The sequence below is a fragment of the Toxorhynchites rutilus genome, chromosome 2 (assembly GCF_029784135.1).
Source record: "Toxorhynchites rutilus septentrionalis strain SRP chromosome 2, ASM2978413v1, whole genome shotgun sequence".
Lineage (NCBI taxonomy): Eukaryota > Metazoa > Arthropoda > Insecta > Diptera > Culicidae > Toxorhynchites > Toxorhynchites rutilus.
In genome coordinates this window covers 26,539,051-26,825,030 of record NC_073745.1, presented here as the reverse complement: position 1 = coordinate 26,825,030, position 285,980 = coordinate 26,539,051, and the positions used below count along the sequence as shown (strand labels likewise).

Sequence of the window (285,980 nt, the reverse complement as noted above, 5' to 3'; positions counted from 1 at the left end):
AAGAGCGTCGTGAATTAATCCTGTACACTCATTTCGAGAATCCGGAGTTGTCACATCGGGACATCGGTAAGATGCTGGGAATCGTCCAATCCACGGTCAGCAGAGTACTAAAACGATACTTCGAGAACCTAACCATCGACCGGAAGGTGAAGAACGGCAAAAAATGGATGCTCCGTCAGTGAAAAAGATCACAAGCGCGTAGTTAAGCAGTTTAGACGTGATCCGAGAAGTTCGGTCCGGGATGTCGCCAATAAGCTGAATTTGTCAAGTTCATTCGTCCAGCGGACCAAGCAGCGGGAGGGCCTGCGTACATACAAGGTTCAGAAGGCAAAACATGGTGGGGAAGACGCGAGTCCGGAAGCTGTACACCGAAATGCTGACGAAGCCGCATTGCCTGGTAATGGACGACGAAACCTGCGTCAAAGCGGACTTTCGTCAGCTGCCGGGCTTGTTGTTCTTTTCTGCAGAGGACAAATTCAGCGTTCCGGAGGAGATTCGCAAGCAGAAACTATTCAAGTTTGCCAAAAAGTACATGGTGTGGCAAGCGATCTGCTCTTGCAGAAAGCGGAGCGCCCCCTTCGTGATGACCGGCACGGTTTACCTTAAGGAGTACCTACAGAAGCGCTTACTACCACTATTGAAGCAGCACGAGGGCCCGACCATCTTCTGGCCGGATCTCGCTTCGTGCCACTATTCAAAGGACGTGTTGGAGTGGTACGAAGCCAACGGGGTCACCTTCGTGCCAAAGGAAATGAACCCGCCCAACGCGCCGGAGCTTCGCCCAATAGAGAAATATTGGGCGATTATGAAGCAGGCCCTCCGGAAGAACCCAAAAGTTGTCAAATCGGAGGCGGACTTCAAGAGAAAATGGATTTCTGTTCAAAAAAAAAAAACTACAACCTGACGTTGTACAGAACCTTATGGACGGGGTAAAGAGGAAGGTGCGAGCATACGGGCTTGGGCTCGAAGTATGAATAAAAAGAAAATGCCAAAAGTTGTTTAATAGTCTTTATTTTACTGTCTAAAATTTTCAAAAGGATCGGTCTACTGGGCGAATTTCTACAGTGTTTTTTCCGTGATGAAATTTGATGTGACACACCCTTTATGTGCATTATTTTTATGATAAGTTCTCGAGTTTTGCAGAAGTTTGTGTTTCATTTGTATAGGAGCCCCCCTTTAGAGAAGGGGAGAAGTATCAAACTACCATAGATACGTTTTTCGATCTCTAAAACCTATGTATGCTAAGGCGTCGTGCACAAATTACGTAACGTGAGAAGGGGGTCGGGATGCCCCCCTTCTCACGAGGTTTCGTAACTTAATGTGGCAAAGGGGGGAGGGGGGGGATAGCCATGATCGTTACGTAAAAAAATTCCATTTTTATTCCTAAATAAATTCACGGGCCCCTATATGCTTGAGCAGCTAGCTTCGATTCCGGAACTGTGGCTGCAGGGTATCGTGCTGATTACGCTGGAGGAAAGATCCTCTCTGGAGCCACCAAATGTGGCTGCAGGGTATCGTGCTGATTACGCTGGAGGAAAGATCCTCTCTGGAGCCACCAAATGTGGCTGCAGTTCGAGATCGTGCTGATGACACGAAGGGAAAGCCCTTTACTGGACGCTATGTGGTAGGCCAGATCACGTAGAGCGCATAACGAGTATGCGCCTACTGGTGCGATCCGGTAGTACCGCGTCACTTGGGAGTTTGGCCGGGCGGAGCCAAGGGAAGGAAAAGGGAGAGGAAGGGTGGTTGGAATTTCGGATCTTTGGAGGAGGGGTGTTCAATACTTACCAGCGCTTGTTGCGCTGGGATCTGCCGGCGATGATGTCCAGGGTGCTCCCGATGGTGTCCAGGATGCTCGGGCGATGTCCAGGGTTGTGATACGTTTATGACAAAAAAAAAGGGGTTCGGTACTTCGCCACGACGCTCCTACGTCCGTGGTATGGTTGAGAGTGTCCAGTTGAGAGTGCGTTTATTCTGTTCAAGTTTTCTCTTATATACAGACATTGCCTTCTTATCTACCCCAGAAGGGCGTAGCATAAGAGAGAGAAAATTACAATTATTTATTCTAAGCCAGACGGGCGAACGAGGGATGATTATTAACACGCTCGCAGGCGTGTTATCTTTTCCTCTCCGTTTTATTACTTATTGTCCTAGCTCGGAGATAGGCTCCGTTTATAGCACCCATAGTGCTCTCTTTTTGGGATTTCTCCCGTCCTTCGGTATTTACGATCGGAGATAGGCTCTGATCGTAAACACATTACGTCGTTTTGCTTATTTTTGTTTTGTTCTCCTTCCCGGCGGGTTATCGCTGGCCGGAGGAGTTTTATGATATTTAGGTTTTCAGCTAGCAATAATCGCACTTCGGAAAAACCTCATTAGTTACGATAAAGCCACTGCGCAAGCTATTCTGTGTATTTAGGATAGAGCGCGATCTAAGCATCCGCTCTATCGTTCTCGCCATGAATCACGCTCTAAAGGCATGATCCGTGCGGCGACATACCGGCCCTCGTAAATCGCGTAAGGCAGATTTACCAATTGAGCTACGCCGCATCTGTTTCTAATAATTTTTTCTTCTATGCTTCTGATGCTGTATCTTTTATTACTGTATAATTCGCAATTGTTTCATCTTATATTCTCTTTTCAATATTATGTTTTTCTTACATTCAATTTCCTAACCTGAAGTTATACAATGCAATTCGTTTGCTATGAGCGGATGACTTCCGTTTATTCTTCATACATGGTGTGTTATAAATTCATTCTTTGCTTCGTTACAATTTATTAGCCACTTTGCCTTCAGATTCATTTACAATGCAAATCCTATTCATTTTAGCTTTGTGTTACACTTCATTTTACTCTCGCAGGAGTATTCAATTTTCAAATTCAATACTTCTTCTATCCATAGAAGAGTCTTCAACTTTATGTACTTTAATAGCCATACAACGGCGCCTAATTGCTTCTTTCACTGAACAAATTATATTTTTTTTTACTATTACATTAGACGACATATCTTCTCGTCAGTTTATGCAACCCTTTGTTGCTTATATTTCTTATTCATTGTCAGATTCCTCATTTTGACTACAATTATTTCATATTCAATTATTTTCTTCTATTTTACATTTTGTGTACTTATGGTCTAACAGAGTTTTAAATCACTTTTTCTCTTCAATTCTTCGGCATGCCGCCTTGCTTCATTGAACGTCCCTCCAATGCTTGGTTTTAAAGCGCTGTGTCTTCTAATTGTTGCCGGTTCAATAGGTTGTCCATTCGGATATGGACATCGGGTCCTGCTGTGGCTCTGGATCTGGTGCAGCATCTTCGTCTGCAGCAACGTAGATAAATGATCCCGATTATAATCATTAGTATGCTTACGAAAAGGGCGGCGTTCCTCCAAAGATACTTCGATTTCGGATGGAAGGGATCCAAACTGTTGTACACGGTTATCATAGCGTTGTTATCGTAGGGATTATCGGGCTTCGGCTCCACCACATCTTTTACGGTGTCATTGAATTCGTCCAATAGGTGATCGGCCACCTGGTATTTAGATTTGAAGTATGTTGCAATCTTCTTGTTCATGCCATTTAAACTTGCATGTATCGTTTTGTTGTTGGATTGTATACGGCAATCTGGCTGGAGAGTTACTACTGCTGCCTCATAAGGTGGTGACATTACCACGTTGTCGCAATGTATAACTATTGCCTTTGTATCGGATGCATAGTATAAAACGGTATTAGGAGTGGACAGTGTCTCCATCATAGCGTAAGGCTTGGTTAACAGTTTTGTTGCACATTTGCGGGTACTTGCGATATGCAGTATGACAGCCGCTACGCAATCCACTTCCTTACTCAGTTCTGGTTGAACCGTAATTAAATGCGTATCATTCAGTTTTGTTAGTTCGATCGATGGGTAGAAGAAGTCTTGGTTGTGGCCTACCGCGATGCGATCATGTTCTGTTACAATAATTGAGCCATTCTCAGCCCGTGGGATCGGTATTATCTTAAATACCTCGAACTCAACTTTGTTGATGACAACACTCGTCATGGTAATTATGAGGGAGCCGTTGACTACACGCGTGTTGTATTTTACGGCTGATGGGTGATCCAGGACAATGTAACCAGTTGGCAACGCTTGTGAAATGTTTTTTCTGGTTTGGGCTAGTTCGTCGACGGACAAAGGAAACGTTCGAACTTTCCTATATCTATTCAACGTTCCATCGATAACTTCTCGTGCCAATATCGTGGTTTCTAACATCGTTGTTCGTAACCTTTGAACCTTATCCGCAGAATATAATTGTTTTAATTGAGTCATGTCTTTGTACAATTTATAGTATCTCTCGTTAAGCTGTTCTCCCATTTTGGACGCCTTGGTATTCATTTTTACCATTGACTCCGATATTTGGTGAATTTTTTCGTCTTCATGAACCCTCATTGCCTGTAGCTCGTTTTCCATATTGTCGCTACCAAATATTAAGTCCGCCAAAAAACCGAAGAACCCTTTGCTTCGTTTAGTTCTCGTTGTCTGCTTGATCTCATCAATCGCATCATCGCATAAACGTTCAACAGATGTTGCAATTTGCTCTAGGAGAGAGTCTTCGATGACAAACTCCATGTCTTTCATCGCTACTGTCACATTATTCCGTATCGAGTTAATTACTTCAATGTCTTCATCGGGCACTACGTTGGTTTGTATATTCGTTTGCCATATGCCTCTATGTAATAAGCACGTTCCTTCGTGGTCGAACATTAGACCGTCTTTGTCAACGGGTTTTATGGATATAGCGTTGATCAACGTGAACGACATTACGAACAACATCATTATTTTCAATATACGTGAGATGTTGAACCAAGATTTAGAAATGCCTTTTGTTGTAGTCTTATTTCTACGTCTTTTTTTTCGCGTTGATTTTTTTGATTTATCTTCGGTCGAGGTTATCAGCATTACGTTGTTAGAACTCGCGGTGGTATACTTGTTGACCGGTTCTAAGGGCAAGGGGTTGTCGTTGACTCTTATTGGTTGTCTGATGCTAAATTCATCGATTGAGAAGTGCGCAGCCATCATATCTCGTAGTTCTTTATCGTGTTGCAATAGTTCATGATCGTTTTGATAAATTGATCTGACATTACCGAAAATAAACCATCCAAGCTTACTTCGGACTGCTATTGGGTCATTGTCACTTCCCCTTCTTGTTTCCATGGCGGTAAGCAAATGGCTTTGATTCAGCCCTATGAGAATTGTTGGCCTTGCAAGCTCGTAGCTTTCGATCGGAAGGTTTTCCAAATGCGGATATTTTGTAGCCATTGCTTTGTAGTTCATTGTCTGAGTCGGAAGTTGTAAGTTTTTAATGGTTCTTACACCGTCAAGTCGGTACGACCTTCTGGACGACCCCTGAATGCGAACTTGTACTTTTCTACTGTTCAGCTCGTTTCGAGACACGTCCTGTGTCCATTTTAATTGTAGTGGTTCTTCTCTGCCGTATAGGTCCAAGGAGTTTGCCATTTCCTCATCTAGCAATGTCAGGGAAGACCCTGTGTCTAGGAAGGCATATGTATCGACTGAATGCCTTCCGTGTTGAAGTGTTACTGGAATCACCTGGTAGTATATCTCGTTTGCTGAGGACTTGTGAATATTGCAGTTGGCTTCAAGCGGAACTGTAGCGGACGTATTACGAGGTGTTGGTTCCATGTCTGGATTCGAGTGTAACATTCTGTGGTGGTGCTTGTTACATCCACTCAAGCCGCACCTCCTAGATCGTCTGCAATCTTTAACCATATGTCCGGTGCCTAGACATCCGAAACATATTTTACATTGTACTGCCAATCGACATCTTTTTTGGATGTTGGAGTTCTTAAATTCCGTGCAATCGAAGATTTTATGTATATTCGAGCAAACCGGACACTTCATGCGTGGCATTTCTTGATGGACGTGTATCTGGCTTCTAACTGTAGAAGGTAGAGGAGAAGCCATATTCCTCATTATTTTGGCGTGAGGTTTCAGCCAGTTACTCATTTCTTCTAAAGATGGGGCATCACCAGTCATCATTCTATGGCGTGTCCATTCTATTTGCAGGTTGTAAGGTAGTCTCTTAACTAGGTCTTCTATTAACCTCGCATCTAGTAGGTAACCTCTTTGATTTATGATCGTCATGTTTGCCACCATATTTTCTAAAGCATCTGACATTTCGATTATTATTGATCTACTTTCTCTTTTAAGCTTCTGTAGATCGTGCAGTAGTTCCTCATATATGAATTTAGGGTTTCCGAAATTTTCCTCTAGTCTCTCTATTATACTCGGAACATTTTCCGAGTTTATAAATAGTTGCTGCACGCTTCTAGCTGCGCGTCCTTCAAGGGCAGCTTCAAGTCTGGAGAGATTTTCATGATTGGAAAACGCACATTCTCTCGTGCTGACTTCGTAGATCCTTTTGAATTTAGCCCAATCTTTGGGCGACCCGCTGAATTTTGGCAAGGGAGTCAAAGCTTGCCTCTTCATTAGAATCGTAAAATCTCCATGCTGTGGAGCTGGCATCATTGCACTCTGCTCCCAGCCAATTGATGGACCGGATCTCATTGGTAGTGGTGTTTGAATCGTTGCTCGGTCACGTTGTTGCCCGGAGATATTGATTAGGGGTTCAGTTGACTGCGCTTGCGCCGGAGAGCATGGTAATTCTGTTTGTCGCTGTGTTGCTATTGTCGTTGCGCCCACGACTAAAGCGTTGAGTGATGCCTGCATTGTTACTATTTCCTTTTTTAATGTGGTTATGTTGTTGCGTTCGCTAACATGCATCTCAGCTAGTTGTGTAACTAGATTCGTCAGCTCCTCTATCTGTTTTTGTTCCCTCGAATTAGTTGAGGGATGAGACGCTGCAGGTGCCTGTGCCTTTCCCTCACTTTCGTTTGTTTTGGTAGGGGAACAAAGCGAGCATACTAAATAGGTTTCCTCTTCAGTGGGTGTATGTCCTACACAGGAATGATGATAATTCCTTTTGCACTGTCTGCATTGGACCAGATTGTCTAGTTCAATTTTCTTGCCACATGCATCACAGCACGGGCGTGATGATCTCGTAAAGCTTGATATCATTATTCCTGAGTGAGGAGCCTGGTTGCCGTCACTCGATGTTTAAACTGTGTTATAATGCGCAAGTGGCGAGGCGCCTGGTTGCCTTCGCCTTGTCTTAAACCAAGCGTGGCGCCTAGTTGCCTACGCTGATTTCAAACGTTGCACAATATTCGTCTTCCGGCCCTCGTGACCGGATTACAGTTGATGTTGACGAGGCGCCTGGTTGCCTTCGTCCAACTATGCCTGACTGGCGATCGGTCTGTTTATAAAGCTGGACTTGTTTCAACAAGATGCCGATTTCTACGGCCTAATTTGTCCGTCTTTCAGGACCTGATTTCTGTTTCTTGAAATGCGCAATTTGCCTCTTGGCTAAATGGTGATGTCCACAGACAACCTCACCTTGTTCGTCTTTACAAGACCGAACCTCTCCGTTCAACGACGGGCGCAAATCAATTTAACAGGATTCTCAACTCAACCGAGCGTGTTGTGAGTTCGTACAGTGTCTTTAGGAAAAGACTCCTCTCTGGAGCCACCAAATGTGGCTGCAGGGTATCGTGCTGATTACGCTGGAGGAAAGATCCTCTCTGGAGCCACCAAATGTGGCTGCAGGGTATCGTGCTGATTACGCTGGAGGAAAGATCCTCTCTGGAGCCACCAAATGTGGCTGCAGTTCGAGATCGTGCTGATGACACGAAGGGAAAGCCCTTTACTGGACGCTATGTGGTAGGCCAGATCACGTAGAGCGCATAACGAGTATGCGCCTACTGGTGCGATCCGGTAGTACCGCGTCACTTGGGAGTTTGGCCGGGCGGAGCCAAGGGAAGGAAAAGGGAGAGGAAGGGTGGTTGGAATTTCGGATCTTTGGAGGAGGGGTGTTCAATACTTACCAGCGCTTGTTGCGCTGGGATCTGCCGGCGATGATGTCCAGGGTGCTCCCGATGGTGTCCAGGATGCTCGGGCGATGTCCAGGGTTGTGATACGTTTATGACAAAAAAAAAGGGGTTCGGTACTTCGCCACGACGCTCCTACGTCCGTGGTATGGTTGAGAGTGTCCAGTTGAGAGTGCGTTTATTCTGTTCAAGTTTTCTCTTATATACAGACATTGCCTTCTTATCTACCCCAGAAGGGCGTAGCATAAGAGAGAGAAAATTACAATTATTTATTCTAAGCCAGACGGGCGAACGAGGGATGATTATTAACACGCTCGCAGGCGTGTTATCTTTTCCTCTCCGTTTTATTACTTATTGTCCTAGCTCGGAGATAGGCTCCGTTTATAGCACCCATAGTGCTCTCTTTTTGGGATTTCTCCCGTCCTTCGGTATTTACGATCGGAGATAGGCTCTGATCGTAAACACATTACGTCGTTTTGCTTATTTTTGTTTTGTTCTCCTTCCCGGCGGGTTATCGCTGGCCGGAGGAGTTTTATGATATTTAGGTTTTCAGCTAGCAATAATCGCACTTCGGAAAAACCTCATTAGTTACGATAAAGCCACTGCGCAAGCTATTCTGTGTATTTAGGATAGAGCGCGATCTAAGCATCCGCTCTATCGTTCTCGCCATGAATCACGCTCTAAAGGCATGATCCGTGCGGCGACAGGAACCGTGTGAGGTGTGTTTCCTAAGCCAAGATGAAAAAGCACGTATTCTAATGGGTTTAATAGCAACCAGTAAGCAAACACCGATAGATGCATCTCAAACAGGGTTACCATATCTACATAGAACGCAGACTTTTCTCTAGATTTTTGAGATTTTTTTAAGCAAAAAATCTGTAGGTACAGATTACAAATTTTTTGGGTTTCGTACAGAATTTGCAGTATTTTTAAAATAACGTTGCAGTAATGGCTCGAGGTAAATTATATTTTTTTCGCGTATCTGTGCCCTGCCTTAACGTAGAAATTGCGGGGGTGATTACAGAAACGGGTCTGACGAGCGAAATAATAAAAGAGGGAGATGGCAGATTTAAACAGCTCCCTTTGAAGCAAATTAAAATTTTGGACTGCCAGCAACTTGGAAAAGTTTCCCAGAATGGGGAAGAAAAAAAATTCACGCCGTTCGACTCGTTTCGAGTAACTTTTGCTGGTTCCGCCCTCCCTGACTACGTTATGGTGGATAAATTAAGGCTTCCAGTGCGACTCTTCGTGCCAAAGCCCATGACTTGCAACAAATGCAAGTCAGTTGGTCACACAGCAGATTATTGCGCCAAAAAGGAGCGCTGTGCCACTTGCGGAGAGCAACATGAGGGGAAATCCTGCAGTGCGACTGAGCATAGATGTCCATATTGCGGGGGATCTCCACATGAACTCTCAGCTTGTGAAACTTACAAGAGTCGCTGGGATAAACAGAAGGGCTCTTTGAAGGAACGCTCGAAACGCACTTTTGCGGAAATTTTGAAGGGCGCTTCTCCACTGGCTCAAGAGCAACAACCAATCAACACACATAATGTTTTCTCTACGTTGCCAGTTGACGAAATTGAAGAGGACACAGCTAGCGGGGGCACAACGGTTATTTCCAAAGGGAATCCCCGGCGCAAAAGTGTGACCACTCCCAAAGTTCAAGGACAAGTCCCTCCGGTGATACCCCCTGTTAGCTTGCCTAAAAAATCGAGTGCAGCGGACAAGCAAAATCAGGTTCCTCCTGGCTTCCGTGGGAATAGTTCATCTTCGAACAACCCAGCACTCGAGGGGACATCAAAAATCCCAACTGTCCCTATTTTTCCGTCCAGCTCAACTTCCCAATCGGGATTTATAAAGTTGTCTGACCTTTTGGATCAAATCTTCAAGTGTTTTAATGTTTCCGACTCCATCAGAACCATTGTCATCTCAATGCTTCCAGTATTAAAGACAATTTTACAACAATTGATGCAAACATGGTCCCTCCTTGCAATGATTATCTCTCTTGATGTCTTATTTAAATAGAGAGGTCGGAGATATCACTGTTTTACAGTGGAATTGTCGTAGTATTATCCCTAAATTGGATACATTCAAATTTCTAATTCATAAAGTCAATTCTGATGTTTTTGCTCTGTTCGAAACCTGGCTCTCTTCTAAAAATGATCTCTCTTTCCACGATTTTAATATAATACGCTTGGACCGCGATGACAGATACGGAGGGGTACTATTGGGGATCAATTAGTGTCACTCTTTTTTTAGAATTGACCTTCCACCTATTGGAGGGATCGAAGCTGTTGCTTGTCATGCAAACATTAGAGGCAAAGACCTCTGTATAGCTTGTATTGGCCTCCGAGAGCTGCGATTAGCCGCAAGCAACTTGGTGACACGTGCTCACTCCTTCCTGAGCCACGATTGATCTTGGGAGACTTCAACTCTCACGGAACTGCCATATATCAACGATGAACGACGACAATCGTTCATCGTTGATATATGACCTTTGTAACAGCTTCAATATGACCGTGAACACTGGGGAAACAACACGTGTACCTAAACCTCCTGCTAACCCAAGTGCTCTTGACCTCTCGCTTTGCTCGAATTCTCTATCGTTAGATTGCAAGTGGAATCCAGGATCCCAACGGTAGTGATCACTTGCCAATCCAAATTTCCATCACCATTGGGCCGAATTCTTCTGAATCTATAAACGTGGCATACGACCTCATGGTTTACCTCCATTGGAGGAGTATAACTTCTTTTGTCGTTTGATCTATGACAGCGCGGTTCGCGCTCAAACGAAACCCATCCCAGGTTCCACTATTCGTCGAAGGCCTCCCAATCCATGGTGGGATAGCCAATGTTCCAAGCTTTATCAGGATAAATCGAATGCATTTAAAGCTTTTCGGAAAAGTGGAACCATTGAGAATTTTCAAACGTATTTATCCCTTGAAAATCAATTTAAAAACTTGATCAAAGGGAAAAAACGTGCTTATTGGCGAAATTTCGTGGGAGGTCTGTCACGAGAAACGTCAATGAAAAAATTATGGAAAGTGGCTCGAAACATGAGAAATCGCTCTTCAACGAATGAAAGCGAGGAATATTCACATCGATGGGTTTTAAATTTTGCACGGAAGGTATGTCCCGATTCCGTTCCTGTACAAAAAATTGTTCGAGATATTTCCCAAAATAGGTGCGATCTTGATTCCGAGTTTTCGATGGTAGAATTCTCTCTTGCTCTCCTTTCATGTAACAATTCTGCTCCGGGATCGGATAGAATTAAGTTCAACTTGCTGAAAAACCTCCCTGATGTAGCGAAACATCGCTTGTTGAATTTATTTTTAATCAGTTTCTGGAGCATAATGTTGTTCCGGATGATTGGAGACAAGTGCGAGTTATAGTAATAAAAAACCCAGAAAACTCGCGTCCGACTTCAATTCGTACCGCCCCATAACAATGCTGTCTTGTATACGGAAATTGTTGGAGAAATGATCTTGTTTCGCCTTGATCTATGGGTTGAAACGAATGGCCTACTCTCAGATACACAATATGGGTTCCGCAGGGGCAAGGGCACGAATGATTGTCTTGCGTTGCTTTCTTCAGAAATTCAAATGGATCCAGTATTCTTGGACATAAAGGGGGCCTTCGATTCTGTTTCAATTGTGGTTTTGTCAGATAAATTACACTCTCGGGGTCTGCCGCCCCTATTGAATAATATGTTATATAACTTGCTTTGTGAGAAACATTTGAACTTTTCTCACGGAGATTCGGCAGTAAGTCGGGTCTCTTACATGGGTCTCCCTCAGGGCTCCTGTTTAAGCCCCCTTTTGTACAACTTCTATGTAAGCGACATTCACAATTGCCTTACACAAAATTGCAGCTTAAGACAACTTGCAGATGATGGAGTGGTGTCTGTCGTAGGATCAAAAGAATCCGACCTGCAAGAACCCTTACAAGATACTTTGAACAATTTTTCAACCTGGGCCATTGTGCTTGGGATCAAATTCTCCACGGAGAAAACATTGCAACTCCGTATTGCGTTGGGATGTATGCCCTCAACGCATACAATGAGCCTCGAGGTTTTGGTAGGCGTACTCCCACTAAAAGATCGATTCAATTTATTATCTCTTCGGTTCCTCATCCGGTGTAAGGTTATGAACCCATTGGTGATCGGAAATTTTGAACAACTGAGCGAGCCAAAAATTCATTCTGGATTTATGAGCTCATATCATGAATTCATCTCCATGCAGGTTGATCCTTCTTCGTATATTCCCAACCGTGTTTGTTTCCCTGACTACATCAATTCCTCTGTGCATTTTGATCTGTTCATGAAGGAGAAAATCCACGATATTCCAGAATATCTTCTATCGGCGATCGTTCCTACGATCTTCAATGCAAAGTATGGGCGTATCAATTGTGATAATATGTACTTTACTGATGGGTCCTCTATGAATGAATCCATAGGATTTGGAGTGTTCAACGTATTTTTTAGCACCTCACACAGTCTTCAGTATCCTTGCTCAGTATATATTGCTGAATTGGCAGCGATATACTGGGCGCTGGACAGCGTCGCCTCACGACCTGTTGTTCAGTGAGGCCGGAAAAGCACTCGCCGTACTTCCTTGAGAGAATACGAGAAATTTTGAGTGCTTTAACCAGACGCTGTTATGTCATCACCTTTGTTTGGGAACCTTCACATTGCTCAATTCTGGGTAATGAGAGGGCTGACTCATTAGCAAAGGTGGGTGCGATTGAAGGCGACAATTATCAGCGTCAAATCGCCTTCAATGAATTTTATTCTCTAGTCCGTAAAAATACAATCGCTAACTGGCAACGCAAGTGGAATGATGAATTGGGTCGGTGGTTTCACTCGATTATCCCTAAGGTTAGCCTTAAACCATGGTTCAAAAGTCTGGACTTGAGTCGGAACTTTATTCGCACCTTCCCTAGACTCATGTCCAATCACTGTTCGTTAGATGCGCTACTTTTTCGTATTAATCTTGCCGACATCAATATCTGTGTTTGTGGCTAAGGTTACCACGACATCGAACACGTTGTTTGGTCGTGCGAGGGATATGTTGTTGCCAGATCGAAATTAGAAAAATCTCTTCGGGCCAGAGGAAGGCAGCCCAATGTGCCTTATTCCGTCTGTTATCGCAGGATGCTATGGCACCTTGGTCATGCTGAAGTAGTTTAATACAGTGGTCCAATGTACGTTGCAGTTCGTGCAGGAAGGCACTGTTCTTTGAACTCATTTTCTCATGGGTTCGAATTGCCTCAATTCGAGATTATTCAGCTTCAAAGAATAATCAAGCCAGTAATCATAATTAATGTGGATTGAGGACCACACGAGAACTCGTTTTAAAAAAGCCATAGATATTTTCGATTTATCATTTTAATCAATTGAATCTTGATCCAATACGCGTTACTACAAATGCTCCAGGACGCAATGCTTTCAATTGTTGAATGCGAATGGCTCCTCTTCCTCGGGAGATAGTAGGTTCAATACTTCCTCATGACCATGAGGGATCTCAACTGGAAACGAAACATGTGATGTATGTGTGGAATAATATAGCGATCGACGAATATTGCTTCAAAGCAGAACATATTCAGGGCAAGTAGTAAAATGTAACGACAGGAACTGCTGCATTGAACCAAGGAGTAGTTACATTTGTGTAAATCAAAATCAATTTATATCAGTACATGTTCCTTTCAGCTTAACACCAGATGAGTTGAAAGCTCTGATACCACCTGATGTCAGTATAAGTTTCGTCTATGTTTGTTCAAAATTTTATGAACTTGTCGAAAGTTCTTCCGTTGTCACTACTTGCATACATCCGTAAAAACTTTCCATCCGACTTGGACAGATATCTATTTTTGACGTAGGACTACGTCTTTCATTTCTATACCGGGGTGTAAAATCAAAGTTTCGAAAACGAAAGCGTTACGCCGGAGACCGAGATTTTGAGTGTTAATAGCTCCTAAACAACTGAACGAAATGGTATGATAAACACTTCATTCGAAAGATAAAATGTCTACGCGTTCTATACTTGTTACTTTCTGATCCAAAAACTTGTTTCAATAGTCTTAAATTTGCTTTCAAAATAGGCTATTGAAATCACCAATCGGTATATAAGCGAGCGCCGCTCGGAAATCCACTCAGTTCTAATTGAACAGCGATTGGAGCATGTTGTCGCTGTTGTGGTGAAGCTCTTCATTTATCATGAAAGCGCGGATGAACGGTGTCACCAAGACCCTGTTTGTGCACCTTAGGCCAGAAGGGAATCCATCAGGAGGAGAGTGATGCTACAAACGGTTCCCCGGGAAGATCTCGAAGCAGCCGCTACACACACACATACACGCACGGAATTCTTTCCGTTTGGATCGAGAAAGATCCGGAAAATAATCTGCCAGTTCCTCTAGGAATTTAAAAATACATTCATGTGAAAGAGCTTATTTGAATGTTTTCTATCCATGTAACACTGTGACCAAATATGTTTCAATCAAGTGCTTTTAACAGATGGTTATCGAGTTAGCATTAACCACTGGTGGGCTTCCAGTATCGAGGAAAATGTGGAAATATCTAATCGTTACTGAAAATAATCTGCCAGTTCCTCTGGGAATTTAAAATTACATTCATATGAAAGAGTTTATTTTAATGTTTTCTATCCGTGTAACACTGTGACCAAATACATTAGGTTTTGTGATTTTTCAATCAATCGCAATCAACAGGATAGCTTCTGAAGATTATTCTTCCCCATCAGTAGGATATTTCCGTATCCAATATTGGATGCATAAAACCTTGTGCCTCCAACGTAACGCTCTCGTTTTCGAAGTTCTCCAAATATTCATTCATTCAGAATGAATTCAGATTCAGCTTCATACAAATGATCTCTAAATCAACGATAGTCCTACGTCACCCTTGCGGTTATACCATAGATATAACCCACTTCCTGTTTTTTTTAAGTTTAACGAACGGCTTTGTCTTTGTGTAAAGAGTAGCGTTACGTAACATAAGAGTGAGGGGGGTTTGTCTTGCGTTTCTTTTTGTTACATAGGGGGGAGGGGGTCTAAAAATCACATTTTTAGCGTTACGTAATTTGTGCATGACGCCTAAGTTTGATTCCAGTTGTTTGATTAGTTCACGAGTTATGCAGAAATTTGTATTTGATTTGTATGGCAGCCTCCCTTAGAGAGGGGGTGGAGTGTCTTACCACCGTAAAAACCTTTATTGCGCCCTGAAACTTCCATATGCCAAATTTGGTTTCATTTGCTTGATATATATATATATATATATATATATATATATATATATATATATATATATATATATATATATATATATATATATATATATATATATATATATATATATATATATATATATATATACGTCTACGTTTCGTCAACGTCTCCACCAATTCACACATGCAGTCAATGCTTCCACCAGCACCGTCACGTCAAATGCCAAACGAATGATTTATTTAATTTTATTCATGGTGTCGCCACCTACAACAATTTTAAATTGTAATGCCCCTTTCCAAATCAGCATGCCTAGAATCAGTTCTAAATTTTTAAAAATTCATTGAATTCAATTATTTAAATGCTTAAACCCCGTAGTCCGACCCTTATGCAACAATAATAATAAATAGAATAATTCTTTCAACTAGTCGCGAATGATTTTCACTCCGAAATTTGGAGCTAAGAGATATGTTGACATAAAAAGTACAGTAAGTTACTTATAAAGCGATATGCTGAGGCACCACTCAGTGTCGCATTGGAGTCGGTTTTGACCAGTAATTGGACATTTGCGACTGGTGGCGACTTTCAATGTGGGGCAACAATTTGGGCCCCGAACTCAATGTTTACAAAAATGTCCAACTAGAGGTAAAAGGTCTTTTTCCTGTCGTGATTGTAACGAGTAATTTTCCTGTTGTATTTGCTTAGTTGCTCGTTATAATTTATTGAGCGTTTATTCATTTAATTAGGAACAATGATCACACTGAAACAATTCAACTTTATTATCACAAAGACTCCACATTATACAAAAATGGAAACTAAGAATTGACGTCGGACAGTTCTTAGTAAAATGGTCGAAGAACATTGTAGTTCTCAGATGAAGCAATGTTCTTATTATTAATCCTGTAAGTTACCCTTTATTCTTTTGAACGCTAGCATTAATTGGTGGAAAAATGTTGTTCGTTCTTTTTGACATAGGACTATGTCTTTGATTTCTATATAGGGGGGTCACTCTACGAAAAATGTAACGATTTATTAAGAGTTTTCAAACGCATATTACTTGGAATGGTTATTGCGCCATATGTTGTGTTATATATCATTAGACAGGAAATTTATCCACATTTTTTTTGGCAGTGAATATTGTAAAAAAAGTTAACAATTTGAATATTAAATTGGGTATGTTTTCTTTCGATTGCACTATCAACTCGCTTCCTCCCAGACGCAACGAGCAATTTTTTTACATAAATTCGGGCGTTAGCTCATAATGTGAGTTGATGCGTAAAATGAATTACTCTCCATTTACCGATAATAGGCATTAATTTTATATTATATTGTATGTTGTACAATTAATTTGTGCTCAATTCATGTTTTTATCGTGTAGGTCTCACTACTAACAATTTGTGTAAATGTGGTCCAGGATGTCATAATATCGAGTATGTTGTTTGGTTATGTAAAAATGCAATAAATGAATTTGAATGGCTGCTGATTTAGAAGATCGAAAGGGTATACCCACGTAAATCAGATTATGATAGTTTGAGTAGTCACGATCTTACAGTGCTATAAAGTTATTACAAGCAATGTTCCGGACAACGTAGTAATGAAGGAGATAATGCTATTTTTATCTATCATATATTTTTGTAGTCATAGATGGATTTGACTCATGCTTATATTTATGTAGGTCTTAACTATTTAGACTTGTGTTTAAAAATGATACATGATGACTCTTTGTCTTCTTCTGCATGATTGAATAAACAGAAGAAAGGGTAGTAATGGCTTTAATGGTATTTTTGTGTACATTTTTTAACAGAATGCGGTACCGAATTCTACCACGTTATGTCATCTAACCCGTTTAAAGGATACAAGTACATACAGGAAACGGTTTTTCCAGGGCATACGTTTGATGTATCAGAAGAGAAAAGAATACAGATTTTGAACAATGAAAAACTTAATTGAAATGCAATTACAACACACACTACACACAATCACAGTCCTATGTCAAGATCCCGTCTGTGCCCCTAGGCTCAGACCCATCAACTTTTTTTTTAATTTGATTATTTTTCCCTTTGATTGTTATAATATTCTCTATGTAGAGGATTATTATAAGAAGAATAACACTTGGATCTTTTTTGATAGTTTCATTAAATTCCGTTTGACGACCATTTTGAAGTTGACCGCATGATCCAGTTCTATAGTAGGAAAAATCAAAATCATTTATCTAAATCAGTGGTGGCCAGGTATAGACATGGTGCGGGCCGCAATGATTTTTTTTGCTACTGTTCCTAATTAAACTTAAATTTACGTATTCAACTGGTATTTTATTTGACCCACCTTTTATTTCAAATTAGAAAGCATTCAGTTCTATACCTGTAAAAATCGTAACTCGAGAACAAAATGAGATAAAAACCCAAAACATTTATTGAAGATATGAAAATATCCAGAATCGATATTTTTGGCAAAATTATTCGACCATCACTTCTTCACGCAGAGTCAAACACGCTAATGCCAATCGATAATCGCTGCAGCTTCTCGATAGAATTCTTTTACAATTGGTAATTCTAATGAGAACTGTGAATAATCCGATGGATTGGCAAATGGCCAATCATTTGCGGAGATGAAGTCTAGTAGGTTTGTTGCTAGTCTTGTTTTTAAAACGGTTCTAGGAGTTTTGTTGCATCTTTTCAAACATATACGCTTCATTCTGGTCGTCAATAAATGACTCACACATCGATGTACGCAAGATTAATTTATCCAATTCATGAACTGATGAATGCTTTTGTTTGCGAAGAAGATTGGGTTGAACGCGTTCATGAGCAACATAGATAACATTGTGTAGCCGTACCGACCTCGGACGTCCCTTTTTGGGCCCATCGCTCACATCAGCTGTTTCTTTGTACTGTTGTAGCGCACGGAACACGAATCGTCCATTGAAAGAAAACGGTCTGTTTTGACGTTTCCCGCACTTAAATATCGTGACATTTGCCACACGCTTCTCGTGCAGACCGAACTTTATCGTTGCTAGGAAACAGAACAAGCACTGATGGGACCACAAAACTTAGTGAGAGTGAAGGGGAGCATCGAACTACACGATTGCAGTGTTAGCACTTTTCTTCGCTCCAAATTTCTCTGCTGTGAGCTGTGTGCTTTGAAGTAGCAAAATCTGCGAGAAATATCAGCACTAATCGACCGTAGTGCATCAACATTTTTCCTAGTTATCGATAATTAAGAAAACTTCAATGTCAGAAAATGGGTAAAATGAAAATATTCTTGAGTTTGTTTTCGAGTGAAAAAAAAATAAAGAAAAGAAGAAAAGACGCTTAGAACTGACAATGATCCAATGTGTGCCAGTTGATTGGAAATATACAAATCAAATGTCAAATTGCAAATTTCATGACGTTTACTCGCATTCGAGTAACTGACAACGTCTAATCCCGGCTTAAAACCAGGTTTTTACATTGTCAGTTACTCGGTTGCGAGTAAACGTCAAACGATCCGAAGAATAAAAAAAGAAAAAAACGGAAAAAACCAGAAAATTATCAGCTTTAATACACACGATTAACAAGAATTACTCACAAAGTTATTTTTATTCAATTGTATGGAACTATATTTTTAATATCTCATATGATTTTTATTAACACTCCTATACTCGCGCATTGGTTTGTCAGACCGAGAAATCAATAAATCGTTCATTTCTCAGAAAATATCAACACTACGACTTTGCGTTTCTCTCTAGCTTCTTATTCGTCGTTCGTCATCGTTTAGCGTATCGCATGTGTTGGTACAAAGGGGACGTATGTCTGACACACCGACGCGAGTATAGGAGTAACTTTTTTGGACAAGTGGCTTTTTTCATTTTCTAGAATATTGTTGAATGAAATGTTTAAATTAATGTTAGTGGCGTGGAATATTTATTGAATATAATGCATAAGATCATTACCGGACTATTCTTATTTGATTTCAGTCCCTTTTGTAACTGGACTGATCGGATCCAAATATTAACTATTCGTCGTTAGATTCATACGTTCAAAAACAAAATATAAATATTTGACTTTAGTATAGTTGGAGTATCAAAAATTACTCTGTTTTGAGGAGGCTGAATCAGATGACTATTAAAACATAATAAAGACGAAGAAAACGTATGTTTTGGAGTTTTTTCATTTAGTTATACCCTCTTCTTAAAATAAATGCCAATAAAGCCTGAAAAATACACAATGGCAACATTACAGAGAAGTTCAATTTTCGGTCTGTGACACCGTGCGCGAGTATACGTGTTATGATTTTGCACGCGAGTACAGGAGGGTTAAATCAGACTACGGGTCGCATGAACCAAGTATAATCTAAGGTGAGCCAACTTGCTAAAACCACTCTTCAGCCATCTTGGAAGTCTACTGTGTTTTGTTTGTTAACAAAACACAATACGCTAGTGCTCACTAAGTTGGTTAGGGGAGCGGTATATGAAAACAGTACGGAAGAAAGCAGAAGGGGAATTATTTCCTTGAAGCGTGAAAGAGACAGACTGATCACGAGTGAGCTTGGGCACAAGCGTATTGTGTTTTGTTTACAAACAAAACACAGTAGATTTCCAAGATGGCTGAAGAGTGGTTTTAGCAAGTTGGCCCACCTTAGGATATACTTCTACGCGCCTTGAATTAACCTATACAGAATGATGCCAAAAACAGGCTCGTTTCCAATGCAACATCATCGAACTGTCATACCACAAACGCGGTGCATCCTTTCCTTTGCAGACAAGGCGCGTTTGTTTTTATTTTTCTTCCTTTTTTTCCACAAACTTCTCATACGCAACGATGCTTCGCTTGGTGTCCGCTGAGGTCAGCACTGTGTTGCGCATGTATATTGTTATGCATCTGCGTTCTGAATGTAAACAAAGAAGCATTACGCCTCGGCTGCATGGGCGTGTATGCGTGCGTGCGTACGTGTGCTTATGGCGATAGTGGTGGAAGCATCGCCGGCTAATAGCTTCTCTTCGTTTGATAACTTGCGTTTTTCTGTTCATCATTTTGGAATCTGTACAGACTGACTATTGTCGAATTCGATGATGATAACGTACATCGTTCTTTCAATCCAAGAAGTTTGAGAGAAATATCTTGCATCCATCTGCTTACACTCCGTCTCCCGGTCCTTGTGGGTGGATACACTCCAGACGAACGTCCTATGTATGTATGTCGACCGTTTTCGGTTCTTGGTGCTTGTTCCAACTCCGAAAACCAGTTTTAGTTCGCCGGTCGAAGCGTACGGTCGTGTTCAGCTCTCCAGAATAAGGCGCCTCAATTCGAACGGGACTTTATTTTTGTGGTCTTTTTTGCACCACAGTCTTCCTCTACAAATCCCACAGCAGAGGGAGATTGTTTTTGGGAAGGAAAAAGTGTAACCAGCGCGTGGACATCGAGCCGCGCGAGCGGAAGCAGTGGGTGACGATGAGCCCCGGACCTGTGATGCAAATCCTAGAGATAACTCCACGGATTAGAGTTCAATTTGGTTAATTGAGAAAAAGAAACGAACGAGACAGAAACGTTGTTGCATTTTCCACACAGAGAAATCCTCAAAGGAGAAGGGTGGGACGAGAGAGAGCCGTTTCCGCACGAGAAGAGGCAGAATTGATTCACTGGCAAAATATGTGATAAAATCGGTGGTGCAGTTTTTCCGCCTGTCTGAGTCGCCGCATCGCTGAGTTTTGTGTCAATTTTAATTAAAATTTCAATACAATACAGAGGTAGCCAGCGTGTAAAATTGAACGTGAAATACTGGAAGCAAAGATGATGGGCCACTGAATAGCAGCGGGGAGCGGGAATAACATCAGCATAAAAAAAAACAACAAATTGTAGGCTCCTCTTGGGCTCTTGCGTGTGTTCGTGGATTGGATAGAATCGCAAGAAAAGAAAAAGAGTCAAGATAAAATCGAAAAGTGCCGCGAAAGGAAGGCATAAAGAGTGAATGCGTGAATAAAAATTAAGTGATAAAAGGTGAAGCCAGAAGGAGAGATAAAGTATAGCGGTAGGCGATTGCAAGATATAAATAAGCTTTTTATCGCCGGCGGTGGAAAAGGGAAAGCCGATTCAGAAGGGAAGCGAAACAAGAAGCAGCAGTGTTCGAAATGTACAGCAAAAGTTCATTTAATATTGCAGTCGTTGCACTGTCGGCGTTGTTCTGTAAGTAATATGTTTTATCGTTGATACTTTCTAGGGATTTGAGGAAAGTCATGTTCGAGCTGATATCGGAACTAAATTTTTGAAATTTTGATGAAGTATAATTGTTTTGTTTAGATCTCTTCTTCTCGAATGGCGTTAACGTTCCCTGTGGAACTTTTGCCGTCTCAACGTATGCATTAACTAGCGTCATTTATTAATACTTAGTTGAGATTTTCTAAGCCAAATAACACGCCTTGAATGTATTCCGAGGGGCAAGCTCTAGAATACGCGTGATCACAGTGCAAGTCGAAGGAAATTTCTTTGATGAAAAAATCCCCCGGCCAGAACGGGAATCGAACCCGAACACCCGGCATGATAATGTGAGACGCTAACCACTCGGCCACGGGTGCACTTTGTTTAGATAATGTTTTGTAAATTTTGTTATTTTGAATATTTAAAAATTTTTGGCGTTTACCAAAATCAGGTCTTATGTCGGGTATGTAAGGGGTTAGTACACTATGGAAGCTTGAAAAATAAAAAAAAATACAGGGTTTTCCAACTTTAAATTCCGAAAGTAAATTGAAATAAAACACACTTAGAATTCGAATTTCGATGAAACATTTATTTCAAATTAAAGTTTGGTTTATGCCATTATGTGTGAAATACAACATCATTCAAATGTCCACCTAGGGCTTCCTCGCACACCTTGATCCGGAACAGGTAATTTTCGATGACTTTTCGGCACATATGGGGCGGTATCTCGGTCATAACTTCACGAATGTTATCTTTCAAATGTTCAAGAGTTTGCGGAGAGTTGGCATAGACACGGTCTTTCGCATAACCCCACAAAAAAAAAGTCTAGCGGGTTCAAATCGCATGATCTGGACGGCCAATTGGCATCACCAAAACGCGGAATTATGCGTCCCTCAAATTTCGTTCGCAATATGGCCATGTTCGGTCATATTGTGTGGCACGTGGCGCCGTCCTGTAGAAACCACATGTCATCCGTATCCATATCTTCAATTTGTGGCAAAAAAAATCGGTTAACATGCGGCCATAGCGCTCACCATTCACAATTACCGTCTCGCCGTCCTCATTTTCAAAGAAATACGGCCCGATGACTCCACCAGACCATAATGCGCACCAAACAGTGACAGTGACAGTGTTTTTTTGGATGCAATGGCCTCTCAACAATCACGTGTGAATTTTGTGAGCCCCATATACGGAAATTTTGGGTGTTCACATAGCCACCGAGCTCGAAATGTGTCTCATCGCTGAAGAAAATTTGATGCGAAAATTCAGCATTTTACTGCTGTTGTTCGTTCACCCAATCGACGTATGCCCGACGCATTCCATGGTCACCACGCTCTAATTTTTGTACCAGTTGGACTTTATATGGATGTAGGTGAAAGTCCAAATGCAAAATTCGCCACAATGATGTGTTTGACCAGCCCAATTGCTGAGCATGCCGTGGAATCGAAACATTCGGGTCATCCTCCACACTGGCAGCAACAGCAGCAATATTTTCGGCCGAACGCACATTACGATGATGCACAGGTTTCACAATATCCGCTACGGATCCAGTTTGTTCACGCACGCAATTCACGCACTACATTAGCGATTGTGTAGGCCGTCCATGACGACCAAAATCCGTCCATAATGCTCGAAAAACATTTGCCGGTTTTTCATCATTTTTATAGTATAATTTAACAAAATTAACACGTTGTGCGATGCTAAAACGACCCATATTGTAAAATGGCAGACATTCAACTAACGATATGACGCTTTGGTTGACAGCTATGTCAAACGGTTGTCAGCGCAAGGCTGTATACTTTCGGAAGCCCGAAATGGAAAACCCTGTATTTCTGGCCTAAAATGTTCTCTGGGATGTTTACTTTACTTAAGTTTCCATCCCAGGTTTGCCCGATGCTCCGTTCCGAAGTTACAAGCCAATTAGTGAACCTCAATCTTTGCGTGAAGAGCGCGTGAAGAATACGCGCAACGCATACATCAGTTGCTTACAAGAATGGATATCCTTCTGGATTCGCCCAATGTACAAGGAACTAAGTCGTGATGACTTACTGGAAAGTTGTTTGGCTTCGCACAAAATACAAAGGAAAGCTTTAAGGCTTGTATTTGGTCGGGGTCTCCAGAAATAATTTATTTTGGAATGAAACTTTTGGAAATTGCTGCAAAACCTGTAACTTCAATTATGGTCTATAAGGTGTTTTAGAGTTAATGAAAGATCTTAAGCTTTAAATAGGACCGGAAGGCAACAATTTCTGCAGAAACTCTGTCAAAGAACGAATCGATCGAGCAGAGATGTGGATGTCAGGAGCAGCTAGAGAAGCCCGCAAATCCAATTTTTTTTTATTTATTTATTTCTTTGTATTTGCCAATAGATGATTTCCATCCCAATGACATTAGTACTTAAACTAACTTAAACTAACAACACAAATTTTAAAACTGACAACACCGTAAACTAACAAAAAAATCGTCTAAATTCGCGCTTATTCGATTCTTGTGACACATTGAAATCAAACACAAAGTAACACTTATTGAAAACACGACACATACTCCGCACTGGTTCATGTAGGCCATAGTTCGTTCTAGCATGAGGTATGATGAGAAATGAGTGTGATCGTAGATGACGACGACGAGTATTAATGTGCAGCATACTGAGCAGTATAGGACAATCGATATTGCCCTGCAAGAGATTTGCCACGAAGCATGCTTTCGTTACCTTGCGTCGCGCGTCCAATAGTTCCAAGTTGATGAGCTTACATCGGCTTGTGTAGCTTGGCAAATTCAAAGGATCCCTCCAGCTGAGGTGACGAAGTGCAAACCTAATGAATTTCCTTTGAACAGATTCAATGCGGTGTGTTCCATTTTGGTAGTGCGGTGACCAAGCAATGGATGAGTATTCCAGGATAGGACGCACAGTTGAACAATATAAGGCTTTTAGGCAGTAAACGTCTTTGATTTTTTTTGGCAAAGCGAAAAAGAAACCCCAATTGCGAAGTGGCTTTAGATACAGCATATGTGACGTGATCTTTAAAACTAATTTTAGCGTCGATCAGAATCCCCAAGTCCTTGACTGTCGATTCGCGTTTGAGTTGTACGCCTGCCAATGTGTAGTCAAAGCAGAAGAGTGTGTGTTTACGCCCGAATGAAATAACGGCGCACTTCGACACGTTAAGCGACATACGGGTAGTTAGACACCATTCGGCAAAAGCTTCCAATTGTTGTTGCAGGAATAATGCGTCTCGCGGTTGCTGTATCACGTAGTAGAGCTTCAGGTCATCGGCATACGAGAGTTTCAGACATTTCATAGTGAAGTTGACATCGTTCATGTACAGCAGGAACAAAAATGGTCCTAGGTGACTGCCCTGCGGAACACCAGACCAAACCGGAAACGGTGATGAAACATGATCTCCAATTTTGACTGCCATGCTACGACCAGTGAGATACGATCGGATCCAGATGACCATTTGGTTACTCATTCCAAGTTTGTCAAATTTAGCTACTGCTATTCGATGATTCATCTTATCAACCGCTGCGGATAAGTCGGTGTAGATAGCGTCTACTTGTAGTCCATTCTCAATTTGATGTATCACGAACGAGGTGAAGCACGTCAAGTTAGTGGTCGTGGAACGCTTAGGCATAAATCCGTGTTGTTCCAATGAGATATACTGTGAACATCTTTGCATTAACGCCTGAAGCACGATCAAACAACTTCGAGGTGGCACATAATGCAGCAATACCTCGATAGTTCGAAACGCTCCGTTTGCAACCTTTCTTATATACTGGAAAAACATACGACTCTTTCCAGCATCTCGGGAATACACCGGAAGATAAGGACAGATTGAACAGTGTCGCTAGAGGTGACGCAAGTGTGTCTACACAACCTATCAAGACGAGTGATGGAATGCCGTCCGGACCACATCCTGTGGAGGTTTTCATGTTCTTAGTTGCTGCAATTACCATATCGTCAGTGATAACAAAATCCAGTGTTCATTGACAAACACATTACTGAACTGAGAGCGAAACAGGTCAGCGATGTCGGTAGTCGTATCAGCTTTCAATAAACCGTTGGTCAACGTAGATGGTAGACCGGATTCCTTACGTTGGTCTTTGACGTAACGCCAAAATCCTTTAGGATTTAACTTAAGGCGTCTCTGCAGACGGTCTTGATAAGCACTGTAGAGACGGTTATTGAGCTGTTTATACTCAGCATTCGTCTTTAGATATTTCGCTCTTGTTGAGTCCGTACGGTGCTTGCTGTACTGTCTTAAAGCAGACTGCTTCACTCTTTTAAGATACTTCAGGGCACCATTTGACCAGGCAGGCTTGGTATCCTCACGTTTCGTCGTCACTGGAACAAACTGATCGATTGCATACAGCAGAATACTCGACATGATCGATGCAGCGAGGTTAGCGTCACAGCCTTGAGAAACATCTATTCACTCGATTTGTGCGAGGAAATTGTTCATCGCGGTAAAATCAGTTTTACTGAAATCGTACGAAACACTTTCAGAAGCATCGTGAAATTGTCGGAAATGTTTCAAATTGAGATCCACCAGTATAGGAGGATGATGTCGCACTATTTTAACAAGTGGTGATGGTCCTTGCATGACTGTGCAGTGCTCACATAGTTCTTCGTTGAAGAAGCACAGATCAAGTATGCGATCGTTTTCATTTTTGATTCCTATCATTTGCCTCAGTCCAGCGGTGCAATAGGAATCAAGCAGTTCTTGTGATGTCAAGCAGATCGAGGATTGAGTTACAAAATTTGGTAACAAAAAAGCGACGGGAAGATCACCTTTTAAGAGTTGAAAGGCATTTTTAATATCCAGGGATTGCAGACTGAAGATACGATGTAAAATAAACGGAATAAATGTATCCGAAATTTGAGACGCTTTTTCTCGAAACCTTGTTTTGCAAACTGGTGGGAGCTTAACCTCCGGAACGGTCCATCCGATTTTGATGAATTTTTTTCCCTGATTCTCCACTAAATTTCCTGTCATCGTACGTAGGATATATATTTATATTTTGAAAAATAAAATTTTGGTGAATGTTTTTGTCTCGATTTTTAAGACAAAAACATAAATTTTCACAAAAATGTCGCCATTTCGTCAAAAATCAATATTCCGAAAAATCCTACATACGATGACAAGAAATATATCCAAGATTACTTTAAAAATTGATTGAAATTCATCCACTAGAAAAATTTGTAGAACTCCCACCAGTTTACCAGGTTCTGGTTGCAACGGTTCAACAAACCGGTTGCAGATATCCAGGAGACAGTCCAATTGACACCATTTGTTTTTGTTTGTTAAGTAATGCCTAATAAAACTGTGATATTAGATTAATCATAGTAATTTATTTTCTCGTTGCAAATATCGTAAAATCACATACTTTTCTATGGTGTTCATAGTATACTACTCTCTTAATATGACTGTATTTGATACCGCAATGCGTCAGCTATCGAACGCAGTACATATGACGATACGTTTGAAGTATAGTAGGGCCCCAATTATCCGCGAGTGGATGATCCGCGGTGCGGTCAAAGTCAGAGATCGTTTTTCTGTCTTGTACTGGTTTAGGGGAATTGTTTACGGTATGGTGGGATGATCAATGGACATTGCTAGTCTTCACGAAAAGCCACAAAAACCCGGAAATATCTCTTCTAAGCGAGTTGATGCCGCAATAAGAAGCATCTTTGCCCAGTCCTGGTGGTACTCGGGACTTTAAAGAGCAGTATCGCGATGGTCCTAGTGCGAGATCGCAAGCCGCGCCGAAGCCGATTTGGTGGATTGATAGTTTTTCAATTGAATCGATTTTGTTCTCCTTATACCACTTGACGACATCCCGGCTTGTCAAGTCAAGCCAGAACTTCACCGGACCTTTGTTTGATCGAATGAATGGCAAAATCCTTTTCTGAAGACACTCATCCTTGTAAACTTTTCCATTCATTGTTGCCTCAGCGTTGGAGACCTTCGTTTTCTCTCCACAACTACAGATCCCTTGCAAAATTATCAACTTCCAAATGTGTTACCGGCTATTTGTCCGAAATCCATTTTCACGTATGTTTAACCGTGCATCAAAATGCATCCTTTGTACTTGGTCAACACTAGTTCGTACAGCTTCCTTTGCACGCGGGGTTGCCAACAATATTTTTCAAAAAACTGGAAGATTTCTTTTGAAAAGACTGGAAGAAAACTGGATCCTAAAAAATCGTTTTATTTAGAGGTTCGGCTTTGATTTATCTAAAATAATTTTTTTACCTACTCCAGTGCTTGAGAAAAAGAATTATTTCGATGCTTCGTGTAGTATTTATATGTACAGTCAAATCCGTTTTTAATGCCATCGAAAGGAGGTCATAATATAGGTACATCATACAAAGCGTTTAGTGGAAAAAACCCTTTTTACGTAAATATGAAATCTTATTAAGATGTGTGGTTCGATGGTGGACTGTATATGGTTGGGGAGGAGGCAAAGATGCTCGTGACCTTTCCTCGGATTAACTGGACAGCTGGTGATGCCTCACGCATGCGACAATCACAATCGCCGGGAAGTAGCTGGCTGAAAAGCTGCGTGCTGCGAAACTTTCCACTCGCTGATCTACGCTGACGACCACTCTCGTTGAATCAGCTGATAAATAAAACTCTTTAACACTGTGAGAATCAACACACGGAATAATGTCTTTCTAAACTATTTTATTTACACTTTTGATTTATATTACTAGCTTAATTTAGAACTATACTAACTTAATCTAGAATATAGAAAACACTTGCAAAAAACTATTCGAGGTAAAACACTTCTTGAGCCATCAAAAAAATATAGATGTGAGAGCGTCTCACTGGCTGAAACGCATAGTTTTATTCAGCGGTAATGCTGCAATATCGATGGACAGCATTTTTTTTTCTTGTGTTGTTGCCGTTATTGCGCTATGTAATGCACGTGCGCTGCTGGAAGGGGAATCAAAGAAAAGGGGCGTTTGTTCCTTATGAACATGTACAGACATGTTTTCTCTTGCGGTTTCTCTTTTCTTCAGTCGTGAGACTGAACAAAGAAGTAACTATATTCGACTTTTTTAAAAGAAATTTATATGAAAACCAAACTTCGTTGTATGATTACGTAAGAATAGGCGGTAGGTCAGTATAAGGGGAGTCATTATAAACGGATTCTACTGTAGTTCATAAAATAGCCAAATAAATCATTGATTAACCATATTTTGCACGTGAATATTTTGCACGATGGTAAAACTCAAAATGGTAACAATGTTGCACGAAGTAATAGTGGTACTTTAAGTGTCGCTAAAGCTGGACCGTCCGACGATATGATCGCTTTCTACATAACTCCGTTTACTCCTGGTCAGAAAGAATGTGACGTAAAGCAACACATTCATGAAATTGCAAATGTGGACACTTCGTTGATCAAAGTCACCAAGCTCGTTCCTCGTGGGAAAAGTCTGGATGACCTTTCATTCGTCTCGTTTAAAGTGACAGTCAGTAAAGATTTATCTAATGTGGTCGGCGATCCTTGGTACTGGCCTGAAGGAGTCACTGTCCGTGCTTTTGAATTCAACCAAAAAAACGGCTCTATTTCATCTCGTCTGGATTCGACATAGCATCAGAAAAGAACACAGGACGCACCATTTCTGGCACTATGGAAGACCCTTATCCGTCTGGCACAGTCGCGCTGCATCACAACCTCAACCACCAGCTTCCAAGTCGTCCTGGCCCTGTGTTCAGTTCTGGAGACGGGGTCTTCCAACTTGCGCTCTCTGGCAAGTACCCTCCTATTACGAGCACCAGATACGCTGAAAACCCTTCATATTACAGCTTTATTACCTCTGGTTCTCCACAACACCATAATGAATCCTCTGCACAACAAACTTCATCTCCAGGACGCTACGAAACCGGCTTCATGGAAGCCCCTAATCCCCCTGCCATAGTCGAGATCCTCCAGCCATCGCTCAGCAGTCGTCCTGGCCCTGTGAGTGGGGTCAGAGAAGGGGTCTTCCACCACGCTGTTCTCGGCAAGTACGACAGTGTTTTTAGTTCTTCAGATTCTCATCCGTCCACTGGTTCTAGCGATGCAACCAATGTATGGTTGCCACCACAACCCGTTGCTGCCCCTGTCGATTGTGTTTGGCTGTACTACCAAAATGTCCGAGGTGTTAGGACTAAAATCGACGATTTGCTTTTGGCGGTTACGGACTGTAACTACGACGTCATCATATTAACAGAGACTGGATTAAACGATTGTATCGATTCTCTGCAAATCTTTGGATCGACATTTAACGTTTTTCGTTGTAACCGTAGTTGTATAAATCGCAATAAAACGAGCTTCGGTGGCGTATTAATAGCGGTTCACCATCGCTATTCTTGTACGCAAATCCACACGCCCCACGGGGAAAGATTGGCACAGGTGTTTGCCGTCATTGTCATCGGAAGTAAACGATTAGCAATCGGTGCTGTGTACATCCCACCTGATCGTAGTCGCGACGTGGAGTTGATAGATGAACATGTGGCCTCTGTTCGTGATCTTTGTGACAATGCTACATGTGTAGATCAGGTGCTGCTTTGTGGTGATTACAACCAACCTCGCCTACAGTGGTTGCAGAGTGCTGGCGGCGAAGTTTTACCAGCAGGAGCTTCGACGGTATCTGCGTCGAGTGCTGCTCTGATCGATGGAATGGACTTTTTGAATTTAGGTCAAGTCAATTGGCACCGCAATAAACTGGATCGAACTCTTGATCTTGTTTTTTGCTCAAATGGCTGTAATGTAATCGTCAATACAGCTGTGGTTGCACTGTTACCCGTGGATACGCATCATCCACCATTGGAAATATCTCTACCAGTACCTCGTACGTGCCAGTACAGTGACGGATATCCTGTTGCCGATGAATACACCCCCGATTTTGGAAAAATCGACTACGATGCACTTGGTTATTACCTCCCCACTCTTGACTGGACATACCTGAATGCCTGTCAAAATGTTAATGAAATGGCCTCCGATTTCTGTTTCACCATTCAACGTTGGTTGCGGGAGAATGTACCCCACAGAAGACGTCCAGTTTCGCCTTCTTGGAGTACGGCTTTACTTCGACAGCTGAAACGCGAAAAAAACGCCTGTCAGCGAAAACATCGTGTTCTACAATCGTCTGACAGCAAACTCAGGTTTCAACATGCAAGTAATGCGTATCGTAAGCTGAATTCAACTTTGTACAAGGCCCACGTCTTGAGAATGCAAACCAATCTGCGACAAAATCCGAGAAGCTTTTGGAAATTCGTCAACAGTAAGAGGAAAAACTCAACCCTCCGAAGCAACGTGCTCTATAACGACGTCGAAGCGAATACTCATACTGAATGTTGTGAGCTTTTCGCCAAGTTCTTTACATCCGTGTTTGACCATATACCAGCCAGTTAAGCTCAAGTTAAGTTTGCCTCCTTAGGTGTTCCTTCGGACGTCATAAGTTTGACGACGTTCGTGGTCACTCCTGCCATGGTGATCTCCGCTGCAAAAAAATTGAAAAGTTCGCTTTCGCCGGGTCTTGACGGCATACCATCGGTATTGTTCTGCCGCTGCGCTGCTGATCTAGCCGAGCCACTTTCTGTCATCTTTACCCGATCACTCAATGATGGAGTATTTCCTGAAATTTGGAAGGAGTCTTTCATGTTTCCTGTCTTCAAAAACGGTGATAAACGAAACGTCAGGAACTATCGTGGAATAACAAGTTTGTCGGCTGCGTCCAAGCTATTTGAGATCATCGTCAGTGAAGTTATTCTTACTCAATCCAAGCGTTACATCTCTATACCATCTATACCGATCTGAAGGCGGCTTTCGATAGGATCGACCACAACATACACAACATAACTATCACGTCTCGGATCATCTGCAAAACTCGTGTCGTGGATGAGATCATACCTGACGGAAAGAAAACTGCGCGTTAAAATTCATGGCTGCGTTTCCTCGTATTCTGCAATTCTTCTGGAGTCCCTCAAGGAAGCAACTTAGGCCCTTTGTTGTTCATATTATTTTTTAATGACATTGCTGCGAAATTAGGGTTAAACTGCAAATTAATTTATGCTGATGATTTGAAAATATTCTGCATGATCCGTTCAGCTGAAGACTGCCAACGCTTGCAACATTTGCTGAATGTGTTTGTTGACTGGTGCCATCTAAACAAACTGATTATCAGCGTACCGAAGTACTCCGTCATGACGTTCCATCGTTCCAAAAGTCCGTTACAGTTTGATTACTGCATCGACAGTGCTTTGCTTGAAAGAGTTGAAAAAGTTACTGACCTCGGAGTAGTGCTGGATCAGAAATTGAACTTCAACGCTCATTACACCTCAATCATTGCTAAGGCAAACCGACAGCTCGGATTTATTTCGAAGATTGCGAAGGATTCCACTGACCCATACTGCTTGAAGTCCATATATTGCGCTTTAGTACGACCAATTCTCGAAACTGCAGCCGTTGTTTGGACTCCAAATGTGATTTTCTGGAATTTGAGGATTGAGCGTGTACAGCGAAGATTCATCCGGTTGGCCTTGCGTCATCTACCTTGGCGCGATCCATTGAATCTTCCTGCTTACCCGGATCGATGCAGATTTTTAAGCCTGGACACTCTTGAGAGAAGACGCAGAATACAACAGGCAATTTTCGTATCAAAGCTGTTCAATGGGACGTTGATTCTCCTCGGCTACTTTCATTACTGGACCTTCGTGCTGCTCAACGACCTCTCCGACAGCGATCTTTGCTACAGAACAGATTTCATCGTACTTTATTCGGATACAACGAATCGCTGTCGTCGATGATTCGAACTTTCACATTGGTGGAGGATCTATTTGATTTCGGCGAGACATCCAGCCGCTTTAAAAACAGATTAACTAGTTCGTCGATGGTATAAATAATTGTACTATATTATTATATATTTATTCATTAAGACCACAGATGTCAGATGAATCAGAAAATAACGTTTCCCACCACTCGAACATTGCTGTAAAACAATATTTGAGAATCTTTTCTTCTTGAACCTCTAGAAAATACGGTTTTATTTGGAAAAAAACTTTAAAAATCTCGTATTTATTACTCGACTATGTGATTAAGTGAGGTGTTTGGGGACACGGTTTCTGATTCTAGATAACTGCATCAAATCTAATCTCAATCCTCTGTTCTTTTCCTCGAATTTTGATATTTTTGTAGTGTTTCTTTTAATCATTTTCCCCATCTTTGCAGGCTCTATTAACCATTTTGGGTAAGATATTTTAGTTGTTATGAGCATTGCACCATTCGTTGTTGAAATGGTAGATCAATTGGTCTTGACTTCAAAATGTTTTGGAGAACCAAGAACATATAGTAGTTATACAAACTCAAAGACAAAGTAGCACGTTGCTGCTTGGGTAGTCACCATACGCCTTACGCGCTAACCTGTTGAATTCGGAAGTCTAACCAGGAGAAAAATAACACTGAGAGTGTGAGAAAATGAAGATCGATTCAAAGTAAACACACCTTGGATCAATCGAACGAAAAATGCCATAAAACAAAATTGGTCATGGAAAAGGAAAACTGAAGGAGGGATAATATTAATGCATTGTGAATTTATTTTACATGAAATTGGTAAAACTGAAGCACTATCGCAAGCCTTCTCGCATACAAACTGTGGCTCGAGGTGAACTTTTTCGCCAACTCTCGCAAGGAGAGCCCAGGAGTGTTGTGGACCCCTACCCGTAGATTCCGGTCATATGTTCCACCTCTACGCCTGATTGGTTTCGCCCGATCCAACGTAAGGGTCTCCCGGTAACGTTCGAGTACGATATTTACAGTTGATTTTCGAAATTTCAGGAATTTTGCGATCTTTCCTCCTGACCACGCCGGGTTTGAAAATTCTAAATGCCAGAATTGCCACCTTTCGCGCTCCATCGTTGATAGCTTTTGAATGTGTCCTTCAATATTGGTGAAATTTTCACTACTGAATCAAAATGCTGTCAATAATTTTCCGATGTGACAACTAGGGGCGCCAAAGTGAATGAAAATAAGCGACCAAATTCAAACTGAAACACACTTCAATTGTTCTTAATACTCAGCTTCCGACCGTAAGTTCCACTACGACGCGTCCTCTGATCTATCCGAACAACAGTTGTACGTTGACAGAAACGTTTCATCCCATCATATACAGCCACTTTCAGTGAATTTTTAATGTGGGTGTCCAAAATCAAATTCTCTCGGCTTTCATCATACATAACAATTTAAAACAAAACAGATCGATGTGAAATTTTTACCGTCGAGAGCTACAAGTTTTCCAAACAATGTGAAAAGATTTTAGATACGCCTACTACGACCGCTGCTATAAAATGCACAGTGATTCGGGTTTCAAATATTTCATACTATTATCAGTAGTGATGATCCAGCAAATGTAAACAACCCATAAATGTTGGCTCCTGCCAGGGTCAGATGTACCCGGGACAAGCAGTTCAACATTGATGGAACCATCGATGAAGAGCCATTTCGAAATCTAAATACTAAATAATTGACATCTCTGGTCAACATTTTTATTTGTACAGATATTCATCCTTTCCTTTCCTCTTAATTTTCAATCATTTTTTCATAATATATATATCGGGATCAATATCGACAATAATGTTTCGGTTGTGGCTGTTGGTTCTTGATTACAGATATTCGGGGATAGTTGGCATATACCTCACCCTTGAGATTGCCCCAAAGATATAATGATGTCATAGGGCGGACAATTGAAGTCTCCGAAGATTTCTGAATCCTTTTGAAAATTTTAGACAGTAAAATAAAATCTATTAAACAACTTTTGGCATTTTCTTTTTATTCATACTTCGAGCCCAAGCCCGTATGCTCGCACCTTCCTCTTTACCCCGTCCATAAGGTTCTGTACAACGTCAGGTTGTAGTTTTTTTTTTTAACAGAAATCCATTTTCTCTTGACGTCCGCCTCCGATTTGACAACTTTTGGGTTCTTCCGGAGGGCCTGCTTCATAATCGCCCAATATTTCTCTATTGGGCGAAGCTCCGGCGCGTTGGGCGGGTTCATTTCATTTGGCACGAAGGTGACCCCGTTGGCTTCGTACCACTCCAACACGTCCTTTGAATAGTGGCACGAAACGAGATCCGGCCAGAAGATGGTCGGGCCCTCGTGCTGCTTCAATAGTGGTAGTAAGCGCTTCTGTAGGTACTCCTTAAGGTAAACCGTGCCGGTCATCACGAAGGGGGCGCTCCGCTTTCCGCAAGAGCAGATCGCTTGCCACACCATGTACTTTTTGGCAAACTTGGATAGTTTCTGCTTGCGAATCTCCTCCGGAACGCTGAATTTGACCTCTGCGGAGAAGAACAACAGGCCCGGCAGCTGACGAAAGTCCGCTTTGACGTAGGTTTCGTCGTCCATTACCAGGCAATGCGGCTTCGTCAGCATTTCGGTGTACAGCTTCCGGGCTCGCGTCTTCCCACCATGTTTTGCCTTTCGTCGCGGTTAGGAGCCTTCTGAACCTTGTATGTACGCAGGCCCTCCCGCTGCTTGATCCGCTGGACGAATGAACTTGACAAATTCAGCTTATTGGCGACATCCCGGACCGAACTTCTCGGATCACGTCTAAACTGCTTAACTACGCGCTTGTGATCTTTTTCACTGACGGAGCATCCATTTTTGCCGTTCTTCACCTTCCGGTCGATGGTTAGGTTCTCGAAGTATCGTTTTAGTACTCTGCTGACCGTGGATTGGACGATTCCCAGCATCTTACCGATGTCCCGTTGTGACAACTCCGGATTCTCGGAATGAGTGCGCAGAATTAATTCACGACGCTCTTTTTCGTTCGACGACATTTTTCCAAATTTACGAAAAATTGACAGTGAAGCATGGCCAACGTGATCTATACACTCTTATCTGATTATAAGCGAAAGCTGTAGATATAATTCCTAAAAATTAAATTTCTACAGCGTTTTTTCCGTGATGCAATTTGATGTGACACACCCTTTAGTATGGTGTGTGGCACCATTTAGTAGGACATTAGGAATGGTCCACGACAATATTCTTGAATCCTGGCCACAAAAATGGTTGATCACTTCTCGGTATCGAAGTGACTCGTTGTAACTGTCATGCCATCTCCCTCGGATTTTCGGAGCCACATATATGATCATTTTACTTGGTAATGTAACCACCAATATGAAAATTGGACTCATCCGAAGGCACGATTTTCTTGCGGAAATCAGCGGAAATGGATGTTGTATCCGAAACTAAATGGACGACTTCAATTCTTAGCTGGATGTTGTAGGCATGGAGACCCCAATCATTCGGTGCTGTTTGGTGTGTCAACCTTGAACAAAATAATCGTAAAATCGCTCGGAATATGTCAATAATGTATTGCATGCACCACAAGTTTGGAATTTTACCATTTCTTTCGAACAGCAGAACATGTCTTCTTCTTCTTCTTGAATGGCACGAACGTTCCTAAAGGAACTGCGCCGTCTGAACGTGGTATTATATGCGTCTTTTATATTAGTACTTAGTTGAGATTTCTATGCCAAATTACACGCCTTGAATGCATTCTGAGTGGCAAGCTCTGGAATACGCGTGATCGCAGTGGGAGGAAATTTGTTTGACGATAAATTCCCCCAACCTGAACGGGAATCGAACCCGAACACCCGGCATGTTAGGTGTGACGCTAACCACTCGGTCGCGGGAGCACCAACATTAACATGTACTTCTTTAATTATTTGTCAAAAACAAAACAAAAATCCGCGGGAAATTGATGCTCATGCTCCTATTTAAAAATCCACCATGGAAAAAAAAAAAAATTTTACTGGGCATATAGTAATAGACATTGTTCATATTTCGCCACCGAAATAGAGCTATTCCCAGTTGGGTAACGTCAATACAAACAAGATTTGTTTCATTTGTTAAATGCGGGTTATCCGTCAAATATTTTGTTTTTGTTATAATATTGTGTTCTGCTATAAAAAAATCTGAAAACCCCTGCCTTATACCATTCGTACACTCGTGTTTTCGACATAGTTTAGTCACCAAATGTATTATGCAATTTTCAACGTTCCGCACGAGAATTTTTGTGTGCAACACAAAATTTCACACAATATCTTTGACCAATAGAATTTTCCATATCTAAAATCTCCGAGCAAAAAAGAGCTAACTTGTTCTTAATGACGTTGTAAACAAACTAAATGACAGATTGCGCTTAAAATTGACATTAAGATCAATAATACCAACTCAAAGAAAAAGAAAGATACTCAGCGGAATGATTTAGAATTACAAATAACAAATTTAACAGAATGTACATATATTCTCTAGCATTACCCGTCTATTTGGGGTGTATCTAATTTAATGAATTATCGTTATTTTTTGCGAATGCTCCGAATCATCAACGAGCGCTCTTATAATCAAAACAAAAAAAAAACAGTAGGGTAACACGGGGTGATTTGGACCACCTCTTTATCTCAAAAACGTACGGCTCAATTTGCATTTTTTATAATGTCATCTCCTTTTATTGTTGAACCGTATATGCTTAACGTAAAAAAACTTTGCTAAAATTGAATAGATGAAGGGAAACGAGAGCATGAATACATCAAGCACTTTGATTGTCAGAAAATGTGAGCTTTTCGATCGTGGTTTTAAGGTTTTTTCCTCTGATTAAACAAACTTTTCGTGTATTGTACAGTAAAGTTCTGTTCGCCTACAGAAAACGAACTTTTTGATGCAGCGAAATTGTAAATTTGATAACAATAATGGAGAATGCATTTTAATTTTTGCATGTGTCCATGTCACCCCATACATGGACACGTGCAAAAATCGGAAAATGATCTTGTTTCGCCTTAATCGTTGGGTTGAAACGAATGGCTTACTCTCAGATACACAATATGGGTTCCGCAGGGGCAAGGGGACGAATGATTGTCTTGCGTTGCTTTCCTCAGAAATTCAAATGGATTACGCCGAAAAAAAACAAATGGCTTCAGTATTCTTGGACATAAAGGGGGCCTTTGATTCTGTTTCAATAGTGGTTTTGTCAGACAAATTACACTCTCGGGGTCTGCCACCTCTATTGAATAAAATGTTGTATAACTTGCTTTGTGAGAAACATTTGAACTTCTCTCACGGAGATTCGGCAGTATGTCGGGTCTCTTATATGGGCCTCCTTCAGGGCTCATGTTTAAGCCCCCTTTAGTACAACTTCTATGTAAGCGATATTGACAATTGTCATACACAATATTGCAGCCTGAGACAACTTGCAGATGATGGAGTAGTGTCTGTCGTAGGATCTAACGAATCCGACCTGCAAGAACCTTTACAAGATACTTTGAACAATTTTTCAACCTGGGATGTATGCCCTCAACGCATACCATGAGTCTCGAGGTTTTGGCAGGCGTACTCCCACTAAAAGATCGCTTCAATTTATTATCTCTTCGGTTCCTAATCCGGTGTAAGGTTATGAACCCATTGGTGATCGGAAATTTTGAGCAGCTGATCGAGCTAAATTTTCACTCTGGATTCATGAGTTCATAACATGAATCCATCTCCATGCAGGTTGATCCTTCTTCGTATATTCCCAACCGTGTTTGTTTTCCTGACTACATCAATTCCTCTGTACATTTTGATCTGTTCATGAAGGAGAAAATCCATGGAATTCCAGATTATCATCGATCGGGGATCGTTCCCACGATCTTCAATGCAAAGTATGGAGGTATCAGTTGTGATAATATGTACTTTACTGATGGTTCCTCTATGAATGAGTCCACAGGATTTGGAGTGTTCAACGAATTTTTTAGCACCTCTCACAGTTTTCAGAATCCTTGCTCAGTGTATATTGCTGAATTGACAGCGATATACTGGGCGCTGGACAGCGTCGCCTCACGACCTGTTGAACACTATTACATTGTAACGGATAGTCTTAGCTCTGTCGAAGCTATCCGTTCAGTGAGGCCGGAAAAGCACTCGCTGTACTCCCTTGAGAGAATACGAGAAATTTTGAGTGCTTTATCCAGACGCTGTTATATCATCACCTTTGTCTGGGTCCCTTCACATTGCTCAATTCCGGATAATGAGAGGGCTGACTCATTAGCAAAGGAGGGTGCGATTGAAGGCGACATTTATCAGCGTCAAATCGCTTTCAAAGAATTTTACTCTTTAGTCCGTAAAAATACAATCGCTAACTGGCAACACAAATGGAACGAAGATGAATTGGGCCGGTGGTTCCACTCAATTATACCTAAGGTTAGCCTCAAACCATGGTTCAAAAGTCTGGACTTGAGTCGGGACTTTATCCGAACCTTCTCCCGACTCATGTCCAATCACTGTTCGTTAGACGCACTACTTTTTCGTTTTAATCTTGCCGACAGCAATCTCTGCATTTGTGGCCATGGTTACCACGACATCGAACACGTTGTTTGGTCGTGCGAGTTGTATCTTGTCGCCAGATCGAATTTAGTAAACTCTCTTCGGGCCCGAAGAAGGCAGCCCGATGTGCCGGTCAGAGATGGTTTGGCTTGGTTAGACCTTGATTACATGTCCCAAATATATGTTTTCCTTAAAGCTATCGATATTCGAGTTTGATTGTTCTTAAATCCTTTCCCGCTCCTGTTCGTCCTTCGCGAGCTATCGGTCCCCTTCTTACTAACATTAGAATAAGTTGAATTGTAAATACATATTAGATGTAAGGATAGTTTTAAGAATTGAGTGTGATGTGTAAGTGTGAATGAGAATGTGAATGTGAGTGTGAATGTGAACATTGTTATAATCTCCTCACATCCCATCCTTTTCCTAATGAAGATGTGTCACCCTTCTATTTAAACTCGAGTCGACCGCGAGTAATCGGTTTCCTATTTTATTAACCATAGAATTAAGAAAACATGTTAATATATTCTAGTAAAAATATAGTTAGGAGTTTGGCTCCTTTAAACCCATGTAACTGAGCCTGTAAAAATAAACGAATTAATAAAAAAAAAATTACATAAACATAATTTTTTTTTTATTTTCGATGAAACACACACTGGACCAAATCACCCCGTATCAAATTTTAATGTCCAAAATCATCTTTTTTATTTTATGATATATTTGGTAGATTGAAGCGTTATATAATGATTAAACATTATTGATTGATGGAAAACAAGTGTTCAATGGCCGTATTTTGTTTAGACCGTAATGGTTTAGAAATATTAGGCGATTTGCTCAGGGGGTTCAATTTCCCCCCTTTTACCCTACCACTTTCGCCTCTGTCAGAATCATTTACATCTTGGGCTTGCAAATCCCCTCCCACAACGTCCTGTTGCCTTCAATGTGCTTTTTGTGCGAGAGGGCGACAAGAGTTGATTTACCAACGCCAAGAGTTGAAGCCAACGGAAGAAAAAACGAGCCGAATATGTTTAGCATAAAAATGTGTGATTTGCGGAAAGGCGCTCGAGCACGCAACGTCGATTCTGATTCGACCATCTGAATGTATGAAAGAATTTGTTTGTTTGTTGGTTTGTTTATTTACGTTTGAGACGATCGATCGAGCACTGATTTTGATGATTGATTCAGTTTTGTACTGCGATTTTTGACGAGTTTGCCTTCTCGATGGAGAGCAAATGACATGTTTGTTAGTACCCCCCGGGAACATATGGTGGGGAAAATTGGTAACACACACACATATAATGGAGCAAGCTTTCCAAATTTTATCACAATGGGTGTTTCTCCGGGTGCTTTTGCCGAACGGAGTGGAAACAATTTGAACCCTCTTCTTGCTATACACAACAATCCGCCCGCAGCCCACTGCCCTACTTCCCCCCCATCAGGTCTTTCCCATTCATCTATGCTCCTTTCTACCTCCTGTGCCATGTTTTGACCATAATAAACTCACGAGTTTGCTACCAGATTGTCCCTATTAAATCAAACCCTATCGTGTGTCACATTTCCTAACGCGACAACTGTTGTTCTCCAAACCCGGTCCCTCCAGTGTGACTCCAGTGTAGCTGTCGAGGAATCGAATAAATACAAGGGCATGTGTAAAAATATGTCGTTTTCCGGACCTTCGCTTTCATGTTCCGAAGCGTGAATTATGGTACAAGTTAATGTTGCGTTTTCTGTCGATTAGCTTTATCGAAGTCGGTCTCGAGGTGTGAAATCGATTTGTGAGAATTATGAGAGGTTTGGAGTGGGTTCTCTGTGTCCTTTGAGTTAAAACAAGAATATATAGACATAGGCATACATTATTTTAAGTTCTCTGTGTGTAAGGCATTTGATGCTCATTCTACTCTCAGTTTTGTTTAGCAAATTTTTCTAAGTAATGGAGCGAAACGAATCCTTCGATGTTGATATGAGTATCGTATATACTCCTCGCAATTGTTTTTCTGAAGTTTGCCCTTCAAAGAAAAAGAAAAATCAATTACAGTTAATTTTAACACCCAACCCAACAAACAATTTGACACAACCAGCAAATGATTCTGTTCCACTCACTTCGGTTCAAAATCCGATTAATTCTCAACATCAAATCATTGAGAATGTTCGTTCTAAGAATATTCCTCGAATTCTGAAATACCAGAACGTCCCAAGATCATCTAAAAAACGTTGGGATGATGAATATAATACTACTCTTGATCCAGGCCAGGAAGATAAAAAAATACTTCCTATTTCAAGCCTTCTGAAAAAAAGAGGATGACCTTCTAACCAGCAAGCTTACCCTTTTTTCGCTCCTTCCAAGAATAACCGTCCTGGTTGGGGATCCTCTTACTAAGACGTTCATTTCCCTCAATCGTCAAGACATTCCAAATTTGCTCCTCAATCGGTTCCCGAACTCCAATCATTTTCAGGAGGTATTTCCTTTTTTTAAATTGTTTAATGGATCTTTGATATTTTTGGAATTTCAGAATATTTGAAATCTCTCATCTCTGCTTGGCTTACCATTATGAGCTAAGTAAATGGTTTCAAAGTGGCCCCTCCCCTCCTTCGATGATTTCGAAGTCTAATTTATTGAATGAGTCAGAGAAATCCACTATTTTACAGTTGAATTGTAGAAATCTTCTACCTCAACATTACTCTTTCAAGAAAATGCACCATTTTTCGAATTATGATGCGTTTGCTCTATCTGAAACATGGCTTCGTTCGGACAATGTATCATGCATCCATGATTTCAATATTATTCGTTTAGACCGTGATGATTCCTATGAATGAGTTCTCATAGGTATTAGAAAATGCTACCCATTTTACAGGATTCCCCTACCTTTAGTAACGGGAATTTAAACCCTTGCGTGTCAAGAGATCTGTAGCATCGTGCCATCGGAAAATAGTTAGAAATCGCGAATTCCATGGTGTCTGGTATCATAAAATGGTTCGGAGAACGTCTGACTGTTGACAGGAAGCGAAGATCCGGAAAAAGCCGTTAGGTAAACGAGAACGATCACAAACGCGTGGTTGGGGCCTTAAAATGGAAACCGAACGCCTCAGTTCGAGATGTGGCTAGAAAGTTGAGCAAGACTTTCGTGCAGAATACCAAAACTCGAGCTGCAATATGTATGTTCAAGGTTCAGAAGTCCCCAAACCGTGACGAGATACAGAATACGGTCGCAAAAAGCCGTGCCCGGAAGTTGTACGACCAGACTTCAACCGGATTCCAGGAAACCTGTATGAGACTGCCAAAGATAAGTTGGCTGTTCCCGAGAACCTCCGGACACAGATGATGTCGAAGTTCGCCAAGAAGTACTTAATTTTGAAAGCGGTTTGTACTTGAGGAAAACGGAGTACACCTTTCGTTACCGCAAGCACCATGAATGGGCAGGTGTATTTGGGAGTGTCCCAAAAAGCGGCTTCTCCTTCTCCTGAAAGCTCACGACGGTCCGGCGATCTTCTGGCCGGATTTGGCATCATGCCACTACACGAAAGACGTACTAGAGTGGTATAAGGCGAGTGATGTCGATTTCGCGCCGAAAGATCTGAACCCCCAAACACTGTGGAACCGCGCCCAATAGAAGAATACTGGGCCATTATGAAGGAGTACCATCTAAAACGACCTTAAGTGGTGAAGAATTTTAAAAGAAATGAAGAAAGCATAGGTTAATAAATATTAAATATTAATATATTAATAAAAAACTGTCGATTCTGAGGCCCTGCATAACCTTATGGTTGGGGTTTAGGTCAAGAGTCGCGCATTTGGATATAAAGGCGAAATAAATTAAATGGATGATGCCGGGAACTAACTTTAATTGCTTTTTTACTCCTTGAAAATTTGGTGATAATCGGATAAAAACTCGAATTTTGAGAATTAGTTTTGTGTGTGCGGATTTTAAACGGCCTTTAAACACCCTTTATCTGGATCGTGAATTGAAAAGCTTCATCAAAGCCAAACAGAGAGGGTATTGACTTCATTTTGTGAGTTGATTTTCACGAGAGACTTCTTTCGGCACTCTTTGGAGAGTTGCCGGGGTCAGATAGGATCTAATTCAACTTATTGAAAACCTTATAGACCAATTGCAATGCTCTCTTGCATTGGCAAATTATTAGAGAAAATGATTCTCTGTCGTTTAGACAGCTGGATAGAATCTAACGACCTTCTCTCACCTTCGCAGTTCGGTTTTCGTAAAGCCAAAGGAACTAATGATTGCCTTGCGTTGCTTTCATCGGAGGTTGACATCGCTTTGTGTAGAAAGCAACAAATGGCATCCGTGTTCCTAGATACAGTGATAGGCATAAAAAAGGCCCAGATTTGATGCTTAGAATTTTTTTTCTCAATTTTTAGCCGATTTTATCAAAAACTACTACCGTAATTTTATAGAATTGTTTGATAACTATTACTCTTTCAAGTGATTAAAAAGATTTGCAATTTTTTTTGAAAAAAAATTTTTTTTTATATGTGATTGAAAAAATTCTCATTTTTTATTCAACACCCGTTAGATTTCGTTTACTTCCTTACATGACTTTATTAATGTGTGCAAATATGCGTTGACCAAAGAAAAACTGGAGGTGGGCTTTTTTTTTATAAATAATATTGAAATCACTCAAACCCTTTGAGTAACCCGTCGTTTCTTCATGTTATGACAGTTAGAGTTGTGCGGTTTCGTTAGCAAATCGATTTGTTGTTTACATTGTATTAAAAACAGCATTAGATTATGATTTTCACAACTTGTTTGAGTAAAAAACAATTTTGCCAAGTAAAAATAGCAATCTCATTAGTTTTTATTATAAAACCAATATTTTTCATTGCATTTTCATCATATAAAATTCACAAAATAAAAATAGAAAACAAGAATCAAAGCCCGAGCTCGAGAAATAACAAATCACACAATAAAAGCAAAAAAAGTTAAAAGCATCGATACTTAGTGTGGCCTCCTAAAGCTTCAATGACCTGTTGAAAACGTTAGGGCATACTATTGACCCAATTCTGGAGGTGTTGAGGGTTGAGTTTGTTTCACGCCTTCTGAAGAGCCGTAAAATAAGTGTCCTTATTAGTGACACCATCATTCACCAGTTTGTTGTCGAGAATGGCCCACAGGTTTCGAGGCATTTCAAGGGGTTTTATTTTGCGTGAACGTAAATAGGTTTTGGTCTTCTTAGCCGTATGCTTCGGGTCGTTGTCCTGTTGGAAACCGAAGCTGTTTGGTAGGCCAGTTTTTCCAAGCGATTCCTTCAGGTTGTTCTTAAGCTGTTTGACCGTAGCCTGCAAGCAAGCTTCTTCATCCTTCCGCCACACTCTTTCGCACAGTTTCTTGTTTCAGAGATCAAAGTTCGATTCGTTAGTCCAAAGTACTTTCTTCCAAAAGTCTTTGCTAACATGTTTCTGGGCGAATTCCAACTGTTTCAGTTAATTTTTCTTTCTGAGAAACGGAGGTTTTTTTGTGAATCTGCGCTTGAGCCCATACTCGGCTAGTTTGCGGCGTACGATTCTAGCCAATACCTCCAACGAGAGGTTTTCCTGAATGACTTTGACTGATAATTTTGGAGATTTCTTCACTTCTCGGATGATTCGTTGATACGTCGGTCTATCGGTCTTCCGACTACAACCTCTTCCGGATATGTCAGCAAGTGAACCGTAAGCTTTTTGTTTGTGCACAATTTCACGAACTGCTCCCCGGCTTATTGCAAAGTTCTGTGCAATCTTCCGCTGTGAAATCTGCTGCAAATGATCCTGAACAACAAGATTTCGGGCTTGCATGCTGAATTTCCTCCACACATTTTAATTTCGCTGAAAACTCTTTGCGTAGGCAACAGCAAGCTACTTTTATGTGCCAACGTAAACAACGCTTCGTTTATATCGCGTCAACTGAATCACTGAAAGGTTGTAAATAATAGCGCACAGCCCTAGCAGTCATAACATGTGGAACTGAGGGGTTACTCAAATGTTTTGAAGTTTTTTCTAAATAATTTGTTGGGGGTGGGCTTTTATTTTTGCCATCGCACATTTGCACACTTTAAAGAAGTCATGTAAGGAAGTTAAGAAAATCTAACAAAAATGGAAAAACTTGTTGATTAATTTAAAGAGTAATAGTTAATATACAAGTCTATCAAATTACGGTAGTAGTTTTTGATGAAATAGTCCAGAAATTGAGAAAGGTTTTCAAATATGCAAGGTGAGTTTTTGAAAGTCTATCACTGTATCAAAGGTGCGTTGGATTCAGTTTCTAATCTAGATGGGTTTTCTCCAAAAATCAATAGTTTTTGCGTGGAAAACATATGATTTTTATCCATAGTTCTTTGTCAGGTTTATCGAATTAGCTACATAGTTTTTCCTCAAGGCTCATGCCTTAGTCCAATTCTTTACATTTACTATTCTTTATGTAAATGAAATTGATGTTTGTTCATCAGGAAGCTGTACTTTGAGACAATTTGCAGATGATTGTTTGGTGTCGGTAATGGGCAAAGACAGTACTGATCTGTATGATCCTTTGCAGATTACTCTTGATAATTTGGTTGATTGTGCCTGTAAAATGGGTATTGAGTTTACTGCTGAAAAGCCAGAGATGGTTATGTTTTCAAGAAAACACAATCCTGCACAATTGCTACTCAATCTTTTGGGTAGAACAATTATTCACTCGTTTTCATTCAAATATTTAGACTTTGTGACTCCAGAGGATAGTGATAGCAAACTTAAAAAAAGCTAACCCTAGGCGCTCAAACTAAACTAATGTCGCTATATCATGAATTTCTGACCCTGGAAAGCTCATCTGCTTGATCTGATTTCCAGACCATTTCTTCAATTTTGTTCAATCGTTCTGTCGTAATTTTGACTAGTCAATGAACGTTTATGTGCATGGTATTCCAGGCGATTTCCGCCAAATAGTTATGACTGCAGTATTCTTGTCAAGATTGTTGAATGTTTTGTGTACGTTTTGAGGCAATGCTGACAGTGTGCTGCTTCACATGGATTATGTTTGTTTTTTTTCGGAAACCATAATTTTCTCCACGTTCGATTTGTTGTGACGTTGTAGATGCACTTGTTCGTGCGTTTTGCTGCAGAAGAGTCGTTACGCTGGATACTAGCTCACCGTACCGTGTGATGACTCCACCGATCTTTCTTGACGGCCGTTTGTGGTCGTTTAGCGTACTGAAAAGTTTTATATAGAAGTTATGCATTCCTCCTGATAACCCATAATATATTTGTTATTCTGAGTCGGCAGCGGTCTGGGATGGTCACGCAGGATGACCGCGTTTTCATAAATTGATAGCTGGTCGAATTACTGGCGCAGGGTTTTGTTGACAACGGTCTAAATTGGCCGTGCAATATTTTGTATCGGCTCGCGATACCTGCGCAGGAATTTGTCGATAGCCGATCGGGATGACCGCGTGAGATTTCGTCGACACCGGATCGGGATGACGGGTCTTGGACGAGACTCATCGGTAGCGGATCGGGATGACCGCACTGCAGCGAATAGAATTGGGCTCAAATGTTTTTTTTTTAATTTTTCGAAACTCCATCTGTTACAGCTTTCATAGTTTTTCGGATTATAGGGCTTGTACATATTTTGAAGGTAAGTAGGCACGAGCAACCGAACACAGTTACAAATCGCAGGATTTATAAGAGTACAACAGTGGGTATTCAAACAATGAATTAAACAGTGTGGAAAATCGACGCGATAAAAAAGTGAAGTTTTGACGAACGAGGCCTTCGGAAGTGATTATAAGAAACAGTAAACATATACGGAGATTATGCTCGAATGATCGTGAACGTGAACGATTGAGTAAAATGTTTGCGAACACTATTCCTCTTTATGAAAGTAAAGTGCAGAGTGTAGATAGAAACGGCGAGAATGCATTCAAGCCTTTGGGAACATGAATGCAACGACATGTTCGTACTATAATTGAATCTCTCTTTTTGGAACAAGGCACAAGGCATAGCAGTAGAACAGGTTCTACTTTTGGAGCATTAATCTATATGAGTGGCCTCGGAATTTCCGTAACAGTTGTATTCAATGTCTCAAATGACTTCACGTATGTTTTTCCAACTTTGTTCTCCGTCAGTTGATAAATGATAACTTTTATCGCGTACATATTGTTTGCGTTTTTATTGATTAGATTAGTTGCTGTGATTGAAAATTGATTAGGCAAATTTTCTGTGCTTATGCAAGGCATCAATGGAAGGACGTCAATCAACAACATTTTTTATATTATCGTTTACTCCTCCTTCTGCTTTTTTTTTGGGGAGGAGAAGGATGTGTGTTACTACTAGTTTATAATGTTAACCTAGTCGATAACGCCCATTCTCATACAGGCAGCAGTATAAGTGAGTGGGACACAGAGTCCAGAACGTTTTGGGTGATTGCTCAGTTTCAAGAGCCACACGTAAGCCTATTGTTTTTGATAAATATCTCCATTTTACTCGTGAACGAGCTCTTGAATCTTGGCGGACAAGTTGTAATGGAAGTTATAAAGGATGGTGGCTATATTCTATCATTCCTAGAGTTTCCCTCAAATCATGGTTCAAAGTATATAATTATTATCGTGATCTCATACGGGTAGTGTGCAGATTCATGTCTGATCGTTATTCGTCGAATACACTTCTCTTTCGAATAAATATTAGTGATAGTCACCCCTATTCTGTATTTCGATCGATTCGAAATATTTCGAACGACTTGATAAAATTCCATGCTGTATTTCGTTCGAGTTGTTTTTGTATTCCGTTCGATCTGTTTCCTTCGAACATTAAATGGACAAAACGTTTGAAATGGGGAATGCGAAATTATAACTCGGACGAAATAACGGTTTCGAACGAAATGGAAATCCGTCGGAATACAGAATAGGGCTGAGTATCTTATGTATTTGTGGTATAGGTTACTACACATTTTGTAGTACTGCGCGTATTGATCACATTGTGTGGTATTGCTCTGAATATAAAAATGACAGGTTATCTTTAATCGAAAATTTTTGCAAAAAGTCGCCATATTTTCCGATCCGCCACTTTCTGGCTACTCTATCCATGCTATTTCGTTGATTTTTTATTTTCCTCAGTCTATATTTTAATTATTGTTTACAGAACTAAAAAATATCCAGATGTACGCAATACTCAGTTTAAAGGAGGTGGTTATCACTATCAAAAAATCCATAAGAATTGTTATATAAATATTTATATTGTACCGTTTTTTTTAAAGATGATAGAGTTTTATTCCTTTCTGAGAGAGAACATTTGCATAGTTTTACTCATAGAGGCTATTCCCTATTCATAAACACGTTTCATTGAAGCTTTTCGTTGCTGAGCCAGTTGAAAATGAATTTAGTTTAAATAAAAACAAATAGGGTGACTACTTATGTATTTCTGGAAGCTTTATGAAGGAGTGACTCTTATGTTATGAGACTCTAGCTTTTTGAATATTCCCAAGTTCATTATTTGCGAAATAAATTTCTCATAAGTAATAATCTTTGTAATCCGAGCGAATAAAGAATCAAATTCATCAAATAACATAACTATCGATAGTATCATCCTCATCGTGTCAATATTCTTACGTTAAAAACCTGCCTCACATCTGACTTGAGCACCCGAAAAACACCTGAGAGAGAATTAATTCATGGTTCGCGTGTATCAGTACACAATCGCAGTGATCGTAAAAATCTATTATCACCCATTACGGAGAGAAATAAGCTCTCATCTAATCAGACTTCCGCCGGTAACCGTGTATCAAGTCGATGCACATAAATATCAAACGCGCCGAAAACGTGAAAAGTATTCCTTTTTCAGATAAGCTTGAGTAAGTCAACATCATTTTACTGCTTCCCTTCCAAGATGCTGCTGCTGATGATGATGATGAGGACGTTGTCGTCGTCGTCGTCGCTTTTGTCAGTTTTGATTGGAAGGAGGGTGGTATGGGGGCGGTACATGCCAAAGGGTGCGGTTTTTGTCGGTGGCGGGAAAACTTTGTGTTTGAGTGGTGACTAATTTGAATTTTCTCTTTTCCCACAGCGTTCGTCCGGGGCTATCAGTTCCAGTTCACCGTGGTGCCAAAGTACATCCAGGTGTACGAGGGCGAATCGGTTGTGTTCAAGTGTCGAGCTTTTTTCGACGATGAGATCGACTTTTCCTGGACTTTAAATGGTAAGTTTCTGGCTGGTGTGTATATGTGTGTGTGTGTATGGTGGAAAGAGTTTTCCGAGGAAGCACAAGAATTTGCATTATTTTGTTCAAACTTCTGATTTTGAATTCAATTTCAATTTCTCCTGTCTTCAGAAATGCTGGCTCAGAGAGACAAACGGTCCCTTTTTGCCGTCGTTTTGCCGAACAGGCACCAGTGAACCTTGTCTTCCTCGGCCTCGGCGCGGCCTCGTAGTCATGTTTCTTCCACTCTACGAAACATTAATTTTTATAATATGACCCTGCCATTTGTCTCCTGCCTGACGTTCCGTTCCGTTCCTCCCACAGGCAATCCCATCCGGCTGGATCATCGTGTGTATTCAAATGGTTCCAATCTGCATATTAACAGTGTCTCCCAGCGGTTGGACAGCGGGGATTACGTGTGCCTGGCAACGGCCAAATCATCGGGCGCACGGGTCGCAACGCCGCCGGCCATGCTGGACATCATTCGTAAGTGCTCTTTTTCTTTCTGTTTCTGTGAGTTTTGTTTTATTTTCTCTTATCACGTCTGATTTGCATCTGATTCGAAGTTGGGAGCTGCGAAATTGCGTTACACATTTTTGGACGAGAATGTAATATGGTTCGGTATCTGTGTTATATTTTATGGAAGTTTTACAAATTGATATAATCATTTGGTCGCTTTTTTAGATGCGGGAATCGACCCAGCGTTGTCAGATTTCAATGCATAATCGTTTCACGTCACTCATTGTTTGAAAGCTATCAACTATGTAAAACATATATACTTACATCGTAAGAAGAATTTGGCCGTTTTTTCGAAGAAAAAAACACATAATTTTCGGAAGAACCACTATTTTTATTCGAAGCATTCCCCATTTGATTCTTCACATTTCGCTCATCTCTCAGGAAAATTCAACCGAATATAACACTTACCCGAATGTAGCATTTACCCGAATGTAACATCTACCCAAATGCGAGACTTACTCGAAAGAAGGATATATTCGAATAATACGCAAATTTTATAATTAGGAAGTATTTGTATATTTATTTCTGATGAATGTTATATATAGATCATAGTTGTCTTGTACATTCATTTCCATCCAAAAGGTTCGTATTTTTCGTGGGTAGTGCAATTTGGGAAATAGCGGCGTTGGATCAAATCCTTTTCAAAATAATAAAAAGTGAAAGAATGCAGTTTTATAACGTATTATGAAATTTATCTATTTATGGATGACGCAACCCGTTCACTTTAAAGAAAGCTTACAATTTTGGTACATACGTATTACGGCACTGAAGTTCAATTTATATTATGAATTTATTGTTTTGCTATAAAATTTATTCCGAGATCACTATAATGGGGGAGAAATCCCTATCTAACGAAGATGAGGAACCGAGGTTGCCTCAAGCCGATAAGGTGATGAAATTTGAGTTGGCCACCGACCGTAATGCACCAGGTAAACGTATGCCGTATGCGTAACTAAAGGATCGTCTCCTATGTTTCAAACAAATCGGGCAATCGATGGAACACAGGTTTGCTTGCGAGAGGCCGCCGCTTCCGACGGCGGGTCGGCGGCTGACTCGGATTGCGTCACCTCGGCGGCTTGGTGCCGCCTCGGTTCCTTATACTCGTTAAATGGAGACTTCGCCCCCATTACGTAGACCTCAGAATAAATTTCATCACGAATTAATAAATTCATGATAAACATTACGCTGCGGTGGTCAATACGTTTTTATCAATTCGTTTCATATTGTCATAGCATTTATGCTTATATTTTTATGTTTCAATTAGCTGCTTAGTTATCGAAATCATCCATAACCCATGCTCATTTTTGAATGGTCTCAGGGCCTTAAAGATCAACACGGAAAGGAAAGAAGACAGCATGTCAATTGTGCCTATACTCATTTTAAAAAATTACTCCGCAAAGTCATCAAAATCATTTTCAAATTTCCTCATTACAATTTCTAATTTCACTTCGTATTTTTGTTGCTTTTTCATGTTGTTGATTAAATCCTGATTTGTCGGAACCATCCCATCTCATTCGGGTCAATGTAGCATTCGGGTAAATGTCGCATTCGGGTAAATGTGGCATTCGGGTAAATGTCGCATTCGGGTATTTGTTGCATTCGGGTACATTTCCATTCGGGTATTTGTCGCATTCGGGTATTTGTTACATTCGGGTGAATGTCATTCGGGTATGTGTTAGATTCGGGTAAATGTGTTTCGGGTAAACGTGTTTCGGGTAAACGTGTTTCGGGTAAACGTGTTTCGGGTGAGTGGTATTCGGATGAATGGTACACAACCGATCAAATACTTCAGGAGTAAAACGAGGCACGTAAACTCGAAAAAAAACACAGAGACATTATTCATAATACATTCAGAGAAAATTGATTTCGGACTGTGTGAATGAAACCGGGAGTGAAACCAATCAATTAATCGTTCAAAGATAAATCTGGTTTACTCTCTACAATTGAAACAATATTCAGATGCTGATGGGACTTTGGAAAGGTGATTATGATTTTCAGAAATTTTATCATAGAATTTGATAACTTCCAGATCATAGTTCAGTTTGACAATTATAATAGCGTTGTTACTTTTTTCATCGTGGAAGAATCCTTTCAAATAATGCGGTACTACCAGGCAAACACTAAATATAATCTGTTCTGGTGCATTACTGTGCTTTCTACTTTATACCACTGTGAATAATCAGTACGAAAATCGCTCGCTAGAAATGCAAATGCAGCGTTCGGACGGACACTGTAGAGAGAGAGAGAGAGAGAGAGAGAGAGAGAGAGAGAGAATATTGCAACTTAGCCTCGCCGTTTATAACTTATTGAGTATAAATGAACCATTCGCGATTTCTAATACTAAGTCTAGATCTAACTAGCAAGCAGTCAGCAATCTCTCCTAATGCTGATGTCACACACAACGCTTTTGCTAGATACGAAGTTCAAGAGCAAAATCACTTCGGAGAATAGAACAAAACCTTTTTTTTAAACAATCTATAAACGGTCAGTGATTACGGCAAAAAAGCCTTTCGTCAATTTACCATTCCACGCGCTGAATCGGACTTAAATAAAACACTTTGCACATCACTGTTAAAAAATACTTTTTCATCGTTATGTTGAAAATTCTTACTAAAATCATCCTTATGACAGCAACTTTAGTGGCAGAGACATCATCTCTTACAACAAGGTAAGCCGCTGTGCAACAAGACAGTATCACAAATATTTTGTCTTTAAACTGAAAATACGGTTGTTGACGTTTCTATAGTGTTCAACAGTCTTCCGAAAAACAATTACACGTGTCCACGCGATGTGAAAATTCCATGTTTTTGTTTGAATTCGAACATGATTTTCGCTAGTGTTGAATGTCTATCCCAAACACGAACAATGATTCACAAACATAAACATGTGAAAACAAACACGATGTTTATTATTCCAAAACATCATGTACAAACATATCACCCGATGTCGCAGTATTCATTGCTTTCGTTTCGTTTCTTTTCATGTACGGAAAGAAATAATTCATCCCAAAACATTTCTTCGTAGAATATTTTTTCACAGAAACGAACTTGAAATTTAGTTCGCATTACAAAAGTTGCACGAACTAAGAGGCTATGAGTTCATGCACATTTTGCAAGTCTGATTAAATAATCCTTGGTTTCGTGCAAAGAAAACACTCTCTTAATAGAAAGAAGCTTTCTATGAGATTTTTTTTGCGTGCATGTTGGCAATTGAAGTCTGGGGAACCGACTGCACAGCGGGCGACGTCGTACAAATGCTGGTCCAAAAAATAAATACCCAAAAATTAGTTTTAGATGCAACCTTCAGCGGCACACAGCAGAACCAGCAGAGAAATTTCAGCGGCTAAAACACACCATTAATTTCTCGATGTCATCACAAACTGAATGAAGGAAAAAACTAAAAGCTACACTTACACTGCACTACATATGCTATGTGTGCATGCGATTGCATCATCGTTTCTTCTCCTCTTCTCCGCTCGTTTTATAGCTCGGGTCGCGATCGTCGCGAACAAGCAGTATTGGCCATTTGTATTCAAAGATCCAGCCAAAATTGTTGCTCCCGTGGTCGAGTGGTTAGCGTCACGCCTAACATGTCACTGCTGAATAATTCAATTTTAGTACTTGTTCAAATAGCTAATAATAGCGAATGTTACATGAATTCAATATATAAATTGATGCGTGCACTAAATAATGATATCAAATGTGAAAAACTCTCATATCAATCGATGTTTATTTTGTTCAGAACAGAAAAAGAGGTTTATTTTATTTGCCCAATATTTTTGATGCAGCACCCATTGTTATGAAAGAAAAGCATTTTTTCCATGTCAACATACCAACACACCACGCGTTGAGTGGTGGTGGTGTGGTGTCCGATTCGCTTCTTCTACTCTACGCACTGCCGGTGCTTGGGGTGAAAATGCAAGAGAAACTGTACACCATGTTCGAACATCACGTGAAACATTGGGATTAAACATCGTATGTCCAAACATACCACGAATACAAACATGTCACATTTTCTAACATAGGTACGAAAAAATCATGTTTGTACTCAAACACAAAACTGTGAACAGCAGCGTGGACATGTTTATTCCGGACGCAGTGTTTTTCGTGAAACATGAAAGACTGTGTCGCAGTATTCATTGCTTTCGTTTCGTTTCTTTTCATATACGGAAAGAAATGATTCATCCCAAAACATTTCTTCGTAGAATATTTTTTCACAGAAACGAACTTGAAATTTAGTTCGCATTACAAAAGTTGCACGAACTAAGAGTCTATGAGTTCATGCACATTTTGCAAGTCTGATTCAATAATCCTTGGTTTCGTGCAAAGAAAACACTCTCTGAATAGAAAGAAGCTTTCTATGAGATTTTTCTTGCGTGCATGTTTGCAATTGAAGTCTGGGGAACCGACAGCACAGCGGGCGACGTCGTACAAATACTGGTCCAAAAAATAAATACCCAAAAATTAGTTTTAGATGCAACCTTCAGCGGCACACAGCAGAACCAGCAGAGAAATTTCAGCGGTTAAAACACACCATTAATTTCTCGATGTTATCACAAACTGAATGAAGGAAAAAACTAAAAGCTACATATGCTATGTGTGCATGCGATTGCATCACCTTTTCTTCATCTCTTCTTCGCTCGTTTTGTAGCTCGGGTCGCGTTCGTCGCGAACATGGCCATTTGTGTTCAAAGATCCAGCCAAAATTGTTGCTCCCGTGGTCGAGTGGTTAGCGTCACGCCTAACATGTCACTGCTGAATAATGCTGGTACTTTATATTCGATTAAAATTAGGGAAATAATGCAAAATTTGTTGTGGGTAGCTAAACCTCTAAAGCTAAAGCTCTATTCAATTTTAGTACTTGTTAAAATAGCTAATAATAGCGAATGTTACATGAGTTCAATATATAAAAAAACATGTGAAAAATTCTGATATCAATCGACGTTTATTTTGTTCAAAACAGTTAAATAGGTTTATTTTATTTGCCCAATATTTTAGACGAAGCACCCATTGTCATGATAGGAAATCCTTTTTTCCATGTCAACATACCAACACACCACGCGTTGAGTGGTGGTGGTGTGGTGTCCGATTCGCTTCTTCTTCTCTACGCACTGCCAGTGCTTGGGGTGAAAATGCAAGAGAAACTGTACACCATGTTCGAACAGCATGTGAAACATTAGGATTAAACATCGTATGTCCAAACATACTACGAATACAACCATGTCACATTTTCAAACATAGGTACGAAAATATCATGTTTGTATTCAAACACAAAACTGCGAACAGCATGGACATGTTTATCCCGGACGCAGTATTTTTTGTGAAACATGGAAGACTGGTGTTTAATGAGAGACGTGAGCCGTTTTGGTAGATCCAACTGAAATGCACTATAGTGGCGATAATATAGGTAAAAGCTTAACTCTAGATTTCGTGAAGTGAACAAAAGTTGCTAGCAAAAGGGGACCGTCACAGAAACCGGTACAAATCGAAACATGATAACTATGCGTCGCAATAATGGTACAAATTGATAAAAAGACGGGACAATAAAAAAATCTCGAAAAAACGGTACGTTTGATCAGTTTTTAATAATCCTTATTTTTGTTTCAAAGAAAATAATTCGCCGACCCATTTTTCGACATCTTTATATTCTGCGAAATGCTGTGCTGTCGGTGCATGGCGCACTGAAGCAAAAAGCTGATGATCTGACGGGTCAGGTCCGGAGAATACGGCGGGCACTTTAGTGTTTCCTAGTTACTGGTTTTTATTGCGCCATCCACAGTTTTAGTGGTGTGCGCTGGTGCGTTGTCATGCTGTAATATAACTGTATATTGTGTATTATCCCCGGATATGCCCCGGACATTACCACCCTGATTTTTTAATGCTGCTATCCCTTGCGTTTACCCACTCTACTTGTTTTTCGGCTGGTTTCCCTGTCCCAATGTTATTCAGAGTGGAATCAATCATATCTCGCTGGCGCCGAAAATACGTTTTCGTTACGTAAACGCAAACAAAAACAACGAATAACTTTTACTTAACTTATTTTCACCGATAGTGTGCTGCTAGCTAGTAATCACTAGCAAAAATCAATTTTACTCGTGACTGTACAGTCATTAAACCGTCCATTTAATGTTCGTTGTTAAGTTTAGCTCGAATATGCAATCAACAGGCTTCGTTAATTCGCTTGGCGCAACAATGCTACTCACGGAAATATCTGAGACCGCGGCAAACGGTCGATTTAGTCAATTTGAACTACTTCTTGAACCTAACCATGTCGGATTTTCGAAGTGCGTGTCCAAAATTAGTTTTCGGCTCGCGGTTTCCATTGCGTATAACTTCTTTGAATCGAAATGAAACGGCTGTCGCAACATTTTAGATCCAGAAGCGCTGCAGTAAAATATACAGTGTGTCCAGATATTAAATGACTCGAGATTTAGTATGCTATCTAGAGAAAATATGGATGAGCGCGGCGTACCCCGAAAGCTGACAAGACTGTTTAGAATACCATTCTTAACCTTCGCTAGTCATTTTGTGCCTATCAGTTGAAGATATTCTCATGGAGTGACCCACTCCCTTTGTGATCAACGGTTTGATTAGTGGAATAGTTTGCCCACTGCGTCCAATGCTGATCAATAGGTGATCATGTGTCAAAGGGTTGTCACTTTCCTTCAATCCCACACGATCTGTTAATCAACATGAGATTAACAGATCGTGTGGGATTGAAGGAAAGTGGCGCAAAGCGGTCAGAAAATCGGGGTTTTCGATTTTTTTTTTGATGCCAAATGTCTTAAAATGGCATGAAACGTCGAGATTTAGTGTCATCTCGAAATTTTTTTTTTCAAAAATCGGCATTCTGGGACAGATCTCAGATCTGTACGATTGTACGATAGCAGCTTAAACTTTGGAATAGATATCCTTATTTTCGCCAAAGCAAGTCGAACCGGTTTTTCAATACCATACTTCTATAGCCTGGTTTGCCTTCTTGAAGCACTTTCAACGATTTGTCTCTCGATCACGCATTTTGTTTATTACTACTAAAACAATGAAATTTTCTTATGCCGATTATGATTTTACATGATAAACTTCTACAGACAAAAAGGATATCACCAAAAACTCATTTGATCTGTGCATAACTTCCAACTAAGCTTGAAAGTACATGCTTTAATATGTGGGAGCAAAAAAATTATTTGCTAAAAGGCATAATCATTAATGGTTTACTTGACTCATCAAGGTAATGTAAGCCTCAAGTTTTGCACAAATTGCAGGGTCCACAATATGGAACAAGCAACGCTGCATCCTTAATGAAAAGTGTCCTCGGTGAAATTGGAAAAGCCATAAAGTAATCCACTCCAAGCATCTACACTAGCTGACAGCGTACATCATCTCCACACTACCGATGGTCCTCCAAAAATTGCGTGAATGACGGTGAAGAGGATAATGACAAGGAATGGATCGTGATGAGTTGTAGGTATATCCCCAGCTCACTTCTGGCTCGGTGCATCCTCTGAACGAAGTGGAATGTCGTCGTCATCGTCATCGTCTGCAGTGAACTCATTCCGCTCACCGAATTGCGTCCGTATTCAGACACCGGCGCTGCACTTAGGTACTACTTGCATATCGTTATCAGCATCAACCGGCCGGAATAAAGGCGCAAAATGGTTATTATGTAATTTGTATACACATTCGCGAAAATGGTTCCAGCAAACGTTCATGTTCTGTTCCGGTGGCTCCTGGGGGCAAGCAAGTGCCACCAACACCACGGCTACGGCTCGGATCGCTGGGCTCATTTGTAGAAAAAATAAAAAACGAGAAATGCGGAACAGTTGAAATACACAGGACAAAAAACCGGTACAATTGCAGTAAAATAAAAGAGCATCCCCCGGTGGGGGCATACCGGGACATACACACAGCATCGCTAGGAGGCTTCAAGTTCCATCGTTTGTGGAAATTACACAAGCTCTAGGTACCATATTGTGGTGAATAGAAACAGCGCTCATCATCACTGGGCGGAACGTGAATGCTCTCCACTGTGCGCAGCTTTCATACGCATACCTATATCAATCCATTTATCTCGGAAGTGAGAAATCTCCTTCCGGGGGCAAATATAGCAAAAAGGGAAACGCTGCAGGCGAAAAAAAACTGAGTGCATCCTCGATCCGACAAATTCGCCGAAAAAATAACGTGTTTCTCTGGTGGAAATATTGCTTTTCCGGAAATTTAATTAATTTTCATTATGTTTTGACGGAGGTTGTGCTCGTTGAAGCTTGAATTCATTTGGAGAAGCGTGAGAATGTGGGCTTTTCATAGTTTCGCTGACATGGGCTTTGCCCGACGTGTAAAATCGGTGAACATGTTCGCATTATATTTCAGCGTGTAATATGCGGCCATTTTTTCGTCCATCCGCAAGTCTCGGCGTTTTTAATCCCAAACTATTGTATCATTTCGTCACACATCAATCATGGATGACAGCTAGCTTGATATACCGTTCTGAATCATATTTCGGACACTTTGTTCTAATATTTAAAATGCTTAATGCACTGATGATATAACTATAAAATTAATATCACAATTGCTTCTTTAGAGTAATCCCTTGGTTTCACTATCACTTCATTTGAGAATTACATTTAAATTATTACATAGTAGGAAAAAATCCACCCAAAATCACAAATCCACTCATTATCATTTGTGTTTACCTTTGCTTAGTGTGAGAACATAGAATTTTACCCATTCATCAATATTTAAATTTCTCACGTGTTTCATCAGTTCTCATCATCGTTATCATGTTACTGTGATAAGTAAGTGTTTCGCAGTTGACTATAAAATATAATCAAGTGTAATGTAATTTTCGTTCAAAAAATTACAAAATAAAGTAATTCGAATTCAATCTGTCCGAAATTTGATTTTTTTTATAAATGGTGTCCGATGTTTGATTCTCATTCGCTTGATTTGAAAAGCATTTTATTCGATGTTTTTTATGTTTTCAATCAAATAGGTACCAAGGTAGAAAGCTTAAAAGCATATTGACCTAATTTATTAAAAATATCAACCAAATAATACCTATGCATAAAGTTGAGATTTGTTTTCTGCATCATATGCCTTAAACGTCCGAAATATGATTCAGAAGGGTAGTTAAAAATGTCACAGTTCTCAGTGGAATGTGTTTTTTGTGCTTTCGAACGCTTTGCTTTGCATGATGTTTCGTTTAAAAAACTTCTATATCACAACCGTTGATTGTCCAATATTTCTAATGTGTAAGGATCATAACTACCCGTTTCATGTAATCAAATAACATCAATCAATGATTTTGATTGAAGATTTCAGAATTTCAAACTATCTTCAGACATGCTTTCTTCATTGAAATTCACGGCTATTGTATGCGGCGACACCGTTTCTTTGATGATTGGAACAACATCAAATAATTCTCGCGTAACTTTTGAAAAGGTCCAATGTAACATTTTCGTCAACTCACGAAAAACGAAGTTGAAGACCCGAACATTACTCCGCGAATTGTCTTGAAAGGTATCGTTCTTTATCACTATTTTCACCGCTAACAATCAAGAATAACTCTGAAAAACCAATCGTAACTGCTGCTCCGTGGTTTGAGCTTAAATTTAAAGCCTTGGAGCGAAAAAAAAGGTTACATTGTACGTTTTGACTGACTGCGTTTGCACATTGAACATATTACGTTGCACGATGAGAATTTAAAACTAACTACTAAACAACAGTCCAAATATCACCATCACCAAACATCACCACAGTTCTAAAGACAGATTATTATTGTTATCACTCGTTGAATTGTTCTGAAATCGATAACAACACCTGTAAGAAACGAAAACTCAAAACGACCGAAGTACGACTTTGTGTTGTTTTGACTGCTTTGTTACTTCGGACGTTTCGAGCGTCGGAGGCAGCGTTGCCAATGTTCCAGGTTAAACTGGATTTTTGCAGTTTTTTCCTAGATCCAGTCAAACAGTTAGACCCTAAAATTTCTCAGTTTTTTTTAAATATTGTCCAGTTTTATCCAGTTTTTCATATGTGTAATAAGCAGTTTTGCTTATTTTATGTAAAATAAATCCACAATGCATAAATGTTTTCCCTCCTATTCCTTGACCAATTTTGTTTTTTGACATTTTTCGTTCGATCGATTCAAAGTGTATTTACGTTGGATAGTTCTTCTTTTTCTTACACGCTCTCAGTGTTATTTTTCTCTTGCTTGCACTTACGAATGCAATACGATGTGGTGCCTACCCAAGCAGCAACACTGTCTTTGAGCTTATACAAATATATGTTCTAGGACCTCCAAAACATTCTGAGGTTCAGACCAATTGATCTACCATTTCAATCACGACTGGTGCAAAAATCATAAATCTTTCCCAAAATGGTACGGCATGTTATGCGCGCTTTGAGTTTAAATGAACACCAGATGTTACAGGTACCCCACATCATTCTAAAGTTCAGAAGATCATAAGGTCAATGTGCTCCATTGACTTCAATTGATATGAATATAAATCCCAAGTAATCTTCTTTCCGTTTACATCAATAGACCATTCGACGAAATGAAAATCTGAAAATATCATGTGTCACAACATGCTGCAAAGATTATCTTTATGTAACCTGAAAAAGAAAACCTGTACAATAAATTCAACTGGCTATATATTCATCGCATCATTCGCGACGGTGGAAAGTTAACTGTTGGAAACCTGAGAAGGTAACCGAGAGAACTCCTCTAAAACCAATATCACCGATATGTTCCATTATCAATCACGCGTACTCTGTATCGAATTTCAATTGCAAAGGTGGAGAGTATCTTTCTTTACGTAACTGCGATGGATAACAGCTATTACAACCGTCCTCCTTAGAGGCTTTGGGCCCTCTGCTCTGGTTCTCGATAGTTTCAAGTTCTTTTTGGACCTGCTAATATAGAAATCCGCCCTTCATAGGCGAATTTTTTTCTTTATTCCACATTCTTAGTGATTGCGCAAAAGACAACTACGAAGATGGTTAAAAGAAACACGAGTAGATTAAAATTAAAAAAAGAGTTAAAATTCGAGTAGAAAGGAATCTAACAGAGGATTGATGTTAGGTTTGGTGCAGTGAACTACAAACATAAACCGTGTCCTCAAGATTTTTCAAGTTTTATCATAATAAAACTGTATTTTCTAGGTTCTAGAAGAAAAGATGCTCAATTATTGTTTCACAGTAATGTTCGAGTGGTGGGAAACGTTATTTTGATCTGCTCGAATGGTTAATTAATATTTTATATATATGTACATTATATTATATAGTCTTCGATTTCTTTTCACTGTATGTAATCGAATCCTGTATATAATCGAGTCGAAAAAAATAGTTTTTTTTATTTGTTTTTATATAAATATTTTTCATTTTTTGATTATAAAAGAAAAATTCAATTCATCCCCTTAAAGTCATAAAATACCTTTCTTATATAAAAAATCTTAATTATTTCAGAATGTGATAGAGGATCATATTTGATGTTCGAATTCCAACAATGACAAGGTTATTGAACATTTTCTCTGTTCGGCCCTGGTTTGCCTTAAACTGGCTCTAATTCAAAAATTACGCTACGTAGGATAATTCTCTTGCTTCCATTTGAAAGATAAAACAATTTTATATAAGATACAGTTGTGAAACTTTTAAATTAATGGATTGAAGTAATATTTTAAAAGTGAAAAACTTCAATGTTTGTGGTTTTTAAGGTGTTATTCTTAATTTTATCCAAAAAATACAAAATAAACATGAATATTTCCATCAACCAAATTGAAGCCTTCTAACCGCTCTAGAATTTGTTCTTGTTGTTTTCCCAACTTCTATCTTTTTAAATTTCGCTGCAATATCATTTGAAACAATTCCAGATGAATCTTCAACTAAAAGCTACCAAAATAACGATTTTCACTTAACTGTACTCGTAATAGCCAATTAACTTTCAATTTAACATTGACTCATTTTATTTTCTATTTATTTGAATTATAAAAAAAAAATTTTTTTCGATCTGTATATAATCGAGTCCGACCTGTACTACACGAAGCTTTGTTACTTTGACCTTTTCAAAAGTTACGCGATTTATTGGTTGACGACATTCGACATAAAGCTGCTACAAACTATGGATGCCGGGAGATTTTTTTCAGATGTCTTCACAATCATATTGCAGGAAACTAAAATTCGGACTTAAATTTGAACAATATGTTTGATAGATTATTAAGTGTTTATTCTAATTGATATTGTTATATAGCGCGTTTCATTGGTATTTTGGTGAACAAAGAATATATTGCGCAACTGCAAACTAAATTTTATGAGTTTGAAAATGATAATTGACTTGATAAACCGATGATCGAGTGAATATCGCTCCGATTCTTCCACAAAAACGGAACGGAACGTGTTCTATCAGAGTGGCCTGTACAAAGATTTCAAAGTCCAAAAAATAAAATGGATGACTCTCATTTGTCAATAGAGCTGACCCGATAAACTTTGTCCCGCCCAAAATTTATTTTAGACGACCCCCCCACCCACTTAGAGAGGGGATAGGAGTGTCGCACCACCATAGAAACGTTTATTGATCCCTAAATCCTCTATTTGCCAAGTTTGATTCAACTTGCTTGATAAGTTATTGAGAACAGTTAAGGCAAACCCGTCAAACACAAGCGAAGGTAGTTGGTAGTAAAATCTGGGGATCAAAAAACGCACGTCCAAGCCTGAATTTATATAACGCAACTGTCGGACGAGACGTCCATATTAAATTAAATTTCAAGTTCGTTTTCGTTGATAAACTTGCCAGGATGTTCTTGATATGACAAGGGATTTGCAGTTGTGGACGGAAAACCAAGGTTCTCGTCACAAACAAGACAATGGACACGAAAATGTATAGGGAAAAGTGCCTGCAGAAACCTTTTTTTCCGTTTATTAACCCCGTCACACATGTGATTTCACTAGCCTGCTGAGCGTTCTAGCGCCCTATGTTATTCAAGTATCCACGAGTGAGACTCGATGTTGTACGGGAAAGGGTTAAAACTCATAAACTGCTCTGCCGACAAAATGAACAAATTCGTCTTTTTCGCTGTTACAACTAAGTATTCACTTTTCGAAAATAGAAGTTTACCTGATTTCGCATGAAGAAAACAGAATTTATAATGTGTTTACTTCACGTCTGAAAACACTTTCATTCGTTTTGATAAAGGGTGTGTCACATCAAATTGCATCACGGAAAAAACGCTGTAGAAATTTAATTTTTAGGAATTATATCTTCAACTTTCGCTTTAAAATCAGATAAGGGTGTATAGATCACGTTGGCCATGCTTCACTGTCAATTTTTCGTAAATTTGGAAAAATATCGTCGAACGGAAAAGAGCGTCGTGAATTAATCCTGTGCACTCATTTCGAGAATCCGGAGTTGTCACATCGGTACATCGGTAAGATGCTGGGAATCGTCCAATCCACGGTCAGCAGAGTACTAAAACGATACTTCGAGAACCTAACCATCGACCGGAAGGTGAAGAACGGCAAAAATGGATGCTCCGTCAGTGAAAAAGATCACAAGCGCGTAGTTAAGCAGTTTAGACGTGATCCGAGAAGTTCGATCCGGGATGTCGCCAATAAGCTGAATTTGTCAAGTTCATTCGTCCAGTGGACCAAGCAGCGGGAGGGCCTGCGTACATACAAGGTTCAGAAGACTCCTAACCGCGACGAAAGGCAAAACATGGTGGGGAAGACGCGAGCCCGGAAGCTGTACACCGAAATGCTGACGAAGCCGCATTGCCTGGCAATGGACGACGAAACCTACGTCAAAGCGGACTTTCGTCAGCTGCCGGGCCTGTTGTTCTTCTCCGCAGAGGACAAATTCCGCGTTCCGGAGGAGATTCGCATACAGAAACTATTCAAGTTTGCCAAAAAGTACATGGTGTGGCAAGCGATCTGCTCTTGCGGAAAGCGGAGCGCCCCCTTCGTGATGACCGGCACGGTAAACGGGCAGTTTTACCTTAAGGAGTGCCTACAGAAGCGCTTACTACCACTATTGAAGCAGCACGAGGGCCCGACCATCTTCTGGCCGGATCTCGCTTCGTGCCACTATTCAAAGGACGTGTTGGAGTTGTACGAAGCCAACGGGGTCACCTTCGTGGCAAAGGAAATGAACCCGCCCAACGCGCCGGAGCTTCGCCCAATAGAGAAATATTGGACGATTATGAAGCAGGCCCTCCGGAAGAACCCAAAAGTTGTCAAATCGGAGGCGGAATTCAAGAGAAAATGGATATCTGTTCAAAAAAAAACTACAACCTGACGTTGTACAGAACCTTATGGACAGGGTAAAGAGGAAGGTGCGAGCATACGGGCTTGGGCTCGAAGTATGAATAAAAAGAAAATGCTAAAAATTGTTTAATAGTTTTTATTTTACTGTCTAAAATTTTCAAAAGGATCGGTCTACTGGGCGAATTTCTACAGCGTTTTTTCCGTGATGCAATTTGATGTGACACACCCTTTATATCCGATTTATGTTCAATGCTGCCATCTTGCGCTCATAGTTAAACAAATTAACATGTACCATGACGCGTCAAACATTCCGTTTCCACTAGTTTGTGGCATCGATCCTGAATATGCGAAAAATCGAATTATTAAAACTAAACAAACTACGCACAGCGGGAGATGGCGATAATTTAAAGCAGTTGTATAGGTTTAGTCACGAAAACTTAATTTTTTTAACAAGAACCCTTCTATCCAACTATGGGGAAACCAGAGGTGGAGCGTTGTAAAACTAGTTTTTATCTGAGAGTTTTTATGTGATTTTTCTTCAATATTATTGTGATCCCTTTTTGTTTACTTCAGCAAAAATATCGAAGTTCAACGTCCTGCGATGCCAAAACAATAGCAGAATATCTTTCTATCATTTTCCAATAGATAGGTCGTTGAGATACATTCATTCGATGGTCAGCTTTTTGCTTTTTTTCTTTGCCTACTACTACATAGACAAATCGGGAAGTTATATACCTGGTATTATTTTTACTCTGTGGATCACAAGCCAAAACAATCTGTTGACAGATGTTTGACAAAGTGAAAGCTATGTTCGAAACACGAAAAAGAAATCAGTAAAGTAAACTGTTATTCGTAAGAATTCAAGTAAATACTAGTTTATTTTACTTGGAAACGAGCAGAATACGTAAATACTTTTTTTTCATTCATTTGGCCTGATATCTCTTTCATAACTTTGTAATGTGAACATTGTTGGATACAAGAGCGAATTCAATTCGGTGCACCCCTCGGCACAACAACATTTGCTGCATAGGTCGAATCATTTGGTTTCCGAACTTCACTCACCTATACATCAACATGGAAATAGAATCAAGAAAGGAAAGGGATAAAAACAATTAATACAAGGGAATGTATTGTAACTATTGAGGATAGATTTCAAAAGGAATAGAAGATTAAAAAGGTTTTATAGGAGGCACCCATTACCCAAAAGGAACCCCGATCATTACAATCAAGGAAGCCTAGGAGGTTAAACCAATTTTTAAACCCAAAACCTATTCCCAAACTGGTGTAAAATATTGTACATAAAGAGGGATTTTCTAGTTGATTTCGTATTTGTAGTTGATATTGTGAATAAATCAAGGTTATGTAATTGACGTTAAACTGAGTGAAGTGTATTTTCAAAATAATTTACCATCCGAGTAATTGAGAGGTAGGAATCAGTCCACAGGGCAAGGACCCGATACATAGAAGAAACAATCATTTTATTAACGCTTATCCGAATTAAATATAAAAGTACATTCTAATTAAATATATCTGTTAATAGTACAGGGTGGCGCATAAGTCAGGCAACGATCTCTGAAGTAAAAAAAATAACGATCGCGCTGCAACTATCAAGCGTGTTGGTTCCTAAGCGGTTCAGTTGCCGACTTTGTATCGTTTTTTATTCGAGAATAAAGATTTTGTATAGTGAGACATTTTTTTTATACGAAATTATTTTTGTGCAAATCGGTTGCGTGACTTATGCACCGCCCTGTACATTCGGGTAGATGTGATATTCGGATAAATGATGCATTCGGGTAAATGTTCATTCGTGTAGATATTCCATTCGGGTATCTGTCGCATTCGGGTATTTCTTATAATCGGATGATTGGGGTTCGGGATAATGTCTTTCGGGTAAATGGGACACAATCCTCCTAATTGGCCCCAATTCTACTCGATCTTCTCGATTGAGTTTGATATTGGGTATATTGATTGATTTGACATATTGATATTGGGCAATTGTCAAGGGGAAATTGAAGAAGGGTGCCAAAGCGTGGAAGAAAAAGGCCGCTGAGGTTGACCAACAGAGTCCAAACTTTGATGGAGGGAATCCGAAGAAAAGTAAGAAAATTCACCAAAACTGTTACAGAATAGTTTTTTAATTTTTTTTTTTCTGAAAACAACAATATATTATCTGCATTTTTGTACCTTTATTCAATCAAATACAACTGATTTCGTGATTCCGGATTCTAAATGAATCAAGTTTTGACGACATCCTTCGTCAATTGGAAAGTGATGGCTTAGATTTCAACAAAAGCCATTCATAACATTTCGACAACGCCCCACCTATGTCAGTAGGATTAAGTAGAAGAGTCCAGGTTTTGTTTAGAAAGTAACAGGAAACATAGATCCAAAAATTGACAAATTTCTACAATGAAGTTTTGGAAAGTGAGCTTTTTCTACAGATAATAACATTTGGAAGCCACATTTCGTAGACATTTGAAAGCCGCCCTAATTAATCAGGACGATGCCCATCATCGCACCGCCCCGGTCGTCACCCGGTCACGCTACGCCATCTATGAAATCGATCACATCATCTGAGTCTGTTGTCGGTTATGCTTTTATTCTTCTAAATTTAATTCTGAATTTGCACTGCACCAGGAGCTATTTCCAATTGTTGGTGAGGAAAAAAGCAAGTGGCAGGTGAAAAAAGTTTATGGGTCTGAGCCTAGGGGCACGGACGGGATCTTGACATAGGACTATGATTGTGTGTAATAATTGCATTTAAATTGAGTTTTTCATTGTTCAAAATCTTTGCTATATTACTACCCTTTTCCCATGTTCATTCAATCATGCAGAAGAAGACAAAGAGTCATCATGTATCATTTTTAAACACAAGTCTAAATATTTAAGACCTACATAAATATAAGCATGAGTCAAATCCATCTATGACTACAAAAATATATTATAGATAAAAATAGCATTATCTCCTTCGTTACCACGTTGTCCGGAACATTTTAGTAATAACTTTATAGCCCTTTATACATCCTGGACTACAATTACACAAATTGTTAGTAGTGAGACCTACACGAGTAAAAGTTGATGGGTTTGCACCTAGGGGCACTTGACATAGGACTGTGATTGTGTGTAACAATTGCATTTAAATTGAGTTTTTTATTGTTCAAAATCTTTTTTTTTTCTCTTTTGATCCATCAAATGGATGCCCTGGAAAAACAGTTTCTTGTATGTACTCGTAACTATATGAGCTCGCTTAAACTAACCGAATAACCGTGTCAATTGAAATATACTATTCGCGCGTGATATTCGGAAAGGAAGAAAAAGTGCTACAGGTCACGGGAATTGTGCAAGCAGGTGTAGATCAGTTGAGTGATTGATTAAATTTACGATCATAAGTTGTAGTGATACTGCACGAAAAGTTGTGACACAATAGAGCAAGAAACGGGGGAGGTGGGGCTGGTACCATCTACCGTTTGCTCTATGCCCATTGTTAGTGGATCTGCTCGATAAATCGCAAAAGGCCTTTTGGTACTACTATCATATCTCGCACATATCAACGGTGTATGTGTGTGTGCAGATAATAGTAAACAACTGCTCGGCTTGTCATTGCTATTGGTTTCCTGCTAAAGTGATTCAATAGATTTGGCTATTTTGTGAACAGGTTGAATACAACAAAATTATGGATATAGAAGAGGGAAATATGCAGAGTATATCGGATGACGATATACTTTCCTGCTCGTCGTCCATCCTGAATACGCCTCAAAAGGAGAAGAAAGGAGATGATGCTGATAAAACTGTAAGTGACTCTGATGATAACAATTTACAAATCACTATAATCTCGAAACCACCATTGGAGGTTGCGACTACTCTACTCAGGCAGGACCAAAAAGGCACTAAACTGAAGAGTGAGTCAATAAAACCTCTAAGTGGGGCTGGGAAGAAGCGATTCAAACGCTTTATTGAAAGCGGGATCACTCCTGATGAGGCACGGCGGTTGGCTATGCTACCTTTGGTGACACCAAACTCGAACCCAACCAAGCGCTATCATAATAGTGATAGCAGCGGCGATAATCCGCGTCCTAAAAAACAGGGTCGTGTCCCGGGATCTAAACTGTCTCTTGATGGGGGATCAGTCCAACATCGCTTGAATCCGACTAGAGCAAAATCCCCTGAACAGCCCCAAAGAACAGAGGGTAAGGACAAGCCATCGTATAGGGATGTGATCAACAGTGTTAAGGTAGGCATACTTCCAAAGAACTACCCTAACTCAGAGTTAACAATGCAGCAGCTTCTTGTAACGCAAAAAGCAGTTCTCAACAAAGTAGTAGAACAGCGAAAAGAAAAGGTGAAGCCAAAGTTTGGGAATTGCTTGTTTAGGCCAGGATTTTGATTTGTAAAAACCAGGAAACATATGACTGGATCAAAGGTGTGATCTCTAGAATAGTTCCATGGGTGGGGGCAGAGCTTATTGCAGTTGATGAAGATCAAATCCCTCAACCGGAGACGTTAGTTGGCTTTTTTCCGATGAGCGCAGAAGACAGCAATGAAGAAATTCTTGCTCTTCTAGAGGCTCAGAATGCAAATTTAGTTGTTGATAGCTGGCGAATATTTATGAGGAAAATAATCAACAAGCGCCATGTAGAACTTGTTTTTAGTGTCGATCGGATATCGATGCAGTCACTGAAAAAAAGCGATTTTGTCCTAGACTATAAATTTGAGAATGCTCCTATTAGGAAAAAAATCCCTAAAAGAAATGAACTGGAAAAAATGGAGGTTGATCGAAATTTAGAGGCAACCAGTGTAAAAAAGACCTGCGAAACTGGAGAACACGAAGTGGGTGAGAACACCACTGTCCATTATATTCCAGGACCAAGCGGTGTCCAGCGTGCTGGAAAGACTCAATATAACACTGATGAGGCTAACAGTATTGCAAGAACCTGTGCTACAACTGGAGACGATGAGGTGGATGGAAATGACACTACATCACATGTCCCAGGGCAGATCAGGGTCAAAAGTACTGGACGGACTATCTCGAAGAACAATTCGGAAGCCAAAAATCGGATGATCAATGACTGCAATGATTTTTCTGGGGAACAGAAAGAAGTACCCAATAATCAAATACACGATCATCACATTCAATAGTCACGACAATATAAAGTTCATCCAAATAAATCTCCATCATGCAAAGGGTGCAAGCGCTGTACTTTGCAAGAGATTTATACAAAGCAAACTAGATATTGCTTTTATCCAGGAGCCATGGACAAATAACGGAAAAATATTGGGTATTGAAACTAAATCGTGTAAGTTGATATATGATGAAACACAGCAGTCCCCAAGATCTGCTATCCTTGTGAACGGGTACGTTAAAATGTTACCTATTACAGAATTTATACAACGAGATATTGTAGCGGTTGTTTGTGAAATTCCTACTACTCGTGGAAGAACAGAAATCTGTGTGGCGTCTGCATATTTTCCAGGAGACGTAGACGAAGTGCCTCCCCCTGGAGTCCAAGCATTTGTATCTTTTTGTAGATCTCAAAATAAAGCATTCATCATCGGGTGCGATTCAAACGCACATCATACGATATGGAACAGTACAGACATTAACACAAGAGGTGAGTGTTTATTACAATATTTGACAACCAATAATATAAATATTTGTAATGAAGGTACCAACTGTACTTTTATGAACTCCATAAGGCAGGAAGTTTTGGATTTGACATTTTGCAGTAATACTCTCTCTGAAAACATATTTAATTGGCATGTTTCTGAAGAAATATCGCTGTCCGATCACAAACACATAATGTTTGACTATAGAGTGAATAACATTATTAGAGAAACTTTCAGGGATCCCAGAAAATCAAACTGGGAACTTTACTATTCCTATCTATCGGTGGGGGGTAGCTTCCCAGAAAAAAGTATTAAAACTAGTGAGGAACTCGAAAAAACCTCTATTTATGTTACAACAAAAATAATTCAAGCTTACAATAAGAGCTGCCCAGTCAAGGTACGATCAACAGACAGAATTGTACCATGGTGGAATACTAGGCTGGAAAATTTAAGAAAAAACGCTCGAAAAATGTTTAACCGAGCAAAGCGTACTTCGCAATGGGATGAATATAGGAAAGCACTCACTGCCTATAATAAAGAGATCAGAAGATCTAAACGTAAAAATTGGAGGCACACCTGTGAAAACATTGAAAGTACTCCAGTCGTTGCAAGATTACAAAAAGTTTTGGCAAAAGATCATTCTAATGGTTTAGGAACTCTCAAAAAAGAGGACGGAAAGTTCACTTCTAATGCATCGGAGACCTTGAGTTTAATGATGCAAGTTCATTTTCCAGGATCGCTACCGGTCTTGAGTGATAGGACGACTTCCATAGATCCACATACTGATTTGCAACAGAATCACACTTTACCGTCTGAAGATTTCAATGATAATACCAGTAAACCTGGGCATAAAATGATCAGTGCAGAAAAGCAAGATCTAGCGAGTTGTATTTTCACTCATGCAAGAGTCGAATGGGCAATAAATTCATTTGATCCTTTTAAATCACCGGGAAGCGATGAGATCCGTCCTGTGATGATCCAGAAAAGTGGAGGAACTGTAGTGCCCTGCTTAACAGAAATGTTCAAAGCTAGCTTACGATTGAACTATATACCAAAGAATTGGCGACAAATTCGGGTTGTTTTTATTCCCAAAGCTAATAAAAAAGATAAAAAAAGTCCAAAATCGTTTAGGCCTATTAGTCTTTCGTCATTTATGCTGAAATTAATGGAGAAACTAATTGATGACTATATCAAATCGCAATACTTGAAATCGACACCACTCAGTAAACTTCAATTTGCATACCAGCCAGGAAAATCAACAGTAACAGCACTTCATACACTAGTAACGAAAATTGAAAAAACACTTGAAGTCAAAGAGTTGCTACTAGCCGCGTTCTTAGATATTGAAGGAGCGTTTGACAATGCATCCCACAATTCAATGAGAAATGCTATGATACAGCGTAATTTCGATGAAACTGTTGTAGAATGGATATTTCAAATGCTACAAAAAAGAGAAATAACGTGTAATCAGGGAGGGGCCACAGTTACAATAAGAACTGTGAAAGGATGCCCACAAGGAGGGGTCCTTTCACCTCTGTTATGGTCATTGGTAGTAGATAACCTACTGGCATTCCTTGAAAGGATAGGATTTGAAATCATAGGCTTTGCAGATGATATTGTAATTGTAGTTCGTGGGAAATATGAGCATGTAATCAGAGACAGATTGCAATATGCTCTAAACTTAACTATAGCATGGTGTAATGATGAGGGTTTATCTATAAATCCCCATAAAACTACTGTTGTTCCTTTTACACGTAGAAGGAAAATGAAAATACCAGATTTGCATTTGCTGGGAACTAAAATAGTGTTTTCTCCAAAAGTGAAATATTTAGGAGTAACACTTGATAGCAAGCTCAATTGGAACTCGCATTTAGATGAAATAATACATAAGGCTACAAATGCATTATGGATTAGTAAAAGAACATTCGGTAACAAATGGGGACTTAGACCTAAAATGATCTACTGGATCTACACTGCTATAGTGAGACCTAGAATAACATATGCGTCATTAGTTTGGTGGCCAAAATCAAAATCCAAGCATGCTCAGGAAAAGCTAGGAAAATTACAAAGGTTAGCTACAATTTCCATCACAGGAGCAATTCGTAGTACGCCATCTAAAGCACTAGATGCAATGTTAAATCTACTTCCCTTATATCTATTCGTTCAATTGGAGGCGGAAAAAAACGCACTAAGGTTGAAAAGAACAAAACAGTTCTTTGATGGAGACCTTAGGGGTCATTTAAGTATTCTAAAGGAATTCAAACTTAATCCGATACTAACTCAGGAGGACTGGATGAACAGGCAATACAACTTTGAACGACTATTCAATGTGACTGAGCCAAGCCGCACTGAATGGGAGTCAGGGGGACCTGATATTCACCCAGGATCTATAATTTTCTACACTGATGGTTCCAGATTAAACGAAAGAGCCGGGGCTGGAATAACCGGCCCTGGAGTGAACATATCAATTTCAATGGGCAAGTGGCCAACTGTATTTCAGGCAGAAGTGCAGGCAATTATTGAATGTGCAACAATTTGTCTAAGGCGCAATTATAGACATGTAAACATATGCATTTTTTCTGACAGTCAAGCTGCATTGAAAGCATTGAAGTCAGTTACCTGTACTTCTAAATTAGTTTGGGAGTGTATTCAACTTCTTCAAGAGGAAGCTAAAAAAAGTGCAGTGAACCTATTCTGGGTTCCAGGGCACTGTGGAGTTGAAGGTAATGAAAAAGCAGATTTGTTAGCTAGATGTGGATCATCGAAACCATTCCTAGGACCAGAACCATTTTGTGGGGCCCCTGAATGTACCCTCAAAATGGAATTAAAGAACTGGGAAAAATCAAAGATTGATGGCATCTGGGCACATAGTACAGTAGCTCGATAGGCTAAATCATTTATATCACCAAGTAAAAAAGTAACTGAAAGACTTCTCAGCTTAACAAAAAAAGACCTATGCACTTTCACTGGCCTAGTGACAGGACATTGTCCAAGCAAATACCACCTAAAGAAACTAGGTAAATTAGAAGATGATACCTGTCGTTTCTGTAACCTAGAAAGTGAAAGCTCGGAACATTTATTATGCAATTGCGAAGCACTTTTTCATAGAAGGCGCAATTTATTTGATAAAGGTTTAATGCAACCTGCAGATGTTTGGATAGCTTCCCCCAATAAGGCAATAATGTTCATTCGTGCTATAATACCTTATTGGGATCATGCCTACAGTCAGCAAGTGGAAATCACTCCAACTAATAGCGATACGACACCCTGATAAGGCTTACAACAAATAGGGGCCCGCCACAATAGATGAAATAACTGGTCGTAGTGGAAAATGTACCCAACAGGAAAAAAAAATGTACTCGTATCTTTTAAACGGGTTAGATGACATAACGTGGTAGAATTCGGTACCACATTCTATTCAAAAATGTACACAAAAATACCATTTAAGCCATTACTACCCTTTTCTTCTGTTTATTCAATCATGCAGATGAAGACAAAGGGTCATCATATGATACATACATCATATTTAAACAAAAGTCTAAATAGTTAAGACCTACATAAATATAGGCCTGAGTCAAATCTGACTACAAGAATGACTATACAAAAAAATTATAGATAAAAATAGCATTATCTCCTTCGTTACTACGTTGTCCGGAACACCGTTTGTAATTACTTTATAGCCCGGTAAGACCGCGACTACTCAAGCTATCATAATCTGAAATACGAGAGTATACCCTTTCGATCTTCTAAACCAGCAGCCAGTTAAATTCATAAATTGCATTTTCACATAACCTAACAACATGCTCGCTATTATGACATCCTGGACCATAATTCCATAAATTGTTAGTAGCAAGACCTACACGATAAAAATGTGAATTGAGCACAAATTTATCGGGCAACATACAATACAATAACTGTTAAATGCCTATTATCGGTAAATGGAGAATAATTCATTATACGCATCAACTCACATTGTGAGCTAACGCCCGAATCTACACAAGCATATTGCTCGTTGCGTCGGGTAGGAAAGCGAGTAGTTAGCGCAATCGCAAGAAAAAATATCCATTTAAACCGTCAAATTGTTAACTTTTTTACTATATTCACTGTTCATGTTTTAAGCAAAGAAAATACTGGATGAATTTCCTGTCTAATGGGGAACTGTCAGTGGGGAACTAAATTCAGGGGAATATAAAAAGGAAAATATCAGTGGGGAACACGATATATTGGTTCCTGTCAGTTCAATTTTTATTTGGACGTCACCCACGTGAAAAAAACCGAGTGAGTGACACACTATCATACTGAAATGTCTTTACATACTTCATAATGTCTTCAAAATGTCTTCACAAAATCCATGTTTTTAAAATAAGTCAAATGCCTTCAAAATGGAGACATATTTTCTAACCTGGTACAGACTGCAAGTTTGAATTTATTGTTACGTTATTTTTCATGATGTCCTATGTGAATCGAACAAATTCCATATTTATATAGACAGAGAGTAAACTCATGAAAAAATGCAGTTTCCTTACAAGCAGAATGATGTGCGTAGAAAAAAATATCATTGGAAAAATACAATCAAAACCAAACAGATAGACTTTGAAGGGGGTGTTCAGTTGGAAAATCCTGCCCGGTTGATGCAGATTCGTACCACCTTTAGCTTGATTCTGGTTTCTGTTCGCCCGCTTACTCGAAACACGAGTATTCATGGGATTTATGCGCCAACCACATCCCGTTCATAAATACCCGCAACAGCCGAACTTTAAACCTTTCCTCCAATCCACCCGCGCGTGCTTTCCTTTCCATACCCCCCTCGTTTTTGTCGGTTCCAAACCAAACACTTGTTCACCCTGGTTGGGGCCTCATAATATTTCCCAGTTTACTTCAGGGCGGTTAGATGTAACTGACGTTTGAAAACTAGAATAGTTTTTCATGTTTCCCACTCCCCCTTTTTTCTTTGTGTGGACCATCATAAAGTCATGCTCAGTTTAGTGCAGCCATTAAACACGGAAGGGGGAAAGACAACACCTTCTCTTCGTGCTCCCGGTAGGAACAAAAAAAAAAAAGAAACCCGTGAATAAAACACATCCAGTAGCAATAAATGTCTGTATAGCTTGGGAGAAACGTTGTGTTTTGGTTGGATGTATGTTTATACCTGGATTGAATCATTTTTCCGGCGGCAATAAATTTTTGATAATAATTCAATTAATAGCTTGAGATACTTGTTTTCTAATTGCTCGCAGACATTGAGTGGCGTCTAGCGGTGGAATCGATTTACCTTGGCGTGGATTCGTCGATTTCGTTCAAGGCTTTTGGACAATACTTATTTGATAATTAAAGTCAATTTGTTTCATGAACTGGATTATTCGAAATCCGTCGCATTTTGTATCCTTTCACATACCTAGAAAATATGGAAACCAAACCTCAGTAACATTCAATGTTACACGTATTATAGGATTGAAAACCGTATTAAGGGATCATTCTGGTTAAAATAAAAAAGCCCTTTTTTTGAACAGTTTTCATTAGCAACGTAATAAAAACGGAGTGAATGAGAAGAAGTAAGACATTTCATGAGATTACAAAAATAATAAGAATAAAGAATATGACTAGTAAAAGAAGAACAAAAAAAAAGATAAAAAATATAAAGAATGAAGAAGATTAGACACAGTCAGAAGAATGAGATGACTGAAGGAGAATAAATATTATAAGAATAAGAACAACGAAAAAAAAAGAAAAATTGAAAAAAATTAAAAACAAGAAGTTTTCATTTCAAGAAGCATATTGTTATTCTCTTACTTCTGCCTGCCTACTTTCAAGCTTTTCAGCGTACATTTCCTTGATTTCCTTCCCATCCTTTTTCCTCATTTTACCCTCTCCTCATTTTCTTCTTTTTCTTGTTCTTGTGTTTTGTTTTTTTATTTTATTGTTAATTTGATGTTTTGTTTTCGTGTCATTCGTGTCAAGTCAGCACTCCTCTCAGTGCTTCGCAGTTGCTGATTTTTTCATTATTTTCCGCCATATTCGGGAATCTCGAAAAATTGTAGTTTTTTTTTTACTAAAATAGTTTAAATATGGAAGTTAAGGACTTAAGGTTCTGTTGTGTAAAATGGAAATATGCTAGAGATGCTAGAGATTTATTTCACATCATTTCACTGGATATGAACAGTAAGAAATTAGAGGAAATTAGGAAAACTGACAAGAGGTGTAAAAGTAGAAGAACATTAACAAAAAAGAAAACGAAGCAAAAACCAAAAACCCGAGAAATTGAAAAAATATATAGGAAAATAATTTACATTATAGAGATAGTACGAAAAATAAGTAAGATCACGAGAATATTAAGTATGAAGATAATAAGAAAAGATAAGAATTAAGTAGTTATCTTAAAAATGGCTGTTTTCGAGGAATGTAGCTGTAAATACGAGTTAGCCATCGGAAAAAATAAAATTTCTCATACTTTTGTCTTGCGGTTGTTCGTACTGTGTCTGATTTTCGGCGCAAAAAATAGTATCTAAGCTAGGATTCCTACATTCAGACCCACCATAGAAGCAATATTGGACGTGTTTTGCCAGGTGGGTAGGCTTTGAACAAGGACAATGATGAGAATCAGGGTATGTAAAGCAGTTGACTAATAGTGTTAAAGGAAATCCGGCTGTGGCGAAACGAGCACATAAGTAAAGTTTTTGCAAAATATCAGGATGAGAAAAGATGTGAAAAAAAATCAGAAATCAACCTCCAACATATTACCATTTAACACTACAGAACCTTGAATACCTAACTTCTATATTTGTGCTATTTTAGTAAAAAAACAACAATTTTGTGAGATTCTCAAATATGGCGGAAAATAATGAAAAAGCAATGGTAAAGATCTGAGAAGAGTGCTGACGTGACACGAGTGACACGAAAATAAAACAATTCATTAACAGGAAAATTAAAACAAAAACGAGAACAAGGAAAAAATAACGGAACCATGGAAGAAAATAGAAATTAAAAAAGAATAAAAAGGAAATCAAGAAAATGTATGCTTCAAAGCTTGAAATCAAGTAAGCATGAGAAAGAGAAAAACAATATGCAAAAAAACATATCTAAAGGAAAAGAAAACTAAACAATGATACCAAAATAGCAACATGAATGTAAACGGAAAATTAAGATATCAAGAAATAAAAACCAAGAAATGAGAAAATGTGAAAATTAGAAGAAAATGAGGAAACATTTACAAGCAAATTAAAATGAAATAAAAAGAAAATGAAAAAGAAATTGGAAGTAAATGAGAAACGAGTGAAAAAACAAATTGAAAAATTAAAAAAAGAGAACAAAAAGGGAAGAAAACTAAAGAAAATAAAAAAAAGATAATAAGATGATAAAAAAATTACAGGTAATGAGAAAAAAAACAGAGAAGAAAAATGAGATGGAGAAAAAATTAGAAGAAAAGATAAATGTTATGAAATTACAAAAATTTAAACATGAGTAAATTTGAGAAAAAAATAAAAAGAAAATTATAAATGAGAAGAAAATGAGAAAGAACTGAGAAGATAACGAAAAGAAAATGGTAAGATATTGAAAATAAACTGATAAGAGAATAAGAAAAGAATAAGAAGAAAATAAAAAGAAAATGAGGAAAAAATGAGAGGAAAATTAGAAGAAAAAGAAACGAAACTGAGAAGAGAATAAGAAGGAAATGATGAGAAAATTAGAGGAAATGAGAAGTAACAGAAAGAAAAATTAGAAGAAAATGAGATGAACATTAGAATAAAGCATGAAGAAAAAGATATGAGAATGAGAAAAAATGGGAAGTAAAAAGAGAAAAGCAGATGAAAATTATAAAATTATAAAACTACAAAAATTTAAAATCAGAAATTCGAAATTTTACAAAGTGTCAAAGAATTCAAAGAAGAAACCCTTAAATTCCAAAAATTGAAAATACTAAAAATGATAAAATGAAAAAGGGCAAATTGATAGAATTAATAAAATGAATACATTGAGTAAAATGAGATAATTAGAAAATTAGCAAAACGAGTAAAATAAGAAAATAAGAATGAGATAAAAATTTGAAATCTTAAAAGACAACTTTTTCATTTTTTGAATTTTCGAGTTTTCGACTTTTCGATTTTTTTTTCGATTTTCTTAAAACTCGAATTGAATTTTTTTCTGAATTTTTTTTTAATTTTAAATCTTTCTTTTTGATTATGACATATTGTCTATTTGTCATTTTGTTATTTTGTCATTTTGTCATTTTGTCATTTTGTCATTTTGTCATTTTGTCATTTTGTCATTTTGTCATTTTGTCATTTTGTCATTTTGTCATTTTGTCATTTTGTCATTTTGTCATTTTGTCATTTTGTCATTTTGTCATTTTGTCATTTTGTCATTTTGTCATTTTGTCATTTTGTCATTTTGTCATTTTGTCATTTTGTCATTTTGTCATTTTGTCATTTTGTTCCGAAAACTTGAAAACTACAAAATTTGTATGATATGGTCCTCCGGATAATCGAGTCATAAAAAACAAACGAATTTTCTCTCGCTAAACGTAATATAATTATGATTTGCACTCATTTATTGAACGGTTTTATCAAGGTTGACACGTTTGTATGTTTGTGACTTTGTAACTTTGTCTGTGGCGCTGTACCACATTAATGGAAATTTAACCCCCTTCCTGTTGACCGATTGGTCTGAAATTTGGAACACATCTTTATCTTCGGTGTAATTATAAAACTGCGTATTCCATGATCATGAAAATCCAAGATGGCGGCCGCTACAAAATGGCGAATTATGTACATATTTTCTCAAAATCTTATCAATATGGGTTTTCCCAAAACCCCATCAATATGGGTATCGAATAAAAGGGCTTGACCCGTAGAACACAATTATTTATGGAAAATGTAAATCAAAGATGGCGACCGCTACAAAATGGCGGATTACATATTTTCTCAGAACGGCTTCAATGTGGGTGTCAAATGAAATTACTTGACTGGTAGAACACAATTAGTTATGAAAAATGTAAATCGAAGATGGCGGTCACTACAAAATGGCGGATTTCACATTTTCTCAGAACCCCATCAATATGTATATCAAATGAAAGGTATTGATCAATAGAATACAGTTATTTAAGGAAAATGCAAATCCAGAATGGCCGCCACCACAAAATGGCGCCATATATATTTTTTTCAAAACCTCATCAAATTCTGAGTCTGCAAAACTTCCTCACAAGCTCACAATCGGTGATTCAGATCTTCCATAGAGAATCAAGCAACTCCAATGCCATTGGCGAGCAGCATCAACAGGCCGTAATTTGTCTCGCAAAACAGTCAATTAGTATCCATCTAATGATGTCGTTTCCATCACAAAGCTTCGGCAGGAAAATTATTCAGCTCACATTAGCGTTTTTTTTTGGCTTATTTAAATATATAATAGAAGCACAGAAACGAGCGCTGTCATGTCGGACGGGAGAATAACATGACTCTATACAATCGACAGCATGAAAGTGGATTCCTCGGGCGTGTCCTCATCTCGGGACACGGAGGGGCCACGCAAAAGTTGAGAAGAAAGCTCCCGCATTGTATGCGATGGTGGTGTATTCCTGTCACTCTCTCCGTCGCCTTCATTTGGCCGGCAGAGCCTCAACCGTCAAGTTAATCGCATTTCATCGTAAGACAGCGAGACGTTGCGCGCATAACTAAATAGATTGAATTGTCGGCATCTTTGCTCCGGCTCTGGCGGCTGGAAAGAAGCTTTTTTCCCCGTGCTACTGCTGAAATAAGTTGAGAACTCTTCGGTGGAGAGTGTGGGTATGTATGTTCGCACATGCTTTCCATACAAATTGCTACCTAAGGCGAGGCTCATCTGGGGCCACTGCTTCCTGCTCTCACTCATGAGGCAAAGGTACAAATGCGCCTAGGCTACCGGAGTGTGGTGGTCATGTTTCAAGTACTTTCCATTCGACCGTCTGGAATTGTATTTTTTTGCACTTTGAATGTGTGCTGAAATCCCTTCAACTTAATTTGTAACGAACAGCTCGGCGGGATACATTACCCATTAACATATTCTGACAATAAACATACGTTCGAATCAAATAGAGGGACCGCTGAGACAAATACGCCATATTTGCGATGGTTATGAAGATAATCCTAACAGAACGATTGCAGCGCAACATGTCCACTGCGAACCACGCTCTCCGAACCAGACACGAGCAACCTGACTCACAACTGTTTGTTTGAAATAGGGTTAATCAAATCAACAACCCCCGAAAACAGTGTGTAATCCTTCTGTTGCCTCATTCTATCCGGCGATTCCCAGCCCTCCGTCTGCGTGTGCATTTTTCGCTCTCATCGATATCATATTTCAGCCATCAATCTGACGTGCCTAATATTCAAACATAAACCCACTCCGATCCGAAGGAAAGTGGGTACTCCTCCCGACTGGTTGCAGTCAACGACGTTGGGAGTGACTTGAGAATTACGTATGTACTGTTTTTTGTGTTATGTTAATAAAACAGACCTCATCGGAGAGTGAAAGAAAGAACGAACAGGAAGGGATCGGGAGCCCTTGTTATTTTAGCAATGCCGTCCCGTCCGGCTTATTAGTGGAAAGAGGGTTGAAGGTTTTTCCCCCTGTACGACTTCAGCAGTGAGCACTCATTTACATGCACTTTTGGCGGTATTCTTTTCGGATTAAATTCACCCGCTCCGGGCGTTGCTGATTGAACTAGGTTAAATTGTGAACCGAGGCAGTTGAGATGGTAATGAATTTCTGGGCTGTAGGCTGCTCGAATTGCGATAACAGAACGGGGAGATCGGGACTACGCACGTACTCGATTGTCCATATTTTTAGAGTTGTCAGTTTCTATCAGCAGACTGACACTGACTCTCAAATTTGGGTTTCGATACATGTTGGATGAAGTCAAATATAAATAAAGGATGATATTCAGCAATTCCAAATGAAATCGTCATAAAAATGCAGATTTTAAAAACTTGTATTTTTGATTCCAATGAAAGTGTGTATTCCGTTTGGGTTGGAGGAAATAAAGGGTGTGTCACATCAAATTGCATCACGGAAAAAACGCTGTAGAAATTCGCCCAGTAGACCGATCCTTTTGAAAATTTTAGACAGTAAGATAAAAACTATTAAACAACTTTTGGCATTTTCTTTTTATTCTTACTTCGAGCCCAAGCCCGTATGCTCGCACCGTCCTCTTTACCCAGTCCATAAGGTTCTGTACAACGTCAGGTTGTAGTTTTTTTGAACAGAAATCCATTTTCTCTTGAAGTCCACCTCCGATTTGACAACTTTTGCGTTCTTCCGGAGGGCCTGCTTCATAATCGCCCGTTGGGCGGGTTCATTTCCTTTGGCACGAAGGTGACCCCGTTGGCTTCGTACCACTCCAACACGTCCTTTGAATAGTGGCACGAAGCGAGATCCGGCCAGAAGATGGTCAGGCCCTCGTGCTGCTTCAATAGTGGTAGTAAGCGCTTCTGTAGGCACTCCTTAAGGTAAACCTGCCCGTTTACCGTGCCGGTAATCACGAAGGGGGCGCTCCGCTTTCCGCAAGAGCAGATCGCTTGCCACACCATGTACTTTTCGGCAAACTTGGATAGTTTCTGCTTGCGAATCTCCTCCGGAACGCTGAATTTGTCCTCTGTGGAGAAGAACAACAGGCCCGGCAGCTGACGAAAGTCCGCTTTGACGTAGGTTTCGTTGTCCATTACCAGGCAATGCGGCTTCGTCAGCATTTCGGTGTACAGCTTCCGGGCTCGCGTCTTCCCCACCATGTTTTGCCTTTCGTCGCGGTTAGGAGTCTTCTGAACCTTGTATGTACGCAGGCCCTCCCGCTGCTTGGTCCGCTGGACGAATGAACTTGACAAATTCAGCTTATTGGCGACATCCCGGACCGAACTTTTCGGATCACGTCTAAACTGCTTGACTACGCGCTTGTGATCTTTTTCACTGACGGAGCATCCATTTTTGCCGTTCTTCACCTTCCGGTCGATGGTTAGGTTCTCGAAGTATCGTTTTAGTACTCTGCTGACCGTGGATTGGACGATTCCCAGCATCTTACCGATGTCCCGATGTGACAACTCCGGATTCTAAAAATGAGTGCGCAGGATTAATTCACGACGCTCTTTTTCGTTCGACGACATTTTTCCAAATTTACGAAAAATTGACAGTGAAGCATGGCCAACGTGATCTATACACTCTTATCTGATTATAAGCGAAAGCTGAAGATATAATTCCTAAAAATTAAATTTCTACAGCGTTTTTTCCGTGATGTAATTTGATGTGACACACCCTTTATGAGTTTTTCACAGCGATTGGGAAGTTTTTGACTCAAGCTTAACTTTTGAAAAAGGCGTATCGATTTTAGTAAGAGAAATCTTTGATAATTTATATCTCAAAAACTATGAGTCGTACCGAAATAGTGTCTTAGAATGAGTTATAGAGTATTGATGGTTGAATATGAAAAAAAATGTACATTGAGAAAAAAATTTGTACTCTTTTTTTTTTATTTACAAAATAAAAATTCAATTTGCAATATACAAAATACATATTTTTAATTTTTTTTTTAATTTTTTCATACAAAATATGTCATGCAGAAAATTTGAAAAATGGGCCCAAGATGGTAAAACAATTTTTGACGAACTTTGTGACATCGAATTCTTAGGAATTTTCGAAACTTCGAATTTTTGTATGTTAAATTCATTTTTAGCCACAAATTATGAATCCTGATGTGATTTAAAAAAAAAGTTATTATCAATATCCTTCTTCTCGAAATATTTAAAAAAAAAATTCTAATTTATTGTCTTTTTATAGTAAATAATCCCTTTTAATATGTTTGAGATGTTATACCGTCATGTTCATTAAATTTTATGAATTTGCTTATAATTTCCAACAACTTTTCCAAATGCATCATCATGGTTCTTTTTTTTGACTCAAGCGTAACTTTTGAAAAGGGCGTATCGATTTGAGTAAGAGAAATCTTTGATAATTTATATCTCAAAAAATATGAGTCGTACCGAAATAGTGTGTTAGAAAGAGTTATAGAGTTTTGTTGGCTTAATTTGAAAAAAAAATATACACTGAGGAGAAAAATTAGTACTCTTTTTTTTATTTACGAAATAAAATTTTAATTTGCGATATCAAAAAATTTGTATTTTTTTATATTTTTTTCATTTTTTTCATATAAAATAGAAGTCATAAAGAAAATTTAAAAAATAGGCCCAAGATGGTAAAACTATTTTTGAAGAACTTTGTGCAACATCGAATTTTTAGGAATTTTCGAAACTTCGAGTTTTTGTATGTTAGCAGTCATTTTTAATCACAAATTATGAATCCTGATGTTATTAAAAACAAAAAGGTTATTATCAATCTCCTTCTAAATGTAGCCATTCTCGAGGTATTTAAAAAAATATTTGTTATTTGTTGTCTTTTTAATAGTAAATAGGCCCTTTAAATATGTTTGTCGTGTTATACCACCATGTTCATGAGATTTTATGAATTCACTTATAATTTCTAACAAATTTTCCAAATACATCGTTATGGTAAAGACATATGTTTAGGAGTTACGTTACGAAACATTCGAAGACATATGGGTTAATACAAAACGTAGCGAAACTAAACAATCTTTTTTATCTCAATACAAACTTCAATCAATCAAAAAACATGTTGGAAATTATAAGAAAATTCATAAAATTTCATGAACATGACGGTATAACACGACAAACATATTAAAAGAGATTATTTACTATTAAAAAGATTATAAATTAGAACTATTTTTTTTAAATATCTCGAGAATTGTTTTTTGTTTTAAATCACATAAGAATTCATAATTTGTGGCTAAGAATAATTGCTAAAATACAAAAATTCGAAGTTTCGAAAATTCCTAAAAATTCGATGTTCCACATAATAGTTTTGCCATCTTGGGCCCATTTTTAAAATTTTCTGCATGACTTCTATTTTGTATGAAAAAATTTAAAAAAAAAATAAAAAAATATGTACTTTGGATATTGCAAATTGAATTTTTATTTTGTAAATAAAAAAAAGAGTACTAATTTTTTTTATCAGTGTACATTTTTTTCATATTCAACCATCAATACTATACTCTATAACTCTTTCTAAGCCATTATTTCGGTACGATTTTGAGATATAAATTATCGAAGATTTCTCTTACTAAAATCGATACGCCCTTTTTAAAAGATACGCTTGAGCCAAAAAATTCCCAATTGCTGTGAAAAACTCATTTTTCCTCCAACCCAAACGGAATACACATCATCATTGGAATCAAAAATACAAGTTTTTAAAATCTGCATTTTTAGGACAAACTGTATTTTTAATTTTTTCGTTAGGGTGACCATTTCTATTTTAGGGTGGCCCAAAAAATCAACTTTTTCCTCTTTTTTCAAAAAATGCCTTTTTTTTCAAAAATTCCTGACTTTTGAACCACTGAACCGATTTGAATGATCGATATATCAAATTGAAGACAATGAGCTAGCGATGAGCTTTATTTATTAAAAAATATTGAACCCGAAAAATAAAGGATTTTGTTTTCGTATTTATTGATTGTAGTCGTTTTTTGTTGTTTTTATGGCTTTGGACTAGAGGGCGCTATATTTTTCATATTGTTTCTTGAAAGCTGAGGATTTTTTACATAACATATTTCGATATCAGAGATGCTATATTTTTCGTTTTAAAGATAGGATTTTCCAAAGTTAACCGATGGTTCTAAAAAACCATTTTTTCACCTTTTTTCATTGCAAAGATTCATTCACTTCTGAACTTCTGGACTAATTCAGATGATCGACATATCAAAGTGAAGCGTATGAGTTAGTTTTCTTTGAAAAAATATCACCCTTGGGAAAAAAAAGATTTTCGTTTTTGTAATTATTAATTGAGTCAGTTTTTCATAGTTTTCTCGGTTAAAGATAGAGTGCGCTATATTTTTTAGTATTTTTTCTGGAAAGTTGGATTTTTACATAACATATCTCGATATCAGAGATGCTATTTTCTACGTTCTTGAGATATGATGTTCCTATGTGATGAGACTAGACCTATGCAACTAGAATCCAGCCTTTCCACACATTTGATATTTTTTCAAAGAAGGTCGTTTTTTTATTATGTCGATCATCAAAATCGTTTCGGTAGTTCAAATGTTATGAATTTTTGCAAAAAGTCATTTTTGGATAAAAGGGGAATAACTTGAAAAATCATATCTCAAAAAACGAAAAAAATGCATCTCTGAAATCGAGATATGTTATGTCAAAAATCCTCAAATCTTTTAAGAAAAAATATTTAAAAAAAACATAGTGCCCTCTAGTCTAAAGCCATGTGTCACGGCCCAGACGGATAGCCATAAAACAAAAATACATCTTGTTTTTTTTGAAACATTTTATTGATAAAAAAAATACACGCCACTTAACACTAAAACACTAATCACATTAAAATTGGCAGTACAAGACCTAAAACCGCACCTGAAAACAAAGGACAGTTAATGTTTTATATACAGGGTTTTCCATTTCGGGCTTCCGAAAGTATACAGCCCTGCGCTGACAACCGTTTGACATAGCTGTCAACCAAATCGTCATATCGCTAGTTGAATGTCTGCCATTTTACAATATGGATCGTTTTAGCATCGCACAACGTGTTAATTTTGTTAAATTATACTATAAAAATGATGAAAAACCGGCAAATGTTTTTCGAGCATAACGGACGGATTTTGGTCGTCATGGACGGCCTACAGAGCACACAATCGCTAATGTAGTGCGTAAATTCGAACAAACTGGATCCGTAGCGGATATTGTGAAACCTGTGCATCATCGTAATGTGCGTTCGGCCGAAAATATTGCTGCTGTTGCTGCCAGTGTGGAGGATGACCCGAATGTTTCGATTCCACGGCGTGCTCAGCAATTGGGCTTGTCAAACACATCATTGTGGCGAATTTTGCATTTGGACTTGCACCTACATCCATATAAAGTCCAACTGGTACAAAAATTAGAGCGTGGTGACCATGGAATGCGTCGGGCATACGTCGATTGGGTGAACGAACAACAGCAGCAAAATGCTGAATTTTCGCATCAAATTTTCTTCAGCGATGAGACACATTTCGAGCTCGGTGGCTATGTGAACACCCAAAATTTCCGTATATGGAGCTCAGAAAATCCACACGTGATTGTTGAGAGGCCATTGCATCCGCCAAAAGTCACTGTTTGGTGCGCATTATGGTCTGGTGGAGTCATCGGGCCGTATTTCTTTGAAAATGAGGACGGCGAGACGGTAACTGTGAATGGTGAGCGCTATGGCCGCATGTTAACCGATTTTTTTTTGCCACAAATTGAAGATATGGATACGGATGACATGAGGTTTCAGCAGGACGGCGCCACGTGCCACACAACACGACCGAACATGGCCATACTGCGAACGAAATTTGAGGGACGCATAATTTCGCGTTTTGGTGATGCCAATTGGCCGTCCAGATCATGCGATTTGAACCCGCTAGACTTTTTTCGTGGGGTTATGCGAAAGACCGTGTCTATGCCAACTCTCCGCAAACTCTTAAACATTTGAAAGACAACATTCGTGAAGTTATGACTGAGATACCGCCCCATATGTGCCGAAAAGTCATCGAAAATTACCTGTTCAAGGTGTGCGAGGAACAAGGTGTGCGAGGAACCCCGGAAGCCCTAGGTGGACATTTGAATGATGTTGTATTTCACACCTAATGGCATAAACCAAACTTTAATTTGAAATAAAAGTTTCATCGAAATTCGAATTCTAAGTGTGTTTTATCTCAATTTACTTTCGGAATTTAAAGTTGGAAAACCCTATATTTTTATTACCTATGGTTACATACCTCTTTATTGCTCACAATCTGCAACGATCGTTATTGTATCACTCATAATAATCTCTATAGCACAAAACAACAAACACAACATATAAACAATCATACAAATCGCAAACAATAACAAACGAATTGTCAAAGGATAAGGAACAGACGGAAACGAACCCGCTATACAAAGTGTAATTGTTTATGGCGAATATTCTAGACGCAACCCGTACAACAATTGCGCTATTCAAATGACTGTGGGACCAATCGTATAAATAGAGCAAGAAATGTTCAGAACAGTGTCAGTTTCAAATCTATCTAGGCGGAGACAAAACAACAAAAAACAACTACAAACAATAATTACGAAAACAAAATCCATTGTTTTTGCAAGTTCAATTTTTTTTTAAACAAGAGGCTAGCTCATTGGCTTCAATTTGATATATCGATCATCTAAATCGGTTCAGTGATTCAAAAGTTATGAATTTGAATTTTTAAAAAAAGTCATTTTTGGGAAAAAATTGAAAAAAATTATTTTTCGGACCACCCTAGAATGAAATTCGAAACCACCATCATCACGGTCGCATCGTCAGACGCGAATCCTTTCAGACGATCCTAGTAAGGAATTCCGTCCTGAGCAATTATTGCATTGTAAATGCTTTTATGATCAGAAGCACCAAGCGGTACTGGGGCGTAAAAATCATCATGTACCTTAATGTTGCTTTGTTCAAATGTAAGAAAATTCACACACGGAAAAATCTGTACCAATCTGTACTTTTTGACGAAAATCTGTACCCTGTACCGTACAGAATCTGTACCAAAAATAACGAAAAAATCTGTACCTTTCCAGATAAATCTGTACGTGTGGCAATACTGGTTATACCTAAAATATAATCGCAAGGTTGACGTAGGACTACCGTTGGCTTAGTAGTCATTTGAGTGTATTGATTAAATTGTTGGTTAAACCAGTGATTGAATGAAACAATTTCCGAATTCAAACGCGAACAAATTCCAATTTAGGACAATTCATGCATTGTGATAGATGACCTTCTTCGTTGTAAGTCGTATGGCAATTGATAACAACACAATTTTATTTTATTGATTTTCATGACAACGCAGGATTAATATTTTATTGAGTGGTTTTAATATCTGTTTCGATGATGTTGTCTGGTATCAGTGTCGAAAAAACAACAATGCTTTCACCAATACAAAAAAAACCATTGCGGAAAATTGAAAAATGAAAATTTAACTTTCAGAGCACTAGCTCGAGTTTTCCGACGTTTTCCATTATACATTGCGATGGCAGATGAAAATTTATTATCTGTTGAGTAATCGACTAGAGTTTGGTTGATATTACTTGGTGGGAAAAATGTGAAAACGATCATTTTCTACACACTGTTTCGCAAAATTATTGAATTTCGGGCGAGGGGTGAAGGAGAGAAATGAAAGAAGTGAGCGCCATTGTGGCAGCCTTTTGCTGCTTCCTTTCACCTTCATCTTAATGTGATGAATGAACCTGGTGACTTTCTACCCCTAGGGGTCGATATCGACCACTTCGAGAAACCTTGGTTTAGATAAATACCACAACTAGCAATAAAACTACCAATGTGTTCAAAGTCAATTCTTCGAAAAAAAATGTTCCAATCAAACTAAATGCTGCCAAGTCACGTAACAACGAGATAAACGAAAAACTACAGACAAAAAAAAAAGAACCAAGGAACCAACCCGTCAGCATAGCAGTTGCACCGGAGGACCTCACAGTCTGGGTTTGTTTAGATTGAGCTCAACATTTTCAGAGCTCGAGAGTTTGTGTATGTACCAGGGTGTGATACGACGATTAGTGATTGCTTGTGGCATTGACTGACGGCTCTGGGACGGCTCTGGGATGCTGGCCCCCGGGCTGACAGACAGGCTTGCGGTCACACCGGCCTGCACATGTGTAACTCTGGAGAAAACATAATTCAAACAAAAGCCAAACCCAGAGCATATGGGGGAATATGGGAAATGTCTCAAATTCTTCGCGTCCAACAAGGTGGGCAAGGATGCGGGGCGACGGATCGGCGGCGGTGCACCACATATAATCGAAGGGAGAGCTGTTTCTTTGATGTTTTGTTTTTTTTTTGGAACCACGTAAGACGATGATGGAATACGATATTCATCCACGCAAGGAGACGAAAATGACATAAATGCATTCTGACAGTTATTAGCAGGGTTAGCTTTTAATATACCATTTTTGTCTGTCTCGTGGTCGAAGATACACACAATGGAGCAGGTTTTCCCCCTAGCAGCGGTTGGAGTAGTAGAAAATGCCGTACCAGCCGTTGTGATATGAAAGGTTCTGACGGGACGCGAGAGGGTGTGGGTGGAATATTCGTCTGCAAGAAGGTTAGTTGTTTATTATATTTTCCCGACGATAGTTTCTCGTTGCACTTCCACAAGCTCCCAATGCAACTGCGGAAGGATAAATCGTACATAATTATGTTTATGAACTGGCTGCAGTCTTTGAACCTGACACTATGTGCCGCCCAGCTCACTCTACCGAACGTGTTTTCATTGTGTCTGCAGCGTTGGAAAATTATAGCTGAATATTCTCTTTGATAATGCGCAGATTGGATTTTTGTGGAAGCCACCCGTGTGGGAGCCACACAGGTGTTGCATTAGCAAAATGGACTAAAATCGAAACTTGGACGTTTTTCTACAGACCTTTTTAAAAGAGAGTCGTTATGTGGATGTTGCAATCAAAAATTCAATGATTATTGTGGAAGTAAAAACATTCAAAAGTTGCCGATATTCAGACACAGTACAAAACCAAATCCATCAAAGAGTCAAAAATATCACAAACAGTCTAGCAGATATTACGCGATCTGGTATTTAATTCTTGGAACTTTAAAATGGTGTAAAAAGATATTCATCGGTGCATCAATTTATGTTAATTTTTGCTATTGTTAAAATTGATAATTTGAATATAAATTTCTAATAATTCAGCCATTCCTTGCCAAACCGATATAGTGGGTCTCAGATTTTCGTGAAAAGTGGTAGATTTGTTCCTTATCGCGAAATATTAGAACCATTTTTTCATTTTTTTCGTTACGGTGACAATTCCCATTTTAGGGTGGTTCGAAAAATATTTTTGACGTAGGATTACGTCTTTCGGGATCATATTGGGGTACAAATTGAAAATCGAAAATCGCACATCGTGAAAATTGTCCAATTTCAAACGCTTATTGCTCAGTCATTTCATGATGGATTGATGTATTTTTTGCGTCATTCGGTTTCGGTACTTATTAATTTTTTTATATTGAAGAGAATAATATATGTCATGAAACTAACCATCGAACAATTGAAAAATCACAACCCTAATCCTAACGGAAATAACGGAAAAGTGGTTTTGATTGGTCGGAATTGACGACATATGCGGCGGTTCCCTAACAGAGACATCGAAACCAAGCTGCCTGGGGGAAATAGACATTGCAAATACATGAAAGTAGGGGGAGCTATTGCTGTCACCAAAATGTATTCCTTAACAGGGACATCAAAACCAAGCTGCCTGAGGGAAATCGACATTGCAAGTATATGCAAGTCGGGGGCATTTTATATTGCAAGTAAGGTGAGTGATACGATTAATTTTAGCAAAAAAAATTTGAATTTGGAACTTTAATGTTGGTTACTTCCTGAAATTGCATATCAATCACTGATCGTGTATTGTGAAAAATTGAGCACAAGTATAAGTTTAAAATTGTATGTGGTAACAGCTGTTAAAAATAACATGATATATGAAACGATTTATTTCAATTTTCATAAATAAAAATCAAGGTGTGTTCCCGCTTGAGAACGGGTCGTTCGGTTTAAACTGTCTGTTTTGTTGTGTTCATTTTCACCCAAGGAAAATTCATACGGCGAGAAAAATTGGAAAAGTGAAGTAATATTCGAAAAAGTGATTTCCCATATGCTCTACATATGGTATTAGGTGTTGTTAGTCCAATTAAAATTCGCATTGGGTTGAATAAACACTAAGAAAGTAAAAATTATAAAAGAAAATACCTTTTCCATTTCAATATTTCTTCTCTATTTTAAAGTAACACGTTTTTACTGGTGAGAAAAATTGATAATTGTGTTTGGTATTGATAATTATCTTATCTTTAATTGGTGATTTTTTTTCTTTATTTCATCCATACATAACACAGGAGACATCTCGTCTAGGGCAGTCTTCCGACAAACACTTACACATGTCCACCCGATGTGAAAATTACATGTCTTTGTTTGAATTCAAACATGATTTTCGCTAGTGTTGAATGTCTATCCCAAACGCGAACAATGATACACAAACATAAACATTGTAAACAAACACGATGTTCATAATTCACGAACATCATGTACAAACATATCACCCGATGTCGCAGTATTCATTGCTTTCGTTTCGTTTCTTTTCACGCACGGAAAGAAATTATTCATCCTAAAATATTTCTTCGTAGAATACTTTTTCACAGAAACGAACTTGAAATTTAGTTCGCATTACAAAAATTACATGAACTAAGAGGCTATGAGTTCATGCACATTTTGCAAGTCTGATTATATAATCCTTGGTTTCGTGCAAAGAAAACATTCTCTGAATAGAAAGAGAATTTTTTTGCGTGCATGTTGCCAATTGAAGTCTGGGGAAGCGACTGCACCATTGCATGATAAATGCTTCCCTTCCCTTTTCATATCAACGCACCAACACACCGTGTGTTGAGTGGTGGTGGTGTGCTGTCTAATTCGCTTCTTTTACTCTACACACTGCTGTTGCTTGGGATGAAAATGCGAGAGAAACTGAACATCATGTTTGAACATCATGGGAAACAAACATGACACATTCTTAAACAACGGGTACAAAAAATAATGTTTGTCTGCAAACATAAAACTGCGTGAGTAGGGAGAACACTGTTCGTCTCGTACCCAGTGTTCAATGTGAAACACGGAAGACTGGTCTAGGGTCACAGAGGGCGGTTTTCATCATATCTCATTCCACTTCGGCAACTTATATCTGATACTCATCATCCAACGGCTGTTTACCATCCTTCTGTCATAATCACTCGATAACGCTGGCGAAGTGAACAAACAATACCGAACAACCAAACAAAACGCCCACCAAACCATTATCAAAGAGTTTAACAATATAATTCTTCAAACATATTCAAATTCAACAGATAGCCTAACGGAATCCTACGTCAACTATGCGGTCGTGTGTGGGATGCAACCCTCCTGTGACTTTTTTTTTATCCCTTTTGTATATTTTAGGCTCATTAGCATTTTAGTTGTAACAGAGCCGAATATTAATCGTGTACATGTCACATGTTTATCATATCTATAATAAGTACATTACACAGCGCCATTTTTCGGCGTTAGAGTATTCCCTTCTATACCATTGCAAATGGTACACATTTACACAGTAGCCATTTAGGCGTAAGAGTTTTTCCTTCTGTTCTTCAATTATCCAGTTAGACCGGACAGCGGAGACAGTTGATTGATCATTGTTGAGTTATTTATAGAACAGCAGCCCGATGTGTCTTGCAGAGGAGATCAGTTGTATGTATGAATCGATCTTATTTCGCCCGTGGATCGATCTTCATCGCTGATGATTGTTGCGTGGGCGTAGTTATTCTGTAACTCACTGTAACTCACGATCAGGGTTGCCAACTAAAATTTTAAAAAACCAGGAAGAATGAAAATAAAAATCGGGATAAATCAGGATAGCTCATATTGGGTTGTCCGAAAAGTTCATGTCGATTTTTGGGAAAATAAAAACATCATTTTCAATCAAATCATTATAATTTAATTTTATATCCATAGTTCTGTTGCACAATCTTTCGCACAGCTTAAATATTCTATCCTCCAAGAACATGTTTGCTCCCTGGTCGAAAACTGCTGCGAGCCATACATGTGAGAAACAGGTTGCTTGGTAATAGCTCATAATACAGAATCCATTCCAAATCCCACCAGAAACTGAGTATATTTTCGTTCGCGCGAAGACCGGATATGTAAAAGAATTAATCCTCGCATAAGCGAAATGCTAGTGTTTCGCCTGACTCTTTGATCGTTTATATTCTTTCTGAAAAATCTACAATCAAATCAATTGCAGAGAAATCAATATTTAAATTTTCACTGAATTTATCATCAATGCTTTGGAATTGATCTTTACTGAACAAATGAGGAAAGCATATCAGCAGTGAGACTTGTTGAATTTTTTCCTAATTTTTATGATATTTAGTACGGTTATAGATATATTCTACTTTGAATCAGACGAACACATTACATATTAAATCTTTTTATATTGACTTTGGATTCAAAAATTTTCTCTTGAGTAATTTTACACTGTGAAGCGTATTCCTACAATCATAACTCTGGGGATACATCTACATACACATTATCTTTAATAAAACAATTTTCGTCAGACAATCTGGTTTCATAAAATGTACTACCAATGTTTTAGAAGCCACAAAACAATTGAGGGTAGAGATAAAATAGTTAAGTATAAAGTTTAACTTAATGTAAGATATATACAAGTGCGAACCGGAGAACTATCATGACAGAACACTTTGGCATGGAAACCAGTATATTTATTACAAAATTATGTAAAGAGTACAAAAATCAGGAAAAAATCAGGATCATTTCAGTAAAATCTGGATAAATTGAGTGTTCGTCAGGTTATCAGGGAGTGTGCTAAAAAGTCTGGGAAATCCTGAAAAATCAGTAAGGTTGGCATCTCTGCTCACGATCGATCGCTTACTAAGCAAACGCGCAACCAATGTGGCTACGGAGACCTCCTAAAAAAATACATATTGAAAAATTTAAATTTGTGCCTACATACATATATTTTAGGCTGTAAATCGAAAACGTGCCTTAATTGAAGAGCGTCGTTATACAGCAATTCCAAATTAAATCGTCCTAAAAAGGCAGATTTTAAAAACTTGTATTTTTGATTCCAATGAAAATGTGTATTCCGTTTGGGTTGGAGGAAATATGAGTTTTTCACAGCAATTGGGAATTTTTTGACTCACGCGTAACTTTTGAAAAGGGCGTATCGATTTTAGTAAGAGAAATCTTTGATAATTTATATCTCAAAAACTATGAGCCGTACCGGAATAGTGTCATAGAATGAGTTATAGAGTATTGGTTGAATATGAAAAAAATTTACACTGAGAAAAAAAAACTCTTTTTTTATTTACAAAATAAAAAAAATTCAATTTGCAATATCTAAAATACATATTTTTTAATTTTTTTAAAATTTTTTCATACAAAATAGAAGTCATGAAGAAAATTTGAAAAATGGGCCCAAGATGGTAAAACAATTTTTGACGAACTTTGTGGAACATCGAATTTTTAGGAATTTTCGAAACTTCGAATTTTTGTATGTTAACAATCATTTTAGCAACAAATTATGAATCCCGATGTGATTTAAAATAAAAAAGGTTATTATCAATCTCCTTCTGAATGTAGCCATTCTCGAAGTATTTAAAAAAATATTTCTAATTTATTGTCTTTTTTATAGTAAATAATCCCTTTTAATATGTTTGTCGTGTTATACCATCATGTTCATGAAATTTTATGAATTTGCTTATAATTTCCAACAACTTTTCCGAATACATCATCATGGTCCATTTTTTGACTCAAGCGTAACTTTTGAAAAGGGCGTATCGATTTGAGTAAGAGAAATGTTTGATAATTTATATCTCAAAAAATATGAGTCGTACCGAAATAGTGTGTTAGAAAGAGTTATAAAGTATTGTTGGCTTAATTGGAAAAAAAATATACACTTAGAAGAAAAATTAGTACTTTTTTTTTATTTACAAAATAACATATTAAATTGCGATATAAAAAAAATATGTATTTTTTTATATTTTTTTCTATTTTTTCATATAAAATAGAAGTCATGTAGAAAATTTAAAAAAATGGGCCCAAGATGGTAAAACTATTTTTGACGAAATTTGTGGAACATCGAATTTTTAGGAATTTTCGAAACTTCGAATTTTTGTATTTTAGCAATCATTTTTAGCCACAAATTATGAATTCTGATGTGATTTAAAACAAAAAATGTTATTATCAATCTACTTCTAAGTGCAATCATTCTCGTGATATTTAAATAAAAATTTCTAATTTATAATCTTTTTTAAAGTGAATAATCTCTCTCTACATTTAGAAGGAGATTGATAATAACCTTTTTGTTTTAAATCACATCAGGATTCATAATTTGTAGCTAAACATGATTTTTAACATACAAAACTTCGAAGTTTCGAAAATTCCTAAAAATTCGATGCTCCACAAAGTTTGTCAAAAATAGTTTTACCATCTTGGGCCCATTTTTTAAATTTTCTACATGAATTAAAAAATATGTATTTTGGATATTGCAAATTGAATTTTTATTTCGTAAATAAAAAAAGAGTACTAATTTTTTTTCTCAGTGTACAGTTTTTTCATATTCAACCATCAATACTCTATAACTCTTTCTAAGACACTATTTCGGTACGACTCATAGTTTTTGAGATATAAATTATCAAAGATTTCTCTTACTTAAATCGATACGCCCTTTTCAAAAGTAACGCTTGAGTCAAAAAATTCCCAATTGCAGTGGAAAACTCATATTTCCTCTAACCCAAAAGGAATACGCACTTTCATTCGAATCAATAATATTCGTTATTATTGATTGTAGTTGTTTTTTGTTGTTTTCATGACTTTGGACTAGAGGGCACTTTTTTTATATTTTTCCTTGAAAGCTGAGGATTTTTTACATAACATCTTGATATCGGAGAAGCTATTTGTTTCGTTTTTGGGATATGATTTTTCAAAGGTAACCGGTGGTCCAAAAAATATTTTTTTCCCTTTTATCCAAACATGACTTATTGCAAAAATTCATAACATTTGAACTATTGAATCTATGATCGACATATTATATTGAAGCCAATAAACTAATAATAACATATAAACTAATAAATAAACTTTTGAATAATATCACACTTGCGTCAAGATTGAATTCTAGTCGCATAGATCTAGTCTAGTAACACAGGAATATTGCATGAAGACTTAAAACATGTTAAATTTGCAAAATAATAACTCAAAAACGAAAAAATAGCATCTCTGATATCGAGATATATTATGTAAAAAGCTTTCCAGAAAAAAATATAAAAAATATATAGCGCCTTCTATCTTTAACCGAGAAAACTATGAAAATCTAATTCAATCAATAATAACAGAGACAAAAATCCTAATTTTTCGCAAAAGTTGTAAATTGTTTGTAAAACTAAATCATAAGCATCGAATTGATATGTCAATCATCTGAATCTGTCCTGTAGTTCAAAAGTTATGAAAATTTGTTTTTTCGAACCATCGGTTAACTTTGAAAAATCATATCTCAAAAACGTAAAAAATAGCATCTCTGATATCAGATCACCACTTTTTATTTTGATTTGTTGTGCAACGTAAAAACTTCACGACATTCACTAAGACGCGACGCGAGACAAGACAAATACTTATTGTTTTTACTATTCGGTATCAATAATAGTATCAGATCACCCTAACAAAAAAAAAAATAAAAATAAAATGAAAATAAACAGGTCTAATGTTTTGCGATAAAGAACAAAATTATGACGAAAATCTGAGAACCACTATATCGGTTTGGCATGGAATGGCTGATAGACTACATTGAGCTTCGGGTTCCATTCCTGTAAAGCGAAATAATTAGTGAATTTTCGTGTGAAACAAACACGCTTTTCACAAAAATTATAAATAAAACGCGGAAAAATAAATATTTTCTTATAAACCCATATTAGAACCTATAGAACATATTTTCTTCAAGTGGACAAATATCAAATAAAAATTGTCTCTGGTAATGATTTTATATTACGCATAAAGTTATGGTGGAAACACAAGGAGATTTATAGAAAACTAGCTGACCCGGCAAACTTCGTCTCACCCAAAATTTATTTTTTTGTTATTAATACATCCAAACATTCATATTTTCTTATTAAAGAATCCTGGGTCCAATCGCAGAACTGTTCATTGATTCATCTTCTAATTGACCCTTTACAATTTACTTTTTATATAAATTTCCTAGGACTTCTACCAAAACTCGTCATTATAATATCAGATTATTTTCAGACATAATTCTCGTTCAAGATTTTTCAATCACTTGCAAATAACATGTTTCTCCGTTACATCGAATAAATGTTTGATACAGAAAATATGATAGAATTAAGATAGCCCTAAATCGCATAATTCCTTCATCGAGTTTTACTCTTGTCAACACATTCGGCGATCTATTTTTATTTATATAGATAGAAGAAGATATAGGAGTGCGTTTTATCACATTAAAATCCATTTCCACTTTTGAACAAAAATCAATTTCGTTGGCGCAAACATCAAATGGACTAACAACGCTTGTCACTATGTAACATATGGGAATTAAATTTTCCGAATTTTCCCATTTCCCTTCCCGTTTTCCGAAAAAAAATTTCAATTGTCATGTTTGGTTGAAATATGTGCATTATTTTTATGGGACCCCCTCTCCTTTCCAGAGGAAGAAGCGGTGTCATACCATCATAGAAACATTTCTCGTACCCAAAAACCCTCACATCCCAAATGTGGCTCCATTTGCTTGAATAGTTCTCGAGTTATGCAGAAGTTTGTGTTTTATTTGTATGGCAGCTAGTATTTCAACAACATAGAGAAATAATGTTCCTTGAAATTCTAACAATTTAAAATTGCTTTCAGATGTCGTTGTTTGTGTGGTAAATGTTGATCAAATTAGATTCGATCACTAAAATTTTGCAGTGCTAGTAGATTTGAGTCAGGAAAAATTAATGTAGAACATATTTGATATAAAAACAACATTTTATCATCCGGACAAAAACAAACACTTATTGTGTTGAGCACAATCGTATTGTAGCCCCAGTCAGCTTATGTTCGCCACGCGGCTGCATATTTTCACTACAAATCGAAATTCATCCTCACGTCCGGGGGAAAAGAAATATTTGCACAAATCGTTGCGAGTCTAGAAAGAGCTGCATAATGCATTCTTTCTTTTTTTTTTGGTTGCTATTGCAATTTACATTACCTCCTGTTTTCTGGATGCTGTGCTATGCTTTGCTTGTGGTACCACCACCACGCGTTCATCCAGCATCTCCAGCGCAGACGTTCGAAACGTTGTGGTCTCCCGCAAAACAAAAGCTAAATGGCATCTTTCATTTTGCTAATAAATAATAAGTCTTCGTTCCTCACGTGAGTGCATTCGCGCTCGTGATTTATATGTATGTAAAACGGGCAACATTCGAACAATGTGCGGTGAGATTTGGTGGAACGATGGCGGTCATACGATTCTACCTGCTCACACTACCTGGGACTGATGATCTCGATGATTTCAGGGAAAAAAGGGGAGGTTGAATTACGCTAATTTTTAGAAAAGTTCCCATTATTAGCATATGTGCATATGCTTGTTTTGTGGGTTGAACAAAATGATGGAGTGCTCGCTGAAAGAATTCTATTCATCGGATGTCGTTCGGAATATGAGTGTATGTGTGTGTGTGCGGGGGCTTCATCACAATGGTAACGGAGTACCGATTCTGTAACTAGCCCTCTAGCCACAAAACCACAATGCGTTCTGGAACAAACTGTGTTAAAATGCATTTCAAGATTACAATCCTATGCTCGTTCCGGGTTTCCTTCTCGAAAAAGTCAACGTCCTTTCTCTCTTCCACTGACATGCCGATTATAATCGCTCCACATACATTGCATAATAAGTACTCTTAAGCTCGTTCGCTTTTCTGCGCTGAAAAGATTATGAAAGTTCACATATACATATTTTATGCGCTACGGTCCAGGCAATGAAATGCATTCAAATTGAAAATCAGAAAAACTAAGCGCACAGATGAGAAGGGAACAGCATCGGAACAGCAGAAATCTCGAAAGCGCTGAACTCTGCTGCCGCTGCTCCTCGAATGTGCATATGTGGCTATGCTTCTCTTCATAAAGGAAAGACCACTGCCGCATACATATGTGTGTAGGAATGCATATGAGCTACGGTATGTGCACCGTAAAATTTTCGCTTATGGTGAAGAGCGCACAGAGAAAAAAATCTCTGAATAACAGCATCGTTCCCCAACAGCAACCGAAGCCGAACTGACGGATCGACGCCGACGAGAAGATATGCTGACGTGGAAAGCAATTCCGGTATGATTCGCATTAAGGGAAAACAATAGGAAGTGTGTGCGCTTCCTGCCAGTCGGGTTTCCACGCGTCCACACATGTGGAATAATCCTTGCGGCACGGAAAATGATTTGCGACTTTTCTCGATGCTTGCGATGCGAAAGGTCGAAAATAAGGAAGAGATAACGTTGCACAGAAACACAGAACATGTATCGAAAGACAGCGTTCGATGAGAATAATTGGAATTAATTATGGCTGCATGAGCTCTCCTTCTAGATTTTTATGACTTCGAAAATGAGGAATTTCAAGTGGTCACAAAATCGACAGTTGTACAAAATTCTGGTTAAATATATGACGTTGTTATTCCAAAGTTGAATTTGAAATTTATTCGAATAAACATCAAATTCAACAATCAAAGTTAAACTTGATAACTTGCTTCCTTTGATACGTAGTTACGCACAAACGGGTGCGTGGCCGATCGGCCGAGAAAAGAGCTATATATACTTGTCAAATTTAATGGTGGATGTGGAAACTTTTGATATTCGAACACTTTGATTTCAAATGAGGATGGATTTTTTTGCGTCCATCAGTGTAATACCGACTATATGATAATGAAAATTTGAGAGGTTCAAAATGAGAGAGATGAAAATAACATCATCGATTTCTCTACATCATAACTTAGGTCATAACATAGCTGCAAATACATTCCCAGCTGTATTTGACAATGTGGAAGAAAGGTCTTCTATCGGACTAAAGAGAAAGAAAAAGTTTATGAAGAGAAATCGAACAAGTCACTTATATCCCTTCCTTCTGTGCCTCTCAATTGTTATTTTGGATAGCTTCCATAATATGTACCAAGTTTCAGTAAAATCAAAGAGGATCACGTAAAAATTAGCTGTTTTCGGCTGATTTGGCATGGAATTACTCTATTGTGAAAATAAATTTGGGAGGAAATCGGAAAAATAACTAAATTTAAAAATTTAAAAAACTTTCTTTTTTAAATACATTTTTGGCTGTTTATAACCGAAATTTTAATAATGTTTCCAGCATGAATAAATTCCGGAAAACAGGTTTTTCATTAAAGTCAACTTTCAGTGCATTTTCCAAATAGAGAAAGAGAGAGTGATAGTGAAAGACAGAGATAGAGAAAGAGGGAGATGTAAGAAGCGAGAGATAGAGAAAGAGAGATAGATGGAAGAAGAAAGAGATAGAGAGAAATAGCGAAGGAGTGAAAGAGAGTAAGGGAGAGAGAGAAAAAAGAGAGAAAGAGAGAAAGAGAGAAAGAGAGAAGAGAGAAGAGAGCAGAGAAAAAGAGAGAAGAGAGAGAAAAGAGAGAAGAGAGAGAAAAGAGAGAAGAGAGAAAAGAGAGAAGAGAGAAAAGAGAGAAGAGAAAAAGAGAGAGAGAGAAAAGAGAAGAGAAAAAGAGAGTGAGAAAAGAGAGAAGAGAAAAAGAGAGAGAGAAAAGAGAGAGAGAAAAGAGAGAAGAGAAAAAGAGAGAGAGAAAAGAGAGAAGAGAAAAAGAGAGAGAGAAAAGAGAGAAGAGAAAAAGAGAGAGAGAAAAGATAGAGAGAAAAGAGAGAAGAGAAAAATAGAGAGAGAAAAGAGAGAAGAGAAAAAGAGAGAGAGAAAAGAGAGAAGAGAAAAAGAGAAGAGAAGAGAAAAAGAGAGAGAGAGAAAAGAGAAAAAGAGAGAGAGAAAAGAGAAAAAGAGAGAGAGAAAAAGAGCGAAGAGAAAAAGAGCGAAGAGAAAAAGAGCGAAGAGAAAAAGAGCGAAGAGAAAAAGAGCGAAGAGAAAAAGAGAGAGAAGAGAGAGAGAAGAGAGAGAAGAGATAGAAGAGATAGAAGAGAGAGAAGAGAGAAAAGAGAGAAGAGAGAGAAGAGAGAGAAGAAAGAAGAGAGAGAAGAGAGAGAAGAGAAAGAAGAGAGATAAAAGAGCGAAGAGAGAAGAGAGAGAAGAGAGAAAAAAGAATGAACAGATAGAGAGAGAAAAAAGAAAGAGAAAAAAAGAAAGAAGATAGAGAGAGGAAAAAAAAAGAATAGAAAAAAAGAAAGAAGAGAGAGACAGAGGAAAAAGAAACAAGAGAGAAAAAAGAAAGAACAGAGAGAGAGAGGGGAAAGAGAGAGAAAGAGAGAGAGGGGAAAGAGAGAGAGAAAGAGAGAGAGGGGAAAGAGAGAGAGAGAGAGAGAGGGGGAAGAGAAAGAGAGAGCGGAAAGAGAGAGAGAGAGAGAGGGGGAAGAGAAAGAGAGAGCGGAAAGAGAGAGAGAGAGAGGGGGAAGAGAAAGAGAGAGCGGAAAGAGAGAGAGAGAGAGAGAGAGAGAGAAAGAGAGGGAGAGAGAAAGAGAGAGAGAGAGGGGAAATAGAGAGAGAGAGAGAGGGGAAATAGAGAGAGAGAGAGAGGGGAAATAGAGAGAGAGAGGGGAAATAGAGAGAGAGAGAGAGGGGAAATAGAGAGAGAGAGAGAGGGGAAATAGAGAGAGAGAGAGAGAGAGGAAATAGAGAGAGAGAGAGGGGAAATAGAGAGAGAGAGAGAGGGGAAATAGAGAGAGAGAGAGGGGAAATAGAGAGAGAGAGAGAGAGAGAGAGAGAGAGGGGAAATAGAGAGAGAGAGAGAGAGAGAGAGAGAGAGAGAGGGGAAATAGAGAGAGAGAGAGAGAGAGAGAGAGAGGGGAAATAGAGAGAGAGAGAGAGAGGGGAAATAGAGAGAGAGAGAGAGAGGGGAAATAGAGAGAGAGAGAGAGAGGGGAAATAGAGAGAGAGAGAGGGGAAATAGAGAGAGAGAGAGGGGAAATAGAGAGAGAGAGAGAGGGGAAATAGAGAGAGAGAGAGGGGAAATAGAGAGAGAGAGAGGGGAAATAGAGAGAGAGAGAGGGGAAATAGAGAGAGAGAGAGGGGAAATAGAGAGAGAGAGAGGGGAAATAGAGAGAGAGAGAGAGAGAGAGAGAGAGAGAGAGAGAGAGAGAGAGAGAGAGAGAGAGAGAGAGAGAGATGGGAAAGAGAGAGAGAGATGGGAAAGAGAGAGAGAGAGGGCTTGCAAAGAGTATGCTCCATCGGTAGGTGTGAAAAGTAGTTTTACCCTTTCTCTACGGCAGTGTGCTCCGTTGGAGTGCTACCGCTGAACGGAGCCTTGCGCCGAAAAGTATGCACGTCGCGCTGGTGTGATCGATGTGCAGTGTCACCCTCGTGTCGTCACACAGATCGTCGCGCGGATGTCGCCTGTAGACGACGCTCGTAGCGAAAGGGTTAAACAACTCAGATGCAATAATTTTATTTTTGGATGATAAAAACATGGAAAGTTTCAAAAAAAAAAATTGAGACACACAAGTGAACAGTACAGACTACACTTGACTCTTTACGGTCGTCTGCCTGCTCTATGCCACTACTTTTCCTAAACAAATTTTAACGTTTCGTGAACTTGTCCACGAATTAATACGAAACTTCCATGAATTAAAGATAACGGTACTTGGTTTAAACAAAAGGTTAAAATGAAAATGAAAAGGCAAATGCGCTGTGTCGAAAATTCTGTTTTCGATTGCCCATATTTAATAGAGTCAAACAAAAAAAATTTAACAAATTGATTATTTCGTGAATTAGTTGTGCAAACATAGTTCAGTAGCCTAAAATATTTTCGTGAGATGAATAATTTTTTCTTATCAGGCAATTTTAATTACAACCCTTCCCCCGTTTTGGCATGGTTAGAGCAAGAAAATCCGAGTGGGCCAGATAAATGGAGACATAATGTCCTTCCCCGCATTGGGTCAACAACAGATAAGCCTACAAGTTTCCAAGAATTATAAGAGAATAAAAAATGACCCATGTTTTCCTCCGCGGTAATAAGCGTCGCGAGGACCAAAGCAAAAGCAACGTAAACACTCATTACCGGTATTGTGTCGCACGAACACAGCCTGACGGTTCAGCAACGTTTCCAACCGTGTGCGAATGTAAATGTTTGTCACACATTAACCCGACCCAGCGCCGCTAACGAGTTCATTATGCAGGAAGGGATTAATTAAACGTAATATTTCCATTAAACCGCCTGGAGCGACAAGCTACACACACTGTAAAGGATACACATTCCCGGCTGCGTCTGACAACCAACGCGTGTGAACGAAGCCACCATTTCGGCGAAAGCCCAAATTCGACGCTAGCGTGTGACTTTGCAGTGTGTTCTCCCATCTAATCTGAATAGGGTAATAATTTTGTTGGTGTCCCCGTTTGGGTCGAAACTTTCCCCATTTCCTTTGGTTTGCAAAGTATGTCCCGCCCCACTGAGGGAGATGGTTGGATTTAATTGTTAGTTCAAGCTCTCATCGAAGCGCAGCTTTGATCTTCTCTGATTTTATCTCACAACATCAATCGACCTGCTGTGGTCATTCATTTGGATTCTTGCAATCCGGCACCGTCGTCTGTAGCTTCATTTCGATGTATATATTCCTTTTTTCATTAATTTAATTTACGAATCACAATTCAAATTGTCTTTTCCCCAGAATCAAATTAAAACAGTATCATCCCGCAAGAGGCTGCTCCCTAGCGCGTTTGGAATTATCCGGACCCACGGCGCTGCGCCGGTCGTTATCCCAAGTCGTCTGTATCGAATCATCACCGCCAGAAGTTTTCCTCATCTCATCTGGCGGGGACGATTTTCCCGTTTTCAACTAACAAAAACACGGCGGAAAGTGTGGGGGAGGGGGCAGAGCAACATTTAGTAGCCTTTTCCCCTTTTTTCTGCTGCCGGCTGCCGGGTCGGGAGTTACCGCCGTCGCCTTTGCCAGCAGCAAAGCAAAACCATTTACATTTTCAAGCAAAATAACCATAAAATTTTATGGCTCCCAACCTTCCAACCGTTGGTTAAGTAAACGGGAGGGTTGCCCTGGCAACGCGTCGTTGGCGGTAGATTGGATTGGCAGTAGCCTCCGGAGGCGAGGTGCCGCACAAGTACTGTACTCTCCGGTGTGCACGTGGTTTCCGTAGGACTCTTCAAGGGTTTTCGTTTGTCTCGGTGGCCACCGAACTAGCAGCAGTAGTAGTAGCAGTAGTTCGGAAAATTCTCTCCCTCCGTTTGATGTGTGTTCTGTTGCCGCCATCGGGGAAGGTACACAAATTCAGTTCAGGAATTAGCATTACGTTGTGTGCGCTTTGTGTATGTGGTGGGTGCGTGCGTGTGCGCTGAAAGAGCGGCTTCCACACAGAAGCAGACGCGGTGTTCCGCATAAAACTGCAGCCATCCTTTGGCATGAATTTATCGCAAAAGGACGAGTTCCGACTTCACAAAACGCATAGCACAGAGGGCGATCGAGGCGATGGTGCATGAGTAGAAACGATAAAAAAAAGTCCCATAAAATGCCGGCAACAGATCTTGGGAAGGGGCGAAGAAAGAGCACAGGAATGGGGGTGAAAGTAGAATAAGTTTTCTACACTATTTCGCTTCCGCATGACAGCAGGAGTCCGGGGAAAAGTTTGGTGCGAAATTTTCCACGGTGGACACTTCTTTTCAATTTGTTTTATTCGTTTTGCGTTTTGTGTTTGACTGGGTGCTCCGGTTTTCGTAGGGTTTTTGTTGGTTTGCTTAACGGATTCGTCTCGAAAGTGTGTTCGCCACATATTTTATAATTCTGTCATCCTGAAGAAAGTGATCTCTCTCTTCCAATAACAATGAAAACACATTATTGTGTTCCGTTGTCGTGGTCGTGGTACAGATATCACACCCCAAATGTAGGAAATTGTTGAAATTTTCATTTGAAAATATGAAACAACTAGCACAACTTCGTCTCACCCAAAATTTATTTTTCGTTGTCACATTCACATTTTTTACTAAGTGCACGTTCATGAGTTCAATCGCAGAACTGTTCATTGATTGATCTTCTAATCTACACTTTAAAATTACCTTTTACTATAAAATTCCTAGTACTTATACTAAATCTCATCATTATAATATCAGATTATTTTCAGACACAATTCTCGTGCAAGATTTTTCATCCACTTGCAAATAACATGTTTCTCCGTTCAATGGAATAAATGTGTGATACAGAAAATATGATAGAATAAAGACAGCCCTAAATCGGACAATTTCTTTCTCGAGTTTTGCTCTTATCAGCACATACGGCAATCCATTCGTCGGGCAACGTATGGATACCCCGGCCATGTATAAACATCGACGGCCGCGCGGAATATTCACGGCCAGAAGGTTATGCTGTCTATTAAGTGGGACCAGCTTGGTGTGGTGTACTATGAGTTGCTAAAACCGAATGAACCTCTACCGACGACAATTGATGCGTTTGAGCCCTTGCACTGAAGGAAAAACGGCCACAATACGAGCAAAGACACTATAAAGTTGTTTTGCAGCACGACAATGCTCGGCCGCATGTCGCGAAACCGGTCAAAACATACTTGGAAACGCTGAAATCCTATCCCACCCTCCGCATTCTCCACACATTTCTCCGTCCGATTACTGCCTTTTCTGATCGATGCAACGTGGCCTTGGATGACCAGCACTTCTCCAATTTTGATGAAGTCAAAAATTGGATCGATTCGTGATTAGCCGACAAACCGGCCGATTATTTCCGCAAAGAGATCCGTAAATGATGGAAAAAAGTTGTGACTAGCGATGGAAATATTTGAAAATAATATTTGAAATAATAAATTTGTAACCATTTTTGCGGAATGAATTATTTTTTTTAAAAAACGAACGAACTTACCGGTACTCCTATTAGTATAAAGTATCATCGTTGTAATTTGTATTAATCATTATTATTTACACATGATACTTTCTGAATTTTATGTCTATTTATTGATGGGGAAATACGTTCATTCACCTAACCAACCGCTAATTTTTTGAATTGGTAATGAGTTTTGTGCATATTCGATTTTTTGATGAATAAGACGAAGTTAAATTTTTTGATGAAATTTGGCTGGGGTCGTTGAGATCTCTTCATTCTGGAAAGGGGTCTCTTGCCCCAAATTAGTTTGAGCACCCCCGTACCAGAGTCAGTCAAATAACAACGCAACCTGAACCTAGAATTTGAAGTCTGACGAAATCGAGCCAAAAAACTGAGGAATCTGAAGAGGTTAATAATCTTGGAGGACCTCTTCGAAATTAACATTTCGGTTTGCAGTTCCGGTATGACAAAAAAAGTCACTTTTTTACGGTAAATGCAGATTGTTTGCCCAATACAACCTTTTTCGGAAAATTTATATCTTCTTACGTTGATTTATCTGCTACATCGAATCTACCATGGTAATCTAATGCAGTGATTTCCTTAGATACATTCTATGTTTGTCAACAAATTTGATCTAGACATGAAACGGCTGAACGGCAATTTCACTTTATTTCCTTGGTGGAAACATTCCATAATTTGGGTTCCAAATTCGAAAGTTTAATATTAGGTTGGGGAAAAAGTAATCCATTATTTTTGTGTGAAATTCAAAATTATTTTTAATATGCTTCGGATTGTCCGATTTGTCTCAAACATACACCATTTTGCTGGATAATTTGTTGCCATTCTAGAGGTAGCTTCATAATGTCTCTATCATAGGTCCTGGTCCTTATTAGCGAAAAACCATAGCAATAGATTTTTACAACCTTCTCTTGATCCCAATTTATTATCATTCTGGAAATTTTGCAATGCAAAAAAAAAGGTGATAATCGTTTGATGCCAGGTCTGAACTATATGGTGGATGCATTAAAACATCCCAATCAAGCTCTCGGAATTGTGTGGTCTTGCGTTGTCCTTGATGCAACACAACACCTCTTCTGTCGGCCAATTCTGAACATTTCTGGTCAATCGCTAGCTTCAAGCGTTCCATTTGCTGACAGTGGATATCATAATTGAGGGGCTTAGAATGAAAGGGGTGTAAGTGATTTGATCGATTTCTCTACATCGACTGTCTCTTTTGGTCATAACTTAGCTGCAAACTCATTCTCAGCTGTGATTAACAATGTGGAAGATAGGTCAAAACCTCATCTATCGGATTCTATAGCAAACTCAAATTGGAACGTTTTTGTAATTGAGTTATTAACTAAAGAAAAAGTTGATGAAGAGAAATCGATCAAGTCACTTACACCCCTTGCATTCTAAGCCCCTCAATTTAGAGTATTGCACGGAAAAAAAATTAAAAAAATTATTTGAAAAAAAATTTAAAAAATTGAAAATAAATTGAATTGCGCGTATTTTACTGTTGCAATATCGGCACCATAAACATCAATCACAATTTTAGCGGCCTGGCTTGCATTTTCGCATTTATAATATAAAAAGTGTAAAATGGACCGAATTTTCTCTTTGTTGACCTCCATTGTTAACACCCTCTAACTCACAACTGAATGGAACAAATTAAAAAAAAACAAGCAAAAGATTTTTTTTAGCGTGAAATGCTCCCTTTACAAATAGCCTAAACTTGAAATTGTATGATCGATATTACGAGAGATATCGATCACTAAAGCCAGCAAACGAAAAGGTAATGGATAACTTTTTCCCCAACCTAATAAAGTCTGCTTCATTTAATATTGGAACAAATTCTTTTGCTCATTGTGGCGCTCATAGTGGACGGATTTGGAAACTTTTTTCACCCACGTGTCGGGAAATTCATTACCTTTCACCATGTATTTATGTCATAACACCAAACGATAGAATTTGGTAAACAACTGCCATGGAAGCCGAACGGAGAGATAAAATTGTGCACAGTTTTCTTGAAAATCCATTGTTGTCGGCATCTAAGCTAGCTAAACAGCTTAAAATGCCAAGAAATACCGTATGGCGTGTTATCAAGCAGTACAAGGAAACATTGACGACGGCTCGGAAGCCGCATTCGAAGCGTCGGAGTGGAACTGTCGACCGGAAACTGCGTGGGAAAGTCATCAAGGCCGTCAAGAGGAATCCCAATCTTTCAGACCGCGATTTGGCCAATAAGTTCCAGGCCGCTCACAGTACGGTGCGACGAATTCGTCTCCGGGAAGGAATAAGGTCATTCCGAGCCAGCAAACAGCCAAATCGGACGCTGAAGCAGAACAATGTGGCCAGAATCCGTGCTCGAAAGCTGTACGACCAAGTGCTGACCAAGTTCGACGGATGGACGATGAGACCTACGTGAAGGCGGACTTTGGGACCAATTTTATTTGGCGACGGCTCGGGGGGATGTACCTGCAAAATTTAAGTTCGTGTTTGCGGATAAATTCGCCCGCAAGTACATGATTTGGCAGGGGATATGCAGTTGTGGACAGAAAACCAAAGTCTTTCTCACTGACAAGACAATGACATCAGAAGTCTACAAAAAAGAGTGCCTACAGAAACGGATTCTGCCGTTTATTCGTGCCCACGACCGTCCAGTAATGTTTTGGCCGGACCTCGCAAGCTGCCATTACAGCAAAACGGTTATGGAATGGTACGCAACGAACGGGGTCAGCGTAATACCGAAGGACCTCAACCCCCCAAACTGCCCCCAGTTCCGGCCGATAGAGAAATACTGGGCAATCACGAAGCGGAGGCTTAAGGCAAAGGGAAAACTTGTTAGGAACATGACTCAAATGAAGAACTGGTGGAATCAAATCGCCAAAACGGTGGACGAAAAGGGTGTGCGCCGCCTAATGTGCCGTATTACGGGAAAAGTACGAGAATTTCTTCGAAACAGCAATGAATAATTTTTTTAATTTTTTTTTATGAAAGAGTAAAGAAAATGCTACATTTGTATGAAAAACAAATTATGAATTCGTTAATAAATGACTGAACTACACGCAATTGTTTGTGTTCCAATATTAAATGAAGCAGACTTTATGATACGAAGAAATAACTGTTAGGCCATGTTTTACACATCAGACGTAAAAATGTTGATTGATTGATTGTGTTCAATTATAGAGACTTTAAACTTTTGCAGTTCTTGTCCAGAGAAGGGCCCTTGTGGACAAACTCAATCAAAACTCCTTCCTCACCTGCCTTGAGGAAAATACTTCATTGCCATTGCTCGCCAGCAAACCGTGTCTGCTTCCACAAACATCAAACGAAGTTCTCGTGAAAATGTTCAATGAAATTCGCAATTAAATATATAAAATGTCGACAAAAATTCAAACAAATCCAGGCTTTTGATTTTCCAACATCCATATTTCTGTTCAATACACCTGGCAATCCTGGGTTCACCCTTCATAAGGCTAGGAAACTAGGCAATGAATCGACTCAAACTTCAGAGAACATAATCCTTACATGAGGAAGAAAACATTATCTTTGATGGAAAATAAACTATTGAAACAGTTGAAAATATAGCCACTGCTGGTTGACCCCAAAAACACTGCTTGTCGCTGTCTTGTAGGCTAATTTTATTGTGCCTTTGGTTATACAAAAATTAAAACAATATCGCTAGTGGAGCGAAAAAAGCGAAAGAAAGAAAAACTATAAAATTTGAATTTCTCATCAAATACGCCACTTCTTTTTATTGAAGAAACTGTATGAACTTACACAGTAGAACCTTAATAGAACGTTTACAGTGAAAAACTTATCAACTTGTTGCATGTTCAACGAACTTTTGTCGGCGCTCGCGGTTTTTTTTACATAAAAATGACTCCTGAAATAATTTGTACATTTTTAGCAGCCCTAAGAAAATTGGAGTATTGCCAGATATTTCTAGAAGTCTTTGGTTGAGCAAAACATTGAAATAGTATTCCAAGTGCGGCAAAAATATTTTCTGTGGGTGGCAATATACGGCCTTATAACAGGTTAACCAACCGCAAAGTCTTTGAATTAGTAAGAATTTTTTTGTGAATAAGACAAAAACAATAAATAGATTTTTATATATTATACTTATACTATTATACTGTCAAAAAAGTCCTGCGGTATTTCCGCGAGGTGTCGTTGTAAGCGCGTAGTTCTAGTTGTATTCATTGTATCGAGTCATACTATAGCTTGTTGGAAAGGTATTTTTACGCGCTATAATAGTCCTTGACAGTGTTTTGTTTGGTTAAGTCGTTCGTGAGTTATAGTGTCGCAAATATGGAGCAAAATAAAGAGAAAATCCGACATATTTTACAGTACTACTATGACAAAGGCAAAAATGCATCTCAAGCTGCCAATAAAATTTGTGCAGTCCCGATACAGTTTCCATTTCCACCGCACAACGATGGTTTCAACGTTTTCGTTCTGGTGTAGAGGTCGTCGAAGATGCGTCACGCTCCGGAAGGCCTGTCGTCGAAAATTGCGACAAAATCGCTGAATTAGCCGAGAAAGACCGGCATAGTAGCAGCCGTACCATCGGCCAAGAGCTGGGGATAAGTCATCAAACCGTTATTAACCATTTGAAGAAGCTTGGATTCACAAAGAAGCTCGATGTATGGATGCCACACACGTTGACGCAAAAAACATCTTTGACCGTATCGACGCATGTGAATCGCTGCTGAATCGCAACAAAATCGACCCGTTTCTGAAGCGGATGGTGACTGGCGATGAAAAGTGGGTCACTTACCACAACGTGAAGCGCAAACGGTCGTAGTCGAAGCCCGCTGAAGCGGCTCAGACTGTGGCCAAGCCCTCATTAACGGCCAGGAAGGTTCTGCTGTGTGTTTGGTGGGATTGTCAAGGAATAATCTATTATGAGCTGCTTCCCTATGGCCAAACGCTCAATTCGGACCTGTACTGCCAACAACTGGACCGCTTGAAGGTAGCACTCATGAAGAAGAGGCCATCTTTGATAAACAGAGGCCGCATTGTCTTCCATCAGGACAACGCCAGGCGACACACTTCTTTGGTGACGTGCCAGAACCTCCGGGAGCTCGGATGGGAGGTTCTTTTGCATCCGCCGTATAGTCCGGACCTTGCACCAAGTGACTACCACCTGTTTTTGTCCATGGCGAACGAGCTAGGTAGTCAGAAGTTAGCCACAAAAGAGGTCTGTGAAAATTGGCTATCCGAGTTTTTTGCCAATAAGGAAGCGAGCTTCTATAGTAGGGGCATTATGAAGTTGGCATCTCGTTGGGAACAAGTCATCGAACAAAACGGCGCATATTTGACTTAAAACAAAAGTCGAAAAAATGCACTATGCATATCTTTATATATAAAAAAAGAATATCAGTACAAATAGCCCTTACAATTTCCAATAAGTCATCGGAAGGTGGGCACTTTCATATGGAAAAAGTTTTTCCAACAACAACTTTTTGATGTTTTTCTCTGAAGAATTACTATTGATGTTTAATTCGTAACATTTGTATGTAAATTATTGCGATTCACATGCTCTGCTAACTTTTATCTATTTAGAAACATGTCCGGAACATGTCAAACACGAGAATTTACAAACAAAAATGTTACGAGTACAAAATCTTCAGGAGTCTTCAAACAAAAGTGCGAAAAGGTATAAAAGATAAAATGTTTACGTCTTCGACAAAAGTTCTTTTTTTAATAAAATCTAAAACTTTATCAAATATAATATATCGCTATCTTGACTTCAAACAAAATTCGTACATTCCATAATTTGACCTGAATTTTGTAGGTATCATAGTTTTCGAGTTTAAATTTTAGTGATAAATATTTTTTTTGGCTTTTTTCACAAAGTAGTCTAATTTTTCTTCGAACGTTACAAGTATGCAAAGTTGCTTAAATGACCCATGTCTTTACACCTACACTGCCGTAATCTCGCAAAGTGACGCAAGCGCCAAAATTGACATTTTACTTTTTTTTTGTTATAGATCGATAAAGAATACCAAATGCTTTCAAACAACTGCGGAGTTTTACAGAAATGTGAAAAAATGACCTCGTAAAAGCCTAAAAACCGGAGTGGCGCAAGCGCCATTTTCCCTATGGTGTGTCGTAATTTGATTGTGATGCGAAGTAATTTTTTTATCTGATCTGATAGCATAGAATGGATTAGCAGGGACAGCAAACTTCACATAACAACATCTTCCGTAATAAACGTTTAGCATAATGAAAATCACTTTTCCGAAAAGCTCGTCATGCCAAACATTTTAATTCAAAACAGTCCATCCCCATGCAGTGCTACATTTATAATAGCAATTTTGTTTCAGAACTACAAATCATGTACTTTGCTCTGTTCATAAATCTCGTCAAATATTTAAATTCATAAAATCAAACTCATCTCAAAGGAAAAAATTATCCTTGATCGATCACATATTGAACATACAAATTGTAACTAATTAGTTTAAACTCATCAATTTCATTGTTGATTAGCAGAATTGACGTCTTTCGATGGCAATGATGTCTTCTATCCTTAGGTATTAAGCGATAAAGCTTCTTGACGCTGTTTACTTTCTCACCTGCTCATTTCTCTTTCAGATGGATTGAAGCTGAGTGTTGATTGAAGGGTAAATGTCGGACTTGGTGAAAAGCTGCACTTTTCTAAATCCTCCATCGAAACGCATTTCGTAACAAAAAATATGTAGAAAAATTTCGGAAAATGTGTAGAACTTTTCTCCCTGATGCCTTCTCATGCTCCGCTCAACAGCGGCATTTTGGAGAAAATAATTGCAAACAGATTCTCGCATACTTTTATGGATGAACGCCAATCGGTTGTGGAAACAGCGATTAAAATTTGCAGTTTTCACAACAAACTAGCGTTGGTAACATAGCTTAAATAAAACGGCATTTTTTCAAAAATCAAGCCGATGGCAATGTTTTTCCATCAAGTGCACACAATTTGTACAGATCAGATTATCGTAATGTACGCGTAAACTGATTATACATGCAATTTTACGAAAAGTCCCGTAATGAAAATTCGTCCCTCTGGCGCTTGCGTCACTTTGCAAGATTACGGCAGTACAGCGCTTCACTGCTATCTGAGATGGTGTTGCCAACGCCTAAGACGAGTTGGCATGAAATTCGTCAGGTGCATCATATGATTGCGTCACACTTATCCGAAAGACATTCACCCGAATTCCAATCACCCGAATGTAAAAAATATTCGAATGCGACAGGTACCTGAATGAAACGTTTACCCGAACGAAAATTTACCCGAATGCAACATTTACCCGAATGCGACATTTACCCGAATGTGACATTTACCCGAATGCGACATTTACCCGAATGCAACATTTTCCCGAAAGTAAAATGTAATATTTACAGCTATATTTAATTAGAAGCTGTTTTCATATTTAATCCTGATAAGCGTCTTCCATCCAACCATTTGAATCACGTAGCCCTTACACATAGAACAAAGAGGTAAGTTTCAAGCAGTCGACATAAAATTCATAGAATCAGATACTGAAATCTGTTATAAAAAATAACAAAAATACAGATAATGTGTATTATAACACGACGTATTATAACACGACGTATTATAACACGACAAGATTCTAGAGCATTTACGAGAAACATGGTCACTCGAATACCATCTGGATAGACAAAACGTTTAATGCCACCGCAGCGCAACTTTTATTATAAGTTTATTTTTTCGTAGTGAAATTTATTCTGAGGCCGTTGCAATGGGGATGAAGTTTCCATATAGCGTGGATATGGAATTGAGGTGACCCCAAGCCTCCTAAGTGACGCAATCCGAGTCGGACACCGGTCCGCCGACAGCAAGCGTCGGACGACAGACGTTTGCCTGGTGCATTACGTTTGCCTGGTAAATTTTTGCATTGGAATATGAAATATATATCTCAAAGCAAAAATTAACCGGGCAAACGTAATGCACCAGGTAAACGTATGTCGTCCAACGTTTGCTAACGCTCGGTCGGACCTAGCAAAAGGATCGTCTCCTATGTTTCAAACTCACTGGGAAATCGATGGAACAACACAGGTTTGCTTGTGAGAGGCCGCCGCTTCCAACGGCGGGTCGGCGTCCGACTCGGATTGCGTCACCTCGGCTCCGTATCCTCGTTGAATGGGGACTTCGCCTCCATTACATTGACCTAAGAATACATTTTATCATTAGGGGGTCTTCGTAGCCACTTGGTTACGCGTTCGCTTACTAAGCGATCGATCGTGAGTTCAAACTCAGGGCCCTCAATTGACCATCTTTGTGTTGTTATAGAATAACTACGTCTACGCAACCATCATCAGCTATGGAGATCGATCCACGGTGGAACAAAGATCGATTAATCCATACAACTGCTCTGCTCTGCAAGAAACATCGGGCTGCTGTTCTATAAATAACCCAACAATGATCAATATCAACTGTCTCTGCTGTCCGGTCTGCTGAACAATGGAAGAACAGATAGAATACCCTTACACCTAAATGGCTACTACAGTGTAATTTACCATAATGTAATGGAACAGAAAACCTAACGCCTAAATGGCTACTACTTCTACTGTGTAATTTACAATTTATAGAAACATAAACATATGTACATGTACACGATAAAAACCCGGCTCTGTTACAGATAAAATGCTAATGAGCCTGATAAATAAATAAATGGGATAAAAAAATACATTTTATCACGACATAGTAAATTCATGATAAACATTTCATCATTTTCGAACTTCCTCATTACAATTTCTCATTTTACTTCGTATCCGACTTGTTTACCCTATTTATCAACAGGAGTTCAACAAAACTTTTTTTTCTTCATTCGGGTAAACGTTTCTTTCGGGTAGATGATGCTTTCGGTTAAATGTCGCATTCGGGTATTTGTCGCAATCGGGTAAATGTCCATTAGGGTATATGTTGCATTCGGGTATTTGTTACATTTGTATTTGAGTACATTCGGGTAAGTGTGCTTCGGGTAAACGTGTTCCGGGTAAATGGTGTTCGAATGAATGGGATACAACCAAAATTAGGGTATATGATGCTGTAGATACGCAAGTTATACGATTTAATGTTTGCCGGTTCAGCTTTTGTCAGCTTCTTTTATTCTGTCTGGGCCAACCTATTATTTCAAAAAAAGAAAACTATTAAAAATGAAGAATAGAAAACTTGAAAGTTATTTTATACTGCGCGTGAGATTTAATATTTTCTTTCACCATCGATTTCGCGAACTTTCACTGCTCTCACTGCTTTCACTGTACTACTCCTAGCACAATAATGAAATGCACTGAGACGCTGACAGTATATAACGATAAAGCATACATCCATTGACAAAAGATATACAGACAATTGTGTTTTGACGAGATGGAATGAGACATCATAACACGGAAAATTTAATTTGAACAAAACAATTCTCAAAAAAAAAATAATAAAAGTGCTGTGTTCATTTGCTGACGAATTTCATGCCAACTCGTCTTAGGAGTTGGCAGCACCATCTCAGATAGCAGTGGAACGTTGTGGGTGTACAGACATGGGTCATTTAAGCAACTTTGCATACTTGAAATATTCGAAAAAGAATTGGATTACTTTTTGGAAAAAGCCAATTTTTTTTCTTAATTTTTTACAAAAAATTATAACTTCAAAACTATGATACTTACAAAATTCTTGTCAAAGGATGAAATGTTGAAAAAACGTAAATTGTTTAAATTTTTACAAAAAAAAATGCCAAAAATTTTTTGAAAAAAATTTTGCTGACAAAAAAGTTATTTGAAAAATTAAAATTCATTTTTCTCAAAACGTATTTTTTTTTAAATCTTGAAAAAATATATATATGAATAGCCCTTAAAATTTCTAACAAGTCGTCCATACATCGGAAGATGGGCACTTTTACAGGGAAAAAGTTTTTCGAACAAAAACTTTTTCATGTTTTCTTTGAAAAAAAATACAACTTATCCTAATTTTATTTAAAGTCAATATAGCGATATAATGTATTCGACAAAGTTTTAGATCTTATTAAAATATAAACTTTTGTCGAAGACATCAACTTTCTATCTTTTATAGTTTTTGGGATATAAGTCATTTTTTTTATCCAAAATATATATTTTATTAAGGCTCATATGGCATCAGCCTAACGGGGCCGGGAGTTCAATATTTTGACAATGTTTGCTTAGACTATGTTAGTAATATGTAACCGATTACTCGCGGTTGACTCGTTGACTGAGGTTAGTATTACAAGTGTTCTCATAATTGGTATGTCGCAGTCTTCATTGTCATTTCATTTTTGTGTGAAGACTTCTGAAAAAAATAATGTTTTGCTTTTTGTGTGTAAATTCTACGTTTGTTGGAAATTTTAAGGGCTATTTAAATCTATTTTTTCAGAATTTCAAAAGCTTATGTTTTCGAGAAGAATGAATTTTAATTTTAAAAATATTGTTTTTCAATTTTTTTTCCAAAAAAATAATCTTTGGTAATTTTTAAAGAAAACCAAAATAATTTCCTACATTCCATTCTTTGACTAAAATTTTGTAGGCCTGATAGATTTTTTGTAGGTATTTTTTTAAATTTTGAGTTTTTTCAACTTTTTTTTTCGAAAAATCATAATTTAAAAACTATAAGATCTACAAAAAGTTGGTCAGAGAATGAAATGTAGGAAATTATTTAGGTTTTCATTAAAGAATTTTTTTGAATAAAAAATTCATTGTAAAAAAAAAAATTGAAAATAAAAATTAATTTTTCTCGAAAACATATGCTTTTAAAAGTCTGAAAAAATAGATATAAATAGCCCTTAAAATTTCCAACAAGTTTTCCACACATCGGACGATGGGCACATTTACGAGCTAAACATTATTTTTTTTATAAGTCTTCATACAAAAATGACTTATATTCCAAAAACTATAACAGATAGAAAGTTGACGTCTTCGACAAAAGTTCATATTTTAATAAGATCTAAAACTTTGTCGAATACGATATATCGCTATCGTGACTTTGAACAAAATTAGAATTAGTTGTATTTTTTTCAATGAAAACATGAAAAAGTTGTTGTTCAAAAATTTTCTGCCTGATAGATTTTTTGTAGGTATTTTTTTAAATTTTGAGTTTTTTCAACTTTTTTTTTCGAAAAATCATAATTTAAAAACTATAAGATCTACAAAAAGTTGGTCAGAGAATGAAATGTAGGAAATTATTTAGGTTTTCATTAAAGAATTTTTTTGAATAAAAAATTCATTGTGAAAAAAAATTGAAAATAAAAATTAATTTTTCTCGAAAACATATGCTTTTAAAAGTCTGAAAAAATAGATATAAATAGCCCTTAAAATTTCCAACAAGTTTTCCACACATCGGACGATGGGCACATTTACGAGCTAAACATTATTTTTTTTATAAGTCTTCATACAAAAATGACTTATATTCCAAAAACTATAACAGATAGAAAGTTGACGTCTTCGACAAAAGTTCATATTTTAATAAGATCTAAAACTTTGTCGAATACGATATATCGCTATCGTGACTTTGAACAAAATTAGAATTAGTTGTATTTTTTTCAATGAAAACATGAAAAAGTTGTTGTTCAAAAATTTTCTCCCTGTAAAAGTGCCCATCTTCCGATGTATGGGCGACTTGTTAGAAATTTGAAGGGCTATTCATATATGCGTTTTAACTGGGCGAACGTTAACTGGTCCTTGGACCAGTTAAAAAGCAGAATTTCGTAAACAATCGACGCCATATTCAAATGGAAGATTTGCTGTGAGGGGCATTCGAATGAAACTTCAAATGTTATGAAAATTGACATTATTTTCGCATGACAAAAACTTTGATTGAATTACAGAAAAATAATTTCAAACAATCAGTTTTTTTTGTTATATCAAATTATATTTCATATCTGTTGTCACACTCAATGCGAAACTTTCAATGGAATCCTTTTGTTTATCCAATTTCATTATCAACGTGAATCAAACAATTCATTGAAGTTCTCCTCGATTTTATTTGACGTTTAACATGCCGGACCAGTTAAAACGCAAATGTCAATAACTGGTCTTCCCTTTTCGCCCAGTTAGCGAATGTTTACTGTATATATTTTTGGGAATTTTTAAAAAAATACGTTTTTGAGAAAAATAAATTTTAATTTTTTAAATAACTTTTTTGTCAGCGAAAATTTTCAATTTTTTTTGTATTTTTGTGTAAATTCCTACATTTCATCCTTTGACAGGTATCATAGTTTTTAAGTTTTAAATTCTTGTAAAAAAATAAGAAAAAAATTGGCTTTTTCCAAAAAGTAGTCTAATTATTTTTCGAATATTTCAAGTATACAAAGTTGCTTAAGTGACCCATGTTTTTACACCCACAACGTTTCACTGCTATCTCAAATGGTGCTGCCAACGGCCAGTCGAGTTGCCATGAAATTCGTCTGCTTCGTTTATTGTTTGGGTAGTAATAGTTCGTTTAATAATAAATTTCTGTACTTGGTAATCGATTAATTGAACGATTATCGGACATCGCTCATTCCGGCACCGCGGGACGTTACACGACGATATTATGCTGAAGTAAACAAAAAGGGATCTCAATAATATGCATTGAAAAAAGTTCACATAAAACATTAACCGCAATGAAAATCCGATAGGTTATCCTATCTGTCGTCGAATCGACTTCAAGTGTGGTCACTTTTGAAACAAGTAATAACGCACAATTTTTCAGAATCGAGAATTCTTTCAAATTAGCATCTTCTTTTTTAATACAGGCGATGTAATATACCTGCTATTCTATTTACGTTGGGAGTGGGTAACGGATTCGTCTCGGAAATGTATTCGGAATTTTATAGTTATTTCATCCTGAAGAAAATCTTCTTTCTTTCCCATGAATAATACAGATGATTAACACACATTATTTTTTTTCGTTCTCGTAGTCGCTAGTCAGAGATCATATCACAATACTCGGGATTGAATAGATTATTCAATAAACAATTCGAATATGGAAAGAATAAATTAGTAGAAAACACTATCCATTTCATAAAATTTCAACTTGTATCGATTTCCGAAATTGTTACCAAATCTGTTTAAATTGCACCGCAATGCAGTTTAACACCCTGACTCTTTGTCTTCCCTTTCCGTCTTTTCCCAGTTCCTTCTGCACCGCGAGATCGGTAAATCGGTGCGCATTCGCCATCTTCTCCTACGACTCCTAACGTTTCTAATTTATTTACTTTAAACCTATAAACATACGGCGAAACGTTCGGCTCTCGAAGCCGTTCAAAGCAAACGTAAACAAAGCTCGAGATTTGCCCTCTCCACCTCAACATTATTTACACTGCATTAGTAGCGCTTGAACTTTGATGCTGTATGATCTGCGTGTTGCTTCTTCCGAAGAGGTGAGTTCGGAGAGTTCGGAACGGGTGAGTGCGCTATTCAAATTACGGCTCTAATGCGTGAAAAAGATCACAGAGATATTAGGTTCCCCAATATTAGTTTCCGAAAAAAAAACCGTAGTAGGAAAGAGTTAATAACCTGATCATTTTTATTTGCTTCCATGTCAGGAGAATTTTCGGAGAAACAAACAAAATGTGGAACGCTCTTTGATGTGTGGTGGCAACGGTTCGCTGCACTAATGTCTGCGGTGGAGACTCTATAACCTCCCGTTGCCATCTCTCCGTAGTTCGTAGTATTTTGTTCATTTTATCGAATCAATCCGATTGGTCCCAGTAGTGGTAGGGCATTCGGAAGAAAAGTAGTGGCATAAAAAAGGCTCACTTGTCACTCATCATCGTTTCATCGGATTTGGCGCCCCCTTTCAAAGCCGAGACCACGGCACAGCAGCACCGAGCGGACGGGTCATAAAATACATAATTTACGATCCTCTCAGATGATATTTTTCCCCCGCGCCATGCAACAACGAACGACGGCTTCCTCAATTTTCAGTTTACCTAGGTTCACCCCCTATGGAAGGCAATGGAAGAAGTGGAAAACGTACCGTATGATAGATAAGCGACGGAACCCCACCCAATAGCGCAGGACGCGCAGGACACACACCGGCTACGTAGGTAGGATCATTCAACTTCGCTTGCCTTGCGATTGTTTCTACCGGCTTATGTATGTTGGGTGGGGACTGCCATGGCGCGCGTTAATGCCGAATTAAAGCGATAATAAAAGTGAAATTTACGACTCGAGTGACGGGCTGAAACCTATACGTCTGATTACATTCGCAAGGGGGCAACGTATTGGGTGCAATTATTGTGGACAGGGTTGCAGTTCGAAATAAAAAACGGTCAGAAGAAAGAATGATCAGAAAATAAACATTTGTATCTGGCTTTTTTCCCCTAGGACTATAGTTTCCACAGGAAAGTTAATAACAACATCGAGGTGACTCTTATTGAACTCTTCACATCTCTTATTTTAATTCTAGGGATATAACCAAAAAAACTGATTGTTTTTTATTTATATTTTTACATTTACATTTCATATACCTACAAAAAAGATTATCTACCCCTGGTCAATTTTAATTACACTTTATCAAAACGATGCTTATTTTTATGTCGGCAAAGATAGATTCAAATCATAGTCAGGTTACATGAAAGTGACGTTTGTAAATTTTTGAAATCATATATTCACTTTATTTTCGATAACCACATAATATTTTGTGCGACCACCCTTGGCATGAATGACAGGTTAACATCGCCGTACGATTTAAATTAGTTCATACAGTGAGTTGAAGAAAAATGGTAATGGTATTGAATTAAAGAGACTTTAAACTCTGAGAGTTCATTCGTCTCTTGACAGGAAGAAAAATGATTATTCTATTTGTATTTATAGGTGGAGTCATGCAAACATATAGAAACTGAGGGTATTTCGTTAATTTGCGCCTGTGCGTTCTTATATAGATTGTAATTGTAAGAAGCTCAGTTAGGATTTATCTGTTTTCTAATAAAAAATATTTAAGGTTCTGGCTGATAATATGTAAGATATATGCAGTATCTGTATAAAACAAAGTTCTGTAGTTAAATAATTGTAAAAGATGGAAATAGGCAAAATAATTAGATGGGCACTCATGCCCCGGGTTCCCCTACCATCAAACACAAATAACATTATTTTAGTCTCATGTTACCAAATTACATTCATCCGGTCAGCAAGTATCCAATATTGTTCAATTAATGTGATCTTGTGGCCACTTCAGCGGGTGTTTTTAAACTTTTCTCTGATAGCCATGGCTTGTTAAGCGCCACTCAACCGTCGAAACATTGTTTATGAAATCGATTTCGCACTATTGGATGTGACAAATGGATGGAAAACTCACTATCTTTGGTTACGAAAAGTTTAGAAGCAGTTAAAACTCGATTTTGACTAATTTTTAATAGATAACCCTGTTAATTCGACAAGTTGTCTTTGATGGACGACCAGATCACGTTGCTAGTTTGAAAGAACCACACTTTCTGAACTTTTGTACTATTTTATTAATCGTATCATTAAAGGGTGTGTCACATCAAATTGCATCACGGAAAAAACGCTGTAGAAATTCGCCCAGTAGACCGATCCTTTTGAAAATTTTAGACAGTAAGATAAAAACTATTAAACAACTTTTGGCATTTTCTTTTTATTCATACTTCGAGCCCAAGCCCGTATGCTCGCACCTTCCTCTTTACCCCGTCCATAAGGTTCTGTACAACGTCAGGTTGTAGTTTTTTTTTGAACAGAAATCCATTTTCTCTTGAAGTCCGCCTCCGATTTGACAACTTTTGGCTTCTTCCGGAGGGCCTGCTTCATAATCGCTCAATATTTCTCTATTGGGCGAAGCTCCGGCGCGTTGGGCGAGTTCATTTCCTTTGGCACGAAGGTGACCCCGTTGGCTTCGTACCACTCCAACACGTCCTTTGAATAGTGGCACGAAGCGAGATCCGGCCAGAAGATGGTTGGGCCCTCGTGCTGCTTCAATAGTGGTAGTAAGCGCTTCTGTAGGCACTCCTTAAGGTAAACCTGCCCGTTTACCGTGCCGGTCATCACGAAGGGGGCGCTCCGCTTTCCGCAAGAGCAGATCGCTTGCCACACCATGTACTTTTTGGCAAACTTGGATAGTTTCTGCTTGCGAATCTCCTCCGGAACGCTGAATTTGTCCTCTGCGGATAAGAACAACAGGCCCGGCAGCTGATGAAAGTCCGCTTTGACGTAGGTTTCGTCGTCCATTACCAGGCAATGCGGCTTCGTCAGCATTTCGGTGTACAGCTTCCGGGCTCGTGTCTTCCCCACCATGTTTTGCCTTTCGTCGCGGTTAGGAGCCTTCTGAACCTTGTATGCACGCAGGACCTCCCGCTGCTTGGTCCACTGGACGAATGAACTTGACAAATTCAGCTTATTGGCGACATCCCGGACCGAACTTCTCGGATCACGTCTAAACTGCTTAACTACGCGCTTGTGATCTTTTTCACTGACGGAGCATCCATTTTTGCCGTTCTTCACCTTCCGGTCGATGGTTAGGTTCTCGAAGTATCGTTTTAGTACTCTGCTGACCGTGGATTGGGCGATTCCCAGCATCTTACCGATGTCCCGATGTGACAACTCCGGATTCTAGAAATGAGTGCACAGGATTAATTCACGACGCTCTTTTTCGTTCGACGACATTTGTCCAAATTTACGAAAAATTGACAGTGAAGCATGGCCAACGTGATCTATACACTCTTATCTGATTATAAGCGAAAGCTGAAGATATAATTCCTAAAAATTAAATTTCTACAGCGTTTTTTCCGTGATGCAATTTGATGTGACACACCCTTTACTTAGGCGAACGGTATCAGCAATTTGACGGTAGTTTTCTACCTGGTTTTTTAAACAATCAAAATAACGCCAACTTTGAACACGAAACCTTCTAAACAAAGAGGGGCAACGTATTGTTTACATTCGGCAAAGTGACATGAACGGCGTATAGCATAACTAAAGGTGGAAACAGAATGCCGCATTGTGCGTTGCTTCTCATCAGTTGTCATTGCTTGCGTTTTGTACTAAAACATTCGCCCGACGCAGTCTGTTGATCTGCAGTCACAATCTAGCATTCGTGTCACCACTTTTCATGTAAACAAAAACAAAATAAAATTCGTATGAAAATCTTGTTCTTGATGTGTCCACGGATCAGTTGAATGTTTTTAAAAACAACACATTGACATTGACATTGATACATTGATGCCTAGGACTACCAAAATATGTGAACGAAAGAATTGTCAAACGATCATTGTATTTTACATTTTCCTCTGAAAGTATTGCACATCTCATGTTTATGTAGCTCTCGAACCGCAAAAGTTCATTCACCTCTAGTATCTGAAATGACGATTTTCCCAGGCTTTTCAGTTTAAAAGTACGTTTTAGGGTAACATATTCCGGTCTGCACAACGACAAGCGAGTACAAAAGTACTCAACACCAAAAAATACCCCCGACTTTCATGTATTTGCAAAGCGGATTCCCCCAGGCACATTAATTTTGGAGTCCGTATTAGGGAAACACAGCTCAGTGGGATAAAATACCCCTACAACTTGCATGTATATTTGTAAAGCGGATTTCCACAGGTACATCGATTCTGAGGTCTGTGTTGGAAAAACCGTAAATCGGACCAATCAAAACTTGGCAGTTAGGGCGTTTATATAACGCTTGACATTTTACAGTTATTCAATTATTCATCTCATGAAAAATAACATTTTATTAATTGTGATAGACGCGTAGAAATATTTCCTATCAATTGATGTTAAGAAATGTTCGAGTTATAAGCATTCAAAATAAAGATAGAGTTAGCCCACAAATCGGCAGAAAAAATGTATGGGAAAAAAGGAAATTCTTCCAGTTTTCATGAATTTAAACCGTTTAGAGATTAGCGAATTGTAATGTATAGCATATCAAACAAATCTTAGAGAATTTCCGATTCGACTGGTATGCAAATCATAAGAATTCATTCACAGTGAAAATAGTTATTAACGTTAACTTTATTTCATAAAAACGTGACCTGTTTTCTGATTTGGCACCCTTCAAATTTTAGAATTTGAAAACCGGCTTCGTGTCTCCAAATCTGATAGCGATTACACTAACGTGTTTGGGACCCAAATCATGGCCCTAATTTGAAGTTGCCACCAGACGTCGACACCATGCTACTGTCATCGCCAATTCGGCGCAAGCATTTTAGAACAAATGTTAGCGTTTAGTACAACGATGCTAATGACGCAACGCATTATTGTGTTCGACTAAATGGAAACACAAATATTTAAAATGAAGTTTCAAAGCACATTTGTCGCAACGCGACGCATAGCGCGGCATTCTGGTTCCACCTTAAATGGTGTTATGCATATTATTGGGTATTTCTTGCGGCTCAAACACAAGTTCTTACACCAGCATGCGAATCTCTTTTTTCAACTTTTGAATGTCGAAAACAAGTTTTCGAAACATTCTATTTTGATATAATCATAGTGTCACACGAGCAGGGTTGCCACATTTACAGAATATTCTGTACAGAATCGGATACAGAATCTATATATACGTAAGAACCATTCTGAATCATATTTCGGACATTCTTTAAAAATTCATTGACACGAGTGTTTGAATACGTTTGAAAAAAAAATAACAATTCAATACTAAAGTAAAATGTATGAACGATATGTTCCGATGAACAATTGCAAATATAAATATATATAGAAGGTGCATTTTCATATGAAGTAAAATTCTGATTATACGCGAGTGTAACATGAGCAAATTTATAACACATGCGAATTGGGGTTCTTTTGGTATTAACAAGTTCTTCCGCATAGTAACTCGATGTTGATAATTCCTTAATAATTTCCTTCGTTGATCGTATTGTTTTCACATATTAACGTTCGAGAGCCTTACCCCTTCTCTTCGTTGGCAGTGGCATTTTGATTGAATGTAATACTTTTCCGTTTACTGTTTTTGAAAACATAGGCAGCCGTGGCAGTGTTCCAAGCTCTGCAATACAATTTTCTTACCCAATGTTAAAGTTGCTAAAAATTACATTATAGACCCATTAAACGTAAAAATAATAATTGTATTTTATATCAACACAATTTTATTCTATTGATTTCCATGACATGAAACGCTATGACTCGGGAATAACATTTTATTCAGTGGTTATTATAGCTGTTTCGATGATGTTGTCTGGCATCAGTGTCGAAAAAGTAACGATGCTTTCACCAATACAAACAAAACCATTGCCGAAACCATTTGAAAAATGAAAGTTTAACTTTCAGAGCACTAGCTCGAGTTTTCCAACGTTTTTCACTATACAGTGTGACAGCAGATGAAAATTTAATATCTTGTGAGTAATCGATTAGAGCTTGGTTGATATTACTTGATGGGAAGTTTGCGAAAACGATCATTTTCTTCACACTGTTTTGCAAAATTATTGATTTTCGAGCGAGGGTTGAGGGAGGGAGATTAAAGAAATGAGCGCCATTGTGGCAGCCATTTGTGGCTAGCTTCTACCTTCACCTTAAGCATTTCAAGTTATTTTTAAAGAGTGTCCGAAATATGATTGAGAACGGTACAGATTTTCAGCAAAGATCTAGAATTTACAGATTTTCTTCAAATTCAATTTCAAAAATTGAAATTATTACAGTCCATTCATAGATACCTTGATTCATAAAAATGTTGAACGCAACGCAATGAGATGATTTTCGTTGGAGACAGTTGTTAAGCAAAGTCTCGAGCGATTTGAAGAGCTTAAACTATTCTTTTCGTTCCAAGGTTAAGTATGTTCATCATCAATTCGCCAATCGTGTATTGACCCATTTAAACGATCCTATGACTAAACCGATTATGCTGCTCCTAAACTTTGTTCTACTGCTCATCACTAACGTCAATTGCACTTTTCAGTCAGAAAGTTCTCAATTTTGCGAACTTTATAATGAGACAAGAATGTTATTGTTGATCATGTTGGGTAACTTATGTTTGGAGAGCTACGTGAAACGATTCGAACGAAAAAGGATTGGATGTAGCTAGGAAGCAGACCTTCAAATCGATTTATCGTGACTTCTATATTGAACTCGTGAAACAGATTTCAAAGCGAATTGATTTCAGCGATCCGAATATAAAAAGTGCGGCTTCGATAAACCCGAAATTTCGTCAAGGTACCAAACCTTAATGACTTAGCTTGGTCCCATCTGTTGGATGTAAAAAGGCGTGATAAGAATTTTTTGTATCCATTGCTAAGGTTTGTAAGACACTGTTTGATAACTTTCATCAGTGTGTGTTGAGCGATTATTTTCGCTTTACAATGCCAACAAAACATAGTCCGGAAATCAGTTGGCACCCACAGTTATAGACTCTTTTTTGAAAATGAAGTACTATGTATCGGCTTCAAGGATGAAAAAGACGAAAAATTTGAAGACATAGTTCAACAAAACCATATATACACATCATATTATTTGGAGGATTATGGAAAGACCTTTTTATGATTTAATTTGTTGTATTGATACGATTTTGAATGCCCGTAAACAAAAAAAAATTATTCAAAATGAAAATAACCTTCGTTTTAATTCTTTTTTCCTTAATTTTTCGATACGATAAGTATCGCTGATATCAATCAGTTCCCTGCACTCCCAAACAAGAGTTTTATTTGTCACTAGCTGACCCGGCAAACCGTTAAATTTACCTTTTACTGTAAAATTCCTAGTGTTTCTTACAAAACTCACCATTATAATATCAGATTATTTTCAGACACAATTCTCGTTCAAGATTTTTCAACCACTTGCAAATAACTTGTTTCTCCCTTACATGGAATGAATATTTTATACAGAAAATATGATAGAGTATAGACAGCTCTAAATCGGACAATTCCTTCCTCGAGGTCTGCTCTTATCAACACATCCGGCAATCCTTTTTTTTTTGGTATAGACTTCTGACTACCTAGCTCGTTCGCCATGGACAAAAACAGGTGGTAGTCACTTGGTGCAAGGTCCGGACTATACGGCGGATGCAAAAAAACCTCCCATCCGAGCTCCCGGAGCTTCTGGCGCGTCACCAAAGAAGTGTGTGGCCTGGCATTGTCTTGATGGAAGACAATGCGGCCTCTGTTTATCAAAGATGGCCTCTTCTTCATGAGTGCTACCTTCAAGCGGTTCAGTTGTTGGCAGTACAGGTCCGAATTGAGCGTTTGGCCATAGGGAAGCAGCTCATAATAGATTATTCCTTGACAATCCCACCAAACACACAGCAAAGCCTTCCTGGCCGTTAATGAGGGCTTGGCCACCGTATGAGCCGCTTCAGCGGGCTTCCACCACGACCGTTTGCGCTTCACGTTGTCGTAAGTGACCCACTTTTCATCGCCAGTCACCATCCGCTTCAGAAACGGGTCGATTTTGTTGCGATTCAGCAGCGATTCACATGCGTCGACACGGTCAAAGAAGTTTTTTTGCGTCAACATGTGTGGCACCCATACATCGAGCTTCTTTGTGAATCCAAGCTTCTTCAAATGGTTAATAACGGTTTGATGACTTATCCCCAGCTCTTGGCCGATGCTACGGCTGCCACTATGCCGGTCTTTCTCGGCTAATTCAGCGATTTTGTCGCAATTTTCGACGACAGGCCTTCCGGAGCGTGGCGCATCTTCGACGACCTCTACGCCAGAACGAAAACGTTGAAACCATCGTTGTGCGGTGGAAATGGAAACTGTATCGGGTCCATAAACTGCACCAATTTTATTGGCAGCTTGAGATGCATTTTTGCCTTTGTCATAGTAGTACTGTAAAATATGTCGGATTTTCTCTTTATTTTGCTCCATATTTGCGACACTATAACTCACGAACGACTTTACCAAACAAAACACTGTCAAGGACTATTATAGCGCGTAAAAATACCTTTCCAACAAGCTATAGTATGACTCGATACAATGAATACAACTAGAACTACGCGCTTACAACGACACCTCGCGGAAATACCGCAGGACTTTTTTGACAGCCTAATATTTCGCCAAGCGTCTTTCTTTCATCTGGAACAACTCAACGATTAAGATTTCTCCGACTAATTCTGTCGCATTTGTTCACAAATGGAGGCAAACGGGAGAATTTTTCATTCTTCACGGTAACGATAAAAATAAAAATAATGATGCTGAAATACCTGAACATTCTCGCTTCATCCGAGATTCTGCGCGCGATTCGATTTCCAACCCTGCGAAAGCTACCACTAGCATTCCCGCGGAGGATCCATAAACTACGCCATGCTCCCATCATTCGAAGTGAAGATTTCCGTTCGGAATGTTCCGTTCCACCTGCTAGACGCTGTCTCGGATTTTGGGTGCAGAAAATTAAAACGAAGGCAGCTTTGTAGCGCATCATTCGATATCTTATCCTCGCCAACGACAACGGCCTGATTGGGGAACATAAAATGCTTTTAATATTGTGGGTGCTGAAAGCCAAATAATGACTTTAAATTATCATCGTCATTCACCAGGGGGCGGGGAATTTGCGTTTCCAAACTGGTTTCGCACATATTTTTTCATGAATTCGATGCTTCTCCCGAATCGATTGATTTTTTTATGCTGTTGCTCATATCCACGGGATGGGCTTTTAATTTCCGCGATAATGCTCGATGACCATAAAATTGTTGTATTTTATTCACATGCTGTGGGATTGCTTTCGGTTGAATAATATACTCCGCTTATCATTCGATGCTTTATTTATCAATTGGCTATTTGCATGACTCGGTAATGATACAACTTTTTTCAAATGTTCTAATAATAACTCTCTTTTTTCTGTTCTTTTCAGATGTTCATGAAGGTGAGTGCCATCCTGGGACACATTGTAGTGGTTAGTAAACGGTTTAGTTTCTGTTGTATGGATTCATCTATCCTACGATGTTTGAGACATATATACACAAAAACATTAAAGTTCTGGGGACAATGTGCGCCGAAAAATCTATAAACTAGCAGCAAAAAAAATACATAACGAACAAACAAATTCACATTTCATGTGGTGCGAATTTTAATCGTCTAATTTCCGCACTATATACCAGTGACAAACTTTCCCAAAAATGCAACCCTTAAAAACAACAACTTCTCTTACCTTGTTGTCTCACATCCTTTGGACACTGCAACTACCCATCCCACCCTAGCGATCCGACTGCGTCCTGTACTTGACTTCTGCATTCCATATACATACTGTTCCTCTTTGTGCTTAGTCAGGGACTAAGCTACCCAAATGTACGGACTGCGGAATCCGTACAGCACAAGAGAGCAATAATTTGCAACCGCTATTTACCGCATAAATATTAAAACTTCCCATCGCTCTATTTTTCACACACACAAACCCATATCCCAGCTGAGACCCACTGACGGGGGAATCCTTTTGGAAGTGGCACTTTCCCACTTGTTGTAATTTACTGCTAATAGAGAATGGAAAAATGAGCTCATTCGCCCCAAAAAGTCTCCCCATTCCCTTCTTCTCAACAACTCTTACCCCCTTGTAGTCACCGCAAAATGAAAAAAAAAAATGACTCACTCCCCGACAAAAGTTTCACATGACAAAAGCAGTTTTTCCTCCCGGGACACAGTGATAATGCTCTGGCACGGATGCAGAAACCGATGAAAGCTATTATTGCCAGCCGAAACAAGAACATGATCCGAGGCCGGGCCGGGGATCCGAGATTTTCTATTTTATGGCATACGTACAACACCATACATAATGCTTGGCAAGGCTCACGGCGGCCACTACTGGAGTCAAATTCAACTTTGGCAAACATTCCAATTATGATGATACTTGGGCGCATACTTTTCGCAGCCTGGGTGGGGGCGGAGGAGGTTTAAACTTCCACATAGGAGTCATATTTATTGTGTTTGTTCATCACTTTTATTGAGCTTCTGCCGTCGCCTACGAGGAATAGTGGAAATATGAGCTGTGTTTGACAACGAGCGAAAGTTTCGAAGAAACTTTCGTAATTTACTAGAAATTTGTGCTGATAGTATTTGGTCACTAGTTCCAGCTCTAGGGTTGCTAATATGGATTGTTAACCGGTATTACCGTTATCGGTTTTACCGGTAATACCGGGTCATTTTTCATTACCGAATTACCGGTAATTTTACAATGAATAACCGGTAATCTCGGTAATTTTAATTTTTGCACCATAAATAATATTTGCTTTTTTTTTTAAATATTACTCGAGAATCAAAATAAGATAGAAAAAAACATAGGCAGTGTTGCGCCGATTCTACGACCCAGGATAAGCTTCAGCGATGAGAATAAGAAAAAGAAAAATAAAATCCCTTAAGAAAAATTTCCCTTAAGAAAAATAAAATCTAATTCATCGTGATAGATGCGTAGAAACATTTTCTATCAATGTATGCGAACATCTTTGTGATCTTTTCATAAATGTTCGGGTTATGAGCGTGCGAAATATTTCATTTTTTCCTTCATGTTCAGTGCCTATATTTTCATTTTACCCCCTATATCTTCTGGTGAGACGTATTTCTACATGAAAAAATCGAACAAGAAGACTCATAAATACTGAAATATTTTTTTTTTTTTTTTATCTTCGCTTATTTTTCGTCGGCCTATTTCCGCCACTTTAGTGCCAATCACCGACATCAGGGAGGCGACTCCACCTGTTCCTACCTATCAGACTCAACAACTCATGAGCCGGGCCTACTTCTTTTACTTCCGCTCCGAAGGAAGACGTAACCAGAGATTTTTCGCCTCAGAAAATCCCAACGACGCCAGCTGGGATTGAACCCAGGCCGATCGGATTGTGAGGCTGTTACGCTAACCATACAACCACTGGCGCCGTCTGAAATATTTGTCATGAGATAAATAATATTTCCTGACTGATGCTGGTTCTTGTAAAAAGTTTGAAAAATGTTAAAATAAAATAATGTTTTTTTTTCAAAATTTTCAATCTATCTTTATTTTATTTCACTTGTCCTCAATCTAAGTATTGGTCTACATTCTTACTACTGCTTAATATTAATTAATACCAAGGAAAGCTAGATAGTCAATTAAAATATTTTATTTACAGGACAAATTCAACAAATCACTTCTTCTTCTTGAATGGCACTAACGTTCCTAGAACTTCTACGTCAAATAACACGCCTTGAATGCATTCTGAGTGGTAAGCTCTAGAATACGCCTTACCACAATGCAAGTCGGACATGCAACAAAATCACATAATCAATGATATTACATCACCTTTGAATATCTTAATTGTGTATGAATTGAGTGTCAGTAAAAAACTGCTCTAGAGAAGAATACATTCTTAAGCGCGTTGTCCCATTGTTTCATCAATCGATTCGCTATATATCAGGTTGGGGAAAAAGTAATCCATTATTTTTGGGCGAAATTCAAAACTATTTTTAATAAGCTTCGGACTGTCCGATTTGGCTGAAATATGCACCGTTTTGTTATAAAATTTGTTGCCATTTTAAAGGTAGCTTCTCCTCTTGGTTCCAGTTACTTGTCACTCTAGAAATTTTGCAATGCAGGAAAAAGGTAGTAATCGCTTGGTGCCTGGTCCGCACTATATGGTGGATGCATTAAAACATCCCAATCAAGCTCTCGGAATAGTGTTGCCTTGAGTTGTCCTGATGGAACACAACGTCTCTTCTATTGGCAAATTCTGGTTTCTAGTCAATCGCTAGCTTCAAATGGTCCATTTGTTGTCAGAAGAGATCTAAATTTAGTGTATTGCACTCAAATTTTTTTTTAAATAAATTAAATTGCACGTATTTTACTGTTGCAGTATCGGCACCATAAGCACTATTTCACAATTTCAGCATTTTCGCCTTTATAAAAGAAAAAGTGTAAAATGTACAAAATTTTCTCTCGATATTACGCGAGATATTGATGACTAAAACCAGCTGCCGAGAAATTAATGGATAACTTTTTCTCCAACCTATAAATACATTCCACATTGAATGCAAATAATTACGACACGATATTTTGCCTTTTTTTTGACAGATAAAATTTGATCAACGTGTACTGATCAAATATATTCGGCACAAAACATGACAAGCAAGTATTCAATTATTGGATGCCTAAAATATTTTTTTCGGTCTGTTCTTCGAACCTTGTTTTACATGGATTTGTTACCTTAAATACTTCAGTCGATTTTTTTCCATGTTCGAAACACGAAACACTGTATTCGGAATCTTAAATTGTTCCCAGGATTCGGCATCTAAATTTTGGATTATCTAGATCACTAATCTAGTATCCGTTCAAAATTCTGAACTAAAAAACTAATAACTGTGAATAAATTAATAAAATATAGACTGTTTCCTTCCTTCCTCTAAAGTAACGTGCTACACTATTCACTTTCCTAGTTTCCTTAACACTAACCGGTGTTAAATAAAAAATGAGAATTTTTTCAATCACATATAAAAAAAAATTTTTTTTGTTTTCGTCGATTTCAGTATTTTTATTAACAACATAATGTATTTTCTTCAAAAAAATGTCAGTGAATGTTTGAGTAAGGGCCGTGGTCTGCTGTTCGACGCAACTTTGTCGCGATGCTCTCACAAGAACGTTGTACGGCACTTACGTCCATTTTCCGGATACAATTCCGGATTCTTGTAGTCAGTTGCTTCGTGTCCTTGGTCCTCCAATTGTTTTTATACACTAGGACACTGAGTGAGCCAAAGAAATCCTCTATTGGGCGGCACTGGGGCAAGTTTGTTGGGTTACGATCTTTCGGCACGAACGGTATCTTTTTCTCCTCAAGATACGCCAGCGTCTTCTTGGCGTAATGGGAAGACGCCTTGTCCGGCCAGAAGACGTACTTCCCATCCGCGTGATGCTCGTTCAGGAACGGCAGCAGGATTTTATCGAGGCACTCTTCTCGATAGATTTGTTGGTTGATTGCCAGAACGCTCGGCTTAAACCAAGGCTTTGAAATGCCCCGGTCGGAAATGGCGATGTACAACATACCCTTTTTTTCAAACTTGTGCTTGAACTTGTATTTCACTTCAGGCGGTGTAGATGACTTGTCGCTGGAGTAGTAATTATCATTTCCTGGAATATGCGTTTTGGACAGCGGAAAATAGCTTTCGTCGTCCAGAACGAAAGATGTCCCGCGGTATTTTTTGGTCATCCACCGACACTGTGATTTAACCGTCTCAATCTGCTCCTCCGTGTACTCCGTCGACCTCGTCTTCTTCCTGACGATTCCTTCCATCTTGAGGGTCCGATGGATCAATACGTGGGAGCAGCCATATTTCCGACCGACGTCACGCAGGCTGGTTGCGTCCTTGTTGTCAAACAGCTTCTTTAACGATGTCTTCCTCTGCTTCGTCATTATCGTCACCGGACGACCACTTCCGACCTTCCGCTCTACGTTCAGGGAACCCAGGATACGATATACCGTACTGACAGGTACATTTTCTTCCTTAAAATGTGCCACCGTGAGCTTTTTTCCTTGCTGGAAATGCATTTCGTAGAACCGTACAATGCGTTCGCGGAGCACGTGCTGTTTCGACGCCATCTTTGCTTTGACTAAATTCAAACTAGCAAAACCAAACACGCCTACTGTTTCTAGGGAGCCCAAAGAGCAATTTTCTTGGAGAAAGAAAATTTTACGCTCTTTATTTGAGTTACTGAAAGGTATTGAAAAAATTGTCATTTTTTATTTAACACCCGTTAGAACTACCAACCGGTCAAAATGACCGGTGGTATCATTTGTTCAAAAGAATTTATCTTAAATTTTATAAATTATTTTATAAATTATTTTTTAATAAAGTTATGCCTCTTTCTAAATATATTTTGTATCCTTTGAAATTTTCATATTTTTATGACTAAATATCACACTGGTCAGAATAATTGGTTTGGTAGAAAAAAAAACTATAAAAACTGTCGGTATTTCTAGTGTTCTAGAGAATTGTCAAACGATCATTGTATTTGACATTTCCCTCTGAAATTGTTGCACATCTCATGTTTACGTAGTTCTCGAACCGCGAAAGTTCATTCACCTCTAGTATCTGAAATGACAATTTTCCCAGGTTTCTCAGTTTAAAAGTACGTTTAAGGAAACATATTCCGGTCTACACAACGACAAGCGAGTACAAAAGTACTCAACACCAAAAATACCCCCGACTTGCATGTATTTGCAAATCGGATTCCCCCAAGCACAATAATTTCGAAGTCCGTGTTAGGGAAACACAGCTCGATGGGAACAAAAATACCTCCTATGCATGTATATTTGCAAAGCGGATTCCCCCAGGTACATCGATTCTGAAGTCTGTGTTGGGGAAACCGTAAATCGGGCCAATCAAAACTTTGCAGTTAGGGCGTTCAGACCGCTTGACATTTTACAGTTATTCAATTGTTCATTTCATGAAAAATTATATTTCATTAATTGCGATAGACACGGAGAAATATTTCCTGTCAATTGATGCAAACATCTTTCCGATCTATTAAGGAATGTTCGAGTTATAAGCATTCGAAATACGGGTAGGATTAGCACACAAATCGGCTGAACAAATGTATGGGAAAAAAGGAAGTTGTTGGGGAGCCTGGCCTAAGAAATTCGATGGCTCACCGCTTCAGGCCCCAACATCGACGAAAATCCAGTATTCATAAAACCGTCGGGAGAAAACCCAAGCAAAGCAAAACTGCACTCCAATGCAGTGCCGACGACAATCACACAACCAATCGGTCAGCTGTTCTCTTATCAGCTAATGTTTCTTCCGCAGTAAGAGTATTTCAGCACACAAGTTTACTCAATACACACATGAATTCATATTTCACAACATTACATATACATTTAATCATCAATACTCATTACATTAATTCACAGATTCACATACAATTAATATAAATTACATTACAGTTCATTCCAAAATTACACAACAGAATATTGACAAATAGGTTCCAGCTTTCCTCTGTATGACCATAACAATTAATTCCCGTGGTGGACCGATAGCAACTGAGATCGCTCCGCTTAGTGCTAAAATTCACAGCGCACTGATGATGATGCTGTTGATCCCGTACTCGTGCGATGTTTCCCGAAACCAACAGTTCGGTAGTGGTAAGTTTAATCCTCCGTTTTGCTATCGTTCTGCGTGCGATGTTCGAGTCGTACGGGAGTGATAAGCGATTAGACAATGCTGCTTGTCTCGCTTTCGCTAATGACAGACCCGTATCGATATCATCGATATCAACGATATCATCACATGGTCCGTTGTTTACCAAATACTCCTTTGTTCGAGACCAGCTGATTGGTACTTTCACTCTCGATTATGTTATCGATCTAGGGATGCCATGTTAGTCGCGAACAGAAGTTCTTCCAGTTTTCATGAATTTAAACCGTTTAGAGGTTAGCGAATGGTAATGTATAGCATATCAAACAAATCTTAGGAATCTTAGAATTTCCGATTCGATTGATATGCAAATCATGAGAATTCGTTCACAGTGAAAATAGTTACTAACCTTTAACTTTATTTCATAAAAACGTGACCTGTTTTCTGACTTGGCACCTTTCCTGAAAGACGTAGTTCTACGTCAAAAAAAATTTGATTAATTTCGACGCCTTATGGTAGTATTAGCAACTAGAGACTTTTCAACAAACCCAAACTCGTATCGATTATATGTGATTTTCATAAAGAAAAATCGATTTGCATTTACTAGTGGCGTAAAAACACTCCAAATCGGACAAACCAAGATCATTTACATTAATTATGTTCCATGTACGAGTTATAGCTATTCAAAAACCCGGAAAACCCGCGTCCGACTTCAATTCGTACCGCCCAATAGCAATGCTGTCTTGTATACGGAAATTGTTGGAGAAAATTATCTTGTTTCGCCTTGATCGATGGGTTGAAACGAATGGCCTACTCTCAGATACACAATATGGGTTCCGCAGGGGCAAGGGGACGAATGATTGTCTTGCGTTGCTTTCTTCAGAAATTCAAATGGCTTACGCCGAAAAAAAACAAATGGCTTCAGTATTCTTGGACATAAAGGGGGCCTTTGATTCTGTTTCAATAGAGGTTTTGTCAGACAAATTACACTCTCGGGGTCTGCCGCCTCTATTGAATAATATGTTATATAACTTGCTTTGTGAGAAACATTTGAACTTTTCTCACGGAGATTCGGCAGTAAGTCGGGTCTCTTACATGGGCCTCCCCCAGGGCTCATGTTTAAGCCCCCTTTTGTACAACTTCTACGTAAGCGACATTGACAATTGCCTTACACAAAATTGCAGCCTAAGACAACTTGCAGATGATGGAGTGGTGTCTGTCGTAGGATCAAACGAATCCGACCCCTTACAAGATACATTGAATAATTTTTCAACCTGGGCCATTGGACTAGGGATCGAATTCGCCACGGAGAAAACAGAGATGGTGGTTTTTTCTAGGAAGCATAAACCAGCAAAACCAAAGCTTCAACTTTTGGGTAAACCGATCACTCATGCTATGTCATTCAAGTATCTTGGGGTCTGGTTCGACTCCAAATGCACTTGGGGGGCCCATATTAGGAATCTGAGTAAAAAATTCCAACAAAGAATAAACTTTCTCCGTACAATTACCGGCACATGGTGGGGAGCCCATCCAGAAGATCTTATAATGTTGTATAGAACAACTATTCTCTCAGTGATGGAGTACGGCAGTTTCTGTTTTCAATCAGCTGCCAAAACACACTTCATTAAACTCGAGCGAATTAAGTATCTTTGTCTCCGTATCGCGTTGGGATGTATGCCCTCAACGCATACCATGAGTCTCGAGGTTTTGGCAGGCTTACTCCCACTAAAAGATCGCTTCAATTTATTATCTCTTCGGTTCCTCATCCGGTGTAAGGTTATGAACCCATTGGTGATCGGAAATTTTGAACAGCTGATCGAGCTAAATTTTCAATCTGGGTTCATGAGTCCATATCATGAATTCATCTCCATGCAGGTTGATCCTTCTTCGTATATTCCCAACCGTGTTTGTTTTCCTGACTACATCAATCTCTGTGCATTTTGATCTGTCCATGAAGCAGGATATCCATGGAACATCAGATTATCTTCGATCGAGGATCGTTCCAACGATCTTCGATGCAAAGTATGGGGATATCAATTGTGATAATATGTACTTTACTGATGGGTCCTCTATGAATGATTCCACAGGATTTGGAGTGTTCAACGAATTTTTTAGCACCTCCCACAGTCTTCAGAATCCTTGCTCAGTGTATATTGCTGAATTGGCAGCGATACACTGGGCGCTGGACAGCGTCGCCTCACGACCTGTTGAACACTATTACATTGTAACGGATAGTCTTAGCTCTGTCGAAGCTATCCGTTCAGTGAGGCCGGAAAAGCACTCGCCGTACTTCCTTGAGAGAATACGAGAAATTTTGAGTGCTTTATCCAGACGCTGTTATGTCATTACCTTTGTCTGGGTCCCTTCACATTGCTCAATTCCGGGTAATGAGAGGGCTGACTCATTAGCAAAGGTAGGTGCAATTGAAGGCGATATTTATCAGCGTCAAATCGCTTTCAATGAATTTTATTCTTTAGTCCGTAAAAATACCATCGCTAACTGGCAACGTAAATGGAACGAAGATGAATTGGGCCGGTGGTTTCACTCGATTATCCCTAAGGTTAGCCTCAAACCGTGGTTCAAAAGTCTGGACTTGAGTCGGGACTTTATTCGCACCTTCTCCCGACTCATGTCCAATCACTGTTCGTTAGATGCACTACTCTTTCGTTTCAATCTTGCCGACAACAATCTTTGTGTTTGTGGCCAAGGTTACCACGACATCGAGCACGTTGTTTGGTCGTGCGAGCTGTATCTTGTCGCCAGATCGAATTTAGAAGACACCCTTCGGGCCCGAGGAAGGCAGCCCATGGTGCCGGTGAGAGACGTGTTGGCTCGGTTAGACCTTGATTACATGTCCCAAATATATGTATTCCTTAAAGCTATCGATCTTCGTGTGTGATTGTCCTTATACCCTTAGTTTTTCCTTTTCCTTTTCCTTTGTGAGAGATCGGATCCCTTCTTAAGAATAAGATGAAATGTAAATACATATTAGATATAAGATAGGTTTAAGAATTGAGTGTGATGAGTGTGATTGAGTGTGTGAGTGTGATCATTGTCAATATATCCTCATATCCCCTCCTTTTCCTGAAGAAAATATGTCACCCTTCTAAACTCGAGTCGACCGCGAGTAATCGGTTTCCTATATTATTAACATTAGAATTAAGGAAAAATGTATATATATACTAGTAACAATACAGTAAGGAGTTCGGCTCCTTTAAACCTATGTAACTGAGCCTGTAAAAATAAACGATTTAAATAAAAAAAAAAAAATTATGTTCCATGAATTCTACTGAGATGTTTATTTGGAATGATGTTTACGTGAAACTGATGGGAATCATTTCGATTTAAAATTTTAACAATTGTTCATACACAATATCATGAGTTGTGTCTCAAAAAATTAAAAACATTCCACCACCTTAAGAAAGTACAGCAAGTTACGAGCGGAGTTAACTTAAAACAAGTTGAAATTATTCCTGCCGGAGAAATTCACTGCAAAAACATACGCTAACCACGGAGAGAAGCCATCCCGCCGGAATCCACAGGGAAGACGGAATAATTCGTTTTCCTTGTTTTGCACTTTCTTCGGCATATCAAGTAGAAAGTCACATCATGTATCTACACTGCCAGAGAAAAAAAAAGGAACCAGCACTGGCTCTCATGCTAAGAACCGGGTTCAGCCTGGGGTTTCCACCACGTCTGCGACCGGAGGCAACCGCAGCAACGTTTCCCCCGGGTGAGTGTATCTGTCCGCTTGTGTGTCTCTCTGTGCCTCTGCATGGCGGCTGAGGCTGGAACGACAAAAGTCAGTAAACTAGTTCCACACATACACAGACAAACCACATACACACATACCCGGACTGAGTTTTCTTGATCCTGAAGCCAAAAATCCTGCGAGGATTATTGTAACATAAAAGCTGCATCGTGTGTTGTGTGGATCTGTGCGTGATACGAGCGGAGTCAACCGATGGTCGGTGGCCAAGTGGGATAACAGAGTAATGCTATATTATTGCTCATAAATAGAGAGGTGACTTAACGTCGTTATGGGTCCCGACTTTATTAGAGAAGAGGATTGTTGATATGGTCTCGGCGGATGGCACTAATTCAAGTCACGGTTTTTTATAGCATCAATTTGTTTTCTTTCTCAAGGCGAGGCTTATTGTGTCCACATAATACTAGCAACGCTTGCCACTTGGAAAGCATATTTCCTCGTTGCAAAATAGATCATGATAAAAGTACCCTTCAGCCAATTCCTGGCACTCCGGAGTGCACATAAGGGGGCAGTCCTATAGGGAAATGAGGACTTTGACATTTCCAGTTTCGTTCGTCAACCTCTATCTCTCTCTGTGGGAGCGGTTCATAATTTTACAACTTTTCCCGTCCGTTACTGCTGCTATTACTACGACTTGTTCCTAGCCTATCACATGAAGCCCACTTCAAACTTAGAGCCACTCTCGTCGTCCCCACCGTTATTGCCATTTGGTCCATGCGGGGAACAACGCGAAGCAGCAGCAACGAATGCACAGCAGAGCAGAGCAGTGCATTCACGAATGGGCAGACATTCACGAGTGCTACTTAGGACCCCAACGGTTCTGCGCTCAAGTGGCAAACAAGGTGGATTCCTGCCTTTCTGGCTGGTTCGTGGGGTTGTGAGGTACACTTGGAAAGTTCGGCTCAAATAAGTAGCTGCCTGGAATGTGCAGGGTGCATGTTCCGGCAACAGAAGGGTGCAAAAGGGCTATCTTGTATATGAGATAGTGGGTTCATTGGACTTTTGTTTGCTCAGTTCCGGGATGCTCGATAGCGAAGGGACTAATTAAAATGCCAAAACACAAATATTGTAGATATTTGCACGGGTTGAGGAAAAAAAGTTCAAATTCTAGCTCACAGAATTACGGAATATGAATGACTGTCGCTGATTGCGAAAGCGAATAGCAAATGTCAATTTTATTATACAAATGAACTGTCCACATTGAGTGTGTTGTATATTTGAACAAATTGAATTTTCGTCATGCAATTCTTTGTTCTAAATCAGCCATACTCAACCTGCGGCCCATTAAATATATTTAATCCGATCATTAGGGGTTGATGTTGTTGACGTTAGTGAATAAGAATGAAAAAATTGATATGAAAATCAGAAAACAGGTCAAGTTTTTTATGAAATAGTTTTAACGTTAATAATTATTTGAGTTCTGAACGGATCGGAAATTTTTCGATACGGTATATATTAGGGGTCGCTTATCCATAAATGATTTCAATAAGGAACGTTGGAAGAATACACATTTTCCTATCGTGTTCCCGTGGACGAATTTGTATCAGCGAGGTACGATATTTTAATATCACTAATAATCAGACGAGCGTAAATCGGTCGCTCGAAATTCAAATGCAACATTGGTTCTACAGAGAAGAGATGGAAAGAGAAAATGTTTCAATCTTAGCTCCGACGTATTCTATTAATTCTAACCATTCGCGATTCCAAATTACAGTATTCACAATTCATCAGTAGCTACCGACCAGACGACAGCGAGGCTCTCGAAATGGCCTTTCTCATGGCTGAGTGTTTGGTTTAGTTCTCTAAACTGGTCTTTTCAAGACTAGAGACGAATGAGTTGATGAGTTCTAAAGCCTCTATAATTTAAAGTACAAAGTTTCGAGCCTTAATACCTCATTGTCAGTTGGACAAAGTGGTATGTCAATCACTTCATTCGAGAGATAAAAGGTGTATGAGAAAAACCAGCATTTTTGACTTAGAACTGCTACGAATTCCAATGATTTGCATACCAATCGAATCGAATTTTTTTCAAGATTTGTTTGATATGTTATATATTACAATTCGGTAATCTCTAAACGGTTTAAATCATGAAAACTGGAAGAACTTCCTTCTCATACATTTGTTCTGCCGATTTGTGTGCTAACCCTACCCGTATTTCGAACTTATAACTCGAACAAGATCGGAAAGATGTTTGCATCAATTGATAGGAAATATTTATACGGGTCTGTCACAATTAATAAAATGTTATTTTTCATGTGATGAACAATTGAATAACTGTAAAATGTCAAGCGTTATCTAAACGCCCTAACTGCCAAGGGTTGATTGACCCGATTTACGGTTTCCCCAACACAGACTTCAAAATCGATGTACATGTGGAAATCCGCTTTGCAAATATACATGCAAGTCGGGGGTATTTTTGTTCCCACCGAGCTGTGTTTCCCTAACACGGACTTCAAACTTAATGTGCCTGGGGGAATTCGCTTTGCAGATACATGCAGGTCGGGGGTGTTGAGTACTTTTGTACTCGCTTTTCGTTGTGCAGACCGGAATATGTTTCCCTAAAACGTACTTTTAAACTAAGAAGCCTGGGAAAATCGTCATTTCGGACACTAGAGGTGAATGATCTTTCGCGGTTCGAGAACTACGTAAACATGAGATGTGTAATAATTTCAGAGGGAAATGTAAAATACAATGATCGTTTGACAATTCTTCCGTTCACATATTTTGGTAGTCCTAGGCATCGTATCAAACGTAATAGGACGGTCATCAAATTTATTCGTAACGAAGAAAATAATCTATTACAAAAATGTCGATGCATTCTAAAATAATATTCGAAGTGGTAAACAAATGAATTGCTTAATATAATTGCGTAGTTTTACGTCAAAAATATGCGGTAGTGTCCTAGATACAGCCCCTTAGAATTTTTTAATGACCCAACAACATGTTTCAATAGCTCGAAACCGCTTCGAAAGCAAACTATTGGAATCACAAAAATCTATAAATATGATTACCTGCTTGAAAGTCTATTTTAGTCAGGATTTGTCAATGCATGTCGTTGGCTATCCGTTGAAAGTTCTCTAAATATTGTGCTCACCCTGGCCAACCTCAGTTTCCATTTGGCAACTGTCTTGAATAATAGTCTTCGCCACACAGTGCATCTTCAGAATATGCAAAAAGCAAGCATAGTGTAGAGCAGAATCAAAGCAGAAGATAAATATTAAATAGCCGTCGAATGTCGTCGGTATTCATACCGTGCAGATTGTACAAATAGCTGATTTAATGCGTTTTCAAATTGATAACTGCAGTGGGTGACAAATATATAATCGGCTAGAGCCGCAATGTTTGTAGTACGAGAAGAATGTTGCGATGCGTACTGAGTGCGTTACGTAATTGTTCTGAGCGCGTGGATTGTTCTTGCGAAAACAAGAATGAACCATGAATCAATCATCTTCAATCGGTTCGGTTCTTTTCAGGGTCACTAAAACTTTCCACTGAAGAGTTATTTTGATGCATTCTAAAAATCTATTTTATATTTGTTATTGCCTGAATGGAGCATCTGTGAATTCAGGAGTATGGTTGGCGTAATGAAATAGTTTAGAATTATAGAGGTTTTAGGCTTCCTCAGTGCATACGCAAGGCTAGAAAGCCTTGAAAAAGACCAAATTAAAAAATCGAACTAAACAATTTGGCTTTTAAAAATGCTTGATGACTTGATGACTAATAAATCGTGAATAAATTCATTCACGCAATGACGGGTAGTCAAACATAGTGCGAACGATGCTGTCGAAATGTTGAATTGAATTTTGTAAAATAACAAAACAATCACTGCCGTTTACACAGTCGCCTAACAATACATTACATTTGTAGTTAAAATTTGAATGTGCGAGTGCGTGTCATACACAAATACCTATAAAGTGTTAGGAATTAAAAAAAAGTAACCGACCGGCACTTTTGTTTTACATGATAGTTAGTCGAATATAAACAACAAAGAATCGAATTTGATCATCCCTCCATCACTTAGGTGAACAACCTTGACGCAACGAATAGGGCGCTTGCAGCGTGCATATGTATTAGTGATCTTATAGCATATTAATAAGGAAATAAGCGATGTTTTCAGGATTCAAAGAGCGTAATGAATTTTTGTTGTCAGTACTGTTAATGGGGTACTGATCTGAAAACTGGAACGCCACTCAGCGTCTTTCACTCAAAACATAAATTTATTTATTTTTCATTAGATGCGTTCTGGCATACGTCTTGATGGGGTTCTTCCTTCACATATTAATATCGAGTACGTGGTGTTGTTTTGAACCGCTTGTATCTGTTGCATTTGTCTCTTGTTAGAAGACACAAAATGTCTACTCAAAATAATACATTGTTTTATTCACTCTGTAGAACCTTATACTTCCGTTCAATACTCACCATCATAAAAAAATTATCATTAGTCTTTTTGCTTTCCGTTTTGTTTATTTTTGCTTCATGCAAACTCAGCTTTTGAAAAATCTGTTTTAGAAAAATGAAGTGTTCAGCACCTAATTATGGAAAAAGATATTGCGATTGTGTATAAGAAGTAAGCTTCCATAAAGCTAATCCAGTTCGATTGCCCGCAGTTGGTGACAATTCGGTGGGCTATTGCTTTTTCCACTGAACTCGATGTTGTTTTCTAAAAGCCATTCTAGTACTGACTGCCGTGACCAGGGTTGCGAGGTCTAGAGGTCATCTTCAAATTTACTTGCTTCAAACTAAGAGGCACCTCACATTCCAAAAATTGTACGCAGAATGATCTCTCAACTCTCAACTTAGTGCACCCGTGGCCGAGTGGTTAGCGTCTCACATTATCATGCCGGGTGTTCCGGTTCGATTCCCGTTCTGGCCGGGGGATTTTTCGTCAAAGAAATTTCCTTCGACTTGCACTGTGGTCATGCGTATTCAAGAGCTTGCCCCTCGGAATACATTCAAGGCGTGTTATTTGGCTTAAGAAATCTCGACCAAGTATTAATAAATGACGCTAGTTAATGCATACGTTGAGACGGCAAAAGTTCCACAAGGGAACGTTAACGCCATTCAAGAAGAAGAAGATGATCTCTCAACTCGATGCATTGTATCATCCAATCCCGAGAATCAAAGTCTCTCTCGTTCTACCCTCTCTTACACCTCTCGTTTTCTTGAAGTAATGCCAGATTCACGGCAAGTCATATATCTTTAGAATGTGACCAGAATCTGAACCCCTTGTTCACACATCGGAACAATGAGAATTAAAGATTGGGCTCGAAAACCATAAGACACACAAAAATGATCACCGAAAATTCAGTTTAAATCGGATACTTCTCAAATTTTCCGGGATTAAATAACTATATATTAGCTATGTTTTGGCATAATTTACTTATTGAATTTCCTCCCCCAACCTGAATACTCGTACATTTCTCTTGACATTGCTCATGAGATCTTGGGCGAGGCTTTGACCATCTTCCTTACACAATTTTTCCCATTTTTTTTCAGAGCTCCATCGGTTTCGAATGTTTTTCCGCTTTTCTTCAGCTTCTTCTTCATTATCGCCCAAAACTTTTCGATCGGACGAAGTTCTGGCGAATTTTGCGGGTTTGCCTCCTTCGGGACCACATTAACGCTCTTCGCTTCGTACCAATCCATTACAGGCTTGGCGTAATGCGAGAATCGGCCAGAACAGCGTGGGACCGCGGTGAGAGCGGAGGAAGGGCAGCAAGAGCTTCGGCAAGCATTCCTCTCGATAAATCTACCCGTTTACGGTGCCGGTTGTAACGAACGGCTTGCTGTAACGTCCGCACCCGCAGATCGCCTGCCCCAACAGGTACTTCTTCGCGAATTTGTCCGTCTTTCTTTTCCGGAACTTTTCCGGAACCACCATATGGGACGTAAAACGACAAAAAACTTGAGGCTGGGGATTTCTTTGGTGTCCGCCTTGATGTATGTCTCGTCGTCCATGACGAGACAGCCTTGCTTGACCAGCCACTCATGGTACAGCTTCCGCGCACGCCATTTGGCCACCGTGTTTAGCTTGTCAGTCCGGCTTGGCGCCTTCCTGACCTTAAAAACACGTAGCCCAGCCCGCTTCATTGTCTGCTGGATGAACCACTTCGACGAATTGACCTTTTTGGCCACGTCTCGGGTGGAAAGGTTCGGGTTCTTCTTAAAGTACTGCCTTATCTTCCGCGTCTTCTCTGGGTATTTCGTTTTCGGTTTTCGGCCGCTTCCAGCGCGCCGCTCGATTGTCTTCGTCTCCCGGAAAATCTTCACAACGCGGGATACGGTGGAATGGTGGATTCCAAACCTTTTGCCGATCCATTTGTGCGACTGACCAACATTATCGATCACCGCCCCCAAGATTCGCTGGCGTAGCTCTTCTTGTTTCGAACGCATCTCGGAAACTACTTGACAGATCGCGATAAAATTTTGCACACATAAACATAACACTCTAAACTAGTATTACGCAAAATTTCATTAATTTTTACCCACGCGATAAAAAGTTACACCCAAAACAAACATTCAACATTCAAACATTGCTTCTTCCGGTGGATCTTACATTTTGGAAACTTTGCGTTCTCGGACACTATTATGTCAAGTGTACAAGAATTGGGTTAATTTTAATTAAAGGCATCGTATATAGATATATATTTCCCATGTCTGCTTTAGATCCCACACTGACTTTAAAAATCATTCTAGCAAACTACTTTAAAAATCAGAGAGATGATACGAATTGACATTTTTGACAGATAAACAATACAAGTTTTGGATACACGCTAAAAAATACGCACTGGTTTATGTGTTATAACATATAAAAAGTTTATAAATTCTTTTCGATACACTCGTCATTCCTCTGAAACTCAAATGAGGATTTTTAGTAACCTGATATGAAGTCCCTAGTTTGCATAATATTCATGCTAAGGAGTGTATCGAAAAGTAATCTTAAACTTTTAAACATCTAAACAAAATCATCCATGAGAATGCACTGGTAGTGATTGTTCAAAATACGCTCATATAGCTTTCAAGCTAGTGTTTTAGCGCAATCTTACTGCTCCGGTGTTTGTTTGGCCACTTTTTGCTTTTTATAGGTCTTCAGACCATGTCTCTGTTTTATCCGCTGAATCACCCCAACCTTGATTTTGAAGTTCTTGGCAAAAACACGAATAGATGCAGATTTGTTCTTCTATAGTTTACAATTTTTTCGGACCAATTCTGGGTTTCTTGATCCGGGTTTCCGTCCACTTCTGCTGAGATCCTCGAAAGAACACGCATTACCGAACTTTGCGACGATTCGTTTAACACTCTCTGGACAAACTTAGAATTTTTCTTGCTATTTTGTGGTATGTAACGCCCTTTTCGGTGCACCAATTGTGCAGAGTTTTCTTTTCAGTTTCCAAATCAATCCGCGACATTTCGAAAACAACTTTATGACCGCGACCTAGTGATATGTATTTCGATTTTGACATGTAAACAAAGCGTACTCTGATTACACGACAAATAAAAGTTCACACGTTTGTGTGTAACAACGTGTTAAATGTTTAAGACTACTTTTCGATACACTCCTTATTTTGTGATGCAAATAAGTATGAACAACGACGTGTACCGAACAAAAAGGCGCACTGAATTTTTGCACAGTCCAATAAAACAATATTTTCTTGTCACAAAGCTTAACACGTTGAGTGCCATGGTTTATACGTATTAAGACCATCATTTCTTATCGCAGTGGAAGGTATTTCTGTTGGAAATGGAATGCTTATGGGCTTATATGCTTATATTCTTAGCCTTTATTATCATGTTATACTGTCAGTCACCGGTGACTGACGCGGCTTGAACGAAAACTCAGTGTCAGTCCCCGGTGACTGACGTGGCAGTCAACGTGTTAACGACGAAATGACAAGCTTGCAATTGTAGATGTATTCCGGGCGATTAAAATGTACTCGAAATGTGCATTCTAATTCGCGCTGAATTGACTTCCGGTCGACAGTGCAAATTTCCACACTTTTCATCCGCTGCATCCATCACTCGAAAAAGACCAATTATGTCGCTTGGTACGCTTGGCAGAACACCATGGACAACACAATGCGCCGCAATTCCGTCTCGATGAGTTGATTCTCGCTCGTCATTAATTAAAAACGAATCAATAACCTACCACAAGTTGCCAACAATCCTGTCGGGTGCAAACATAAATAAAATACATCCAACAGCAACAACATGCCCACAAACCCGGCATTTCTCGTCGTCGCGGCCCAGTCGGAACGTCCGGAAAGTCGCTGTTGCACTGTTTAATGGTCTTTGGCGGCGGCAAAACGTACTCTTGGCGCAATTAAGGTCCCTAGAACAGCCTGTGCAATAGAATCTATTCATTTATAATGTGTGTGCAATTCGTTGGGTTCCATTACCGCAAGAATGTCCCTCGCCGAACGGTTCCCGATGGTGGCAATCAAAATGCCGACAAAGGAGACGGCAGGCCGCCACCTCCGCCCGCGCACCGAATCTGCCCACAAAGAAACAACTGTCAATTGGTCGCATCTTCGCGGTAATACATCTGAATGGGAAGATATGATGTTGGTTTGACAGACGCTCGAAGCCGGAGCCGCCAGCCAACATGCTGCGTGGAGAAGAATCACACACAATTTAGTTTGTACAAACAAACCGACGACGGTCACACCGATGGAGGGAAGAAGTCGTAGGCTATGCATGTCGTCAACGCCGTCTCCTCGTCGTCACCATCATCTCCATCACATGGACCCCATAACGGAGCGGCGACGTCTTTGTAGCCCATGCCGTGGTCTCGTGCGAATCAAAGCCTCCCCCTCATGTTCTGGCTTTTCATCCCCCGTTTTCTTCGGAACATTCAAACCAGATTGCCATAAATGCATAAATTGCATCTTCAACACGATTCCAGCGTGTGCATCACGACGACAACGACGTCAGAAACATGGCCACACATTTGCATTGAGATGTTGGAGCGCCGCATCCACACACAGTGGTAGGAATCCATTAATATGTCATCATTCGCAGGGATCCATGAAAGGCTTTTGACGTGGGACTACGCCTAAGAGGACTACCTAAGGAGGTAAAATGAAAACCTAAATACAGAACAGGTAGGAAAAAATGGAAAATTTCGAATGCTTACAACTGGAGCATTTTTTAATAGATCGCAAAGATGTTCGCTTCAATTGACAGGAAATACAGGGTGGCGCATAAGTCACGCAACCGATTTGCACAAAAAAAAAACTATAAAAAAATGTCCAACAATAAAAAATCTTTATTCTCGAATAAAAAACGATACAAAGTCGACAACTGATCAGCTTAGGAACCAACACGCTCGATAGTTGCAGCGCGATCTTTATTTTTTTTCCTTCAGAGAGCGTTGCGTGACTTATGCGCCACCCTGTATATCAATGCATCTATCACAGTTGAATAAAAGGTTATTTTTCATAAGATGAACAATTGAATAATTGTGAAATGTCAAGCGCTATCTAAACGCCCTAATTGCCACGTTTTGATTGACCCGATTTGTGTTGCTTAAATTGTGCCGAACAAAAGGAGCAATCAGAGTTTACTCTGTGAAATGGGGTTTCCCCAAACAGTGAAATAGGGTTTCCCCAAAACAGCCTTCATAACCAAGGAGCCTGGGGAAATCAACATTGCAAATATAAGCAAGCTGTGAGTACTTTTGTACTCGTTTGCTTTTGTGCTGACCGGATTGTGTTTCCCTAACACTGACTTCTAAACTGAGGAGCCTGGAACATCGTCATTTCAGATACTAGAGGCGAATGAACTTTCAAGTTTAAAGCCTTTATAGTATGCAAAGTAGGAGTTAAAATTGTTGATTTTGTGCAAGCCGGGGGTACCTCTGTACCGGTATCCAGAGTTGCCAAATATATTCCAGTTAAGTCTGAACGCGGGCGAGTCAAAAGTCTGGATTTATCTGGATATTTATCAAATAAAGGTTTTTTTTTTAATTTTTTATGGTGTGAAATGTGATTTTTGATTATAATATTTGATACATGTGGAACATATGGAAATGTATATTTATCATACATTGAAACACTATATTAGAAAACAAATAATCTGGTACAGTTCGAAAAAGTCGTGGAATGCTAGAATAAAGAGCTTGAAACTCCAGGACTTACCTTGCGAGAGTTCTTTCGTTTTATTCATCAGTTTTAGGATATATGACATAAAATTGATCGTTAAACGAGTTATAGGCAGTGTTGCCACACGCACAGATTTTTTTCGATTTTTTGGTACAGATTACAGATTTCTGGACACAAGTACAGAAAGGCACAGATTTTCTGGACTTATAAATTAATACCACGTGGAGTTTATACAACAGATGAGGCAGAGGTTTGATTTCGATGATTGGAACCTCAAGACTGCTTAAGACTGTTAAATCATATATACATTCCCAATCTAACAAACATCAGAGAACGAATTATGTGCCCTTAAAGTAAAACTGCTTCGGAAGGAAATCACCGTTTCAGACAAATATTTTCAGGATTGGTGAACAAAAATTGCATGTCTAAAAGAATTAAAGATTCGCTCATATTTCCGGAGCCTTGTTTTGACGTAGGGCTACGCCATAATTAAAAAAAACAGGTCAAGTTTTTATGATATAAAGTTAACGTTAATAATTATTTTTGTCGCGAACGGATTTTGGCGATTTACATACCAACCGAATCGGAAATTCCCTAAGATTTGTTTGATATGCTATATATTACAATCTCCTGGTGTGTAATTGGTTTCAACTGATGAAAACTAGGGGTATTTCCATTTTTCCATACATTTATTCTGCTCATTTGTGAGCATTAACGAGCAATTACTCGACGAGCAATGAAGGGGAATATTCGCCTAGTGTATATTGGATCTTGCTGAGAAAAACTTTCGGTCTCGTTCAACATTCGAAGCAATGAACTTCGCTTGTTCTTTCTTGTTTTGCATTATCTCATGTATTCGTTCGGATTGAGCTGTGGACGCGACCAAATTACTCACTCGCTGATGTATCTGGCATTGTAATCATTGCAACAAACTGATGCAATTGCATTATGATTCTGAGCTACACAATTGTGTGGGGAATCATCAAGCTAGACTATCATCGGCTGATTAAGAAAATAATTGTTGTTTGTTGTAGCCAGAGATGCCAATAATTTTTTTAAAAAAGCTGGAAAAATTTGAAAATAAAAAGCTGGAGAAAGCTGGAAAAAATTTGAAAAAAACTGGAAGAATTTTTTTTTCTCAATTTTTTTAAGGGTATACAGTGACAGTGTCATTATGTAGCATTGATACTTACGTATTACTGCCACCGGAGCGTTATTTTCAATATGAATTTATTTTTTTCTTAGTGAAATTTATTGTTCACAATTTGGGGAAACAGGTTCACTTGTGAGAGGCTGCCGCTTCTGACAGCGAGTCGGCGGTCGACTCGGATTGCGTCACCTCGATGAATTGGGACCGTCTGTTCCTTATCCTCGTTGAATGGGAGCTTCGCCACCCTATTACTTTACCCTCAGAATAAATTTTATAGCAAAAAAATAAACTCATAAAAAATTGCGCTTCGTTGGCGTTCATACGTAAGTACCGTAGCATTTTTGAATTTCCTCAATCTGTTTGATCATTATTAACATTATACTTTTGTTTTACATTCTGTGTGATTCTTACTAACCCTGACTATTCATCATGTTCATAATCAAAGGATCATTGAAATTAAATGCAAGATTTTACATGCGACCAAATATTCATTGGTCAACAATTCAATCGCGGCACCTACATAAACGTTATCCAAACTGACATAATTTTCCTGATCGAACTGCACGTTGTTCAGATTGATTATATTTTTCATATCTGTCTCAAAAAAGTTATCCAAAAATTTCCTGAACAATCTTGAAATGCTCGAATGCAAAGTAAATAGCTCCGAACTTCCGCTTTGAAATATTCTGGTAATATTGTTCACCATGCTTAGAGTATGCGATGAGAAGGTTCAATAAATGATCATCGTAGGATTATTTTAAACCGTCATAGATCGATCTTACTCGAATCTTCTCTACTTTATCACCACCTTTATCATCACTTCTCTACTTTATCACGCATTTTCAACGGTTTCAACTCTAAGAGAGTTTGAATTTCAGCAAACTTACTGTATCGTAAAGGACTATAGCTAAGATAGGAGTAGTTATCCTTACACAACTGCTCAATTCTCTCAGGCATGTGTTCACATGCATATATTGCACACAGAATCATACTATGGCAAACACATTTTAGTGTGAACGAACTTGGGCAGTACTTTTTAGATACGCTCTTTATGGCTTCTCGGTACCGGTCATATTATTAGCCCCTTCGGCAGAATATCCTACAAGAAAATCCTGCTTGTATGGTATTCCGTCTTAAAATAGGCAACCACAGTCTCGTAAAACGTTTCTGAGTCAGTTTCGATAACCTCAATCAAGTCGTGGAAGCAGTCTTAACAATAGGGCATAAAAAACATGAAATGCCGAAAAAATAAACTAATAAAACTGTGAAAATTTTAAAAAAACTGGAGATTTTTGGCCTTTGGCTGTTTCGTTGACATGCTTAAAAAAAGCTGGCAATATACAGGAAAAACTGGAAGGTTGGCAACTCTGGTTGTAGCAAAACTCTCTCCACCAAGGATGACAGCGACGCTAATCTTGATCATAATGAAGCAATGTATTCAGTCACCAAGAACATAAATGTCATTCTAGAATTTTGTTGTGATTTAGTTTCACTTGCAAGTAGCAAAACTTTCTCCACTAAAGTTAAAAGTTGCGCTTATCTCTAGTACGAGAAATGCAATTTGTTTCGAGGCCAGTAATATTAACAGAAAGCGTTTCTTTTGAGAATTGCGCAGTGTTCTGAAAAGTGTTAACATATTCAGTCGATTCAAGCCACCAATCTACGGTTCTGTATGCATGCAACGCTGAACGCTTGTCTGGTGCTCATTGGTTAACGTTGTACGAAGGGGTGTATGTCAATTGCGACAAAGGCCACCGGAATGCATTGACATGAAACAAATTGCGACATAAGATTAGTTTGTGTATTGTTCGGCGAGGACAAGAATGTAATAAGTAATTGTAAATATGAATGTTTAGGCCGATGATCTGTTTATCCTATTCGTACTACCTTGATACGAGCAGCCTTGATCATTATCGTTGTTGTCGACAAATTGACAACAAACCACTATTATTTTTACGAGACAAGAAAATTTTATTTGAATGTGAATAAATTGGATTATTGGAGAAAAGTTAATTTTAAATTGATTTATAAAAGTCGATTGAATTTTGAGATTAGGATGGGGGGGGGGGAGTTTAAATTATACATTAGGAGCAGCGTAAGTGTAATGGAATCAATGAGAGTAAATTTATAGCCTGGAGAGTATTTTTATGATAAATTACGGAATTTGCGGGAATAAAGGAGGGACTAGAGAACGAAGAAAATTATTCAGAAAGTGTAGAAAATAGGAAGTTATTCATGTGAATTGCGAAATATGTCTGTACTGTAAAATAATTAACTTTGGGAATTTCCAGTTTTGAAAATTGAAACACGTTGAAATAAAAACACGCGAGCTGCGAAAAAATGGCTTGTATTTTCAAAAGCCAGAACGAAGAGGTTGGTACGCAGGTGTAATCTCTGTAGAAAATGAATGAGTATTTCTTTTCCATGCTCATAAAACAGATGTTTTTTCTGCAACGAATGGTACGGATTTTTGTAAGTGAAAGCATAGATCAAAAAGATTTTTACCCTTTCCCGGATAGATGAAAATGTGGCAACACTGGTTATAGGACGTGCCTGAAGTGCCTGAAGTGTATCAAATCAAGCGAATTCGTGGTTCGAGAGGTACGCACACTTGAGAGATGCAATAACTTCAGAGAGAAATGTAAAATACAATGATCGTTTGACCATTCTTCCGTTCGCATATTTGGAAGGCATTATCCAAACCTTGCTTGTAATAAAGAACATAATCTAACACAATGCATGAATCGACCTTGCATGGTATTTGTCCAAACTCTTTACTTACAAAGAAAATATGTTAAATTCAATTGAATTCGGAAATGGTTTCATTCAATCAATAATTCAATCAACACAAATGATTACTAATCTAACGGTAGTCCTACGTCAACTTTGCAGTTAGTACATAGATATAACCCACCCATTCTTTCTCCGCATCTTGGGAACAGTGTGAATGACAGGAACGGCATTAATGTACAGTGTCGTTTGCAGCATTTTATTTGCCGGCCTTTTCCGTTCATGTAATACTCTGCATCCGAATCAATTTGAAGAATTTTGAAAATCTGTGATACAAATCTTTCTCGAAAATATGTTGCCATTAAGTAGGTGAAGTCACTTCTCAAAATGCATCCAAGCACCTTTCGAATAATTACGCCGCTCAACGGCTCTGAACCTTACCAACGATGAGAGCGATAACGGCAAACCCTTTAATGACACCTCTTCTCCTGATTATCGACACGTACTTTACGCCTTGACGTTCTTTTGTTCTCTCTCATGTCGTAGATGATGCAAATTTATTCCACATGCGTTTCAGGCTGTGTTGTTTGTGAGCGAAACTACCTCTTCTCATACTCTCCGACATCTTCATAGGACTACAATCGGTCCTTTGTAATTAATTTGCTGCCTGAAACCATCGTCATATCGAACCTCCCACTGCGTGTGTGCGCGTGTGTGTGCAACAGAATCGGATCCACTTCGCCTCGGAGACATTCCCCACCGCGGCGGAAGAGTGCACATTGCACATTCTGGTCGGGTGTTGAAATTTTTCCCTTTATAGTCGAGCCTTTTCGCGCTCTTCAATGGAAATTCCCCTTCCACAAATGCTGGCTGTGCGCGAATCTTTGGCGACAACTACTTCCGCGAATGGATCCCACGCACCGAGAATCGTCAACCAATGATGATGGGGACATGCGACGCGACGACTTATATTGCATCCCCCTTTCCAATTCCCGAGAGGAATCGCTCCGCTAGACTTTGGTGCAGTTCATCAACTTCTTCCACCTGTGAAAGAGGCTACGCGAGGTGACGGAGAGAGTGGTGGCTGTGGTTACCGTTGAATTTACATATGCAAATAAATGTCGGCCTAGTGGCAGGCTCAGCGACTGATTGTGCACGTTTCGAAGGCGCGCGCGGTGTCTATGCGTTAGACTGACTGAATGACGACGACTATCTGGCGACGGAAATTGTTCAAAGCATGGTGCACATGTTGGAGCCTTTGAAAAAGTGCAGTTCTTGCGAGGAGCCTGGGACGAATTGCTATCCAAACATGGCGCTGTGTAGGTGTGAATTGGAGTGATCTGAAGTGTGAAGAATTGGAGGGAGGCGAACCATTATGAATGGCAAAAGTTATCAAAATGTTATAGCTTAGTCAAGAAGCATTACATGGGGTTTGGCGGTGACGTGAAATTTTCAATAAATAATGTTTGCACAGTCTAATTCTGATGATTTGCATACCAATCGAATCGGGAATTTTCTAAGATTTGTTTGATAAGCTATACATTACAATTCTCTTATCCCTAAACGGTTTAAATTAACGAAAACTGGAAGCATTCTTATTTTCCCATGCATTCGTTTCTGCCCGTTTTATTTTTTTTTTTTGTATTAATAAGCCATCCGCGATTTGAAACCACACCACTTCTCGTTTGGTGGTCATCGGAGCAACATCGTTGCCGGCGAGCGTCGAACGAGAATGGCTTGTCTTTCTTAGGACAGATGAAAGAGGAGTATGGAGTAGAGTTTCTTTCCACAACGCCCCTTCTCAGGGCTAGAAACGAATGAACTGAAGAAGTGTAGAACCAAATATGGGATGGAATGGAATAAAACCACAGTTGCGAGCGAGCTAGCAAGCACAGCATAACGAGCGGACATCATTCATTCATAATGTTGATTTCACTCACATATAAGCTGATGGATTTTGACGATTCTCTTCATCAGTAATTTGTTGTAAAAGAACCCAAAGATGCAATGAGAGAGGAGAGAGGAACTACTACAATTTAATCCTCGCCATTTCTCGATAGTTCGCAGAGATATTTGCACCAGCCGATAGAATATATATTTCTAATCACGCAGCTTAGTGCAAACATTATGTGCAAGTGTTGATAATTGTTGAATGGAATATGAGTTTGCTATGCACTATGCTGTACACAAAGAACAAACACTGTTTTATCAGATACGCACTGGCATGAGCCGAGATTTTTGACATGGGACTACGTCTAACCGGAGTATATGGGGGGTAAAATGAAAACCTAAACACAGAACATGTAGGGAAAATGAAAGATTCCGAATGCTTATAAATTGAACATTTCTTACTGGATCGGAAAGATGTTTGCATCAATTGATAGGGAATATTTCTACGCATCTATCGCAATTAATAAAATGTTATTTTTCATTTGTTTATCTTATATTGAAAAACGTTAAAAACGAAAACGTTAAGCGTTATCTAAACGCCCTTACTACCTCGTTTTGATTGGTCCGATTTACGGTTTCCCCATCACAGCCATCTAAACCAAGCAGCCTTGGGGAAATCGGCATTGCAAATACATGAAAGTATGGGGACTTTTGTTCTCGGCGAAATATATTTCCTAACACAGACTTCAAAACCAAGCAGTGTTGGAGAAATCGGCATTGCAAATACAAGAAAGTAGAGAGAGCTTTTGTTCCCACCGAAATATGTTCCCCTAACACAGTCTTCAAATCCATGGAGCGTGGGGAAATTGGCATTGCAAATTCATGCAAGTCGGGGGCATTTTTGTTCCGACTGAAATGTGTCTGCCTAACACAGTCTTCAAAACCAGAGTATCTGGGGAAATCGGCATTGCATATAACTGCAAACTGCGAGTACTCTTGTACTTGCTTGCCTTTGTGCAGACTAGAGTATGTTTCCCTAAAACGGTCTTCTAAACTTAGGAACCTGGGAAATTCGTGCAAACATTAGAGGCGAACGAACTTTCAAGTTCAAAGCCTCTATAGTATAAAAAGAAGGAGTTGAAGTCGTGATTCATGCAAGCCGGGGGTACTTCTGCACCCACATGCTTTTTTTTTGCACTCCGAAAACTGTTTTCCTAACACGGATTACAAAAGCGGGTACGAACACAACGCTTTGGCTCGGTTCTTCAAGATCGCATTGAAGGATATGCGTTCTTATCTTCTGCTCACTGTATTTCTACGCGTACGTACACTTGAGGGATTACAACTTAAACAATCGTCTGATAATTCTTCCGTTCACATATTTTGTCCTAGACATCGTACCAAACGGAAAAAGACTGTCCTTAAATTTACTTGTATCGAAGAACATAGTTATTAACATTAGAATTAAGGAAAAATGTATATATACTAGTAACAATACAGTAAGGAGTTCGGCTCCTTTAAACTTATGTAACTGAGCCTGTAAAAATAAACGATTTGAAAAAAAGGAACATAGTCTATCACATTGCATGAATGGACCTTACATTAGCATTAGCATTAGCATTAGCATTAGCATTGAGCAAGTTGTACAATATCGTAGGTGGTACGAATTCAGAACTATCAAGTTAAAAGCTAGCCTCCATCCGTTGCTGATAATTAGTAATATCTCTTAGATGAAGGCATGCTTTCTCCAACAGTTAAGAATTGTCCTGGCCACGTCCTTACAACTGCTAAGGAAAGGGGAGGAATGTTAGTTCAACATTTACTTAAGAGAGATGCAGAGAACTCTACGACCTCTCATAAATGTCTCGGGAATTCGGGAATGTGTTAGTATGGAAGGTAAGCCATAGGATACACTCAGCCGGTGTTACTGGCGTAGCTTGTTATTACTAATTATTTAGCGGTACTTAATAATTATAACTATAACTATAACTATAATTATAACTATAACTATAACTATAACTATAACTATAACTATAACTATAACTATAACTATAACTATAACTATAACTATAACTATAACTATAACTATAACTATAACTATAACTATAACTATAACTATAACTATAACTATAACTATAACTATAACTATAACTATAACTATAACTATAACTATAACTATAACTATAACTATAACTATAACTATAACTATAACTATAACTATAACTATAACTATAACTATAACTATAACTATAACTATAACTATAACTATAACTATAACTATAACTATAACTATAACTATAACTATAACTATAACTATAACTATAACTATAACTATAACTATAACTATAACTATAACTATAACTATAACTATAACTATAACTATAACTATAACTATAACTATAACTATAACTATAACTATAACTATAACTATAACTATAACTATAACTATAACTATAACTATAACTATAACTATAACTATAACTATAACTATAACTATAACTATAACTATAACTATAACTATAACTATAACTATAACTATAACTATAACTATAACTATAACTATAACTATAACTATAACTATAACTATAACTCTAACTATAATTATAACTATAACTATAACTATAACTATAACTATAACTATAACTATAACTATTACTACTTATGGTTATAGTTATAGTAATACTATTACTTATTTCTTATTACTATTATTATTACTTAGTGAAAAATGGTGGCTGCTGGGGGAATTGGTTAGTAAAATAAAATTAAATTAAATCGTAGAATGTAACAAATGTTCTGCCTTCCGACCGTTGTCACATTGGTAACTGCATGAAAAGTATTATTATAATAAGTATAAAAGATAATATGAAATTCAAAATATAAATATACATAATAATTGGTTAGTGATATTATGCTATACCTAGTAGTAGTGCACTCCGAACTTCCAATTGCTACCACGACTGTGGAACAAGTTTTTATCAAATCTTAACATGGAACAATAACAATATGGAATTTGTTCATTGCTAGATTGGAAAATTCTCGGGAGTGAGTGTTCCAACTATCGCTTCTAAAATAGGTATAAATATCCTTGGCTATTCATCTTAATGACAGAGATATTTTGCGTGGTCCTGGAGAAGTTTAACTTTAGTCAAAAACAAGATTCTACACAAAAAAAATCAAAATTATATTATACATAATAACAAATCTAGATATGAAAAACCTGTACAGCAGTTGAACACTGAAACTTGGAAATATTCATAAACTCGAACATAAAATTGAAAATTCAAAATTCAACATCTCAAATATGGAATCTCTGAATTATATGTTAAGTAATATGCCTCCGGAATGTGGTGTAAAAGGGAATTTATCAAATTAGATAATCCAATGTTGTTTTAGAAAACTAAAATTTGAAACATGAAAAATATTTTGAAATATTCAGAATTCCGATTCTACATACATTTAATGTATCTGAAATTGAATCTACTTCTAGAATATTTATACACAAATATACACACACGAATATTAGACAAAATAAAATAGTACTCGTTCACTAACTGGGCTTTTTCCCAGTTCAACCCAATTATCGAATTCCACACGCTGCAAAATAGCAAAACTTCAAATTGAATATTACGTCTATCATTAATACATAAATGTTAAAAAGTTAAAAAGTAGTCCAGTTACGATAGGCCCAGTTAGCGAACGACTACTGTAAAACCAAAGAAGAAAATATTGCTATTTATTAAAGCAGCTGCTGTCGTGGAGCCACATATCTATTAATATTAATACGATGGAAGAGGAAAAAAAAAGCTTAGTTGCCGTCCTGAAGCTGACGAAGCTGCGTCGTCCCAATCATGGTAATAACACCCCAGAAGACGAACAAACACCGCTCTGCTGCCATCGTGCCGCTTCGAGAACGTAATACAGGAGTCCACCACATACTCATGCGATTTCAACACATTCGAACACGACCGCGAATACATTTGTTTTCAAAATTACACCAAAACAACACAAAATATCTAGAAAAAGTTAAAACATAATACTTGAATGATGACGTCGGGATGTCTGATAAACACAGCGTAAATAATAATGAGTTTCACTAAACTCAATCACCTATTCATACTCAGGAATATACGCGTTGACGACATCGAATCTGGGAAACGACAATGACAATGATGGATTTTCAGGTGGAATGAGTACCTTCAAAACAAAAATCATGAATGAAAAAAGATACCTCCGCACCGAACACGTACTCCATGTAAAAGAGTAACACGCCTCTCTCAAACTATGAATAAACATCAAACGAAAATTGTGTCTGATAGCGCCAACTTATTACAATGGAACTATCAGGAAATGTATTTAGGAACAGTCGAGCAAGGGTTAAGGCCACATGACTCAAGCAATCAAACATAAAGTGAAAATTATCATTCAAAATTTATGTGTTTTTTCATATTTATGTGCCCTCGGACTCATCTATTCGAAAGAGAGCAATTTTCCTCATAATCCACCAGATGTCGACACTGCACATTCATCGCCACGGATTTCTCACAACTACATACAAAGTCTGTCATTGGGACACTGTTATGGGATGTTAGCGTTGGAACGTTCGAGATATATAAAGAAAAATAGAGATAAAAAGAGTAAACGTGAATAACTTATCTCTTCATCGCTGATTTGCCTGCGTAAACGGGCGCTCCTTTTCTTTCTTTACATCGGTTACACTCGCTCGGAAGACTGTACTGCAGCAAGCACATACACACCGATACATTCACGAGCGTCCCGAAACAAGAGCAAACATGATACGGGAACCTTCAGAAACCGAATCGAAAACTATATCACTTGCCGTAATACCACTTCACTGTCAACTGTTATATTTAATCTTTGCAACCCTTGCTCCTTGCCAGAATAGAATTAAAGATTTTTAAAATTCTTTCGGAGTAGAAAAAGAAACTCTTCCTCACAAAACATTTACACTTGAACCATCAATTATTCTCATACAAATGCATACCACATTGTATGAATGGACCTTACATGGCATTTATTCAATCTCTTTATTCACGAAACAAATATAATGTATTCGATTGAATTCGGAAATTGTTTCATTCAATCAAAAACTTAATCGATACAAACAAATGATTGCCTAAGGTAGTCCTACGTCAATCTTGCGGTTATATCATAGATATAACCCACCCATTTTTTATATTATCAGACAGTACGAAACTGCAGCACAGACGGAGCGGAGTAATTTGTCTTTGGAGCGATAAGTTAATTCGCGTTAACGACATTGAGCTTTCTATCACGAGTTTGGGAAGCGACAATGACTGTAATGGATTTTCAGGTGGAATAAACACACTTTCAAGAAGAAAATTATGAAAGAAAAAGAACTTTTCTACACTAATATGTAACATGTTTTATATCTCATATGTCTACATCTAATATGTAGATTAGGGTGCCAATGAATGTATGAGAAAAAAATCAACCCTAAAAAATTACCTCATACAAAATGTTCACCACGCCACTCAGGGCCTTCATTGACCATCTTTGTGTTATTACAGAATAACTACGTCCACGCAACACTCATCAGCGATGGAGTTCGATCCACGGTCGAAATAAGATCGATTCATCCATACAACTGCTCTGCTCTGCAAGACACATCGGGCTGCTGGTCTATAAATAACTCAACAATGATCAATCAACTGTCTCCGCTGTCCGGTCTAACTTGTATAATGGAAGAACAGAAGGAAAATTCTTACGCCTAAATGGCTACTGTGTAAATGTGTACCATATGCAATTGTATAGAAGGGAATACTCTAACGCCGAAAAATGGCAACTGTGTAATGTGCTAATTATAGATATGATAGACATGTTACATGTACACAATTAAAATTCGGCTCTGTTACAGCTAAAATGCTAATGAGCCTAAAATAAACAAAAGGGATAACAAAAATGTTCACCATCTTGAAAAAACACCCTGTGCAGCTCAATCGAACTTAAGGGAGTGTGGCGCAAAGCGGTTAAAGTTTGAGTTTTTTGAAAATCGAAAAATCACCCAAGAGGGGTCGGAATTTAAAAAAAAATAATGCCAAATGTCTTAAAATAGCATGAAACGTCGAGGTCTACTGATCTACTACTATCTTTTTTTTTTTGATGCCACATGTTCTAAAATTTCATGGCATGTCGAAATTTACAGTTATCTAAAAAAAAAGACGGGTGGGTAATGTCGGTGACATAACCGGAGTGACGTAGGACTATACAAAGGGGACAGCTTTTGCTAAATATATATTTTAAATATATTGTTTTATTTTCTTCTCCTACGTGAATACCTTTCTATCTACCTGAAAAATGGATTAGTTTACTGTTTACTCTTTATGAACATGTTGGGGGTTCTGAAAAGAACCTTTGGTGTTGTTTTTTTTCCTTTTTTTTTACAAACTTGATTCTTGATTTTTTTCTGAAGGCTTTGTACTTATGAAATGTTCAACGTCGGGCATCTTTCGGCGTATACACATATCGTACAATCAAAATGATGGCTGTGATAGGGAATGCATAGGTGGTCATCAGCTCGTTCACTATCATATATTTCACTATTGAGCACATTACCGTACCTTAAACTGTGGTTTCGGAAACGAATGAATTGTAAGATTTGTAGTCTCCGCAAACAATGTAAATAAAAATGAAAAAGAACTGAGGTTTTGGAGACGAACTCTACGATCTGTCGAAATAGACGAGCTATAAGCGCTCTGAAAAACCAACAGTGAATACAGGGACGGATGACCTTCGGATTAAAGTCCTTTAAAATAAGAACAGAGCAACAGGAAATTCATAGCTCATCATGTTGCTCCTTAGTTATGTTTCTATACAATGCAGATGTAACCTCAGTCAATTTTCAACATCAGTTATCAACCAAAGAAAGCAGTTCTTGCTATCGGGAAAATTCGTGAATGCCATCCTGCATACAATGTGTTGTAATTTGAAGCCACTTTCAATTCGGGAACCATGCATGGGTTTGTGAAAACTGAATGATCAATTTAAAAGACCCCAACCACAAAAATCCAAATCAGTTTATATTATATGTCATATTATGTCACTTTAGAATGCATTGGTATTGTGAAAAACTTTTAATAACTCTTCTTTGAAAGGTTTAATGGCCCTGAAAAGCGCCGTGTTTTTCGGTGGCTGGTTTTGCCACAAAAGCAGTCTGTATAAACAAACTTTTTCTTTCTTCTACCTGCTGCCGTTTTGCGATTGCGTTTGCCACTCGCCACCCGTTGCAACTGCCTGTTGTCTTGATGTCCACCGAACCGAATATGTTCTGTTCCGAATGCGGGTTTTCTTATCGTCACGAGCAGCTTTGCCAGCTAACTCGATCACTTCGGCGACCGAAACTATATAACGCCGGCTAGGTGGACTGGTGCACTGGTACTAACGCGCTCAGCCTAGCTACCCTTGCGGGGAACTCCAGAACAACACGGTTCGAGCGGGATTTTGCCTTTCCTTTCACTTTTCCCCCTTTGCCATGTCCAGCCATGGCTGCTTGGGTTGGTTTGTTGATGTGTTGTGACGCGAACTGATGTGGTGTACGGAAGGTCTTGTATTATAGAGACTTTAAACTTTTGCAGTTCATTCGTCTCTAGCCTTGAGAAAGGCCCTTTGAAAACTCTACTCTACTCTATTACTCTACTCTATTACTCTACTCCAGCGCTACCACCTCCGCCCTCTTGCCTTGAGAAAGGCACTCGGTCCTTCGCCGTCCAGCTCGTCCAGCAACGATGTTGTCCAGTCGGTGTCCACACAAAGAATTATCGTTACGGCAGCGGAGCGGGGATTTTTAAGCTGACTGGCTGGCTCGAGAATTCCGCATGTGTGAGACTGCGATCAATGTTTCGTTAATTTTTTCTTTTTCCTTTCCAATCGTGCTTCATTCTATTTCGCTGCTGCTCTGGTTGCCCGTTTTGGACGGTACGATTTGAGGAGCACAAAATGGACCAATCAAAAATGGGCACATAGTGCATTTGGACAATGCTTGATATTTCACAATTATTCAATTATTTATCTCAAGAAAAATGAAACGATATTCGTTATGATAGATGCGTGGATATATTTCCTATCAATTGATGCAAAAACCTTTGCGATCTATTGAGAAATGCTCGAGTTATAAGCGTTCCCAATCTTGCATTTTTTCCTCCTTGTTCAGTGCCCAGATTTCCATTTCACCTATATCTTCCGGTTAGACGTAGTCCTACGTCAAAAGTTTTGTCAAAAACTGACTTTTCAGATGGAAAAAACAACCGGTTAGACGTAGTCCTACGTCAAAAGTTTTGTCAAAAACTGACTTTTCAGATGGAAAAAACAACTGAGCACAAAAATTATGTTTTTTTACATGACAATAAATATTGACGTTTCGTGCAATTATAAGACTTTTGCCATAAAAAAAAATTTTAAGACCTCGATTTCCGGTGATTTTTCGGTTCTCAAAAAAACTCAAATTTCAACATCTGCGACACTAAAAAATGAAGTCCAACTGAGCTAATATTTTGCATTGGGTATATTATCGTGTAAACCAACGTTTCGCAGCAAGTTCCGAATGGAAAATCGAGATAACTATATTTATTAGCTTTTAACTATTTTATTTATCATAAGTAAAAGTTTTAAAGTTTTAGGTCCAAGAGTGAAGATTTTTGAGAAATTTTTTTTTTTCGAGATGGCAGTAGCTCTCATGCTATTTTAAGGGTGGGTTTAGACTAGTGATATATTCATGTGAAGAAATATGATGAGATTTATAGAAATCGCATCAACCGTTTACACTAGCGTGAACTTCTATAATGAATATATTCATATTTTCGGTGAATTTATTCACCTGAAGTAGAACTGCATCCAACTTTAGTGATTTCTCTCCAGTGAGAAATTCACAAGCGTTTACATATGGTGAATTTATTCAAGTTATATATACCTCGAATAAGTGTATCATATTTATTCTCACCCGTTTACACCTATTTTCACGTGAATAAATCCATCTATAGCTATAGATCTCTCTAATGTAAACCCGCCATAAGATATTTGGCATCCAATTTTTTTTTTTAATTCCCGATTTCCTTTACTCCCCCCTTGGGCGATTTTCCAAAAAACTCAGCTTCGACCGCTTTGCGCCACTCTCCCTGAAGTCCGATTGAGCTGATATTCTGCACTAGCTGACCCGGCAAACTTCGTCCCACCCTAAATTTGTTTTTCGTTATCAATATCTTCAAACATTCACTTTTTCTTACTATGAGCAAGTTCATGGATCCAATAGCAGAACTGTTCATTGATTGATCTTCTAATCGACCCCGTTGAATTTACTTTTTACAATAAAATTCCTAGTATTTCTAACAAAACTCATCATTATATATATTTTTTTTTCCTTTATTCCCTCATCTTATATCAGATTATTTTCAGACACAATTCTCGTTCAAGATTTTTCAACCACTTGCAAATAACATGTTTCTCCGTGACATGGAAAAAATGTTTTTTACAGAAAATATGATAGAATAAAGACAGCCCTAAATCGGACAGTTTTTTCCCCTCAGAAAGGTGGAAATGTTTCTTGCCCCTTAAAATCTCCACATGCCAAATTTGGTTCTGTTTGCTTGAATTAAATCTTGAATTATGCAGAAATGTATGCTTCATTTGTATGGCAGTCCGCCCCTCCCCTCAGAGAGAGAGCGGAGTGTCTATTCACCACGGAAACGTTTTGTGTCCCCTAAAACATTCGCATTTTCGAATTATGCAGAAATTTGTCTTTCATTTGTATTGCAGAACCAATCGCCGCCCCCCCCCCCCCCCCCCTTAGAGATGGGGAGAAGTGTCTAACCACCGTAAAACCTTTTATTGCACCCTAAAACCTCCAAATGCCGAATTTGGTTTCATTTGCTTGATTAATTCTCGAGTAATGCAGAAATTTGTGTTTCATTTGTATGGCATATTTTGTGTTTCATTTGTATGCATATTTTTGATGATTACCATCAGCCACGAACAATAATCTGGTTTAGCAGTTCCTGTAGATTCGATCTATTTTTGTATTAAAGCCTGTTTCAGTTATAATTTGGTCGCATAAAGTTGGACATTTCTCAGCATAGAAATAACGTACAAAAAACGGAAGGATGTCATTTTGTAGATTTGATAATGAGCTCTAAGGGAAAAATACATGACAATTCATCGGTAACTGTTCGGATGACTTTTCGAACTTTTCGTGTGATACCACTCAACATTTTCTGCACAGTACCACTGGTAAACGTATTTGCTATCTTGTTTCACCACTTTTCCATTCGAGCTGGTAAAAAGCCAAGCGTGGAGGGGGTGCTGCGAGTACGATCAAATGTGTTGGAGCGGATAAATTTGATCATCAATTGATGATATGGCAAGGGATCTGTAGTTGTGGAGAGAAGATAAAGATTTTTAGCACTGCATCTCGATGACCTCAATTCTGATCAATCATCTGATTCTAATAAAAAATGCCAAAGAAAAACAATATTCTCACGAAAGCCTAAATTATGAAAGGATCAATATGATGACAGTAAACTCAAGCAATGAGAAATGCAACATCTACTCGAAAACTCGTTTTTTTTCATGCAAAAATGGTAATTTCAAATATAAAACCGGATATAAAACCGGACAAAACATGATCATTTTTCGGACACACCATTATCTGAGGTGGACAAACAATGATGATAACTTTTCTTTGGAGAAAATCGTTAAAAACATAAAAAAATTTAAAATTTGAACATCTTATGGTATTATTAGCCACCATTGACTTGGAGCTTATCAACAAACCCAAACTCGTCTTGATTACATGGGATTTTCATGAAGAAAAATCGATTTGCGTAAACACACCCAAAATCGGACAAACCAACATCGGGTTACCATACAAACGAAACACAAACTTCTGCATAACTCGAGAACTAACCAAGCACAATTTGGGATGTGAGGGTTTTTGAGAATAACAAATGTTTCTATAATTTCTATAACCCCACCCCCCCTCCTCTGGAATGGAGAGGAGGTCCCATAGAAATATTACACATATTTCAACCAAAAATATTCCAACCAAACATGACAATTGAAAATTTTCGGAAAACTCTGAAAGAAAAAGGGAAAATTCGGAAAATTAAATTCGCATATGTTCTACAATTGCATAGTGACAAGTGATGTTAGTCCATTTGATGTTTGCACTAGCGAAATTGATCTTTGTTCGAAAGTGGGAATGGATTTTAATGTGATGAAACGTACTCCTATCTTCTTCCGTATCTTCTTCTATCTATACAAAAAAAAAAGGATCGCCGGATGTGTTGATAAGAGCAGAACTGGAGGAAGGAATTGTCCGATTTAGGGCTGTCTTTATTCTATCATATTTTCTGTATAAAACATTTATTCCATGTAACGGAGAAACATGTTATTTACAAGTGGTTGAAAAATCTTGAACGAGAATTGTGTCTTACAATGATGAGTTTTGTTAGAAATACTAGAAATTTTAGGGTGAAAGCTAAATTGAACGGGGCCAAATAGAAGATCAATCAATGAACAGTTCTGCGATTGGACCCATGGACTTGCTCATAGTAAGAAAACGTGAATGTTTGAAGGTATTGATAACAAAAAACAAATTTGTGACCGTACGAAGTTTGCCGGGTCAGCTAGTTTAACATAAAATAATTTTCTAATTAAATTCGTTCAACATTTGTTCTCACTTGCAAAGAATTTGTTACTCTGTTACACATAACACAAAATAGAACCTATTTTCATTTATGATTGTTGTTTTAAAAGCGTGTTTATATCAAACTAAAATTTATCACCTATTTCGCTTCACAGGAATAGAACACTAAGCTTAATGTTGTCTATGTCACATGCGTGGTAAGGTTGTCACATGTGCACAACCCCATTGGACTCGAACGGATTCTACAGGGTGTCGACTCAAAATCCGAAAATAAATTCCCTGATATTCCCTGATTTTCCAGTAATTTTTCAGAAAAAATCCTGGTGTAGACTAGTAATGAAATTCTCTAAATGTATTTGAGCTGCAGCTCCTAAAACATTTAGTTAGCTTAAACAATGAGATTTAAGAACGACTGTCGATATTTTCCAATAAATGAATTGTTTTTTGTGTTTTGTTATTGAGTTTAACGACGACTGATAAGTGTCGTAAAAGATTTAAAAAATGGATATACTAATACAGTTCAAAGTTATTTTGAAGGAGTCTCAAATACTAGTACAGAATGAGACATTTTCATTTTGATTCGGATCATTTTCATGAAACTGTTACTATTTTAACGAAATGCTTTATCTCGCAATCTTTCGGCCCCCAATTGTACGTTTTGCGAAATTTTCCCCGTTTTACCTCCAGATATTCCACTTCTGTTTCCCGTAGCCGTTTTATTAACGTTGATTCATATGACGATAAAAAGAGCTCAACATCTTTATTGATGCTATCCATCCAAAGTGGAATATAGCATCATAAACTTATCGCATAGCACAACCGTTTCCTCCCACATATTTTCATAGAAACATTCGCTATTGGAAAAGCCCTCTCAACGTTGAGGTTTCTAACGAGAGACCGTCAAATATCAAAAAAAGCCAATGATCAAAAGCTTTTCGAATCGTTTTCCCTCCATTTCCTATCGGAATCAATGATGGAAAGATCAAGGATACATCAACGCAGTGTTTCGCATCTCAGACAAAATTTCAAGATTTGTCAGTCGTAAAATTTTGGCGAGTTTTTTTAATCCTTTGATAAACCGTGTAAAAAATGCAATCCGAAGCTACCCAAATTCAAGAGCTTTTTTTTCTTTATTTTGAAAAACCATTTGCAGCTCGCGTAAAGGGACCAACTCACGTTTATACCGTCCATCGACACAAACTTCTTTTTGTGTCGATGGACGGTAAAAGTTAATTCCTGATGCTTGAGAATGTTCCAAGGACATTGATGTCATGTAACGATTCACCAAACCCAACCCCTTCTTCGTCCCAAAATCTGACATTCAGATCCATCTGTAGCCTCTTTGTAGTCTTATTCAAGCATTAATTTATCGATAGATTTCTAAGAAGAAAAGGAAGGGAATTGGTTGAAGCTGAACGGCAGATGCTGATGCCAAAAATGCCAGAAAAACATCGCGAATGTAAAAGTCGTCTACTTTTGCGCTGTTTACCCTTCGGAAGGACTATGTTCACCTACAGGCAAAAGCAAACTGAAAAACAGGAAGTGGGTTATATCTATGGTGTAACCGCAAGGGTGACGTAGGACTATCGTTGATTTAGAGATCATTTGTTTGAAGTTGAATCTAAATCCATTCTGAATGAATGAATAAATGAATATTGAGGGGACTTCGAAAATGAGAGCGTTACGTTGGAGGCACAAGGTTTTATGCATCCAATATAGGATACGAAAAACCTTGTTCTGAAGAATAATCTTCAGAAGCTTTCCTGCTAACTGCACTTGATTGACAAATCACAAACCCAAATGTATTATATGGATATTTTATGGATAGAAAACATTAAAATAAACTCTTTCGCTTGAATGTAATTTTCAATTCCAAGGGGAACTGGCAGATTATCTTCCAGCAACGATTAGATATTTCCACATTTTCCTCGATACTGGAAGCCCACATGTGGTTAATGCTAATTCGATAACCACCTGTTAATAGCTCTTGATTGAAACATATTTGGTCACAGTGTTACATGGATAGAAAACATTCAAATAAACTCTTTCACATGAATGGATTTTTTAATTTTCCAGAGGAACTGGCAGAATATTTTCCGGATCTTTCTCGATGCTGAATGGCATCCAAACGGAAAGAATTCCGTGCGTGTATGTGTGTGTGTAGCGGCTGCTTCAATGGTCACCTTCTCTTCTCCTGAAGGATCGGCTTCTCTGTGCTCCCTCACGGTTTCAAACAAACTGCTTGCGTTTCAGGGCAGATCTCGATCCTTCGCCGTCCAGCATCCTCATCAACGATGTTGTCCTGTCGATGTCCTCACGAAAAATGGATGTGTCTCACCACCAGAATATCGCTTAAGTATGCTTTTTGTGTGTGATTGAATCGAGAGAAGGTGTGGTTTACGATGGCAATTTGGAAGGCAAACTAGAGGGGAATGAACTCTCTGAGCTCGGAACTTTCGGCGACTGAGCAATAATCGATTGCGGGCGCATACAATATTGGATACGGAAATATCCTACTGATGGGGAAGAATAATCTTCAGAAGCTTTCCTGCTAATTACACTTGGTTGAAAAATTACAAAATCAAATGTATTTGATCGCTGTGTTATATGGTTAGAAAACATTAAAATAAACTCTTTCACATGAATGTATTTTTAAATTCCCAGAGGAACTGGTAGATTATTTTCCAGAAATGATTCGATCTTTCCGGAACTTTCTCGATGCTGAATGGCATCCAAACGCGTTTTGTGTGTGTGTAGCGATGTCTTCCCGGGAACCGTTTGTGGCATCACTCTCCTCCTGATGGATTGACACCGTTCTTCCGCGCTTTCATGATAAACGAAGAGCTTCACCACAACAGCGACAACATGCTCCAATCGCTGTTCAATTAAAACTGAGTGGATTTCCGAGCGGCGCTCGCTTATATACCAATTGGTGATTTCAATAGCCTGTTTTGAAAGCAATTTTAAGACTATTGAAACAAGTTTTTGGATTAAAAAGTAACAAGTATATGACGCGTAGACATTTTATCTTTCAAATGAAGTGTTTATCATACCATTTCGTTCAGTTGTTGAAGAGCTATTAACGCTCCAAATCTCGGTCTCCGGTGTAACGCTTTCGTTTCCGAAACTTTGATTTTACACCCCGGTATAGAAATGAAAGACGTAGTCCTACGTCAAAACCTACAGAGAGTCAAACTAGTCAAATACAACTTCTTTTGTATTATTAACTTTCTAATTATTGCAATGATCAAAATTCTGACGGAATTTCATTTTTTTCAGCTTGGTGACGAACTTCCCTGATATTCCCTGACTTTCCCTGACATTGTTTGAATTCCCTGATTTTCAAGGATTTTCAAGGTAGTCGACACCCTGTTATAGATGATTGCAGAGTGTTATGGATTACAGAATGCAATATTGCGATCCGTTCGGAAAATTCCGACGCGATCGGATTTCAGAGTATTGGAAAGTATTCGTCAGTAGACGGATCTAGAATTTTCGACAAAATAACACTATCGATCTCGTCAGGGCGTATTTTGTCGACTAACCAAACTAAAAATGTGCATATGAGGTAATCATCGCTTCTGTCGTTAAACCGAATACATCCGGCAACGTGTGGAACCGAATACGTGTAGTGCTGTAATGGAGCTCATTGAAGACTTAATTTTTTGTTTGAACACACGTGCTGTAATGTCATGACGATGCATGCGATTTGGCATAGGCTGTGTCGACGTTGCTCACGATAGCGTCTCGCAAGTACATTTTTATGTATGAATGACTTGCAGCCAAGTATACTGTCAGTCATTTCTAAAATGATCGTTAAGAATAATAATTAAGAATCTAAATTTTGAAAACCATTTTTTTAGTGTAGGACTCGAATTGTTTTTTTATTTTCATATTGAAAAAAAATCAGATAATTTCCTGCAAATTATATTCATGACAGATTTTGCAAGAAAACACTCAAGATTGATTTTGGAAAAAATGATGTTTTATGATGTAAAGCAGTCGAATCAAATCGTTCGCTTGTTATAATGGTCTTGGCTGAAGGACGATGCTCTGTGTGAGACCAGGAGGATATGATGTACCATAAGTTACTAAAAACGGGTGAATCGTTGAATACTGACCGTTGCTGATAATCAATGATAAAATTAATCTTAGCCCGAATGGGCCCGAACACACAGTAAAGTGATATTACAGCATGAGAACGCACCGACACACACCATTAAAGCCGTGAAGGGCGCAATGAAAACTCTTAACAGCGAAACGTTATCGAACTCGCCGTATTCTCCAGATTTGGCCCCGTAAGATTATCACCTTTGAGCTCCAATGTGGCATACACTTGCAGAGCGGCACAATTGCTGCTTCCACACCAGATACAAAGATGCTTAATCAACGAAAACATCCACATCCACTAAGTTTCTGAGAGTGTTTACATTGACGTGATGTCCCTCTGTACTTATCTGTACTTAAATTCATCTAACTTCGTGGAAATTCCGGGTTTTTGTGGAAATATGTTAAATGCCAATATTTCAATGGTATGTTTTTTTCATATCAAAAACGTGGCACTAGTGTCATCATCAAGCTTGTTCGACCTCAAATTATAATCGAGTACAACCGATAAAATGAAACCAATTGCCCGTCACCACTGCTTGGATCAGCACGATTATGCGCTGTGTGTGATGCTTCGACAGCAAATCAAAAAAGGTTAAACGATAAAACGATAATGATGATCGAGGTAGGGAAAACCTTCACGACCGTTCAAATCGAACCGAAAAAACATCAGGACCGAGGGGTGGAAGTAGCATGAGGCTACCAGAAGCTACCAGCACCGTGGGATAAAGCTCGTATACCAAAAGAGGCATAACTGCATCCCTTTTCTCTATCACATATACTTTTAACTTGGTTCGACTGTCGAGATGCCGAGGCCTTCTCGCCGACCCGCCGGTCCCGTTTCGGAACGAAGCGGTCACGTAAGGATTTCTTCGCTGAGATCTCCACATGATGCTGAGGGGTGTGGAGCCAGAAGAGTGGCAAATTGCAGCGGGAACTGCTCTCTCCCACCATTGCAATCTTCTGTGGGGCGCAAAAGTGTTACGATAATAAAACGCCAAAAAGAGCGGACGGCCAGAAGAAGTGAAGGAATGAAAAACTGATCCTCCGCGTGGCTTGTCACCGAGTGAAAAGAGATCTGCTGCTGCTGTTGCTGATGCTGCACACACACACGTTGGGGAGATGAAATGCATGCAGCTCTCAACAGCCGAGTGAAATTATTTGGCGATGCATGAAAACGGAAATATCAATTTAATCGCATCAACTTCAAAGGCCTGATTCTTAATATCTTAGCAGCCATGCGGCGGCAGTCACCCGGTCGGTCGGTCGCTCGCTCGTTTGCTTTTGCTTTTAATTTATTCGCAACAGATCTTGATCTTGGGAGAGTGGCTTAGCGTTTTCTCCGGTCCTCACTTCGCGCATCATGTTTATCTTTTTATGTGCACGAGGGGGTTTGATGTTCGGTAAGCCTAATTGGAATCTGGATGAAATGTGCCGTCTCTTATGTATGCGCACGAGTGCAAATGAGAATTTCTGGAGTGCCTTTTTAATTATATGATTGTGTGTAGTGGCGATTGCTTCGCTGCCCCAACCAAATCAATCGCTTGACGAACCGTTGCCAAATGTTGTTGAACTTAACGGTTTCAGTGATGGTTGTGATTAGCTTGAACTCCACAGCACAACCACACAACAGCAGCAATTCTTCTTCTTCTTGAATGGCGTTAACGTTCCCTGTGGAACTTTTGCCGTCTCAACATATGCATTAACTAGCGTCATTTATTAATACTTAGTTGAGATTTTCTAAGCCAAATAACACGCCTTGAATGTATTCCGAGGGGCAAGCTCTTGAATACGCATGACCACAGTGCAAGTCGAAGGAAATTTCTTTGACGAAAAATCCCCCGACCAGAACGGGAATCGAAATCGAACACCCGGCATGATAATGTGAGACGCTAACCACTCGGCCACGGGTGCACACAGCAGCAATTAGCACAACCAAATGAACTAAGCAACGAGTAACAAACTAATCTTTTATTTGGAATCCAAGCAATCCAAGAATCCAAGAGAAAATAACGAAATAATATTAGGTGAAGATGGCGTAACTCGATTATTATTCCAGTTAATCAAATTTCCAGAAATTCGTTGGAAAGCTACTGTCATTGCGCATCTTTTTCAATATATGTCAAAAAGTTGAAGCGTAAACAATCTGGTTTTATGCCACTTCGAATATGTTGAACTTCGTACGAATGAGAGTGTTTTTGCGGGGAGTGTTACTTCATTACCTCAATATGAAGGAAAAAGTATATGAGGTTGTGTTCAAGACACGACCGCATTGTTGACGAAGAACTACGCTGTTGTTTAATTCAAGTCGCAGTTTGGTCGCTCTGAAATGTTTTTTTTTATTGTAGAAACATTTGATGATAATTGTTTGATGATTCATTCTTGTGCTCGCAGAACAATACTTTGCTCGAGATAAGCGCAGCTGTCATACTTAGTGGAGAAAGTTTTGCTACTGGCAAGCGAAACCAAATCACATACCAAATTCCAGAACGACATTTACTTTCTTGGTGTCTAAATAAACGAAATAAACACTATCTGTTAATCTCAACAACCTCGAAAAGAGTAGCACTGCTTCATTATGATCAAGATTAGCGCAAATGTAATCCTAGTTGAAAGCCTAGTTATTGAATAACTTGGTATTCCCCCAAATAATTTTTGGTGCACAACCTTAATACCTGCTTCACCATAGCGTCAGTTCAATGCATTGATGACAGAAAACAAACAATGTTAACTGCTGAATATTTGCATCAGCAGAGATTCATTACTAATACCCTAGCGTAAATATTTCCCACCCGCTATCTTCCCTCCTTATTTATATTTATCATTACGATTGCATAATTTGCAACATAAAACAATCGACAATCATACACTGAGAGGAAAATTTAGTATAAAGGGTGTGTCACATCAAATTGCATCACGGAAAAAACGCTGTAGAAATTTAATTTTTAGGAATTATATCTTCAGCTTTCGCTTATAATCAGATAAGAGTGTATAGATCACGTTGGCCATGCTTCACTGTCAATTTTTCGTAAATTTGGAAAAATGTCGTCGAACGAAAAAGAGCGTCGTGAATTAATTCTGCGCACTCATTTCGAGAATCCGGAGTTGTCACATCAGGACATCGGTAAGATGCTGGGAATCGTCCAATCCACGGTCAGCAGAGTACTAAAACGATACTTCGAGAACCTAACCATCGACCGGAAGGTGAAGAACGGCAAAAATGGATGCTCCGTCAGTGAAAAAGATCACAAGCGCATTGTTAAGCAGTTTAGACGTGATCCGAGAAGTTCGGTCCGGGATGTCACCAATAAGCTGAATTTGTCAAGTTCATTCGTCCAGCGGACCAAGCAGCGGGAGGGCCTGCGTACATACAAGGTTCAGAAGGCTCCTAACCGCGACGAAAGGCAAAACATGGTGGGGAAGACGCGAGCCCGGAAGCTGTACACCGAAATGCTGACGAAGCCGCATTGCCTGGTAATGGACGACGAAACCTACGTCAAAGCGGACTTTCGTCAGCTGCCGGGCCTGTTGTTCTGCTCCGCAGAGGACAAATTCAGCGTTCCGGAGGAGATTCGCGAGCAGAAACTATCCAAGTTTGCCAAAAAGTACATGGTGTGGCAAGCGATCTGCTCTTGCGGAAAGCGGAGCGCCCCCTTCGTGATGACCGGCACGGTAAACGGGCAGGTTTACCTTAAGGAGTGCCTACAGAAGCGCTTACTACCACTATTGAAGCAGCACGAGGGCCCGACCATCTTCTGGCCGGATCTCGCTTCGTGTCACTATTCAAAGGACGTGTTGGAGTGGTACGAAGCCAACGGGGTCACCTTCGTGCCAAAGGAAATGAACCCGCCCAACGCGCCGGAGCTTCGCCCAATAGAGAAATATTGGGCGATTATGAAGCAGGCCCTCCGGAAGAACCCAAAAGTTGTCAAATCGGAGGCGAACTTCAAGAGAAAATGGATTTCTGTTCAAAAAAACTACAACCTGACGTTGTACAGAACCTTATGGACGGGGTAAAGAGGAAGGTGCGAGCATACGGGCTTGGGCTCGAAGTATGAATAAAAAGAAAATGCCAAAAGTTGTTTAATAGTTTTTATTTTACTGTCTAAAATTTTCAAAAGGATCGGTCTACTGGGCGAATTTCTACAGCGTTTTTTCCGTGATGCAATTTGATGTGACACACCCTTTATATGACGAATTTTTTCGTAAATGTTACCAATTCGCTAGTCATTTTCTACCCTACTAATCATTAGTACATCTTACAAAAGAAAATTGGTAGGCATTACTTTTGTAGGATGGTGGGCATGTTGACCCACCATTGGAGCAACATCAGTGAAAACTTTGTTTTTTATTTGTAAGAGATAATGATAAGGGATAATGACATTATGTTGTTGATAATTAATTCTTATTTATAAAGCTGTCTTCAATCATACATTATCTTTTACACTGTAATTTCCTACATCCTACATTCTATATCTAAACATTGCTCGTGCAAATAGACAAATTTAATCGCAGCCTCGACCGAATTAGTCTCATATGTTTTTTTCAAATCCTCGTTCATCAAGGTTTTGCTCCTTTTCCTGTTGCACATTTTCATCCTTTAGGACAGGAACAACTCATTAGTTGGCAGTTGATGGGACCAGATCGCAGTACATTTCATCCGCATTATTTGCTCTCCCGTTTCCTGATGTATGATTATGGTTAGTTAAAAATATGGGTTTGTGATGAAATATATGTGATTACCTGACATTTATTTGTGTTGCAAATGCTTAGTCTAGTATACATTGAATATTCCACCAGTCAACTGTGCAATTTTAATCCAAGGTTAGAAACTGAAAATTAAAAGGGAAAGGATTGTGTTGAAGTTTATTTTTATAAGATTCGGTGTATTAAGATTTCACTACAACGAATTAAACTTTTGTTTTCCCGCAGCGAAAACAAGTTCTCGATATCTTTGTGGTCGAGAATTTGTTTTCGACGAAGAGAAACAAAAGCTACATATATTTTAATCTAATAAAAACCAAAAAACCTTACCTCCGAATGGCTTTGTTTCCTCAAGAAGAATGACGAAGTACGCACATTACAGTTCCTAGAAATGAAAACAATCAAGGTTACACATGCTATGAAGTAAAATGTACGAATCTTTAGTAGGGATGTATATTGTATAAGACATCCGTTTTACAAAGTTTTGCGTACATTTTACCAATGTTTCAACTACTAAAGATTTGGTAGCTGCATTTACTAATGTTTTCCTCCAGTGTAGCATAGAAAATAGGCGATTTTTGCATCATTACAGAGCCAATGCACACGGGAGCAGATACAAATGGAATTTCAGCGTAGCAAATATGAACTATTTTTACGTACGGGTTATGAAGCACACACGTACACACACAATTATCCATATATCGATGGGTTGAAGCAACTAAATATACACACACTTATCTCCGTTCTGCGTTCTGCTCAACAGAAGCCCTTTCTGTTAATATTGCCAGTCTACATTAGCTTAGCTATCATCCTTTGTGGAGAGAGTTTTCCTACCGTCATGCGAAACCAAATCACTGACAAAATTGCAGAACATTTATTTTCTTGGTGAGCTGACGATAGCCTAGCTTGATGATTACCCACATAATTGTGTAGCTCAAAACATTAATGCAATGGTGTCAGTTTGGTGCAATGATTGCAATGCTAGAGACATCAGTGAATGAGTAATTTGGTCGCATCCACAGCTCAGTCCGAAACGAAGACAAGCAATTGTCATTGCTTTGAATACAGAAGTTGGCACCCTTAATGAAAGACGTAGTTCTACGTCAAAAAGTCACAGAAGAGTTGTGTCTGAGATACGACAGCATAGTTGACGTAGCATTCCGTTAGGCTATCTGTTGATTTTGGATAGGTATGAAAAATTACATCGTTAAACTTTTTGATAATGATTTGGTGGCCCTGGAAAGGTTGTTGTTGTATTGTTTGTTCACTCCACTAGTGTTTACCGAATGATGATGAAAGAAGGATGGTGAACAGTTGTTGAATGGTGCGTATCAGATAAAAGTGGAACCGAAGTGGAACGAGATATGATGAAAACAGCCCTCTGTGTCCTAGACGAGATGCCTCCTGTGTTATGTATGGATGAAATAAAGAAAAAAAACTCACCAGTGTAATATAAGATAATTACCAACACCGAACACAATCATCAATTTTTCTCATCAGTAAAAACATGTTACTTTAATATAGAGAAAACATATTTAGAATGGAAAAGGTAATTTTTTTATAACTTTTACTTTCTGAATGTTTATTCAACCCAATGCGAATATTAATTGGACTAACAACATCTAATACGATATGTACAGCATATGGGAAATCCCTTTTTCTAATATTTCTTCACTTTTCCAATTTTTCTCGCCGTATAAACTTTCCTTGGGTAAAAATGAACACAACAAAACAGACAACTTAAACCAAACGACCCGTTCTCGAGCGGGAATACCCCTTGGTTTTTTGTTTATGAAAATTCAAATAAATCTTTTCATTTATCAAGTCATTTTTAACACAACTGCTACCGTATACAATTTTACACTTACACTTGTGCTAAATTTTTCACAATACAGGGTCGGTCATTGATATGAAATTACACGAAGCAACCAACATCAACGTTCTAAATTTAAATTTTTGTTTGCTAGAACTAACCGTATCACTCACCTTACTTGCAGTATAAAAATGCCCCCGACTTGCATATATTTGCAATGCCGCTTTCCCCCATGCAGCTTGGTTTTGATGTCTCTGTTAGGGAACACATTTCGGTGGAAGCAAAAGCTCCCCCTACTTTTATGTATTTGCAGTGCCGATTTCCGTCAGGCAGCTTGATGCCTCTGTTAGGGACCCGCCGCATGTGTCGTTAATTTTGATCAATCAAAAGTGGGAATTTCCGTTAGAAGAGGTGTCGAGATGTTTCAATTGTTCGATAGTTAGTTTCATGACGTATATTATATTCTTCAATATAAGTAATTGTTATGGAGTGCCGAAATCGATTGACGCAAAAATTTCATCAATCCATCATGAAATGACTAAGCAATAAGCATTTGAAATTGGACAATTTTCACGATGTGCTCGATTTTCGATTTTCAATTTGTACCCTAATATGTTCCCGAAAGACGGAATCCTACGTCAAAGGCTGCGGAAAGTCATCGCATTTTGGTAGAAGTTTATGGTGACCATGCTCCAACTCAGACGTGGTTTGCGTGGAACATATTTGAACATATATTGACCCCAAATAATAGACAATGCGTGAGCCCTAGTCTTATGTTGCCTACGCTCAATTTCTATTGGGTTGGGATAGGATTTTTTTTATTTTTTTTTATCCCATTTATTTATTTATCAGGCTCATTAGCTTTTTATCTTTAACAGAGCCGGGGTTTTATTGTGTACATGTACATATGTTTTATGTTTTTATAAATTGTAAATCACACAGTAGTAGTAGTAGCCATTTAGGCGTTAGGTTTCCTGTTCGTAAGGGTATTCTATCTGTTCTTCCATTGTTCAGCAGACCGGACAGCGGAGACAGTTGATATTGATCATTGTTGGGTTATATATAGAACAGCAGCCCGATGTTTCTTGCAGAGCAGAGCAGTTGTATGGATGAATCGATCTTTGTTCCACCGTGGATCGATCTCCATCGCTGATGATGGTTGCGTGGACATAGTTATTCTATAACAACACAATGATGGTCAATTGAGGGCCCTGAGTTTGAACTCACGATCGATCGCTTAATAAGGGAACGCGTAACCAAGTGGCTGCGAAGACCCCCTTGGGATAGGGTTGCCAGGCCCCTGCCTCTTATACACCGATCACCGTACACAATTCGTTCTGAACTGGTTCTGAACTGTCTACACAGTTCATATGAACTGATGTCCTGTAAAAAACGACCGTTCGTTCACTTTTTTCACATGTCAAAACATTTGCTAAAATTTAATTTTGGGTGTAGCTTTTGTGTGTGCCATAAGTGAATTCAAGACATGTGATGCGATAATTAAGGTCGCCCTGGTCTAGTTGATACAATTTATAGCAACAAACTGAAATCCAAATTCATTCACATCGCTGGAAAATTGAATGCCACAAGATTAATACTTGTTGATTTTGGTATCCTTTCTGAATGAAAAAGAGAATACTTAGTAGAACTCGCACGAGTCAAATATGTTCAAAGAAAAAGTACTGCATATGAACCCCGCCACATTTTATCCGCTCCATATGTTCCGATTCATATCTATCACCACTACTGGCAGGATCTTTCTCCGCGCTAGTGCACCAGAGTCGCATATAATTGCAGTGTCAAACCCACCGACGACAAGCATCGTTTAATCGGCGAACCGTCGAGAAACCATAAATTCCAGTAGAAAAAACATTGGGTTTCTTCTACTTCCGCAAACAATGCTCGCAACGCTAACTCAACTATTTTCTACCTCGGTCCACACTTTGTGCGCCCGGATCACCAAAACTGATAAGGGAGCCGTAATAAATGACGCCTTCATTCGTTTTGGTGCTCGCATAGCCGCATAACTAGACGGCAAACTTTCGGCTCGATACAGTCAACTTGGGTATCCAAGTATCGCAGGGTTGTAATGTTATTACAATTTTCACCATAATCTTTTTGCGACCACAAAATGAGAGTGACGAGAATCGACCCTGTTCTCGGGAAAATAACCCATCTAAGAAGTGCCATAAAATTGCACCTCTGGCGGAAGAAGATACTTCGTTCCCTTTCTTCCTTTCTGTACCTCCACCAAGTAGTTGAAAACTCTCGATCGAGAAGATATTTACGGTGAACCCGGAGTGGTACATAGCAGCAGACATCGTGCATACGGAATCGTAGCGCCGGCGAACAAGTTGAATATTTAAACTTGTTCAGGAACTTGGTGCATTTCCTGCATTTTCCTGCACCGTTGAGAGCGAAAGACAAAGAAGGTATGCTTGGGAAATATTCCACAATCGTGCTTCGCTTCCTCCCCCACAGTTTGTGGGAGGGAGGTGGAGAGGTGAGTACTTTGTCTGCGAGAGTTTGTTGTTGCATTACTTCTCTAGTGTTAGCCTACAACGGGATGGAATCGGAACGCTGATGGTGACGGTGTCTACAGGTGTGGATTTTATCGAGCAAATATTTCTACGCAAAAATATTTTCCAGTTCGAGCCAACGCTCAGCGCTCAGATTTGAGATGGAAGTCGTGGCATATTTCACTACCGGTAAACAATGTTGCACTAATTAGGGCCCTCCGGCCATTCCCGGTTCATCCGGGGATCGGAAAACTGAATCCCTTTTCTTCGGTGCACATCTCTTTTCAAGGGTTTGATGGGAGTGTCTCCACATAGTCGCATTATAGTGCACGTAGAGCAACTTGGTATTCAATGCAGTTGGTGTCGTCAGCAGAGAACAGAAGGGGGAAAAGGTGACATATGTAATGAATGGAATAAACTTTTTCGTCATCAGGTTGTTCGTTGGAGGGATTTATCTGAACCAACTAATCAGAGTTATAAACTTGGATGTTGTGCATATTTGAAGAGACAGGTGCCAGCAGGAGAAAAGGTGCGAGAGGTGAAAATTTAATGCTGATAGTGATAATAGAACCCATGTGTCATCACTTCTATGTAGCTCTGTGCGGTTTATGATAAGCACAGATAGCAGCGTTGGATGGCTGGTGTGGTGCCATAAATCTAATTCCGGTTTTTGTTGAAAGCTCTTGGTGTGTTTTCAGATCATTATCAGTCCGGAAACTATCATGTGAGTTATGGGTTGAAGTGTCATTCAAGCGATCCAAGCCTAAACGACTGGAATATGCCGACTGTACACTAAGCATGTATGTGTGTAATTCTAGTCATGACATGCTATGCAGACGGGGCGTTTCATGAATGGAAATATATTTTTGCAAACTAACTCGCTCAGATGCACAAAAAAATTTTTAAACCTTTTTCAGGGAAAACTCGTTCATAGTTATACACCCAAAATTGATTTTTAGCTCATGTTTTGTCATCTCGATTTATGATATTAAATGAGACATAAGATAACAGAAAATGTCATGGCTCACAAATACTGGTATGCATTTGTATAATATACATGGTACAGCAATAGGGGGGAATACTGTATCGGTGCACGAGAGTATACTCGCGTTCCATATACTGTTGGCCACAACAATATATTAAAACGAAATAAAACAATTTTCTGCAAAAACTAAAGGAATACTTTTATTGTGACCGTGTCGTATTAAAGTTTACATAAGAATGAAAAAAAGCTTCTTCTCAAGCTTCGATAATCGTTGTCGTCCTCAAGTGGCTTGCTGGTTCCAGCATCCTTTGCATATCCTGGATCCATTGGAGTTTTCACAGGTTTGGAGTCCAAAAGGCCATACTTTCCTGCAAGATTCTCGATGTATCCTTTGAGACTAATTGAGAACTTTCCATTTTCAGCCGCTATCTCCATACCCAAGAAACTGCGAAGATCACCCAGCTCGGTAATTTCGAAATGTTTTTTCAGTGTACAGTGAACACCTTCAATATGCTTTTCATTTTCACAAGCGACGAGGATGTCATCGACGTAAATAAGGACATATATGCGTTCTCCGTCAACATTTTTGCTGTATAGACACGGGTCTGCTCTTCCTTGCTGAAATCCTGCCTGCATCAACACCTCGTGAATGCGTTTGTTCCAGCAGCGCGCTGATTGTTTCAAACCATACTCGCTTTTCCGCAAACGGCATACTAATTTTTCCTTTCCTGCAGGAACGAAACCAGGTGGCTGACGCATATGAATCTCTTCCTCTAAATTGCCATATAAATAGGCCGTCTTCACATCCAGATGTTTAAGCGACATGCCGCGATTAGTGGCCACGGCAAGAAGTGTACGAAGTGTTGCTTGTTTAACGACAGGTGCAAACACCTCGTCATAATCTAGCCCGTAACGCTGGCTAAACCCTTGTGCCACCAATCTTGCTTTATACTTTACAATTTTTCCAGAGGCGTTTCGTTTGAGCTTAAAAACCCACCTGCAACCAACTATCTTCTTTTTCACTGGCGGCTCGACTAACTCCCAAGTTTGGTTTGAATGGTGCGATCTGATTTCGTTTTCCATAGCTTCCATCCAAAGGTTCTTGTCTGATCTTGTCATGGCATCTTCAAAACTTCTTGGTTCCGCTTCATCCGTTTTTGCCAATCTGGTTCCATATCCAAAACGGTTCGGTGATACTCCTTTGTTGTTTCGAGATGACCGCCGAGGAAATCCGATGAACATCTCCTCCTGACTCGACGCACTATCATACAATTCTTCTTCCTCTTCGACGTTGCTCTCTACCAGGTCCAACATGGATTGATCTTCAAAAGAAACGTTAAACTCCTTACTCTTGTTGGCTGCATCTGAATCCACTTCCATTCCAGATGGTTCGGTCACCGAATCACGATCCAACTCGTTTGCAATGTCGGTATCGCAAAACGTAGCATCTCGACTCACTTGAATTGTATCCTTGCTTCGGTCTAAGAATCGATATCCCTTTCGATGCTCGTCGTATCCAACAAAAGTCATTCGTACAGCTTTGACATCACACTTTTGTCGCTTTTCTTTTGGAACATATACAAGAGCGTCACAGCCAAACACGTGTAAATGTTTATAGTTAGGCAACTTACCCGTCCACAGCTCATATGGCGTTCTAGAGATGGCGACCGATGGAAGACGATTTTGCAAAAAATTAGCCGTCATTATCGCTTCGCCCCAATACCTTTTGTCCATTCCAGCTTCGGCAAGCAAACAGCGCATCATTTCGGTTAAGCTCCGGTTCTTCCTTTCAGCGACCCCATTCTGCTGAGGACTATAAGGTACGGTCTGCTGAAGAATAATTCCGTTGTCCTTTAAAGTTGTAGAGATTGTCCGAAATATTCCCCGCCGTTGTCCGCTCTAATAATTTTGGGTTTCTTTCCGAATTGGTTGTGCACTAGTTTCACAAATTCTTTGATTCTTTCTTCTGCTTCATTTTTCTGCTTCAACAGGTACACTGTGGTGAAACGAGAAAAGTCGTCAATCAACGTCATTACGAAACGATTTCCTCGAGGGGTGGGTATTTCCAGCGGACCACATAGATCAGTGTGCACCAGGTCTAAAACAGCGTTTGTTTTTGCTTCGGATGCCGGGAACGGTGCACGGCACATTTTTCCTTCGCAGCATACTTTGCAAACCGAACGAATTCCGCAGTCAACTAAATCCAGATTCGTGCCCAAGTCATCTCGTACAATGCGTTCGATACATGTGTTGACAGTTGTTTTTATGTTGAATCGCAGCCAGCAAAGCCTTCTCATGATTCTTGAGTTGGTACAAACCTGCTTTTCGATCACCAACAGCAATGACGACACCATCTTTCAGCACTTTGCAACCACCCTTATCGAAATTCACCACGCATCCTTCGTTTGTTATCTTACTGACAGAAAGCAGATTTCCTTTTAGAGATGGCACATGCAGAACTCCTTTCACCAGAATATTCCGAGGGTTTCCTTCTCCGTCGACGGTAGTCAATCGAACATCACCAGATCCATTCGATGCAACTTTGCTTCCATCTGCCAGAGTAATAGAGGCGCCAACATTCGACACATTTGCCAGAAAAAATGAAACATCGCTCGCCATATGCGACGTAGCTCCCGAATCCAAATACCACGCAGCACCACCATTGCTAATCATTTTGCTGCTGGTAAAACAGAACTCCTTCTCATCATCTTCCCTCACAAACTTCGCTTTTTGTTCTTTCTCCTTCCGTTCCTTTTCCTTGCGATCCTCTGCAAGCTTACGGCAGTCTTTACGGAAATGCCCTTCCATACTGCAATAATGGCACGTTTTTCTTATTTCTCGCCTAGCCGAAAAATTTCCGCCGTCCACTTTCAAAGCTTTGTTTTGATTGCCAGTAATTTCGTTCCGTCTCCTCCACTCATCCAAGAGCTTTCCTTTGACGTACTCTAAATCTAGCTCATCATCCTTCCTGCTTTCCAGTGCGATGATCAAGACATCATAAGACTGTGGCAAACTGGACAACAATATTGCCACCAGCCAGAATCCATTCAACGCATCACCCATAGCTTCCAAACGCTGCGATAACTCCATCACGTTTGCTATGTGATCTGCCATGTTTCCACCTTCTTCAAGTTGCAATCGAATCAGTTGCCGTAACACATGAATTTTATTCACCAGTGAAGAACGGTGGTGAAAGCTCTCCAAAGCTTCCCACATTTCTTTGGCGGTCTGAGCTTTCATTACGTGCGTAAGCTGACTGTTTTCCAATGCAAGACCGATGATTGCACGAGCCTTTCCATCTTTCGCTAGCCATGCGGCGTCCGCTTGAGCCGGCTTCTGGCAAGAGACCATCTCGTACAACTCCTCCTTGATCAATATCAACTCCATGCGAAAACGCCACGTAGCATAGTTGGCATCTCCTAACTTTTCCACTACGAATTTTGCGTCCGCCATTTTGAATGTTCACCTTTCGTCTCGCGTTGAAATTTCCTTCCTTTGGAAAAAACGTTGCTAACTGCTTCTATCAATTACCGCGCCGCGGATACCGTTCTGGGCCCATAACCTGTTGGCCACAACAATATATTAAAACGAAATAAAACAGTTTTCTGCAAAAACTAAAGGAATACTTTTATTGTGACCGTGTCGTATTAAAGTTTACATAAGAATGAAAAAAAGCTTCTTCTCTCTGGCGTTCGTTATGATAGACGTCTCGGCTCTCTGCTGCTCGGGTGAGTTCGGAGTTGCTTGTGGGTCGAGGGGTGAGCCGATGTACGTTGTTTATCTATCATATACCGCTCCTTGAAATCAAAAGTTTTCCGTGGAATTACGTACTGAAAAATAGCAACCCTTACATCTTCTTCAAGCCCGTAACTGTGTCTTATCATAGAGTGACAATTAATAATTGGTAAATTATGATATAACCAGCTATTAGTGAAAAACTTCGCGCTCTGAATGCGCCTATTGTAGTAGACAAGATTTGTGTTAGTGCTAGGCGTCATGTCTAATAGACACAAAAGACTGGCCATGGATGAGTGTCTATCGTGTAAATCGGAAATCAAAGCGGACGAAAAGCAAGTGAAATGCGTGTACTGTAGCAACTCTTTGCATGTAAAATGTACGGGGTTGTCTGAAACTCGTTCTAACAAAGTACATAAATCTAATAGCTACTATTGTTCAAGCCAATGCGAATCATCACACATGTCCAACAAAAAGATGGATGAACTGCTCGCCAATATGAAATGTTTGCAGACCTCGATAGATAGCATTAGTCGTAAGTGTGATGAAAACAGTAAGAATCAAAAACGTTCTGACGATGCTCTGAAAAATTTAAGTGTGTCTATTGATAAACTCTCGAAATCGCAAAATGAAATCAAGTGTTCTGTTGAGGAAGTGAAGTCTTCACAAATGTTTATCTCCGCTCAGTATGAGGACATTAAGTCGCTTCACGAGGAAATGAGAAAAGACTTTACTAGTTGTTTCAATAAAGTGGGTGAGCACGACAACCAGCTCCTGATCCTGAATAAGACAGTCGCGATCTTGCAGAGGCGACTTCGTCTTGCTGAGCAAAGTGTCTTGAAAAACGAAATCGTAATTAATGGTATACCCAAGGAACTCTCTCTGGATGTACCTTTCATAGTCACCAAGGTTGCCGCCGCTATCGGGGTTCAAGGGACGCCCACTGACCTCGAAAGAACTCAGCGTACTAGGAATGGAATGATCGTGGTTGAACTCAGCAACTCGAAAGTTCGAAACAACATCCTACGTGCTCGTAAGGGTAAATCAATCTACGTTGATGAACTTGTTATTGATAAGGCAATGCTATCGACTGGATCCGGATCTTCTCCTACCAACAAGCGTCATCACACTAAAGTTTTCATAAACGAAAACTTAACGAGAGAAACCAGATTGATCTTCAAAGAAGCGAAATCTCTCCGAGTGTCCCATGGCTACAAATACGTATGGTGCAGTAAAGGTAATGTCTACTGTAAGCGGGACGACTCTGCCGATGTCTATGTTATCGATTCCATCGAAGACTTGGGGAAGCTACGCTCGTCTCCGAGAAAGGCCTGATATCTCGCTTTCTCTGTTGTTGTTGCTGCCGCTGCTGCTGTTGGTGGCTCTGGCTGATGGTGTTGGTGTCATATCTTCGATCACTTTCGACAAGATGAGAATAAACGATGATACCGATCTTATAAGTAATTCTCGGTTTGGGGATAACTTGAATATTGATTACCCTTGTTAGAATAATGTTCTCACTCATACGAGAATCAATTTATTGTATGTGAACATAAACTCGATTCGGAACAAGCTTGATGATCTGTTGGTTTATATTAGTGGTTTTGATACTATTGTTCACTTTATATGTATTACTGAAATGAGGCTGAGTTCGGATGAACTGCATATTTGTTATTTACCACACTATGAAGTAGTTTGCTGTCCACGCTCAAACCGTCCAGGTGGTGGAGCCTGTATTTTTGTTCATCAATCTATGCCGTATGAAATATTAAGGAACGAAGAATACTTGGAAGGTAGTTCAATCATTTTAGCATTAAAAGAGCCTAAAATAAAAATCGCTGTAATCTATAGGCCACCGCATGCTAGTTTCAAAGATAGTGTCGATTATCTGGACTCTTTGCTCGAAAGCACAGATAAAATGCTGTGCGTTGGAGACTTTAACATAAACTTACTCAATGATATCTCAAAGAGCTATGTCTCTATGGTGGAGTCCAACGGGTTTACATTTCTAAATAAAATTGATAGTGATTTTGTTACTCACAGGAGTGGTATGTCAGGATCAATAATAGATCACGCAATCACAGACTTGTTCTGTCAAAAATTCTCCTTCTGTTTAGATGACGTTAGTTTTACTGATCATAAATCACTCCTGCTTAGCTTCGGACCTTATAGAATATCGAAAACTCGCACTGAGAGACCTGTTTTAAAATATGACTTTGACCGTATCTCAACTGTATTGGCCCAGTCCATCGAAGCCACAGTCAACTTTGATGATTTTTCAGAACTTATTACAAACACTATGGCAAGAAATTCGTATCAAGCCAAAATCACAAATCGATATCGTAGTAAAACACCATGGATTGATGCCAATGTTCTAAGAGAAATCCGGTTTAGAGATCAATTATACAAAAGAACAATCCAATGGCCAGCTAATCTGCTAATTAAACTAAACTATATGAAGCAAAAGAACTATGTAACACGAATTGTAAAACAAAAAAAGAGAATATACTATCAAAATCTAATAGCACAGAATCGTTACAACGCCAGAAAGGTGTGGAGTATACTGAACGATATTGTTTTTCATAAAAATAATAAAACTTACCATAATGCGATACCCGAGATTTGTGTGGGTGGCTTGCCATTAAGAAACTCTTCTGAAATATGTAACGCTTTCAATAATTTTTTCATCAGTATACCACGAGAACTATCAATCAATCTGCTGAGAAAATTCAACAATGAAACGCAAAACTTTACTTCTCATGTAACTATTCAAAGATCTATTGTTATGCTACCTGCTACAACTAATGAAATAAGTAATTATATTCTTGACCTCAAAAATTCGAATGCAGTCAGTATAGATGGAATCCCGTCAAAACTATTAAAAAATAACATACCACTATTTGTTCCCAAATTAACGGATTTGATTAATCAATCTCTCGAGGACGGTGTCTTTCCGAATTGTTTAAAATCTGCTAAAGTAGTTCCTATATACAAAAGTGGTCAAAAGAATAATGTTAGTAATTATCGACCGATCTCTATGCTCCCAGCCTTATCAAAATCATTTGAAAAACTAATTGAACAAAGACTGACCAGCTTTTTTATACGCCATAACATAATCAACAAGAATCAATACGGCTTCCAGCCCAAATCAAACACAACCAGTGCCTCTGTTAATCTAGTTAATGGAATTCAGCATTGCCTCGACCATCGAAAAATCTGTTCCACAATCTTAATAGATGTGTCGAAAGCCTTTGATTGTGTACCTCACTGTCTGCTACTGTTGAAATTACAAAACTATGGCATTAGGCAAAATGCTTTAAAACTACTCGATTCATATCTAACTGGTAGGCAACAACGTGTAGTTATTAATGACCATAGCAGCTCAGATTTAACGGTCAATTTTGGAGTACCACAGGGCTCCATATTAGGCCCGTTGCTTTTCAATGTCTTTATAAATGATATATTTGAGCTACCGCTAAAGGGCAAGGGCTGCACTTGTCTACGAATCAAATAATATTGAAGCAAACATGCAGCTTGATTTGAATTTGTTAAATCGATGGTTTTATGACAACCGTTTAACAATTAATGCGTCAAAAACTAAGTTCATAATTTTCTCTAGCACTGACAGGTTTTGTAATGTGAACTTTATGTTACATCTAGGGGAAGAAAAACTTGAAAGAGTCGCTTCAATAACTTACCTAGGACTAGTATTACAACAAAATCTTAAATAGAATCTCCACATCGAGCATATCCATCGTAAAATAGTAAAGTTTCTTGGTATTCTTCGGCATTGTAGTCATATACTGCCCATGAAAGAGAAAAAAAAACTGTTCTATGCGCACGTTAACTCACAAATCTGTTATCTGAACATTATATGGCAAAACGCACCAAACTATTTAACAAGCAAAATCGCAATCACTCTCAACAAGTTTATGAGAACAATTTTCTGGGAACAATATTTAGATCCAAACGTTACAACCATTGATTTATACAAGAAAAATAATGTGATGAACTTCAAGCAAACTAAATTTTATGAATCGGCTCTTTTTATATACAAAGTAAAAAATAATTTGATAAAGCATAACATAGACTTGCAGTCACTCTATGAATCACATCGTTATGAGACTCGAAATCAAAATAATTTAAGAACTATTATTCCTAGAACCAACTATATTCGATTTGGTTGTATATATCCCGCAATTATGAACTTTAATAATCTGCCAATGCGCTTAAAAAAAGTTTTCTTCGATTTACACATTCAAAAGTACTTTGAACAAAATTGTCCTGGAAAACAATTGAATAGATTAATAAGTCGAATGGAAACATCTTTAAACATTACAAACACTTAAACTCTCTTTTGCACACTTGAACATTGAGGAAGAACCTCCTTATCAGTCTTATGACTGTCTGAGGTTCATTTATATTAAATTCGTTGCATTTAAATGTATTTGGTAGGGGAAGATAAAATGAATTGTATAGTATATTTAAGATACATTGTTCAAATAAAACTCAAACTCAATATAAGATTAATACGAGCAAGCGAAACAAAAGACAAATAAGCTTTCCGCATACTTTGCCACATACACGGCCCAGACCGGTATAGATATTGTTTTCCTTCATGCGCCTCTTTTTTACTCTTAGAAAAACTTCCCAACTTCATTTTATAATCAGGTGCAATATTATCACGTATTTGCTGAACAACTGCTGAATTAGCCATGTGGATAGCGTGGTCGTGTAAAATAGCTTTGCATTTCAGCCGGCCTTGGTTCGGTCCCCATTGACGTCGTATGGACTTTTTTTTGCGCAATCCCGAATGAAATGAGAAAAGAAAACAGAAAGAGATGTCTGCACGCATACATACAAACCATTTTTAAGCTTTTAAAACAGCTCATTATTTGCGCATTTGACTCTCTAGCACACTAAACGGCATCATTTCTGCCAAAGATGAAATGTTTTCTGCCAACACTAGTTTGGGTGTAGCTTTGTGAGATAGTGCGATATGGTGTATAGAAGCCAAACTTTCTAGATTGTGATATTCGGATTGAATTCGGTCGATTCTGGCTATCACAGTTTTAAAGCTCTGAGATAATATTCTCCGGTAACTGTTTGGTTAGGTGGAGAAATACCCATTCATCAAATGAAATTCTGGTTTTCTGGCTATTTCGGCATTGAAATATATAGTATAACTCGTTAACCGAAATCTTCGAAGATGAAAAATGAAAATCGACTCTCCTCTCAGGTGCTTCGCTTCGACTAGGACTACTTCGGCATTCGCCGTCAACATAATTTGAATTGACTAGAAAATGAATTGACAAGCGTTGAGAGCGAGGATGCCTGATTCTAGTCAATGACTATTCTAATTGACGTGACTAATGAATACAAATCTGCCTCTTCATTCAACTGACTTCAATCTACACTTCTACTTCCATGACCATAGTTGCCAACCTTCCTGATTGTTCAGGATTTCCTAGACTATTTAACTCGTTCCCTGATAACCTGACAAAAACTCAATTTCGGCTGATTTTTCTTAAATAATCCTGATTTTTCCTGATTTTTGTACTTTTCACCTCATCAAAAAAAAAAACTATCTGTGATAAAAAAAACTGGGTTTCATGCCAAAATTTTCTTAGTTGTAAATTAGAACTGTCAGAATAGCTCTCCGGTCGGCACTTGTACAAAGCTTACATTGAGTTAAATGCTCTTGATGCAATACTGTACTTAACTTTTTTATCTCTACACTCAAATGTATCGTGGCTTTTCAAAACAGTGCTAACAATTTCATGGAACCAGATTGTCTGACAAATTTATGAAATTATAACGAGATTAAGTTTGAGGAACAATATTGCTTTATTGAGAGTAATGTGTATGTAGATGTAGCTCCATTTTTATTGATGGAAGAATACGTTTCGTAGTGTAAAATTACTCAAGAGAAAAATTTTGAATTCACAATCAATATGAAAGAAATTATGTATCATTTGCTCGTCAGATTCAACGTAGAAACAATTTTAATGGTGAGACTGTGTTAGATATATCTATAACCGAATCAAATAACATCAAAACTAAGAAAATTCAACAAGTCTTCTAGTGCTGATATGCTTTCCTCATTCGTTGAATAAAGATTCTTTTCAAAACATGGTTTCGGTGATTCGAGCTTTAAATGGCCAATAACGACGCCGGCCACGTCCTTACAGTCACCAGAGGAAGGGAAGAAATGTTAGTATGATATTCGCCGCCCGTAGGCCAGAAGGGTCGCCTCTATAGCGTGGTTTCCTAGCGTTTATCATGGAAGAGATAGTTGTTATTGGGAATGGTTTAGAAAAATCAGGATCGATCTTTGCAGAACTACTTGGATGGTAAAACTTACAATGATGATGAAGCTGTGAAATCGGAATTGAATCAGTTTTTTATCGATCAAAACCAAAAGTTCTACGAGCGTTGAATTATGAAGTTGCATGGATGATGGCAAAAGGTCATCGAGCAAATGGAAATTATATGATTGAACCAAGAACTATGTGTAACTTATCAGGTAACACATCAAAGTGCAGATAATTTATTGTTCTTTTCTTAAAAAAATATTGAAAATATTATTCCGTTATAGTTTTTATGAATTTTCGTATTATTCTTCGGATACCCTCCATCAAAGTTTGAACTCTCTGTTGGTCAACCTCAGCGGATTTTTTACTCCCCGATCTCCTCATTTATGCAGCATCGTGAGTCACTTTAGCACCCAGCTTCAATTTCCGCTTGACAATTGTCCAATATTTTTCGATCGAGCGGAATTGGGAGCAAATGGAAGGATTGAGGTCTTTTTCAATGTAATCGACCTCAATGTATCACTGGAGCATCTTTCAACTGTAGTGGCAACATGCCAAATCTGGCCAAAATTTCACTGGACCTGTGTGAGCCTTAATAAATGGAAGGAAACGTTTCTGCAGGCACTCTCCACTATACATTTGCGAGTCCATCAGCATGCATCCTTCGTTCTTCGTTAAAAACTTGCTGTGTACAACTTTCGAGCGCGTTTTTTAACCACCAGATTTTGCTTCAGTACCGTTTTGTCTCATATTCCGAAAAGTCGCAAATTCCGAACACTTCATTTTTAAATGTAAATTTGCTACACTTTAATGTTATAAATAATTGAATAATGAAAGCACTGACATTCTTGGAAGTATAAGCTACATTTTAACATCATTTACAGGCATTAATATAGCCTATAATTTGAAATATTTAAAATTTGTGACAGTCAAAACCAAACATAAAATGCTTGCGTTAGCAAATTGCGTAAAAAACAAGCATCGTTAATTTTTCAGTTTTTGTAGTTCTTCCAATTTATTTGTTTGCTTTTTTTCATGTTAAGTGCTAGAAAAGGTGAGAATCCACAATAAATTGATGGAAAAATTATATTTTATGCAGAAATATTCATCAAAATTAGTATTGAAGTAGTGTTCGGAATTGGAATCAAGTTTCTTTGCATAATTCAAATTCCGAACTCTTAATTTTAAATACAAATTTACTGAACTTTAATGTTATAAATAGTTAAATAAAGAGAGCCTTGACATTCTTTGGGTTATAGGCAACATTTTCACATCATTTACAGGTAACGATACAACCTATAATTTATAATATTAAGCGTTTGCAAGGAAATGACAGTCAAAACCAATGATAAAATGTTTGCGTTAGCAAATTCCGTAAAAGACAAGCATCGTTAATTTTTCAGTTTTCATAGTTTTTTCAACTATTTTGTTTGTTGTTTTCATGTTAAGGGCTAGAAAAGGTAAGGAACCATAATAAATGGATGAAAAAAAATGATATTTTGTGCAAAAATATATTTTAAAATTAGTATTGACTGATTAGTTCGGAATTGATTCAAATCCCGAACACATTATTTTTAAATGAGAATTTACTGAACTTTAATGTTATAAATAATGAAAACCCTAACGTTCTCTGATTGATAGGTTTCATTTTAAATTTCATTTACAGGTACTAACTAAACATTTACAGAAAAAAAGTGACTATCGAAAGACAGTGATAAAATGTTTGCATTAGCAAATTCCGCAGAAAACAAGCATCTCTACTATAAATTTTTTTAAATTAATTTACGCAGAAAACTTTATTAAAATTAGCGTTGAAGTAGTGTTCGTAATTTGAATCAAGTTTCGACGCATGAATCGAATTCCGAAAGAAAATGTTTGAACACACTATTTCCCGGCAAATTCAACGATAGTTCACAAATTGGGGTACAAGGATAATCCAATTCTGGAGCAACAATATAAAAAGACTATTTTTTAACAAATGTTTGCAAGCTCTTTCCTTGCAAAACGCAGGTCGCAGGTGCAAACTAACGAGAGTAAAATTGATTTTCTTAGCCAGGTTTTCAACTAAAACCACAATAATAAAACCGGGGTCCTGAAATAACAGGTCGAACTCGATTATATACTGATTCGATTTTACAGCCATTCCGATTTCCGTGAAACGTGGTTGTTTTGTTCTTTATTGCAAAATATCAGACCCGTATTTTTTTATTTTTTTGTTAGGGTGACCATTTCCACTTTAGGGTGGTCCAAAAATTCATTTTTTTCTCATTTTTTTTTCCAAAAATGACTTTTTTTTCAAAAAACCATAACTTTCGAACTACTGGACCGATTCAGATGATCGACATATCAAATTAAACCAGTTAGCTGGTCTTTTTTGAGAAATTACAACCTCTACAAATTTGAATACGTTATTATACGTCTTTGTTGTTTATAGTTTTCATTGTCTCGGGACCAAGGGTGCTATATTCTTTTTCTATTTTTTCTTAAAAGCTGAGGATTTTTTACATAACATATCCAAAAATCAGAAATGTGTTTAATTTTGTTTTTGACTTGTTATAACTTTTCAAAGTTAATTGATGGTCTAAAAATCAGGTTTCCTTTTTTTCCAAAAATCACCTTTTTGCAAAAATTCATAACTTTTGAACTACCCAACAGATTTGGATAATCGACATATTAAATTGAAGTCAATGAGCTAGTCTTCTTTGAAAAAATATTGAATTTGTAAAAAAAATGGAATCCTATTCGCATAGAACTCGTCTAGTAGCATAGGAATAACGAACGAAGACTAAATCATGTTAACTTTGAAAAATAATAACTCAAAAACGATAAAAAAACACACCTCTGATTTTTGGATATGTTATGTAAAAAATCCTCAGCTTTCAACAAAAAATAAAAAAATATATAGCGCCCTTGGTCCCGAAACCATGTAAACTAGAAAAAACGAACACAATCGATTTTAGTAGGAGAAATCTTTGATAATGTATATCTAAAAAACTATGAGTCGTACCGAAATAGTGTCTTAGAAAGAGTTATAGCGTATCGATGTCTAAACATGAAAAAAATATATACACTGAGAAAAAAAAATTAGTACTCTTTTTTTTATTTACAAAAAAAAACTTTAATTTGCAATATCCAAAATACATATTTTTTATTTTTTTCATATAAAATAGAAGTCATTTAGAAAATTTAAAAAATGGGTCCAAGATGGTAAAACTATTTTTGACGAGCTTTGTGGAACATCGAATTTTTATGAATTTCCGTAACTTCGAATTGTTTTTAGCCACAAATTATGATTTCTGATGTGATTTAAAACAAAAAAGCACATTATGAATCTCTAAATGTAGCCATTCTCGAGATATTTAAAAAAATATTTTTAATTGATCGTCTTTTTTATAGTAAATATTCCCTTTTAATATGTTTGCCTGAAGTCAGGTATCTCTAAGCTACCTCTGTATAGGTATATAAAGTCAGGTATCTTTAAGCTACCTCTGTACAGGTATATAAAGTCAGGTACCTTTAAGGTACCTTTATAATGTATATAAAGTTACTCATATTCAAACATCGTTCATCAGTCGAACAATCTTCCTTATAGAGTGAATAACAGTATACCACAAGGGACTACAAAATTTTTTTTCGTGTTATAGACCGTTTCCGAAAAAAAGAAATGTAAAAGAAGGTAAGAAATGTACATCTGAAAAACGTTTCTTAACCGTGTCAATGATTGAGAAACTTAAGTCAATGGGATGCAATATCCTTTTAGATACATCTTTTAAAAATTGCGAATCATGCCGTTTATCTGTATACTCTTCCAAACCAAAGCAGTGTAATACTGAGGAGCAGATCAGTACAGCAGTAGGAAATACTTTAGAAGAAGTACCATCAATAGTTTCAGTCGTTTCAGCATCTTCGCAAGATTCCCGAAACAGCAATATACCAGAGTATTCCCGAGCGTACAACATTGAGCTATTCAACAAGGGAATCGCCAGTATTAACGTTTCACCAATAATGACGAAAAGACTTGGACAGGCTAGTTACCCCGAACAGAAATTCAAAGAAATTTCTAAAGGTATTAAAAGAAATCTATTTTCCTTTTCACATGAAGAAGACAAAGAGTCGAACTTTAAACTAAAGGCAAAAGAGTTTGATGAGATTACCAATCAGCTCAAAGAGAAATTTGACCACACAGAGACAACAAGATCAGAAAAAGTTAGAATTTTAACAGTTTAGCCTAAGTGTTGGTCCGTGCAAAAAATGGAAGAAGAATTTGGCGTTAATAAATATATGGCAATTCAGGCCAAAAAACTGGCAAATGAAAAAGGTGTATTGTCGACACCACATAGCAAATATGGACCAAGTTTAAGTGAAGATGTTAAAAATCATGTTTCGGAATTTTATAATGACGGCGATATCAGTCGATCATTACCTGGAGAAAGAGACTATGTTTCTGTAGCCAAAGATGGGAAGCGTCAACACATCCAGAAAATGGTTATTAACAATATTATTACGGGAAACTTTCAACAGATTTAAGGGACTTAATCCAAATTGCAAAATTGGATTTAGCTCTTTTGCATCAATGCGTCCGAAGCATTGCAAATTTCTGAGTAGTTCAGGAAATCGTAACGTTTGTGTTTGTACATTCCATGAAAATGTAAATCTTATGCTTCATAGTCTCAAAAAATATTCCTTTAACATTGAATGCAAAGAATATAAAGAAAAAAATACTATGTAACATATCAAATAGATCAAAATACTGTTACCTTCGTGAATGTAAAAAATGCCAACAGTGGACGAGTTTGGAAACTGGTTTCTAGATGAGCTTCAGGAACGCAATTTAATTGAAATCACTTATGCACAATGGATTTCTACTGATCGATGCGACATAGAAACTCCTGTAAAATAGGTGGAAGAATTTGTATGATTACATTAAAACACAACAGTCCGCATTTCTTAAAAATATAAAAGCTAATTTGCAAGAAAATGAGGTTGAGGTTGATTTGAAATTTTTCCGAAAATTATTCATTTGTGCTTCAAGATGAAGTTCAAAGTCATCACTGGAACAATGATCAAGCAACAATCCATCCGTTCGTTGTTTATTATAAAGATGAAAAATGTTCTCTGGCAAATTTAAGCTTTGTAGTTATATCTGAAGTTTTAAGTCATGACACAATAGCTGTGCAAGTATTTATTTCTAGAATAAAATTCATGTCGGTTGGCGCTGCATCCCAGTATAAAAATAGGAAAAATTTTGCGAGTTTATGTCAATTTAAATCGACAATGTCGTATTGACGCTGAATGGCTTTTTTTTTGCAACATCACACGGCAAAGAACCTTGTGATGCAATTGGTGGTACATTAAAATGGATAGCAACAAGAGCTAGTTTGGCCAGGCAGCATGAACATCCGATTACTAGTGCAAAAACGTTATTTGACTGGGCTAGCAAGCGAAAAGAAGACTATTTTACAAAATTGTCATTTTCATATATGTCACAAGAAGAATATGATCAGGGTGTGGAAGAGTTGAGTAGCATGTATGATAACACCAAACCAATTCCAGGTAACCAAAAGTATCATTCTTTTGTACCTGTATCCGAGAATGAAGTAGCAGCAAAGTTGTACTCTAACGACAATGCAGCAAGTTATCATAATGTGTATAGAAATATAAGAAAATAATGAAAAAATTAAATTATATACAACAAAATTGTTAGTTGATAAAAATAAATGTTGATACAAAATAAATGCTAAAACTTCTAGTATTGTTATTAGTATCTCTTAAACTCCGATAAATATAGGAATTATTTGACCAAATTATAGAGAATGATATTTTTTCCTTTTATAAATGTTGTGTTCCGTTGGCGCAACAAGTATAACATGTTAAAAGTTTGTATTAAGATAAAAAAAACATTTTTGATTATCGCTACGTTTTATATTAACCCATATGTGTTCAAATGATTTTCAACGTAACTCCTAAACATATATTTTTCAACCATGATGATGTATTTAGAAAAGTTGTTGGAAATTATAAGCAAATTCATAAAATTTCATGAGTCATGCTCAACACGACAAACATATTAAAAGGGAATATTTACTATAAAAAGACAATAAATTAGAAAAATGTTTCATAATATCTCGAGAATGGCTGCATTTAGAAGGAGATTTATAATGAGATTTTTTGTTTTTTTTTATTTTTTGTTAAAAATGATTGTTAACATACAAAAATTCGAAGTTACGAAAATTCATAAAATTCGATGTTCCACAAAGTTCGTCAAAAATAGTTCTACCATCTTGGACCTATTTTTTTAAATTTTCTACATGACTTTTATTTTATATGAAATTTTTTTTAAAAAAATAAAAAAATATGTATTTTGGATTTTGCAAATTAAAGTTTTTTTTTGTAAATAAAAAAAGGGTACTATTTTTTTTCTCAGTGTATATTTTTTTCATGTTTAGACATCAATACCCTATAACTCTTTCTAAGACACTATTTCGGTGCGACTCATAGTTTTTGAGATATAAATTATCAAATATTTCTCCTACTAAAATCGATACGCCCTTTTAAAAAGTTACACTTGAGTCAAAAAAAATCCCAATTGCTGTGGAAAACTCATATTTCCGTCAACCCAAACGGAATACAAACTTTCATTGGAATCCAAAATACTCATGTTTTGTCATTTGTCGATTTCATTTGGAATTGCTCTGTATCCAAAAATCAAATTAATTTCGCGAAAAAGAACCATTTTGAGTAAAGAGACATCGTTTAATGTCCATCAAAGTTTGAGTGTTCGGAATTTGAGACAAAACGGTATCCTGTTTGGTTGCATGCAAACACGGAAATTACGATTTGCTGTCGAAAGATTTCAGATACGCCTACTACGACCGCTGTCATAAAATGAACAGTGATTCCGGGTTTCTTAGAACTAAAAGGGGATGCACATAACTTCATATGAATCGGTCATCACTAGATTTGGCCCACACTAGATTATTTCTACACAAATTTGTATGAATTGTCAAGTTGGGTTTATGCCTAATTCATAGAAAAAATGTTATAATCTTTTAGCATTTAGGCGTTGTTGGTGGAAGCAAAATAACACGATGGAGTTTCAATTATTGTTCACGAAAAAAAAAACGTATAATCTTTCCAGAACACTAAACTGACGCTCTCCGACAGGCAATAAGTGTTGGAAAAAAACGGAACGCGCGCGCGTTTTCCGTGATTCCGTGATTGCGAAGGAAATGGGTTAATTACATACGTGAAGGCAAACTAATTCAGCGAAATGCTGTTGTAGTCGAGGAGGGCGGACGCGCGCTTGTATGCGTGTTTGTTGTTTTCTCCTTTCATCCTTCCGCTTGACCGACGACGGCATGTTCAAAGCCCTACCCCACGTCCCAAATGGACCGGTTAAACACACTTGGAGCTGTGATACCACAACCCCCACCATCCAGTTCCCGATTTCGTGTGGCAAAAATAATTGCACGGATAAGCGTAAGTTTAGCACCTAGCAAAAGCACCTTTGCTACCGCCGCCACTTCTTCTTTGTCCTATCCTTTCTATCCTTTGTTGGAGAGTCGAGATAACAGCACAAAGACGGGCGAAAGTCATAATAAATAAAGGCTCTATTCTTTATTCCAAGACGATGACTTCGTGACAAGGAAGCGCTCATCCTTTCATTACTTTTTATGGGTGGGTTTTTATGATGATTAGCATAGGGTTTGCTGTGCTTCGGATTTCGAACTGATTGTCAACGCACCCGACAGAGGAAGTGAACGACTCTATTTGTGTCGAGTCGTGAACGATAATATTCGGGGCAAATGGAATTGAAATTCGGAACGAAACCCATCCTCCGGCCGGAAACAGAATAGATCATGACGACGGTTCATTCAGAGGGGTATTGGTTAAGAGCTACCCGGAATGAGCTATTATATGTAATGACCATAGAGAAAACAAGCAACAACAGCAACGCGAGTAAACCAACAGGCTAATTAGGAAGAGGTCGGTCATCCCACAAGGAAATGTTACCCAACCCTGTGAATGATGATAAAGTATCAATACAGCCGGAAAAAAACATGATGGGGTCGTCCTGTCGAATGGTTTGTATTGTTTGTATACTTCATCGGTCCTTTCGGTCGCTTCACCCGTCTGGTGAATATGGTTCCTATACAGTTCATCCTCGGGCACTCGGTTTCAGTAATGATAATTGCTTGGTAAATGACCAATTAATATTTGCCGGTGGAAAAAGTTGTGATTTATCTGCACCGGTGTAGCTTTTCGCAAATTTGTGCTCATCGTTTGGAGTTATAGTCGGAAATCACATCCCTTTTTGTATGTTTGGGAAGTTTGTCCGAGCCCACTAATTAGGGATAATGAACTTTAGGAAAGATTTTGCTGGACGGTCAGAAGGGTTGCTTGTTACGAGTTGAGATGGGAAAATTATGGAAAGCAGAGAACAACGAGCTTTGACCTAGTTTCAGCTACTTGAAGAGGCTATTCAACCCTTCACTCGAGGGTTCTTTTCCCCATTCGTGCCTGTCGACATGACCTGATGCAATTACTTCCGATATAATGCAGCTCACTCGATTCAATTGACAATCAAGTTTGCAAGAAAACGCTTATTCAATTATTTTTCCGCCCGAAGCAATGTAAAACAATAGCATCTAATTAAGCCTTCTTGTGAACGCATGCTGACTACTAGTACATTTCAACGCCGCCGACCACATCTCTGTGCCACTTTGAAACAAAAGCCCACCGGTGACGCCTTCTTTTCCACCCGAAGAAAAGGCGGGGGTGGTGTTTCACAATATCTCTTCCCGCAGGACCAACCATCGGTCACAGTCTGATCGGAACAATATCATTCCTAGGTCCAAACATGCTTTTAATGTCTAACAGCAGTAGCAGAATTGGTCGCAATGGTTCTCCCCGCACACCGCTCAGGAGGAATCCAAGGAGCAACAAGGATAACCAATAAAAAAAAAAGGTCAACGCTAACAACAGCAGGAGCTCCGGTACCGGTTGGCGGCTAACATGGGAAAATGGAAAAGTTTCTCCTTGTTCCTTTTCTTCAAACCGTCCGCTGCGGGAGCTATTCGTACTTTCGAGTTGTGCTTTTCTGGTGTGTGTTTGTGTAAGTCAGTTTTCCTACTATAATTGGATATCGACTAAGAGTCATCGAAAGCAATGGCAGCAGCAGCAGCTTCCAACAAACGTGATTGTCGGTATGAGAGAAGGGGAGGGAGCAGGACGTCTCAAATGCCGTAATAGACTGCGAAGTGGTACAAACTTTTGTTGGCATTCTCATCCTCGATGGGCGTTCAGAAGACGGGTGATTTTGAGGAATGAACGAGAAAAAACATCAAGCAGCACTTGAAAAGAAGGGCTATGTGGTGGCTTAGGATGGAAGAAAAGGCGCGAAACTTTTGCGTAAAACATTCGAGGGGGTAGAGGCGGTGACGCATAAGCTTATTGAGGGAAGCGTTGCCGAGCGTTTCACAAAAACTGACAAACACGTAATTATGGTTTCTTCATGTTATAATATTACATAAATTATAACTCATTTATAAATTATACAAATTGCTGTAAATTTGATTGTACATTCACCAGTTCCACAGTGCCAAACATGGAAAATAAAATAAACCACATCATTCGACCGAGGTAAATTTGAGCAACATTAAATGACTGGGTGTTTCAGTATATGAAACCAAATTTTTCCTGAAAAATGCGTCTATTATTCTTGAATCTGGTGTATAAGCCGTATAAGGTAGTTGATCTCAATTGAGTAGCTCAACCGTTTTCCTGAGTGGCGGGTCATTGTTACTAAGAGAAATCACTTTTTGTCGCCTGATATTCCCATCGTTACTGGGTTTCAAAAGGTCAGCCGCTTTTCAAAAGGTCGTAACAAATCCAAATCCCAGAAAACAACATTATCTTTTGACGTGAGATTACCCCTAAAAGGATTATATGGGGGGTAAAATAAAATCTGAACACTGAACATGTAGAAAATAAAGAAAATTCCGAGCGCTTGAAATTCGATGATTTTAAATAGATCGCAAATATGTTTGTATCAATTGATTGGAAATATTTTTACGCATTTTTTACAATGAAAAAAAAATATATTTTTTTAAAGATAAACAACTGAATAATTATAAACTGTCAAAATCTATCTAAACGCGCTAAATCCCACGTTTCTATTGGTCCAATTTGTGCTCCTCAAATTGTATCGATCAAAACAGGCAACTATAGTAGTAGAAGCAGAATACAATTTGGATACACTGATGAGTGCAAAACAAAAAGCACCTCCATTTGAAATCAAAGTATTCCAATATTAAAAGTTTTAACGTAGAACTACATCTTTCAGGAAGGGTGCCAAACCAGAAAGCAGGTCACGTTTTTATGAAATAAAAATTACAATTTAAATTCATGAAAACTGGAAGAACTTCCTTTTTCTTACACATTTCTGCCGATGTGTGTGCTAACCCTACCCGTATTTCGAATGCTTATAACTCGAACATTTCTTAATAGATCGGAAAGATGTTTGCATCAATTGATAAGAAATATTTCTACGTGTCTATCACAATTAATAAAATGTTATTTTTCATGAGATGAATAACTGTAAAATGTCAAGCGTTATTCAAACGCCATAACTGCCAAGTTTTGATTGGCCCAAATTTCGTTTTCCCCAACACAGACATCAAAATCAATGTACCTGGGGGAATCCGCTTTGCAAATACACGCAAGTCGGGGTTATTTTTTGGTGTTGAGTACTTTTGTACTCGCTAGTCGTTGTGCAGGCCGGGCATGTTTCCCTAAAACGTACTTTTAAACTGAGAAGCCTGGCAAAATCGTCATTTCAGATACTAGAGGTGAATGAACTTTCGCGGTTCGAGAACTACGTAAACATGAGATGTACAATACTTTCAGAGGAAAATGTAAAATACAATGTCCTTTTGACAATTCTTTCGTTCACATATTTTGGTAGTCCTAGGCATCATATCAAATGTAAAAGGACGTTCATAAAATTTATTTGTAACGAAGAACATAATCTATTACAAAAAATTCGATGCATTCTAAAATAATATTCGAAGTGATAAACAAGTGGATTGCATAATATAATTGCGTAGTTCTGCGTCGAAAATATGCGATCGTGTCCTAGATACAACCCCTTACGTATAGAACTTTCAATATTACGTAAAAGTAGGTAATTTTAGTAGACCATTTAGCAATTTCAGTACCGTTGATATATTTTGAAGAAAAACCAAAAAAAATGACTTTTGTTCCTAAATGGGTACTTTTAGGGTATGACATAATCCTCTTGCGTAAATTTGTTTCATCGTATTTTCTTCATCGATGCTACCCCCGGATTTGACAGACGATTGTTTACATCTGACACAAACTCAATTTTCGTAGCTGTTTAGTCAACTTTTCGTGCGTAGTGACGTGTTTTTGACGCTGAGAAAGGTTCCGGAATATGGGTGAAACACAAATCTCAACTATGTTACAATTATTGTTTTGTCTCAAATTCCGAACACTTCATTTTTAAATATAAATTTATTGAACTTTAATATTTTAAATAATTGATTAATAAAACCCCTAACATTCTTTGTGGTATAGGCTTCATTTTAACATCATTCACAGGTATCGATACTGCCTAAAACTTATAATACTAAGCATTTGCAAAAAAGTGACTGTCAAAACCAGCGATGAAATGTTTGCGTTAGCAAATTCGGAATTTGAATCAAGTTTCGTAGCACAAAATCCAATTTTTTGGGAGTGTTATATTTTTTCAAAGAAGCTAATTCGCTTTAATTTGATATATCGATCACCTGAATCGGTCTAGTAGCTCAAAAGTTATGAATTTTTTTTTTTGAAAAATTGTATTTTGGGTGTTCGGAATTTGAGACAAATGTACTCAAACATATTTTTAGTTTTTCACCATGAATATGAATTTGTAAATTAATTTGATGGTGGCCAAATGAAAGAAAATCCTCTATTGTATCCAAAACGCACATTAATTTCGCGAAAAAGCACCATATCGAGCATTGAGACACTGTTTAATGGCCAACACAGCTTAAGTGTTCGGAATTTGAGACAAAACGGTACTTATCATCTAGCATTTACAAATTCAAATTTCACCTTAAAATAGAACTTATTTGCTATATGATTAAGACTAACAATTTAATAATAACTAAATCTAATACTAGATACTTATTGGACAGGACCAAGTTTAGAACTAGAATCATTATTTTGGGAAAGAACCATTCCAAAGACTATATCGATCCAAGACAATCAAACAACTGTGCCTGTGTAGATTATAAAATGTAATTCTACATTTTTGAATACATTTATTTCTGTTTCGAAATGAATCTCCCAGGTAAATGGTTAAATGGATGTTTCGGGAAATATATAGCTCTGAATTCTAAAGCGGCTCTTACACGATTATTCGTATTGACATTGCCAGTAATGAAATTCATTCGAGATTCACCTCATCCACATTATCATTATTCTTCAACCCTACACAATCATTTCCATTGTCATTACTTTCCGACAGTATTTTTTGAACTCTAATTTAACAGCTATAATTTATAATTTAGTTTGCAGAACTACGATGTTTTCACACAACATACAGTAGAACTCTAATGGCAATGGCACCTCGGATAACGAAAATCGCGGATAACACAATAATGGATATAAAATGGAATGCAAACGCGAAGAAAGATATTTTTTCATGTTTTATCAATACACAAATTATTCAACTATATATCTGTAAGGTCGTGTATACCAGAAAACATATAATGTGAAAGCCACCACTCGTTGAAACACTTCGGAAAGTTCTATAGAAATACTATTGAACTTGCATCAACGGATAATCCACTCGTGGAAAATTATATTTATGCTTAAAGTCCTTCAGATGGGGATCTCCGTAGCCATGTTGTTTGCGCGTTCGCTTACTAAACGATCGATCGTGAGTTCAAAACTCGGGGCCCTAAATTGATCATCTTTTTGTTGTTATAAAATAACTACAACAATAATCGGCGATGGAGATCGATCCATGGTCGAATGGAAATCGATTCATCCATACAACTGCTCTGCTCTGCAAAAAACATCGGGCTGTTGTGCTATTAATAACACATTTCATCAACTGTCTCCGCTGTCCGGTGGTCTAAATGAACAATGGAAGAACAGAAGGAATACTCTTGCGTACGTTATGTACAATTTATAGATCAGATAAAAACATGTAATTATACACGATTCAAATTTGGCTCTGTTAAAGTTAAAATGCTAATGAGACTAAATAAATTAACAAATAGGATAAAAAAATGTCCTTCACACATATTTAAAAAAAAAAGATTTTTTTTTATCTTTTGACAATTTTAAACTGCCTTTTGCAAGTTATTTTAATGGTTTATGCTTGCTTCACTTGTTCAAAACGTTTCTAGATATCATAATGTAATAAAATAAACTCAGCGCACCTTACTTTATCAACCATTATCAATAAAATGACCGTGTCCCTGCCCTATTTCAGTAATGATAAGGGCCGCTTTGCATCAATATTTAGAAAAATATTGCTTCGATTATTCCGGCAGCACTGCACTGTAAATATAAATGGATGTAAAAGTACGCGACGGAAGTCTAACAACTCTCAAGTTAGTAAAACAGAGCAGTTTGTACACCCAAAGTTAATTTTTAGTACATTTTCTGGCATCCCGATTTATTACATTAAATGAGCTGAAAGATAACATAAAATGTTCTACTCCCCAATACATGTATATCATTTGTATAATATATATGCTAGAGCCAATATGAGGGAGCGAAACAGGAGACACATTCAAATGAAAGCTTTTCGTATAGTTTGCCAAATACACGGCCCAGACAGAGAAAGATATATTCTCGTTCATGTTCTTCTTTATCGGTTTAGAAAACACCTTCCACGCTCCTTTATAATAGCGCTGACAGCTATATGGATAGCGTGGTCGTGTAAAGTAACTTCGCATTCCAGCCGGCCTTGGTTCGATCCCCATTGACGTAATATAATTGATAGAACAAAAAGAGATGTCTGCTCGCATACATACAAACCATTTTTAAGCTTCAAAATAGCTCATTATTTACGCATTTGACTCTCATGACCAGGAAATGGCATCTTTTCTGCCAAATATGGCATGTTTTCTGCCAACGCTAGTTTGGGTGTAGTCGTTCTAAAATCGGAAGATAATGCTGTGTAGTAATTATTTGTATCATAATGAAATTCCTAGATCTTTGTCAGATTTTGGTATAAAGTAGAACCCCGATTATCCGCGAAACAGAAATTGCAGATGACACGATAATGGGCTAAAAATGTGGTGCAAACACGAAATAAAGATATTTCAGCATGAAAACTATGTTTTATTAATACAGAAAGCATTAAACTACACTCTGTCCAACTTCTATAAGACCAGGTGAATATCTTGCTAATTTGTGTCATGTGAACAAACAATGCTTCCATTTATATTCTAGTGTATATTATTTGTCGAATTCTCGATCTCGTGCATGGTTTGGGCGGGATTCTGTGCATCCGGAAAGCTCAAGATAGCTTTCGCATCATTCAAGGATTACATACGTGATCTGGACTACCCTCTCTCACCGTTTTTGCGTGGATATCGTCACAAAAAACCACATTCCAGCAAAACAATACTACTATTCATACCGGCAAGGAAACTAAACAATGGCTTAAGGACCAAAAACTTAATTTTTTGGACTGGTCGACTCGCTCTCCAGACTTGAATCCTGTTGAAAATCTTAGGGGGGACCCTTGTACGCAAAATCTATACGAAGGGGAGGCGGTACACCACGATTGAAGAGCTCATAGTCGCAACTTCGGAAACATGGAAAAATATCGAGAAATTTGTTCAGCAGAATTTGGTAAACAGTATGCCAACACGAATTTTCCAGGCTTTTAGCCGAAATGGCAAGGTTGCCAATTATTGACATGTAAATCAGTCGCTCGTTTTGAAATTTTCATTGATAATACTTATGAATTTTGAAATGGTCTTATAGAAACTGGACAGTTGAAATTATAATATTTAAGCACAATATATAAACAAACAACTCTTTTGAACGAAATTGACGTGAAATATACTTTATTCTAAGCATTCCACTGGACCGATTCAGATGATCGATATAGCAAATTAAAATAATTTTTGGAAAAAGGCCAAAGAATGGATCTTTCGGACCACCCTAAAATGGAGATGAGTACCCTAATGAAAAAATAAAAAATACGGGTCTAACATTTCGCAATAAAGAACGAATATACCACTTTTCACGAAAATCTGCGAACCACAATATCTGTTTGGCATGAAATGACTGTGTATAACGTTTACATTAAAACAATGAACAAAAATTGTCGATTTTCCATGGGTTTACCTTCACACGCATTGACGAAACTACCCATGCAGCATCAATCATAGTAACCCATGAGTCAGCAGAAAAAAATTAACAGCTCTATCAGTCGAACACTAACCGTGATGGCGAAAACAGTGAAGCTACTCCGTTCAGAAGTGTGCGCGTTCAAAAAACGGTATCCCGCCGCGTCGAAAACGGATATCGTGCTTCCGGACGACCGACGACCCTGAGCGACAAGAAGCTCCAAAGGATGCTGAAGAGGAAGATCGAGGGAAAAGTGGCTACATCGCCGCGTGCGCTTGGGCGGGAGGTCGGTGCAACCGGCCAGACAGTGAAAAAGTACCTGGCGAACATGGACATACACGTGAGGAAGCGGAAGTCCCATCCACTGGTCTCGGAGCTGCAGGCAGGGATTTTCCCGGCGAATCGCGACCTGGCGGTGATGATGGACGACGAGACCTATCTCACCCTGGATGGCAACGACTGGCAGGACACTTCGTATTTTACTTCCCCCACGAAGAAAATGGGTTCCGAAGTGAAGTTTATTTCACAAACCAACAATCAGCGAGAAGGGGATGTCAAAGCCGCTCTTCTTTAGCTCTGGACTGGCCGTGAACGGGGAAATTTGTAGTACGAAATGCCTGACGGAAGTAGTGTCTTTCATCAAGAAATACCATAAGGGCGATGACGCGGTGTTCTGGCCGGATCTGGCGTCGGCCCACTACTCGAAGCGATCGTTAGAGGAGATGGAGCGGCTGAATATCGATGTGGTACCTAAGTCGGAGAACCCGCCGAACATGCCCCAGCTGCGTCCCATCGAGGATTTCTGGGCAAACCTGAAAACTGTGAATGAATTGATAAGTAAAACGAAAAAAAAACTCAAAAACATGCCTACACGCATGTTTTCGTCCGCCATTGCGAATGTTCCGGTTAACTACCTGAAGATCGCTCACAAGGGCGTAGAATTTTTTTCGTAAGTATGCTACTATAATTACCTTCCATGGGAAATTTATCAAACTCAATTATCTGTTTTAGTTTTTTATCCCCATCCGAAAAGGTCCATTTTTAATGCAAACGTTATATTGGGAGAAGAGAAAACGTTGTAATGAGATTGTGCGTGTTGATTATTCATCAGAAACCCGCCGTACTCCATCGTCGGTTGTTTGAATGTGTGGAAAATGTGTGAAAAAATATTTAAAAAAATGAAGGTTCGACCACAAAGAATCCTAAAATATATCGTGGACTGATTGAAAATCGCGTTCCCAGAATCATATCACTTACCGTAGCTCCCACCAATAATTATCGCACCCATGATAATCGCGCGGGAATCATGCTATAGAGGCCGCGATTTTCATACTAACATTCCTTCCCTTCCAATGATGAAACAAATATGCTTCGACAAACGAGGATTGGCGAAAAATAATCGCAGCACATTTGGCAACGCATCCAATTAGGAATATTTTCATACTTGTGTTTGTCTACACCAAGAAAACATTTAAAATTCCCGTAAAGTCGTAAAACGTAACTGTGCTCGACGAAGAATCTGCTGCTGCTGCGGTGGTGCGACAGATTTAAACAATTTCTGTCGTTGCGTGACCTCCAACCCAGCAGGAGTTTGCGGGAAAATATTGAGCGAACATGCAATAAGATAAAATGAAATTCTATTCAATTGATGGTCAATACGTTTTTATTAGCTCAGAAGTTTGGCTTCAGCAGATCGGGAAAACGGAAGCAGCGAAGTGCGAGAAACTTCCTCCCCTCCCTCGTCCACCGCCTTGCATTGAAATAGAAAGGAAGTTTGCACCCTTATCTGGGGAACCAAGATATCGAAGAAAAAGTTTCCATATAAACGTTGATTACGATAATAAACCGCCACACGATATCCATGGTTTGGCAGTCTAGCAGAACTGATAAGTGCGCCGCCAATTGGTTGGTTGAGCTTTTTACGACTAATTCAATCCAATCAGAGATGAGTTATCCAGTTCTCGAGACGTGGTGAAATCTTCATGGTGGAAGATTGAAACAGCTTTCGGAAGGCACGATCCGACGATAAAGTTTAGAAGAAAAAATCCTTTCGGGTTTTCGGTTTTGTTTTTTTTTTATCTTTTTCGCACACGACCCATGATGATGCTGAGGGAAAAAAATCAATACTAACATTGTCTTTCTATACTTTCGCTTTGATTTCCAGGAAGCAGCAGCAGCCTTGCGCCGGTTGTACAATTGGTGAAACATGAATCGGAAAAGAGTGGTGCAGTCGTTCTCAAATGTCACGTTGGAGGCTCCAATCATGGCGCTAGGAATGGCAGCAGCAATTCTGGCAGCTTCAGGGATGACGATGATATCCGCATCGAGTGGTACAGGTAGGAGCAAGCGCCCTCTCCATTCGCGAAGTACAGCGAATACATACATATGAAAGATACATGACGATGATTCATTCGTTATAACCGGAAAGCCAAAGAGAAAACAAAACTTGATGGAAAACGGAAAACTCTTGTGCGCTTTTTCCATTCCTTCCTGTGTCTACTTTTATGAACGTTTCCGCGATTATTTTTAATTGGTGATCGCCGGTTGAAGCGCTTTTCAGAGGGTGGCAATACTCTCCTGCGACCATTCAACTTGGGGTTCGAATGACGATAGAGACCGTAGTTACCTATTGGTAACTGATTTTTTACCTTTCCGGTCTAGCCAATGAACGGGGAGAGTAGTTCTCATTAGGTTTTCAAATATTCATCACTTGCATCTCCATCATCAGTATGCTAGACGCTAGAAGGAACATCCGAGGAACAACAGTCCTTATGATTCAAAGTACTTTTCACTTTCCACACCTTCTCCACCCTCACCATCCTCGATTCATACAAGTTTTATCATTGTCTCATTCCTGTTTCATCTTACTCTACACGACGAAGGAACGACGAGCGACTCGCCAAATCAGCGCATATCGATTTTCAGCGCCGAAAGCTCTACATCAAAAATGCAACAGCCAAAGATAATGGTGTTTATAGCTGTCTAGTGCTGCACCGAGGACAGTCATCGGGTCTTCAGCAACAGGAACCGGTCCCAAGTGTCAAAAACTATCGCCTCAAGCTGAAGGCCACCGGATTTAGTGGTAAGTTTGCAAGGATGGGATATGTTTAGATGAGATTTCGGATATGATGTTGCTTCATAAGTCGTCTGCTTGTATACTCTGTATACACTGTTTTTCTTTAGCTATAATTACTCTAACTTATGGTTAGAAAATACTGATCACTATAAAAAATCTCTATAAATACACCACTTTTGAGATATTTTTTTAAACAAACAACAAAAAACGCATGACGAAACGAAAAATACCTCTCTAAATTTCTTGATATTAGAATATGTTTGACCTATGTAAAATAAACCCCCAAAAACCATAAAAATAACAATTTATTTGAATGATTTTGCATGAAAGTAAACATAATATTTTTTCAAAAATGATAAATTCAGCTAAAAGACTGATTCCTCAGACCACCCAGATCGAAATTAATGATTGCGGGTCTACAATTTTTTTTTTCTACAAGGAAAAACTAGAAGTGGGTTATGTCTGTGATATAATCGCAAGGTGGACGTAGGACTACCCTGCCCATGTTTGTATAGGAGACGTAAGCGACAAAATAAACAAGATCGACTGTTTCGCCGTTTTGCATTCTACGCAATGTAATACGTTTGCTCAATATGCAAAAGAACAATTTTTGTTCGAAAACATTTGAGCAGTTTTACTGGGGATAAGTCATCAAACCGTTATTAACCATTTGAAGAAGCTTGGATTCACAAAGAAGCTCGATGTATGGGTGCCACACACGTTGACGCAAAAAAAAACATCTTTGACCGTATCGACGCATATGAATCGCAACAAAATCGACCCGTTTCTGAAGCGGATGGTGACTGGCATGGAAAAGTGGGTCACTTACGACAAAGTGAAGCGCAAACGGTCGTGGTCGAAGTCCGCTGAAGCGGCTCAGACGGTGGCCAAGCCCTCATTAACGACCAGGAAGGTTCTGCTGTGTGTTTGGTGGGATTGTCAAGGAATAATCTATTATGAGCTGCTTCCCTATGACCAAACGCTCAATTCGGACCTGTACTGCCAACACTGGACCGCTTGAAGGTAGCACTCATGAAGAAGAGGCCATCTTTGATAAACAGAGGCCGCAATGTCTTCCATCAGGACAACGCCAGGTCACACACTTCTTTGGTGACGCACCAGAAGCTCCGGGAGCTCGGATGGGAGGTTCTTTTGCATCTGCCGTATAGTCCGGACCTTGCACCAAGTGACTACCACCTGTTTTTGTCCATGGCGAACGAGCTAGGTAGTCAGAAGTTAGCCACAAAAGAGGCCTGTGAAAATTGGCTATCCGAGTTTTTTGCCAATAAGGAAGCGAGCTTCTATAACAGGGGTATTATGAAGTTGGCATCTCGTTGGGAACAAGTCATCGAACAAAACGGCGCATATTTGACTTAAAACAGATGATTGTAATTAATTTTATGAAAAAATGAAAATTCAAAAAAAATACCGCAAGACTTTTTTGACAGCCTAATATATATAAAATTCTCGTGTCACGATGTTCGTGGTCGAACTCCTCCGAAACGGCTCGACCGATTTTCATGAAGTTATGCACTGAAAACTTGGTAGGCATGAGAATAGGACGTAAACTATATATGATACCGCTAGGGTACCGATCACTATATGTTTTATACCGATTAAAGTGGTCCTATTCAAAACAAAATGTAAATAATTTTTATTTCTTTTTTTTAAATAAATTTGGCATAAAACTACATGTAACATCAAAGGTTTACCTCCATTTACCATTTTACCATTTACCTTACTTTTTTAAATCGCGATTTTAGTATTTTGGTATAAATAATATTCAAATAATCGACCCGTAGATTGTTTTCTAAAGAGAAAGAATGTCATCCGACCTTGAAACGCAATGCGTATAGTTATGAATTTTCGAGTGACATAAACACGCTTTTAAAACAAAAATTTTAATCGAACTGTGGCTCTATTGTGTGTTCTTTGTAGCAGAATAACACATTTTTTACAGGTAGGGAAAATATTGGACGAAAATAGTCTCTGATAATTATTTTATATTCTGGATAATATTTTGGCTGAAATGCAAGGAGATTAATAGAAAAATAGTTGAGTTGAGTTGAGAGTCGAGGCTATGTCTACTAAGTATTCAAACAGCATCGAATAAACATTTTCATTCAAATTTCAACAATTTACATTGCTTTCGGGTCTGCTAATGACGAAATATGGGTGATTGTTCGATATTGTTACCACAAACATAGCCTTTTTTATAGCCTTACATGGCAGATGGAAACTGTACAACGCATTTTCTTAAAGATTTCACCAACGACTCGACCGCAAGCCTAGGTAGATGTCCAATATATCAACGAATAAAAACTGATAATGACGGACAATCATTCATAAAAATTAACAACGGAGACATTGACACGGAAAACCGTTCAGTAGTGCCATATTCGCCTCAGTTGAGCAAAACATTCGATGAATAGCAACAAATTTGCAACAACGAGATTTATTCCTTTTTTCAATTTACATTTAACGTTCAAGAGAACAAACATTTCAGATTCGTGAATGAAATACATAGGGAATGGAATACAAGAAATGTTTTGTGTTTTATTTTTATTTTTGTCATCGACTTGGCGCTCTATACCTCGGTATGCCAAACACATGAAAGAAAGAGTAACGAACGTTTCAAGTATGTGTAGATCTTTAAAACATTCAAACACACTTACAATACATTAGTTATTTTTTATTTTACAATCAACAAATTCACTAGAAATAATTTTTATGGCAGAACAACGTTTGCCGCGTCAACTAGTAGATGAATATAAGAAACCATTGAAACACTGTTCACATAATAACTATTTTCTGTACACTGTACTGCGATGAACAAAGAGGACAATAATGTTTTTTTGATGTTATAATTACCTTAATTTCAGCATTTGGATTTTCAAGCAGACAATGAAATCAGATGAGTAGTAAAATTAAAATAAAATTGATTCTTAGCATTATAACCCCTCGGATTCGACATCGAATTATTCCACATATTCAGCATTTAGTCATACCGTTGGTGTAAGTCACTCCAGCATATTTATGCGATTGATCGTGATATCGGTAAATCATGTTGCTAAAATTACCAACATTGCAGAATGCCTTTACAAATTCAATTAATTGAAAAAACAAGAACCTGCTGTTCTTATCATATCCCAGGGTATTTTGGAAAAAAGTAATATCATAGACTCGCAATAAATCCAGAGCTCCTTTTCCAGCCATTTCACTAAATTTCTTCCAAACCTTTTTGTTTTTATCCGATAACAACTGAAACTACCGACGGAGACATTTTGATCATTATCGAAAATGTAAATACTAACCCAACAGACAGAGCAACCTGGTGGTTACGTCTAGCTATGCGAACAAATGTTCATTGAAACGATTGTTTATCCGCATAAATAGACGCAAGCGTTTTCCAAATGGAAAGAATATGTTTCAATCCGCAAAATCTCCTAGGCCCTCTTTTTGCCGATAATATCCTTCATCTGAACAGATTATATCATTGGAAATTTGCATGGTTATGCTTGTAGGCAAAAAAAAAACAACAAAATTGCGTTTTCCCAACACTAATGGTGTTGGTGATTACGTCTCCTATGCAAACATGGACAGTGAGCATTCGATAATAGAACTGCTGTTGTTACTAAAAAAAAACACGGCTCTGTTCAGTCCGGCGGCAGAAAAGAAATAGGATTGGGAGAGAAGAGCATCGTGCCATAGAGCATAGAAACATCATGTCACTTCGCAATCACAACTAAATGGATTTCTTCCTCTTCTTATTAAAATATAGAGACTTTAAACGTTTGCAGTTCATTCGACTCTATCCCTGAGAGTGGCCCTTGGGGACAACTCAATCCAAACTTTTTCTCCACCTGCCTTGACAAAGACACTTCATTGTCGTTTGACGTTCCTCAGCAAACCGTGTCCGTTTCAGCAAACATCGAACGACGTTCTTGAAATGGATTTTCGTGCAGGCTTTAGTTTATATATAGAATTGTGATTCCATTAGCCTGTTTCCAAAGCATTGCTTAAGCTATCGAGACAAGTTTTTTTCGGATCAATAATTAATAAGTATATAACTTTTAGACATTTTATCTTTTGAATGAAATTATAACAATCCATTTCGTTTAGCTGGAAAAGAAATATCAACGCTCAAAAAGGAACCGATTTCTCCTCAAAAACATCCAGTACAAATAATAACCAACCCCCCTCCCCCCCCCCCCTCTCGCCAACTAGAATCATCGACCAATTGTGGCATTCGTCAACAAATGATATTAAAACTCCTGCTTTCAACAAACAATATGGATTCTTTGATATGGTGGGATATTTATAATAGTCACCCTAAGAAAAAAAACGGGTCTAATAGTTTGCGTTGTAAGTTGAGAACAAAACTACCACTTTCCACGAAAATCTGAGAATCACTATATCGGTTTGGCATGAAATGGCTGTTATTCTAGTTCACTTCATTTAACTATGTAAATATTTTGTAATCTCTTGAATTAAATTAGGAGTTGAGTACATTATCATTCAAGCTCCAACGTATTGCAGAACGCACATGAACTTGTAACCTAAGGGCAAGCTTGTCATACAGTAAAATTTCTGGAGCATGTTTGGACATGAATTTGATGATGACTTCTTTCGTGTTAAATCGCTGTTCACGTTTTTTTACTTGCCGAATTTTTCATATTGTACTTTTGGTACTTTTTTATTTTCATCTTGTACACACTCATCGTCTTGTTGAGATTTTAAAATGTACAACAATAATATTTTCTACAAAGTTATTAGCCATTCTCAGGGTTACCACATATACAGAATATTCTGTATTTTACAGATTTTTTACCAAATTACAGTCAAATTACAGACTTTCTGCAAAGATACAGATTTTAAAGATATTTTTTTTTAAATTCAAATTTAAATGTTAAATTGATTACAGTTCTTTTTGTCTGTCTACATTCTTACTAATAAACTTTGTTTTTTATCATTGAGTCATGAAGATATGTACACTGATTTATAAAAATGTTGACCCATATGGAATGCCACCTCACTTTATTTCCTTTATTTCCATTTTTTCCGTTAGTTTTTTGATACATATGTTTTCTGCTAAAAATACAGAAATATAGATTTTTTCAGAAAATATTACTGGATCAAATGTGGCAACCCTGGTCATTCTGATAACAGGGTGGTTCACGTAACACAACTTATGGAGCATCTCAAATGTTTCAAATAAGAACATGTGTTATTCTATAGGGGTTGATATTCAGACCCCGTCGACCCCCAAAATTAATTTTCGTTTCTGTCGACCCCTGGGAAACTGAAATCGACCCTGGGGGTCGATATTGAGCGATTTGAGAAACACTGATGTAGAAGATAGTTGTACCAACCAAGCTACAAGAAGAATTTCGACAGTGAATTGAAACGGGATGTTGAATTCTCGGTACTTTTTGGCAGAATGAATAGTTCATAGCCACAAATCAGATAAGAAACGCAATGATTATGGCTTTAAAATTTTTTGGACTTTTTGACTTTAACTATTGTCCTCTTTCTGTATTCAAAAATTTAAATGTAGTCTAAGTCAAATAGAATGTAAACTATAGTTTCCGTTGAAAAAAATTAGTGAGGCAATAAATGAATGTATGAAATGTAATCGCACGTTTTAATGCTTTCATGTTCGTGGATAAATTTGCGCATAAGCTTCAAATTAAATTAACGCGAAAGATGTGGTGGAATACTCAAATATTCAAACAAGAAACAGTGATTTCTTACTGCGCAACTTGATCAAAAAAAGCTCCCGCTAAAGATCACGAGTTACACAGTATTCAAAGTCACATACATTCATACGCTCCATATTTCGGATTTAGGATTAAATTTCCATTCCAATTTTAGCAACAATTCAAAAATTTCAGTTACCAAACTTAAACTTCAGATTATATTACCCAATTCTGAATTCAATTTGGATTTTAGGTGCAATAAGCAGATTCCTGATTTGGATTCTTTATTAAGAATCGCGGACGACTTAACTGTATTTTTTCTGCAAAAAGGATCAAACTGTTTATTGTCAGAATATATAAAATAAGCCGTGGCACCCGTGGCCGAGTGGTTAGCGTCTCACATTATCATGCCGGGTGTTCGGGTTCGATTCCCGTTCTGGCCGGGGGATTTTTCGTCAAAGAAATTTCCTTCGACTTGCACTGTGGTCATGCGTATTCAAGAGCTTGCCCCTCGGAATACATTTAAGTCGTGTTATTTGGCTTAAGAAATCTCGACCAAGTATTAATAAATGACGCTAGTTAATGCATACGTTGAGACGGCAAAAGTTCCACAAGGGAACGTTAACGCCATTCAAGATATAAAATAAGCCGTATTCGTTGAATCGTTGTTAATCACCTAGAAAATATTGTTTTATGTGTTTAATTTCAAAACTACAAACTGCTCGTCTACTTTTGCGCCAATATAATTTCGGAAAAGCTTTCTATCATAATTTTAGTCTCTATTGAATTCTCCTATCATTACATACGAGCCCATATGTGTCTCGGGAATTTCAAAATTGTGAGAAAAAAAAGCATCATATCCATTCATCCGAAATTGCATCGACTGCACTATCATCGCTCCGTTGCAATCAACGGACCAGACCGGCACATAAGAACCCACTTTCCCATTAATTCATTTCCTCCCATATTCATTTTTCTCTCTCCCCCTTTTTTCCAACCCAAACCAGACAACGCCAAAATCGACTGCAGCAAGAGCCAAAATACGTTGCTATGCCGGGGAAAACGTGGCGATAAGCTCATAGCGGCTGCCCTCACAGCGCCATCGGCCGTACCATCTTCCGCTGCCGCTGCCGCGTCCGCCGCAGCCTTTACCACTGCCGACTCGCTAGGATTCTCCACGCTGGTCCCGGTGCAGATCGTTGACCATCCGGTCAATGCAGTGGTTAATGAGAGCGCGTCGGCGATTTTTAATTGCGGCTTCCAAACGCTCTCCAACGAGACGGCATTCGTTCTGCGGTGGCGCAAGGATGGCAAGGTGATCCGGAAGTGGGACAACGGAGCGGCCGATCTGGACGAAGGTGGTGGTGTTACCGAAAGCTCTATGTTTCGGGACGATGGTGAGTGGTGATGGTTTAGATTTTTATCGCGTCCCCGTTGTCGCTATAGCGGTTGTTCACTTTTCACACAGCTCGAATCTACGTGGACCGAAACAATGGATCGCTTGTGTTCACTTCGGTTATCGCCAGCGACGAGGGCAGCTACGACTGCCAAGTGTCCAACAATGGGAGCGAGATCCTGGTGACTTCCAACTCGGCCGAGCTGCAGATAATATGTAAGGCCGAAACAAAAGCTTGCACACTGTTACTCTGTCATTCTATTGTCTACTTCAACTATTCCAGCCAATCTACGCTTCACGCCAAAGCCACCAACGTCCAAAAATCTAGAGTTGGGTTCCGTCACAAAAATACACTGTAAAGCACAGGGAACACCCACCCCAACGGTGCATTGGATTAGCGAGAGAGGCGGCAAAACCACCGATCTGCCCGAGGCAGTGGAGGACGTCAATGGAACGCTGGTGTTCCGCACCGTAACAACGGACCATCGCGGCAACTACACCTGTGTCGCTGCCAACGCTCAGGGGGAAATCAGCGCTACGGTGGCGGTTACTGTGGTCGTGGCGCCCAAATTCGAAATCGCTCCCCAGGGATCGATTCAGGTGGCGGAGATGGGCACTGTTTTCATTCACTGTGTTGCCACCGGAGACCCAAAGCCAACTATCCAGTGGGATAAAGATTTGCAGTACTTGCACAGCACGAACCAATCGGAAGAGGAAAGATTTCGGATCCTGGAGAACGGAACGCTGGTACTGATGGAGGTACACCTGGAGGATGATGGGAAGTATGGTTGTACCATCGGGAACAGTGCCGGATTGAAGCGGGAGGAAGTTCATCTGATCGTGAAACGTAAGTCAATCAACTTTTCAAATTGACGATTCATTTTTGACAATTATTTTTACAGCCGCTGACAGTATGCCACAGCCGGAGGAAACCTCCGAGGACGGTTTTCTAATCACCCGCGCAGTGCTCATCACAATGTCCGTTGCCTTCGCGTACATCATCCTGGTGGTAGGTCTGATGCTGTGGTGCCGCCATCGTCGGGCCGCTCGCAAGGCTCGCCTCAACATGAGCGAGAAAGAGAATGGCGATGTTGATATGAAGAACTGTGAAATCGAACCTTGTCTTCCGGAGAAGGAGGCAAAGTCATCGAAGAGCTCCTCCAAAAAGTCGGGTCATCAGAAAACCGGTTCCAACGGTGACGGACAGGACAAGAGTGACGATACGGTCAACTCTAACAAATCAAAGAAGTCGAGCAGTTCATCCTCGTATCTTGATCAGTTGTCGGTCTCACGGACCAGCGTGATCGATATGCTGCAGATTGGAAAATGTGACTTTGGAGATGTTTATGTGGGAAAAATCAAGGAGAATGACTGTAGAACCGCAGTTGTGAAGGAGGAAGTGCTGCGGGAGCCAGCGACCGGGGACGAAGTGGTGCACGCCTCAGCTGAAGTTGCGCTCGAAGATGAAAAGATTACGAAGAAACCCTCCAATGAAGAACTGAACGAGATCAAGCCCGAGAATGATTACAAGTTGGTAATGGTTAAAGCGCTCACCAAGGTGAAAGACGAACATTGCTGTTCGGAGTTCCGGCGACAGCTGGATCTGTTCAGAACTGTTTCACACAAGAATGTGGTCAAACTATTCGGACTGTGCCGGGATAAGGATCCCCACTACATGCTACTCGAGTACACCGATTGGGTGAGTAAGCGTATTTTACACAAAATAGAATAACTGTCTGATATCGATTCAAACTTCAGGGTGACCTCAAACAATTTCTGCTCGCCACCTCTCCGAATACTCCTCCGAACGGAAGTGTAGAAACGACAGACGCCGCCAAGCCACCCCCACTCAAGGTACCGCAGATTCTAGCGCTCGCTCACCAAATTGGACGAGGAATGGACGCCATCTACAAGGCACGCATCATACACAAGTAAGTTTCGATGCCTGTTCCCATTATTATCTACTAGCTAACCCGGCAAACTTCGTCCCGCCCAAAATTGATTTTTTTTATATGAATGAAAGTATTTCATTCACGTTTTCTTACCAAGGGAATTTTCTTCAAACATTATAACCGAACATAATTTATTAAAAACTCGCCGACCCGGCAAACTTCGTCCCGTCCAAAATTTATTTTTCGTTATCACATTCACGTTTTCCAATCACAGAACTGTTCATCTTTTTTTTTTAGGCAGATTTATCTCACTTCTTAACTAGGCGAACCTAGCCAGAATTTTCACCTGCCCCCGGGCTTCTGAATGCCAAAGGGGGACTAGGCTCTGCGGAATGCACGTATCTGCATGCTCGTGCTGTTTTAGTCCTGACCGAGGAATTGTCGGACAATCGTGCAGGTGCTAAGGATGACCGACTTTTGGATGCCGGCCAATTCCTTCTCGATGTTCAACACCTTTAGCGCTTCCAGAAGTGTCTTCGGGATAATTCCAGTTCCAGAGAGAACGACTGGAACAATTCTTGGGACCTCCCTTAGCCCCCACAGTTCCTTGAGCTCCACGGCCAATGGTCGGTACTTGCAGATTTTGCGACCGTGGGTCTCCTCCAGATTCTGGTTCAGTGGAATAGCGACATCGATGATGGTGACTTTGCGGTCGCTCTTGTCGTAAACCATTATATCTGGCCGGTTGTGGTGGATCGAGAGGTCGGTCAGAACAGTGCGATCCCAGTACAGCTTGAAACGGTCATTTTCCAGGACAGGTGCAGGCAGGTACCGGTAGTTTGGTACGTTGTCTTCCAGCAGAGCACTTTGGAGCGCCAGTTGTCGATGAACAATACGGGCCACATTGTTGTGGCGCTCGGTGTAGGCTGCGTTGGCCAAAACGGGACAGCCTCCCATAATGTGCTCTATGTTTTCACCTGGTTGATGGCACATCCGGCAAATGTCATCAACGTCTTGATGCCAGACGTACCGCCTGCAGTTTCTCGTCGGCATTATCCTGTCCTGGATGGCTATCATGTCGGCTTCTACTACTGAACTCTCTCACCACGCGTTAGCCACAGATTAGATGCGGCCTTGTCGACGTGTGGCCGGTCCAGTTGATGGGGGTGGGCACCATGCACTGCCTTCTGCTTCCAAGCTGCAATCTTCTCCTCCACTGTCTGCAGATTGCAGTTTAGTTGGTACTCCGCTTGCGCCAAGTGCAGAGCGCTGTATCTTCTGTCGGCGGCGCAGACAGCCCGGTATAGCGCGTTTTGGTTGGCGCGTTCTGCGAAGTACTCGCGCAGTTGTTGTACCTGGGCAACACACAGTGCAGATATGTCGACTATTCCAAGTCCCCCTTCTTTGCGTGGCAGTGAAACTCTCTCCAGTGCCGATTGAGGATGGTGCATTCCGGCCTCTTTGAATGCTTTCCTCATCCTCCTCTCAAAGTCCTCTAGGTCAGTTTTACTCCATTTGACTACACCAAAACTGAAGGTCAGCAGGGGAACCGCGAATGTGTTGATCGCGCGTACCTTGTTCCCCGCGTTGAGGAAAGTCCTCAGGACACAGTTCACTCGACTCAAGAACTTGTCTCGCAGCTCCGTCTTGATGTCGGAGTGGCGAATCCCGGTGAGCTGTCGGAATCCAAGATATTTATAGGATTCGCCACGAACCATGTCTCTTATAAACTCGCCGTCATAGACCTCGTAGCCTCCGGATTCGGTAAGCTGCCCTTTCAGCAGATGGACACAGCGGCACTTGTCGAGGCCGAACTTCATACAGATGTCCCTGCTTATTTCTTCGACAACCCGGATAGCTACACCTAAAGGGTGTGTCACATCAAATTGCATCACGCAAAAAACGCTGTAGAAATTCGCCCAGTAGACCGATACTTTTGAAAATTTTAGACAGTAAAATAAAAACTATTAAACAACTTTTGGCATTTTCTTTTTATTCATACTTCGAGCCCAAGCCCGTATGCTTGCACCTTCCTCTTTATCCCGTCCATAAGGTTCTGTACAACGTCAGGTTGTAGTTTTTTTTGAACAGAAATCCATTTTCTCTTGAAGTCCGCCTCCGATTTGACAACTTTTGGGTTCTTCCGGAGGGCCTACTTCATAATCGCCCAATATTTCTCTATTGGGCGAAGCTCCGGCGCGTTGGGCGGGTTCATTTCCTTTGGCACTAAGGTGACCCCGTTGGCTTCGTACCACTCCAACACGTCCTTTGAATAGTGGCACGAAGCGAGATCTGGCCAGAAGATGGTCGGGCCCTCGTGCTGCTTCAATAGTGGTAGTAAGCGCTTCTGTAGGCACTCCTTAAGGTAAACCTGCTCGTTTACCGTGCCGGTCATCACGAAGGGGGCGCTTCGCTTTCCGCAAGAGCAGATCGCTTGCCACACCATGTACTTTTTGGCAAACTTGGATAGTTTCTGCTTGCGAATCTCCTCCGGAACGCTGAATTTGTCCTCTGCGGAGAAGAACAACAGGCCCGGCAGCTGACGAAAGTCCGCTTTGACGTAGGTTTCGTCGTCCATTACCAGGCAATGCGGCTTCGTCAGCATTTCGGTGTACAGCTTCTGGACTCGCGTCTTCCCCACCATGTTTTGCCTTTCGTCGCGGTTAGGAGCCTTCTGAACCTTGTATGTACGCAGGCCCTCCCGCTGCTTGGTCCGCTGGACGAATGAACTTGACAAATTCAGCTTATTGGCGACATCCCGGACCGAACTTCTCGGATCGCGTCTAAACTGCTTAACTACGCGCTTGTGATCTTTTTCACTGACGGAGCATCCATTTTTGCCGTTCTTCACCTTCCGGTCGATGGTTAGGTTCTCGAAGTATCGTTTTAGTACTCTGCTGACCGTGGATTGGACGATTCCCAGCATCTTACCGATGTCCCGATGTGACAACTCCGGATTCTCGAAATGAGTGCGCAGAATTAATTCACGACGCTCTTTTTCGTTCGACGACATTTTTCCAAATTTACGAAAAATTTACAGTGAAGCATGGCCAACGTGATCTATACACTCTTATCTGATTATAAGCGAAAGCTGAAGATATGATTCCTAAAAATTAAATTTCTACAGCGTTTTTTCCGTGATGCAATTTGATGTGACACACCCTTTAGACGCTGACGTGAATCAGCGTAGACCTTGAGATCATCCATGTAGAAGGTATGGGTCACTTCTTCGTGGGCGCCGTCGCCATACCTTATTTTATAGCCATGACCGTTTCTATTGAGCGTCCTAGCGTGAGGGGTTCAGTGCCAGACAAAACCAAAGCGGGCTGAAAGAGTCGCCTTGGAATATCCCCCTCTTTATCTGCAGCGTTCTAGACTGCAACACATTTTCCCCATCACTGAGGTGCAGAGACGTACTCCACTGCCTCATCGCATGCTGCAGGAACCTAACGACGACGGGATCAATTTTGTAGAGCTCCAATACCCGGACGAGAAACGAGTGAGGTATGGAGTCATAAGCCTTCCTGTAATCGATGTAGGCCATACTTAGGTTCCGCTGGTTATATACCGCCTGGCCGACTATGGCTGCGTCGATGATGGCCTGGTCTTTGCAGCCATGCGTATTTTTCCTGCATCCTTTCTGCTCTTCTGCGATGATGTGATGCTGTTCGCAGTGAGCAGAAACTTTGGCGGTAATTATGCTGCTCAGTATTTTGTACAGACTCGATAGGCACGTTATCGGTCTGTACTTTGATGGGTTCAATGTGTTGCTGTCTTTCGGGAGGAGGAAGGTGACGCCACGGGTGGCGAATTCAGGAAGGTTGTGTGGGTCACGTAGCACCTTGTTGAAGCACTCAGCTATCTTTGGATGTGCGACGGTCAGCTTCTTGTGCCAAAAGTTCTGGACACCATCGAGGCCCGGTGCTGCCCAGTTCCTCAGGTACCGCGAGGCTTCGCGGACATCGTTCTCTCCGACGATGATAGCTGGCATCTCTCCAATTTCACCACAACTCTCCTCCTCCCGTCTTAACCACATTTGCCCTTCGCGATGTTGTACTGGGGTTTCCCAAATACCAGCCCAGAAGTTCGTCACATCGCTAATATCTGGCAAACCTTCGCGGTAGTCGGGCTTCTCGTCGCTAATGTGGTCGTAGAACGCTTTTTCGTTATCTCTGAACATCCGATTTTGTTCCTGGCGCTTTGCAGAGTCAGAGTAACGTTTCAGCCGTTTAGTTAGGACGCTCAATTGCTGTACCAGTGTGTCGAGTTTTTCCGTCAGCTGGTGAGCTCCCAGCTGGCGAAGTTCAGTAGGCCGCACGATCACAGCAACTTGGCGACATAATTTCACCGATCTGCTGCCTCTTTTTTACGCCATCAGTCTTCCAATTGCGGCGCGCTTGTTTAGAATCCGTTGCTCCAATCTCCTTCGCCATGGAGGCTCACGCCTTTCACGGAGATGTTGGAGCAGTCCGCCTCTTGGCCTAATACGGTATCCTAAACTTTTGGCGGTCGCCACAGCAGCACAGTAAACTTTCAGTTGCAGCTCCTCCATGTTCTCAGTATCAACCAAGTGCAGCGGAAGAACGTGCTCGTTCATGAGCTTTACTGCACTTGTCAGCCTGCGGGAATGCTGCAACTTCGGGATCCTGGGGCGCGACAAAGGGTCCGTGTCGCGGAACTGTGAGATCGCCTCGTCGTAATGGAAGACCAGATCGCGTAGTAGTTGTTGATCTGGCTGTGGATCTTCCGGCTCAGGGGGTTGTTGTACTGTGGCCTCCACTGGTGCTGATTCGCGTGCCCCACTCGCGAATGAATTGCTCAGCCGTACTGAACTTCGTCTCGACACATCGCTTGCTCTGCTTGTACTGGAGCTTAGTTCTCTCTGCACCTGCTGCTTGATCTCGTCGACTTGCGTTTGGGAGAGCATATTGTTGCGTACAATCGCTCTACGCCTCGCGTTCATCGCGTTTTGGTCAAGCCTCCCGACGAACTCTGGATACGCTTCCTCGAACATTGCGAGTATTCGAGGGCGACCGCTCATGTCCGTCTCCAAAGCAGTGCAGATGTAATAGGCGCGGATCACGAATTCATTCATTTCGTGTGTCCACATGATCCGTCGCCTAGTAGTACCCACAAGTGTGGACGACTGTCGTCTGACAGTCGCAACACGCCTCGTAGGCGCAGCGTTTCGTTGGTGATGTCGATGGCTGCTGTTTCCGTGTGGCGGTAGCTCTTCGGGTTGAACCCGGCTGGTGGCCCGCTCTTGCACATCGCCCTCCAGCCGCTGGCCGCTCGCTCTTACGCCCGTTCCAGGACCAGCTCCAGTTCGGGGACCCACATCTTTTTTTTTTTTTTTTTTTTTTTATATCTGTATTATAGTGACTTTCAACTCATTTGGCTGGTTCGTCACTTTTACTTCCATTTTTGGAAGAATGTCGGGAGTGAGAATTGAACTCGTGACCTTCAGCGTGAGAGGCATGGATGTTACCACTACGCCAGATCGCCTCCCATTGATTGATCTTCTAATCTACCCTTTAAAATTATTTGCTACCATAAATTTCAGTACTTCTAGCAAAACTCGACATTACAATATCAGATTATTTTCAGACACAATTCTCGTCCAAGATTTTTCATCCACTTGTAAAAAAAAACCATGTTTCTCAGTTCCATGGAATAAATGTTTGATACAGAAAATATGATAGAATGAAGAAAGCCCTAAATTGGACAATTCCTTTCTCGAGTTTTGCTCTTATCAACACATTCGGCGATCCATTTTTATTTATATAGATAGAAGACGATACAGGAGTGCGTTTTATCACATTAAAATCTATTTCCACTTTCGAACGAAGATCAATTTCGTCACCGAGAACATCAAATGGTTTAACAACGCTTGTCAATATGTAATTGTAGAACACATGCGGATTGAATTTTTCGAATTTTCCCATTTTATTTCAGAGTTTTCCGAAAATTTTCAATTGTTTGGTAGGAATATGTTTGGTTGAAATTAGAGATGGGCAAATCAGCTCATCATGGTGAGCGGCTCAGAGCCGTTCAGCTCATACAAGAGAGCTGCTCATTTGGAACAGCTCTTCAGCTCAGTTGAATTCTGCGGTTGTCCACACAATTGCATAACTACCATGGGACATTTTATAGTGTGCATTTTCATAAAGGACGGAAAGCAAAAAAATAAACGAATTTAATATATACTTGTACACAAACTAAAACTAATATGAATTCTAATAATATGATATAAAACAAAAATTGAATGCTGAAATCCAACATAGAAGATGCTTAGGATATGCTGAACTTAAACAACAGAAAAACCAGCAGTAGCCAAATAAAATGCCTTCAGAAATATTGGCCGACACAACGTCTTTTGATAAAACTACCGAGATATTTTTTGCATCCAAGTATACAAAAATAAATCCACTAATAGGCGCAACGAGAAATAATTCTTCGCGATGACAAAGGTAACAAAAAGACCATTATCAATCATTAGCATTTATGCCGGGTTGTTTCTGAATTGTTTTGATTCAGCACACGGAAATAAATTTATGTGTTTCAACAGTCATGTTTAAATAACAATATAATATAGTAATTTCATTTACAAGTATATAATAATGTTTATTATTTTGTTTGGTAACGAACGATTTAATATCTTCAAAACAAAAACCTTTTTCCTATCTGGCATCTCTGCTAAAGCTAAAGAACGAAGAGGGACACACGAAAACAAACTGACGTTATATCATAAAACGCGGGAGACGAAAAATTCTTTCGCGTCTCAAAATTCACACTCTCTGCAGCTTTTGCGCTCCACAGCTATGCAGCTCAGCAGCTCAACAGCTCAGCAGCTCATCCGCTCAGCAGCTCATCAGCTCAACAGCTCAGCAGCTCATCAGCTCAGCAGCTCAACAGCTCATCAGCTCAACAGCTCATCAGCTCAACAGCTCAGCAGCTCATCAGCTCAACAGCTCAGCAGCTCATCAGCTCAACAGCTCGCAGCATCAGCTTTTTTTATGAGCTGATGAGCTGCGTTGTTTTGATTGCGAACCGATCCGAATCCGCTCACTATAATGAAGCGATTCGAATGAACAGCTCATGAGCGGATGGCACATCTCTAGTTGAAATATGTGCATTATTTTTATGGGACCCCCTCTCCTTCCCAGACGAGGAAGGGGTGTCATACCATCATAGAAACAATTCTTGTACCCAAGAAACCACACATCCGAACTTTGGCTCCATTTGCCTGATTAGTTCTCAAGTTATGTAGAAGTTTGTGTGTCATCTGTTTAGCAGCCCCCATTTCGAGAGGGGGAGCAATGTCGAACGTCGAACTACCATAGAATCGTTTATCGATCCCTAAAACCTCTATATACTAAGTTTGATTCCATTTGTTTCAATAATTCTCAAGTTGTTCAGCATAAAGCCTCCCCCCCCCCTTATAGAGAGGAAAAAAGAGTGTCAAACCACCATAAAAACATTTATTGCTCCCTAAAACATCCATATGCCAAATTTGGTTCCATTTGCTTGATTAGTTCTCAAGTTATGCAGAAATTTGTGCTTCATTTATATGGCGCATACCCAATGAGGTACATATAGAGGTGGAGTAGTAGGCGAAGTGTATCTGTATTAGCAAGCAAAATATCGTGTCGTAATCAAGCAAACCATTTGTCATGACAATTGTCATGCGAAAATGCGAAAACAGAATAGAAACTGAGAGAGGTTGGCATCACATCATGCCTCATAACGTATGTTTCTATTCTGTTTTCGCATTTACGCATGACAATTGTCATGACAAATGGTTTGCTTGGTCGTAATTATTTGCATTCAATATGGAATGTATATGAAAGAAACAAAACAATGTTGAAAGTACTCACGGTTGCATGATTATTTGAGCCAAAATTCTCATGAATTATTAAACTGGTTGTTTTTTAACAGAAGACATTTATATCCTGGCTTATTTCGATGATTCATGTGGTAAAAAGGTCTAGAGAGCAGTCGTATGCTTAGTTCTCGAAAGCAGTAAAATTTTCACTGAAATTTTGATTAATTGGCGATTATTATCTCACAACATACACACCGACACTGAGAGCCTTCGAAACATCAATTTCATAACGGTAAAATAATGAAACTTCGTTTGTTTCTATGAACGTGGGGGAGTGAAAATTGCACTTGGAAATATCACCTTTATCTGTCTTTTTCGACGTGATTTCACAAATATTCACTCCACGCTATCACATTAGCCTTATATTCAGCGGGAGCTCTACAAAAATGTACGTCTTTAATTGATAATTTACTTCCTGAAAATAGCATTTTTACATGGATGCGGTGGGCAATCAAATATAAACACAACGACTGACGTCACTATTTGCGAAATAGTTATGGCAGCGCATGCTATGTCGCTCGAAACTCGACCATCTTCATTACGAGACGAGAGTTGATTTTCTGGTTTCGTTTTCAAAAATGTTGGACGCTGGTTAAAAAAACTGATGAAATCTTCAACGAAAACACAAAAATTCGAAAAACGAACAACACAACAATGCTCTTTTCGTATTTTTTGTGATATATCTTGTGGGCGTTCCCGGCCGTTCATTCCAATGTGACACTAGCGACATTCTGCAACATTTTCACGAAATCGCTCTTACTGGTGCACGGCTGACGAGGAAGCTGATATATAACTGAACGTTTTATATGGCCCTCCATTAGGGGGGGGAGCGAAAATGGTCATGTCAAATTTCAAAAACCGACCATGTACATTTTGTTTATTGGACCAAAAAATTACCTATGCAAAATTTCAGCTCAATCCGACATGATTCAAAGGTGCCTCAAAGCGCTCAAAGTTTTGATTTTTTGATCCACGAAAATCTTTCCGAATATCCCAAAAGGTCGATTTCCGGCCAAAAAATTTTTTTCGAGATGACACCAGATCTCGACGTTTCATACAGTTTTAAGTCATTTGGAATCGAAATAAAAAAAACGATTTTCCAAATTTCCTCTACTCCTTGGATGATTTTCGCGGATAAAAAATTCAAAACTTTAAGCGTTTTGAGGCACCCCTAAATCATGTCCGATTGAGCTGAAATTTTGCATAGGTCATTTCATTGGACCAATAAACAAAATGTACATGATCGGTTTTCGAAATACGACGATGAAATTTTTTCCATACATCCATTGCCACCCTAATGTACCTACTATATCGAATATGATTTGAACAAATTTGGACGAAAAAAACGCATAAATCTATCTCATTTAGCTTGATATGTGTGATTGAACACTTTGCCCCCACTTTACCTCCAAGCAAAAATAATGTTCAATTTTTCAATTTTTTTTCTAATGATGAAAAGTGTACTATTTTGAATTTAAAGACGTTTGCTATCTTGACCAACAATGAGTTGAATTATAATATTCTTCGAGAAACGGGAATTGAAGCGATATGTAGACGCTGAAAATGGGCATATTCCTTAGGGTGACCACTATGCCCCCACTTCCCCTATCTATAATTTACTTCACTGTTTGAGGCCCCTATTTCGTTCAGTTCCCTTAATGTTCATCATTGTTTCTTTCATTAATTTTCTTCGTCAGGGACCTCGCCACCCGTAACTGTATCATCAGCAGTGACTTCTCGGCCAAAATCACACTGCCAGCGCTCAGTCGAGACAAATACAGCAAGGAGTACTTCAAGTACAAGAACCAGCTGATGCCGGTTCGATGGATGGCTCCCGAGTGCCTCCAGGATGATGATTTCTCGATCAAAAGTGATATCTACTCGTTTGCGGTGCTGGTGTGGGAACTGTTCACGCAAGCCACCTCGCTGCCCTTCAAGGATCTAACCGACGAGGAGTACCTAGCACAAGCTCAAGCCGGCAAGCTGGAATGGAAGGTGGCGGAAGAGACACCCACGGAGCTGCACAAGATACTGGTTAGTTTAGGGCTTTAGGAAAAAAAAAGTTTTTTACGCCTTTCTAACATGTTTCTTTACAGATCTCCTGTTGGTCGCTGAGTCCGAAAGAAAGACCATCGTTCAGTCAACTGGTTGTCGCTATCGGAAACTGTCTCCAGAGTGAGTACCCCAAGGAACCAACTGAACCCGCCGCTTAGAACGTGTATCGTAAATACTGCGCCAAGGTGCACGATGTACGATCATACAACTAAAACAACGACGTTTTCCGAGAGAAAACCTTCCCGGATTTAAACTGCTATTGATTATTGTATTATAGTATTTATTACGACAAAAAAAACTTAAGATAGCTCTTGTACACATACATTTTATATTCCCCGCTGAAAGTATGACGTAAAACAGGTGGTACGATTAGGGCAAACGAAGTAGATTAGTAAGGTGAATGTGAGTGTGAATGCCGCGGCGGCGTTAAGGATTGCTAAGAGTTGATAATAAGAAGTTACGAGCCATTTTCCCCCGAGATGAATGTGATGAACCTTCACGAACAACTCATCATTATGCACATACACACACACATGCAAACGCTGTGTTCAACAATGCATTTGATAAAGACTTAATATTTGATAGTGCATAGGAGACAACAAATTATACAGATAAATTATCACTCTTGTACTGTATTATTATTATTACACCGTAAGTGTAGCATTCAAACCTGTCTGTTGCTAAACTATTTATACATCATATTATATGTAGGATGTAGTTTATACAATGCGGATGCGCGGAGCAATATGGAGATATGGATGGTATCAAACCGGGAAACAGTTAGACTAGCTTTTTATCACCACTATCATTACTACTGTATAGTAACAGCAGCATATGAAAGCACCCATGTATATGAAACGTAATGGGCACTTATCATCCAATCAATCAGGACTATTAAACTGCCAATTTATACAGATGTAAAATAACCAAAATTGAGAAGAAATTTAGTTTAATATGCTCCCAAGGATTGTACTCGTATTTAGATTTCAGTTTCTCATGTCAGCAGAGTTAGATATTCATAGTTTGCACTATATACAGCCTTCAGCAGTTGGATAGCGGCTCAATTCTAGGATTGGGCGCTCTTGGATCCATTTCCAGAAGATCGATCTTTTCCATTCTGATTTTCGATTTTTTGGATCGATCTTTTTTTTATCGAGAAAATCGAGAAAATCGATCTTTTGCTTTCGGTTTTCTCGATCCTTTTGCAGATTTGGTTTTCAGTATAAATCGATTCTATCTCACCAAAGCCCACCAAAACTTTTTTTTCAAACATTATGTCAACATTTGGATCACTTTTTCTAGGATTTACTTCCGTACAAATGTTGAAAGAGACAGAACTAGCGGCAGCTACTAAGGGGATGAACCAGGGCTGCCACATATACAGAATATTCTGTATTTTACAGATTTTTCGCCGAATTCCAGATACAGAATCTGTATATACAGAATTACAGATTTTCAGCAAAAATACAGAATTAACAGATTGTTTTTGAAATTAAATTTTGAACATTGAATTTATTACAGTGCATACAAAAAGTTGAACGCAACGCAACGAGATGGCTTCCGTTGTTATTAGGCGAAATCTTGAGCGATTTGAAGAGTTTAAACTATTTTTTTCGTTCCTAGTTGTGTATGATTATATTCAATCTGCCAATCGTATATTAACTCATTTGAATGATCCTATGACTAAACCGATTATACTGTTCCTAAACTTTCTTCTACCGCTCATCAATAACGTCAATCGCACCTTTCAATCAGAAAGTTCTCAATTTTGCGAACTTTATAATGAGACAAGAATGTTATTGTTGATCATGTTGGGTAACATATGTTTGGAGAGCTACGTGCAACGATTCCTTCATACTGACCTTGATGTGAAAGATTTTGAAGACTTTCCGAAGAAGCCTGAGGATGTTTGCGTTGGTATCGATGCAGGAGAAGCTGAAAAAGGATTGGATGCATCTAGGAAGTAGATCTTCACCTCGATTTTTCGTGACTTCTATATTGAACTGGTGAAACAGCTGCAGCCTTGATAAACTCTCAAAATTTCGTCAAGCTACCAAACCTTAATGATTTAATGCGACAATTTCTTCAATTCGTTGAAACAAGTAATAGACAAGGCTTGAATTACGAATTCAGGCTACTCAAGTCGAATATTATGGGGCAAAAATTGAGTGACTCGGACATAACTTGATCCCAGCTGTTGGATTTCAAAAAGGGTGATGGGAAATTTTTGTAACCATTGCTAAGGTCGTTTGTAAGACAGACATTTATTTTCATTTTTTCCGTTAACTTTCCGATACAGATTTTTTGGCTAAAAATACAGATGTACAGATTTTTTCAGAAAATTTTACAGAATTAAATGTGGCAACCCTGGGATGAACTGTAACCGGCTGCGCATAGGATCACTGAACCTGATTTTGACATCAATTACAGGCGAAAGGTTGTTCTCTAGATCTGGCGCCAAAATCAAAAATCGGCTTCGACTAAATGACAGACGTATGACACGATTATCTTTTATGGGATCTTTGTCAGCTGAGTTCTGAGCAGATACCAGTTGTTGAATTTCTAACAATGCTTTTTCAATTAATGTATTAAAAAAAACGATTGATTATTTTTTTGGAATTTAAATTTTTTGTGACCTGTGTGCAAAGGAACAAAACAAAATGCTTTTGATGTTTGAATGTAAATATGAAATTTGAAATATGAAATTCCCCGTTTAAAAAAAAGACGACACTCCTATAGAAGAAGCAGATAAATTGGAAAAAAAGATTTCGGTTTTTCAAAGATCGATTCTTTGGTACCGTGGATCGAACCCTACGCCGCACTGTGAGGTCGTTCTGAAAAAAGACGGTCAAAAATCTTTTCTCGATTTACCTTACATTTTAGAGGTTGGGTGTCTTCAGAAAAGTTGTTCAGAATGTTGATTTGGATAATTTGACGGTTTTGTTTAAACTCTTGCTAAGTTACAGTAAAAATTAAAAAAAAATAACTTTTTACACTTACAAGATAGTGAAGTTATGTCTTCAGCAACATTGTAAAGCTGTAAATTTCATGAAACTTTAGATAGAAACTAGTATCTTCAGCAGAGTTATGTATTTTCATGTTATCTAAAACTTTGTGGAACATGCTGAGTTGATATAATATAATTTAGGTATAACTTAAGTTGAAAAACTAGTTTTGAGATATTCTCCCTAGAAAAACTGTTATATCTCTGAAGGACTGATAGATAGATATTATGTATCTTCAGCAAAGTTTCATGAAATTTATAGCTCTACAATGTTGCTGAAGACTTAACTTAAGTATCTTGTAAGTATAAAAAGTTTTTTTTTTTTTTTAATTTTTACTGTAACTTAGCAAGAGTTTAAACGAAACCGTCAAATTATCCAAATTAACATTCTGAACTACTTTTCTGAAGACACCCAACCTCTAAAATGTAAGGTAAGACGAGAAAAGATTTTTGACTGTCTTTTTTCAGAACGGCCCCACTGTGCGCCGTTTGGAAAATCGATTCGTCAAGATCGATCTTTTTCTAAAGATCGCCCAATCCTAGTCGGAACAGTGCGATATCAGTACAATTTGAATCATTTTCCAGGACAGGTGCAGTAGTGTGGTAAATGGATGTATGGAGAAAATTTCATCATCAAATTTCAAATGTACATTTTGTTTATTGGCCCAAAAAAATGACCAGAGTTCAGCTCAATCGGACATGACTTAGGAGTGCCTCAAAGCACTCAAAGTTTTGATTCTCGAAAATCTTCCAAGGGGGGAGTAAAGGAAATTTGGAAAATCGATTTTTTTTTTTTCGATGCCAAATGACTCAAAAATGCATAAAACGTCGAGATTTGGTGTCATCTCGAAAAAAAATTTTGGCCGAAAATCGACCTGGAGAAGTACAGCACAGGCCACTGGGGCATTTTGCTGATTAAGTAAAGTATGTAAACTGGTATGGGCGATTCTGCCAGAAATAAATCCGTATTGATCGGACGAAATGTGGATTTTCATGGCGTGTTGAATTTATATGATTTCGGATATTTCAATTTCCGCAGAGTGGTTGATTATCCCACGGTAGATATTGACAACACGACGGTTACCATTTTTGTATACCGGACATTTCCCAGAACATTTCCTTTGCTCAATCGAACGGGTAAAAATGAAGGCTCGGCCATTAACCTTGCACTGCCATGGAAAACGACAGCGGATATGCACATCATCCGGACCAGAAGAATAATCGATCGTGTTCAATTTTACTGCATCCCGCGAGACTTCTGAAACAGCTAGTTCAACTTCATTATCGGACTTTAGACCTTTTCAGAATACTGATACAAAGTACATCGCGAAGAGATTGAACGCTTCTACCTAACTTCGGGACTTTCTCCCATCAAATATCATGTCAAACGGAACTAACGGGTTGTCTTCGACGTTGTTCATAAAGCCCCTAAAACATTTTGTATCCCAGCGAAAACCAATTTGCACCCTTAACGGGGAATGTGGATAAAATGGATATAGGTTTAGATTTCGATAATTTAACTAAAAACTAACTCAAACTATTTTTTTTTATTTTCCATGAAATTTAATTTATTCGTCCTGACATTTTCGACAAATTAATATTAATTAAAGCGTTATGTGTTTCTTACTATGTTTTTGTACGTATAAGACAATTCCAATTACGACTCTATGTGAATAGATCCTGCTTATTTCATACACGTACCTACTATTTCAATAATGATTTGAGCAAATTTGCACCAGAAATAACGCATAAATCTATTCCATTTAGCGTACGTGACATAGTAATTGTACGAGCCACAATCATTTTTGACGTAGGACTACGTCTTACATTAAGGGTGGCAAATCAGATAACAGGTCACGTTTTCATGAAATAAAGTTAACATTAATAACTATTTTGGTTGCGAACGGATTTTAACGATTCAAGCAGATATTGCCGAAAACTACCCGCGTTCGCTCGAAGCTGCGGCCGGAAGAGGACGAAATTAACGAAGCTCCTCTTGAGGATTTTTGTAGCATGATTAAAACAGCCGAACATAGCGTAACGGGGAACATTCTAGGACATGTGGAACGAAGACGACGGTACGAGTGGTTCGATGATGAGTCTTCAGGGAAACTGTAGCGCCGCCAGGAAGAGGAGGAGTGTGACGAACTCGAACAGCTGCACCGCTCTCGTGCGACGCGAAAGTTCTACCGGAGACTCGATACATCCCTGAAAGACTTCGTCACACGAGCAGAATAAGGATGGGAGTATCCTGACGAACGAACGTAAAGTGGCCGAAATGTGGAGGCAACCTTCCGATGAACGCATGCATGGCAGAGGATCAAGAAAACGATGGAAGCGATTGCGTTGGTGCAGTAAATAATGAAGATGTACCACCTTCAACGATAGGTAAAGTTAAGAATGCCATCAAACAACAATTATTAATATCGTTATTTGACCTATCTTCAAGAAAAGCGAAAAACCAGACTGTGAAAACTTCCATGCAATCACCGTCCTGAATTCCGCCTCCAAAGTGCTTCCCAAATCTCTTCCGTCGTCTACCGCCACTTATGAACAGATTCGTTGGAGGCCGACCAGATAGGCTTCATTGAAGATCGGTCTACTACCGATCAAATTTTCATCTTGCGGCAAATCCTCCAGAAATGTCGTGAATACAGAGTCCCAACGCACCATCTATTCATTGACTTTGAGGTTTCCCCGGAAAGCAGGCAAACCTGATTGAGGCTAAGATGGATAGAATACGAATATCGGGATTGGATTATCTGATTTACTCAAGTCCTACAGGGGGATTCGCCAAGGTGATAATCTCTCGTGCCTTCTGTTCAAAATTACGATAGAGGGTGTTATGAGACGAACGGTGTTCAACTTGCGTGACACAATTTTCAAATAGATCCAGTCAATCTATTCGCTTCGCTGATGACGTAGATATTATCGGCAGAACATTTGAGACGGTAGCTCAATGTTCTAAAACCAAATACAGTAATCATTCGGTTCAGAGATGAACTAGCCTTCGGCTGAAAATCTCTTTAATAAAGAAAGAGAAAAAAGTAATCATTCGAAGAAAGGAAGACCAGTTATCGACATTCACTTTTTAACTGGACCGGCATGTAAAACGTCAAATAAAATCGAGGGGAACTTCAATGAATTGTTTGATTCGTGTTGATCGTGAAATTTGATAAACAAAAAGTTTCCACTGGAAGTTTTGCATTGAGTGGGACAACAGGTATGATATATAATTTGGGGAAATTATTTTTCTTTAAGTTAATCAATGTTTTTGTCATGCGAAAATAATGTAAATTTTTATAACATCTCAAATTACATTCGAATGCCTCTCACAGCAAATCTTCCAATTGAGAATGGCGTCAATTGTTTACGAAATTCTGCTTCATGGTGGTTCGCCCAGTTGAAAAGCAGTCCAGTTAACCCCTTCCCGTATTATTTTATACGTCACACATCAAGTGATTTCACAACTCTGCTGAGCGTTCTAGCGCCCTTTGTTATGCAAGTACACCACGAGTGAGACTCTATGCTGTACGGGAAAGGGTTCAGTTATCGAATGATTACTGTACATGGTGGCTTTCGGATCCGAACACGACAGGACCCGAATAGCTAGTAGTGTAGTGATCGCCGTTGATGACTTCGGACTAGTGGACCAATTTGTATAACTTGGCTCAGTGGTAACGTCTGACAATGATACCAGCCGCGAGATCCGGAGACCTATTATCAATGAGAGTCGTACCGACTATGGTCTCTACAAACAATTGAGGTAAACCAGGTTCGTGTGAAATGATCCATACACAAAACGCCCATGAAACCGGTTGTCCTCTACGGGTACGAATACCCGAACAATACTCGAAGAAGACCACTCGAGCACTCGGAGCCCTCGAACGACGTGTGTTAAGAACACTCTTCGGCGGTGTGCAATATGGATGCGAAAAATGAACCCTCATGGTTCACGTAACTCACCGGTGAACCCAATGTCCAAAAAGTGATCAAATTTGGAAGGATGTGCTGGGCAGCACACATTGCAAAAAAGCAGGAAAACTATCCTGCAAAAATGATGTTTATCGGGAATCCGGCAGGTACTAGAAGACGAGCTGCACAGCGAGCAAGATGGTTAGACCAGGTGGAACAAGACATGGTGAGCGCCGGGTTTTCAATTCGGCATTAGGTAGCAATCCGTTTTCCATAATCACAGCATAAAGAAAGTGCTCTTTTATTTTCTTCATTCAGAAAATTGTACCAACTTAGTGGCAGGAGAAATATCTACAGACCGTACTTCCTCCTCCATTTTCGAATGTTTTGGTTTCGTATTTTGGCTTGAAAACAGAGTCTGTAGGAGGCCAAACTAATCATTGCAGGTCGGATACGAACAAGTTCACTTTTTTTTCGTCTGACCATAGAATGTAACTCCATGAAAATTTAAAACGAATGTTTTCGTTCGTCCTAGGAATGCAGCAATATCACGCTGAGAATTATCTTGATGTCTAATAAACAGCCGTCGTCGTTCCGTAAAGCTATAGAAATTTGCTCCGGTTTGTGATTTATCATCATCAGGTAATATTAGTCGCCGATATTTCAAGATCTGTTAGATGCGCTACTAAGCTCTTTCTTCAAATGAAAAAGAAAAGGGCGAGTAAAAATCGGGAAGTACGGCGGATGGGATAGGACTTGCCATTTCAGTGTCGCAAAGTAGGTTTGAACGCGTAGCGCAACGTGGGGCTTCGTATTTTTTATTTTCTTTGGCTCGCTGTAATGAATCTATTTTTCATCTTATGTCATGAGTCAGTGACAAAAAAAAACCACAACCAACGTTCCGTGGTTTCAAATTATAATTCTCAACGCATGCAATCGCTGAGGAATGGTTTGGCCTGTAACTCCTAATACGATAGTCAGCTCTTCTTGCATTTTACATGGATCCAATGCATCCAATTTAACGTCTTCTCATGACATTACCTCACGCGCACGGTCGTCAACATCGAAAGCTCGTCTTTGAAGCAACGCAACCATCACGGCATTCCACTTAGAGCAGCATCTCCGCGAATTTTTTGTAATGTCGACCTACTGTTGAAATCTTCTATTGACAAACAGCGGGACGTACACCTACACCTTATACATTTTGACACCTTGTCAAATGCTCGGCAGTGCAATGCTTTCTTGTTAACTTTTCGTGGTTCTTCAAACCGATAAAATTGGTTATATAAATTCACACTTCTTTTTGTTCTTCCATTATCTTGAAGAAATGGCTTTTATTGATAATTAATAGTTTACAAAAAGTTGGGTAAAGTAATACTTGAGGACACAGAGAATGTTAAATTTTTCGTCGTCTAATCTAGATCGGATCTCATTAACGCGTACTGTACTGTTGCGCGTACAGTACGAAGAACATCGAATACTATTGTCATGTATTTGTCTCTGATTCCTCTGTACGAGGGTTTTCATCAATCCGTTTATAGACGTTGAGTTTGGGTTGGACGTTGATACCTTTGATTGTTGCAATCGTCGTTCAAGTTTTTCCTTGATGCTCAACTGTTCTGCAGGATCGCATCGTCCATTGATATTTTTTCTCCTGTTGCTTTCCTACCGAAGCAATATCATCATCGTCAAATTTGGCCAAATCAGGATCAATGTCAAATGTCTGCTTGATCAATGCAGTCCGTGAGGTTTGATAGAAGACATCAAAGTCAGCATTCATTGTGTCACGACCACGAGCAAAATGATTATTCATATACGGAAACAAATCTGCTTATACGAACCTTCTTTCTGCAATCCTTCTAATCAGGGCTTCAAGCAGCTGCTTCAAAATTTCTAATGGTTGCTCTGATAGCTGTTCTAGCATAAATTGATATCCGACTGCATAAAGAGTGATTGTAAAATTACCGGTAATTCGGTAATGGAAAATGACACGGTATCACCGGTAAAACCGGTAACGGTAAAAACAATTAACAATCCCTTCGAAGCTATTCACGTTTTTTGAGAGCATGGCTTTATCCTGTTGGTGGCTGCGAATGATACCGCGGTTGATGAGAATCATAGATATCACATGAACAAAGAGATTCACTTGAAGGTAACATTTTAGAAGGGTTTGTTTGTGTTTGTGTTTTACTCAACTGCATATGTCTACGCAGCTTCATTCTGTTTCCCAATGATGGAGATTTCAACAGTTCGCCCTTCTGATGAAATCTTACCAGGTATTGCCATACTAGTAACAGTTATTCGCCGCTCTTCAATCCCAAACCGATCTGCCCCTTTCGAAATTCCCAATCTGAATTGTTTCCCTCAAATCTGTCTTCCGAATAATTAGCTTTTGATTAGGTTAATTATTCAATTTCTCCTTTTGTCATCAGGAAATACTTGAAAATGAAAAACTATGCAATACTTGAAAATGAAAAACTTATTTCTCCACTTATAATCAGTCTCAAAGCATATGAATATTATATATTCCCATAAAATCGCAAAATCGGTTCCATTCTCGCCTTACGCTTTCTGTGGTACTTTTGTGTCCATCGTCTATTACACCTAATTATCACCACACTATATTTACTCTAGATATCGAAATAAATCGCTTTCAAAAAGTAAATCACTTCCATTACCAAAATATTTAATAAAGAAAAAAAGTATATATAAAACAAAAAGCGTACGGCGCATTTCATCATTTCAGCATCTAGCATTCAGCTCATCACACTATTCACAACCACAATTTGCACAACTTTTATGAAAAGTCAGACTCAGAGCGGAGGGAGGAAAAAAAATCATCAAATCGATCTATCCCATAGGATATATATTCTAAACGAAAGCAAAAGCTAGTATCGCAAAAGATAACAACAATTGTAAAAATATATCACCAGTGAACCAGAGAAGTTGCATTTTTTATATCTATAATACCTACACAACAAACATTAGCTTGTAAGGAATCTCAATCTAGCAAATAGAGAGAAAGAACGATGTAAGGAGGCTTCGGAGCATAGCCAGCCACACACAAACACACACACACACACACACACACACACACACACACAAGTGATAACAAATAGATGATGATACACAGCAGCTTTTACCCCTCTCATGGTATTATGGTATCTTCGAATAATAAAATGAGCGTCTGGCAAACCGAATGTTGCTCCACTTCTGTAAATAGTTGACATATCAGTTAAATATGCTAAATAGGTGATAACCTGAATTGTTTAAAATTCGGACCGGTTTCTTCCAATGAGAAACGCTTCTCGAAAACACATTCAAGAGAAAAATAAGCGCAGAAAATAGTTATCGTCTAGTCATGGAGGCAAAGTGAAACGAAGGGGTAAAAGCCCGGACAAATTATGTTTTAGCAGAATGCAGAAGGTTTTTCTTGATTTTTAATTCTGACACGATTGAGATATATAGCTTGGACGCGAGTCCGCCCGCGAAGAGCAGTGTTATTTTGAGGCGATTTTTATCTCTTTATACCCTATAAGTTCAAACATTTCTCTCAACAGTATGCTACACTAGAATAGTTAAGAATCAATTTGCTGCTAACGATAAACAAATAAGCATCAGCTGAAATAAACGAAAAATGAATGCTTAGACAGACGCGAACTTTACTTATCTATGATCCGTAATCTTCGAATATGAAAAATGAATATCGATTCTCCTCTTTGTAGCTTCGCCTCGACAAGGACTACTTCGCATTCGCCGTCATCATGCCGTAAAATTGACTAGAAATGAATTGACGAGCGTTAAGAGCGAGGATCCACCTTTCCTTGAAGGCCTCCCAACCCATGGTGGAACAGCCAGTGGACAGCGAATGCATTTAAAGCTTTTCGGAAACGTGGAACTATCGATAACTTAAATGTATTTGGCCGTTGAGAATCAGTTCAAAAACTTGATCAAAGAGAAAAAACGTGCTTATTGGCGAAAATTCGTGGGAGGTTTGACACGAGAAACGTCGATGAAAAAATTATGGAAAGTGGCTTGGAACATGAGAAATCGCTCTTCAACGAATGAAAGCAAAAGCCTTTCACATCAATGAATTTTTAATTTTGCACGGAAAGTTTGTCCCGATTCCGTTCCCATGCAAAAAATTGTTCGAGATATACCACAAGATAGGTGCGTTCTTGATTCCGAGTATTCGATGGAAGAATTCTCACTTGCTCTCCTTTCTTGTAACAATTCTGCTCCTGGATCGGATCAAATTAAGTTCAACTTGTTCTAGATGGTTTGAGACAAGAACGAGTTATAGCTATTCAAAAACCCGGAAAACACGCGTCCGACTTCAACTCATACCGCCCAATAGCAATGCTGTCTTGTATTCGGAAATTGTTGGAGAAAATGATCTTGTTTCGCCTTGAACGATGGGCTGAAAAAATGGCTTACTCTCAGATACACAATATGGGTTCCGCATGGGTAAAGGGACGAATGATCTCTTGTGTTGCCTTCATCAGAAATTCAAATGGCTTACGCCGGAAAAATACAAATGGCTTCAGTATTCTTGGACATATAGGGGCCTTTGCTTCTATTTCAATAGAGATTTCGTCAGATAAATTACACTCTCGGAGTCTGCCGCCTCTATTGAATAATATGTTGTATAACTTTCTTCGTGAGAAACATTCGACAATAAGTCGGATTTCCTACATGGGCCTCCCCCAGGGCTCATGTTTAAGCCACCTTTTGTACAACTTCTATGTAAGCGACATCGACAATTGCCGTACACAAAATTGCAGCCTAAGACAACTTGTAGATGATGGAGTGGTGTCTGTCGTAGGATCAAAAGAATCCGATCTGCAAGAACCCTTACCAGATACTTTGTACAATTTTTCAACCTAGGCCTCTGCACAATGGTCCAGGAGGTGAATTTAAGTGGAAATTTGCATTTAGAGCTCGACAGTTATTCTTTAGACGAAAACTGTCTTCGACAAAGTTTTTACATATAATAGAGCGCTCATTTTTATATTATCAAAAATAGGGTGACCAAAATTGTCGATGAAATGAAAAATTTAATTTTCTTATCTGTATAGATAGAGGTATACATATTTCGACAATGTTGTAGCCCCAGTTATTTGAGACATCTTTGTAGAACAAAGTTTTTTTATATCTTGAAATAACCGATATAGCGCCTTTTTTCTAAGTTGCGTTAACAAAACCTAACAAAACTGTTTTTTGCTCTAACTTTTATATTTCAAATTCTTCATGCAAACTGTCTTCAAAAGACTTTTAGAACTTACTAATACAAACATTTTGCGATGCAGAACTTGTCAATGTCTCAACTCCAATCAAAGGTATTGATATTTCTTTCCAAAAAAGACACTCTCTTCATTTGTTTGTCATTCTTTTTGAAGCAAACATAAACCAAGTTTATTGGTGGAATTTGAAAGAACATATTTTACTCTATACAATGTATGATTTTCAAAACTATGTTATTTTTGGTGTTTGAGTAAATTAAAATTTAAATCATGAGTTTTTGGGTGAAAAACTATCGATAACTTTGAGCAAGACTAAGATATGGACAAGTTTTGCATCGCAAAATGTTGATAAGCTCTAAAAGTCGTATGAAGACAGTTTTGATGTAGAATTTTAAATATAAAAGTTAAAGCGAAAAATCCCGTTTTTTCAAAAGCTTCAACTCTACGGATATAGTCAGTCAGATAGTCAGCTGACTATCCTCAGTTGACTATGACTATACCGAGCCCTGCCATGAACACCATAAGTCTCGAGGTTTTGGCACGCGAACTCCCACTAAAAGATCGCTTCCATTTATTACCTCTTCAGTTCCTCATCCGGTGTAAGGTTATAAACCCATTGGCGATCAGTGAGGCCGGAAAAGTACTCGCCGTACTTCCTTGAGAGAATACGAGAAATTCTGAGTGCTTTATCAAGACGCTGTTATGTCATAACCTTTATCTGGGTCCCTTCACATTGCTCAATTCTGGGTAATGAGAGAGCTGCATTAGCAAACATAGATGCGATTGAAGGCGACATTTATCAGCGTCAAATCGCCTTTGATGAATTTAAAAGTGATTCAAAAGCCTGGAATTGAGTCGGTACTTTATTCGCACCTTCTCTCGGCTCATGTCCATTCACTGTTCGTTAGATACCCTAATCTTTCGTATTAATCTTGCCGACAGCAATATCTGTGTTTGTGACCAAGGTTACCACGACATCGAACACGTTGTTTGGTCATGCGAGGGGTATGTTGTTGCCAGATCGAATTTAGAAAACTCTCTTCGGGCCAGAGGAAGGCAGCCCAATGTACCGGTGAGATATGTGTTGGCTCGACATATATTTGGGACATGTAATCAAGGTCTAACATGTCTATAAGTCTGCCTAAATAAGTATTTTATCTTCGGGTGTGATTGTCCTTATATCCTTACATTCTTCTTTTCCTTTTCTTTCGCGAGAATTCGGGTCCCTCCTTACTAACAATAAAATAAGGTGAAATGTAAAAACATAATATATATAAGAACAAGTTTAAGAATTGAGTGTGATGAGTGTGAGCGTGAGTGTTAACAACGGTACAATATCCTTATATCCCCTCCTTTTCCTAAAGAATTATGTCACCCTTCTAAGCTCGAGTCGACGTGACTAATGAAGCAAAAACATGGCCGCCTTGGATGAGGCTGCTTTAAACTGATAAATTGTTTGTCAGAGTGTTTTGACTACCAAAGCAAGACGAAAAATACCATGCCACTTTATGTAATGAAGGTTTTCACGTTTACCAGGGTGCATTTGTTTACGTTGCGCTGCGTGAATACTATTCTTATATAAAATGCTGAAACTTCGAGGAGAACAAAAGATATAAATGAGTCTGAACGGACTGTCAAATACAGGGTCTTTCAGATTAAACGCTCACGCAACTAAACTTCTACAAAATGAACCGATTTTATTTTTGAAAACGAATTGAATCGAATATTTGAAAATGGCTCCACGATTAATCGATTATCGAATGAACGAAAAATTTGGACATCTCCATTTGTGACTTCATCAAAATTGGAGAAGTGCTGGTCAACCAAGCCATTCTGCATCGATAGAAAAAGGTAGTAATCGGACGGAGCAATGTCTGGAGAATACGGCGGGTGGGATATAACTTAATCGTGTCTTTGCTCGTATTGTGGCCGTTTTGACGTGGGACTACGTTTAACCGGAATATATGGGGGGTAAAATGAAAACATAAACACTGAACATGCAGGAAAAAATGCAAGATTTCGAGTGCTTATAACTTGAACATTTTCTACTGGATCGGAAAGATGTTTGCATCAATTGATAGAGAATATTTCTACGCATCTATCGCAATTAATAAAATGTCATTTTTCATTAGATAAATAATTGAATAACTGTAAAATATTAAACGTTATCTAAACGCCCTAACTGCCTCATTTTGATTGGCCCGATTTACGGTTTCCCCAACACAGACTTCAAAACCAAGCAGCGTTGGGGAAATTGGAATTGAAAATACATGAAAGTAGGGGGACTTTTGTTCTTCAGACTTCAAAACCAAGCAGCATTGGCGAAACCGACATTGCAAATACATGAAAGTAGGGGCAGCTTTTGTTCCCACCGAAATGCGTTTCTCTAACACAGACTTCAAATCCAAGGAGCGTGGGGAAGTTGGCATTGCAAATACATGCAATTCGGGGGCATTTTTGTTCCGACTGAAATGTGTTTCCCTACCACAGACTTCAAATCCATGGAGCGAGGGAAAATTGGCATTGCTAATACATGCAAGTCCAGGGCAATTTGTTCTGACTAAAATATGTTTCCCCAACACAGGCTTCAGAACCAAGGTGTCTAGGAAAATTGGGATTGCAAATTCATGCAGGTCGGGAGTATTTTTGTTCCGACTGAAATCTGATTACCTTTTAAGACTTCTAAACCAAGGTGTCTGGGGAAATCGGCATTGCAAATACATGCAAACTGCGAGTACTTTTATACTCGTTTGCCTTTGTGCAGACTCGAATGCGTTTCCCTAACACGGTCTCCTAAACTTAGGTACCTGGTAAGATCGTGCAGACACTAGAGACATGGCATTTGTTCAAACTTTTTACTCACAACGCAAATATATTGAATTCAATTGAATTCGGAAATTGTTTCATTCAATCAAAAATTCAATCAATACATACAAATGATTACTAAGCTAAGGTAGTCCCACGTCAACCTTGCGGTTATATCATAGATATAACCCACCCATTTTTTCCTTCATATTTTTAAGCTCGTGATTTTCTAAATAAGACTATTTTTTAATTTTCAGGCATATGGAAAAAGTTTGATCAAAAATGTGTAATATCTGAAATTGAGAGTTTTAGATACAATTATGCCAAGTAAAAAATAAAACAAAATTGAAATGTATTTTTAGGGAAAACCGACGGAAAGAGCTTATTTAATTTAGTTTCGCGTTATAAACATTCATTTAATACTCACTTTCCTCAAGGTGTTTAGACATGGTTTTGCAGAATTAGCCTTGATGTCATTTGAATAATTTCGATTTGATAATTGCGCTCACAGTTTTTGTAGCGAGACGGTTCAAACTTTTGTTATGTTCGCATTGTATTGCCAAAAATACGATTTCTATCACCACTATATTTAACACATTTGACAGTAGCAAAAATAGTTCAATTCAGTTCGAATTGTCTGATTGTGTTTGTTAATTGTTGCGTAAAATGATCAAATATTTAAAAAAAATGGGTGGGTTATATCTGTGATATAATCGCAAGGTTGACGTGGGACTATCTTAGCTTAATAATCTATTGTTCGTATTGATTAAATTTTTGATTAAGTTAAACAATTTCCGCATTTAATTGAATTCAATATATTTGCGTTGTGAGTAAAAAGTTTGAACAAATGCCATGTCTCTAGTGTCTGCACGATTTTACCCAGGTACCTAAGTTTAGAAGACCGGGTTAGGGAAACGCACTCTGCACAAAGGCAAGTAAGTACAAATGTACTCGCAGTTTGCATGTATTTGCAATGCCGATTTCCCCAGACAACTTGGTTTAGAAGTCTTTATAGGTAAACAGATTTCAGTCGGAAAAAAAATACTCCCGATCTGCATGAATTTGCAATCCCAATTTCCCTAGACACCTTGGTTCTGAAGCCTGTGTTGAGGAAACATATTTTAGTCGGAACAAAAATGCCCCCGACTTGCATGTATTTGCAATGCCAACTTCCCCACGCTCCTTGGATTTGAAGTCTGTGTTAGGGAAACACATTTCGGTGGGAACAAAAGCTCCCCCTACTTTCACGTATTTGTAATGTCGATTTCTCCAACGCTGCTGGGTTTTGAAGTCTGTGTTAGGGAACATATTTCGGAGAGAACAAAAATCGCCCTACTTTCATGTATTTGCAATTCCGATTTCCCCAAGGCTCTGAACATGAACATTACGGGGAAACCGTAAAGCGGGCCAATCAAAACGAAATAGTTAGGACGTTTAGATAACGCTTAACATTTTACAGTTATTCAATTATTTATCTAATAAAAAATAACATTTCATTAATTGCGATAGATGCGTAGAAATATTCCCTATCAATTGATGCAAACATCTTTCCGATCTATTAAGAAATGTTCGAGTTATAAGCATTCGAAATCTTGCATTTTTTCCTGCATGTTCAGTGTTTTGTTTTGGGGGGTTTTCGTTTTACCCCCCATATATTCCGGTTAGACGTAGTCCCACGTCAATAAATTTATCTTGTTACAAAATCTGTATAATATCTGCATGGATATCGAATAATCTGTAATCTGTACATACAGATTCTTGGTAAAAAAAATGCTGAAAATCTGTTTCATTACAAAAAAATCTATATATGTGGCAACACTGATCACAAAAAGCGAACTAAGAAGAATATTGAGAAACCTGAATTTTTACGTACCTATTAGGCATCCGAGAAACTCTAACATTTTCTACACTGATTAACGAAGAACAAATTACGCCAAATGAAGTCCCATCAATGAAACTAGAAAACTGAAACTGAAACTTTTCTCGATCCATGTTCAATTCCCAAAAAAACCAAATTGAAGTCATTCGTTGATTCTCGCAGATCCTGTGGATAGGAATATCCCTGTCACAATATTCCTGCACATTTGCGCTATTTGAGACAGAAGTGTTCTTGTTCGGTGTTCTGGTGTTTGGGATTTGAGTCGAACAGTATCATTTTGAGTAATGAGACACAGCGTATTGACGAACATCAGCCACAGGCATCATATTCATCGTACTCCGTCAGTCACCATTTGAACAATGAATCAATAACAATGAACGTTACACGTAAGTTGTCAGTGATATTGATGAAACAGTACAACTCTGTCAAGGATATGTCATCGTCAAGCTACCACTCACTGTTGGATGGTTTCATTTGAAAAAAATAATATTTATTATCACTACTATGTGCTTTTCTCACGCATGTACGCATCCAGTTCAAAAATCTCTAGCTACAAGGATTCTAGCCTACAGGGTTCTGAGTCAAAGATTTGTTAACACGCTTACAAATTCACATCCCAATTCTAGCTCCGGTAGAACTTCTTCGTTCAATCGGTATCACCCTTATTTAAAGAGAAAAAACTCCTCTATCTATCTATCGTATTGTTTGTTTGTTATTTTATCTCTAAATATCGCCTCGCTGCAGCGACTTTCTAGTCTTGTAATTGCTCTTACTCTCACATTATTGTAAACTGTTACTATGAATTTAAAACATCACAAGAATCGTCCACTCACAAAATTCCTCCTCCCTTTCTAGTACTCTTCGCTGCGATAGGTGCGGAAAAAATTAACCACAATTTCCGGCAAATTGGGCGCACGGCAGATATACCGGTGGCCATAGTGGCTGGTTTTTTCGAAACGGTGGAACTCAACGGGTCCCCACGATTTCCCCCTAGTGTCCAACGCGGTGCGATAGAGCTGTTGTGGGTTTGAACCAATCAATTTCATGCTTGATAAAATAATCTACAAAAAAACAGCAATAACTACGTACCTTGTAACCTAGCTTAAACGGAACCACGTGGTCATCCTCCGCGTGCAGAATCAACACTGGCTGTCGGAACTCAGCAATGTGCTGGTCGGACTCGAAGCGCAGCTGATTAGAATACATGGGTTTCGAGATCATAAAATCAAACCAAGGTAAGTGACGGTACAACTGAAATTTCAAGAGAAATATAAGCTACACGATGCAATACATCCAATGAAAACAAACCTTCGAAAACGGATGGGCACAAATTTCCTCGCGAATATTATTGAAGGGACTCTCCAGCACGACCGCCTTTGGCCCCGGCAGACTCATATCGGTCAGCAGTGAGAGCAAGTGCGTCGCTACGCCAGTTCCCAGCGAATGACCCCACAGATAGATCGGATTTTTACTAATACTAGTAATATACTGATAAACGGCAAGCGCGTCATACACAACGCCTCGCTCCGTGGGGGAAATTGGCGCCGAATCACCATACCCGCGATAGTCCAGTGTTATCACGTGGTAGTTTAGGTTGCGCAGCAACTGATACAGCTCCACCCGGTGGGATGCTCCCCGAGAGGCGGTGTTTCCGTGCAGATACAGCACGATGTCATTGGTGGTCGCTCTGAGCGTTTCCTCGAACAGTTCCTTCTGGGTGGCTTCATCCGCCAGATCTAGGTTACCGCGGTGGAGGATTTTCTCGATGGCACGATACTTTGAGCTGTCCTTGTTCGAGAATTCCTCGATCTGAGTTCGGATTTCCTCGGACACCGTGGTGTTTGGCATGGTTTGCTGTGAGTGTAAAAAATGTGCATTACTAAAATATGTTAGATGAATTTACGGATGATATTGGATTTAATCCAAGATTTATTAAGTTGAAGTTGAAACCTCGTTTTCTCTCGATTCACGGTGTAGTTTCGAACATGCATGTTTTCTCCACTTAAAGTACACAAGTTCAACTAGTTATTCGAGCCTCTGATAATCTGACAGTGGATTGACCAATACACATCCAATACTCGATGTTACACGATTAATAATTTCATCAATTTAATGGTACAGGTAGTGGATAGACTTACTGTGCTTTGCTCTACTTAACGCGCAGTACTTTGTGTTCTTACGTTGATCTCCGACATTTTTCGATCCTTCCCTCGATTCTTCCGAGGGAAGAAAGACGGCAGTGCGATTCGAGCTCGTGACCTTTTGCGTGAGAGGTACAGATGTTTATTCATTAACGACCAAGCTGTGATTTTTTTTCTAACGAAATCCATTGGCGTAACTTTGATTATTGGCGTTACAGAAACCCAAATCTTAAAGAACTATTTCGCTAATACATTGGCCAAAACCTGTTGGTGTTGTGCCAACGGAATAATTTTACACCTCAAAAATATATGTAGGAATATAACTTTATTGGTTGTTTGGCTAAATCGGAATCTAACTTCACGGATAAGTGTTCTAAAAAGGAATGAATCCGAATTATCGGAAGAACCTGCAACAGGCTTTTCATGGTGGTGATTAGAAAGAGGATGACGGCAAGAACGGAGCCTTATGGTACCCCAGTTTCCTCGTGGAAACTTCTGAAGCTCGTGATTCCTATTTTGACCACCTAGTGACGACTTGTGACGAAGTTCTTGATAGAGTATAGTAATTTCCCCCTGAGAGAAGTGCCGTTCTCTTGCAAAATGGGCATAGTGGGGGAAAGGTACGCACCGTACGTAAGTGCGCACTTATTGAATTGAACTTCTGAAATAACTTATACCAAAAATAAATGCTTTATCATCAGAAGCGGGAGAAGCATCATTACTAGAGAGTGTAGGGGCACCGTCTAGAAGGCAGGAGGGGCTGTTCTATGTTTTTTTATGGGTGGAGAAGAGTGGGTGTTATGGTCGAACATATGACGTGGAAATTTTTGGGAGGGAGGAGACTGACAATATAAGATATTCGTAAATGTCCAACATTCGAAACAGAATTTGTTTTTATTAACAAACTAGCTGACCCGACGAACTTCGTCCCACCCACAATTGATATATTGATATAAATCATTTCGAGCACTCAAGTTCCCACAATAATTATTTTTAAGTACGCGTAATCTATACTCGCGAATGCATGGTGAAAATAAAAACATTTTTCATTTGAAATTCAATTTGAATTATTTTTATGCAATTGTTTATTTTTATTCCTCATCTTGGATTTCGGTTCTAAGGATTCCGACGCTTTGCTTCGTTGTGTTGTTGTGGGGTTCGAAGAGACAGACGATGGTTCCTCATGAAGCTAGAATCCCAATCTCTTCATACCAGTTTTACAACTTGATTGAATTCGTGCTGGAGGTTGTTGGCTTCCTCAAAATCAAACGCCAGATACTATAGAAAGCTTTGTCCAGTGCCCTGCAGTGGTCCGCCAGATCCTCAGACTACTCACTCGTAAATACCTATCTGAACCGCCCTAGGTGCTCGCTGAAACATCCCAGCAGAAGTAGAAATGTCAATAAAAGAATATTCAAATCATGAATCACTTTCTGATATGAGACTCTTCCTCAGAACTGATTCAAAAATTCGGAGGTCTGCCGCAATCTGACCCTTCGAGACTCCCTCCAGAAGCCTCTGTCGGGCCATTTGAGCATTTCTGGAGTGCATTTCTTCAAATCAGTTTTCTTCTTGTGGGTCCCGTTAAAAATTCAGTTGACAACATTTAAAATTTTTTTTCAGAGCAAAACGCTAGTGCGAACTTTTACCCCACAGCCACTGCGGACCTTTGCCCCACAAGCAATTTTTGAAATTGTGGGAATCAATCTTCCAATCGTGGAAATTTCTCGCTGTCGTATGCGGAATGCGGGTAAAAATGAAAAACGCGTGTTTTATCTTCAAGATATAATAAATTCAGACTATATATATATATATATATATATATATATATATATATATATTTTTTTTTTTTTTTTTTTTATCCCAACAGTTTGTTTTACTCCGAATTCATTCGTGTACATTTTTTATCTTATAATAACTTTTATTGTATATTACACTGGTACCATTTTGAGGCGTAAGAGTATCGCTGTCTATCGATAAACATTTGTTTTATCTATAACACAGTAGCCGTTAGCACTACGATGAACACCTGAACAGCGCGCAGACAGGAGACCTAGACGGCCTTGAGGAGGACTACACCGGTACAATGAACAACGACGACGTACCACCCCCGACGATGGGTGAAGTTAAGGAGGCCATTAATCAGCTCAAGAACCACAAAGCAGCTGGTAAGGATGGCCTCGTAGCGGAGCTCTTCAAGGGAGGTCCGAGAAAACTTGTAGAGTGTATGCACCGGTTGATAGTCAGGATCTGGGACACAGAACAGCTACCGGAGGAGTGGAAGGACGGGGTAATCTGCCCCATCTATAAAAAAGGCGACAAGTTGGATTGTGGGAACTATCGTGCCATCACAATCCTGAATGGTGCCTACAAAATTTTGTCTCAGATCCTCTTCCGCCGCCTATCGCCAATAGTAAGTAGATTTGTGGGAAGTTATCAGGCCGGATTCATGCCCGGTTGCTCGACGACGGACCAGATTTTTACACTGCGGCAGATCCTCCAGAAGTGCCGCGAGTATCAGGTCCCTACACACCACATCTTCGTCGACTTCAAGGCCGCATATGATACAATCGACCGACGACAGCTATGGAGGATCATGGACGAACACGGCTTTCCCCGAAAGCTGACAAGACTGATTCAGGCAACGATGAACGGTGTGCGGTGCAGTGTGCGGATCTCAGGTGAGCTGTCGGAATCATTTGAGACTCACAGGGGACTTCGACAAGGCGATGGAATCTCCTGTCTGCTCTTCAACGTGGCGCTGGAAGGTGTTATGCGGAGAACGGGCTTCAACATGCGGGGCACGATTTTCAACAAGTCTAGTCAGTTTATCTGCTCCGCCGACGACGTGGACATAATCGGAAGAACACATGCGACGGTAGCCGACTTGTATACCCGACTGAAACACGAAGCAGGGCTGATTGGGCTTGGGATCAATGCGTCTAAGTCTAAATACATGCTAGCTGGAGGGACTGATCGCAACAGAGTTCTTCTTGGTAGTAGTGTTGTGATCGACGGCGACGAGCTCGAGGTGGTAGAGGAATTTGTCTACCTTGGCTCGTTGATAACAACTGACAACAACAACAGCCGTGAAATTCGAAGACGCATTGTCAATGGAAGTCGTGCCTACTATGGGCTCCGCAAATCCTTGAGGTCCAACAAACTCCGACCCCGTACGAAGTGTACCATGTACAAATCCCTAATTCGACCGGTTGTTCTCTATGGGCACGAAGCATGGACGATGCTTGAAGAGGACTCACAAGCGCTTGGAGTTTTCGAACGCCGAGTGCTCAGAACAATATACGGTGGTGTACAGGAAAGCGGAGTATGGAGAAGGAGAATGAACCACGAACTGGCGCAACTCTACGGCGAACCCAGCATTCAGAAAGTCGCCAAGGCTGGACGAGTGCGATGGGCAGGGCATGTTGCAAGATTGCCGGACAGCAGCCCTGCAAAGATGGTGTTCGCATCGAATCCGGTAGGAACAAGAAGGAGAGGAGCCCAGCGAGCGAGGTGGTTGGACCAGGTGGAGCAGGACTTGGCAAGAATCGGTGCAGCCGGGAGTTGGAGAACTGCAGCCATGGATCGGGACTATTGGCGAAAAATTGTGAAGAAGATCTAATCTCTCAATGGGATGTAGTATCATTATAAATAAATAAATACAGTAGCCGTTTAGGCGCAAGAGAATTCCTATTCTATCGATGCACAACACATGTCGCCTTTTTTCGGCGTTAGAATATTGCTATTGTTTGAATGTTCACAGTTGGGCTGTTCACAGCGGGACTGTTGATATGAGGCTTCCTTTGTTGCGTTATTAATAGTGCCAATCACCGATGCAGTAGATCGAAAATGTGAGCGGTAAGGGACTAGGATTACCGACACATGATGATTGTTGCGTGGACATAGTAGCTAGAACAACACACTAAGATGGTCAGTTGAGGGGCCCTGAGTTATGAGCTCATGTTAGTAGCGGACACGCAACCAATTAGGCTACGAAGACCCCCTATTCGGACTATATAACTTTATTGAATTGTTCCATACAAGTTGGTTATGAGTATGTATATATGACCATTAGATTCGCCAGAGAAAGTACCTCATCACGTTTTGTATGTGCGTTTGGTACTGCTGCGAGTAATCGGTGGAAGTTCAGCATTTCCATTCCGACAGAACTAATCGAATTTCAAAAAAAAGCTCTTGGGCTTTTTCACAAAAACGAATACGCACTATCATCTACTATAGAATGAAGGTTTCCTTGACAGTGTAGTTTTGAACTTTCCAGTTATTTGAGGTAAGTAAATCGTCATCTCCAAAACTGAAATAAATAGATCAAAACATCGCAACTCTTTTTACCTCATAACTTTTTGTCACTTTCATAAAATGTATCTTGTTTATATGTGTGAGCTGCTGGTGTAATAAAGTATCAAGAGAATACACTGTTGTAGAATTTTTATGCTTTAGGCTTTAGGCCAATGCGCACCTTTGCCCCGCACTACACTAAACTAGAGTTTGAATGCATTCTCAGAATGCATTCAAGGCGTGTTATTTGGCATAGAAATCTCAACTAAGTATTAATAAGAATGACGCAAATAATACTACGTTGGGACGGCGAAGTTCCTCTAGGAACTTTAGTGCCATTCAAGAAGGGCTACCACAGTCTCAATGAGCTAGCTGGCTTCAGCTATCACCTCTTCGTGGGTCGCAAAGTATGAATTGGAGCCCATACCCTGCCAGAGCATTTCCATAAAATCAGCCTCAGAAAAGTTTTCAGTACTGATTATTCGTTGAATCGTGTTAATACCCCGGAACTTTTCAGCCTATGTAGTACTGGTTCGATAACCGTACTCTTCTCTTGTCTATTATTGAAAAGTTCAATACAGGCCTGAAGGTAAGGTAAGTTCGAAAACAATCAAGACAAATATATCTGTTTCCGTAAAATAAGTTCTAGAAATATTTCCAGTACTGTTTATCTACGATGTTTTACATCGTCTTAACAAGGGTCTGATTGGAAATGACTCTATCTCGGTTGTTCCATAACGGATCATATTGTGATAGCATTAAACTCGTAATGTGTATCTGATATCAATAAGAATATAGACAGAATCTCACACCAGGAAAAATACAAGCGATTAAAGAATTCAGCTTTCAGCATACCCTCCAAAAATCCGAAACATTTCCAGTGTCCGCTAGCCACCATGAATTCAGAAGCTGGTTAACACGTCAAGCCCCGATTTTTTCTTGCTGCGCTTTCCATTCAGCGCGCAACAAGAGTGTTTGCACATTATCAGTGTCGGTCCCAGTACCCAAAGATATTTATTGTATAAATAGAAAATAGTTAGCAATTCGACTAGAAAGTAGTCACATTTTGTAAAACATCTGAAAACAAACCGTATATATTTTTATTTCATTATTTCGTAACTGTCAGTCCCAGTCAGTCAGTACTTTTCTACCAAAAAGCTCAACGTCGGCCCCTAGGGACCGACGCTGGGCTTAACGTGTTAATGAAAATTGATAAATTTCAAATGAATTTAATGCTGCTGATGCTCCCTTATACCAACCAGTGCACAATTCTGTATTTCATACTAGCTACCTTATTTCTTCCAAAAAAAACATTTTTTTTTTGTATACTTCCAAAACTATTACTAATCGGAAAATTGGCAACCAAGTACTATTAGTTAAGCTTCAATATATAAATCTTAGCTAATATCGTTCGTCGCCTTAACATTCGCCATATTTGTTGTTTTCCTTAGCAAAATGACTAACAACATTGGTCACAAATGTTATCAATTTACAAAGTGTAAACGATTGAGAATCGCCGGAAAATAATAAAAACTGAACGATACATTGCTACATTGAATCCTGTAAAATTTTCTGAAAAAATCTGTGTACACTGGAGTCGCTTTTTCGCGGGGGATACGTGGCGCATAAACAAAAACCGCGTAGAAGAAAACCGAGTAAATCCCAAAATCTGCGTGAAAAAAAGCGTAAATTAAAAAATCCATATAAAAATCTAACAAACAGTGAATTCTCAGTTTAGAAGAGTGACACAATACAAACTTATTTCGTGAAAAGTCACATCACATTAAAATACCATGTAAATTCCGAAATCCGTGTAAAAAAAACCGCGTGTATTCCTAAAACCGCGTAAAAAAAAGTAAATATATATTTTTAACAAAAAAAATCTGTGTCGAGAAATTAAGGGAAAATTCAATCCGTTTAAAAACGGAATACCTGGTCGTAAATTGGTCAATGCATTCATAGCGCATTGCCAAAGCATCGTTTCTTCACAGTAGTCATTTTCATAAAATCAGTTCTAGAAATATTGCCAGGATTCTAGAAATATTGTCAGGACTATTGCATCGTGTTAACACGGGTTTGATATTCATACTCTCCTCTTGCACAATGGATCTTGAACCTTCCGGAAGCATCAAACTTGTAATTATTTCTAATTTTTGAAATCAACAAGAGTATAAACAGCATATCATACCATGAAAAAGCAAAAACGGTTGAAAATACACGGTTGAATTTACCCAAGAAAAATTCTCCATCTCGGAACATCTCCGCTGTCCATGATTCATCCATTGTAAAAAAAAAAACAGGTTAATGTAAACCTATAAATTTTTCGGTCGAATGCAGTCAATTGCATCCAAATAAGAATATTTTTCGAAGAATTATGTCTATTTGAACATTAGCGAAATAAGATAGTGATCATTTTTTGATGATTAAGTATTGACGTTCAGATGGTAACAAAAGGTGGCAAAATCATTGCAAAATGGCAATGTTTCCTGTCATTACTCACAGTCTTGGCACCAAATTTGAAAGGTGCCCGTCATTAAATAACACTAAAATCCACGATTGTTGGCTAGGTCAGGGGGAATTTTTTTTTCGAGAAGTTTGCTGAATGCAAATAGACAATGCCATACACAAATATATTCAAGTTTTATGTACGAACAAAAAAGATCCCGGATAGTAACTATTGTTGATAGATTAGATTAAAAGTAATCTTAATTTTCAATCTATCTATTTAATCTATCACTTCATGAGAACGAATAAAAGTTACTACGAATTAGTAGTAATGTAATGCAAGTTGAAAAACAGACGCGTGATTATTTATAGCATCTTCTGATCACGAGACGAATCTCGTTTTATTAGGTTGACATAATCCGCTGCTGGCATGAAGTCGCGAACGCGCACAGCTTCTATTTCGTCTCTTAAGTTTTCACACTAGTCTATCAAATTCGCCAAGAGGGCACGCACATCAAACTTAGAGCGGGGACAATCTAAGTGCAGCTGAACTCGCGTCGAATTGCAAGAATTCGAATTTGCTGGGGGTCAATCACTGATGTATTTTATTACCTCATCAACTTGTAGTTCTCGTCCGCAACGCCGCACGAGATCGTTCGGAAGTATGTGCCACGCCGCAATGTCCACATCGATATCTTCCTCCTGATCGCGATAGGTGATGTAAAAGTTTCTGGTCGCGTACAGACCGCTTTTCTCTGGCCGTTTGAGATCTAAGTTCGGTGGATAGGTGACTGGAAAGAAAACAACACACAAATTAGCTGATTGTGTGCATGGAGCCCCATTAGTGAGATAGTGCTTACTGAAGGTGAGAAACAGTATTCCCTTTTGCAGTGCGTATGAGTATTTAAAGATTAACGGCAGCACTATAAATATAATCACAAACACCAGGATGCTGATTTTGCACGTCGTCAGGCATATTCTGAAAGGAGAGTAAAAATATATCGAGATTATCACATCCGTTACGTAAACTGCAACAGGCAAAGTGAATGACAAGTAATCCAAACAAACTTATGCAGCGAAATTTTTCGCATTGTGACGCTAGAGACCCGAGCGTGGGCGGCAGTGTATTCCAGCACCGTAGTGAGCAGTGGAAAGGAAGCCAGTGTGACGCAGGCGGCTGACGCAGACGGTTTGAACTTGACCCTGGAAAGGGGGCGACCGTTCCGATTACAAGCTACTACGGCAGTAGCCGATCGCGATCAATAGTTTGCGAACACAAAAAGATCAAAGCAGCAGCACTTCACACCCTTCGCGCTTCACGTCGTCGTCGTATTATCCGACAGCGAGATGTCGCTCGCTAGAGGTTGATACTTCACTGATGCTGTACGCGCGACACGCTCGCTCTGTATGTTAGTGGGCCATACCAGAACTGCTGCTCCTGCTGTCTCATCTGCAGGCGGTGATGTGCAAATATAGATTGGTTTATTTGCTATGTTGGTGGCACACGCTGCACGCGGTGTGATGTCGTCTGTCTCTGACGCGCTCCCTATTTTGCTACATCAACAACAACAAACAAATAATAATAATAATATTGCTCAGTTTGCCGGTTTTGACTAGCTACTCGTCATGGTGAAATGTAAAATGAGAGTTTCAGACAGCGACTTTGTTGTAATCGGACATTTGCTGATCCACAGGAAATAAAACTTGTCGGCTGTCATACCTATCGTAAACAGTTGATTAGAATGATGTTGTTTATTATACAAAAAAAAACTTGTAATGACTTGTAAGTGTAAGGGGGAGTGGAAGGCACATCAAATTTGAAAATGTAAGCTATAATAACTGCGTTGTTGATTATCCATAATGAATCTTCCAAACATTGCCAAACAAGTAGGAAATACTTTACTAATATCTTTACTCGCCCTAATTCCCACAAATCTAAAAATATTTGGCCTACTTTCAGCCAGACGGACAATCAACATGACCTCCAAAATTTTACTGTTTGCTACATTGGAACATTGAAAAAAAATGATATCGTCTTGTTTATATGACATCGGCAGTGGAGTTATTGTTTACAAACAATTAAGTTAATAAATTTATTGTTTGCTAAACTTCAATGAAATTTTCCCAACAAGCTTCGAGGCACATTTCTGCTCACCGGTGTAGCTCAATTAGGGGTTGTCCACATGTCACGTGGACAACTTTATGGGTGAAGGGGTTACGAAAATGTCCACGCTTGCCCACGGTGAGGGGGGGAGGGGGTTTTGATAATGTCCACGTGGACGCAATTAACAAAGAATATTTTTACCATCCATTATATCACTATTTGTTTATCTATCTTTCAACAATAGAACAAACATTGAATGGAAAAAAATATATCCATAATTAGAAACTGATCAAGTTAGGGGATTCAAAATAAAGTTGTGCAATGGCGTACACGATTCCAGCCCTTCTGATTATCTGAAACAAACAAATCGAACAGATTCTGTATCAGTAAAGATGCCACTATCGCTCGAACCTCGGACAAGTCAAAAATGTGTTTTTTGACAAAATGGCGGAAATTTGAAGAAAAATGCTGTTTAAAACATTTTTTTCAAGTTTCTTGATTTTTTTAAAATAGTAAAGTTAAGAAATTATGATTTTTTATAGGTTCATGCGATAGAGAGATGCATACAGATTGTATTCATATAAACTTGAGTAGTAGAACTTGAGATATCGTGTACGCCAGTTTTGAAAAACATGTTTTGAGAAAAACGCGTTTTGAGAAAAAGAGTTAATTGTTGTGGCCGTACTAGATTAGATATCGCATCACAAAAACGGCTATAACTTGGTAAATCACGAGACTTTCGAAAAGTCTCTTCTATGTCTCAAATTTCTAGACTAGAATACCCTCTTAAAGAACGAAATGTTGTGCTAATTTCAAATCCGACCGGATTTCGGAATAAGGGTTTATTTTACCGAAAAACACTTGAAGGGACTTATCTCAATCTGCGATTCGTTTCATAAACGCGACGAAAATACATATTTGTAGCGAATTGTAAAGGGCAGATCATTCACGTGAATGTTGAGTTAAAAAAAACCTTAGCAAGTGAATGGAACTTTGAAGCAGGTTTTCGCCTGAAGAAAGTTATGGCTGGGTCTGGTAGGACTGGAAGAAAATCTGTATCATGAGCTTCTACCAAGCAACCAGTTTCGATAAATTCCAACAAGTACTGCTAGCAGCAGTACTTCAACGATCAACGATCCAGAACGCTTCTAGGGCACTTCTAAGACTCCACCCGCCTTATTTACCAGATACTGCATCTTCAGACTATTAACTGTTAAGATTCTTGTAAGAACTTACTGCATAGCATAAGTTCTGAGAGGATGGAATTCTCAAGTTGCATAAAGGATGCTGAAATATTCAGAAAAAACGGTGCATCTATGATCGAAAAGATGTATGTCCACAAAAATATGCTTTTGGTTTTTTCCTTAGAATCGGCACGAATTTTTCAGGACAATATTTAGCATGATTTAACAATTAAGAGTTGTAGGTCAACGGAATCATCGATCACGATGATACTGCAGATTTTACAGTAAATGGAATTCGAAAGAGAATAATGAGCTCCCGGACAATGTTGAAAAAAATTGAAGATTTCAAGACAAATCGCCATTGGGAAGGCTATAATTTCTATCAATAAAAATATGGAATAGAAAATAGAAACAAACCTGAAATGAAATTTAAACGAAAAAAATAAAATTTCTTGATTTTTTCCTCAAAACCCGAAGAATTCCACGTGGACAATATGGGGCGGGGTATAAGGAATGTCCACGTTTGTCCACGGAGGGGGAGGGGGGTGTCTAAAATCATGCTTTTTCTGTCCACGTGGTATGTGGACAGCCCCTTATGGGCACCCAGTGTGCTTCACATTCTGTGAAATATATAACGGGAATTTGGGTATTTCGAAAAAAATGTTTTTTTATATATGAATACTTCCAAACATTTACGATTTCATACTAAGCAAAGCGTGGACACGCGTGTCCACGGAGAGGGGGTGGGGGTGTATAGACTTAGTCCACGTGGATAGGATTTTTTAATTTTTTTTAATACAATCACTTATGCATTCAATTAACGCAATTAAATGCAATCACTTATACATTCAAAATTAAATAAATGGGATAAAAAACATATTCAAGAATTTCAAACTCTTCGTATTTATCAATAAACGGATTGAGCCACCTGAAAGTGCTGCCCAGTCAAATGTTCATATATATTTTCTCATTGATCTTCTTCTTCAGTGAAATCAGTATTATGAAAATATCTTACGTAAACTGTGAATAACCAAGCTGATCGAACATTTCAAGTTACGGAGTATACATTTAACATTAAACGAATTAAACGATTCCATAATGGTTGGATTTTCCACACATTTTTCATTAATTATTTTTCATCAAATTAAATTTTCTATACATTTTGTTATATCTTGAAAACAATTAGTCTTAGGATAATAATGTCTATATAGTTTTTCATAAAGAATTGCGTGTAAAATCAATCATCCAAAGTATTTTAATTTCGTCAATTTCTAGGAACCAATTTTACATTTGCGTAAGATTGTCCATGCTCCACTAGTCGTCAAACTTAAAATAATTGAGCCAGTATTCTGATAAAAATATACATGGAATTGGGTAGCTGATTCGGAATATTCCAGGATATGATAGAGGATCATATTTAATGAAAAAGACCTTCTACGCATATGGTTAACTCTCAACTAAGAAAGAGTTGTTGAACTTTTCTTGAGCCCAATTTTATGTCTTGAACTGACTCTAATTTAGAAAGTATACTTAGAATAATTACGCTGCTCATTTGGAAGATAAAAAAATTCTGCGTAGCATGCAGTTGTAAAACATTTAAATTTATGGAACCGAGTAACTTTTAGAGGTAAAGTAGAAACTTAAAATTTTGTGTTTTTATGTTTTATATTGAAAATATTTTTAATACTCTATTAGTGCCCACTGAAAATTCCCCGAACTATTGCGGAAAAGGTTTCCTATTGCACTGACAACTAAGAGAGCGATGTGCTGTGCGTTCATTATTTCATGGAACATTTTAAATTAAAAATTAAAGGATAATTTCTCATTCGATAGAAAATACCTCTGTTGTAAGCTTGTAAACTGTTGTAAACTACTGAAACTTTCTATGAATCAAATGGAAGCGAAATAATCGAGTTGGTTGGATTGTTATTGGGAATATATTTCTAAAATCTATAGAAACTTTGAAAGCAAACCAAAAACGCTATATTTCTTCTTGCTATATATTTTGCCTACAACGCATATAGTCATCAAACTAAGAATATGTATGTACGATATCCCTAAACTAGAAATTTGTGGCTTAAAAGAGCTGTATTTTTTTAACTTCATGTCATCATTAATATCAAATCTACAGTCGTTCGAGATCGCTTAAAAATTTCGAACCTTTTACTCCACATTCCTTTGTCAAGTGAAGATCTAAACAGCCATTCCATGCCAAACCGATATAGTGGTTCTCAGATTTTCGTGAAAATTGGTAGTTTTGTTCTTTGTTAACATTTGACCCGTATTTTTTTTATTTTTTCATAAGGGTGACCATTTCCATTTTAAGGTTGTCCGAAAAATCAACTTTTTTCTCTTTTTTTCCAAAAATGCCTTTTTTTTCAAAAATTCATAACTTTTGAACTACTAGACCGATTCAGATGATCGACATATCAAATTAAAGCCAATCGCCTGGTCTATACTACATACCAATCGCTTGGCAAAAAAACTATACTTGCAGAAAATTCGAATTCTGCTCTTGTTATGATTGATTGTATTCGTTTTCATAGTCTCGGGACCAAAAACGCTATATTTTTTTATATTTTCTCTGGAAGCTGAGAATTTTTCACATAACATATATCGAAGCCAGAGAGGCGTTTTTTTCGTTTTTGAGTTATGATTTTTCAAAGTTAACCGATGGTTCGAAAAATCAATTTTTTACTCTTTTTTCCAACACAAAAATTCACAGCTTTTGATATACTGGACCGATTCAGATGATCGACATATAAAATTAAAGCCAATTAGATAGTCTTTTTTGAAAAATATTAGACTTGCGGAGAAAAATGAGTTTTTATTTTGGGACCAAGGATGCTATCTCTATATATATATAAATGTTCTGTTCGTTTGTGTACGCGTCAAAAACTCGAAAAGTGCGGAACCGATTGAGCTCAAAGTTGGACACAATATACAATCCACTTCAAGGAGTGTTGTTACGGCATAAAAAATTGGAAAATTGGAAGAAAAATGAATTTATATATGACCAGAGTGCATTTCTGAAATTGAGCTACTAATGAAAATCGACTATTCAGTAATGAATATGTGTTCTATGTGAAGGAAACATTTTTTTCCACGTGTTTGACAAAATCATGAACTGAAATTGTGTTTCGAAGTGATTTAAAATTTATCGATTCCCCTCATCTATCTCTATATATATTAGGCTGTCAAAAAAGTCCTGCGGTATTTCCGCGAAGTGTCGTGTCGTATCGAGTCATACTATAGCTTGTTGGAAAGGTATTTTTGCGCGCTATAATATAGTCCTTGACAGTGTTTTGTTTGGTTAAGTCGTTCGTGAGTTATAGTGTCGCAAATATGGAGCAAAATAAAGAGAAAATCCGATGCATTTTACAGTACTTCTATGACAAAGGCAAAAATGCATCTCAAGCTGCCAATAAAATTTGTGCAGTTTATGGACCCGATACAGTTTCCATTTCCACCGCACAACGATGGTTTCAACGTTTTCGTTCTGGTGTAGAAGTCGTCCGGCATAGTAGCAGCCGTAGCATCGGCCAAGAGCTGGGGATAAGTCATCAAACCGTTATTAACCATTTGAAGAAGCTTGGATTCACAAGGAAGCTCGATGTATGGATGCCACACACGTTGACGCAAAAAAAATCTTTGACCGTATCGACGCATGTGAATCGCTGCTGAATCGCAACAAAATCGACCCGTTTCTGAAGCGGATGGTGACTGGCGATGAAAAGTGGGTCACTTACGACAACGTGAAGCGCAAACGGTCGTGGTCGAAGCCCGCTGAAGCGGCTCAGACGGTGGCCAAGCCCTCATTAACGGCCAGGAAGGTTCTGCTGTGTGTTTGGTGGGATTGTCAAGGAATAATCTATTATGAGCTGCTTCCCTATGGCCAAACGCTCGATTCGGACCTGTACTGCCAACAACTGGACCGCTTGAAGGTAGCACTCATGAAGGAGAGGCCATTTTTGATAAACAGAGGCCGCATTGTCTTCCATCAGGACAACGCCAGGCCACACACTTCTTTGGTGACGCGCCAGAAGCTCCGGGAGCTCGGATGGGAGGTTCTTTTGCATCCGCCGTATAGTCCGGACCTTGCACCAAGTGACTACCACCTGTTTTTGTCCATGGCGAACGAGCTAGGTAGTCAGAAGTTAGCCACAAAAGAGGCCTTTGAAAATTGGCTATCCGAGTTTTTTGCCAAAAAGGAAGCGAGCTTCTATAACAGGGGTATTATGAAGTTGGTATCTCGTTGGGAACAAGTCATCAAACAAAACGACGCATATTTGACTTAAAACAGATGATTGTAACTAATTTTATGAACAAATGAAAATTCAAAAAAAATACCGCAGGACTTTTTTGACAGCCTAATATATAAAAGTTTTCTGTTCGTTTGTGTGATACAATGTACAAAACAACCAAACACATCTAGAAAAACATCTAAAAAAAAGAAAAATCAACTCAACCATGCAACCACAATGTGCCACAGCGAAGCGTGGCAGGGTACAGCTAGTATTTTTTTATATTTTTCTTGAAAGCTGAGTTTTTTTTACATAACATATCCAAAAATCAGAGATGTGTTATTCTTCGTTTTTAAGTTATGATTTTTCAAATTTGATATATTTCAGTCTTCGTTCAATATTTCTATGCGACTTGACTGGATGCATGCGACTATAATTCAATTAATTGGCAAATTTGTCATCTTGATCGATATATCAAATATGTGTAATTTGATATATCAGTCAGCTGAATCGGTCCGGTAGCTCAAAAGTAATAAATTTTTGAAAAAAGTCATTTTTGGAAAGAAAGTGAAAAATGATTTTTGGACCATCGGTTAACTTTAAAAAATCTTAACTCAAAAACAAAAAAAAACGCCTCTCTGGTTTCGACATATGTTATGTGAAAAATCCTCGGCTTTTCAGAAAAAAATATAGCGCCCTTGTTGAGGTTGGACTTGATCGTCTCCACGGTAGTCCTACGTTGTGTTTTTGTGTTGTGTGATTGGGTTCTCTCTGCTACACGCCGGTAGCAAGGGTTCTCTCGTTGCTGCTCGCGATTAGTGCTATTTCTCGCCTTATAATCCTCCAGATAAACTGACGGGCCATGCCAATTATGATTAGTATGCAGCAACCGGCAATTATCTGGGCAGATGAGATTCCTTCAGGTGCCGGCGGTGGCACCAAATTTTGTTGGGATTGTTGCTGTTGGGATATTACTATCTCCTCAACCGGGCTTTTTGACTTTTCGTTGCCCATGACAACGAATCAAACACGATGCATGCTGTACGAGCTAAACTATAATACTAACTTTATTTTATTCATTCCAAATGGAAGCGGCGACAAGCGGACCCCAAACGCTGAGACACGCAGTCCTGCAGTTTACATTTCATTATCTGACACTTCTCTCTGCTGACTCGGCTCACGCTGCGCAAACTGTGGGAACTGATCCAGCACAGCGGGAGAGTGAATGCAATAATTGAACATAATAGCCCTTATTTCCGAGACTATGGAAACAATAAAAAACGAATAAAATCAGTAAAAGACCAGGATTTAATTTGATATGTCGATCATCTGAATCGGTTTAGTAGTTAAAAAGATATGAATTTTTGAAAAAAGTCATTTTTGGGAAAAAGAGAAAAAAGTTGATTTTTAGGACAACCCTAAAATGGAAATGGTCACCCTACTGAAAAAATAAAAAATACGGGTCAAATGTTTTGTGATGAAGAACAAAACTACCACTTTTCACGAAAATCTAAGAACCACTACAGGTAAACTTCGATATAACGTACCCTCGATATAACGTATACATTCCTAAAATGCAAAGGAATTTTTTTTTAATATTTTTTTTCTGAAAAAACAATGAACTATCTGTGTTGTGATGCTAAAACATGATTTGTACCTTTAATCAATCCCGAAATACAGCTGGTTTTGTGATTCCGGATTCTAAATGAATCAAGTTTTAATCAACAGTACAAAGGGAAACATCATGAGAAAGTCTGGCTTTGTCTTCTAATTGAATTTATTCATTAACTTTTCTTAAAATAGCAACACAATAATGTATTTTAGGCTACGTTTGTGAGTCCTTTATTATGCTTCGATATAACGTACAATTCGATACAACGTACAATTTTGAAAGTGAAATGTCCGTTATATCGAAGTTACCCTGTATATCGGTTTGGCATGGAATGACTGTATAGATAGCAGTGCTTCCTACTTTATCTTTGTTTCCTTGAAATTCTTTTTTATTGATGAAACAAATCTCTGCATATAGAATTGTTCTGTTCGTTTTTGTGCGCTTCAAAAACTCGAAAAGTTCGGCACTGATGGAGCTCATATTATGACACAATATACAATCCACTTCAAGAATTGTTGTTGCTATTGCCAACACCTCAGGAAGCTTTAAGATTTCCAGATGGAATAAGCACTGCCCATGTTTGTATAGGAGACGTAATCACCAACACCATTAGTGTTGGGAAAACGCAATTTTGTTGTTTTTTGCCTACAAGCGTAACCATGTAAATTTCCAATGAAATGATCCGTCCAGTTGAAGGATATTATCGGCAAAAGAGGGCCTAGGAGTTTTCGCGGATTAAAACATATTTTTTCCATTCGGAAAACGCTTGCGTCTATTGATGCGGACAATCAATCGTTTCAATGAACATTTGATCGCATAGCTAGACGTAATCATCAGGTTGCTCTGTGTGTAGCGTTAGTATTTACATTTCCGGTAATGGTTAAAACGTCTCTGTCGGTAGTTTTAGTTGCTATCGGTTAAATCAAAAAGGTTTGGAAGAAATTTAGTGAAATGCCTGAAAAGGTGCTCTGGATTTGTTGCGAGTCTATGATAGTACTTTTTTCCTGAATACTCTGGGATATGATAAGAAAAGCAGGTTCATGTTTTTTTTCAATCAATTGAATTTCTAAAGGGAATCTGTTGGTAATTTTAGACCAACGGCATGAGTAAATGCTGAGTTTGTGGAATAATCCGATGTCGGTTCCGAGGAGTTATAATGCTAAGAACCAATATTATTTTAATAATACATAATACTTATATGTAATTGTTGATTTTCGAACGATGTATGAAAGCTGTATGGAACTACGTTTGTTATGCGGACAAACAGTGTTTTTTGCGGAAACATTTTTTCAAAATTGCTCAAATGTTTTCGAACAAAAAATGTTTGTTTGCATGTTGAGCAAACGAATAACATTGCGTAGAATGCGAAACGACGAAAAAGTCGATTTTGTTCATTTTTTCGCTTACGTCTCCTGTACAAATATGGGCTGTAAAGGAGCACTATCCTCCGCACTCGAACGGTCAAAATCAATGACTAAAAAAACTGAAAACCGAAAAAAAAATTACTATCAAAAATATCAAAAATATCGAAAAGGAAAGATCGATTTTTTGGTGTACAAAACAACGGAAGTCGGAGAGGAAAAGATCGATCTATTGAATATCGATACAAGATCACCCAATCCTAGTTCAAACTTTGTACTAAATTCATTTTCTAATGACTATTGAATACAGTCAACGTTGGTAGACCGCGGCCTAACATTTGAATAATTAGTCGCCCGTAATGCCCAAAAGTTTGGCCACCACTGTTTTATAGCATATATTTAAATTTAAATTGTTTTTTCTTTCTTTTTTTTTTTCCTCTAGAAGTGATTCAAAAAGAGTACCAGTTTAATACGTACATTTGACATTTCATTATGAAAAGTAGTGAAAAAAAACTGTGGCCCGCGGCTGTAATGAAAATTCTAATGCGGCCCACACCATGTCTAGACCTGCCCACCACTGCGTTAGAATGACAACAAATCGGCGCATATTTGACAAATCGGACAATCAGAAGCATATTAAAAATAGTTTTGGATTTCACCCAAAGATATGAATGACGCAAAACTTTGAATGGCATGAATGAATAAAATATATCAAATGAAACAATCATTGTTTCAATGTTGCAATGTTTTACTAATGCACTCCAAACTAAATCTTATTTAGACGACATTATCTTAAAAGAATAATTAAGCAAATATGATTCGGCTGTTATCAATGTTTAAATAGGCGCCACTGAATAAACCTAGCAAATATGGAATCTGATAATTAGCGCACCACATATTTGACGATCTTATTAGCATAATCGCTCATGTGAAAAACGATCATGATTATTCGCTTAAATAGAGAATCGCAAAAAAAACTAAAAGCCGTACAGCTCACAAATAAAAACAATAAAAAAATACATCGAAGGCCCAACTAAGCTACGCTTACACACATATCAATCATGTAGTATATAACAAAAACCGTGCGGCAAATTGCAAAGTGCAGTCAAACGGATAGTCTAACCAGAAGTAGTATGCGGTCGGTGAAAAAAAAAGGTGAATCAAACAAACACAATCGCTCTTTACTTACAAATCCGTCAGCCATAGCGTAATGATAATCCCGGGAAGAACGGTCGTTCGGAACACGGCGGTAATGACTGTGTCGATGTCAACTATTGCCATTATTCCGGAGTCGAAAGTGATAACTTTTCTTACTTGTCGCGCGACTTGTTGATATCTGTTTATATTACCGATTGTTACGTGTGTACAACACTTTCACGAGCCAATTTCCGAGCCAATAATAGTGGATCAGATTTCTCTCTCTTTTGGTTGCCGCCTGCCGCCTGTGTCTCGTGTCGTTGGGATGATTTTTCTTTTTTATCGGTATGATGACTCACTCAATTCGCGAGACGTCTTTGTTTCGTCGTCACTGGCCTATGCTTTTCTTTGGCTCTCACTTCTTCCTTTGTCTCGTTAAGGAATTTGAGATTCATTCAAGAGAAAAGATGTTCATTCTATCGAAAAGTAGACAAGCACACAAACGAAATTAAATACGCTAACAAAACACTGGAGAATGTGGTAACTGGGAAGCAAGCTACTATTCTAGGCGGTTATTGCGTTTTAGAGCAGAGGGAAACACTACTGCCAACTATTTCTAGCAATTATGTAAGGATCAACTCATTAACTCTTTATTCGGTGGCCTTGCACAGAAAACTTTGGCGTAATAAACTCGCCTAATCTCACCCAGCATGGGCACTCGCGGGTAGTGATAACGACGACGGTTCCAATAGATTCCTTAAAACAAAACAAATATTCACCTTCGCAACACTCGACGCCGAATCGATAGATACATTCTAAGCGGTTCGAGAGCTGACGGTAGACTGCAGCGGGCGGTTTGCAGCCGTTTCCGCTACACAACACAATAGTTGTAATCTGCCGGCTCTTCGCGTGCAACACTAGAAGCGAGCGTGCGAGCGAGCGAGTTGATGATGATAGTGGCCGCCCCACGATGATGGTACAAATGATGATGGCGTAGCGGCGCCTCTCTCACAACCGGACAGTACGTTCTCTCGCTCCTCTCGGAGGGGTTTGGAAACCGGATTCTCCTCTCCGCCTCTCCGTTTTCGAGTTGTGCTGTAACTTGTTGTAATTGTTCTTTCTTGTTCAGATGGCGCTTCGAAACATTGATTATAGTGCACAAAAATGCGCATGCATCGCCGCTTATGTTGGCGGATGTAAACGTTGGTCAACGTGTGATTTTAGCTCGCCAGGCTTTATGATGTACATGGGCAATGCAATCGGCGTAAGCGCAGTAATAATGCAGCGCTGTTTTTTGCTGTTTTTTTTAGATGAATGTTTCACTTGTTCTGCAATAGTTTCGGTTGTCAGAGTTCACGATGTGAATGGTACGACAGTTGTCAGATGTATGATCTGCAAGGAAGTAAACGTTTTTTCATAATTTAGGAAGACAGAATGTAGGTCGAAAGCAAAAATACGCACGATAGCCATTCGTGACGCAAGTTCAATGTGTTTCAGCAATTGGAAAAAGATTATTGCCCTGGCGCACAGTGGTCCCTGAGAAAATTTAGACGGCCAAAACCCAAAAATATGCATAAAAAATCATACAGTCCCTTATTCTAGGATGTTCATGGCATCTAGGATAGGGTGATCATCTGTCCTGGTTTAGCAGGACATGTCCTGATTTTGAGATCTATTTGGGGCGTCCTAATTTATTTTTCACAATCTAGCCTTTGTCCTGATTTTTATGAGAAATTCAATTTTGTTGCAGAATCAGAATTATTTTCAGTGTATTATGTTTATGAGTAGAACCTTTTTTATTGAAAACATTTTATTGTGAGCATATCCTGAGTAGCAGTTGGATCTTCCACGAGATCTTTCAACTGTTTTCATTTAGAGATTTTGTTTCACTGGTCACGGTGATGTTTTTGTGTTTTGGCTCGATATTCCAAGTTAGTTTTTTTTTCAAATGTCTAAACGAAAGTGTCATTTTATCAACGAATTGCGCCAAAAGTACCCCTTTTTCCGAAAAAAAGAATTGAAAGATAATGAGGCCAACGCTGCATATGTGATTCATAAGTGCCGGTGGTCCATAGCGGTGTTCAAATTTAGCAATTTTGTTGAAACCGAATTTTTAAATTACCAATGAAACATTACAGATAGATCTGATTAGGAAAAGCATATCCCAACACCGAAACGTTGCCAGAATACTCGATTGACATACACTTTCAAATCCATGCTGAACTATGTGGTGCAGAAATCCAGCCGCCCAGAAAATTTGGGTTGCAGAAGTTCTTGCGTTTAATACCAGTGGCTTGTACTTTGGTACCGTCATCCGCAAATTGATCACCGGGGTTTAAAAAAAATAATTTAAAAGTATTATTTAATTAAATTTCAACCTTATTTATATGACATGTTCAATGATCATCTGTGGGTGCTTGTCGTCAATGGTTCTCATCAAATCGCTTGTAGAAAAAGGTCAATAAAAAAATTCAAAAATATCTTTTTCTGAACAGCATTTTCGTTTCCATGGCAAAGAAACATATGTTCATCACATCAAAACGCTACTAATTGACGCTAAACATATCAATTCTAGTTCAGTTGATTCTTTACGAATTGAAAAACTAATCAGATAGTTAAAATTACTATTAAAACATATGAGAAAAATCAATTTAACAAAAAAAAAGCACAATGCAAGAAAATTTTCTTCATAACCAGACAACCAATGTTGTGGCACAGTTTTCTCGGAAACGGCTGAACTGAATTGGACGCAAAAAGGTTCATTTGAAAGCTCATTTCGTTTCATTTCAGAACCTTTCAAAGTTGTATCGGAATCAGTCCACAACACATTCTGGGTATCAAACTTCATGGTTTTCCAAAACTAGCTCATTTGTAATGGTGATGAATTCAAGACTATATTACATCATTGACGTAACCCATATATGTTCCGGATCAGGTCTCCGTGGATGTGACCACTTTATGGCTAGAACCAAATCCCATGATTATTATTAATATATAACCATAGGTAAATAAAACTAGTGGTTTTCCCAACAAACGTGTAAGAGAATTTGTGAACAAAACATTGCTGTTCCAAGGGATTTTCTTACTTTAGAAAATGCAAACCACTTTTTCGCAGCTCGTGTATTTTTACTAACGGCTCAAAACTGTAAATTCACAAAATTAGTTTTTTTACAATACAGAAATATACAGAGGCTCACTTGAGTAGTTTTCTATTTTCTACACTTTCTGTAAATCGCTTCTCTTCATATACGCTTTCAAATTTCCATCTTATTCTCAAAATTCAATCAACTTTTCTAAACTAATTATAATTTAACTTTTCTCCAATAATCGAACTATTCACATCTATTCAATCAAATTTTCTTGTCTCTTTAACACAATAGTGGTTTGTTGCCAATTTGTTAACAACATTGATAATCATCAAGGCTACTCCTATCAAGGTAGCACGATTAGGACAAACAGCTCATCGGTGCCTCAACAATTGCATAACGTTTTATAACCTTGGCACCAGTACTGGTTTTAAAAATAATTGGGAATTGATTAAACAAAACATTTCGGAAATATTTACATTGTTCTGAAAATCATGATCAACTTGTCCCCGATTTACAGTACCATTGCACTCGATATTTGATGACTCTGAGACCACCAAAAAATCGACAGTGCTTTTAAAAAGACAGAATCCATCATCTCCGGACTAGTTTCACCGCATGGATCGCCCAAGAAATAGGTTATATAAATAAATTTCACGTGTTTTTATTTATTTCGAACTCGAATAATCATAATGGTTTGGTTATAATCGTAAATGTGACAGGTGTCCTGCTTCACAACTCCGGCCAGATGGTATACCTAATCTAGGATCACGTGTTTCACCCCATTTCGCGCGCGAATCATTGCTCTGGCAACGCGATAAGATACCAGTTTCGCATGCTCGCCGGTGCCACTATTTCGCATGTGTTTTGGTGAAGTTTTTGATCGAATTTTTTTGGCTCATTATGTTTCTTGAAGCATTTTTAACGGAGAATTTGAATTTGTTGTCAGTTCCAAAATTCGGTTGATTGTAGTATGTGTGAACTCCAAACAAACTAAGTACTATTTTGGAAGTTTAATTTTGCTTCGGATGGGCTTTGGAAACTTATACTGCATTTCCCCGCAAAACTTTTTTTTATGAAAGTGTTCCTCAAAGTATCTTTTATCACTCAGCACTTGAGTTTTTCACCCGAAATCAACCCCTTTTGGATTTTTTTCTCAATATTAACCCGAAATCAGCCATTCCATGCCAAACCGATATAGTGGTTCTCAGATTTTCGTGAGAAGTGAGAATTTTCTTTAGTAGGGTGACCATTTTCATTTTAGAGTTGTCCGAAAAATCAACATTTTCTACTTTTTTCCAAAAATAACTTTTTTCAAAAATTCATAACTTTTGAACTATAAAACCGATTGAGATGATCGACATATCAAATTAAAGCCAATCTGCTTGGTCTTTTTTTGAAAAAATAAAACACCTTCGAAATCTGTTCTCGTTATAATTGATTGTATTCGTTTTTTATTGTTTTCATAGGGTCGGGAAAGTATATATCCGAAAGTATACAGCCCTGCGCTGACAACCGTTTGACATAGCTGTCAACCAAAGCGTCATATCGTTAGTTGAATGTCTGCCATTTTACAATATCGATCGTTTTAGCATCGCACAACGTGTTAATTTTGTTAAATTATACTATAAAAATGACGAAAAACCGGCAAATGTTTTTCGAGCATTACGGACGGATTTTGGTCGTCATGGACGGCCTACAGAGCACACAATCGCTAATGTAGTGCGTAAATTCGAACAAACTAGATCCGTAGCGGATATTGTAAAACCTGTGCATCATCGTAATGTGCGTTCGGCCGAAATATTGCTGCTGTTGCTGCCAATGTGGAGGATGACCCGAATGTTTCGATTCCACAGCGTGCTCAGCAATGGGGCTTGTCAAACACGTAATTGTGGCGAATTTTGCATTTGGACTTGCACCTCATCCATATAAAGTCGAACTGGTACAAAAATTAGAGCGTGGTGACCATGGAATGCGTCGGGCATACGTCGATTGGGTGAACGAACAACAGCAGCAAATTTTCTTCAGCGATGAGGCACATTTCGAGCTCGGTGGGTATGTGAAAACCCAAAATTTCCATATATGGGGCTCAGAAAATCCACACGTGATTGTTGAGAGGCCATTGCATCCGCCAAAAGTCACTGTTTGGTGCGTATTATGGACTGGTGGAGTCATCGGGCCGTATTTCTTTGAGAAAGAGGACGGCGAGACGGTAACTGTGAATGGTGAGCGCTATGGCCGCATGTTAACCGATTTTTTTTTGCCACAAATTGAAGATATGGATACGGATGACATGTGGTTTCAGCAGGACGGCGCCACGTGCCTGTTCGGATCAAGGTGTGCGAGGAAGCCCTAGGTGAACATTTGAATGATGTTGTATTTCACACATAATGGCATAAACCAAACTTTAATTTGAAATAAAAGTTTCATCGAAATTCGAATCCTAAGTGTGTTTTATTTCAATTTACTTTCGGAATTTAAAGTTGGGAAACCCTGTATATGTCAAAACCAGAAAGGTATTTTTTTCGTTTTTGAGTTACGATTTTTCAAAGTTAACCGATGGTTCGTAAAATCAATTTTTTCCTCTTTTTTCTGTTTTATGGTGAAACCGAGTTGAAAAATGAACTCTGCATATCCGAAAACATACATTTTGATACAAACACGACAAAAACTGAAAATTTCAAACTTCGAGATTAAGGATATATAAGGTTGATGAAAAAGAAATGTCGTATTTCTGATCGAAATTTGACGCTATATTTAACATACTTAAAATTATCCAATTTAAGTCAAATATGCGCCGTTTTATTCGCAAACATGTTGCCATTTGGAAGGCAACCTCAAATATGGCGAATTCCTTGCTTGGTGGACTCCATCTTTGACGCGCTATAACTTGAGATTGAAAAAGAACAATCACAACACTGTCAAAACGACACTTGTAGCACAGATTGTCGTCTTTAAATAACCGTATAGTATGACCCGATGCGATAAGTACAACACAAGATATGTTTAAGTGTTGCCATATATTGACAATATACGACATTTCTTTTTCCCCAACCCAATATAATAGAATAAACTTAGCTTTGTTGATCTTTTCGTGTCGCTGGCGTAAATGCAGGGTCTCACTCCCCCGATTCCTACTCAGAGGAATACGCCTTACTACACATACAGCCGCGCTTCGATGGACGAAACAAGAATAAACGCCTCCGAACACTTGGCACATACAAACAAAAACCATAAATTTGCTTGAAAGTCAACTCCAAATTCACACAGCTCAACAAAACATCAATAATGTTTAGATGGGTGAGATTCACGAATTTTTCGACCAAGTGTTTCGGACTGTTTTCGAATCAATATTTTTTCTATAACTCCACTTCAAACGAGAGCTAACAAAGCAACGGAGCGACCGAAAAAGACCTCTGTTGAAGGATATTGATTCTAAATGGGAATTTAATTCCTGGTTATTATTGTTAGGTAAAAATGTGTTCATTACTCTCTAAAATTATCCGAATATCCGGCTGCCGTATATTCGTGGTCGAATTAGCGACTTTCTACGATTTCAGTACCTGATCACCCGGGAATCCAAAATCAAATTTCTTCTATCGACTTTCCTCCTGCACAACTTTTTCAAAACAAAACAGATCAGCGTGGATTTTTTACCGTCGAAAGATACAGATTTTCCAAGCAATTTGCTATCAAAATATTTCAGACACGCCTACTACGACCGGTGCTATGAAATGAACAGTGATTCTCACTGATTCAAACCTTAAGAACTCAGAGTCGCCTTTATCACTGGCGACGAAAAATGGATTTATTTCGAGAGCCCTAAACGCAAAACAGATCATGGCTTTCACCTACGAAAACCATCAACCAAAATCGTTCCGCCGAAAAACGATGCGACGAGTATGGTGGGACCAGGTTGTAAAGTGTACCACGAACTCCTAAAATCGGGTGAAACGGTGAATACAATTCACTAACGGTAATTCACGATCAATGTAAACCTAACTTTGATGATAAAAAGAGCGAAACGTGCCTAGAGACATGGTAAAGTGATATTACAGCATGACAACGCACCGACGCACACCGCTAAAGCAGTGAACTTTTTCTTGTTCTCACTGGACGATGACCAGGATCTTGTGGTCTTGAGGCTGTTCCCTGTACTGAACCGCTGTTTGATGGCATTATATGAATTGTTTGGATCTTCAATTATGGCAATCTCACGTAGAATCTGCCACAGACGTTAACATTCAGCGGATAACATATCTTGTATGATGTCACTTTTCTCCTCGATTCAGCTCGAGTACAGTTTTCAGTAATCTGGAGACAGCGATAACGTTTGCTAATCAACGATTCAGCTGCTCCAAGCAGCCCTTTTATCTTGACGGCTTCGACAACATAGCCATTGTTAGATCACCCAACCGAGCATCATCGTTAGCAAGCAGCAAACTGCGAGAACCATGACGGAAAGGTTACATAGTTATCGGCATTACACCGGAACTCTTTCACGTTCAATGCCAAAAAGTCAAAAAGTTCCTCAAGATTCAATGGAACTTGGATCTGGATGTTTCGGAGGGCGTTCTCATGCTGCGCTCGGCTGCTCGTTTCGGAGTTTCTATGAATAATAGGTACTCGATATAAACAAAATATAAATAACGTGGACAGATAAGAGAATCTTTTTCAAGGGAAATTAATTCCGACCGCAAAGGGTTAATAACCATCGCATTCAATAAGCAATTGTGGTCAGCAAAATATGCATCCAAGCGTAATTTAATCAATTCTTAATCAGCAACAATCGCTTTGTCTACAGTCTAAAGTTTTGTTCATCACGGCCAAATTATCGCCGCATAATTTCCAAAGGCAAATGTGTACAAATCTTCGATTGCGAGAATACCTACTACTGTCGAACATTAACTTTTATTTTTGGTGAAATTAGTTGCCTTACTTTCAACAAACTTATTAGATTTTTGACCTTCTGTTTCGCGTTTATTTCACTTATTAGATGATATCGGTTTATAACACTTTTACTTATTTTTTTTTTCATGCAAAACCAGAAAACAAGCGCCACAAAAACTGTTCACATTCGATTCCGACCGTCGACAATAAACGAATGACAGTTATCGCAGTTATCAAAACAAACACCAACAGCTGAGTTGCCAGGGTACGTATATGGAAAGGTAGTCTGGACTGACTAGTACATCAATAGTAGCGAGCCTATGACGTGTAGCTTTGCAAGTACCATGGAGCGTATAATTAATTTGTCTAAATAAGTTTATATTTATTGTGTTTTAGCTTAATGTATATATTTATTTATTGCAGTGTAAAGATAATCTATTTAGATTCAAAAACTTATCAAAAGCTCTTCGTTACCTCCTGCCGCAGTGCTTGAATTAAGCCAGGTTTTTCATTAGAGATGTTGATGGTGCTGCTCCTGATTTCCTTTGACGGAATATCTTTCTCGGCATAGTCTTGTTTCGTCCCATTAGAAAGTTGGACCGATTCCGCGGATGTTACGAATGTTTTACTGGATTCATGCCTGGTGTCAATCAAGACCTTTCGGCGAGCCGTCCGGCTTTGATTTCCCGAGGCGTGAGAATCGTTGACCTTTCTCACAGTAGGAACAGCTAAAAATAAACTGTTTTGTGTATTAATTGTATAATCTGGATTTATTTAAATTTTAGCTGTTGGTATCAGCTTTCGACGGTATTGTTCTTCCAAGCCATGGATATGCACGAAACAATCTGGACCGAAATGAAGCGAGCAAATGTACATGTTTTTAGTATTGCTGTTTATGTTCTGTCCGAAAAATCAAAACCATTTCATCCGAATGGTTACATCCCTCGGGAATCGATGAAATGATAGTTTATGGGAAATGTTTTCATAATTCGAGTTGGACTTGAGCCCGGGCATCAATGACCGAACACTAACGCATCCGGGTGCCACACATCGAGTCATAGAGTTGTCTGAAAATGGAAATATTTTATATATATATATATAAAATATTTCCATATTTTCGATAAATATGGAAATATTTTATATATATATATAAATATATAAAGAAAATATTTCAATATTTTCGCAGTCGAGCCGCCGTATAAGAGACCCGTTTCAAAAAGCAGCACAGAAACAACACATCCAGGGTACTAATTCTGGAAAGCCTTTCACGTTAATTGTACACCAACTACTCTATCTCACGTATTGATGAAGAATTTAAAAAAAAGTAGCAAAATACGTAATATTCGCAACAACAAAAAACACTTGTTATGAAATGCGTTGTGGTCTCTACTTTTCGTCAAAGCTAAGATGTCATAGTTGAGAGTGTATAAGTGAATCGTGTCCAACATACTTCGAGTCCAGGTTACCTTGTCATAAACGTACCCTGCTGAGTTCCTATTAGCGAATTCGTTTTTAAAACTGAGTCAGTGCCACACTGACTATGTAATAAAAAAAACGTTCTTTGTTTAACGAATGCGGTGGTTTATTGGTGTGCGTTATATAGTCTGATTTGTTTATATTTGCGACGACAAATGTACAGTGTCGACGTCTGGTGGCGATATTAGTGCTAGGGAGATAAATTATTCTCTATCAGGTCAGAAGGGCCAAGTGCAGTGTAAAAATATAAAAGTTTGAATGAAATTTTTTACTTCATATTGGGCCTGATCACGAACATCACTTCACGGTGAAAACGGAATGAAATGCATACAAATCGCATACAATTCTTTTCGTTTTTACCGTGAAGTGACGCTCGTGATCAGGCCCATTGTTTAATTACCTTACACATGTAGTCCTGACACTCTCTTAACCATTTGTCGATGCATTTCCGGTTTGTTCCTCAAATAATTACTATTATAATATATAATCATCGTTAGACACAGTTTTCGTTCAATGTTTCTGCAATATCGAAAAAAAACCCTCTTATTTCATCACATAAAAAAAAATTTGATACTTTAAAGTAACTTTTCATTAATAATTTTGATATTGAGAGCATGTTTATTCCTCCTGAATATCCATAATAGTTTTGGCCTCCCAATGAAAGCACACGGAGCTTAATGCCGTCTACACGAATATACTCTTCAAAATCAGAATCCGAATTGGATTACGATTCCAATAATACAAAAGCAAGAGCAGTAGGTTTTCCATTTTCATAGTCTTCATTTTTAGATTTTCCAAAACAATACTCGGAGCTTGACAGTTCAGTATAGTTGTATTGGTGAACCCGAGTGCCAACCCGTGAAACATCTCAGTGCGAAACTAACAGCTTTCGGGGCGAACTAGTGCGATACTGAGTGCGCAACTGAGTGAATAAAAAAACGTTTTGACAGCAGTTAGTGCGGCACTCGGTTTTTTTATCCCATTCATTTATTTATTTATTAGGCTCATTAGCATTTTAGCTGTTACAGAGCCGGGTTTAATCGTGTACATGTACATATATTTACGTTTCTATAAATTGTAAATTACACAGTAGTTAGTAGTATCCATTTAGGCGTTAAGTTTTCTGTTCCATTACATCATGGTAAATTACACTGTAGTAGCCATTTAGGCGTAAGGGTATTCTTTCTGTTCTTCCATTGTTCAGCAGACCGGACAGCGGAGACAGTTGATATTGATCATTGTTGGGTTATTTATAGAACAGCAGCCCGATGTTTCTTGCAGAGCAGAGCAGTTGTATGGATGAATCGATCTTTGTTCCACCGTGGATCGATTTCCATCGCTGATGATGGTTACGTGGACGTAGTTATTCTATAATAACAGGAAGATGGTCAATTGAGGGCTCTGAGTTTGAACTCACGATCGATCGCTTGGTAAGCGAACGCGTAACCAAGTGGCTACGAAGACCCCCTAGGCATTGGGGTTGAAACTGAATAAAAACGAATTCGCTATATGTTTTCATTTCATTTTTGATCGATGAGTACATTACGAGGTGAAGCAGTAGACGAATTATATTTGTATAGGCAAGCAAAATAGGGTGTCGTAATTATTTGCATCCAATATAAAGAGTATATGGAAAAAGCTAAACAATCAAAACCCTCATGAAATCTTGCTACTGTTTGTTTTCAAACAGAACTCTTAAGTTTAAAACCTCTATAATTCATCACGTTCGTTCGTTTCAGACAGATGACAATTGTATTGTGACTTATTTCTTCTATTTATGTGGTAAAAAGAACTAAAGAGCAGTCGTATGCTTAGTCCTCGGAAGTAGTAACATTCTTGGTGATATGCTAATTAAGTGAAGATGATTTACTCACATCATACACCCCGACACTGAGAGCTTTACATCTATCAACTTTGTTTCGTTAAACCAATAAAAGTTCGTTTGTTTCTATGATCGTGGGGAAGTAGAAATGGGGTACAAAAAATTAGTTTTGTCTGTTTAGAAGTTACTTCACAAATATCCACTACACGTTGTCACATCATACTCATAATCAGTGGGAACTCTAATTTAATGTAACATAACATACATTAATTGATAAAGCACATACTGAAAATAGTATTTTCACATGGATGTGGTAGGGAATCGAATATAAACACAACGACTGACGTCACTATTTGAGAAATATTTATGGCAGCGCATGCTTTTCGCGTTGACGGTGGAATGGTGTCGACATCTGGATACGACATTAGTTCGTATGAGGTCAACTATTCTCTATCAGGTTAGTCGGCCCCAAAGGCGCCTCTATATATACCAGGTGAAACAATCATATGAAATGCACTTTCAGCCATATTTGAATTGCTGTCGGTATTGTTTACAAACAGCATCAGAACGCTGCCGGCGGCTCTCTACAAACTGCTACGACGCTTATTTGAACGATGCCTACTATGTTCAGCTTTTGCGAATTTATGTGAAAAAGAAGGAATGATTTTGTAGAATTTCATTCTCATTCCCACGCTCTCGCATGTGAAAATGCAAAAATAGCGTATCCTAGCAATAACAAAACAAACAACCCCCGCTCCACAAACCGTAACCACCTTCTTATTAAAGTGATGATGTTGCTTCACCTGTTATACATTGATATAAGCGCCTTGGTCGGCCCTAAGGCAGTTTTAAATTGCTGAAATTTGTATGAAATTTTTTTTCTTGGCGTTATTTACCTACTAGAAGTAAGTTGTTCTGACCCTAATTTAAACTACTTTTTATGAATTTTCAGATATTCTCACCAAAACTTACCATTATAATATAAAATTATCTTTAGACACAATTTTTGTATGAAAAAAATATCATACAAAAATTGTGTGCAAAGCAAAAATGATTTTCATTTACATAGAGTACTAATTTGATTTGGGAAAAATTATTTTCATTCATTATTTTTTATTTTATTTAAAGTTCGTTAATTTCTTCTGCAAACCCATATTGGCGATCTAACGTACAAATCTACACCTAGGCGGCGCTGCGGTGAAAGTGATGATGGTTTTAAATTTTGCCATGTGAGCTTATGGAAGGTTTGTAGTTCTTTCCATAAATTACAATGTAATAATCATAAAAGATTATTTGATTGCGATGAGTTTGGAAGAAATTTAATTCTGCGCAATTTTATATATAACATGTTATTTATTTACCTCTTTCAGTAGTGAAAACTATAAAAATGTTGACAACGGTTGAATTAAAGAAGGAAATTCGAGAGCACAATCAAACACAAGTAGAAAAATGCACGATTCCTGCATGTGAGAACTACCTTGGAAAGCCCGGAAGTAAAATATACGTGATTTGTTTTTGAGTTTTAGGTTACATTAGCATCATTTTCTTAGTTCAAAAACAAAATCCAGATGTCTCACCGATCGTTTACGTTTTGCGTTAGATCGCCAATTGTCATGCCTACTCCCCATTTCGTAATTGGCGATCTAACGCAAAACGTAAACGATCGGTGAGACATCTAGATTTTGTTTTTGAACTAAGAAAATGATGGTAAAGGTGGCCGTACACTGTTTGCCCGGAGGTCAAATATTTGATATTTTTTGACAGATAAGGTTTGATTTGATATTTGTACAAACACTATTTTGTTTGCTACTCTCAATTTTAAACAGTAGTAAACAATATCAAACACCGAACATGGAAAAAAAATCAACTGAAATATCCAAGGTAACCTAACCATGTACCGACAGGTTCGAAGAACAGACTGAAAAAATATTCTAGGCATCCAATAATTGAATATTTGCTTGTCGTGTTTTGTGTAGAATATATTTGATCAGTACACGTTGAACAAATTTTATCTGTCAAAAAGAATCAAATATTTGGCTTCGGTCAAACAGTGTATGAGCACCCTAAGGAAACCTAAAACTCAAAACAAAACACGTATATTTTACTTCCGGAGTTCCCTTCTCACATGCAGGAACCACGCATTTTTCAACTTGTTTTTGATTGTGCTCTCGAATTTCCTTTTTTGATTCAACCATTGTCAACATTTGTACAGTTTCACTACTGAAAGAGGTAAGAAAAAAACATGGTATATATAAAATAGCGCAGAATTAAATTTCTTCCAAACTCATCGCAATCAAATAATCTTTTATGATTATAACATTGTAATTTATGGAAAGAACTACAAACCTTCCATAAGCTCACATAGAAAAATTTAAAACCATCATCACTTTCACCGCAGCGCCGCCTAGGTGTAGATTTGTACGTTAGATCGCCAATACGAAGCTCATAACCATCATCTTCATTACTTTTTTTTCAGTGCATTGATCTGTGATTATGAATGTACAGTGTCGACATCTGGTGGCACGCACGGATTGTGAGACAAATTTATCGTAACCAGAGAGGCCAGATTTGAAGAGATGCCTTCATTTTGAAGATATTTAATTTATCGTGAAGACATTTGATTTTGTGAAGAGATTTTGAAGACTATATGAAATATATGAACCCATTTCATGTGAATTTTTGAGAGTTTTTATTTCCATAAAATTGTAACCATTGGCCTAAATTTTTTTTTCTCGGGTTTATTTTTAATTTTCAACTAGCAATAACCGCACCTCGGATGAAACTCATTCGTAACGATATCGCCACTGTGCAAAGCTAGTCTCGGGATAATTCACTCGCTTTTTTTTTATTTTCCAAGCAAAAAAATCCACAAGTAATACACAAGTAATAGGTCATGGAAATACCGACACATGCAAATTTTTCCTGGGAGCTGGGCCAGAGTGATGTGTAGATGACTACCAGTGGCTTTCCTGGTGTCTTCTCGATGTCGAGGAGATTTCCTACAAACCATTCGCTAACTTTTACTTCATTTACAAGCACTCGCGGAACTACACCAAAGAACTTCTTTCCTTCGAAACCGTCTTTGCTTCGCGGCTATTCACTGTATTACTAGTAATTCCTTTGTATTCGCGTGACTCTGGTTTCCCCAACCGTTTGGTACAAAAGTTTTTTCAAAAATCAACGATCAACGAAAACCATAATGTTATCTTTTCCGGATCCTTGGTCCTTTCTTTTTTTTTACGTGGGAATACGTCTAACCGGTGTATATGGGAGTGAAATGAAAACCTAAACACAGAAAATGCAGGAAAAAATGAAATGATTTCGAATGCTTATAAGTCGAACATTTCTTAACACTCCTATACTCACGCATTGGTCTGTCAGACCGAGAAATCAATAATTCGTTCATTTCTCAGAAGATATCAACACTACGACTTTGCGTTTCTCTCTAGCTTCGTTATTCGTCGTTCGTCATCGTTTAGCGTGTCGCATGTGTTGGTACAAAGGGGACGTGTGCCACTTTTTTAACACTTTCGGTCTGACACACCGACGCGAGTATAGGAGTAACTTTTCTGGACAAGTGCCTTTTTTCATATTCTAGAATATTGTTGAATGAAATGTATAAATTAATGCTAATGGCGTGGAATATTTATTGAATATAATGCATAAGATCATTACCGGACTATTCTTATTTGATTTCAGTCCCTTTTTGTAAGAGCATTGAACGGATCCATATATTAACTATTCGTCGATATATTCGTCGTTAGATTCATACGCTCAAAAGCAAAATATAAATGTTTGACTTTCGTATAGTTATTCGCTAAATATAATGGTCATACATATACACACATTTGAAAGAATTTCACTTGTGGAAGGATTGTAAACAGTAAACTATAAACTAATCGGTGGCTTATGGTAATTTTTAACAGTCACAGTTTCGGGGATATTTTTTATATTGAAAAATATCAACAAAAAAACAAGAGAAAGAAAAGGAAGTTCCTAGAAATCCTTTTATATCATCTTTTTATGCCCTACCTATAAAAAGGCATTAATTCTTAGTTTACTAAAAATACAGAGACAAAGAATATTAGAAATATGCTAACTTTATATTCCAGAACCTTTATCATCTGGTGATTATATAGAAGGTCGGTATACATTCTTCTCTTCGATAAAAGACCCGAAAACACGCAACAACTGCATGAAATGAAAAAAATATGTTTGCTTCGAGCATGCAGTTATGCTATGTTCTGATTCTTACTCCAATGGAACCACAATCGATCAATACGATTTCATATTATTTTATAGCTCTTTATACTTCCATGAATTATATTCAGTTGCTTACATTCAATTAATAACAGTGGAAAATTCAATTTTCGGTATTTGTGTTTGAGTATCAAAAATTACTCTGTTTTGAGGAGGCTGAATTAGATGACTATTAAAACATAAAAAAGACGAAGAAAACATATTTTTTGGAGTTTTTTCATTTAATCATACCCTCTTCTTCAAATAAATGCCAATAAAGCCTGAAAAATACACAATGGCAACATTACAGAAAAGATCAATTTTCGGTCTGTGACACCGTGCGCGAGTATACGTGTTATGATTTTGCACGCGAGCACAGGAGGGTTAATAGATCGGAAAGATGTTTGCATCAATTGATAGGAAATATTTCTGCGCGTCTATTACAATCAATAAAATGTTATCTTTTATGAGATAAACAATTGAATAACTGTAACGTTTCAAACGTTATCCAAACGCCCTAACTACCAAGTATTGATTGGCCCGATTCACGGTTTCTCCAACAAAGACTTCAAAATCTATGTACCTGTGGGAATCCGCCTTGCAAATATACATGCGAATAGGGGGCATTTTTTTCCCACCGAAATGTGTTTCCCTAAGATGGATTTCTAAACTAAAATTTCTAGGATAGATGCCTGGGGCAATCCGCTTTAGAAAAACAGGAAGTGGGTTTTATCTGTGGTATAATCGCAAGGTTGACGCAGGACCATCGTTGATTTAGTGATCATTTGTTTGAAGTTGAATCTGAATCCATTCCGAATGGATGAACAAGTGAATATTTGTGGGACTTCGAAAACAAGAGCGTTACTTTGGAGGCACAAGGTTTAATGCATCCAATATTGGATACAAAAATATTCTACTGATGGGGAAGAATAATCTTCAGAAGCTTTCCCGTTGATTGCATTTAATTGAAAAATCTCAAAACTAAATGCCTTTTTTTATCTCATATATTTATTTTTATTAGGCTCATTTAGCAATTCAGCAATAACAGAGCCAAATTTGTCATGTACATTTTTTTTTCTCATGTCGTATATTATACATTAGCCATTTTTATGCCCTTTTCCCACTGCAACGTGGCTTGGGCGGGGCGTGTGACGCTTACGATTAATCGTATGTGTTCTTACCGATGTGTTCACACCAGGTTTACGTGCCGTGAGCGTGATATGGTCGTGTTGTTGGCGTGCATACGAAAACACTTCACGCCGGCGATATTTGTCATCTAGCTTGCATATGTTTGTATGTAGTAGAGGTATAATTTTTCACTGCGTGCATGCGGGAGGAGAGTTGCCGAATGTCGAAACATGCCTTCATTTTGATTGTATTTTATTTCCATATCATTCACTACGAAGATATATAATTTTGTTATCAAACGATATATCAAAATAAAGACCTAAGAAAGAACCCGTATCATGAAAAGTAACGCGAACTGTGTGCAAGAAAGTGGCTAATGCCATTGTGGGAAAAATCTGAGCGGCGAGTAGAATAGAGATAATCACATTTTATTCGGTTGTTTTTTAAGCAAATAAATTCCCGTATAATACTATACGTAATATACTATGGAATTTTTGTTGCATTCACATTTTCCGTATGGTGTAAGCAATCACTTGGCACTTCTGTATGCGGGACTGAGTAAAAGCAGAACTATGTATTTTTTTTTATCCCTTTTGTTTTATTTTTTAGGCTGATTAGCATTTTAGCTGTAACAGAGCCGAATTTTAATCGTGTACATGTCACCATGTTTATCATATCTATAATTAGCACATTACACAGTTGCCATTTTCGGGCGTTAGACTATTCCCTACTATACCATTGCATATGGTACACATTTACACAGTTGTTGTTGATTGTTGTTGATCATTGTTAAGTTATTTATAGAACAGCAGCCCGATGTTTCTTGCAGAGCAGAGCAGTTGTATGGACGAATCGATCTTTATTCGACCGTGGATCTATCTCCATCGCTGATGATTATTGCGTGGACGTAGCTATTCTGTAACAACACAAAGATGGTCAATGAGGGCCCTGAGTTTTGAACTCACGATCGATCGCTTACTAAGCGAACGCGCAACCAATGTGGCTACGGAGACCCCCTCTGTCGAACTATGTAGTTTGTTATTGTTTTCATTCATGATGTGGCAGCCACACAATACCAATCGAAATCTTCTGAATTTGCGTGTATCGTGTTGCTTTCGACGACATGAAGCGAGGACGCCGAATGCATGTTCTGAAACCCTTTTATTCGTTTATTGTCTATTCATCAACAGGCTGTGAAGGCCCCAATGATGTTACTTATATCTAAACATGAATGTTACACTACATAAGTTCGTCACATAATAAAACTAACATCGAAACTAAAAACCTATGGTAAATTAAACTAGTTCAGAAAAAAAAGAGCTAAACCTCCGGCGAAGAAGCGTTCGGGATAAATGGAAGTCGTACAACATGGTCACTCTGTTGAATAATCTTTGCAAACCACTAAATCCACCAAACATGCTGTAGTTCGTACGTTGTACGGGCAATCTTAGCATCGCATTATTCCGGAGAGCTCGAGGTCGGACGTTGATATTGATGTTCTCCAAGAGAACGGGACAGTCGATGCGTCCTTGCAAAACATCAGCTATGAACAGAGCTCTGGCTGTATCTCTACGGACCGATAAAAGTTCCAGGTTAATCAACTGACAACGACTCTCGTAACTCGGTAATCGGAAGGGGTCCGTCCACGGCAATCTGCGGAGTGCATATCTCACGAACCTTCGTTGAACAGACTCAACTCTTTCGACGCCATTGTTGTAGTGAGGAGTCCAAACTGCAGAACCATACTCTAAAACAGAGCGAGATAGAGAGCAGTAGAGAGATTTGAGGCAGTAGATGTCAGTGAAATTTTTGGCAATTCTGAAGATGAATCCTAGAGTTCTGGTCGCTTTATTGACAATGAACGAGATGTGCGGTTTGAACGAGAGTTGCGTGTCCAATATTACCCCTAGGTCTTTGACTTCACTAACGCGCTCGATTTCTGAGTCACGCAAGACATACGTATACAATATGTTCTTTCTCGTGCGCGAGAACGAGATGACGGAGCATTTAGCGGGGTTTACATCCATGCGGTTGAGCATACACCAATCGGCGAAAGCATCCAACTGTCTCTGAAGGAAGTGACAATCTTCAATTGAGCAGACCCGAAGGTAAATTTTCAGATCATCTGCGTATGACAGTCGTGGTCCTTCAATCACCAAATTTACGTCGTTAAAATAGATAAAAAAAATCAGCGGACCCAGATGACTACCTTGTGGTATGCCAGAAGTAGCAGCAAATAGAGAGGATTGACAGTCGCCAATAACGACGGCTAGTCGGCGGCCAGTGAGGTATGATTGGAACCATTGCAGAAGGTTGCCGTTAATCCCAAGCCTGTCGAGTTTGGCAACAGCTATACGGTGGTTCAATTTATCAAAGGCCGCAGTCAAATCTGTATAAATGGCGTCCGTTTGAGCGTATTGTAACATAGAATTGGTAATGTAGGAGGTGAGACACAGTAAATTTGTGGTGGTGGAGCGACCGGTCGTGAATCCGTGCTGGTCAGTGCTAATGTACGGCTTGCTGAGAGCGTTGAGCGGTTCCATAATAACGAGTTCAAACAATTTAGCCAAAGCGCAAAGCGAAGTAATGCCACGATAATTATTGACGTCCCGTCTATTTCCTTTCTTATGGACTGGGAACATATGCGATAGTTTCCAACAGGTCGGAAAAACGCCAGTAGACACGGAAAGCTGGAATATTTGGAGCAGCGGGGTCAACAAGTCATTCATGTGCGTTTTGAGAAAAGCTGTTGGGATTCCGTCAGGTCCCGGATTGAACGACGCTTTGAGTTTCGAGAACGACCTAGAAATCATCTCCAAACTGATGTCAACTCTACTCAGGGTTTGGTTGGAGAGAGGGACGTAGCCAGCAGCATGCCTGATATGTTCGTCGCTCAAACTCTCATCGGTGAAAACGCTGGCAAATTTATCTGAGAAAAGGTTGCAGATATCCCGTTGCGTAGAGGCCACGATTCCATTGAATGCCATAGACGATGGCAAACCGGCTGAATGGCGCTGCTCGTTGACAAATTTCCAAAACTGTTTGGGATGTGATATGAGTTTTCTCTGTACACGACGCTGATAATGTAGGAAAGATTGCTTCGCAACACGTTTATATTCGTGGTTGATTCGCGCATATTGATATTGAAGAATTTGTGTGCGGTGTGTGGTGAAATTTCTCAAGGCGGCCCTCTTCATTGATTTCAGTCGTCGAAGCACACAGGTCTGCCATGGTTTGCGGGATGCATGGTGGCATTTCTTTTTCGGCACATATCTATCGATAACATATGCCAGAACGTTGGAGAATGTTAAAGCTGCAGATTCGACGTTAACGGTGTCTAGTATATCGTCCCAGTTGAAGCTAGAGAGTAACTGGCTGATACCACAATGGTCGGCATTACGAAAGTCATAAGAAATTGCTATAGGTGAGATATCGAAATCCTGTGACAACTTAGTACCAACGGTAACCAGCAGAGGTGGATGATGAGGAGTGTGCTTAACAAGAGGAGCAGGAGCTCTGCATAGGAATGGGGCTGTGTCCTGCGCACTCACAAAGCAGAGATCCAGACTACGGTCATTCTGATTGGTAACGTAATTGATTTGCGAGAGAGTGGCTAAGCTGTAATTGTCAAGCAAGAAAGAAGCATTGGGAGGGATGGTCGAATGAGCCAAATCCGGATAAAGGAAGCCGTTGCAGGATTTCTTCCACGAAATTCTTGGAAGATGAAAGTCGCCCATGAAGTCATCTTATCTGTTGCTTTAGCGGTTTCCAAGACAGAGAAAACCGACTGACAATGTGTCTCAAAGAGCTCGCGTTCTCGTATTCGGTCGGGAGGAATGTACAACGCACATAGAAATAAAGTACGGTCGCCAAGTGTGATCGCCGTCCACACCTGCTCCAAGCAAATCCATTTTTGATTATCTACAGCTCTCGCTTCGAGTCTGGAGTTCACGGCCACCAGAACGCCTCCGCCTCTAGCCTTACGGCTATTATCAGCATTCCTATCACATCGAAAAACTTCATAATCTTTACCGAACATCTGATGCGAGAGCGTACGTGAGTCTAGCGAAGTCTCTGTGAGAACAACGATATCGTAGCATTGATCCGATACAGCTAGCCGAATATCATCGACATTTCTGTTGATGCCGCCGACATTCTGGTAATATACGACGATTTTCTGATGGCAATTGAACGAGAGAACGTTGGATTGCGAGGTAATAGACGCAGATGGTGAGATCACGGTGATGGAACTGGAATTCAAGGCGGTATCAGGCGACGAAAACACTGAAGTGTGACGGTACTTGCCTGCTGCAGCAGACTGGAAAACCCCCGGTCTACCTCTGCCATCAGGTCCGAGACGACTATGGTGAACGTTAACTGGAATAGACACGACTGAGGCAGAGGAGACGGGGGCTTCCAAGATGCTGTACAAAATGCGTCCCGGATCGGATGTTTGCTGAGGTGATAAATTCGTCATCAAAGCCCGAGCCGTCGTAAAAGTTGGAGTGGCAGAGATACAGCTAGAACTTAAAGCGATATCAGGCGACGGAGAGACTGAAATGTCACAATACTTGCCTTCTAAAGCAAGTTGGAAGGCCCCCGGGCTACAACTGCCGACAGGACCGAGACGGCTATGATGTACGCAGGCTGGAAATTGCACGACTGAGGCAGAGGAGCCGGGGGCTTCCAAAGTGCTTTCCACGATGCGTCTCGGTTCAGATGTACGTCGTTGCGTGTGTCCCAGTTTCTCTTGTCCGTTTATTGGCCCCCAAGCGGGTTTCTTTCTCCTGTAACCCTGATGACATTCCGCTGGTTTTTTCTGTTCTGTTCAAACTCGCGGAAGTAGACATTCTCCGGCCATGTTCCCCTTGATAAAGCCACATCCTTGAGCGTGTTATTCATTCCAACTTTGAATGTAACAAAACTCAAAGTTGATGGATCTTTATCCTTAGGAACCAATCTCACGACTTTTGGTTCCACGTCGACGGTTAGCTCCATGCAGTTCTTTACCAAGGTAGAGATATCGATATCGGATGTGCTGGGATCAAAAGCAGACAAGTATAGCCAGAACAACTCCTCCGGGGGTGAAACTGTTTTTACTGTTCCGGATGCTGCTTTAGTACCACGTCTAACAAGCGGTTTTTCCTCGTCTTGGCGATCTTCGCGTACACGTTTCGGAGTGTTTCGAATAGGATTTGAGCATATACGATCGAGACCAGACCACGGTGTGCCCGTCAATGGGGTGATCGGCTTGACATCAACCTT

General features: G+C 38.8%; 2 protein-coding genes, 2 long non-coding RNA genes and 3 pseudogenes across 9 annotated transcripts; 2 read left to right on the top strand and 5 right to left on the bottom strand.

Moving 5' to 3' along the window:
• Window positions 1–2,276: 2,276 nt before the first annotated feature.
• Window positions 2,277–2,405, bottom strand: LOC129772134 (U4 spliceosomal RNA; annotated as a pseudogene).
• A 6,023-nt stretch (window positions 2,406–8,428) lies between these two features.
• Window positions 8,429–8,557, bottom strand: LOC129772133 (U4 spliceosomal RNA; annotated as a pseudogene).
• Window positions 8,558–44,888: 36,331 nt separating this feature from the next.
• LOC129765615 (tyrosine-protein kinase-like otk) lies at window positions 44,889–236,083 on the top strand. The gene is made up of 16 exons (XM_055766027.1): window positions 44,889–44,895; window positions 48,717–48,848; window positions 49,173–49,334; window positions 67,108–67,196; window positions 67,275–67,850; window positions 103,164–103,284; window positions 127,592–127,603; window positions 206,866–207,037; window positions 207,584–207,783; window positions 214,484–214,873; window positions 214,945–215,088; window positions 215,156–215,719; window positions 215,775–216,571; window positions 216,631–216,803; window positions 226,347–226,683; window positions 226,746–236,083. The coding sequence occupies exons 1-16, from the start codon at window positions 44,889–44,891 to the stop codon at window positions 226,860–226,862; spliced, it is 3,993 nt and encodes a 1,330-aa protein (XP_055622002.1). The 3' UTR covers window positions 226,863–236,083.
• LOC129765031 (uncharacterized) lies at window positions 173,573–174,329 on the bottom strand. The gene is made up of 3 exons (XR_008741334.1): window positions 174,279–174,329; window positions 173,988–174,076; window positions 173,573–173,928 (listed from the first exon to the last, which is right to left on the bottom strand). It is a non-coding gene; the product is annotated as an uncharacterized LOC129765031 (long non-coding RNA).
• Window positions 236,084–244,018: 7,935 nt separating the features above from the next.
• On the bottom strand, window positions 244,019–272,260 carry LOC129764479 (lysophosphatidylserine lipase ABHD12). 6 transcript variants are annotated; one of them, XM_055763590.1, is made up of 8 exons: window positions 272,053–272,259; window positions 264,854–265,466; window positions 264,127–264,550; window positions 253,293–253,411; window positions 253,045–253,223; window positions 244,859–245,404; window positions 244,640–244,801; window positions 244,019–244,566 (listed from the first exon to the last, which is right to left on the bottom strand). In XM_055763590.1, the coding sequence occupies exons 3-8, from the start codon at window positions 264,216–264,218 to the stop codon at window positions 244,402–244,404; spliced, it is 1,263 nt and encodes a 420-aa protein (XP_055619565.1). In that variant the 5' UTR covers window positions 264,219–264,550; window positions 264,854–265,466; window positions 272,053–272,259; the 3' UTR covers window positions 244,019–244,401. The 6 variants fall into 6 exon arrangements, with proteins under 6 accessions (XP_055619565.1, XP_055619564.1, XP_055619568.1 ...); XM_055763589.1 differs by having other exon boundaries at window positions 272,100–272,259; XM_055763593.1 differs by lacking the exon at window positions 264,127–264,550 and having other exon boundaries at window positions 272,100–272,260.
• Window positions 272,106–273,028, top strand: LOC129764487 (uncharacterized). The gene is made up of 3 exons (XR_008741160.1): window positions 272,106–272,315; window positions 272,474–272,768; window positions 272,836–273,028. It is a non-coding gene; the product is annotated as an uncharacterized LOC129764487 (long non-coding RNA).
• Window positions 273,029–278,036: 5,008 nt separating this feature from the next.
• On the bottom strand, window positions 278,037–278,164 carry LOC129772189 (U4 spliceosomal RNA; annotated as a pseudogene).
• Window positions 278,165–285,980: the final 7,816 nt, after the last annotated feature.

Bases quoted from the DNA above. Each gene is read 5' to 3' on its own strand.
- LOC129765615 (XM_055766027.1), top strand. The intron at 67,197-67,274 runs GTAAACAACTGC...TTTTGTGAACAG, and splicing joins ATGTGTGTGTGCAGATAATA to GTTGAATACAACAAAATTAT. The intron at 215,720-215,774 runs GTAAGTCAATCA...TTATTTTTACAG, and splicing joins AGTTCATCTGATCGTGAAAC to CCGCTGACAGTATGCCACAG.
- LOC129764479 (XM_055763590.1), bottom strand. From the start codon at position 264,218: ATGGCAATAGTTGACATCGACACAGTCATTACCGCCGTGTTCCGAACG. The intron at 253,224-253,292 runs GTAAGCACTATC...TTTTCTTTCCAG, and splicing joins AATACTGTTTCTCACCTTCA to TCACCTATCCACCGAACTTA. The intron at 245,405-253,044 runs GTAATAAAATAC...TTACACTCACAG, and splicing joins GAGAACTACAAGTTGATGAG to CAAACCATGCCAAACACCAC.